Source organism: Mesocricetus auratus, unplaced genomic scaffold, assembly GCF_017639785.1.
Source record: "Mesocricetus auratus isolate SY011 unplaced genomic scaffold, BCM_Maur_2.0 Super-Scaffold_100007, whole genome shotgun sequence".
Lineage (NCBI taxonomy): Eukaryota > Metazoa > Chordata > Mammalia > Rodentia > Cricetidae > Mesocricetus > Mesocricetus auratus.
Window position 1 is genome coordinate 34,409,360 of NW_024429191.1, and position 286,655 is coordinate 34,696,014.

At 47.3% G+C, this 286,655-nt stretch overlaps 5 protein-coding genes, 2 long non-coding RNA genes and 1 pseudogene across 13 annotated transcripts; 5 read left to right on the plus strand and 3 right to left on the minus strand.

Moving 5' to 3' along the window:
• Positions 1-18,541: 18,541 nt before the first annotated feature.
• On the plus strand, positions 18,542-29,298 carry Gm2a (GM2 ganglioside activator). The gene is made up of 4 exons (XM_005067753.4): positions 18,542-18,753; positions 24,642-24,803; positions 27,398-27,580; positions 27,880-29,298. Exons 1-4 carry the CDS (start codon positions 18,673-18,675, stop codon positions 28,033-28,035), a joined length of 582 nt encoding a protein of 193 aa, XP_005067810.1. The 5' UTR covers positions 18,542-18,672; the 3' UTR covers positions 28,036-29,298.
• Positions 29,299-37,330: 8,032 nt separating this feature from the next.
• On the plus strand, positions 37,331-40,368 carry LOC121141336. The gene is made up of 2 exons (XR_005878219.1): positions 37,331-37,381; positions 39,991-40,368. It is a non-coding gene; the product is annotated as an uncharacterized LOC121141336 (long non-coding RNA).
• On the minus strand, positions 38,619-64,686 carry LOC101839802 (proton-coupled amino acid transporter 3). 2 transcript variants are annotated; one of them, XM_040748674.1, is made up of 10 exons: positions 64,131-64,686; positions 61,060-61,150; positions 58,710-58,798; positions 54,828-54,923; positions 48,480-48,564; positions 46,586-46,804; positions 44,747-44,845; positions 44,072-44,238; positions 39,989-40,158; positions 38,619-38,981 (listed from the first exon to the last, which is right to left on the minus strand). In XM_040748674.1, exons 1-10 carry the CDS (start codon positions 64,304-64,306, stop codon positions 38,713-38,715), a joined length of 1,461 nt encoding a protein of 486 aa, XP_040604608.1. In that variant the 5' UTR covers positions 64,307-64,686; the 3' UTR covers positions 38,619-38,712. The 2 variants fall into 2 exon arrangements, with proteins under 2 accessions (XP_040604608.1, XP_040604609.1); XM_040748675.1 differs by lacking the exons at positions 58,710-58,798; positions 61,060-61,150 and having other exon boundaries at positions 38,620-38,981.
• A 4,528-nt stretch (positions 64,687-69,214) lies between these two features.
• Slc36a2 (solute carrier family 36 member 2) lies at positions 69,215-97,642 on the minus strand. The gene is made up of 10 exons (XM_005067751.4): positions 97,374-97,642; positions 94,128-94,218; positions 93,297-93,385; positions 91,210-91,305; positions 85,595-85,679; positions 81,370-81,588; positions 78,972-79,070; positions 74,837-75,003; positions 73,256-73,425; positions 69,215-70,207 (listed from the first exon to the last, which is right to left on the minus strand). The coding sequence occupies exons 1-10, from the start codon at positions 97,529-97,531 to the stop codon at positions 69,936-69,938; spliced, it is 1,446 nt and encodes a 481-aa protein (XP_005067808.1). The 5' UTR covers positions 97,532-97,642; the 3' UTR covers positions 69,215-69,935.
• A 12,587-nt stretch (positions 97,643-110,229) lies between these two features.
• Positions 110,230-152,226, plus strand: Slc36a1 (solute carrier family 36 member 1). Of its 3 annotated transcripts, none has more exons than XM_040748676.1 (11): positions 110,233-110,342; positions 128,238-128,382; positions 134,096-134,186; positions 134,671-134,759; positions 135,568-135,663; positions 137,212-137,296; positions 138,600-138,818; positions 140,596-140,694; positions 141,591-141,757; positions 143,776-143,945; positions 148,509-152,226. In XM_040748676.1, the coding sequence occupies exons 2-11, from the start codon at positions 128,243-128,245 to the stop codon at positions 148,778-148,780; spliced, it is 1,428 nt and encodes a 475-aa protein (XP_040604610.1). In that variant the 5' UTR covers positions 110,233-110,342; positions 128,238-128,242; the 3' UTR covers positions 148,781-152,226. The 3 variants fall into 3 exon arrangements, with proteins under 3 accessions (XP_040604612.1, XP_040604610.1, XP_005067807.2); XM_005067750.4 differs by lacking the exon at positions 110,233-110,342 and adding an exon at positions 117,518-117,655; XM_040748678.1 differs by lacking the exon at positions 140,596-140,694 and having other exon boundaries at positions 110,230-110,342.
• Positions 113,310-114,795, plus strand: LOC121141337 (annotated as a pseudogene).
• Positions 152,227-162,991: 10,765 nt separating the features above from the next.
• Positions 162,992-242,867, minus strand: Fat2 (FAT atypical cadherin 2). 4 transcript variants are annotated; one of them, XM_040748680.1, is made up of 26 exons: positions 242,653-242,867; positions 222,349-222,484; positions 221,510-221,714; positions 215,909-219,179; positions 211,133-211,447; positions 207,126-207,184; positions 206,012-206,323; positions 202,511-202,721; positions 200,128-200,267; positions 198,364-198,645; positions 196,702-196,912; positions 190,455-194,513; positions 188,232-188,428; positions 185,495-185,648; positions 182,588-182,821; positions 179,861-180,244; positions 179,064-179,278; positions 178,065-178,202; positions 177,459-177,602; positions 176,402-176,599; positions 173,564-174,374; positions 170,436-170,584; positions 169,118-169,559; positions 168,726-168,879; positions 165,773-166,230; positions 162,992-164,899 (listed from the first exon to the last, which is right to left on the minus strand). In XM_040748680.1, the coding sequence occupies exons 4-26, from the start codon at positions 219,165-219,167 to the stop codon at positions 164,367-164,369; spliced, it is 13,059 nt and encodes a 4,352-aa protein (XP_040604614.1). In that variant the 5' UTR covers positions 219,168-219,179; positions 221,510-221,714; positions 222,349-222,484; positions 242,653-242,867; the 3' UTR covers positions 162,992-164,366. The 4 variants fall into 4 exon arrangements, with proteins under 4 accessions (XP_040604614.1, XP_040604613.1, XP_040604615.1 ...); XM_040748679.1 differs by having other exon boundaries at positions 221,359-221,714; XM_040748681.1 differs by lacking the exon at positions 222,349-222,484 and having other exon boundaries at positions 221,359-221,714.
• On the plus strand, positions 174,788-183,938 carry LOC110340469. The gene is made up of 4 exons (XR_002382289.2): positions 174,788-174,900; positions 178,675-178,788; positions 182,259-182,427; positions 183,839-183,938. It is a non-coding gene; the product is annotated as an uncharacterized LOC110340469 (long non-coding RNA).
• Positions 242,868-286,655: the final 43,788 nt, after the last annotated feature.

Consider the following 286,655-nt stretch of genomic DNA (forward strand, 5'->3'; position numbering starts at 1 on the left):
GTAGCTCAGTGGGTAGAGGGCCAGCATGGCATGTCTGGGGGCCTGGGTTCGATCCTAACCTGTGCCTAATGTGAGGTGCAGGAAGCACACATGGTTGTCACCCTCAGCCACCCCAGAGGTAGAAGCTGGGGCAAAAGAGAGCTGTCCCAGAGCACCCCAACCCCAGTGGACTACATTAGATCATATCTTTTTGTTTGTTTGTGTTTTTTGAGACAGGGTTTCTCTGTGGCTTTGGAGCCTGTCCTGGAACTAGCTCTTATAGACCAGGCTGGTCTCGAACTCACAGAGATCCACCTGCCTCTGCCTCCTGAGTGCTGGGATTAAAGAGGTGCACCACCATCGCCCAGCCTCATTAGATGATGTCTTAAAATAACAGAAGAAAAAGTTAGATCCCATGTTGGAAGACAAGAGAAAAGCATAGTCTGAGGCTGTAGCTCCGGGAGCAGAGTGTTCCATTGCCATGCATGAAGCCCTGGGTTCAGTTCCTAGCACAGCATAAACGGGGCATTGACATGTTTGTGTTTTTTGTTTAAAAAGAAAACAAAACAGAAAAGCATAACAAATTTATTTAATCAAAGTCTCACATGAGTCCAGAACCTTCAGACTGAAACCCCAAAGTCTCCTCAGGTGTCCTGTGATTCCAGTTACTCCAGAGGGTGAAGCAGGAAAGCAGGAAGGCCCACCAGGGCTACAGAGTGAGGTCAAGGCCAGCCCGGACAACATACCGAGATCAGACTAGGTGCTCAGTCAGAATCTCCTTCTTCCTCTCAGAAGCAGTGACTCCTCTCACAGCCCTAGCAAGGAAAAAGCTGGAAATCCCCTTTTCCTGTCTGTCTCCCTTGCTTTGGCTGAAGTACAGCTCTATCATTGTCCTTCATCTCACCTCAAGGTCACCTTGGATTCCTGGATGAGGGCAATTATCAATGACAGCAGATTGTACCCTGAAGCAGAAGTGATCAGCTTGTAAGAGTCGGACTGAGCCTTCTGGATGACTATTATTATTGTTGTTAGTGTGTTTTTGTTTTTGTCTTTTGAGACAGGCTTTCCTTGCATAGCCATGGCTGTCCTGGAACTTGCTGTAGACCAAATTGGCCTTGACCTCACAGAGATCCTCCTGCCTCTGTCTCTCAAGTGCTGGGATTAAAGGTGAGCGCCACCGCTTCTTGGCACAAGGATGAGTTTTGAACCACCTTGAAGAATCAGAGCTGAGACACTGACAACACCTTGGCCAGGGTGCGGCCCACTGCAGCTCTCCATCTCCTTACACTGAAGCTCATTTAAGTAACCCCCAAATGGTCTTGGACCACTGGACGCCTCTATCTTTTCCTCTTTTTAGTGTGACCACACTGCATAAATCTATTTTTCACTGTTACTCTTAACAGGTAAGGCAGGTGGCAGAGCTTAGGGAGTTGGGGCTGCTAAAGTTGGGTTTTTGCCCTAAAAACACCAGCTACAAGACCCTGTCTCAGGGATGGAGTGGCAGCTCAGTGACTGGGAGCACTTGCTGTTCTTCTAGGGGATCAGAGTTCAGTTCTCAGCACCCACATTGTGAGGCTCCAGTTCTAGGGGCATCTGCCTACAGGTGTCGCTCCTCCCCATGCATAAATTAAATGTCTTAAAACCAAAACCCTGTCTTAACCCAAAAATCCTAGAAAAGGGTCAAGCGTGGCTTGTAGCTCAGTGGAGGAGTGCTTGTCTAGCATGTGAGGCCTGTGTTCAGTCTCTGCTACCAAAACCCCTCGTCCTCTATAAAAAGGTCCACGGACAACTGCCTGTCCCTTCCTTTGACCGGGGTTAAAGAACAGAGAGCCGTGTAGCCAGATAGAGTTGTGATTGGACAAAGATGGAGCCGTCTAACTGGAATGTCAGCAGGAAGTTACAGCGCACTCAAAACCCGCTCAAGCTAAGAATCTCACAAACTGCTTGATTGTCTTGTTATGCTTAATACTTTTCTGTTTCCCCACCCCAACTGAGGGAACCCCAAATGCTCCCCAACAGCTGACCATCACCCAAGTCTCGGGAAAGGGCACATGCTTGGGAAATATCCCCAGGTCCCACTAGGACCTCTGTAACCAAATCCTCCTACAACCCAAAACTAACATGGGCTCTATGTAGCTGGTACCCAACAATATCAAGCTGTATCTAACATTGAGGCCCCCTAAAAAGTTTTATGATTAAAACTGTGCCCTAGAGAAAAGGGAGGAATGAAAGACCCCGAATTTATAGAAATAAAATATAAGCTTAAACAGGGAGGGCACCCCACTAGAGAACTTGGGAAGTGAACAAAGGACCCCATCCCAGGAACTGGCCAAACCACAGAATGGAATGTATGTTTTAGCAACCTTAATTGCAGAAGGGCTGTAAACACACAAAAGGCCAATTCCGGGCTGCTGACCACCTGTGAAGAACTGACCAGGGTGTCAGAGATGGGCAAACAAGATTTGTGGGAACCACCATTTACTTAGGGAGGGATGATTAACTCATACCAAGGTTTGAGGAATTTACAACGTGTAGGTCAGGAAGACATCTACTTCCCCTGGTCAGTAGTCACTTACTCCCCCCCCACCCCCGCCCCGTCACAAGATAGGGACCCCTCCCAAAGGCTTGTGGTTTTTGTCTTTAAAAGCTGATTGTAACTGAACCTCGGGGCCAATCGGTCTAAAAGGTGACCGAGAGGCCCATCTGCAGATGCCTAATTAAAGCCTCTTGGGTGTTGCATCAATTGGAGCGTGGACTCTTGATTCTTGGGGTGACGAATCCAGCTTGGGGACCCCTCCTCTATTTGGGGTACTCCAACAAAGATAACCAAAAAATGTTTAGATGTCGGAGTGTGGTGACTCATAGTCTATAATCCAGTGTTTGGGAGGTTGAGACAGGAGGATTGCTTCCTGTTGTAGGTCAGTTTGGGCTATAGACTGAGTTCTAGGCTAGCTTGAACTATACAGTGGGAACATACTTTAATGGTGGTGGCACACACCTTTAATCCCAGCACTCAGAAGGCAGAGAACTCTGTGAGTTCAAGGCCAGCTTGGTCTACATGGTGAGTTCCAGGACAGCCAAAGCTATATGGAGAGACCCTGTCTCAAAAATACAAAAACTAAAATAAAACAAAACAAAAGAGTCAGGGATGGGGGGGTGGCAAAATGATTCAGAGTTAGAAGTGCTTGCTTCCAATCTCACAACGTGGGTTTGCTTCCCAAGACTCACCCAGCGGAGAGAACTAACTCTTCCAAGTTGTTTGCAGACTTCCACATGTGTACTGTGTACACAAGAGTCCTGACCCCCTGGCAATAAATAAAAGAGAGGCAGGAAAATGAAACATCCTTTGGATTTTCATAGTTGTAAGAAGATAAGTGTAATCAACACTATTAAAAAAGAAAGTAAAATCAGCCAGGCGGTGGTGGCACACGCCTTTAATCACAGTACTCGGGAGGCAGAAGCAGGAGGATCTCTGTGAGTTCGAGACTAGCCTGGTCTACAGAGCAAGTTCCAGGACAGGCTCCAAAACAATACATAGAAACCCTGTCTCAAAAAAACAAAAACAAAAAAAGAAAAAAGAAAAAAGAAAGTAAGATCCTAAAACAACAACAAAACAAAACATGGGCTAGGCAGTGGTGGTGCATACCTCAGGAGGCAGAGGCAGGAGGATCTCTGTGAGTTCAAGGCCAGTTTGGTCTACAGAGAAAGTTCTAGGACAGCCAGGGCTACACAGAGAAACCTTGCCTTGAAAAACCAAAACAACAACAAACAAACAAAAACATGGGGCAGGAGACACGGCTCAATGGTTAAAGGTACTGGCTGCTTTTGCAGAGGACCTGGGTTTGGTTTCCAGCACCCATATGATGGCTCATAGTCATCTGTACCTCCAGTTTCAAGGGATCCAGTATGCTCTTCTTAAGAGGTACCTTGTGCACACTAGACACATAGGCAAACACTCATATACGTAAAACAATAAAGAAAAAGGCAGCAGTAACATTTTATTTCTCTGATTTTGCTAAAGTCAGAGACCCCACACCATAGACAGAACAATAGTAACTTGGAGAAGACCCATTGTCTAAGGCCTGGAACTCACTATATGGCCCAGGATGGCTTCCCATTCCTGGCAATCTGCCTAAGCGTCTATCTAGAGTGCTAGGATTATAAAAGTACACCAACACATGGCTTAGAGATAAGAGCTGTTACCTAATCTTAAAAGATTAAGTAAAAATGTTGACAGAGGTAGGTAGATCTTTGTGAGTTCAAGGCCATTCTGGTCTATGTAGCAAATTCAAGACCAGATAGAGTTACATAGTGAGATCCTGTTACAGAAAACCAGAAAACAAGACCAAAACAAAAAACCCAAAATGAAGTAAATTTTTGGGAAAATGGAGGCAGAAGGTTCAAGAGTGCTGGGGTTATTATAGGCATACTATTTAATACCACTGTTGGAAAATAAGACTACTACCATGTCGCACCTGCTGTGCAGCCTGCATCCGAGAATGTAGCGAGGTGGTCTGGATAGATGACACAGAGTCCGGTCAGTTGCTTTAAGAAAACTTTATGCTACCCCAGTCAGCTTAGGAGGAGACCCTAAGTCAGCTTAGGAGAACTCCCAAGAAAAACGCTTCCTTTTTAAAGACTTCTGCCATCCATCTACATACAATTCTCCAACAACTCTCCCAGACTTCTCACCCTCCTGGCTGGTGGTTTAATCTCCTGCCCCAGAATCAGGGAGAAACAGCAGGGGGGACAGGAAGAAGCATCTAGCCATAGGGGGTGTCAAAGTCATGGTGTTTCAGTGAGGGAGCCCTTATCTGAGCCCTATCAAGAGCTTTATAGCACTGAATTGTTTTCAGTAAACATTATCTCACAGCTGCCTGCTCCCAGGCCGAAGGGGAAGTGGGTTTCTGCTCAAGGTCTGGTGCCCCCACACTACCACAGTTTAAAGCTAAAATTGAAGCAAACTTTAATTAATTGAAGCTTTAATTGAAGCTGCTCAGGTGGATGGACTCTGGCCAGGTCCATACCCAGGGTCCCGGGAAATGACCCCAACCCAATTTTTGCAAGGGCTTAAGAAGGAAAACCCATATTTCTCTGCATTTCCCATCAGGTCCAATCATTCCAAGCCTCTATCCCATCTCTCCTGCCATCATGGTTCTGGTTTTGCTTTCCAGTCACTGTGTCTGTGAGGTTCTAGAATATCCTTCAAGGCCATTCATGGGGAAGGTAACAGTTACACAAATCTGAAGAATTGTGTTTGCTCACCTGGAAACCTTCTAAGATAGCTGTGAGAAGCAACCTTCCAACTTCCCAAGGCCACAGACTTCTTAGATCTTGGAGGGTGTTCAGCTGAGAGTATGGAGGGTTAGGAGTCAGGAGAAAATGGGTGATGTCCTGGGATGTAGGGACTTGGCAACTGTTGTGGGATATTGGTTTAAACTGTGTAATGATGTGCCACTGTTTTTCCTTGCCTGACTAAGGCACCTGCTTGTTTTAATGAAGCGCTGAATGGTCAATAGCTAGGCAGGAGCGAATAGGGGAAACTCTGGGAAGAAGAGAAGTGATACACCAGGGAGATACAGAGGGAGTCAGACATACAGAATGAAGGAGAGGTAAAAAGCCACATGGCAGAACATAGATTAACAGAAACAGGTCAATTGAAGGTATAGTGGGACAAGCTGAGCTAAGGGAAGGAAAGCTTTCATATTTAATATTAAGTCTCTGTGTCATTATTGGGGAGCTAGTGATCCAAAGAAAGTCCTTCTACAGGCAACTGTATGGCTGAATGAATGATACCCAAAGGGAGTCTGCCTATTTTGTGTGATGCTCCAACATGCTCAGAGTTGGCACTGCAGTCCTACCTATCCAGCAAAGGTAAGGCTACATGGGTAACCCCAACAAGTAGTGGAATCAGCCACAGCAGAAATGACCTATCCTTTCACTATGCTATATAGCATTGGGCAAGGAGTCTTTCCCCTGTGATTCCATGCTTGCTTTTGTGTGTGATGAAGGAGAGTTTATTATGAGAGGACCGTCAGGTAAAGTGTGCAGCCTAGCTAATAATGATGAATCAATGTTATGTTCTTAATTATATAAAGTATATTGCAGTATGAACAAGAGGGAAACTGCAAGATTTCAGGTCTATTTTTTGTAGCTTTAAAAAACAAATTCAAAATTAATTCCAAAATAAAACTTACTTATATTATTATTTGTTTTTTTTTTGAAATGGGGTTTTTCCATGTAGCCTTTGCTGTCTTGGAACTTGCTCTGTAGACCAGGCTGGCTTCAAATTCCCACAGATCTACCTGCCTGCCTCTGCCTCCTGAGTGCTGGGATTAAAGGTGTGCACCACCACTGCCTGGTTGCTTTTTGTTTTTCAAGACAGGGTTTCTCTTTGTAGTCCTGGTTGTCCTGGAACACTCTGTGTAGACCAGGATAGCCTTGAACTCACAGAGATTCACTTGTTTCTCCCTCCTGAGTGCTGGGATTAAGGGAGTGCACCACCACCACCACCACCACCACCAGCAGCACCACCACCAGCAGCAGCAGGCTGACTTGCTCTATTTTTAATGAGCTCATGGTACTCTGCACACACTTTAATTCTATAGAACAGTTGATCCTAAGGATAAGAAGCTGCTGGAATTTTCTAGGGTAATTAGAAAAGGTGCCAATACATGGTTTTCACCCCAGGGTATAGTTTGGGCAAAGGAATTGTCTGGGGTTCCCCAGGTGATGGTAGAATATAACCCAAAGAGAGTATTGCAGTGTCAGGGAAGGCTCTAGTGTGTCTGAATCAAAGCCATGTCCCAAGGCACAGGCGCCTCCCACCATGGGATGCTGTTCTCGAGGCTCCTTCCTTACTCTGTCTGGCTTGCCCAACCAGTCCCAACCCTGTCCCCAGGAGCACTGTCAGGCCTTCAGTCACTCTCAGGGTTCAGGCTAGCCTTTGAAATGAAGAGGAACTTACTCTCCTATCTGCTTTGTGGTGGTCCCCAGGTGTGGCTGAGCTTTGAGACCAGAACTTTGGGCCCTGCTGCTGAGTGACCCTGGGCAAGCCTATCCTGTTTTAGGGCCTCTGTTTCTTTTTCCTCAGATATTCCACTGAAATATATCCTAGTAGTCACTCCCCCACCCCCACACACCCAGAACCCAGGGCCTGCTCATGCCATGCAAGCCCTCTACCATGAGACACACTCCAACGCCCTTCTAGTGGTATAAACACACACATACACAGGTGTTCACACACAAATGAATGAGTGGATAAATGTAACAGAACTCTGGAAACAAGATTGAAAGATCCCGAATTTATAGAAATAAAATATAAGCTTAAACAGGGAGGGCACCCCACTAGAGAACTTGGGAAGTGAACAAAGGACCCCATCCCAGGAACTGGCCAAACCACAGAATGGAATGTATGTTTTAGCAACCTTAATTGCAGAAGGGCTGTAAACCCACAAAAGGCCAATTCCGGGCTGCTGACCACCTGTGAAGAACTGACCAGGGTGTCAGAGATGGGCAAACAAGATTTATGGGAACCACCATTTACTTAGGGAGAGATGATTAACTCATACCAAGGTTTGAGGAATTTACAACGTGTAGGTCAGGAAGACATCTACTTCCCCTGGTCAGTAGTCACGTAACCCCCCCCCCCCGCCCCGTCACAAGATAGGGACCCCTCCCAAAGTCTTTTGGTTTTTGTCTTTAAAAGCTGATTGTAACTGAACCTCGGGGCCAATCGGTCTAAAAGGTGACCGAGAGGCCCATCTGCAGATGCCTAATTAAAGCCTCTTGCGTGTTGCATCAATTGGCGCGTGGACTCTTGATTCTTGGGGTGATGAATCCAGCTTGGGGACCGCTCCTCAATTTGTGGTGCCTCAACATTGGAGGTCCCACCGAGATTGTGTCCCCCAGACTCAACTCCACTGCCAATTGGAGGTAAGACTGAGCTCAAAATTTATGTTCTGTGTGTTCTCTCCTGTCTGAGTCTATTCTGGTGCAGGACCTGTATTTGTGCTCTGGGGGGCCTGTATTACCCGGGTTTCGTTTTTGCACCCCAGAGACCTGTATTGTGCCCTGGACGGAGGTGCCAGGGACCTGTATTTGAGCCTCCGACGAAAGTCGTGAGGACCTGAAATGCCTGCAGGACCTGTATTTCGTGCCCACACCGGAACCTCCTTTATAGCCTCGGCCTGTCTGTCGTCTTTCGTACTGTTTGTCTTTATCTGTACCCATGGGACAATCTCTAACAACCCCCTTAAGTTTGAATTTAGATCATTGGCCAGATGTCCTGGACTGGGCCCACGATGAAGCGATGGAGGTCCGAAAGAAGAGATAGCGAACTTTCTGTTCTTCAGAATGGCCCACCTTTAACGTGGGCTGGCCTAGGGATGGTACCTTTAATATCATCATTATTTTGCAGGTTAAAGCTCGGGTTGTTCAATCCAAACCTCAAGGCCGTCCTGACCAGGTCCCTTACATCATCACCTGGGAAAGTGAGCTGCAACCCATTCCCCTCTACCAGGCTGCAGCCACAGAAAGATCGAACAGCAGGAGGGAGCCGATAAGCCTGGGACCTCCCAGGCTTTCCCACTCAGCTCAATGGGGGGGAGGGAACTACCAATACTGGCCCTTCTCCTCTGCTGATCTCTGCAACTGGAAAACTCATAATCCTTCTTTCTCACAAGACCCCCAGGCCCTAACAGGTCTCATCGAGTCCATCCTCATGGGATGATTGCCAGCAGCTACTACAAACTCTCCTCACAACAGAGGAGAGGTAGAGAGACCTCCTGGAAGCTAGAAAGAACGTCCTGGGTCCGGATGGGAGACCTACCCAGCTTCCCAATGAGATAGAGGCTCACTTTCCCTTAACCCGCCCGGATTGGGACTTCAACACACCACACGGTAGGGAGCATCACCGTCTCTATTGCCAGACTCTGTTGGCGGGTCTCAAAGGGGCAGGGAGATGCCCCACAAATTTGGCCAAGGTATGTGCAGTAACTCAAGGTAAGGAAGAAACCCCCGCCGGGTTTCTAGAGCGCCTCATGGAGGCTTATAGAATGTATACTCCTTTTGACCCCCAGGCCCAGGAGAGGGAAGCTGACTTAATCATGTCATTCATCGGACAGTCAGCACCTGATATATGCACTAAGTTACAATGCCTTGAGGGGCTGCAGGACTATACCTGCAGGACTTAGTAAAGGAGGCTGAAAAGATTCTTTTTTTTTTTTTTTTTTTTTTTTGGTTTTTCGAGACAGGGTTTCTCTGTGGCTTTTGGAGGCTGTCCTGGAACTCGCTCGGTAGACCAGGCTGGTCTCGAACTCACAGAGATCCGCCTGCCTCTGCCTCCCGAGTGCTGGGATTAAAGGCGTGCGCCACCAACGCCCGGCGGCTGAAAAGATTCTTAACAAAAGGGAGACGCAGGAAAAGAAGGAGGAGAGGCTATGTAAGTTGCAGAAGGAGACAGAGAGGACAAGAGAGATAGAAAGCGCAATCAGAAATTAACAAAAATTTTGGCCACCGTAGTGCAGGAGTCTAAAAATAGGCCTAGACAGGGGAGAGACCTGGGAGACAAAGCAAGACGAAGCTAATGCAGTCGGGTACCCTTAAACCCTGTCATAGTGCATGGAACACTCCCCTCCTCCCTGTGAAGAAGCCAGACACGGGGGACTAGAGGCCAGTGCAGGACCTCCGGGAAGTGAATTGGAGGACAGAGGACATTCATCCAACAGTACCCAACCTGCCTCCAAGCCACGTCTGGTATATGGTACTCAACCTTAAAGATGCATTCTTTTGCCTCAGACTGAGCCCTCAGAGTCAGCCCATATTTGCCTTTGAATGAAAAGATCCCGGGACTGGGTTCTCTGGCCAGCTGACATGGATGCAACTCCCTCAAGGGTTCAAGAACTCACCAACCCTCTTCGATGAAGCCCTGCACCAAGATTTGGCAGACTTCCGAGTCCACAACCCCAGTATAATTTTACTCCAATATGTAGATGATCTCCTTCTGGCTGCAGAATCAGAACATGACTGCTTCCAAGGTACCGGGGCATTATTACAAATGTTGGGGGAATTGGGGTATCGGGCATCAGCAAAAAAGGCTCAGCTCTGTAAGAAGCAAGTCACCTACATAGGGTATCGGCTTCAGGACAGTCAGCGCTGGCTGACGGAGGGACGAAAACAGGCTGTAGCCCTGATTCCCCCACCCAAAAATTCCAGGGAGGTGCATGAGTTTCTGGGTAGTGTGGGGTTCTGCTGCCTCTGGATTCCTGGCTTTGCAGAATTAGCAGCCCCACTCTACCCTTTGACTAAAGTTATGGCCCCTTTGTATGGAAAAAGGAGCACAAGGAGGCCTTTGACAATATCAAAGGGCCTTGCTGTCTGCACCTGCCCTGAGTCTCCCCGAGATAAACAAGCCCTTCATCCTCTACGTGGATGAAAGGGCAGGACTGGCAAAAGGAGTCCTAACCCAGCAGCTTGGGCCATGAAAGAGACTGGTAGCATACTTCTCAAAGAAACTGGACAATGTAGCGTCAGGATTGCCCCCATGCCTCCGAATGGTGGCTGTAGTGGCTGTCCTCGCCAAAGATGCAGACAAATTGACTTTGGGTCAGCCACTCACAGTGGTGGTCCCCCATGCAATAGAAGCTGTGGCCCGACAGCCGCCTGGTAGATGACTTTCAAATGCACAAATGACCCATTATCAGGCACTGCTCCTCAACCCCGACAAGTTGCGGTTCGGGGCAGCCACATTCCTAAATCCAGCTTGGGGACCCCTCCTCAATTCGAGGGACCCCAACATCCAAAGAAGTCCTACTCCAGTTACATCGATGGACCCACCTCGGACATAAGAAACTCAAAGAATAGAGGAACAACCTCAACAGCCTCTTTCAACAAATCAACAGTTCCTGCTGTGCTCCCTGCGCCTAAGTAAACACAGGGCGGGCGGCTCAAGCTGCCTGAGGAGATTAGAGTCAGAGGGGAGCCACCCGGAACCAACTGGGAAGTCAACTTCACTGAAATCAAATCTGGAAGCCTCGGAAACAGGTACCTTGTGGTTTTCATAGACACTTTTTCAGGATGGACTGAGGCATTTCCCACCAAGCGTGAGGCTGCATGAGTGGTGGTCAAGAAAATCCTTAAAGAGATCTTCCTATGGTTCGGGCTACCCAAGGTAATGGGGTCTGGTCACAGACCTGCATTTGTCTCTCAGATGAGTCAAAATGTTTTTTTTTTTTGGTGGCCAAAACATTGGAAATTGATTGGAAACCACAGTGTGCATACAGACCGCAAAGTTCAGGACAGGTAGAGAGGGTAAATAGGAAAATTAAAGGGACCTTAACCAAATTGACCATAGAGGCTGGCACTAGAGACTCTGTACGACTCCTACCCATGGCACCGTTCCAGTTCAGAACACCCCTTCAGTGCATGGGCTAACTCCATTTGAGATCCTATTTGGAGGGCCCCCGCCTATCCTGAGTACACTTCTCATAGACCCTAATCATCCCATTGACCCCCCCATCCCTCCAGGCCCAGTTACATGCCCTTCAACTCGTTCAGAATCAGATCTGGAAACCACTGGCTGCAGTATACCAGGCTGGAAATCCCACAGTGCCCCACCCGTTCCAGATCCGGGACTCCATGTATGTCTGACACCACCAAGCTAAGACTCTTGAACCCCGCTGGAAAGGCCCTTACACCGTGGTCCTGATGACCCCCACGGCTCTCAACGTTGATGGGATTGCAGCATGGATCCATGCCTCTCACGCCAAGAAGGCTGTGGCCAGCGGAGGTTCAGCAGAGGACAGGTCGACGAAATGGAAGTTACAGCGCACTCAAAACCCGCTCAAGATAAGACTCTCAGAAACTGCTTGATTGTCTTGTTATGCTTAATACTTTTCTGTTTCCCCACCCCAACTGAGGGAACCCCACATGCTCCCCAACAGCTGACCATCACCCAAGTCTCGGGAAAGGGCACATGCTTGGGAAATATCCCCAGGTCCCACTAGGACCTCTGTAACCAAATCCTCCTACAACCCAAAACAAACATGGGCTCTATGTAGCTGGTACCCAACAATATCAAGCTGTATCTAACATTGAGGCCCCCTAAAAGATTTATGATTAAAACTATGCCCTAGAGAAAAGGGAGGAATGAAAGACCCCGAATTTATAGAAATAAAATATAAGCTTAAACAGGGAGGGCACCCCACTAGAGAACTTGGGAAATGAACAAAGGACCCCATCCCAGGAACTGGCCAAACCATAGAATGCAATGTATGTTTTAGCAACCTTAATTGCAGAAGGGCTGTAAACCCACAAAAGGCCAATTCCGGGCTGCTGACCACCTGTGAAGAACTGACCAGGGTGTCAGAGATGGGCAAACAAGATTTGTGGGAACCACCATTTACTTAGGGAGAGATGATTAACTCATACCAAGGTTTGAGGAATTTACAACGTGTAGGTCAGGAAGATATCTACTTCCCCTGGTCAGTAGTCACTTTCTACCCCCTCCCCTTCCCCCCCTGCCCCATCACAAGATAGGGACCCCTCCCAAAGGCTTGTGGTTTTTGTCTTTAACTGAACCTCGGGGCCAATCGGTCTAAAAGGTGACCGAGAGGCCCATCTGCAGATGCCTAATTAAAGCCTCTTGCGTGTTGCATCAATTGGCATGTGGACTCTTGATTCTTGGGGTGAAGAATCCAGCTTGGGGACCCCTCCTCAATTTGGGGTACCCCAACAAAGATAACCAAAAAATGTTTAGATGACAGAGTGTGGTGACTCATGGTCTATAATCCAGTGTTTGGGATGTTGAGACAGGAGGATTGCTTCCTGTTGTAGGTCAGTTTGGGCTATAGACTGAGTTCTAGGCTAGCTTGAACTATATAGTGGGAACATACTTTAATGGTGGTGGCACACACCTTTAATCCCAGCACTCAGAAGATAGAGAACACTGTGAGTTCAAGGCCAGCTTGGTCTACATGGTGAGTTCCAGGACAGCCAAAGCTATATGGTGAGATCCTGTCTCAAAAATACAAAAACTAAAATAAAACAAAACAAAAGAGTCAGGGGTGGGGGGGGTGGCAAAATGATTCAGAGTTAGAAGTGCTTGCTTCCAATCTCACAACGTGGGTTTGCTTCCCAAGACTCACCCAGCGGAGAGAACTAACTCTTCCAAGTTGTTTGCAGACTTCCACATGTGTACTGTGTACGCAAGAGTCCTGACCCCTGGCAATAAATAAAAGAGAGGCAGGAAAATGAAACATCCTTTGGATTTTCATAGTTGTAAGAAGATAAGTGTAATCAACACTATTAAAAAAGAAAGTAAAATCAGCCAGGCGGTGGTGGCACACGCCTTTAATCCCAGTACTCGGGAGGCAGAAGCAGGAGGATCTCTGTGAGTTCGAGACTAGCCTGGTCTACAGAGCAAGTTCCAGGACAGGCTCCAAAACAATACATAGAAACCCTGTCTCAAAAAAAAAAAAACAAAAAAAGGAAAAAAAAAAAAAAAGAAAGTAAGATCCTAAAACAACAACAAAACAAAACATGGGCTAGGCAGTGGTGGTGCATGCCTCAGGAGGCAGAGGCAGGAGGATCTCTGTGAGTTCAAGGCCAGTTTGGTCTACAGAGAAAGTTCTAGGACAGCCAGGGCTACACAGAGAAACCTTGTCTTGAAAAACCAAAACAACAACAAACAAACAAAAACATGGGGCAGGAGACACGGCTCAATGGTTAAAGGTACTGGCTGCTTTTGCAGAGGACCTGGGTTTGGTTTCCAGCACCCATATGATGGCTCATAGTCATCTGTACCTCCAGTTTCAAGGGATCCAGTATGCTCTTCTTAAGAGGTACCTTGTGCACACTAGACACATAGGCAAACACTCATATACGTAAAACAATAAAGAAAAAGGCAGCAGTAACATTTTATTTCTCTGATTTTGCTAAAGTCAGAGACCCCACACCATAGACAGAACAATAGTAACTTGGAGAAGACCCATTGTCTAAGGCCTGGAACTCACTATATGGCCCAGGATGGCTTCCCATTCCTGGCAATCTGCCTAAGCGTCTATCTAGAGTGCTAGGATTATAAAAGTACACCAACACATGGCTTAGAGATAAGAGCTGTTACCTAATCTTAAAAGATTAAGTAAAAATGTTGACAGAGGTAGGTAGATCTTTGTGAGTTCAAGGCCATTCTGGTCTATGTAGCAAATTCAAGACCAGATAGAGTTACATAGTGAGATCCTGTTACAGAAAACCAGAAAACAAGACCAAAACAAAAAACCCAAAATGAAGTAAATTTTTGGGAAAATGGAGGCAGAAGGTTCAAGAGTGCTGGGGTTATTATAGGCATACTATTTAATACCACTGTTGGAAAATAAGACTACTACCATGTCGCACCTGCTGTGCAGCCTGCATCCGAGAATGTAGCGAGGTGGTCTGGATAGATGACACAGAGTCCGGTCAGTTGCTTTAAGAAAACTTTATGCTACCCCAGTCAGCTTAGGAGGAGACCCTAAGTCAGCTTAGGAGAACTCCCAAGAAAAACGCTTCCCTTTTTAAAGACTTCTGCCATCCATCTACATACAATTCTCCAACAACTCTCCCAGACTTCTCACCCTCCTGGCTGGTGGTTTAATCTCCTGCCCCAGAATCAGGGAGAAACAGCAGGGGGGACAGGAAGAAGCATCTAGCCATAGGGGGTGTCAAAGTCATGGTGTTTCAGTGAGGGAGCCCTTATCTGAGCCCTATCAAGAGCTTTATAGCACTGAATTGTTTTCAGTAAACATTATCTCACAGCTGCCTGCTCCCAGGCCGAAGGGGAAGTGGGTTTCTGCTCAAGGTCTGGTGCCCCCACACTACCACAGTTTAAAGCTAAAATTGAAGCAAACTTTAATTAATTGAAGCTTTAATTGAAGCTGCTCAGGTGGATGGACTCTGGCCAGGTCCATACCCAGGGTCCCGGGAAATGACCCCAACCCAATTTTTGCAAGGGCTTAAGAAGGAAAACCCATATTTCTCTGCATTTCCCATCAGGTCCAATCATTCCAAGCCTCTATCCCATCTCTCCTGCCATCATGGTTCTGGTTTTGCTTTCCAGTCACTGTGTCTGTGAGGTTCTAGAATATCCTTCAAGGCCATTCATGGGGAAGGTAACAGTTACACAAATCTGAAGAATTGTGTTTGCTCACCTGGAAACCTTCTAAGATAGCTGTGAGAAGCAACCTTCCAACTTCCCAAGGCCACAGACTTCTTAGATCTTGGAGGGTGTTCAGCTGAGAGTATGGAGGGTTAGGAGTCAGGAGAAAATGGGTGATGTCCTGGGATGTAGGGACTTGGCAACTGTTGTGGGATATTGGTTTAAACTGTGTAATGATGTGCCACTGTTTTTCCTTGCCTGACTAAGGCACCTGCTTGTTTTAATGAAGCGCTGAATGGTCAATAGCTAGGCAGGAGCGAATAGGGGAAACTCTGGGAAGAAGAGAAGTGATACACCAGGGAGATACAGAGGGAGTCAGACATACAGAATGAAGGAGAGGTAAAAAGCCACATGGCAGAACATAGATTAACAGAAACAGGTTAATTGAAGGTATAGTGGGACAAGCTGAGCTAAGGGAAGGAAAGCTTTCATATTTAATAATAAGTCTCTGTGTCATTATTGGGGAGCTAGTGATCCAAAGAAAGTCCTTCTACAGGCAACTGTATGGCTGAATGAATGATACCCAAAGGGAGTCTGCCTATTTTGTGTGATGCTCCAACATGCTCAGAGTTGGCACTGCAGTCCTACCTATCCAGCAAAGGTAAGGCTACATGGGTAACCCCAACAAGTAGTGGAATCAGCCACAGCAGAAATGACCTATCCTTTCACTATGCTATATAGCATTGGGCAAGGAGTCTTTCCCCTGTGATTCCATGCTTGCTTTTGTGTGTGATGAAGGAGAGTTTATTATGAGAGGACCGTCAGGTAAAGTGTGCAGCCTAGCTAATAATGATGAATCAATGTTATGTTCTTAATGATATAAAGTATATTGCAGTATGAACAAGAGGGAAACTGCAAGATTTCAGATCTGTTTTTTGCAGCTTTAAAAAACAAATTCAAAATTAATTCCAAAATAAAACTTACTTATATTATTATTTGTTTTTTTTTTGAAATGGGGTTTTTCCATGTAGCCTTTGCTGTCTTGGAACTTGCTCTGTAGACCAGGCTGGCTTCAAATTCCCAGAGATCTGCCTGCCTGCCTCTGCCTCCTGAGTGCCAGGATTAAAGGTGTGCACCACCACTGCCCATAAACAACAAAAAAATTATTGTTTCAGGCCAGTGAGAATGGCTTATTGGGTTAAGGTGTTTGCTGCCAAGTTTGCCAATCTGAATTTGATATCCTGGATCCACAGGGCAGAAGGAAAGAACCAACTCCCACAGAGATTGTCCTCTGACCCCATACAAACACACAAAATAAAGAAGACAAAAATGTAACTTAAAAGACACTTTAAAGGTTTACAGCTTTGTCAGGCACTGGCTATTCATTAGGAACTAAAAGTTATAGTCCCACTTCTTACAGTAATTTGAAGGAATATTTCTGAGGCAAGATACAGTGAGAAACAAGACCCTCTCTCTGTAATAACAAATTTGAGAGATTGTGAAAATGAAGCAGTTTTATAAACCATTCTTCAGAAAGGCACATAGAGACAAAGCAAAAATGGCTGGGGTGCTGAATGAAAGACAGGGAAATTCCTTCCCTCTTTTCCATAAAGATCTACTTGCTTCTGTCTGTTTAGTGCTGGAATTAAAGGCGTGTACCATGATGCCCGGCAGGGCATCCTGCTCCTTTTTCTAATGGTGGCTTTAGAGGACTGCCTATAGCTTTCCAAGGCTCAGTTTTCAGACAACGGGTGATAGCCAACGAATAAGGGGAGAGAGGTGCCTCAACCTCCTGATTATCTGTGACTCTGAGAAATTATAAGGGTACCTCAGACTAAAGACAAACCACACTGATTTACTTCTTAAAGAAGAAAGATAGAGAACATGGGGGAGGTAAGAAGGAAAAAGGAGCCCCTTCACCTGGAATCTGGTTAGAGCAGAAAAGCAAGAATCCCAGCACAATCAATCAGCTATAGCTTAAGGCGCCACCCCCCATTCCTAGTTGTAACTCTACAATCAATCTTAACTAGAAATTCCATTTACCAAAAAGCACATGCACTCCACTCCCTGTGCAAGTTCAGTGTTTTCTGGTTTTAGCTGACCAGCTTGGAACCCTGCCCAAGACAACTCTGGAGCCAACCTGTAACCTTAGTTATCAAATAAAGAAACAGGGATGGGGTCCCCGGAAACGCTTGGAGAAATGGAATTCCAAAAGGCTTCCAAAATCTTGTAGATAGTCAGAATGAGGACTCTTGGAGTCTTTGAGAAGACCACTATCAACTTTCCAGTGTGTCTTAACTTTGTTCTGGGTGAAAAGTTTCTATACCTGATAAGCCTTTCCGCTGATGCAGCAATCCAAATCAGACCAAATCAAGCCAAATTAGAGAATGCCCACGTTTAACGGATACAATGCTCTTGGATGACCTTCCAGCCCCCCAGAGGCCGGAAAACCTCGTCTGTTTTGGGGGGGCGGTTTAAATACCCTTTGGGAGTGGCCTTGAGCATCGCAGGGGGAGAGATCATCATTTGGCAGGCTTTCTGAGATGCAGCAGGGTTGGGAGAGAGATGGGGAGGGGACTTGGGTGGAACTTCCACCATAACACTGGACACCCTTTTTGTCTTATAAGCCTCAGACTTAAACTTTTATTCAAATATTTTTAATAAAACCACCAACTAGTCTTCACCATAAGGCTAGTCCTGAAATTATTTTCAGTGACGAAGTCCATGGGGTTTGGCCCTAGTGGAGGGAGGCCTCGAATGCCTCGCTCGGGCTGCTGCAGTGGCAGACTGTGCTATCTCTGCCCTCCCAACGCTGAGATTTCTGGCATTTTGTTTGTGCTTTGGAAAGTAAACCTTGCTGTTTTAGCAAAAGACTGCGGATCGCGGTAAGTGCCACCGCCGCCCCCTAGCCTCAGCCGCAGGTGCTTCCTCCAGACTAATGAAGCTAATTTTCAGACTAGCCGATGTCGTTAAAAGTCAGATGCCTGGAGTCACGGGAACACGGGAGCGGGAAACTGAAAAGGACTTTTGCATTTCTGCAGATAAGGACCTGGGATGGGGAAGAAATCCAAACCCCGAGGTTCCGGACGATAGCCTTCCGGAGCACTTCGCCCCGCCCCAGCAAGCACTGTCCCTCTCTCTCTCTCTACGCCCGGAGCTCTGCCCAGCCCCACCCGCGAGTTGAAAACTTCGGCATTCAGCCCCTTCCTCGCGCTCCTCCCTGCCCCTCCTTCCCCTAGCCACACCCCCATGTAGTCCCGCCCCTCGCTCTCGGCCCTTTCCCGCCCTCTTATCCTCGCCCCTTCCCTCAGCTCCGCCCTCAATCGGCCCCGCCTCTCGTAGAGCCTGTTTCGTCTTCGGGCTCTGCCCCTGCAGTAGGCCGTTGAGGGTGGGGTTGAAGCGGGCGGTACTGGGGGCGTGGCCAGAGAAGTCCCCACTGTGGCGTGCAATCTGGGCAGCGCAGGGCGGAGCGTTGAGTGCGGGCCAGACTTTGCATAGGGACTTGCAGCCTTTAAAGGCACCTGTGAGCTGCAGTGCCTAGGATCGCGAGGACCGTCGCAATGTATCGTGTATCGCTGCTGCTCGTGCTGGGCTTGTTGCTCTTGGGCCCCTCTGCTCCTGCGCGCCTCGGCAGGAAGCGCGTAAGTGCCCCTGATCCTGGAGTCGAGGTCCTGAAACAGATCCTCAGCCCGCGGATGCTGGGTCCCGATTATCCTGGAGGGACTCGTCTCTGATTTCCTTCTTTACCATTCTTTCTGGGTGCAAAGCAGCGAAGCGACCGCACTGGCCTCAGGCCCAGGTTCTCAGCCCGTGATTCGCTGCATTACCCACTATTTTCTTTCCCTGTTTTCTGCTTGTCTCTGAGGTCTTCCTGCGGGTGGGACGATTGAATCAGGCCCGGAGGTCCACACTTGGCCACCAAGAGACTGAGGGCCAGCCATGTGATCCCGCTGCTCCTGGTTGTAAGCCAGGAACCATAAAGGGGAAAGGGATGAGGCTGTGAAAGTGGAGGTGGTGTGTGTGTGTGTGTGGGGGTGACTTCTGATTTCTCTTCTGTTGTCTCTTGTGGATAACCTGAGCCTCGGTCTGCTATCTGTAAAATGGGTGTGATGTCAACACAGAGTAAGAACTTTCATGAAGGAGATGTTTGCAGAATGCCCAAAGAATAGTACGGTAGAGGCCAGTATGGCTTGTCCTTGTTTTGTCTGGAGGCAGGAAGTCTGTTACATGTAGGAGGAAGGACCTTTTGACTTTGTTTGCCCAGAGGCTAGGCAGCTTGTCTCTTGGTGTCCCGGACAGCTGGCCTTGTGAAGTGAAGCCCAGTTAAGAGACTGTAGGTCTGAGGATATCCCTCATTCTCCCGTGTGCTTTGCCTGTGGGTGACGTTAAAGGTCAGGGGTTGAGATAGGCGATTTGGAGAGACTCAGACACCTTAGGCACCAACCTCCTGTGCATTAGGGACTTACTCAAGGTCTGTCAGTGTCACTTTTGAGCCTTCCCTTTTGTCGCCTATATCGACTCTGTAGGCTTGTGTGCTCAGAACCTGACTACTCTGCAGACATAGGCTGGAGGAGGCCGTGGAGTGACCAGTGAGCGAGCCTCCGGAGCCCTGGCTTCCTCTTGTATGGTTGACTGGTCTTGTGATCCTGGGCTGTGGTGATTCTCAGATAATAGTAGAATAGCTGCCTCTGTGCTGGGCAGATAGTAGGCAATTACTGGACTCTTTGTTGTATACTGCGTATCATTTATTATATACCTACTGTGTGCTATGGATTGAATTTTGTATTTTTCCTCATTAAAAAACAATTTGGGGGGGCAGGCTCTTTGTAGCTCCAGCTAGCCTAAACCTCTGTAGCCAAGGATGACCTTGAACTCCTAATCCTCCTGCTTCTATCTCCCAATTGCTGGGATTACAGGGAACTTTTCTAATTTTGGAATAATTTATTAGTATAGCCTTTATTTATTTATTTATTTATTTATTTATTTTGGTTTTTCGAGACAGGGTTTCTCTGTGGCTTTGGAGGCTGTCCTGGAACTCGCTTGGTAGTTCAGGCTGGTCTCGAACTCACAGAGATCCACCTGCCTCTGCCTCCCGAGTGCTGGGATTAAAGGAGCCTTTTTTTTTTAGATGGGTATTTCTTTTTTTTTTTAAGATTTATTTATTATGTATACAGTGCTCTGCCCTCTGCCTACATGTATGCTTGCACACCAGAAGAGGGCACCACATCTCATTACAGATGGTCGTGAGTCACCATGTGGTTGCTGGGAATTGAACTCAGGACCTTTGGAAGAGTAGCCAGTGCTCTTAACCTCTGAGCCATCTCTCCAGCTCCCTAGTATAGCCTTTTTTGTATTTACCTTATTGCCCTTGTTAGATCCCCACGCTTGTTAAAACCATGAAACCAGTGTGGGTCCGTCACTGTGAACCAAACTAGGCTTTATTTTGGACTGGTCACTTTCCCATGAATGTCCTCTTTCTGTTCCAGCACCTGCTCTGGGATTCCATAATGTCATCCCTGTCACATCTTCCCACTCTTCTCAGGCCTGGGACAGAAAATTTAAATGAGCTTGGCTGCCTTTAGGAGCGGAGTCCTGTTGCTTTCTGTGTACAGACTTTTTACTCAGGCCATTGTCCTGGCAGAAGATATAGTCATGCCCTTTGGTAAATGAAGAAGTTGAACCTCCAGGGGTTAGTTAACATGCCCGAGGTGCCTACTAGTGATAGTGGTAGCATCGGGTATGTGAGTTTAACCTATACCTGCAGCTGTCCCTATGTTCTGCCTACTCAGCCACATCTTTTCGTTGTCACATTCCAGCTTGTTCTTCCTGTGTCTTGGTCTAGGCTGGGGATGGCATCTGGTAGGTAGGCATTGTCCCCCCCCCCCCCAAAACAGAGTTTCTCTGTGTTGTTTTGAAGGCTGTCCTGGAACTCGCTCTGTAGACCAGGCTGGTCTGGAACTCACAGAGATCTACCTGCCTCTGCCTCCCGAATGCTGGGATTAAAGGCATGCGCCACCAACGCCCAGCTGGTAGGTAGGCACTGTTGATCTCTGTCCTCCCTTTTCCTATGAGCTTGAATTCAGGTGCTGCAACACAGCTGCAGCTGCCCAGACCCTGCCAGTGGACAAAGACCTTGTGAGAAGTCCCCTAGGGCTGGGTGCAGAGGTGTTCAGGAGAGGGTGGAGGATTCTTTTTTTCTTCTTTTTTTTTATTTTTTATTTTTCTGGAGACAGGGTTTCTCTGTAGTTTTGGAGGCTGTCCTGGAACTTGCAATGTAGACCAGGCTGGCCTCGAACTCACAGAGATCCACCTGCCCCTGCCTCCTGAGTGCTGGGATTAAAGGCATGTTCCACTACCGCCAGGGATGGTGGAGGATTCTAAAAGGACACTCTAGAAACTTCCCTAAGCCCAAAGTCAATCCTCAGTGTGGATCAGGCTGCTGATTTGGGGAAAGCAGCCTCTCACTATATTTCAGCTCAGGCTACTACTCAGCCATTCTTTCACTTATGGCCGGCCTTTCCCCAGTCCCCAGTCCATTATTCAAGCACAGCACTTTCTTCTGAAGGTGTTTGATTGCACTGCGGTCAGTTTGTTCTTTTGAATGTGACCTATGAGGGCCTATGGTAAATGAGCCTGCTCACCCCTCCAGTGTCAGCAAGTTCCTTCATTCAACATGACTAGTCTGTTGGTCCTTCTGCAGTGCCTGAACCAGCTGAGTTTCTACCCCAGGACCTTTGCTTGTGCTCTGTGTCAACGACTGACTTCTCATCCTGAAAGAATGTCTTAAATGTCACCTCTCCAGGTTACCTTCTGGCACTTGGATTACAGTGGTTGATCCTTCCTTCCTTCCTTCCTTCCTTCCTTCCTTCCTTCCTTCCTTCCTTCCTTCCTTCCATCCTTCTTTTTTTTCTACCCTCTAGTACTTGGACTTGAACCTGGGGCTTCAGGCATGCTAGGCAAGCTGTCTACCACGGAGTTACACTGCCAGCCTGGGTAATACCTATTTACGTTAGACTATAAGCCCCATAAGGCTGGGCAGCACTGACTGCTTCCTATTGTTTACATAGTCCCAGGCCTGAAATAGTTGCTCCACGAATACTTGTGGAATGAAGTTTGAGTAAAATATCTGCTGGTACCTACCCTGGCCCTGCCTTTCTTAGTCACAGTGTGGCCTTTCATTCCAGGGATCAGAAGCTCACAGGGATCTCATGGAGTTGGTGGCAGGAAACAGGCCAGGGAGGCACATGGCTGTCACTTAGTGAGCCAGCTCACACTTGGTGCCTGACACCGTGTCATGAGTTCTTATATATGTGTTCTCACCTTTCCAACAGCCTTGAGAGGAAGCTACTAAGTGTCTCCACTTAAAAGGTGTGGAAATCAGGACTCCAAGGCAGTACATGTGATTTTAAACCAGGTCTGTTTGACTGGAGCCTAGTTTTTCTGACTGGCACTCCAAGGCCATACCTGTCTCTGCTCCCTGTAATGTTTTTCTTTTCTTTCTTTCTTTTTTTTTTTTTTTTTGGTTTTTCGAGACAGGGTTTCTCTGTATTGTTTTGGAGGCTCCCCGGGAACTCACTCTGTAGACCAGGCTGGCCTGGAACTCACAGAGATCTGCTTGCCCCTGCCTCCCGAGTGCTGGAGGCGTGCGCCACCAACAAACGCCTGGCTTCCCTGTAATGTTTTTCTTTTTTCTTTTCCTCTATTTTTTAAGATGGGGTTTCATCCCAGGTTGGGTGTGAACTCACCGAGGATGACTTTGAACTTGAGCTTCTAGTGTCCATCTCACAAGTGCTGGGATTGTGCACCGTGCCTGGTTTCATATTGCTTTTTGTTCTGTTTTAAGGACAGTGTCTCACTATGTAGCCCAAACTGGCTTCAAATTTGAAATCCCAAGTGCTGTGGTTACTAGTGTATGTCATCTGCCTGGTTCCTTTAGTGTTGTAGTAGATTGTGTGGGACTGACCCTGTGTCCCTTTTACATCAGACAGAAGAGGCCTTAGTCTCATCTCTTGGAACCCAGATCAAAACTTTTGACCCAAGATAATGCCAAGCCTCATGTCATAGGGTCACACAGCTTCTTGTGTCTTAATTCCAAAATCAGGCAGAGAGAAGCTGTGGCCTAACGTGAATCAGGTGTTCCTGGTCCAGATAGCTATGGGTGTGTTAGGATGGAGGCCAGGCCGGGGTGCAGGACTGGTAGGTTTTCAAAGACCAGGTGTGGATAATGGTAATGCTGAGAGTTCTTGTACATGGATGGCCTTTGAGGTGTGTGAGCATATATAGGAGGGAGATAGGGAGAGCGAAGGAGGGTGGAAGGGAGGTGTAGACTGAATTCCAGATCCTGAGGTCCTGGGGTGAGGATGGTCACATGAGTTGGACCTAGGGCACATGGAGGAAGATTAGGGAAGGGCTTCTGCAGAGGAGTGGTGGGTGACTCAGGTTGGGGATATGGTGTGGTTCAGGATATGGGAGTAAGAATATGCTTGTAAGATGAGAAAGTCATTTCCTGGGATTGCTCATCATTGAGGGACCCCTGTAGATCTCGTCCTGTGGGTCCTGTTCCCTGAAGGGTGAGGCTTGGGTAACTGTTGTTCCCTCTGTCCTGTGTTAATGTCTTCCCTGTTGTTGCTGTCCTTGGATTGGACATGGGGTGGGTCATGACCAGGCTCAATACAAGGGTGACTCTTCCAGGAGCTTGTCCTGTGGCAACCTAAAGCAGGCTGGAGAGAAATGGGTGGCAGGAGGGTGGGAAATTAGAAGTGGGATCCCCAAAGCTAGGTGGGGTTAATTCCATTTGTTAAAGGAATATTTAATTTATTCATGGACAACTTGTATACACCGTATTTAGATCATCTCCGGTACAATCCCCCACCTTCTCTTTTAATCACCCAGCACATCTGCCTACCATCCTCACCTCCTCTTCCTGTTAATAACCCACTAAATCCAATCAGTGCTGCCCATTTGTGCACAGTTTAGGGCGTGGCATATCGATGAGTAGCCCCCCCATAATGAATTCCCCTCTCTCAGCTGCCAATGTTTCCTTATACCAGGGGTGAGTTCCCCACTCCCTTCCCTCCCTCCCTCCCTCGCCCCCTCCCTCCCTCCGTCCTTCCCTTCAATCCTTCCTCCCTTCCATTTTTCCCATCTTTGCTTGTAGCCTAGGCTGATCTAGAGTGACCACAAACGTTCCATCGTCTTGCCTCAACCTGAGTGTTTACTCTACCGTCTTGCACCACCATACCAAGCTAAGTCTCCCTTCCCTGCCCGAGACAAGGTCTTACGTAGTCAGATCGGCCTAAGTTGAAGATGATCTTGAATTCCCAATGTTCCTGCATCCATCTCCCACGCACTGCCTGTGTCACCACACTGGACCTTACTCTCACACATGGGGAGACTGTCTTTGGAGTCCTGCCCGAAGAATGGATCAGACAAAGTAACTGTAAGCATGGGGCCCCGAGGGGCACATGCAGGTCTCCACCTGAACATTTCTTTTTGTCAACTTCCCCCTTTGCTGTGTGGTTGTCCCTAGCCTTCCCGGTTCAGCAGCTTCTCCTGGGATAACTGTGATGAAGGAAAGGACCCTGCCGTGATCAAAAGCCTGACGCTCCAACCTGACCCCATTGTCATTCCTGGAGATGTGATTGTCAGTGTTGAGGGCACGACCAGCGTCCCCCTCGCTTCTCCTCTGAAGGTGAGCCCGGGGTGAGGGGGAAGAGGCACAGGGAGTGGGCAGTCCGCAGGCGCTGCAGGAGTGCATGCTCATGGGTTGTGAAGGGTTTCAGATTTCACAGACTTACCCAGGTTCACAGTCTCAGGGAATGGAAGGGAAACCCAGGCAGGTGATCTCTGTGAGGCCAGTCTAGTGTACAAAATTCCAGGTTGGCCAAAGCCACATGAAAAGAGAAAACCAGCCTTTAATCCCAGCATTAATCTCTGAGTTCAAGTCCAGCCTGGCTACAGAGTAAGTTCCAGGATAGGTTCCCAAAGCTACACAGAAAAACCCTGTCTCCAAAAACAAAACAAAAAGAGCGAGAGAAAGAGAGAAAACCTGTCTCAAAACAAAACCCCCCCAAAAAAAAAAACCTAAAGATCACCTCCCCACCAAAAAGAAAAAGAAAAAGGTGGGGGAAGAAAAAGAAAATGTAGGTGATTGCAAAAGGAAGAAAGTAAACAAATCACATGGGAACTTCATAGCCAAATGATGATTGCTAGGTCCTTTATCCATACTGTATATTTATTTTTAATGGATATATATATATATATATGAAAACAAGCAGTGCTGTGTGAGTGTGTGTGTGTGTGTGTGTGTGTGTGTGTGTGTGTGTGTGTGTGTGTGTGTATTGGTTTCCAGGAAGGGGTGCATGTAGCCTTTGCTGATCTTGAACTTGCTGTGTTGCTGTGAGCTCCTGGCCCTCCTGCCTCCTGCTTGGGGTGCTTAGGTCACAGCTGTTCTATTATATTCAGTTTATTGCCAGTTCTGGAGATGGACCCCAGGACCTCTCGAGAATGTTAGGTGAGCACTCGGCCAAAGCCGTACCCCCAGCCTTGTTTCTGTTCTTTTGAGCCAGGGTCTTAGGTAGCTCAGAACTTAATTGAGGATGGCCTTGAACTCCCTATCCTTCTGCCATCACCTCCTGAGGACTGGCATTACACCATGCCTAGCTTCTTATAGATGTCATCTTGTAGTCTAACCCCCCAATGGCCAGTGATTTTTGGCGTTATGGTTCCTGTCAGAACAGCACACAGCAAGTTTCAGACCAGCTTGGGTCACAAAATCCTGACTGAAAGACATCAAAATCCAAACAAACAACACAAAAGTGAAACCCCCAAATAAAATGTGGCTGAGACTGTAGGTTGCTTGCATAGAGCTGAAAGGGATCTGAAAATCCGTGGCTTCCCGGGTTGGGGAGATGGCTTAGCTTATATCATGCTTCCTGTGCAAGCATTAGCACTTGTATTCAATCCCCAGAACCCATGTAAAAAGCTAGGCACGACACAGTGTGCACTTATAACCCTAGACCTGAGGAAGTAGAGATGAGGGGATTCCTGGCAAACCAGCCTGGGTGAATCAGTGACTTAAAAAACAAAGTGGATGGTGCCTGAGGACACACACACACACACACACACACACACACACACACACACACACACACACACACACACACACACACACACACACACGGTGTCACATCCACAGGAATTGTGGAGTGCCAACTTCCTGCTGTCCACTCTGCACCTTCCATTTGCTGGCTTTGGTAGAATACAGATGTGTCTCTGAGAGACAACTGGTGTTCATGACAACCGATATAATTAATCTTCTCCATATACCACGTGCAACTGGGCTGTTTTGGGAGTCCTGGCTGCTTCTCCTCAGTCATGTAGGCAGTCACTAGAACAGGAGTGGGATCAGGGTAGCTTGGCAGTGGGAAGAGCATTCTAGATTTCTCATCCAGGTGAGTCTGGGGAGGTCAGCTCCTGTAGCCAACTGCAATAAGGCTCATAGACCAATCTCAAAGTACCCTCTCCACACATTTCCATTGGTTTGTTTGTTTGAGACAGGGGCTATTATGTAGACAAGGCTGGCCTTGAGGCAGTTCCCCTGCCTTTTCTTCCAAGGTACCGTGATTTAGATGTGCACTGCTGGTCCTAGCTACATTTCCATTTATAGCCCTGCCATTTGTGGGACAACAGAGAAACTGTGAGTGAGCCAGGAACAGCCAACATAGATAAAGATCCTATAGCTAAGACTGGACCTGGAAGGCAGGGCACCCAGGACATATGCCACAGTCAGCCGGCTAGTGGATAGTGACAACTGGAAGATGATTTGTGGGACATTCATATTTGATGATCAGGAAAGATGAATACTGAGAACACTCCCTGCCCCCAGCCAAACCTTCTACCACTCATGGTAGCTTGGAGGAAGAGACAGGGGAACTGCAAGTTCAAAGCCATCCTGGTATAGACCCTGCCTCAAATAAACCAATGGAAATGTCGGGGCGTTGGTGTCGCATGCCTTTAATCCCAGCACTAGGGAGGCAGAGGCAGGCAGATCTCTCCGAGTTTGAGGCCAGCCTGGTCTACAGAGCTAGTCCCGGGACAGGTTCCAAAGCAATACAGAGAAACCCTGTCTCAAAAAACCAAACCAACCAACCAATCAAAAAACCAGTAGAAATGCATTGGTCTATGAGCCTTATGCAGCTGGTTACGAGATGAAACTTCAAGAGGCAGGAGCTGAAACATGTGCCCTGGAGCTCACACTGTCACCTTGGTTAAATCCTGTGACAGGTGGAGCTCACCGTGGAGAAGGAGGTGGCTGGCTTGTGGGTCAAGATCCCTTGTATAGAACAGCTAGGCAGCTGTACCTATGAGGACTTCTGTCAACTGTTGGACCTATACATCCCCCCTGGAGAGCCCTGCCCGGAGCCCCTGCACAGCTATGGGCTGCCCTGCCACTGTCCCTTCAAGGAAGTAAGTACTTGGGGTGTCAAGGCACTAATACCACTCCTGTGGTAGAGTGGTCTTCCCATTCTGCATATTGTTTCTATGGGTATATGAGAACTGTTATGTTGGAGGCCAGGGGCCTTGATTTATCCCATCTGTGGAATGGGACAACTGTTGGATGTGACCACTGGTGTCCTTTATACTTACGCAGCCTGGAAAAGGGCTATGGCAACACTCCTGGCTCTTAGCAGAATGGGAAGAGAGGGGGCAGATCACAGCTGTAGGCAGTAGGCCACCCTGACTTGGGCTCGCTTCTCCCCCCTCAGGGCACCTACTCACTGCCCACGAGCAACTTCACAGTGCCTGACTTGGAGCTGCCGAGCTGGCTGAGCACCGGCAACTACCGTATCCAGGGTGTCCTGAGCAGCCAGGGGACACGCCTGGGCTGCATCAAGATCGCCGTCTCTCTCAAGGGCATATAACCTGCAGCAGCTACCACGGAATGAAGGGGCACCAGGAAGGCGTGTCTCTTCTGTGTTCCAGGACCCAGACATGCCTCCCTCTAGCACCATTCTCCTTCAATTCTGCCCTCTCTGCAAATCACTGTACCTGAGGGAGGATGGACCAGGCGGGCCCTGACATTTGGGCTTTGAGCTGTGCTCTTCCCCACCCCTACGACTCCCTAAGAGTTTCTTTCCTGTCCCAAACAGTTAAGGAATGGCAACCAACGTGTTTGGGGAATCTTTAGTTCAAACTGACCTAACCTTGGCCTCCTGAAGTTATCCCCACCCCAACTTAAAACTAGAATAACAGCATTAACCTTTCTCATTCCACCCTAAGCCTCTCCTGCAAAGAGGCCTAGGTAATCTATCTTAGTCTGCCCACCGCCATTAATTTACCTGACTAATTGCGTTCTCTTCTCAGCTTGCCTAGCCAACACAGGGACTGATGGATCCAGGAGGGGCAGGGTGGTGTGTGGCAGAGACCCCATGGGACTTATGATGGGCACACGCCATTAAGCTCTGTAAAAGCCCAGGTGCCTGCAGGGCCAAGCAGAGGACCTAGGGAGCCAAGGCAAGGCTTTCACTTTTCCTTTTTTGGCATGCCACACATACAAGGAATAGATGTCATTCCTTATACTAGACAAGAATTAAAACCCCAAACCCAATAGCACATGTGCGCCGGTGCCAGATGGCCAGGGTCTGGAATGGCATCTAGTCCTGGGGAGGTACAGCCTAATGTGACCAGTAAGTGCCATGTAATGTTGCCAGATATTCACAATATTTTTCTCCCTTAGGCCCCAAACCCAGACTTTTATATGAAATCTTAGAATTTTTAACTGCTGGTAACAATTAAAACAAAAACTGTACAGGCCAAAGGGGCCACATGGACTTGTCTGGGGGCTATCTGGCTCACAGGTGGCCATTTCTCAGTCTCAAGTTATCTGGCATCATCTCTTCCCTTTTCAGGGCCAAGTCCATGGGGCCTGACCACAAAGAGGGCTCAGCCTGCATTACAGCAGGTCTGGGTGTCCTGAGAGCTGAGCACTGTGCCAGCCTCAGAGTACATCGCCATCAGGTTACAGGGGTGCACACTGGAGTGGGTCCCCCAGAAGCCACCATGTGGAACAGGGATCCCATGAAGAAAGTGGATCCCACATCAGGCTGCACCATAACTTCCCGAGCCTCCGACAGCCCAAGTTCTGGACTGGAAGCCTAGGCAGGCAATAAACCTTTTTAACTTGCTGAGTGCCCTCCTTTTCTTGGTTGCCCGCTTCACTGAGCATGACTGGGTGTTTTGGAAGTTTGTTTGTGGTGGGCTGTTGCCGTGGGAAGACTTGGTGGGTGGTGCAGGGGAGTCCAGGCAGCACCAAACGTGGGTGCTCCTGTTTATCTCAGCAGCAGCTGGGGTTCTGCTCTGCTCTGATGTCACATTCCTCAGCCTAGAGGTTCCTCTCTTCTTTGTTCTGCATTTGTTTCTCTCTCTCTCTCTCTCTCTCTCTCTCTCTCTCTCTCTCTCTCTCTCTCTCTCTCTCTCTCTCTCGTGTAGATCATAGTGCTTTCTACTTTTTTTCTACTTTTTGTCTGAGACAGGGTCTGTAGAGAGAAGCCTTTTCGCCAGCCTGGTTCCAGAGCTGCATCAGTCCCAAATGAACACACAGGAGGCTATATTATGAAGCTGTTGGCTGTTTGCTTGTTTCTTACTGGCTAGCTCTGACTTAAGTATTTACCCCATAGTTGTTAATCTAAGTATTTCTCTTACCAGAGAGGTTTCCGGGCTTCTTATCCCTATGGTGGCTACATCTTGACTCCCTGTGTTTCTCCTACCCAGAGTCCTCCTCATCCCTAGTCCCACCTATCTTGCTTCCCTATTGGCCAACAGTGCTTTATTGACATATACACAGGACTTCCTCCATTAAGGGCCTCATTAACCTGGAACTTGCTATGCGAGCTAGGCTATGTAGCTAGTGAGTGGTAGGGTATCTGTCTACTTGCCTCCACCTCACATCTCACCATCACTGGAATGACTGGAATGGCAAATTGTTCCACAATGCCCAGTGTTACATGGCTCTGGGAATTTGAACTCAGGTCCTCACACTTGTAAATACTTGACTGACTGAGCCCCTCCCAGGGTCTCACTCTATTCTAGAGTGGCCTCAAATTCCTTATGTTCCAGACTCCTGTGTTCCTAAACTACACTGTGTCTATGCCTTCAGGATAACAGGCCTATACAACCATGTCTAGCTCTCTTTTGATTTCTTGTTTGCATTCTGCTTTTGTTCTTTGGTTTTGCTAGGTGGTGTATACTAACCTAGAACTCAGTCTTCCTGTTCGCTGGGGTTATACGCTTATGCCACCAAGTCTGCACCCAAGTTCAGAACAGACCTTTCCTAGCTCAGGAATTTTGTTTTTTGAGGCAAGGTTTCTCTGTAGCTTTGGAGGCTGTCCTGGAGCTTTCTCTGTAGACCAGTCTGACCTCAAACTCACAAAGATCCGCCTGCCTCTGCTTTCCGAGTATTGGGATTAAAGGCGTGTGCCACAACCTCCCGGCACAGGAAATCTTTTATGTATGTCATACTTATTAAAATGTCCCTTGATGTTTCTTGAGGGATGGAGGTAAGTTTTAAGGGTGACATCAGATCATGGGACAAAGGGTGTGTTTTGGGGCTTAGAAAGAAGGAAATGAGGTCTTGGGGAGCAGGCACTTGAAGAGAATATTGACACACCGGCCTGTTCTTTCTCTGTGTGCTTCCTGCCCACATGAGGTGAGCATGCCTGCATGAATTCCACCATGACACCCTGCTTCCCAGCCCTGTATATATCATTCCCTCATGGTACCCCATTCCCCAACCCTGCATACATCATCCTGTTATACTATGCTTTGTCATACATTCTTGTTGCTTCTTACTCTTTGTTCTTTGAGGGGTCCATTACCCAGCTCCCAAATAAATCACACAGGCTGATGCCGGGTATTGGTGGTGCACGCCTTTAGTCCCAGCATTCGGGAGACAGAGGCAGACAGATCTCTGTGAGTTCGAGGCCAACTTGTTCTACAGAGAGAGTTCCTGGACAGCCTCCAGAACAATACAGAGAAACCCTGTCTTGAAAAGCCAAAAGAAAAAAAAAAAAAAAAAGAATCCCAAGTGGATGCTAAGTCTGGCATCAAACAGCACAGGGAGCAAGTATCTAAATGCTCTAAAAGTCTGTCTGGCAGGGTGTGATGGCTCACACCAGCCCTTAGAGGATTATAATTCAAGGCTAGCCTGGGCTATAGTTGAGACCCTGTGTCAAAAACAAGACAAAATTCTATAAAATGAACAATTACCGAAGGACATGTGTCATTTCTGAGACTCTCTTTAGGAGTATAGAGTCATTTCAATATAGCCATCAGAAAGCCTGGAACAGCTCTGCAAGGTTGTCACGGCCAGGAACAATATGGGAAGATCTAAAACAGTCACATATGGGGAAAGATAAAGTATAAAAACATGCTGTGAGATTTCCGTGTGGATGCTGGATCAGAATAACATTTCAGCCATGTTAGTGACACGGTTCTGGCTGTGGTCGTATGGGCGGTTAGCATTAATGACAGGTCGGGGGAGCGCTATACAAACTATTCTGTCTTGCTTTAGAAGTTTTTCAAAATAAAAGGTTGTGAGACTGTTTTTGTGGAGGTTTCTATTCATTTCTTTTACATGTATTTATTGGGTATGTGCAGGGAGAGTGAGTATTCAGGCATTTGTGCCATGGTTCACATAAGGAGATCACAGGATAACTTGGGAGTCAGTCTTTCCTACTGTGGATTAAACTGATGTTAAAGTGTGGGTAGCTAAGTACCTTTACCTGTTGAGCCATCCTAGTTTAAAAATTGTTTTTAATTAGCACACACTTCCATTTCATTGTTGCGTTTTCAAACAAAATTTATTGATTCTCCTCCCTCCTCCCCGTGCCCTCTCCCGTGGACCCTTCCCCTTCTAGTAAGTGCCTTTCTGTGTTTACATTACACGGGGTGTTTTAGTACCTTCCCCCATATCCTCCCCTCCCCCACAACACTGATTTCTGTGTCTCACGGTCCCCTTTCTGGTTTCATTATCTGTACCCACACGATGCACACAGATCCTTCTAAAGAGGAAGAAGACCGACCCACAGATCTGAGCCTGCTCTTATGTCGCTTCACCCTGGGAAGGAGACGACACAGATGAGTTGCAACATACAGGCTCTGGGGAAGGCAGCAGCTCTGTCACAAGATCTGAGGATGAGAAGTGGTTGAGTCGTGGAGAGAAAGGGAAAAAGGCCCAAATGGAATAAAATAGGTGGAGGGGGAGCATGGTGCTTGGGGGGAGGGGGAGCATGGTGCTTGGGGGATGGAACAAGCTGTCATGGTTGCAAGGAGAAGCCACTCTTGGTGTCAGAAGAGGCTGGGAAGATGGGAGAGGCTGTTAGTTCCCAAGACCAATATTCAATTTCTAGAGGAATCACCAGTCAGTTACTTCCAAATGGAGTGCCATTCATGCCACAGAGAGGTTTACCTGGGATTGGGTACCAGCTTATGAGGCTTTTGTAGGTTTGAGTCAGGCACACCCTGGAAATAACCAACAATAAATATTGCCATTCTAAGAGAGTTACCAGCTGACTTTACTCATCCACACAGCTAATAAACCCACTGTTGCCTTTGTGCTATGTGTGTTCACTGGGTAGCTAATTTGTTTTCATTTTTGAGATTATGTCTTACTGTGTAGCCCAGACTGGACTCCAATTCATGATCCTGCTGCCTCAGCCTCCTGAGTGCTGAGATTACAGCCATGTGCCACCATGCTTTAGCCTGGTGGCTAATCTTTAAAGTCTTTTTCTTCTTTGTGTATGTATGATGTGTGTGCGATGGTGTATGTGTGGAGGTCAGGGGGCAACCTCAGGTGTTCCATGTCCTTTTGCCTTCCACCTTGAGACAGGGTTTCTGTTTTTCAGCTCTGCATGTGCCAGGCTCCCTGCCTTTGGGCTTCCGGGGATCTCCTGTTTCTGCCTCCCATCTGTCCGCAGGAGAACTGGAATTGCAGACTCATGCAACCACAGACTTATGCAACCACCATGTTGCTTTATGCAGTACTGGGGATTCAAACTGGGGTTGTCAGGCTTGTGATTTATCCACAGAAACTTCTCAGCCTTGCTAAATATTAAAAAAGAAATAAAAACATTAGTGTGTTTGCACATGTGTGCATGTGACACGAATGGGCACGTGAGTGCCTGTGCCATCTTGCTTGTGTGAAGATCAGAAGACAGCTTCTAGAAATTGGCTCTCTCCTACCATGTGAGCACAGGAGACTGACTTTTTGTTTGGCTTTGGTTTTCAAGACAGGGTTTCTCTGTTGCTATGGAGCCTGTCCTGGAACTCTCTCTGTAGACCAGGCTGGCCTTAAACTCACAGAGATCTGCCTGCCTCTGCGTCCCAAGTGCTGGGATTAAAGGCGTGCACCACCAACGCCGGGCTAGGAGATTGATCTTGAATTGTCAGGTTTTGCAGAAGCTCCCTCACACCTAGAACTTTAAAACATTTTAATTTTAAGACAGACTCTTGCTACATTACCTAAGCTGGCTTTGAACTCAAATTGTAGTGTGCACTTACACACCCTGGCTGGTCTGGGAGTTCTCTTTGTAGATCCATCAGGCTGTTCATGGAATGACAAATATCCTTCTGCCTCTGCCTTCCTAATGCTGGGATTAGAGGACTGCATCACCACTGCCAGGCTCCATTGTAAATTTTTTAACCTTAGTTTCCCGAGTAGCTGGGACTTTGGGCACAACACCGGGCCCAGCTTGGAAGACTGTATATGTAAAATATTTCAAACAGAGAGCTGGGTGTGTGGTTCACACTTGAACTGCCACTATTGGTGCGTTAGTTTTTCTTCTCCTAGCTTTGAACAAATACCTGGCGAAATCAACTCAAGGGAAAACGGTTTATTCTGACTCAGTTCAGAGGAATGGAGTCCCTCACAGCCAGGCAGGCATGGTGGCAGGGGTGGCTAGGTCCATAATGTTGGCATTCCAAAAATGGTAACACATTTTATTAGTTTGCATTTCCTGTATAAAGTGTTGGCTTAATAATAACAACCTGTCATTCAAGATCTCATGCACTGGCGGTATTCACTGTTACCTGCCCCTGCCTTTTCCTGTGTTCCCCTTCTCCCAAAAGCCCCTTCCACTTTTCATGGTGTATGTGTACATGTGTATAAAATCTAGATTCCATGTATAAGAGAAACCCTTTGACATCTGTCCTTCTAGCCCTGGCTCCTTTTGCTCAGCAGGCTGCTCTCCAGTCCCAGCCACTGTCTGTCCACCAGTTCCTGCTGTTCCTCAAAGATCATCCTCACATGGACAACTTCCCCAGCCTCCCACTCACAGGCTCACATCATTCAGCCATTTCAACCACCTTGGGTGACCTTGATGAAGATCCAGATCCAGCCAGATGGGACATCATTCCTCTCTGTGACTCAAACACATTTGCCCAGTAGAAAAATGCAACAGGGATTATTTTTTGAAAGCTTAGGGATGGTGCCCCCACCCCCATCTGTATCCCAATATCAAGTCCTAGCTTTTCCTAGAGATGCTATTTATCAAAGGCTGCTTGCACGCAGAAGCAGAGGCCTGGATGCTGATGTATTTCCAGGGTGCATAGCATTCACTCATCCTCCCAAGGATAGGGGGACATGGGACTGGTCCAATCTCACCTGCAGTTATTTTGTCATTCCAGATAACCTTGGGCTTAACTCATAATAATAACAGAGCCATACTCACAGTGAAATCCCACAGCATTCAAACATTTAGGAGCAAGAAGAGGTGGCATCCTGATTCCTGGAAGTCTCCTCCACTTGACATGCTCTGAGGACAGAATGTGTGCTATGTCCTCTCCTAGCCCAGTGCTGGTAAAGCCCCTAGCTCCTGGGGATGAGGTGTTTTAGACTGGGGGTGACACTTCTTTCCTCTTAAATTGTCTCCATTTATTTATTCATCCATTCATGCATTCTTTTTGAGATAGTGTCTCACTCTGTAGTTCTGGCTCTCCTAGAACTCACATAGACCAAGATGGTCTTGAACTCACAGAGATCCACCTGCCTCTGCCCCCTAAATGCTGGGATTAAAGGCATGTGCCACTAGGCCCAGCTTGCTGTTGTTGTTATTATTATTTTATTTGAGACTCTCACTTAGCCCAGGCTGGCCTGAAACTATGTAGCCAAGGTTGACCTTGAACTCCTGATCCTCCTACCTCTTCTTTTAGAGCAGGTACCACAACACTTGGTATTGTTTGTATTTTAAATTTATTTTATTTTACAAAGTCTCACTACATAGCTCAGACTGGCCTTGAAATCAAAATCCTTCTGTCTCGGCTGCTTGAGTGCTACAGTTACAGGTAGGTACTACCATGCTTACATTTCCCCATTCTTGAATTACGGAATAGCATTCTTGCCTGCGATTGTTAATTGTGGAAAGTACTGAGTAAAGAAAGAGCCTATAGAACAACTAGCATGCCCTTTACTGCTCTACTTTAGGTAATGTTTCTGAATCTCAGGTTCATGCGCTAGTACAGTAAAGCAAATAATTATTGACATATAGGTTCTCCCTCTCCCTACCTCCAGCCTGCCCCAGTAGGAAGTTTGAGATACAGTCTCAGATAACCCAGCTGGGTCGCAACTCACTAGGTAGTCAGTGATAGCCTTGAACTTTTTTTTTTTTTTTTTTTTTGGTTTTACAAGACAGGGTTTCTCTGTATTGTTTTGGAGGCTATCGGTCCAGCCCAGCCTCGAACTCACAGAGATCCGCCTGCCTCTGCCTCCCCAGTGCTGGGATTAAAGGCGTGCACCACCAACGCCCGGCTAAGACAACTCTTAGAAAAGAAGACATTTAATTTGGGACTTGCTTATAGTTTTAGAGGCGTAGACCATTATCAATCATCACAGCAGGGAGTGTGGTGACAAGTAGGCAGACATGGTGCTGGAGAAATGGCCGGGAGCACTACATCCTGATCCACAGGCAGTAGACAGACAGAGATGACTTGGTCTGCTATGGGCTTTTGAAACATCAAGGCCCACTTCCAGTGACAACCTCCTCTTACAAAGCCATACCTTCTCCAACAAGGACCCATCTCCTAATCCGTCTAATCCTTCTCAGACAGTTCCACTCCCTAGTGATCAAACACTCAAATTTATGAACCTCCAGAGGCCATTCTCATTTAAACTGCTACACAGCTCATGACCATACAGTGATTTTTCAGTGTGTAAACAAAAGTAAAAAAAATCACAAGCCTCTCACTTTAAATCTAGTCAGGAGTGATTGTGGTTGGTAAGGAGGCATGTCACAAGCAGAGACAGGCCAGATCATAGGTCTCTTGCAACAGACACTTAGCTAGGTTAGGAATGCAAGGGGGAAAGCTCTAGAAAGAACTTCAAAGAAACACCATAAGCCTGGGCAGTGGCGCCATTAGTACAGTGTTTGCCTAGTATGCACAAGACCCTGGGCGCCAGTACCAGTGCTCGGCTGTGTCCACAAAGGAGCTGGCTCTGCAGTGTTAATTTCCCATGATGCTTTTATCCAGCTGTGACTCACATCATTCTGTTAGTTTGCTTTTTGCCCTACTGGGGGTTTAACCTCAGGTCTTCTACGTACCAGGCAAGAGCTTTGCCCCTGAACCATGCCCCAGGGTTTCACTTTTTATTTTGGAAACAGGACCTCCCTAAATTGTTGAACCCCCTCCAAACCCAGACTTTGAACTTGTTATTCTCTTGCCTCTGCCTCTGTGTGACTGTCACCTGTTTTTTGTTTGTTTGCTTTTAGACAGCTTATGATAAGTCACAGTTACCCAGTAGTATGCTCTAAGCCAGGTGTCGTGATAGCTTTTCTGAATTCATTATTTGAATTACACAGGATGTGTTTCTCTAACTTTCTACTATTTTATATTAATCTTTTCAGACACAAAAGATGCTTGGGACAAATGCCCAGGAGTGCTACATGCGTCAAGACTTCCACATTACAAAATTGTCCTTGGACGAGAAACACAGTAGCATTGTGCTTGCAGGGAGCGCTGTCTTTTTAAAACCCTTCCCCCAGCTAAATGTTATTTTAAAAAGTAGGTCAATAATCCTCGCAGAGGATAAAAATCTCTTTCTCCACAGGAGGAGAGAGTTGGGAGGAAAGAGGGGCAGGCTGGCAGGGGGAGAGGAGGGGGGAAGGGAGATGAGGAGAGGGACTAGAGGACAGGGAAGGGAAGACAGGGAAGGGAAGGGAGGAGGGAGGAAAAGGAGGAAGGAGCAAACAGCACAGATGGAAAAGTGGCTCCTTTCAGGTAATAATGGGAGTGCTCCTTCTCTGAAGGATGGATATGTAATGAAAACTTCTAAAGAAGTGAGCTGTTATTTCTGCCTCTCCTCAGATCGCCGGGGTAATCAATCAATCAATCAATCAATTAATTTTTGTTTTTTTGAAGCAGGGTTTCTGTGTATATTTGGAGCCTGTCCTGGAACTCTCTCTGTAGACCAGGTTGGCCTTGAACTCACAGCCTACCTCTGCCTCCCATGTGCTGGGATTAAAGGCATAGGCCACCAACGCCTGGCCTGGGAAATTATTTTTTAAATGTTTGGGCGATAAATTTTGACTCAGTGGCTGGACATAGTTAAGGCTACTTTCTTCTTGAAACTCTTATCCAAATAGGAGATTCATATTCCCTCAGTGCACACTGTCTAAGCCTGATGCTTCAGAAATTTATATGCATTATATGATTTTCAGGGCATCGGGGACTGTGGGGTGTGCCAGCCATTTTCTTTTTATATATATGTGTGTGTGTGTGTGTGTGTGTGTGTGTGTGCACCCACAAAGCCAGAAGAGGGTGTCAGAATGCCTTAGAGCTAGAGTTACAGGCTTGTGAGCTGTCTGACATGGAGCCCTGAACTGAACTCAAGTTCTGTGCAAGATGACTGATGAGTCATCTCTGTATCTCCACCCGCTTTCTTTTTTGTTTCCCCCACGTTGATTGTGTGCATGTGGTACATGTACTTATCCCTGTGGGTGTGTGTATCTGTGTGTACATGTACTAGCATGTGAAGCTATACCGAAGCTGATATTAGGTATCTTCCCTTGATTGCCTTCTACCTCTATGCTTGAGATACATGTACTTATCCCTGTGGGTGTGTGTATCTGTGTGTACATGTACTAGCATGTGAAGCTATACCGAAGCTGATATTAGGTATCTTCCCTTGATTGCCTTCTACCTCTATGCTTGAGATACATGCTCTGTCAGTGAACCTGGGCTCTCTGATTTGTCTAGGCTGGTTGGCCAATGAGCTTCAGGCATCCATCTGTCTCTGTCTGCCTCCCCTTCTCTCTGCCACTGGGACTGCAGGCATGCACAGCCTTGCCTGACTTTTTGAGACTATTGGAATCAAAGATTTGACCTGATTTGGGTTTCAAGGTACAAAAGAACTGTCCAAGAAACTCAGAGCCAATAGCTGGGCACCTTTCAGGGATCAGTCCCAACCTGTGTCACCAGCACCCATGTTCCTCCTGGAAGATAAAGAAGCCACTAATTAACAGAGAGATGCTGGATTTTGATGAACGTATATAATGGGAATCCAACAGAGGATGGGAGGAAGGACGAACTATTCAAATAAAAATAGGCAATTATGTGTAGCCACTTGTAGAGTTAGCCATGGAAAAGCGGGCCTGCTGAGTCATCTCGTAGAGGGCTTGGTATGTCCCAAATACACACCCTAAGAGGCCCAGGATGCTGATTATGATGTCCTTGACAATGGTCACACAGCTTATATTCTCAGAGTAAAAAGTGGCAATCTCCAGCAGGGGTGGGATGATGAGGGCCAGGGCGCTGCTGCTCACAGAGCCCACCAGGGAGATGACCAGGTCTAGGCGAGGGATGAGAACAGCTGAGAAACCTGCAGAGAGAGAGAGAATGTAGATTCACTGAGTGTGCCTCAAAGAGGGGAGTCTCCAACAAACATGACTTTGAAGTTTAAGGATTAGGTCAGGCACCGTGGCTCTGGACCCTGTAGGCCCTGCAACCCTTTTGTAAAATTACCATTTTTATAGAGAAAAAAAATGTGTGTGTGTGTGTGTGTGTGTGTGTGTGTGTGTGTGTGTATGAGTGTGGAGTTCAGAGGAGGGAATCACGTGTCCTACTCCATCATTAGCACTCTGTGCCTCATTCCCTTGAGATAGGGTCTCTCACTGAACCCTACACACACTAAGGGTCTCTTCTGCTCCTACTATAATCAAACACTAGAAGCTCAGTGCCCTTGCTTCTCTAGGTCAAACATCCCCAGTCCTTTTGCTCTTTCCTCCTGGGCACCTCTTCTGATCGTCTCTTCCTAGAATGTTCCAGAGAAAGGATTTCCCAGCCCTTCTTCCAATGTTTCCTAAGCAATGTTCACTATGAATGAAAGGGTGGGTGAATGAAAAGAGTTTCTTTACAATTGAATATGTAAATTTCTTTACAGCTAAGTAATTGATGACTCAGGGACTTGACCATACATAAAATGGAAGGGAGACAGGCCTGGCCGACCAAATCCCCCATTCTGTCATGGAGCTGTGTGACGTGGGGATGTGACTTGATTTCTCTGGGCCATGGCACCCTGAGTTGGTAGCAATGCTGGGTTGGTGTTTTAGACACATGAGGACAGCGACCAGCAGGTAGGCAAGTGGCTGTATAAGGAAGATCTTGCCTTTGCCTGTGAATCAGTCAGCACTCACTCCCTAGGCCTGGGGTGGCTTTCTTATGTGGGTTTTCTAAGCCTGTCTTCAGGTAGAAAGAGGGAGAAGCAAGGAGACAAACATCTGGTAGATCAGAGGCAAGTGGTGGCGCCAAGGCTGCTGGGTAGGCACTATACAGGGGTAGGACACATGTCACAGGCTTGAGTGAATAAGCATCATTTCCCCAACTCACAGGTCAGGCAGACCAAGGCTGTGCGGACGGTCATGTCTACAAACAGAGCCCAGTTCTCAGACACTCGTGAGACGACATAGGGAATGATGATCTCAGCTGGGACGTGGAACTGGAGGGCATAGGTGAAGAAGATACCAACGGAGTACATCACCTTGACTGACTGGTACAACCTGCAGACAGAACATTGAAAGGATGTGAGATGCCACCAGGCATCTGGGAAGGAGGCTCAGGACCCATTGGAAGCTTCGCAGGTCAAAAGTCAGTGACTCAGGTTAGACTGGCTCAGAGGGGACATGGAAGCATGCATTCCTGGAAGTTCTGAGGCTATAGGAACTTCCAGGTATTTCATTTAAGTATTGTAATAAAAATTATAAATGTCATATCTATGTGCAGTACGATTCACTGTGTAGCAGCCATACAGCCATGACCATTCTCCCTATCCTTGATTCTCCCTTGGAGTTTGCCATGACTCACACATGGAGGTCAAATGACAATTTTATTGAGCATTCTAACCTTCTACCATATTTGGAACAGTGTCTCTCCTGTTTGTTGCTGCATATGTCAGACCAGCTGCACCACATGGGTTCTCCAGTCTCTGCCTCTTATCTCGCTTAGGAACACTGGGAATACAGATATGCACCACTGTGCCCAGCTTTTATATGGGTTTGAGGGTTCTAAGTTGGGTGTATATTTTGGGTGGTAAACACTTTACCCACTGTCTTCCCAGCCCTGTGCCTGCAATCTTAAACAGAAAGTAGGGGAGCCACACATACACCTATAGGTGCATGGTGGCATGTCTCTATGAATTGTTGACCTTTGTTATTTCACCAAATATAAAGTTGGATGTAACCTGGGCGTTGGTGGCACACGTCTTTAATCCCAGCAGAGGCAGGCGGATCTCTGTGAGTTCGAGGCCAGCCTGGTCTACAGAGCGAGTTCCAGGACAGCCTCCAAAGCCACAGAGAAACCCTGTCTCGAAAAACCAAAAAAAAAAAAAAAAAAAAAAAAAAGCTGGATGTAGTGGCACATGTCTGTGATCCCAGCACTTGGGAGGCAGAGGCATGAGGATTGCCACAAGTTTGAGGGTAGCTTGGCATGCATAGTGAGTTCTACGTCAGCAAGGCCTATACAGTGAGATCCCATCTCAGAACAATAGATAAACAAAGCATTTCTTGTAAGTTGTTCCCTGTGAACACACGTCTGGCACTTCCATTTAACAGCACAGAGGTTTTTTTTCTAGTTTTTCAACTAGTTGACAGTTAATGAGAAACTTTTGCCAAGAAAAAAATCCAGCAAAGACTATCTCTATATATATCTGCATATCTCAGCACACATGATACACACCCACACATCCTATATCTGCTTATCAGCATACATAGCACACACCTCCGTATTCCTTATCTGCAAATCAACTCCAGAAGCAAAAATTATTTCTAAATTAATTTTTTTATCGACATTGGATATCACCCTGTGTCCCAAGTAGGTTTCCAGGTTGATATACAGCCAAGAATGACCTCGGACTTTGGATTCCATTTTTTTCTTTTCTTTTTTTTGTTTTTGTTTTTGTTTTTTGAGATAGAGTTTCTCTGTATTGTTTTGGAGGCTGTCCTGGAACTCTCTCTGTAGACCAGGCTGGCCTCAAACAGAGATCCACCTGCCTCTACCTCCAGAGTGCTGGGATTAAAGGCATGGCCATCAACGCCCAGCTGGGATTCCATTTCAAAAGTGTTGGGATTAGTGGCACGAGCCACCACTCCGGTTAATGCATTGCTGAGGAATGAACCCAAAACCTCGTGTATGCTGGGCAAGCACTCAACCTCTGATCTATGCAGCAGACCCCAGCTATGACTTAAAATTTGATGCCTATTGACATGCTGCCCTTTTGTCTTAGTCTATGGCATCTCTAAGTGTTAAAATAGTACTTCGATCATATCAGTCTCTGATATTGCAGTATGTGTGTGTTCCTGTGTGCACATGTACATGTGTGTGTAGGCATGTAGAGGTGTCGTTCTTCAGGAGCTGCCCCCTTGTTTTTGATGAGGGATCTCTCTGTGGGCCCTGGAACTCTCACTGATTTGGCTAGGCTAGCTGGCCAGAACATTCTAGGGTTCTGCTCGTCTACCTCTCCAGTGATAGTGCAAGTGTGTGTCTCCTAACCCAGATGTGTGTGTGTGTGTGTGTGTGTGTTTGAGGCAGGGCTTCTCTGTGTAGCCTTGGCTGTCTTGGAACTCGATGTGTAGACCAGGCTGGACTCAAACTCATAGAGATCTGTCTGCCTCTGCTTCCTAAGTGCTGGGATTAAAGGTGTGAGCCACCTCAGCCCAGCCCCAAACACAGATTTTTATTCAAGTACTAAAGGCCAGATTCAGGTTTCATGCTTCTGTGGCAAGCACTTAGCTGAGTTATAGCCCCAGTCCCAAAACTGTAATTTTTTTAAACTGGCATTTCTTTTGTATGTTTTGAGAACCTTTTGTATATAAAATTGTTATTTTATGTACTTATCACCCTCTTTTTTTTTCTAGAATTGTTAGTACTCTTATTGGGAAGGGTGTTTATTCAAGACTCCCCTCAAGAGTGAATTCCTCTCCCTCCACTCACCAGCTGGTTTATACCAGCATGTGTAAAAAGCCTGACTAGAACTCACTGCCCATGTATTTACCTGCCACCCTCAGAATAAAAAGGCTGTGCCCAGGCTAGCTAGAGGAAGCGTAATCAGCCAAGAATAAGACCCACATATTAAGATAATATCTCACTTACATAAAATAAGGCACAATTTCAAAGCATCCACACTCATGATCTCATCTGGTCATTAGGAGGGTGGGGCTGGTAACATTTTCCTTATTTTACTGCTCTGGCTTTGGGAATGTGAATGTCACCATTGCCCCTCCTACCTGAAAGCCCAAGGCTGTAAGGACCTATAACAGTGGTTACCAGTTGATAGATAGTTCACAGAGCTTGCTGCATTTCTAACATTTTCTATATACTAAAGCAATTGCTGCCTGCAGACACTGCCAGGGAGTGCAAAAGAGGACTGTCCATCAAAGGTTTCTAGGCCCTTCTCTGCCAGTGGAGGGCAGTCTGACAGGAAGGCTATCTCTTCTAGCTTAAGGTAGTTCAAGCTGCTGCACCAGCTGCTTGGGAAGAGCTTATGTCGTTCAGTGGCTCTCTGTCATGACAACCAGCAACACCCTGGGGTGTGACTGATCCATTAGACTGAGAGCCTGGGCCACCCCATGATGGGTTGGTGTGAACAAAGAGTTAAGCACTTGGGTGACAGTCACAGTGATGGTTCATGACTGAAGCATCATGAAGCTGTCCTGACTGACATGAAGAGGCACGTGTGCAAGCCTTCCTGTGCAGAAGGGTGGGAGGCTCGCCCACGGCCATGGAGGAACCAGAATTCAGATCCTATTAGTTAGCTTCAGGACATGTACTTAGTCACTAGGAACCTAACACCTCCTCTAAAAATCCCACCCACAGATGTTTCCTGGATGGATGGATGAAAGAATGAATGATTGAGGGTAAGGACTCCAGGCTGAGTTCTAGCTTGGGGATACTCAAGAGCCTAAGTAGCAGTCCATCTGTGGTACATGCCTAAACTTTGTAATTTGGTTTTATCCAGGTAATGGTAGTACATGCTGGCCTGTAATCCCAGCACTTGGGGAGCAGAGACCCTTTCTCAAAATTAAAATTATTATCCAACCTAGGGCCTCAGACAATCTGCACAAATGCTCTACCAACAGCTCCACATCGCTCATCTTAGGGCCTTTGCATTTTAGGGTCAAACTTGGAATTCAAGTCTCGACTCCCACCAGACAGTGTTAGCTGGGAAGGTCTCTGAGAGCCTCTAATGTTGGTATCTCGCCTGCTCTGTGGAGTCCTCGATGATAATGCTTAAGGCTGTTGTGAAAAACTGAGGAGGAACACAGTGCCTGGTTATCAAACTCACCCATTAGCATAATTAACACGAATGTCAACAGTTCACAACAACTCATTTCTTCTGCTAAAGGTAACCGTTCACGTCTGTCTCCAAGGCTCACCTCCCATGCCTCCCTGTCCCATGTGAGGCAGGCAGGTTCCTACCAGCAATTGGGCAAGTTGAGGGTGATGCTGGGCTGAGTGTCTGAGCCAAACTTCATGTAGCCCAGAGTCCCTAGGCTGACGTAGAGGAAGATGACAAAGGACATCCCCAGATACAGCACTGCGGGAAATTGCTGTGGACTCTTCATCTGGCTTTTGAGAGGAAGAACCTGGAAGCAGACGGTTTGGGAAAGACAAGGTTGAAAGGAGTGGCCGTGGCGTGGGTGTAAGTGTTCTCCTGGTGGATTGAGTCAGCAGGGACCCCTCCACAAGGCCACACCCCTCCAGACAGTCACACTGGCCATATTGCTGTATCACTACAAATGACCACACCCCTCCACATCACCACCTCAGCTTTATGGCCACACCCCTCCACATGGTCACACCTTCTCCAGATGCTCACTCCCCCTTCATCTTGTCTCAGGCTTGCTATTGCCCCAACACTCTGCTCAGTCTGGGCTGCTTAGTAAATTTCCATCTTTGTCTTTGTCTTGGGAACTTGAGGTGTGGTCTGGGTTGGGAGGTGCCCTCATCAGTGCAAACTTTCCTGTCATGGGGGGGGAGGACAGGGGATGGGGGACGGGGGGACGACGACTCATGCTTTGCTACCCTCAACACTGCTAGGGTGACATGGGGACTCACAGCTGGCCACCCCGTGGGGCACCTCTTCTTTCTTACCATCCCCACACCTTCAAAGGTGAAGATGGCCGTGCCGAAGAACAGCAAGAAAGTCTTCCAGCTTGCAACCAGCGGCAGGTTGCTGTGACGTGGGGTCTCCTGAAAGACAGGCAGAGTGTTGGCGTTGCCGTGGGGAGCTCATCTAGGGTCATGTCTGATAACAGTGTAAAGGGCACTATTACTTAATGTCTTAACTTTAAGAAAGCGTTCTAATTAATTAGCTAATTTATTTTGAGACCGAGTCTCCTGCAATCCAGGCTGTCCTTGAACTCTACATGCCCCTGAGAATGATTATGAGTTCCTGGCCCTCCTGTCTCTGCCTCCGTCTCCAGTGCTGGGGTAAGAGGTGTGCACTACCAGGTACCGCTTTATGCAGCGTTGCAGATGGAACCCAGGTCCTCCTGCATGTCTGTAAGTCTAGCCCTCAGGAGTGGAGACAGGAGAACCAGAAGCTCAAGGTCATCCTAGCTACAAAGCCAAACTGGACTACATAAGACCCTAGTTGTTTCTTTAAATATTTCCAGATTTGTGGTTATTTGTTATAGCAGCAACAGGATACTAACACAATCCCAAAGACTTTCATGATCAAAGGCATGAAGCAACGATGGTGGACTGTTAGCACCAATGATGGGAGATAAAGCAGCTGGCTCAATCAGAAAGATCTGCCCACCTGCTGCTCCTGCTCCCTAGTGTCTTTTTCTGGAAACTGGGATAAAGACCGCATTTTGCAGTTGTTTTATTTCAAAGGTTGGTGAAGTTGTGTAAAGTGTTTGGTACCAAATAGATCAAATTCCTTCACTATGTATCATCTATCTGTCTATCTTTAAAATGTCTCTAATAGGTTTATATTGCTGGGGGGAGGGGGCATGTGTGCAACAGTGTGAATGTGGAAGTAAGAGAATAACTTGTGGGAGTCAGTCCCCTCCTTCCACTATGTGGGTTCTGCAGATGGAACTCGGGTCCTCAGGCTTGGAGGCAAGCATCTGAGCCATCTAGTGAGCCCTATTTCCTGTCCACTGACCAGTGCTATATTTCCTATGTGTGGTTTGTGTGTGTGTGTGTGTGTGTGCGCGCACTTGTGTGCTCACCAGTGGTGTATATGTATTTGTGTGCATGTGCCATGCCATTGCACGTGGAGGCCAAAGGTTTTCTGTTGTTTTCTTCTATTGCTTTTTAAGAGTCTCTCATTGAACTTAGAGTTTGTCATCTTCGCTACACTGTCTGGCCAGTGAATCCCCACCTGCCTTCACTCTCTCAGTTCTGGGTTACATGTGTGCCCCACCATGCTAGGTTGTCATGTGGATATGGGGCATGGGAACTCAGGTCCTCAAGCTAGGGCAGCAAGAACTTCATCCACTGAGCCCTCTTCTAACTTCCACAGTGATATTTCTTGTTATTTCATTGAAATGATGGAGAGTGTGGCATCCTTATCTCTTGTTACCGATCCCCAAATCCTCGTCTTCTCAAACAACACCTGATCACAGAAGGCATTCAGCAACTAAACTACCTAGTGATTCAATTTTTGGATATGACCACTATGCTGGAGATGAAGGGTGTTGATGGTAATGATGCCTAACTTTTTTTTTTTTTTTTTGCTTTTTCAAGACAAGGTTTCTCTGTATAACAGCTTTGGCTATCCTAGAACTCACTCTGTAGACCAGGCTGATCTCAAACTCACGGGACGATGCCTAACTTTTACAGCTTGTGGGACAGAAGTATTTCTAGAAGTCATCTAGGCTCAGGGAAGGGGACCAACCACTTTCCCACCGCGCCTGTAACCCTGCCATGCCTCGAAAGCCTTGGACCCTGACCCCCTTCTGTGGGCCTTCAGAGACAGACCTGGATGAGATACTCGAAGATCAGAGCCAGGCTGTACAGAGTGGTGATGGTGGCCAAGGTGGAGAAGATGGACAACACCTGTGGGTTCTGGACGAGCACCAGCAGGATGAGGAAGGGTAGGATGGTGAGCATATAGAATCGAGCATCCAGGACGGGTGTCATCACCAGGCTCTTCCTGGACTGGCAGACATTGGAGGTGAAGTGAGCTTCTTCCACAATCTGCCAAAGGGGCACAGTGAAAGGCAGGGCATCCATCATCGTCACTAGGAACCATTTCAGTTAGAATTTCAGCTGACCCACTGATGACTTACTGTCCCAGCAGATAAAGTATTATTCATGACTTGTGTGAAATTTCAATACACAACCCAGATGCCTTCAAAAACAGTTTTTTAGGGTCTAGAGAGGTTGCTTAGTGGTTGAGAACACTGGTTGCTAGTACCCACATGGTGGTTCACAGTTCCAGGAAAGCCAACACCTTCTGAATTCCATGGGCATGTAGTGCACATACATACATGCAGGCAAAACTTAAAAACACATAGAAATAAAAATAAATAAACATTTTTATTATTCCCTAAAACATTTTTAGATTTCTTTAATTTTATTGTATCAGTGTTTTGCTTGCGTATTTATGTAAGTGGGTTATGTACATCCCTGGTGTTGAAAGAGGTCAAAAGAGGGAGTCAGGTTTCCCGGAACCAGAGTTACAGACAGCTGTGAGTCACCATGTGGTGCTGGGAATTGAACCTGGGTCTGGGTCCTCTGAAAAAGCAACAAATACCACCTCTACAGCTCTATAGGTGAGTGTCTTCTGGGAGCTTGTGCAGTTATGCATGCGTGTTCCTGGGAAGCAGGGCTTCAGAGGACAAACTCAGTATTGTTCCTCGGGTTTGTCCACCTGTTTGTTTTTTTGACACAAGGTCTCTCATTAGTCTAGCACTGGGCATGTTAGGCTAGGCTTGCCATCCAGTGAGCAGCAGGTGCCAACATGTCTCTGTCTCCTCAGCACTGGAATAATAGCTGCAAGCCACCAAGCCCTGCTTTTTAATATGAAGGTTGTGGGTACCATTTCCAAGGACCCACATGGTACCCACCACCTTGTGCTTGCAAAGCAAGTCATTTACTGACCGAGCTATGCTCTCACCCGCCCCCCAACCCCTTTTGTGATAGGGTCTCATGGATCCGATGCTGGTCTTAGACTTGAACTTTTGATCGTTCTGCTTCTATCTTCCAACTGGTGGCATTACAGATGTGAGCCTCTGCGTCTGGTTTTTGGTTTCCTGGGTTTGTATTTGTCAATCCTAGCCACCTTAACTGTAGTGTGTGTGATTCTGACAACCGGAAACCCTGGGCATCATAAAACCCAAAGACCCAACGGTGTTTTTTGTCTGATTGACAATCTCTTATTCCCAGGAAGTGGTGATTTTTGTTTCCCCTCACATGACTAAGAAAAGGTTTCGGTTACATAAGCACATCCTCTTTTAGACCTAGTGGTCGAAGCTGGGCAGGGCTGGGAACCAAGCAGTCGTTTCTCTACCGGGCCCTCTGTCTCACAGCTCACTGTTCTTCCTGGATGGCTGGGTGTGCTCCTCCATCCCACAAAGACTCAGAAGAATGCTCTCGCTGACTTTGTCTCATGTTAGGAACGTGAGGAGGGCAAGGTGACAGCTTTTTAGACATCTTGGATGTGACAATCTGAGATACTAAGGTAGATGTCATCTATGCTTTCCAGACTGAGGATGTGGGGCTTTGGCTTTGCTCTGGTCCCAATTGTGGTCTAATGTGGGGCAGACAGGCTCAAATGCTACAGTCTCAACTGACAGCCCCAGCATTGGGAGGTCCGCTCTCCTCGCTCTCCCCGCTCTCCTCCCACTCTGCCCAGAAGAGCCCCCGTTACCTGCTGTAAATTGTCTGCCATAAACATGAAATACACACTGCAGAAGCCCAGCTGTGTGATGATCAGGAGGAAGCTCACAATGTACCTGGGATGGAAAAGGACAACGAGGGAAGAAGTTATTGTTCAGAATGCGTTTCTTTTTCAAAACAATTATTCCTCATCATTGGATTTTGAGAAGTTCCGGCCCCTCAGAAAAAGCTGAGAGTATGGTAGGATTAACACCCATAAACTCTGGCTTGAGGTTTCGTTTTGTTTTTTGAGATAGGGTTCAGGCTGGCCTCTCATGAGCCAGGTAGCTAAGTGTGACCTCCTGATTTTCTAGCTTCTACTTCAAGAGCGCTGACATCACCACAACCACCAACATCCACACACTCTAATAAGTGTATGAGTAGTTACTTTGGCCCTGATTTTCATTCTGGGTATATACATATTAAATACACACGCTTGCACACAAGCAAATGCGCATGCATGCACGCGCACGCGAGCGCGCGCGCACACACACACACACACACACCAACTTTTAGAATCATTTCAATGATAGTTTCAGAAGTCATGAAACGTCTACCTGGAATACCTCAGGCAGATTTCTCTTAATCCTCGACAGACAGAAATCAACTTTAACATCAAATGACCTCACAAATACTTTTTTCTTTGGGGAGGGGCATGTTCTCATGTAGCCAAGGCTTTACACTCCCTGTGTAGCTCTAGCTGCCTCTGATTCTCTTGTCTCTACCTCCCAAGTGCTGGAATTGCAGGTGTGCCACTATACCTGGCTTAACTTTTATTTTTTGTTAAAAAGTTTCCAAGGCTGTGTGTTGTATTTAGTTGTACCTTTTAGTTTTTTCCCCCCACATGGAATAGTTTGCTTGCATGTGCACCTGCTTGTTTGTTTTGTTTTTCAAGATAGGATTTCTCTGCATAGTCATGGGTGTCCTGGAACTCGATTTGTGACCAGTCTGGCCTCGAACTCACAGGGATCCACCTGCCTCTGCCTCCCAACTGCTGGGATTAAAGGTGTGCGCCATCAATGCCTGGCTTATTGCAACTCTTAAATTTGAAAAACAATTATCATGTTCTTCCTGCTCTGTGGGTTTTGTTCATTGTTTGTTTGGTTGTTTCTTGTTTTTTTGGTACTGGGGGCTGAACTCGGGCCTTCCTGCATGCTAGGCAGGTGCTCTACCCTGCAGCTACACCCCAGTCCTGCCTTGCAACTTTTTTCTCTTTGGCGGTAGCTGGAGTTGACAGACCGACTGTCCAGTTGGCATATCCTACTTTCTGGGTCCTGCTGACTCTCTTGTGCATTGTTTATCTTGGCCTCCCATCCTTGGGGGTTTCTCGTGAGCTGATCTCAGGTCAGGAGGTTTAATTCAATGAGGTTTCTTCACTGATTTTTTTTTTCTGGCAAGATAATTTCAGATTGGATCTTTATATATTCTATTCTATCACAAAACACCCGTGACATGGGCCAGTGTGAGCTTAGCTGGGCACCTTGGGACCCTGGGCAGGTTTTGTCACCATTGCTTGGTGCCACCCTCCCTTATAAAGTCCCCTCTGACTGTCCATCTAAGGACTGAGCATCCGTCAATGACTGCTACCTATGTGGGGCAGGCAGTTCTTACTCAAGCCACCGAGTTCTTCTTAGTGCACTGAAAATCAAGAACTGCTGGTTGAAATGAGACTTCCCTCCAAGTGTTTCCAACTTCTCAGTTACTGATCTCCAAAGAGACGGGACAAGGGACTCCTGGTGGGTGGAGAGCAGAGATCTGGAATCTTTGCTCTGATACTGAATTCCCATGTGCTTCTCAGCAGCTTGCTTTTCTTCTCTGAGCTGTGTAATTTTCCATCTCAACGGGCATGGGTACAGTGAACTCCAGGGGCTGTTTCTGCCCTACATAACTACTTGAGATGTCATCAGACATGGATCCTGATCTCATCTGGCTAATAACTAGAACCATTCCTGATTGGGAGATCAGTGCCAGGCTGAGGAGCCTGAGGTAGGTGGTGCGGAAGGGGCTGTGGCTGCCTCAGTGTTGACTCACTGCCTGGAGAAGGATTGTCAGGGAAGGTCTCATGGAGGGGTCTTGGAGTGTCTGTTCCTCCACTCTTAGGGCCTTTTGTACCTTTGAGGCGCTATTTTATTGTGAGAGCCTTGGTCACTCTATTTTCCTAGGGCAATGAAATCTCACACTGGGTCCTGATTGTGTATGTATGTGGTAATGAGGATCTAGCAGCTGTGCTGCTATGCCTAGCTCTCTTTCATTTGTTTGTTTGTTTGTTTATTGAGACAGGGTTTCTCTGTGTGGCCCTGGCTGTCCTGGAACTCACAGAGACTCATCTGCCTCTGCCTCCTGAGTGCTGGAATCAAAGGTGTGCTCTCACTGCCCAGGATGCCTAACTCTTAAAATTCTGGCGCAAGGGTCCTCCTACATCACTATGTCTTGATTCAGACAGGCTTTAAGCTCTGGGTATCTCTGACAGCCTTCAGGGAAGGTGGCTGTCCTAGCTTCCTCCGTTATTGTGGTAAAACACTCTGACCAAAACAACATAGGAGAGGGCTTATTCCATCTTATACCCCAGCACACATCCTTCACTGAGCGAAGTCAGGATCCCACGATGTAAGACCCTGAAGCAGAACTCATGGAAGAAAATTCTTACTGGCTTTCTCAGGAGTTCATGTTTAACTAGCTTTCTTTCTTTTTCTGTTCTTTCTTCTTTTTCTTTCTTTCTTTCTCTTTTTTTTGAGACAGGATTTTTCTGGGTAGCTTTGGAGTCAGTTCTGGAACTCACTCAGTAGACCCGGCTAGTCTCAAACTCACAGAGATCTGCCTGCCTCTGCCTCCTGGGTACTAGGATTAAAGGCGTGGGCCACCAGTGCCCAGCCTTTAACTAGCTTTCTTATATAGACCCAGAGAGTGGTGCAGTGGGCTGGGCCCTCCTACACCAATTAACAGTCAAGACAATCACCCATAAGTCAATCTGATCAGGGCAATTTCTCAACTTCTGCTTCCCTCTCAGATGACTCTATGCTGTGTCAAGTTAATAATTAAAGCTAACCAGAACAGTGGCATGACAGGTCTGTGCTACCAGGACTGGCTCACCATTAACTTCTTAGCAAACATGGTGTAACAGAGTAAAGGTTTCTCCATCTTGTCTCAGCTGAAGCCATCTTTGGTTTCCACCCCCCTGCCCTGAAACGTCTCATGGGAACACACCCAACCCTGTTCTAGAAACTCGATTGAAAAGCCCCAGATAACTGCAGGTTCTTGGCTTTTGTTAAACTGCTTGCTTGCTTACCCCTGCAACTGCCAATCGGGATGTAGTTTTGCTCTGCTCTTTGTCTTTAAAAAACTCCCTGTAATATATATCTGGGGCTGCTCTGTGAGAAGTGTTTCTCTCCAGGCAGTCACAGGCCAGCTTAACACAGACTCTCAATTTGAACTTTGGTTGTGCCGAGTGGTTTATGGGTCCTTTACCCCATGACAAAGGGAACAAGCTAAATGTCCACCCCCAGGGGAGTGATCAACTTAAACAGGGTAAACATCTGCACCAGAGAGCTCTGTGAGTCTTCAAATGGTGAAATATGTTTGTATTGTCCCAAGATGAGAAAAAGGGCGATGTGGAAGCCATGCTGTCGCCCTTGGGAACCCCGCGTAGGTGTAGGTGCATATGGAATCCTTAGACGGCGGGGCCCTTTGAGAATCCCATCTATCTGGGAAGGGCCTGTGGATGCAATACTGCACACTCCTGCACTATCATAGGGGGCTTGTGTTTCAGGGTTTTCCAACTTTTGCTGTGCTTAATACTATGGTAACTCTTAGTTTTGCCTTGTTAGTTGATGCCTGAATTTACTGGGAACAAAGGCCTTTACAGAAAAGCCAAATTTCTCTGATCTGTTACAGAAACAAGTTTCTCCAGTCATCCCTGGCTACCTTTGCTGTCATCCTGAATAAGTAGGAGGAACTCACTAACGTTAATGGTTATTGCTTATTCAATACCAAAAGGAGATAAATATATTCCGGAGAACTTAAGAACCAAGAAAAGATGACATTAAGAACCTTATAGGAGCACAGAAGAAAAAAGAGGACAGAAAGGTCAGACATATCTCTGGCACCAGGACATGAACACTCAGATACTTTCCAATATCAAAGTATCAATAAAGGAATCTAAAACTCCCAAGTCCTCTTAAAGAAGTATATTTAGAAATTGTGAGGAAGAATACAGAAACTTAGTCTCAATAGTTAAAGAGTTAGTTAGGTATTAATCATTACCTTGAGAACTTATAAAAAATAAGATTATAACTGTAATCCTTATAATAATAATGGTGACATACAGATTACTCAGAAACTGGTATACACCTGAAAATGATACTCTAGGTATCACAATGTATTCAGTTGACCTCATATTGTCAAGAATTAATGACAGAGCTCAAATCTCTTACTTTGTAACTGCATGTTTGCTGCTGACTGGTGCACAGTATGAATAAGAGGTACCTAGCTAGATATAAGCATTTGGCTTGCTGTATAACGATATGGGGTAAAGGTCATTGATGTCAAGGGAGTGGGAAAGAAGAAGAGAAACTAAAATGTTAATGATTCTTGGGAAATGACTAAAGAAAAGTGATTTGAAACTGCCCATGCTTGAATGCATTAGAACTTGTATAGTAAAGGCCTAAGCTAGTGGGGGCCATCGGTTTCAAAGACAACCAGTGTTCAGACTCCTCATTTTTTTGCCGACTTCACACATCCTTTCTGTAGTACAAGAACCCCGGTGGAGCTGGACTCTAGCAGAGGGAGATTGTCTGTGATAATTGATTTCTGCTGTTAAAGTGACAGGATGCAGAATCACAAGGGAAACAGATCTTTGGGCATGTCTGTGAGAGACATTCTAGAATAAGTTGAGTGGCTGGGCTTAGTGGTGCATGTCTTTAATCCCAGCACTCAGGAGGCAGAGGCAGGTGGATCGCTATGAATTCAAGGCTGGCCTGGTCTACATAGTGAGTTCCAGGACAGCCAGGGCTATGAAAAGAGACCCCAAAAAGAATAGGTTAACGGAGGTGGGCAGACCCACAGTGAATGTGGACAGCACCATTCTATGTGCTGGGACCCAGACTGAATGAAAAGGAGGCCGAGAGTTGAACGCCAGAATATCACTCTCTGCTTCCTGACTGTGGACACAATGTGACCAGCTGCTTCCTGTCCCAGCTGCCATGCCTTCCCTGACACTACAGATAGACCCCTCTAGGACTGTGAGCTGAAATGAACCCTCCCTTCCTCAAGTTGTTTTCCTTGGATACCCTGTTGGAGCAACAGGACAAGTAACTGTCAGACAAAAAAAAAAAATCTAATTTCAGGCTAGTTGTGGAGTTACATGGCCAGCACTTGGGAAGAGGGAGTAGGGTCAGGATCAGGTCCTCTTGAGGCTACAAACATATTTGAGGTCAGTAGGAAACCCTGCCTTAAAAACCAAAAACCAAACAAACAAACAAACAAAAAAGATGTATGTGAGTGGGAAAGGGTATGCGTTGATTGTTTTCTTTTTCTTTTTTCTTTTTTAAGAAAGGAAGACAAGAACTCATATGCCAGGGTAACCTTGAACTAGCTAAGAAGCCAAGGAGGACTTTGAACTTCCCATATACCACAGCAAGCTACTTTGGAGGCTGTCCTGGAACTAGCTCTTGTAGACCAGGCTGGTCCTGAACTCACAGAGATCCGCCTGCCTCTGCCTCCCAAGTGCTGGGATTTTTTTTTTTTTTTGGTTTTTCGAGACAGGGTTTCTCTGTGGCTTTGGAGGCTGTCCTGGAACTCGCTTGGTAGTCCAGGCTGGTCTCGAACTCACAGAGATCCGCCTGCCTCTGCCGCCTGAGTGCTGGGATTAAAGGCGTGCGCCACCAACGCCCGGCCGCAAGTGCTCGGATTAAAGACGTGTGTCACCACCGCATGGCTCCACTCACATGCATCTTGATATATGCAGGAAAAGAAAGCCTTGGAAGGGCTATTTATGAACCAGGGTGAAGAAGGAGATGAGGCTGGGGCCACAGGGACATCCTCTATCTTGCTTGATAGTTTCCAGAAAGAGCATATCTGCTTAAAAACTTGTGCAAGCAGGGGCTGGAGAGAGGGCTCAGTAAGAGCATATGTTCTTGCAGAGAACCCAGGTTCAGTTCCCAGCACCCACATCAGGCAGCTTATAACCACCCACAACTCTAGCTCCAGGGAATCTGACTCTCATTTCTAGCCTCTTTGGGAACTTGCACTCATAAAATTAAAAAATAAAAACATATGAGAGCAGACATAAAGGCAGGGCAGGTGGGGACATGGTTTCGTCATTGTGAATGTTTATGACCAGTACCTGCCCCACGCTGAGTGTGTCCTCAACCAAGGATTTGGGCATGTTTCCAGGCTGTACATTGTGGTCTCTTCATAGTTCACAAAACTCCTCTGCAGTCTAGGGTGAAAGGACAAATGATGAACAAGTTAAAACACTTTTGCTAAAGGTTTAGCATGAGCCTAACCTGGGGACTTGTGTATTTGTGTGATAGTGTGGAGTGTTCTGTGAATTTTCTAACAATAGTACCATTAGTGCAACTTTCAGAGGTTATTAGCTTATAGAGTTTTTATGCATTTACACATTTTTTTCTTACGTTTTGAGATAAGGTCTCATGTAGCCTAGGGTGGATGTGCACATCTGGGGAGGACTTTGGACTCTTGATTCTTCTTCCCTACCTCCCTGCAGACATGCACTTGGTGGCATGCTTTAAACTCTATAGTTAGGTAGATTTCCTTGGTTTTGTCTTTTGGATTAAGCAGTATCTGTTCATTCGTTTAAATAAGCAGAGCAGAAGAAGAAAAGGTGGAGTGGTTGTGGTCAGTCAATGGTTGTTTTGGTTTAGGATGTAAACTGTACACTGAGATTTGGGAGCCTCTGGGAAGATGATCTCTTTCTTTTCTAAGGAGGAATGGGTGGTTCAGCAGCAGGACCCTTCTGGTCCTGGGTGGGAACAGAGCAGAGCAGCTGGTGCTGGCCCAATGCCACATGCATAGTGCTAACTACAGGGCTGGGGACAGAGGGGTTCAGGATTTTTATGGAGTCTTCTAAACCAGCATCCCACCTGGACTTGGTGTAAGCCTGTCATCTCAGGGCTATGATCTCAGGAGATCCAGAGATCAAGTTCACTCTGGACTACATAAAGAGTTAAAGACAGTCTGGGAAATAACCTGAACAAAGATGGCAGAAGGCCAGAGTTAGGTAAAAGACCACTGTCCTAAAATGTTTACATCAGAGAAAAAGAAAAGACACCATCTGCCAAAGGGCAGAGTCAGACTGATGCAACTGTTGGCAGGTTGGTGCCTGCAGAGGGGGTGAAGGCGTGGAGGTCTTGGGAAGGGGGGACATTCAGAGATTCACTAATGGTTAAGAATGGGTTTAATAACAAAAAGAAAGGAGAAGAGAAGGAAGGAAATGAAAGAAGGAAAAGAAAAAAGAAAAGCAAAAGTGTAGTACAGGGTGGAAGGATGGGGAAGGCAGTGGATCCGGAAGCAACTGGGGGAGGGGTGAATGTGATCAAATTACTTTGTATGAAATTTCAAAGGACTAACTGAGAAAAAAGAATGAAGCTATACAGGTCTTCAAAGACCAGCCCTGCCATTTCCCAATTGTGTGACCTAGGGCAAGGTGTTTAAGCCTAAATGTATTCACCTGTAAAATGGGAATAAAAACAGTCTCCATCCCAGAGGGTTCCTGGAAGGAGAACAGAAATCTTGCAAAGCCCTTGGCTCAACAGAATTGCATCATTTACATCACTGCTGAATGAGCAAAAAATCGGATGCATGGGCATACTTTATGAGCTGAAAGGGCTCTCTGGGTTGAGTGTGGCCAGCACACACTCCAGGTGCATCCACTGTTTGGGTTCTGTTTATTTGGCTTTATGATGAGTTTTGGAGACTAAACTTGCATGCTAGGTCTGTATAAGGCCTTTCCTCACTTCCAAGGAAATGCTGAATGCAGCAGGAGGAGCTGGGTGCTTAGGAGTTCAGTATTCTGTATTTTTATTTTTTTTCTTTTCAGAGAAAGAAACCAGCCAGGCAGTGGTGGCATACACCATTAAACGCAGTACTTGGGAGGCAGAGGCAGGTGGATCTCTGTGAGTTCGAGACCAGTCTGGTCTACAAAGCAAGTTCCAGGACAGGCTCCAAAGCCACAAAGAGAACCCTGTCTTGGAAAAAAAAAGAAAAAGAAAAGAAAGAAACAACTGAGCCATCTCTCCAGCTCTCAGTAGTTTTTATATTGGGATTTCATATGTATAAACCCGTGTCTATGTGTGAGTGTGTACACGTGAGTTCAGGTACCAATGGAGGAGGCCAGAAGGGGGCATTGGATCCCCTGAAGCTGGAGTTACAGGCAATTGTGAGCCACATAGTGTGAGTGCTGGAACTAAACTTGGGTCCTCTGGAAGATCAGCAGACTCTCCCATCTGCTGAGCCATAGCTTCAGTACCCCAGATGTGCATTTATGACTGAAGACACTGAAAATCACTCACATCATTGCTAACTGTGTCTTTCACTTTTGTTAACATGTCTTGGAAGGGTTTTCCTGGAACAAGTGGCCCTGGCAATGTACCTGTATTGGGGTAGGGAGATGAAACAGAAAGAAAGATGGGACTGTAGCTCATTTGATAGAGTGCTTGCCTGGTATATATGAGGTCCTGGGTTCTATTCCCAGCACTGCATTAATGGGACTGGACTCACAAGACTTTCTTACTAGAAGGGGTGGAGGCCAGGGGATCAGCAATTCTCACACATCTTCAGGTACACAGTGACTTGAAGGCAAGCCTGGGCTCTGAAGAGACAGCTTAGTGGTTAGGAGCACTTACTGCTTTTAGAGTTCCTAGCACCCACATGGTGGCCCGCAACTATCTGTAACTCCAGTTTCAGGGAATCTGATGTTTTCTTCTGGTCCTAGGGGCCTCCTGCACACACATGGTACATGTAAACTCATGAAGGTGCACACATACATACAGATAAAATAAAATTTCAAATTCCCCCAAACAAACCAGGAGGCTGTCTGAGGGTCCTGTACATACCCAGTGGTTCACAGGGCACTTTTGCACATTTTGTAACTTTTGGTGCCTCCAGCTGAGGCTCAGAGGGGGGTGGGAGCCAGAGTGGCTTTAACTCACTAGCTGCAGAGTTGAGTCCACACCAAGACACCTTATTAGCTTCTTTCTAAGGGGTTGGGGGATGGAGCCCAGGGGCTCACACATGTTAGGAAGCCTCTGTCACAGATCTACTGGCCTGGCCTTATTCTGCTATAACCAAGAACCCAACACAAAAGCAGGGAGGGAGGCAGGGATTATTTTGTTTCACTGTTTGAGGGGACACAGTCCTGTAGCAGGCTTTCTTGGACTACCAGCCCCCAAATCATAACATGATGACTTGTTTGTTATTGATTATGAATGCCCAGCCTTAGCTTAGGCTTGTTTCTAACTAGCTTTTTTTTCTTAGATTAACCCATTCCTATGTGCTGTCCTGAGGCTCATTTGTCTCATTTATGTACTGCCTATCCTGCTTTCTTGCTTCCTTCATGTCTGGCTGGCCCCCACCCCCCTGCCCACTACTGGCTGGCTACCAGCCAACTTGCCCCCAGGTAGCTGGCTGGCTCCCCTTTTCTCTCTGCCTATCAGCCCTGCCTATCCCTCTTCTGCCTAGCTATTGGCCATCAGCTTTTTGTTACACCAATCAGGTGCTAGGCAGGTAAGGTAAAACAGCAACACATCTTTACATAGTTAAACACATGCAGCATCAACAAAAGCAGCATGTCTTTGTGGTGATATCTTGCTTGTACAAATAAAGCTTGTTGGAAGATCAGAGGATGGAACTTGCCACTAGCTAACCATAGAGGTCTGGAGGTCTATACAGGCAGACAGGAAGTAAGATGGCTGGGTAGAGACAGGATATAAACAGGAAGAAACAGGAACTTGGTTTCTTTTCCTCTGGGAAGCTAATGAAGTAAAGATGGCTTGCTCCTTCTTCTCTCTGATCTCTCAACATTTTCCTCTATATCTGACTCTGGACTTTTATTATTTAGACCAAATACATCTTTACATAGTTAAACAACCATTCTATTCCATAACACTCTTCTGCAATCCCTTTACCATCTCTGGAGGATCCAGAGCAGCAGAAGTGGTAGCCGGGAGAAGTGGCCCTGGAATGGAGCCCAGGGGGTGACTCTAACCTCTGAGTGAGGTGGCTGGCACAGTTGAGCAGGATATTCATACAGTGCACTGTGAGGACCCCGATGGCCAAGAGGCTGACAGGCCCCACCTAGAGGGACAGGACAGGGAGACAGTGAGATGAAATCTGACTACATCCACAGCCTACTCCTGGTGTAGTCTGGACACTAGGGCTCTTCACAGAATGAAATTCTCTAGTTGGGCTGTTGATCAGTGTTGGGGGCTTGTCTAGCATGTGTGACACCATGAATTCTGTCCTAGCACTGCCCCAAAGCAGACAGAAAACTTGCTACATAACAGAAGCACATGCCAATAATGTTGGCACTTAGTTTGAGGCAGGAGGATCATGGTGAATTTGAGGCCAGTTTGAACTATGTAGTAAGACCCCATAACCAACCAACCAACCAACCAAAACAAACAAACAAACAAACAAACAAACAACCAAAACAAACAAACAACCAGCCAGCCAGCCAGCTAACCAACCAACCAACCAGCTAACTAATCAACTAATTGGAAGTTGTCCATGGTGAGCATCTAGCTCAATGTCCTCAGGCTGTGTTCAAACATCCTTCTTAGTGTCACTGCTGAGGGGCTGCCCCACACTGGCTTCTTCCAGGGACAAAGATCCCACCATCTCACACAGCTCAGGCCTTTCTCATCGGCCTCCAAGTGTACTCCTCTAGTCCTCATGCCAAACTAAAATCCGTTACACAGCTTAGCCCCAGCTCTTCTAAGATCCTCAAAGACCAAGGTTCTTTTTTTGTGATGCAGTGCCCTTCTCTCAGGATAGTTAACCAGAAGGCACCAGAGACACTGTGGCAGGTGAGTCTGTTGTGAAGAGTCACCTTGTGCAATGTGGGATGCGGGGGCTGCACCCCTGGGCAGGGACCTTCCCTCTGAGATGTGACAATTGAAACTGTCCCTGGACATTGCAGACTATTGGGGGAGAGAGTGGAGCTGGTGCAGAACACTGTCCCCAGAGGATCGCTCCAGCAAGTCTGCTTGTCAGACTCCATTTAAGAAGCAAGGCTGATTGTGAATCCCAGTCTTCTGGATGTGACCAAAGGGCACAATGTGAGACCTTATAGATATGTCCTGGGTGACATCAAAGAAACAAAGGAGGGGTCAAGGGTGTTGTTAGACCCCACTAGGAGGCAGCCCCCACATGGCAGAACCTCTCCTCTTGTTTGCAATCTTTAACCCTGGGGTCAGGCACAGTCCTAGAATGACCTGTAAGCATTTCTCAGTGGATCACCATCAGAAGGGCATGGAGGATGCTGACAACTCTCAGAGGCAAAGAGGGCAACCTAAAGAGGTAACAGAGCATCATGGAGCATGCTGGCAAAGTCGGCTGAGATCACACAGGTGTAACACTCTTCTGCAGACATCTATCTAAAACCTCGAGGGTGACCAAGGAGAGGCTCTTCCCTCTGGCTGGGACTATTAGTCATCAGCAATCAGGCGGAGGAAGCAAGGGGCCACTTCTCAGGCTTGGAAAAGACAAGCAGACTAAAGAGAAATAGCACCAACCTGTCCTCATGGACACCACTGGGGCTTTCTGTGGCAGGTCTCCAGAGCGGGACTGTGGGGAGGAAGGGGGTCACGTGGTTCTTTCTCAAAGATTCAGAGCAAATATGCCAGACTTTGGCAAGCTCCCTAAGGACTCCAAGGGAGGTGCATGTAAGGTGCAGCTTTCATGTGTGTAGGACACAGTATGGTTTTGAAAGGAGGCATAAGCCAGGACATAGTGTCAGCTGGGGATCAATAGAGACATCTTTACTCCCAAGCCTATCCCCTATCTCATACACCATCAGATGGCTTTTGATCCTTATTTTTATTTCTCAGTGCTTAGGACTGAACCCAGGCTTTCATGCCACCAGTCTTGAAACTAAGCTACATCCTCAACCCTTGTGGGGTTTTTTGTTTTGTTTTCTTTTTGAGATAGTCTTGCTATGTAGCTCGGGCTGTCTTGGAACTCACTCCGTAGTCTAGAGAGCTTCTTGCCACAGTCTTCCAGTGCCACTTGGCACTTCATCATATGGTATGAAACAGGGGTCACACACATACACGTCTCCAGAGACGAGGGGAGTGCGGTGTAAAGGGAAGGTGAGTGACATGAGGGACTGGAGAGAAGGGTGGTGGGTGGGGATTCTGCATGTGATCTGGGCTTCGAGTAATGGCTGCCCTTTCCAGGAGTGCTCAGCACATTTCCAGGTTGGTTCCAGGGAACTGGTGGGCACAGATGCTATTGCAGAGCCCAGTTCCCCAGAGTCACCCAGCACACAGGTCTAAAGAGCCCCCTCCCACCACTAATTTGGATGAGTCTAGTTTCTAGCCCACGGTGCCTCTTACCAACAATCCAGCATTTTTCACAGCCAGGGGAAGCCCTAGGAAACCCGTGCCAATGTTGCTTTTCAACAGGTGGATAAAGATTTGCATAAACCTGTGGTGGGGAAAGTGAGAGAAGAGGATGTTGTGTGGAGGGATGGGGGAGGCAAGGACAGGAGAAAGGAGGGAGGGGAGGAAGAGGAAGAGGAGAGGGACTGGAAAAGGAGGGCAAGGCAGGGCTGGCTCCCAGCGCACCCCTCCCCCACAGCATTTCTCTCTCTCTCTCTCTCTCTCTCTCTCTCTCTCTCTCTCTCTCTCTCTCTCTCTCTCTCTCTCTCTCTCTCCCTGTGTGTGTGTGTGTGTGTGTGTGTGTGTGTGTGTGTGTTGGGAGAGGACAGAACCAGGCATGTGGACTCTAGTGTGACTCTCGGTCCCAGGGTACTGTCCTGGAACATGTGATTCAGGACTATGCCAGTTCAGGAGGCTCAACCAACAGGAAACTCCGGAGGTAAAGCAAATAGAAATTGCCATCATTTGGGAGACTCATTGGGGTTTATTCTTCCAAATAATAATTGTTGAGACCTACTACACTTCTAACATTCAGAAAGACAGTTAAGATATTAGTAGCCACTGTTCCAATCCATAGAATACTTGTTGGCAGATCTTTTTAATTTTAATTTAAAAATTTAAAGACTTTTGTCTTTTGAGACAGAGTCTTGTGTAACCCAGGATGTTCTCAAATTTGCTATGTAGCCCAGGGTGACATTAAACTCCTGATCTTCCTACGTCTACCTCTGAAAGCTGGGATACCACCATGTCTGCTTACAAGGTCGGTAACTTACTAAAGAAGGCTTAATAATTGTGTAGAATATATGAAGTATTTACTGATCTTATTCAACCCTTCATCCATCAACTCAGCCAATAGTCATTCAATAATACAGATCTCTACAAATGGATACATACTACAGACTCATGCTATGCACTGAGTGGCTAAAATGCAAAGCTAAATAGCCATTGCTACTGTGCACAGTACTGAGCACTGAGTACTGTGTGCTCAGGAAGTGCTGGGTATGAGGGTTCCAAGTGCTCTTCACACCTGTGCTGGCAGCCGCTAGCCAGACTGGGAAGAGTGGATGTGACAGGACCATGAGAATAGTGTTAAGAGTTCCCACTGGACCTTCTTGGAGGAGCAAGCAGGGCCTGGATTAAACTGGAGGTGGCACCCCTCCAAACTGGAATAACAGGGTTCCTGGAGGAGGCCAAAGGAGGCACAAGTCACACAGTAAATCCAACTGATGGAGTGTTTTAATGACTCAGGGTGAAGGCCGCAGGAAGGCTCAAATCTGCTTTTGATCTTTCTGAGAGACATGTTCATTCACCTACATCTTTCCTAGCATTTCAGTTCACTCAGAAGCACCCTGGATACTAGTCTTTTCTACACAGTTATTTCTCTCTTTTAAAAAATATTTTATTTATTATGTATACTGTTTTCTGCCTGCATGACAGAAGAAGGCATCAGATCTCATTATAGATGGCTGTGAGCCACCATGTGGTTACTGGGAATTGAACTCAGGGCCTCTGGAAGAGCAGCTAATGCTCTTAACCTCTGAGCCTTCTCTCCAGTCCCTATACAGTTATTTCTTATCAACTACAATTATTGGAAGCCTCCTCCCATTTACACTTTTCCCTTTTGTCAGTTCTTTAGGAGTAAGTTGTCCTATAGATTCTCCTCCCTTCACCTCTCCTTTCTGTGTTATCACAGCGCTGGCCTCACTTGTACCTGACCCTCTGGGAAAGATAAAGCATTATGGGAGAGCATTGCCTTGGGTCACAGGGCCTTGGACAGCACACATAGACTGGGGCTATGCCAAGACATTTATAAAAGTAAGCTTTGTTACAGTAAAGGAAATGCTCATGACCTACCAATGAGAAATAAACACATATTAGGTGGCTGTTCCCATTTACTTCTAAGTGTGCAGAATTTTTACCCAAGGACCTGTAGCACTTGCAGTGTCCTGGATGAATTCCCTTGTGAATGATGGGTACTCCATGTGTCTGAAGAGTCCCTCCATATTTATATAGACGTGTGAAAGAAGCTAGATAGTAACACTATCATAATAGAATCAGAAGTTTTAAAAAAATCACATCAAAGAACCTTGTGAATAAAATCTGTTCTCTTAGCCAGGTGGTGGTGGCACATACCTTTAATCCCAGCACTCAGGAGGCAGAGGCAGGTGGATCTCTGTGAGTTGAGACCAACTTGGTCTACAAAGCTACACAGAGAAGCTCTGTATTGAAAAACAAAAAACAAAAACAAAACAAAAAAAAAACTGTTCTCCTGCCTCTGTCTCCCAGCCTCCTACATCTCTTCCTCAGATATCATGGTTGCTACCTGGTGTGCTGGTGTGTGTGTGTGTGTGTGTGTGCGCGCGCGCACACGCATGCGTATGCATGTGTGAGTGCTTTTCACTTTTCTTCCTCCATTTTTCTGTTTCCCCTCACCCCATCTCTGGAACCCATGTCCTTATGCCTGGTGGGTAAGGGCTGTAGCCCTGAGCTGTATATATCCAGCTTGTCTATGTATTTTCAAAGATATGTCAAATAAGTAGTTGTAAGTTTTACGTAAATGGCATTTTAGGGTTGGATATAAAATATCACCATTGCTTGTCAGGGTTGAGGCATTCCAGTAATCCCAGCACTCAGGAGGCTGAAGCAGGGAGAATTGCAAATTTGAGGTGAGTCTGGGTTACAGAGTGAAGCTCTGTCTAGAGAAAATCTTCTGTGTATCTGAACATGGGGTAACCGGGTGATCCTTTGTTTACAGGAAGGTGCATGTCTTTGGGGGAGATAGATTACCATAGACCAGGCAGAGAGGAACACCCTCCTGGTGTCATGGATGTGCTCAGGCTGTGGACAGCTCTGCTGTCTGGGTTCTTTGCAAGAATGGGGAAATGTGCTATTCCCAGACAACCCCCAGAGTTTCAGGCAACACTCTCAGGCTCTGGAACTTTGCTGTGTTACCAGGGAACACCAGGGGGGCCATTGGAGCTGAGGTCCGGCTGTACTTGCCCTGGAAGGGTGATGGGACCACTCACAGTAGTGCATCGACTTCCCCTTGAGGGTCCTTCTGTGGGGAGACATTGCTGCTGCTGCTGCTGCTGCTGCTGCTGCTGCTGCTGCTGCTGCTACTGCTGCTTTTTGAGGGGGCCTTAGACACACCGAAGAGATTTCGCTCACAGTTGCCATCTTTTCTAAGCAGTGACTTTACCATCGTGAGCAGGTAGCAAAGGTACAGCACCCAGCTACGGCAGGCTGGAACGAGCCCTCAAAGGGCTTTGACCAGGAGAAGCCATACAGCAGGTCTTAGAGGCTGGCTCCTGATGCCTGGCTGTGCCTGGCCCCGGGTGAAGCCCAGAGTGTGGGAGTCAGAGGAGAGTATCTGGAGAAGCTGGGGTTGAGGTTGCCTCTCCAGACTCTTGAGGCACCTAGGACAGTGTCATAGATTCCTTCAGGACTGCCTCGACACCTCTCAGGACTCACACAGACTTTCAGCCTGTCTCCCAGCTCAGCCCTTGATGCTGTGGTCCACGGAGAACACTGACTGGGAGGGGAAGGGATCATTAGACTGAAGTTCTGGTGCCTCACTGTGGGCCCAGACTCAGAGTTTGTTGCCTCTGGCAAGGACCAAGCCACAGCTACCTCACAATGGAGGCTGTCCAGGCAATAAGCTACTACCCAGGATGCAAAGTGCCACCTGCCCTAGCCTCTCCAGCTGGAGGTAAACAATGGCTTGTGCCAACTCAAATGCCAGCTCTTCAGATCCTCTGCACAGGAGGATGGTGTGGACCACCACCTAATTAGGAAGGGGGTAAATGTATACTTTTAAAAAGCCATGTGTGGGCAGGAGAGAGGGCTCAGTTGGTAAGGCATTTGCCATGCAAACATGAGGATATGAGTTCAAGCCCCAGAACCCATGTGAAAAAAGCCAGGTGTGGTGGTGCACACTTGTAATCCTAGTGCTAGGGAGGTGGGGACCAAAGGACTACTTGGAGAGCTCCAGGCCAGTGAGACACACACACACACACACACACACACACACACACACACACACACACAGAGAGAGAGAGAGAGAGAGAGAGAGAGAGAGAGAGAGAGAGAGAGAGAGAGAGAGAGAGAGAGAGAAATAGTCACACACAAGATTGGCTAGGGCATGGTAGCACATCTTTAATCCCAACTCTCAGTAGACAGAGATGACGGGTGGATCTATGTGAGTTTGGGATCAGCTTACTCTACATAGTGAGGACCAGGCCAACCATGGTCACATGATGAGATCCTGTCTCAACAAGCAAGCAAACACCCACAATCCCCACCACGATGGACTGAAAGCCCTCTGGAACCACAATAGCCACTCTACTGTAAACCTCTGTCAGTTATTTGTGATCTCAACAATGAAAAGGTAACCAATGAAATCACCTGCCCAGGGCACAGTGAGCAGTGATTTAAAGCAAGATGAGCAAGATGGTAAGGAAACAGAGTGAATTCTGAACAGTTTTTTTTCTTTTTGTAAAAAGACTCACTTATTTACTTGGGGACATGCCACGGTGTGTTTGAGGTCAGAGAACACCTTGTGGAGTCAGTTTTCTTCTTTCTGCATGAGGGTCTGGCAGCTCAAGCTCAGGTTAGGAGGCTTGGCAGCGAGTTCCTGGACCGGCTGGGCCACCTCCCATCCCCTCTGGATACTATGTTATTGTTGTTGTTATTGTTACATTTTGAGATAGGGTCTCTTTAGTAGCCCTGCCTGGCCTGGAACTTTTCTTTTCTTTTTTTTTAAACCAGTTTGGTCTCGAACTCACAGAAATTCACCTGCACCTGCTTCCCTAGAACAGGTGTGTGCCACCACATCTGGCTGGTGAGTACTGTTTTAATGTGGAATCCCAGAGGACCTGCTGATGAACTCTCTCTGAGGCACAAAAGAAAGGGAGCAGTCAAGGATCACCCCGACACTTGGGGGCTGAGGAAGGGGAATAATGGGCAGGGCAGCAGCATGGTCTTGAAGCTGCCTTCCTGGAGCTGGTGCACTGGGATCTAATCGTGTGTCTCTGGGGGTGGTCTGGATGCTTTGCTTACAATGGCACCACTGACACATACTTCGCCCTTGAGCTCTACCCTGGGTATGACAACCTTGAGGAGCCACTTGTTCCCCTGCAACCTTTAATCCTGCCACAAAAGCCATTGTGAGCCCCTTGTACTCCTCAGTGGCAATGGAACTCTCTTTCTGTCTCTCTCTCTGCCCTCCCCCCCACCTCTAGCTGAGGAGCTACTGGCACTTGATGGCTTCTAAGGGAGGAAGAGCCAGTTTTAAGGCCATGGCCTTAATAGGATGAATCTGCTCCAGCCGACGGTCACACAGCCATGAGTGTATGGGTGTCACAAATTGGACTCAGTGAGTAATTAAAAAGAAGAAGAAGAAGAAGCAATGTTGGGAGGAAGTGGAGATAGTGGGAAAGACTGGGGGGGGTGCTGTACAGTTTTATGTCAACTTGACACAGGCTAAAATCATCAGAGAGGAGGGAACCTCAGTTAAGAAAATGTCTCCATGAAGATCGGGTTGTAGGCAAGCCTATGGGGCGTTTACTTAATTGGTGATTGATGAGGGAGAACCCAACCCAATGTGATAAGGTCATCCCTGGGCTGGCGGTCCTAGGTAGTGTAAGAAAGCAGGCTGAACAAGCCACGGAGAGCAAGTCAATAAGCAACACTCCTCCATGGCGTCTGCATCAGCTCCTGCCTCCAGGTTCCTGCCATGTTTGAGTTCCTGTTTCCTACAATGATTGATTATGATGTGGAAATGTAAGCCAAATAAACCCTTTCCTCCCCAGCTTGCTTTTTTGGTCATGGTGTTCCTTTGCAGCAATAGAAACCGAAACTAAGTCATGGCAGAAGCGGAGAATATGATCAAAATACATTGTATGCATGTGTGAAATTCCCAGAGAATTAATACAAATATTATGTTGAAAAAAAAAAAAAGAATAGTCTGGCAGGGTCACATGGTAGCTCTGCTGCTTCCACTTTGAGGAACTAAAACACGCCCATTTCCACAGTGGCTGCACCAGTTGACAGTCCCGCCTGTGGTGGATATGGCTGCCTCTCTCTTGTGGGTCTGTGTTAAGGTGTCTGCACTTGAACAGGGTGTAGGAGGACACAATAAACACTCAACTAAGAGGGCGGGGTCACAGGTCCCAAGTGATTTGCTAAGGTCACAGGAAAGAAAACTCAGATGAGGAAGAAGTCGGTAGAAATCACACCCTAGAGTCAACAGTCTCCTCAGAGTGCCTGAGTGCTGGCACTGGTCCCCCAGTCACCAACACCATGTGGCAATATTGCTTTTGGAAAAGAGTATGGTTATAGTATGTGTATGAGGAAACATACATGTGACAAGTGTCACCATGTGGGCCAAAAGCACACGGTTCATTGGGCCTTCATGGGGTTGTGCAGTTTCCTGGGCTCTTTTTAGGATGAGTGGGCAGTGCATGAGGGGAGGTGGCGGGCAGAGGCAACCTGATCTCTGTGAGTCTGAGGCCAGCCTGGTCTACACAGGAAGATCCAGGCTAGTCAGTGCTGTAGAGCAAGACCCTGACTCCAAATTTGGTGGTGGTGGAGGGAGTAAAAATACTTGCCACCAAGCCTGAGGACCTGAGTTTGATCCCTAGGACTCACATGGAGAGAGGAGAAAACAGATTCTTTAAAGTTGTCCTATAAGTCACACACACACACACACACACACACACACACACACACACACACACACACACACCACATATGCATGCACAGGCATACACAAAGAGATGCAAACAATGTAATTCTCTAGAAATATTTTTTCTACTTTCTCTTTGACTTTCCACTTTTTGTACAAAGACTTTTAGGCCTGGCAGAGCAGCAGGGAACTGATGCTAACTGCCTGGGTTACACACCCTCTTCTCACTATGTTGGTCTTCAGCAAACTAATATTTCTGAGCAGGTTTCCTCATCTGAAAGTGGGCGTGTGTGTGTGTGTGTATCTGTGTGTGTGTGTGTGTGTGTGTGTGTGTGTGTGTGTATCTCAGGAACTGTCCTCACTGCTGTTAGGACCTCCTGACAGAAGCAGTTCAAGGAAGGAAGGGGTTATTTTGACTCCCATCACGGTGGGGACAGCATGGTGGCAGGAACACGAGACCTCTGATCACATGGTGTCTGTAGTGAGGAAGCAGAGAGAGGGGAGAGCCCACACTTAGCTTCTTTCCTCCTTTTTATTCACCTCACGACCCCGTCCACGGCATGGTGCTGCCATCTCCAAGATGGCTGTGTGCTTCAACCCTCTCTGGAAGCACACCTCTCCTGTGGGTGTGTCTTCAGGGTGATTACACACTATTCATAGTTTTCTGTACTCCCTGATTCAACAGCGAGCCCCAAAAGTTAAAGAAATGGCAGCTGAGTTGGGTGTGGTGGCAGATATTTGTAATCTGAGGAGAGGGAAGCAGGAAGATCAGACTTTTTTTTTTTTTTTTTGGTTTTTTGAGACAGGGTTTCTCTGTGGCTTTGGAGGCTGTCCTGGAACTCGCTTGGTAGTCCAGGCTGGTCTCGAACTCACAGAGATCCTCCTGCCTCTGCCTCCCGAGTGCTGGGATTAAAGGCGTGCGCCACCAACGCCCGGCCTAAGCATAGCCTTGGCTATATAGCAAGGGAATCCTGCCTCAGAGGAGGAAGAGGAAGAGGAGGAGGAGGAGGGATGATTCTTTAGTGGAGATGGGAGAAATAAACAGACAATACTAGCAACTTGAAAACAGCTGTCACTCAGCTATGCTCACCAGTAGCTGAGATGATGTGGATAATTGCTAATGAGCCCTAGCTGGCTCTGTCCCTTACATCAGTGTTTCTTACTTTATGCACTCCAAGATTTGGTTATGGCCAGTTAGGTCTCAACAATAAGACTGGGTGCTGGAGAGGTAGCTCAACCATCAATAGTGCTTGCTGCGGACCTGAGTTCATTCACAACCACCTGTAACTCCAGACTCAGGAGATCCGAGAGTCTCCTGTGGCCTTTGAGGACATGTATGCATGCATGTGCCTGAGTGTACACACACACACACACACACACACACACACACACACACACACACACCTTTAAAAAAAAAGTCAGTTCCACGGGGCAGAAAGAGATGGCAGCCTCAGGGTAGAAGCCGTCATCAAATCTCCATTTATATCACATTTACATTTACTGTTGGCCAAAGCAAGTTACAAGGTCAAGACTCAAAGGGTAACATGTAGACTCCTCCATTTGGTAGCTGGAGCTGCACCATCACATTGCCACAGGGTATTTATAACACTTTTACCCAGACTATCATGTAAGAACTGGGTATTATGTCTGGTGTCCAGTAGGTAATCGAGGATGTTCATTGCAAGAATTCAGAAATAGCCTCCTCCAGTGATGTCTGTGTCTGCTGCCTCCTGCCCTTGGCTCATTGGCTTGGCCCTGCTTTTTTCTTATTCACTGATGGATTTCTGAGTTGGGCAAAAACTTTAGGGACTTAGAAAGTTCACGCCCTTATCTGTAACACTGATGGTGACTCTTTACCTGAGCATTGTGACTCACCTAGGTCCCCTTGTCTTGCACCCACAGGAAAAGGATGTGATCTGTTTACCAAAGAATGAGCAGGCAGAACACCTTCTGCCAAAAACTGGCCCTTGCCGCCCCCTAGTGGCTGCTTTTTGTATAGCTCCACTCAAAGTACGAAATGACCAAAAAATGAGGGTGGGATCTAAAGCTCCCCACTGTGTGGAAAACTAGAGAATGACCAACGTCTTGCACCAGAGAAAAGGTGAAGTGAAACTATGTAAGTCACCGTGAGTGAGGGGAAGCTCTGTCACTGAATAAACATGGTGGAGTTGGACAAGGGGAGAGAGTTCCCAGACTCAATCAGCTCATCCAAGGCCTGGTAGGTCCCCACCACGAAGCCCACGAAGCCCAAGATGCTGATGAAGGCATCCTTGGTGATGGTCAGGGGGCTCAAGCCCTCCGAGTAGTAGGTGGTCACCTCCAGCAGGGGCGGGATGATGAGGGCCAGAGCGCTGCTGCTCACAGAGCCCACCAGGGAGAGGACCAGGTCCAGGCGCGGGATGAGGATGGCCAGCATGCCTATGGGAGAGGAAGGGGGACAGACGGAGAGACCCATCTTTAAAGCCATTGACTTTAAAGGTTGTTATTGAAGTCACCTTTGAAAGAAAGGAAACCTCCTCCAGACATTCAGTTTTACAATGAAAGCTGAGGGCTGCGGTTGTTGCTCAGTTGGTAGGATGCCTGCCTAACATGCAGGTTCTGTCCCTAGTTGGCATGCCTACAACCCCAGCATTTTGGAGGTAAAGCTGGAGGATCAGGAGCTTGAGGTTTTCTTTGGCTACATAGTTTGGTTTGAGGCCAACCTGTGCTGTATGAGGCTGTATAAAAAGGGAGGAAAAAATAAGTAAAGAAAAAAAAAAAAACAAGAGGCAAGATGTGCTGCATGCGTTTGGTTCCCAGAACTTTGAGGCAGCAGGCAAATCTGAGTTTCAGGTCAGCCTGGTCTACATAGTAAGTTCTAGGCTAGCCAGGGATGCATCCTGAGACCCCCATAAAAACAAAACAAAGCCAAACCAAATGAAAACAACCACACCACCAACAAAACAGCATCAAACAAATGGGAGATGGCTCAGTGGGTATAGGAACTTACTGCTAAGTCTGGTGATCTGATTTTGATCCCCATGGTAAAAATTGTCCTCTGACTTATACACATGTGTCAACATGTATATGTAAACAATAAGCAAACACACAAACAAATGTAAAAAAATTAAAAACTGGGGAAAAGAGGGGAGCTGCCAGTGCACCTGTTCTCATCTCAGGGGTGACACGCTAACAGTTGAGGCAACTCACTCCTGTTGTCCGTATGTAGTGTGACAGGGGAAGTCAAGGCAGAGGTTCCTGCATCTCCTGTCCCTGCTGAAGGCATTCCAGGTTTAATTAGAATCTGATCTCCCTGATGGATAATTCCCATAGAAAATGACCCAACTCTATTCTAGGAACCAGAGCTCAAGATGCCCCAGCTAACTTGGCTTAGCTTCAGTTAAACTATCTGCTCGTGTTAATCCCTCCTACTTCAGCTCTAGAGCAAGACACCTGTAAAAGCATCTTGCTCTAAAAATTTGGGGCTACACTTGGGTTCCCAAATACCTGAGTATAGTCTCTGCCAGTTGGAATAAAGACTTTAAGTTGGCTACAAACTGAGTGGTCATCTCCAGTGGGGTCCACATAACACTATGTGTTCACATTGCTGGGTTGTTGGGGGGATTTTCTCTACCCACTTTGGCTCAGTGTTTGGGGTTTTGAAAATGGAGAGAGATTATTGAGAGAAAAGACAATGTTCTTTTGCGAGCTACATCCAGGAGAGTCCAAGTGGTGATGGCTCTGTAAAACCCGATAATGAAGGAAGCAGGCCTGACTCATAAACATGGAATCCTAGCAGTACCCACCATCCCCCAATACCAAAGGAATTGGATGTCAGATCAGGTTCAGATGGTTCCTCAATTCCAATTTGACAATGGCTAGCCTCCTGCTGGGCCGGCCTTGCAGACAGGTGTGTGTGTGTGTGTGTGTGTGTGTGTGTGTGTGTGTGTGTTTCCAGAACACCCTAGTTAGTCAGCAAAATGTCAATAGCTTCAAATGATCTTCTGTTATTACTCTTTCATGTATGTGTGCTCTGATTTCTCTCCCCATCAAGTGATTTTTTTGCGCACTTTTTTTTTATCCTTTGACAATTTCCTGTGGGTATATACTCTATGCTGATCATTCTCACCCCCATTACCCTCTCTCGTCTCCTCCCAGTTGTTCCAGACCCCTTTTTCTCAACAAGCTCCCCAGCCTTTCATGTATGGGTTTGTCTTAAACGTTGGCTTAAATTTACCCGAAGTCCTGAGGGACCAACTGCACCCATTGCCCAAGCATTCTCCCTGGCTCCCTACCTTCAGTGCCAGCCTTGGAGGTGAAAGGTGCTGGCTCTGGGCTGTGATGACCTGGGTTTCAGCCCTGCTTGTTTTTCTTCATTGACATTAGTTTTTCAAACTTAACTACATTTATTTATTGAGTGTATGTATGTGCAGTGTGTGTCTCAGCATGTGTTCGAGTCTGAGGGCAGCTTTTAGGAGCTGATGTCCTCCATCTGTCGTGTGGGTTCTGGAGACTGAACTCTGGTCATCAGGCTTGGCAGCAGGTGTCTTTCCAACTGAGCCATCTCACTGCTATTAACTATTGAGAAAGTATCCCATGTAACCCAGGCTGGCTTCAAACTTGCTAGGTAGCCAAGGGTGACCTTGAACTTCTGATCCTCCTGATCCCACCTCCAGAGTGCTGGGATCACAGGCATATACCAACACATCCCGTTTATGAGGTGCTGGAGAATGAACGTAGGCCAGGCAAATACTCTCCAGACTGAGCCATGTCCCCAGCTCTCAGCACTCACCGGCCAGTTTTCGGACAGTGTTCTACTTCATGAACATTCTCTTGGGAACTGAATTAAATGCTATGAAATACAGCCTAGGGAGAGTTTACCACAGTGCCTTGCACACTCTCTGTTTCATGGTTACTATTTAATACACTGATATCAATGAATCTGTCCTTCGACTGGGCATCAGCACACCTGTCCAATTAGGGAACATTAGAAGTGGTTTAGAGGGAGGTTGGGGAGACGGCTGTTAGTCAAGTGTCTACCCTGCAGACACAAGGACCTGAAGTGATCTCTAGAACACATGTCAAAAAGAACCAGGCATGGTGGGGTACACATGTAACCCCAGCACTGGGGAGGCATAGACAAGCTGATCTCTGGAGCTTGCTGGAAGGTAGCCTAGCCTAACTGGGGAGTTCCAGACAAAAATCCTGAAAATGTCACCTAAGCTGTCCTCTGCCTCTACACGGATGCACACATTATGAATGAACACACACACACACACACCACACACACTTGCACACATGGGCACACACATGTGTGTACACACAAGTGCACATGCACACATGAGCACACACACATGCACATGCACACATGAGCACACATACATGCACATGCACACATGGGCACACACATGTGCACACACACATACACACACACACACACATCTCAGGAAATGGTCAGGAGGCTCCCCGAGTCTCTGTTCTACTCACATGTGAGACAGACCATGGCGAGACGGATGGACAGGTCCACGGGCAGTGCCCAGCGCTTTGACACCTGGGAGACAGCGAGGGGGATGATGATTTCGGCAGGGACATAGAACTGCAGGGCGTAGGTGCACAGGATGCCGACAACATACAGGAGCTTGACTGACTGGTACAGCCTGCAAGACACACAGCCATGTTCCCCTTGGCCTGATACTCCCACACTGTGCCTCCTGTGGACAGCAGCCTCTGACTTTGGGACAGTCCCTTGGGTCTGTGTTTCCTTCTCTGAAGATGAAGGCGTGGGGCCTTTTCTGAGTACAGAGAGTGGAGAGAACAGAGAAGCATCGAGGAGCTGAAGGCAGCAGTGGGAAGGGTGGTGCAGACGAGAGACAAACGACCCTGAGTATGTGCACACATAGTGAGTGCTTTCGCAGACCACTCTGTGAAGTGTGGGTCAGGTCAGGCCTAATGCTAAACACTTCTCCCAGGAAGACTCAACAGGAAAGTAGCCAGGGACCCAAAGCCTGGGTCTAAAGTCTTTTGTGACTAGAGTCTACAGGAATTGTCCTCGCTCCCTCAAGTACTCAGTGTATCAGGGGTTGTCAATGAGAGCTCTGCTTCATTTGGAGAACTGCCAAGTCCTTAATAATTGTGAGGGAAAGACATTATCTGTGGGCTTGTGTGGAGTGTGTGCATGTGTATGTGTGTGTGTCTGTCTCTCTCTCTCTCTCTCTCTCTCTCTGTGTGTGTGTGTCTGTCTGTCTGTCTCTCTCTCTCTCTCTCTCTGTGTCTGTCTCTCTCTGTGTGTCTGTCTCTCTCTCTCTGTGTCTGTCTGTCTGTCTGTCTGTCTGCCTGTCTCTCTCTCTCTCTCTCTCTCTCTCTCTCTCTCTCTCTCTCTCTCTCTCTCTCTCTCTCTCTCTCTCTGTGTGTGCCACACACACAGAGAGGCCATGCAGATGTCAGATGTCTTCCTCTGCTACTTCTCACTTTACTTTTTGAGACAAGGTCTCTCACTGAACCCGGAGCTCACCAATTCAGCCCAACTGACTGGGCAGTGAACCTTGGGGCTCCTCCTGGCTCTACCTTCCCAGTGCTGGGATTACAGGCACATGCCACATGCCTGGCTTTTTTAGGGTGCTCTTGCTTGCGTGTCGAATTCTCTTAGCTGCCGAACCTTCTCCACAGCACTGTTTCGAGTTTTCAACACTAGCTCCCCTGACTTGGCGTGGAGGGGGCGTGGCAGCAGAGACTTAGTCGTGCGCCTGGGGAGGGGAACCAGAAGGTTCCAACTCACAGAGAAAGCCTTTTGTTCTCCTCCAGCATCCCCGCCCCGCCCGAGGCAAGGACTCTCACTTTACTTCTCCTTTCCTCTCAGTTGTGCCCCTTTCACAGTAAGATGCCAAGACCTGATTTGACCTGGAGGCAGCTGCCAACACATCTCCATAGCCCAGGGTTCCAATGGTGGCTCTACCTCTCCCAGTGACAGTGTCTCTAGACCCGGGTCCCCCTGCTCTGACAGGGAGAAGAAGAGATCTGCACACTTCTACACATCTCTGAATTCCTCCCACCCACGAGCCGTGAAGGTACCAGCAGTTGGGTAGGTTAAGAGTGATGCTGGCTTTGATGTCATCTCCAAACCGCAGGTAGCCTAAGGCCCCGATGGCAATGTACAGGGTGGTGATGATGGACATCCCCAGAGACAGGATGGTTGGGAAGCGGCGGGCATCCTTCATCTTGTTTTCCAGAGGCAGGACCTGCAGGGACACCACATTGTAAAGAGAAGGAGGAGGGTAACAGCAGCAACAGTATCAACCAGGAGCACAAAGAAGAGAAAGCCTTGCTGCCTCTGGCACATCCCCAAATGAATCAAAAGAAGGGACTTGAAAAGATGCTTGTGTGATCTTGCTCATGTCAAGATTATTTAAGACTGAAAGGCGGGAGGCGGACAAACATCCATCGTTAGAAAATGAGCACACAAAAATGTGGTACATCCGTGCAGTGGAATATTATACAGCCTCTAAAAAGAAGGAAATTCTGGGGCTCAGCTGTTAAGAGTACTACTGGCTGCTCTTGTAGCAGACCCAGATTTAGTTCCCAGGACCTAGATCTGGAAGCTCACAACCATCTGTAACTCCAGATCCATGTGATCTGACACCCTCTTCCAGACCCTTTAGGTACTAGACACACATGTAGTGTACATACATACATGCAGGCAAAACACTTATACACATAGAATGAAAATAAATCTGTTTTAAAATGAAGGAAATTCTGACAGCCATTGCAGTGCCTGTGGAGTCCAGAAGAGGGCGATGGCTCTCCTGCAGCTGGAGTTACAAGCTGATGTGGGTGCTGGGACCCGAATCTTGGTTCTCCTCAAGAGCAGTCAGTGCTCTTAACTGCAGGGCCATCTTTGCCCTTCTGATTTATGACAATAGCTATTTGGACAGGGGTGAGGAGATACCTCACTGTGATACACCCAACAGCTAATGAGAAGGTGCTTATTTTCATATCTTTGTTGGTCATTCGTAGTTCTTCTCGAGGAAGTCCCCACTTAGATCATTCACTCATTTTGCAGTGGTTACTTTGGTGTTGCTTGTTGGGCTTCTTATACATTGTGGTGTCAGCCCTCATCCTGGGTGTCAGCCCTCTACCGGGTGAGCACATACCTCCTATTTTGAAAGCTGTCTCTCCTCCGTTCTTTCCTTTGCTATGCAGACACTCTTTAGTTAGCCCCAGCCCCGTTTGTCAGTTTACTTTTGTTCTCTGTGCCTTTGGAACCCTATCCAGAAAAATCATCCCCTGGACCCACCACTGTGTCTGACCATCCCACACACATTCTCTTCTAGAAGTTTGAGTCTTGAGTCTTCCCTTAATGTCTTTGATTCATTTTGAGTTATTGGGTTTTTTCTTAAGATTTTAAAAATTACATTTATTTATTTATTTATTTCATGTGTGTGCAGAGATCAGAGGAAAGTATGGTAGGAGTTGGTTTTCTCCTCCCACCATGTAGGTCCCAGGGATTGAACTCAGGTCCTCAGGCTCGGAAACAAGCACTTTTATCCACTGAGTCATCTTGCTGGGCCTTGGGTTGGTTTTTGTGTAAGGCAAAAGTTTCCAATTTTTGCGTGGGGATAAATGTTATAATGTTGAGGTTCACGTTAATTTTCTTCCTATCTCTATAAGTTTAAATTCAAGGGAGATCCCAATTCATGAATGATTCAGTGGTTGAGGATGGAAACCACCTCATGGGACACCTTTTCTTTTTAGCAGGGGGATGTGAAAAGGAACCCTTGTAGGACAGAGAGTATGACAGGAACCCTGATTTCCTGTTTCTCCGTTTCTGCTAGGCCATGTGGCCAAAGACAAGTCCCAGGCACAGAATCACATTCTGGTGTACCAGTGACACAGAGATTACACAGACATTTGAAGCAGCTGAGAGCAACTAGGAGTGAGTCTGGGGATTTCAGGAGTGAGGGGCATTAAAGATCAACTTCACAATGCACAGTGACCTGTGTAAAACCAGGATGTAGCGCCCTTGGGCAAAAACCAAGAATTCCAAGATAGCGTGGGCAGAGCATGGAGTTGTGATACTTTTGAAGACTGGCCCTGTGAGGTGGCACGCCTGCCAAGCTGGGCCTGGGGAGAATATTTCCTCTCTTTCTGTGTGTGTGTGTGTGTGTGTGTGTGTGTGTGTGTGTGTGCACGTGTCTGTCTGTCTGTCTCTCTATCTTTCTCTCTCTGTTTAAGACATTGACAAACACACAGAAGAAACACGGGAAGTACGTGAAAGCATAGGGAGTCAAAAGCCAGGCTTTCTGGTCACAGGATCATTAAAAGGAGTTTGGCTAGGAGCTGGCAAACTCTGATAAAGAAGTACTTATGAAAGATTTGTACAGGTTGGGCACACACCTGGCTTGGGAGTCAGTCAGAGAGCCATATCAAGACCCTGTCTCAAAAAACAAAGCAAGATTTGAATACATCACAAAGGAGACACACAAACACTAACTACACAGCGGAAAGGAGGGTCAGCAAGAGGGCTCAGCGGGGAAAGCACTTACAGGGAAAGCCTGATGACCTGAGTTCGATTCCCCCAGTCCACAAAAAGCTGGATGTAATGGCCACATCTCTAATCCTGGCACTCCTAAGGGGAGGTCAGAGGCAGAGACAGGAGACTTGGCAGAAAGCTCACAGGCCAGCTAGCCTGGGGGCCCGATAGCAGCTGAAGCAGTAAGAGAGACACCTCAAAAGGTGCAGGGGAGAACTGACTCCACACGCACAGCTCACTCACTCACGTGCTACTCAAAACAAACAGTTAAAGATGTATAAAGAGTGCAAATGATACTCGTAACCAGTTGTCATTAGTACAATGCAAATTAAGCAGCAATCAAATACCACTACACACTGCAGAATGCTTGAAATAAAAATATGCTGGGACTGGGGGCACAGCTCAGTGGTGGAGCTCTGGTTAGCATGCTTGAGGTCCTGGGTTCAATTCCCAGCGCACTCCCACATGCACTCCGGACCTGCAGTCCAGACAAGCACCAGTCCCAGTGTGGAAGGGCTGCAGTGCTCACGTGTTACGGACGAAGTGAAAAGTGTCAGTCAGGGCTGGGGTGGAACTCACTGGTAGAACCACTTGCCTAACCAGCAATAACAAACATCTGGCCAAAATTACTCTTCTAAACGTCTATAAGTAGGCGATCCAGAAGCCTCTTCCTAGAGAAGAAAAAGTTAAATCTATGTAAGACCCATACGCAAGTTCTCAGAGTGAACATTAGGAGCATTGCTCACAGATGTTACAGACTAGAGACAGCTCAGACTCCTCAGTGGGTAAGCTGAAGAGAGGTAGAACCGACCACTCAGTGGCTGTTCTGAGTTATGAGCACCGAGGGAGGGTTACAGGCGTCAGCAGAGATTAGAATGACCAAAAGAGGCTGAGAAGATGCTCATATCGACGTTGTTATGCAGCCTTGTCCTTAAATAGAGAGGAAAGGAATTTTTTTTTTTGGTGAGACAGGGTCTCATGTAGCCCCTTGAATAAGCTGTGGTGCTGAGGCTGACTTTGAACTCCTGATCCTCCTACTTCCCTCTCCTGAGGGCAGGGTTTACAGTTCATGTGGTGCTGAGGATGGAACTTGGGGCTTTGTATACTCGAGGGGAGCTCTTCACTGGCTAAGCTACATCCCTAGTCCATAATCGATTGAAAACACACACACTTCTTTTTCAGTTTAAAACACTTATGTTTGTTGGGAGGGTATTCAGACAGGGTTCTCTGTGTAGCCCTGGCTGTCCTGGAACTTGATCTGTTGATCAGGCTGACTTTGAACTCAGAGACCCACTTGCCTCTGCCTCCCAAATGCTGGGATTAAAGGCGTGTGTCTGGTTAAAACACCTATATCTTTTATGAAGTCTTTTCATTTAAATTATGTACAATCACCAGTCTTAATTTAAAAAAGACTAGGAAACGCTTAGCTTATTGCTGGGAAGATAACATTGAAAAGACACTGACAAAAATAATTCCTGGATTGCTTCTCTGCCATAACCTACTTTTCGTCTGCTGGTGACAACTGATCTAAATGAGACTAGAGGTTGCTTTATCCCATGTGTAATTTTCACAGGCCTAACCCAATGACCAAAAACACACACAAAGCCAGAACTCAGAGCTCCTTCCCAGAAACGGGTTCACAGGTCCAGGGAAAGGCCACCTTCATTACAAGCTTACCACGCCGATGCTTTCAAATGAAAAAATGGCTGTTCCAAAGAAGAGAGGGTAGGTCTTCCAGCTTGCTACCAGTGGCAACTGGCTAGGGTCTGGAATTCCCTACAGGAGAGAGAAATATGAGATTGTCACTCCATGGGCTCCTCTAAGCAAAAAGGACTCTGAGAGGAGAGCTGGATTTGAGAACACTGAATGCCAAAAATTTCGGCAAGCCTTTAGAATGAGGTACAAATTATAAATATTGACTTTAGTATTGCACAGTACCAAAGAGCCAGAAGGTAGGAACATGCAGGTATTGTCAAAGCATAGAAGATCATGAAGGGAGCAGGTTTATCAGAAGTCTCTAAAAGTATATTACATGCATCACAGATTAGCAGCACCCAATGGCACCCAAGAACATCTATGAGTGTGAGAGATTATTGCAATGCAGTTATAGACTATTCTAGGGAGCCCAACACAGTAGGTTGAATGTGAAAGTCTGCTCTTCTCTTTCTGAGCTGAAGATTAAAGGGAGAGAACAGAAGTGGAGTAAATGCTCTACTCGCCCGTGGCCCAGAATGTTAAAAGAAACACAAGATAGATTTTATAATTGAAGATTCCTGGAAGAGCCCCAACATAAATCAGAAGTAGCATATGTATGTACAGATGTGAAGGCATATGTGTGGGTGCATGCGGAGGCCAGAGGTCAATGTCAGGTCAGTGTCAATGTCAGGTGTCTTTATGGTCCCTCTTCACTTTAATTTTTGAGTCAGGGTCTCTCATTAAACTTGGAGCCCATCAATTTGACTAGACTGCCTGGTCAGCCAGCCTCAGAGATCTTCCTGTTTCTGCTTTGCTTACCCCAACTCCCCCACTCCAGTGCTGGAATTACAAGCCTGTACCACAGCACCCTGGCTCTTACACAGGTTCTGGGGATTTAAACTTAGGTCCTCATATGCTTGCAGCACACAGTTTACTAATGGAGCTGTCTCCCCAACCCTGCAAACGTAGCTTTTTAAAAAGCTGGATTTGGTGGATGACACCAGAAGAAACCATCCTGAGTGAGGTAACCTAGTTACAAAAAGACAAACATGGTATGTACTCCCTCATATATGGATTTTAGACATGGAGCAGGGGAGTGCCAGCCTACAATCCCATTGACAGAGAGCCTGGGAAACAGGAAGAACCCTAAGAGAGATATGCATGGCAACCCAGAGAAGGGGAATGGGACAGGATATCCTGAGCAGATTGTGAGCATGGAGGGAGGGGAGAGGGAGCTGGGAAAAGAGAAGGGGAGAAGAGGAGGGGAGAGGAGGACATGAGGGAGCAGGAAGGTTGAAGAACAGAGGAGAATAGGATGAGAGATACCATAACAGAGGGAGTCATTATAGGTTTGAGGAGAGATCTGGCACTAGTGAGATTTCCAGAAATCTACAAGGATGACACCAACTGGCAAACTAAGCAATAGTGGAGAGGCTACCTTAAAAGACTTTCCCCAATAATGAGGTTGAGGACTACCTTATATGCCATCCTAGAGCCTTCATCTAGTGGCTGATGGAAGCAGAAGCAGACACCCACAGCTAAACAGTGAACTGAACTCCTGGAACCCAGTTGCAGAGAGGGAGGAGTGATGAGCATAATCACTCCTTTTCTCCCCTTCTTTTTACAGCTCCCTCTCCCCTCTCTCCATGCTCACAATCTGCTCAGGATATCCTGTCCCATTCCCCTTCCCCATTCCCCATGCATATCTTTCTTAGGGTCCTTCCTGTTTCCTAGACCAGGCTGGTGAAACCCACAGAAACAGCTGATCTGAACAAGGGGGAGATCATGGGCCCTAGACTGATGGTGAGGCCAGCATGGGACTTATCCAGACCCCTAAATTTGGGTGTCAGTGAGGAAGCCTTGACAATCTATGGGGCCTTGGGTAGTAGATCAGTATTTATCCCTGGCATACAAATGGGCTTTGGGAGCCCATTCCACATGGAGGGATGCTCTCTCATCCTGGACACATGATGGAGGGCCTAGGCCCTGCCTGGGATGAAATGATAGACTCTGGAGATCCCCTATGGAGGGCCTCACCCTCCCTGGGGAGCAAAGTGGGGATTGAGTTGGAGGTTGGGGGGGGGAGGGGAAGAGGGGAGAGAGAGGGAGCTGGGGTTGACATGTGAAACAAGCTTGTTTCTAATTTAAATAAAAAATTAAAAGAAGCTAGATTTGGTATTAAAAACAGTCATTTGGAGACACAGAAGGAATAAGACAGCTAAAAATACAAGACAGTACAAAGGGGGAAAGCTATAACAAGATGGGTCCTAGGCTGAAGGGTGAGGAACATACCATACCCACCTTAGGACTTGGGGCCTGATGCCTCATATGGGTACAAGGGCCCTGTCTCCCAGGGAGTCAGTGGACGCTGTGCACCAACCTGGATGATGTACTGGGCAATGATGATTAGGCTGACCAGCATGCTGATGTTGGCCAACAGGGAGAAGATGGTAAGGACACGGAGGTTCCGAATAAAGACCAGAAGCCCCAGAACGGGCAGGAAGGTGAGCATGTAGAGTCGTGAGTCCATGGTGGGCATCAGAGCTACAGTCTCATTGTTGCAGCAGCTGAAGGTTGTGCCATTAACAGCTTCTACTACCTGAGGAAGAAATGAGAAAGCAAGAGGAGGAAAAATCTGGTCACGATGTGGACTCAGCGCTTTCCCCAGAAGCAGGCTCTCTTATGAAGAGCTGATCTGAAGCAAGTACAGGACACTGACAACTACTTTTTGGTTTTAATCTTTCTAAGGCATTTACAGCTTTTTATATGTTTGTGTGTGCATGTGTGCTGGGCATTGTGCACACATGGAAGTCAGAGGACAACTTACAAAAGTCAGTTCTCTCCTTCCACTATAGGGGACCCAGGGCTCGAACCTAGATCATCAAGCTTGGCAGTAAATGCAGTCTCTCCAGCCCATGAAATGTCTTATTCTAAATACTTTCAACAGACTACCTTAAAGGAGGCTACCAAGACAGCAAATTTCATGACAGATAACTACATTTATAGTGGGGTCTGGTCCCTTGGCTTCCTGGCATCCATTCTCCTGGTATTGCTTATTCATACTGAATTCAGTCTTGGGAAAACTGAAGATTACAGAGCTGGAAGGCTGACCTGTGTGTCAGAAATACAGATGGAAATCTCAAGCTAGGTGACACAAATACCAACTAAAAAAGGTGAGAGTGAACACAGACAGTGAGATCCCAAGGGATGACTCACTCATTCTGGTATCTGCAGTACCCCCCCCCACCACATACACGCACGCATGCGCGCGCGAGCACGCACACACACACACACACACACACACACACACGCACACACACACGCTCTGGCTTCTGGTCTTTTCTGGGACTCACGTCTAGCTTTCTCTTCCATTTTGTAAGTCAGCTTAGATCCTTCCAGTACACTCATTTTCTGTCTAAAAATTTCCCAGAGTCTCTTTCTTTCACTCATAGCCCCTAATGCCCTTCAGTTATTGCTCTATAACTGGCCTAGAGAGTTACCCTCTCTCTCTGTCTTTAGATTTGTTTTATTATTTTGTGTGTATGACTGTTTTGCCTACATGTACGTTTGTGTACCATGTGCATGTCTGGTGTCCTCTGAGATCAGAAGAAGGAGTCAGATCACTGGGACTGTAGTTAACAGACAGTTGTGAGCTGTCATGTGGGTGGTGGGAATAGAACCCAGGTCCTCTGCAGGAGCAACAAGTACTCTTAAGCACTGAGCCACCTGTCAAGCCCAGTTGTTCTTTCTTGTCTAGCATTTTGAATGTCAGGGGCCTCCTTTTTTCCTTTTGCATGGATTGCTTACAGAAGAACACACCATCCTTGAATCCTACTTAGTGAAATCTATTAACACCCTCAAACATGTTGCAAACAAGACTCCAACACTGGTTAGTTTTAATTACCAACTTGCTATAATCTGGAATTACCTGGGAAGAGTCTCAGTGAAGATTTGTCTAGATCAGGTTGGCCAGTGTCTGTGGGGGAATTATCTTGATTGTTAACTGATGTGGGAAGACCCAGCCTACTGTGGGCAGTACCATTCCTTAGAATCGGGCCCTAGACCGTAATCATGGAGAAAGTGAGCTAAGTATTAAGCATGTAGCATTCATTTCTCTCTGCTCTTAACTGTGGATGTGATGGGACTAACTGCTTTGGGTTCCTGCTCCCCTGATTGATGGATTGTAACCTGGAGTTGTGAGCTAAAATACACTAAGTCTCCCTTAAGTTTCCTTTTGTTGAGGTATTTTATCACAACAACAAAAATGGGATTAACACAATCTCCCCCACACACAGTATACATGCCCCTTCCCTATAAGGTTAAGGTGGATAAATGGTTTACCCTAAGTTTAAAATCAGCATAATTCCAATATAAACAGTACCATTGTTTAAACAACAGGATTCACAGCAGAACAGTTACAATCTAGAATCATGAAAGGAGAAGTGTAAAGCTGTTGCTGACATCGGTTCTCATGGAGAAGCATGGAGTCATCTCCAATATATTCATCCACGCATTTTCCATGCAATGTAACAAGTTACATGATGAAGATTGATTTTATATTGTAAGATGGCAATTACTGTATCCATTCTTACTTTGAAACCTTATTTTAACTTAAGCATACACAGTGGATATATAAATATGAGTCATTATGTCTTGAATTTTTCTCTACTTCTTTCATGTGTGTTGCAGGGATGGGACCCTGGGGCTCAGGCATGCGGGGCAAGCACAGTGCCACTGAGTCTCTTGGCTTTTTTTTTTCTTTTTGAGGCAAGATCTCACATAGCCCAGGTTGGCTTCAAACTTACTATGCGGCTGAGGATGACCTTGAACTTCTGATCCTCCTGCCTCCTCCTTCCCAGTTTGTGAGGTGCTGGAGATTGAACCCCGAGATTTGGGAATGTTATGCCATCAGTCTACCAACTGAGCTAAATCCCAGCTCCCTGACCTTTGTCTTTTAGTTAGTTTGTTTGTTTAATGATTCTTCCCTACAGTAGGAAACATCCCCAGACGATTAATGTGGGAGTTTGAATGTAACTGACTACCACAAGCTCATAGAGTGTGGCACTATTAAGAGGTGTGGCCTTATTGAAGTAGGTGTGGCCTTGTTGGAGGAAATGTGTCACGGTAGGGATGGGCTTTGAGGTTTCCTATGCCAAGCTAGGTCTAGTTCAGTTCACTTCTTGTTGCCTGTGGATCAAGATGTAGGACTCTCAGCTGCTGCTGCAGCATCATGCCTGCCTGCATGCCTCCATGTGCTGCTATGATGATAATGGACCAAACCTCTGAACTGTAACCACCCTTAAATGTTTTTCTTTCTAATTGTTGCTGTGGTCATGGTGTCTCCTCACAGCAATAGAAACCCTGACTGAGACAATTAGCCAGGCACTCACAGACCTCCATAAAAGATCTCTGTGAAGTGGCCAGGACTCTTCCTCAATGCAACCACCACTGTCTTCTATGACCAGTAGAATTGCTTCTCTTGGGTGGGTCCCATGTATTCCCACCTGGAAGTTTTTTTCATGGTTTATGTCCCTAGCTTGACTACTACCACTCTGCAAGCTGCCCAAGCATGCCCAGCTCACATATGGGTGCTGGAGGCAGCCTTCTCTGATGCCAGAGGCTACACAATGATGTTTCTTGACCACAGTGTGCATTCCCACCACCTGAGATGTCACATGGAAGTTTGCCCACTGTGTTTTAGAACCACCCACTTAGCTTGCAACCCCCTCAAGACAGTGCTTGCCTTGATAGGCAGCTGATAAAAATGCAGACCGTGAGCAACAGACACATAAATAAAGGTTTGCAGATAGCAGCTTGCTTTTTGAAGAGCCTCTATATAGTGAGTTTGAGGCTAGTTTGGTCTACATGAGATCCTGCCTCAAACAATAAAATAAAGATAATACAAACAAAAAATATCTTTGGTTTGGGGATATGGCTTAGCTAGTAGAGTGCTGGGCATGCATGAAGTTCTGGATTTGATTTCAAGGGTTGCATAAACCATGCATGCCGGCACACACCTAAAATCCCAACACTTAGTGAGTAGGGGCAGGGGATCAGGAATTCAAGGTCACCTTCGGCTATATAATAAGTGTGAGGCCAGCCTGGGCTACATGAGACCCTATCTCAAAACAAAATAACAACAACAACAAAAACAAAGTAGAATAAAAGAAACAGTGGAAATATCCAGCAACAGCACATAAATCATGTTATGACCATTCTTAGTGATGAAGTGCTTCAAACTACTTAAAATGTAAGAACCTGGCAAAGTGTGAATCAGTTATGATAGTCAGCTTTCCATTGATATATTAAAACATCTGAGATAATTAACTTCTAAAGAGAAAAAGTGTGGGCTCCTAAGATGGCCTGAACATGTACACACACACACACACACACACACACACACACACACACACACACAGGGTAATGACTTAGAAATCTATAGATATATGCAGGGTGAGAGAGGCCAAGTTACACGATAGCATGGCTTTCCTTTCCCATGCTGTGTTAACGAGTGTTTGAGGACTCAGGTGCAGTGATGCCGTAGGGAAATAACCGGTAGAGAATCTTCCTTCTGTGTCCTCCCCTTCCTACCTTGTCTAACGTACCTGTTTTAAATTGTCTGCCAGAAACACAATGTACACACAGCAGAAGCCCAGCTGTGTGACAATGAGGAAGAAACTCACGATGTACCTGGAGGGAGGAGGAGGAGAGATGCTTGTTATAAAAGAAATTGACATTTCTGTTCTATTTCTTGCCATTGTGCCCTCTGTCCCCAAGACCTGGTGGCCCTGTACCAACACCCTCCATCTTTCGGCCACTATCAAGAAGGCAGGGGGAGGGAGGTAACAAGGGCTGTTTGTAAACAACAGTTGAACACTCACAGCAGGGTAAGCGGTCAAGTTCCCAGGGATGGGACTCTGGGTTGCACCTGCCTCCATGGCATTCTTTATCCCTCCTCTCGCTGTGACTGACGGCAAACACACAGCTGCCCAGAACACATAAAACATTTTTTCCTAACACGTGCCAGACACTTCATTGGATATTGAAGACACATAAGTAACACAGGGCCTCTTGCTCTGGGAGTTTATACTAGAATGGTTTGTAAGATGGGTAGAAATTAGCATTACATGGGCTGAAGGAATGATGCAATTTCTTGCTTGCTCACAAGCGTTAGGACCTGTATTCAGATCCCTAAGTCCCCACGTAAAAAGCTAGGCGTGGTGGTGCACACCTGTAATCCCAGCTCTGGGAAGATGAAGACAGAAGTATCCTTGGAGTGTGCTGGCTTGCCAGTGTGGCCAAATCAGTGAGTTCTAGGTTCAGTGAGATACATATATATGCATAAAGTGAATGAAAAAGACACCATGTGTATATAAATATTCATGAACATTCACACCACAGAACAGCACACATATGAACATGCACTCACACATATGTATACAAAGAAATTAGCATTATACCATGGCTCTAGAGGCCATGGTGAAAAGAGACGTAGTGTTATAATGAAACCCATTATTTTGTATAAATATGCACTTGAAAATATCCACATCAAAGTTTGTCTGGTGAGAAAAGTCTTAATAAATGTGTAAATCCCAATAATTTATCCCCAATCTGTCTTCATTCCCTTTAATCCTAAAGGGGAGAGAACAAGGGAGGGAGGGAGAGAGAGAGAGAGAGAGACAGAGACAGAGACAGAGACACAGAAAGAGACACAGAGAGAGAGACAGAGAGAGACACAGAGAGACACAGAGAGAGAGGCAGAGACAGAGACAGAGAGAGAGACAGAGACAGAGAGAGACACACACAAAGAGACAGAGAGAGACAGAGACAGAGAGAGACAGAGAGAGACAGAGACAGAGACACACACACACAGAGGCAGAGACAGAGACACACACACACACACACACAGAGAGAGACAGAGACAGAGAATATTAATGAATTGTGGAGATGGAAAGAAAGAAGCATTCTTAGACTACCATTGACTGGAGAGACAGTTCAGTAGTTAGTGCAGTCCCGATCCCCAGAATCCACATAGATGCCAGGTGTGCATGTTGCTCTTCCAGCCTTGGAAAATGGAGATGGATCTCCATAGCAAGACGGCTAATGAAATTAGCCATGTCAGCAAGCTCTGGATTTGATTGAGAGGCCCGGCCTCAACGAGTGCAAGAGTGATGGATGATGATTCTGACATCAACCTCAGGCCTCCACATTCACGAGCGTACATGTGCCCTGCGTGTACTCCTACACATGCAAACGTCCTCACATCACACATACAAGTGAAAATGGGAAAAATAATACACAAGAAAAGGCACCTTTGGAAGGGGAGAAGAAGAGAAAGGAAGAGAGGGAGGAATAAAGAAGAGAAGGAGGGAGGAAGAGACAATAAAAAATAGGAGGAGGAGGTGGAGAAAGAGGAACGAGGAAGCGTTTGTGCGAGGGAACAGGTAGGCTTCACTGCCTTCCAAGAGCAGTGTTCACTGTGGGAGCAAGACCTAGCTAGAGGGGGTGTGACAGCAGATTCCCTCCATGAAGAGGGAGAGTGCAGTTGCATGAAACTGTGGCCACTAGGACAGGGGGATGAAAGTGTGTTCAAAGTTTGGGGACGCTGACCATGGACCAGCCGGTAGGGGATAGATATCTTACATGATGTACCTGGTTTTGACTTGGACCGCTCAGGAGGAAGGATGGGCCTAGGAGAAGGGGACAGGACACACTCATTTGGTATCTGAAGCTGAACACTGTGTCTTAGCAGCTGGGATGCTGAGTTGTGCCAATGGACAAAGCCTCAAGGAGGTAGATCAAGGTTGAAAAGCAGAGTCTGAAAAGGAAAGGGTAGAGGTCCCAACTGTCAGATCCAAAGGAAACGAATTCCCCAAACTCCAAAAGGCAGTCCATATGTCCAGAAACATGCTTAGTGTGCTGGACTATAGATTTTCTGGGGGTTAGATAAAAGCCAGCCTTCCTCAGGAACTGATGAAACCGGCTTCCATTTGCCAAAAGGAGTCATTTCCCTTACCTCTGGCAGAAGGGACATAAGGCTCTCTATTGACCTATACCTGTGGTTGCTTATCAAAGTGCAGGCCGGCCTTCAGGCTCCCTCAGTATCACAAGGGCCCGTTACACATTTCAAAGTCCATGCTGGTATCCTAGCCCTTCTTGCTCCTCTTCTACCCCAAACTTCCCCACCCCCAGCTACTCATCCTTTTTATAACCCCTATCCCCACTCTTCTCTGTTCTGGCCATTCTTACTATGCTTTCGCTATTCTCTATCCTCTGCTCTTCAGGCCTCTCTCACAGATAGTCCCAGCCACGCCAAGTCTGCTGGCCATGTCAGTCTACTTTCTCTCTCTACTCTGGGCTCTTCCGGATGTCTCAGGCTGTTCTTGCTCTTATACAAACCTTCCTCCTAACCATACCGTGGAGCAGTGATGTCGGCAGTTTCTTTACCACACCCCTCTCAATACACCTGGTGCTGAAACCCTCCCCAACACCAACCCTTCAGAACAACCCTGTCTATCTCTGTTTGATAGACAGAGACCTACAGTGTAGTACACATAGAGAATGGGGAAGGAAACTGGGAGAAAGGCCAACAGAGCCAAGAGAAGGAGAAGAAATGGCTGCCCCTCTAGCTGCTGAGATGTCCCTAGGGTAGGGAAGGCTCAACAGAAAGGTCTTTTAGGACCATAGCGAAAGAAATCTCAGTGTAAATAGAAAGGGTAGAGACAAGAAAGAGTGAATTCCAGGAAGTAATTAGAGTTCTCGTTCTCTCTCTCTCTCTCTCTCTCTCTCTCTCTCTCTCTCTCTCTCTCTCTCTCTCTCTCTCTCTCTCTCTCTCCTCTCTCTCTGTTTCTCTCTCTCTCTCTCTTTCTCTCTCTGTTTCTCTCTCTGTCTCTCTCTCCCTCACCCTCCCCTTTTATGGTCTGTGTGTGTATGTATGTTCACTGTGTGCATGTTTGTGTATGCATGTTTAGTGTGTTGTGCATGCATGTTCACTGTGTGTACACTGTGAGTGAATATGCATGTTTACCTGTGTGTAGGCATGTTCAATGTGTGTGACTATATGCTTGTTTACTGTCTGTGACTATATGCATGTTTACTGTGTGTGACTATATGCATGTTCAATGTGTGTGACTATATGCATGTTTACTGTGTGTGACTATATGCATGTTTACTGTGTGTGACTATATGCATGTTTACTGTGTGTGACTATATGCGTGTTCAATGTGTGTGACTATATGCATGTTTACTGTGTGTGACTATATGCATGTTTCTGTGTGTGACTATATGCATGTTTACTGTGTGTGACTATATGCATGTTTACCTGTGTGTAGGCATGTTTACTGTGTGTGACTATATGCATGCTCATGGTGTTTGTGTACACTGTGTGCATGTGCATATGTGTGTGTAGAGGCCAGAGGTTTATGCCAAGTGTCCTCCCCCACCCCTCTCCACTTTATATTATTGAGGGAAGGTTTGTTGTTGAATCCAGAGCCCAGTAATTCTGCTAATCTGGTTATGCCAGCTCCCCCCCCCCCAGTGATCCTGTCTTGGACTCCCAAGTGCTATTCCAGGTGGGCCGCCTCCCTGACTTTAATATGGGTCGGAGGGATCTGAACTCTGACCTTCATGCTCGTGTGGCAAGCGCTGTATCCACTGGGTCATCTCCCCAGCCTGTGGCCCAGTCTTTTAAGAAGCCAGGCAGTGAAGCCCTAAGCAATGGCACACATCCTGTTCAAAGTTTGGATGCAATGTCAAAAGTACCACCTGACCCACTGAAGCTGCACTGGCTGGTTTTGTGTGTGGACTTGACACAAGCCAGAGTCACCAAAGGAAGGAGCCTCAGTTGAGGGAATGCCTCAGTGAGATCCAGCTGTAAGGCATTTTCTCATTTAGTGATCATTGAGGGAGGGCCCAGCCCATGGTGGGTGGTGCCATCCCTGGGCAGGTGGTCCTGGGTTCTATAAGAAGGTGGGCTGAGCAGACCAGGGGAAGTAAGCCAATAAGCAGCTCCCCTCCATGGCCTCTTCATCAGCTCTGGCCTCTGGGATCCTGCCCTGTCCTGCAATGATGAACTGCAATGCTGAAGTGTAAACTGAATAACCCTTTCCTCCCCAAAGTCTGCCCTTTGCTGCCTTATAGTCTCACAGAAGCTAGACGAACCTTTCAAGAATGAACACATGCTTTAAAATTAAAATCTCTCTTGCTTTCTGCTGGCAAGATGGCTCAGTGGTTAAGAGCATATACTGCATTTGCAGAAGACCAGAGTTTGGTTCCCAAGCCCTACATCACAGCCAGATATAACTTTAGCTCCAGGGGATTTGATGTTTCCAGCCTTTGGGGGCACTTGTACTCATATGCACACCCCATATAGTTAAAAGTAATACAAATAAATACTCTTTGAAAAGAAAATAACAAGCTATTAGGGAGGGTCTGAAATACACACTATAGGCCAGTGAGATGGCTCAGTAAATAATGATGCTCACTGCCAAACCAATGACCCGAGTTCAACCCCTGAGACTCACATGAGAGGAGGAGAGGACCAACTCCCATGGATTGTCCTTTGACCTCTGCATGAATCCCTCCCCCAAACAAATAACTACATATGAAACAACTAAAACTAAAATAGACAATATGACTGGGCACCTTCCTCAGTCTCCCCACCCTGACTCTGCCTTCTTGCCACCTGGTCTTTCTGTAGCATGAACCTGTCACATCTCCATGCGGCTTGCACCCCAGCTTTGCCCCTTCCGGAAAGGTCCTTTAGACCCTGCCTTCTCCCCACTAAGTAACTTTTCATCCTTCAAGGCTGCTTTCTGTAGAGTCCATCCCAGCTGTCCCAGGGAAGCCACCCTGGCCCTGACACACCCCCCTTCCCTTGGCCCCCATAACCCTTGACCCATTTGGTAGTAGCCAGAACCTCTTTCATGTGTATCCCATGGGTGTTGCATAATCAAGCTCTAGGCTGTCTGTCCTTCCCAATGAACCATGGGTAATGCCAGAGCAGTCTCCTTCCCTGTGCTGTTGGCAGGGAAAACTGTGGTTTCCTAAAAATGTACAGTAAATGAACACCTATCATGAGAGCTATAGAACTGGCTAGGTGATGTTGGCAGTGACCTTCCTCCCTGTGGAGAGTCTGACCTCGGAGCCACCTTGTCAGGAAAGAAGTATTGCTTTCTCCTTCATATCCTATCCTAGTGTAAACAAAGAGAGAACGAGGTACCTCCCCCAGTGGGCGTGGTTCCGCAGCCAGACATTGGGACTGGCTTCCAGTCCGTGCATCACTGTGTCCCCATAGTCCATGAAGGGCTTGTTGAGTCTGTAGGACAAAGCACATATGGCATTGTAAGAGACAGATTAACCTAAGATTATGATTTTTTTTTTTTTTTTTGGTTTTTCGAGACAGGGTTTTGGAGGCTATTGGTCCAGCCCGGCCTCGAACTCACAGAGATCTGCCTGCCTCTGCCTCCCAAGTGTTGGGATTAAAGGCGTGAGCCACCACAGCCCGGCAAGATTATGATTTTAAAGAGATGAGAGGCTAAACTGGGGAGATGCCGGGTAAACATGAGGACCTGAGTTCAAATCCCAGAACCCACCTAAAAGCAGGTTCAGTAGCACAGGTCCGTAATTCCTGCAGAATGAAAGGTAGAAACAGGAGAGTCCTTGAATCCCTGCCACTGTGTTGGCTGTGTGGCCTGGTATATGCAGCAGTGAATAAGAGACCTTTTTCCAAACAAGACGTAAGGCCAGGACTGACAGCTGAGACTGTCCTCTGACCTCCACAGTGTGCTATGTCACATGTGTACATGCATGCACACATGCGTACGCTCCTTGCAATGCTCTGCACTGATCCAGAGATCGATCTAACTGGAACGATGAGGGAAGGAAGAAAGGAAAAGGACAGACCGACGTACAGAAAAGCTGGGATCCAGTGCGGCCATGCTCGCTCTGCTGTGAGGCACCAACCACAGCAGCCAGAACCCCAGTTCATTTATTGTATCCATCTGGCTGAGGAGCCAGGCTTAGTGTGCACAGCTGAACAAGGAGGCGGGTTTACATAATCTGGGTAGGAGGTCTCTGTCAGGGAGCAGCCACAGGCTGCTGTCAACCCTGAAGAGGAAGCTGTGGCTGCCAGTTGCTTCATATACTAGCAACAGTCACTCTAGGAGCAGAGGAGGGTTTTGCTATCTCTTTGAGCTTCACCTTGGGAAGGCTTTGGGGGCATTGGCTGTGATCACTGTCTGCCGGGAGCGATCATTAGTATATAGGACCTCTTGTAAATATTGCCAGTTGTGGAAGGTCTTAAATAAGGATAGCATAATAAAAGTCATCTTTATATTCATACTGTATTCTTTGAGACTAACACAGTTAAGTTTCTTTTTTTTTGTTTGTTTGTTTTTGTTTTTCGAGACAGGGTTTCTCTGTATTGTTTTGGAGGCTATACTGGAGCTCACTCTGTAGACCTGGCTGGCCTCGAACTCACAGAGACCCACCTGCCTCTGACTCCCGAATGCTGGGATTAAAGGCGTGTGCCACCAATGCCCGGCCACAGTTATGCTTCTATGTCTCTGTGTCTGCTTATCTTCCTGTACAGCATACTTTCAAGGCCTGCAGTCCAGGCTCTCCCACCCCTCTGCCACCTGACCTGCAGTCCAGACTCCCAGCCACACACTTGTGTCCTTGGAACATATCCTGCCAAGTCCAAGCTCCCTGCTTCAAAGTAATAGCCTCTCCCACCTAACCACCCCCCTGCTCTGCCAGGGCACATGTCAAAACTACATATCCACTCAGGGTTTTCTCCACTCCTTACACATCTACTCAGGGATTCCTCCATGCCCCACAACTCACAGGTTAAAAAAAAAGTCAAGGGACCCAGACCAAGACCACACAGATACAGCGTGCAAAGAACACGAAGTCCACACAGCAGGTTCCAATGGAGGCTATGATGTCTGGTTGTAATTCCATTGTGCTTTGTTCTCACCTGTAAGTTGAGGAGTTACCACACAGCATGAACAACAACACGTCTGGCAGGGGTATAGTGGTGCCTAGACCCATGGTTCTCACTGAACTGGGTTTAACTCTTAGAGGCAGGGACAGGCAAGGGTTGTCTACACTCACTATCCAGGTGGGCAGACCAGACAGGGCAGATTGAGGTCACCTAAGGAACCATGTGTCCAGACCTCTCCAGAGATCTCTCCATCCCTGAAGCTTTTTTTCTTGGCAATCATGGAGACTATGGAGAAGGAAACTCTTCTAATGTAAGAGGTTTGGGGGATGTTCCCGAGACCCCAGACATGGGACACTCCTCACCTGTGACAGAAGCGCTGGGCACACCTGACCAGGATGTGCATACAGTGGCAGGCAATGAGGCCCATCACCAGCAAACTGAGCGGGCCCATCTGCAGGCAGGTCAGACATGAACAGGTGGGAGAGAAGATAATTTAGTAGGGCAAATACTGCTAAGGGCTCAAGGACACCCCCTACACACACACACACACACATACACACACACACTTATTGGGGGTGGGGACTCCAGTATGCCACAGTACATGCATGGAGGTTAGGGCACAGAGGTCAGAGGAGGTCCTCTCTCTCTCATTCTCTCATGTGGGTTCCAGGGATCAAACTTGGGTCATTGGACTCGGCAGCCAGTGCCTTTATCTACTGAGCCATTTGCTATCTCTGAAAGAACTTTCTAGAAAACTGAGTTGAAAGCCATTTTGCTTGTCTTTCCGAAAGCAATCTCAAGTAATGTCCAAAAAGTACACATAGCAATCATGATGAAGTTTGTGATGGGAGTAGGGGAACTAAAGTCTTGACCACGTGTTCCTTTGGTGGCCTCTGAGGTGTCCTCGGGGACACCGAGGCTCTGTAAAGCCAGATTGGATAACCCGTCCAACTCCAACCCTTAACTTCTACGAAAGAGTAAGCTGAGGCCTGAGAGTGATCAACAGTGCTGACTGAACTCCTGGCGTCTGTAGCCAAGTCAGAACTCAGACTCAGGCTCGATAGTTGGATTCTAGGTCCATGTCAGTTACCTAACCCAGAGACACTGTCTGCTACAGGGTGTTTTAACCCATCACTGTCTCCTCCCCCATCCCACAACTCTTCATAATGGCCTCACTTTGCCATTCCTCTTACCAAGATGCCTGCGTTCTTCACAGCCAGGGGGAGTCCCAGGATCCCCGTGCCCATGTTGCCTTTGACCAGATGAACCAATGTCTGGAACCCACTGCAGGAGAAGAAGGAGGGCTGAGGACATGGGATGGGAGAGAATCTAGCAGCCATTCCCTCATCGCATGTCAATACTTCAGTTAAACCGGGCAGGTAAGTTCACAGCCACCTTGATGCTCCTGTATCATTGCCTGGCACATGTGGGTCTCCTGGAGGTGACCACCCAACCCAAGTTGTCCAGAACTGTTCCATGCGAAGTCTATGCCACGAAGCATGGCTATATGAGTCACTGTACTAAATAGTATGTATATCATTTGTCTTCTTGGCAAGATAATAGGGTAGGCACTGTTGTGAGTTTTAATTTGCAGATGGGAAATGGAGGCATAAAAGTACCTAAATGATTTGACCATGGATACACTGGGAGCCAGGGCTGGAAGCCAATCTGTTTCACAGCTCTGTTTTTCTGCTTCTGCTGAATTCTAGGAGGCAGATCCAGGACAAGGGCAGAAAGGGAAAGCCCTGAGTCATCACGGAGGAAACTGAGGCTCAGAGACTAACCTGACTTCCTGAGTTGTGGCAGAGTCAGGATTGCACCCCAAGACTAGGGGGAGAGGCAGACAGGACAAAAGTACCTATGATTTCTTAGTCATAGGTCAAGTGACCTGGGTCATCTGGGGATTGTTCTCCAGAGAGGTTTTCTTTTCTTCTTAGCCCAGGACATTTGTCTGGAGAATGGCATGGACCTCTAACCCAATAAAACCCAAACTAAAGCAAAGGACTTGCACTCTTTCTGTTATTGCTTACTTATGGTATTTGGGGTCACTCCCAGGGCCTTGTGCATGCTGGGCAAAGGCTCTACTACTGAATAATGCCTTCAGTACCTACACACTCATGATTTTTTCTTTCTTTTCTTCCCTTCCTTCCTCTCTCTTTCTCCTTCTCCATCTCTCTTCCTCCTCTCTTTCTCTCTTTTTTTTGAGACAGGGTCTTATGTAGCACAGGCTGGCCTCAAACTCACTATGTAGCCGAGGGTGACCTTGAACTTCTGATTGTCCCACTCCACATCTCCAGTGCTGGGACTACAGGTGTGTGCCACCATGCCCACTTCATGCAGTACTGGGGATGAAACCCAGGGCCTTGTGCCCTCTCCACAGGAACTCTACCAACTGAGTTGTGCCCACAGCCTCAATTTACTATTTAAGAGAGATGTGCAGTTGATCCAGAGGACAATGTCATTAAGAGAGAAAAATTCCAAGTTGGGAATTTCTCTCCCAGTGAATTTCAAGCCCATCTTTATTTCAGATGTCTCTGTATCCTGACCTTGTGAAACAGGGCCCTAAGTTTCTATCTAACCCTTTAGAAGTCTTAAAAATTCCCCAAAAACCCTTGCAGCCCGCAGATCATCTTAAATCAGTGACAGGAGCCTGGAAGGAGCCTGGATTCTGGAATCAGACAAACCAGGATTACAACCCAAGGCTGCTACTTACCCAGCTCTGTCATTTTATGGGGGCACATGTCTGGCTCTGGAGAGCCTCTGCAAATGTGAAGAAAAATGCTATTTTGAAAGAGTTCACCCAACTCCCAGTCTCTGCCTTAACCCACAAGCCCTCTAGCATCAGATTGGTAGGAGTTAAAGAACAATCGGAGGAGAAAGGGGGTGGAGAGCCCAGCATGCCTTTGCCTTTCCCTGTGGGTGTCAACATTGCTGACAGAGATCTAAACCCCCGGCCCCCAGTGATGGGCCTGTTTTGCAACCGGGAAGGGGTCAATGGGTCACTTAGGAAATTTCTAACTAAAGGACTGGAAATCAGAATTTAGCTCGCAGCCATTCAGCCAGTTTGCAGTGTGCTAAGTCACACAAAATTTTGACTCAGGAGCTAAGAGGCTTGGGTTTCATTTTTGACTCCTTTGGTGACCTGGGACCACCATCACAGATATTTTAAAGCAGCTTAGAACACACAAGTACTATGCTTGGGGACTTCCAGCTCACATGGAAGGTGTGGTCATCCTGGGAGGAGCAAGCCATCATTTCTAGACTCTCACTTTCTCCAGCTGGTAAGTGGGAACTGAACCCAAGAGGCCAGACTCCATCAGCTGCATGCTACTCAGTCTATATGACTTATCTCCAAGGCCCGCTAGGTCCTCTCTAGCCGAAATTGCCCCCTCAACCACCCTGGACACAGGACAAGAGTCACTTGGTTCTCTCAAAGTTGAGAAATACCCCTGTTCTCCTGTAGGTGACTCAGGGGTCTCCACAGCTCACTCTAGTAATCTCTAGCACTTAGAAGGCCTAGGACCAGTTCCAGGGACAAAGGAGCCATGTCACACGGCTGGCAGTGTCTTGTGAAGAGAGACTGAGTCCATTCCTTCAGCACCCTCTCCCTCTCTGCCACACATTCTTCTCCTCCATATTCACTTGCAGTACACACACACACACACACACACACACACACACACACACTCACACTCCTTTTAATGTGCTGGGTCATACCTGCTCCTCCCTGCTTTACATATGAGGAAAGTCGATTCGGAGGAGAGAAGGGCAGGATTCCACCTGAATCCAGTCCTTCTGGTCCTCTGTTAAGTGCCATATAACCCTGATGTTGTCCCACTTTCTTCTTAAAGTGTGAGCCTGAGCTAGCTGGATGGCTGTATTGGTGAAGTTAAATGAGGGAGAGCATGCTGGAGCCCTGCAGCTTGTCATGTTCTGAAAAACTTTGTGAATGCTCCCTTCTCCAGAACCCATCTTCCAGGAAATGGAAGAAACTAGAATCTTCTGCAGACTGTTCTTTGAGTAACACCACTGCAACCTTAGTGGCAGCAGGGGCCAGGCTTGCTACAGGGAGAGGCTTATTTGTTGGTTCCTGAGGCCATTGTGGTCTGATCCCGACTTCCTTCCAAGTTCTGTCTCCCTTCCTAGACACCAAAAGCCCCAACTGACTTTATCAGACAGCACTATATTCTAGCCTCTTCTCTGCCTGTAAACCTTAGCATGTGGCTTAAAGCTGTTGGGCCTCAGTTTCCCTCTCAGGGCTTTTCAGATTCTAAACCTGGCCTCAGCTTTGCTATTTGACACAGCCTGTGGCTGCCACTTTTTCCTCTTTAGCATTCCTGGCAGCACAGTGGGTTGAGGGTCAGACACACCCACCTGGAGGTCCAGGCTGGGAGCTGATGGAAGCAGGCATGGGGTGGCAGGGAGCTGCATACACTCACGTTATGCCCTTGGTCTTCTTCGATGACTCTGAAGAGTTCTCATTCGCGACACTGGGATCCTGGCTCTGCATCTTCTTGGTACTCTCAGGAGATGACACAAGGTCCAGCTTGACAGTGGCGGCTACCTGGGGACTCCCAGCACTCTTGGTCACAGACATGATGGCTTCAGAAAGGGCAAGCTCAGCGTAGGGACGGGCAATTGGGGAGGTGTGGGTGCATGTGCAAGTTGGGCTCAGTAGATCTGGCCCCAGAGCTTGCTCTGGCTGGGCTGGAATGAGACCACGCCCATCTGCATATGCGCCCCGCCTCCTCTTGCCTGAAGAAACCCAGGGGAGGAGAAGAGAAAGGAGGGATTTGGGGAGGAAGCTGTATTGGTATTGCCCAATCTCAGGGAAGGCGACAAGAACTGAATTGTTTCTTTTGAGGCAGGGTCTCATGTAGCCCAGAGCCTCCAACTCACTAGGTAGCCAAGGATCACCTTGAACTTTGGATCTTTTTGTTTCTACCCCCTGAGTGCTGGGATTACAGACTCGGGCACCACCATCCCTGTTTTTACAGTGCTGGGCCCAGAACCCGGGGCTTCGTGCATGCTAAGCGAGCAGTCCACATCTGAGTCACACCTCTAGCCCAGCCTGATGATTTTAATGACTGGGGCTGAACTACTTATTACACACTCTCCGAGGGGTGCCCATTTCTGCCTCTGAGAAAACCTTGTCCCATCTTAGAGCAGGCTTCCCGGGGCCCACCAGCCTGCTGTTTGCACTAGGAAGACGGGAGGGGTAGCCGGCATCTCACCTAGAGCAGTGGTTCTCAACCTTCCCAACGCTGAGACCCTTAATACAGTTCCTCATGTAGCAATTTTACCACTGCCATGAATTGTAATGTAAATATCTGATATGTAACCCCAGTGGAGTTGCGACTCACAGGGTGAGAATCACTGAAGAGGCTTCTTTGCTTCCTGGAAGGAAGAGTTTCCTTGGACACAAGAAGAGGCAATTCTGCATGTTTCCCAGGAGCATTTTCCTGGGCAGGTCTCTGCTCAGGGATGGGGTGTGATTTGCTTAGGGTTACGTGTGGTTTTCCGATTAGAGCTTTGGGACTGAGGAAGGGCTAAGGAGCTTGTGGGGATTCGTTCTCTGTCATTATCCTGCTCAGTGCAGATGGACCAGCCAAACTTTCCTCCTTCTACAAATGCTAGCATTTTTCTCCAGCCTGACCCGTTTCCCTACCATCGTCTCATCATTAGAAAACAGCACTGACTGAGGCCTTACCGTGTACCAACAGTGTAACCTAACACACTCGCTGGTGACAGGGACACTGGAGACAGATTCTGAAGGGCCTGTCCCTTACCAGGGCTCTTTCTGGGGTCCCACGTGGATCCTGAATTTGTGATGTGTCTGCATGTCATATGTATGCATGTATGGTGTGAACCTGTGGATGTAAGAGGTGGATTTGAGGTTTTCCTTGATCATTCTCTACTTTTTCCTTTGAGACACTATGGAGGAGCCCTGACTGTCCTAGAACTATGTAGACCAGGCTGGTCTTGAGCTGGGATTAAAGACATGAGCCACTATACCTGCTTTCACCTTATGTTATTTTGAGGCCAGGTCTCTCAGTGACCCTAGAGCTCCACAAATCTGGCTGGCCAGTGAACTCCAGAATCCCACATGTCTCTGCTTCCCCTACCCCCAGCAGTGGGGTTACAACTACATGCAGTCACATGTAGCTGTGCCTGACTCTTCTATGGATCACACTCAAGACTTCATCATGTTTGTACAGCAAGCACTTTACTGACTGAGCCTTCTTCCAAGCTCCTGGTTTTGTTTTGTTTTGTTTATTTTTTTCCTCCTTTCCTAAGGAGTTTCACCCTGGACTGGGAGATCTCATCAGCAAAGGTGCCTACTGTCAAGCCTGATAACCAGAGTTTGATTCCTGGGGCCCACTTGGTGGAAAGAGAAAACTGACTCCTGTAAGTTGTCCTCGGCTCCACATGCCCCATCCCAGCAACAAATAGATTAAACAAATGTAATTTTAAAAACTACAAAGAGGAGGCTCACTCAACCCCTTAGTGCTCCTTCCTCCACCCGGTATGTGCCAGGCTCCACAGAGCCTGGGGGGTCATTGTTGCTTTGTTTTTTGGAAATTGAGGCTTTAAAAGACAAGAGACAGTTGGAGAGAGGTCACATCCCTTGGCAGAGTCCCTGCTGCACCCCAGCCAGGTCCTCACATATCTGCTGCCTGTAGCTTTGATCACCACGCAGACCCTTGTTGAATGCTGGCCCTACCCTTCATGTTCTTTCCCTGAGTCAACTGTGGCCCTGGCTGTGGTTTGCAAAATGTCCTTTCTTCCTTTGTCTGGCACCATCACACCATGCTATTCCTGGTCTGTGGAATGGCAGGCTGTATTCTGGGGACTGCAATTGAAATTCCACAGTTTGATTCTAATTTTAGATTTCATCTTGCTGATAGAGTTCGGCTCCCTCCAGGCAATGAGGTCTGTAAATTCAGAGTGTCAGGGGCTTGGGGTGAAATTGGTTTTGCTTTCCTCTCCAGACTGATTAAGAATCTGGGTTAATCTTCAGACCTTTTGGATAGGGGTGACTGGAATACTTGTGTTTGACTCAGGGCCTTCATGGACATCACAGCCTAAGGAAACCTTGTTGGGTGGGGTGAAGGTGTATACTCCTAACTTGCAACACCACTGGTCAGACAAGAGGGTGAGGACTCCAATATAAGTCACAGGGAGCCAGCCATTTGCAGAGCTGAATTTCAACGTGGTGCCACCACAAAGCCATTGGGACCCTCTCTTCTAAAGGCCTGAGAAGCAGAGGGACGTGGGTAGAGTTTTCTGTAAAGCTGACCAATGGGTCTAGCTCCTCATGGTGGGACCTGTGCACCCTGTGGGAGGCCAGCGTACCAAGCTGAGAGCTATGTAGAGGGTGGGAGAAGTGAATACAACTTAGTTACACTCTAAAAAGGTGTGTGTGTGTGTGTGTGTGTGTGTGTGTGTGTGTGTGTGTGTAGGAGTGTGCCATGGCTTAAGTGTGGAGGTCAGAGGACAACTTTCAGGATCTGGTTCTCTCTTTCCACATGCGGGTTCTGGACTACCACTCTTGTCTTCTAGCTTGGTGACAGGTGCCTTTACCCTCTGAAGTATCTTGCGGATCCCAAGTGTGACTTAAATGATGATATGATGATAATATATTTTTTGTGACACTGTAGAGTTGAGTGGTGTGGGGGGCTTTCATTCTTGTTTGGCAGTTTGAGGCATAGGGCCTTAGGGTGTATCAAATAGTCTAGGGAGATATTAAGGAAGGCAGACATGGAGGCTTGAAGGGGTTGAGGATATGGACTGTGTGTGTGTCTCCTAAATTCACTGGACTGTTTTGAACCTGGCCTCAGAGTTGCATTGCTCATGTGGGCAACAGTCATCTCTCTTCCTTTTAACTAACGTAACTGTACATCTTCATGGGCACAGTGTGGTGGTCTGGGATATGTTTAGACTATATTGAGCAACTCAGGACACTTAGATTGCTCATCATTTCAAACATCAATTATTTCTTTGTGACAAGACATTAGAAGTATTCTCTGGCCTGGTGTGATGAAACACTAATCCCAGCACTTGGGAGTACAGAGGCAGGTGGTCTCTGAGCTGGAGGCCAGCTTGCTCTATAGAGGGAGTCCCAGGATAGCTAGGGTTACTTAATGAGACCCTGTCAAACTTTTTTTAAAGCATCCTCTTGTAACTATTTTATATGATACAAGATGGCTGACCATAAATAGCCTTTTGTAATAGAGTCAGAAGTATATTCCTCTGCAGTTACATTGTTACCTATTGTATTCCTCTGCAGTTACATTGTTACCTTTTGTAGTCCTCTGTCAATTCTATTGTCAACTGCTGTATTCTCCTGCAGTTACCTGTTACCTGCTGTATTCCTCTGCTGTTACATTGTTAACTGTTAACCAATATCTCTCCCTTTCCCAGCCTCCCTACCCTTCCTGGCCTCCAATGACCTCTCCTCTGCTCTCTAGTTTAGGATCTCAGGAGTATTTATCTTTCTGTGTCTTATTTGTTTTACTTAACATTAAGATCTCTATGTTGCCACAAACGATGCAATTTCATTCCTTCTAATGGCTGAATGGTATTCCACCATGTCTGTGGCCATCTAATATGTATGTATGTATGTATGTATGTATGTATATATGTATATCTGTCCGTTCATTCTTCTGTCACCTTCCACGATTCCCTACCTTGCCTGCTGTGAACAGTGCTACAGTAAGTAGCTTCTTAGTGGATTAGGAAACGGAGATGAGGAACTGGGATGGATGCATATGGCAGAAGCACAGACACATACACAGACATATAAATAAAAAACAAGCCCAGCATGTTGGTACAAGCCTGTAATCTTTTGGGAGTTGGAGGTGATAGGGGTAGCTCACCTGAGATCGTATAATCTGGTCCAAACATTAGTACTGCTTTGGTTTAGAAGTTGGTGACTTCTACCTAAAAGGGAATTCATCACCCCATTCATATTCCAGTAGGAACTTCCTCCAGCCTGTGAGTGAGTGTAGCTGCCCACCCCCACCAGAATAACAATAATAGTCTTGTATATTGACTTCATCTCATACCCCAAGCTCCAGACCAAGGGTGTAACTTGAGGTAGGTGGCATCATCATCTCCCATTTGACAGATGAGAAAACTGAGTCTCAGAGGAGTTATTTTATGGTTAAAGGGACCAAGTTGGGACTCCAGGTGGTGCTTTGGTGTGATATTCTAGAGATGTATCTCTGAAGCAGCTGTTTTTCTCTATGTCTACCTGAAACTTTGTAGAGACTCTGCAATAGCTAAAACCCCTCCTGCAAGCACAGCCTATGTGGTCCAAAGCTTGGGAGTTTTGGGTATCACTCAATTCTCCAAATAAAATTTCAGGGCAGCAGAGATGGCCAAGTTTTCATTTCTTTCTCTAAGGACCTTTGCATTGTTTCTTTTGTTCTTCTTTCTTCTTTCCCCTTCTCCTTTTCTTCTTCATCCTTTTCTCCTTCACAGAGTTCTGTGTAGCCCAGGCTGGCCTCTACCCTGCTATGTAGCCAATCACCCCCAACTCCCAAGAAAGTATAATAGGCTTGCACCACCATGCTGGGCTTATTTTTTGTTTATATGTCTGTGTACACAATATGTGTGTCTGCCATGTGCATGCAGGAGCCCATGAAGGCCACAAGAGTGTATTGGATCCCTTTGAGCTGGAGTTATAGGTTGTTGGGTTGTTGGTAGCTGCCTTTGGTGTTGGGAACGGAACCCTGGAAGAACAGCCAGAGCTCTCAACTGCTGGTTTTTTGAGACAGGGTTTCTCTGTGTAGCTTTGGAGCCTATCCTGGCACTCATTCTGTAGATCAGGCTGGCCTCGAATTCTCAGAGATCCACCTGCCTCTGCCTCCCAAGTGTTGGGATTAAAGGTATGTGCCACCAATGCCCAGCAAGGCATCTCTCTTTTTAAAAATAATTTATTTTTATTTTATGCACATTGGTGTTTTACCTGCATGTATGTATGTGTGAAGGTATTGTACCCCTGGAACTGGAGTAACAGACAGTGGTGAGCTGAACTGCCATGTGGGTTCTGGGAATTGAACCCAGGTCCTCTGGAAGAGTATCCAGTGCTCTCAACCACTGATCCACCTCTCTAGCCCCATGAAGTATCTTTATAATGGGATTTTGGTATCTCTCACATTTCCATAGGTGGCTAAGTGTCCCCTCTACCCCTCTCTCTTAATTGAAAATAGTCGGGAGCAGTGGTGGAGTACGCCTTTAATCCCAGCACTGGGGTGGCAGAGGCAGGCGGATCTCTGGGAGTTCAAGGCCAGTCTGGTCTACAAAGTTACAAAGAGAAACTTTGTCTTGAAAAACCAAAACCATAACAAACAAAAAAAAAAAGAAAGAAAGAAAAAAGAAAAGATTCTTCTCTCACACAATATATCCAGATCATAGTTTCCCCTCTTCCCAGCTGTCCCCACCATCCCCCCTCCCCTGTGCCCCTCCCCTTTTGTTTCCCTTCAGAAAAGAGCACACCTCCAAGAGAAAATAACCAAATCTGACAAAACAAGATACAATAAAGCAAGGCAAAAGCTCTTATATCAAGGCAGGTCGAGGCAACCCAATAGGGGGAAAAGAGTCCCAAAAGTGGGTAAAAGAGTCGGAGACACACTGGTTCCCATAAAAGGAGTTAGGAGTGAGGAGTCCCACAAAACACCAAGCTAACAGTCATCACAACTACACAGAGGACCTGTGCAGACCTTTGCAGGCCCTGTGCTTGCTGCTTCAGTCTCAGTGAGACCATGTGAGCCATGCATAGCTGATTCAGTGGCCATGTTCTCCTGGTGTCCCCATCCCCTCTGGCTCCTACAGTCTTCCCTCCCCCTCTTCTGTGGGGTTTTCCTGAGCTCTGAAGGGAGGGACCTGATGGAGACCTCCAATTTAGACTCTACATAATGTCTGGCTGTGGCTCTCTGCACCTGCTTCCATCTGAAAGCACTTTCTTTTGTAGACAATGTCTTAAGATGAATTTACTGGGGGACATTGTTTAGGTTTAGGGAAGGGCTAGAAACTCAGGGTTCTACATCATTTGGATACCATGTGAGTTCATTTTATTTATTGCCTTAGACAAGATGTCTTCTGGGAAACATAAACTATTTCCTTGGGTAGTTAGGGCGTTATCAATAACATCCAAAGTCTCCTGCCTTTCTCAGCAGAAAATTCCCACTGTGATGAAAGGCTCTTCTCTTTCCCATGCTTTCCTTCTTATGTCCATAGGGTTTCCCTGTCTTTCTACCCAGGGAATTGTTACCCAGCCCTGGCCCCATTACTACTACCCAAGCAAACGAGGATGCATGGCTGCCTTGTTACTGCCTTGTTACTCGAATGGATGGGAGGATATACTCATCCATTCAACTAGCACTGACCGAGTCTCCTGCAGTTTCGGGTGGGGGAAAGGAGTTGTGTGGACTTTACTTCTTGCTTTCTTTGATTTAGCTTTCCATATTACTTATGTTGGAAACTAGGTCACTGACATTACCTGGTTTCCTCAGGTCTGGCGGGGTTGGTTTGGGGGCAGAGAGAGGGTTCTGTGGGGAAAGATTGCTGGAGGAGGGGCTTGTGCTGTGCCCATCTTGCTCTGCTTCTCCTCCCTGGATGCTCTGGCCTGATGTACGTTGTCTGCTCTCATGGGTAGACGCTGATGGTGCTGTGCTGTTAGGTCAGGGTCCCAGAACAACCACTCCCGAGGGAGTGTCTGTGTGCTCAAAACCAGGTCCAGGCTCATCCCAAAGAAAAGCCAGCGCCCAATGTCCAAGGGACAAGTGCTGGGATCAAACATCCCTTTATTCGGTAGCCAAAGAAAGGAGAAGCAGGAGGCTTGCTCGGGAGTTAACCTCTGAGCCAGCAGGTGGAGGAGTTACAGACAGGGAAGAAGAGGACCGGGCTAGTAAAGGCAGAGGACATGTATGCTCCTTCTGGGAAGAGGTGGAGACCTTCCAGGAAGCGGACACTACCTCTCCTTGCTTCTCTCCTGCTGTTTACAGTCATGGTGGCCCATAAGTGGTTTGAGCCTTGGAGGGAAGGAGGGAAGACGTTAGACAAGTCTAGGTGGAGTTAACCCTACATTACACTTAGGGACAAAATATTTCTCAAGTGTCTACAGTCAGGGCTGAATAGGTTCTGATATGAAGTATAAGATCAATGAGACAGATACAATATGATATATATGGGGTTTTTTATTGTTTCCTCACTGGGCTTTTGCAGACCTGATGGGGAAGCCCTGTGTATATCCCAATAAAGCACTGTTGGCCAATAGGGAAGCAAGATAGGTGGGACTAGGAGTTGAGGAGGAGTCTGGGAAAGAGACACAGGCAGGCATCATGTAGCCGCCATAGAGGTAAGAGGTCCAGACCCTTTCTCCGGTAAGAGAAATACTTAGATTAACAATTATGGGTTAAATACTTAAGTCAGAGATAGCCAGTAAGAAACAAGCAAACAGCCAACAGCTTCATAATTAATATACCATCCTGTGTGTTATTTGGGGACTGTGGCAGGGCCTAGGCGGCTGGCAAGGAAGGCTACACTCTACACAGACCAAAATGTAAAGTTGCTATTTAAGCAAAAATGGCCTTTGAGACTCCAAAGAGCAAGCTAGAGGTTGTTATTGCCATATGCTACATGGCAGGGTGAGTGAGATGGCTCATTGGATAAAGGTGCTTGTGGTCAAGCCCAAAGACCTCTCCATGCCAGCCTGACAACCTGAGTTTGATCTCCAGAGCCCAAATGAAGGTGGAAAGAAGAGAATCAATTCTGTAAAGCTGTCCTCTGACCTACACACACACACACACACACACACACACACACACACACACACACGGAAAAAAATCATACACATGAACAATCACCAGCTCAATACAAATGCGCCCCACTGGTGTATCAATTACACACATATACGTACCAATGTATCAATTGTGCACATGTACACACTAGTTTATCAATTATGTACATATACACTCCAGTGTGTCATTTATGTACATATGCACACCAGTGTATCAATTACACACATATACACACGAGTGTATTAATTATGTACATATACACACCAGTGTATCAATTATATACATACACACCCTGATCTATCAATTACACACATACACCTTGGAGAAGCAAGAGAATCAGTGGAGAGCTAGGCTGAAATTTCACACTAACTTTTGAAGCCACAGAGTTTTTTGTTACACAACTAAAAGCTTTAAAGGGCAGATTAAGGATACAGGAAGACCCAACAAAAGACTGTTAGAAAAAGAGAGGGGCTAGAATGGTCCCTGCTCAATGTTTGCAGGAGGTGAGATACGTTTCCATCACCTCTGCTTGCTTCTTCTGCCACCTCTCCCTCCTCTCCAGGCCCCTCTTATTTCCCACCCTTTTCCTTTTGAGACCGGGTCTCATGTAGCCCAGGCTACGTTGAACTTCCCTGCAGTGGAGGATGACTTAAGTTTCTGGTCCTCCTGCCTCAGCCTTCCTCGTGGAAGGCTTTTTAGGGAGCTGGGGGTGTAACCCAAGGGTTCATGTGTGCTAGGCAGACACTACCCACTGGGCTCCATCCCTGCCCTCTTTTTCCCTCCCAGTGCTATGTCTGGCGCACACTGGGTGCCTTTAATGCACTGTATTATTCTCCTGAATTGACTCTTTCAAGAACTGGTTGTCTTCTGAAATTTGCAAATGAAATGTCAAGCACTGAAGTCCAGATTTGAGCCCCACCCTCCCACCCACTCACAGCGACAAAGATGGAAGCAGTTCAGAAAATCCTCCCACGTCTAAGTTCAAGGCTGAGAAGCATGTTCTTAGCCACAGAGCTCCATGGAGTTAAGTAAGGAATAGGCATTTGGAGGCTTTCCCCCTCAACTTTAAGCATAGACTCAAAGGTGCAGACCAATATGGGTGGGGGACAGGCAGGAAGAGGAGATGTTTGGGATCTAAGGAAAACGGCAGACAGGGTATGCGTATGGATGCACAGCTACTTTGGTCTCCAGTGTTTCCAGGTGTGCAACTCACCCAGAATCCCATGGACATCCACCCTAGCAGGAAGACAGGTAGGGAGTGTAGTGCTCCTGATACAGATGAGGTCTATGAAGTCAGAGAGGTGTGACACCATGCCCAAGAGAAGTGGGGGAATATCTGGGAAATGGGTGCTCAATGCTGGTCCCTCTGACTCAGGATGCTGTCCAGGGGAGAGATGCTGTGGCATTGCACTTATGACATCTTCAGCCAACATTCCCCTTAAGAAGCTAGCTCATGGGACTGAAGGCAGGAAGGAAGCTAGCATTGGTCCAACAAACCAGGGCCACACGGGCCTCCTGCTAAGAAGTCTTAGACACTAGAAGAGCAGAGGTAGTGGGGCACACACACACACACACACACACACACACACTCACACGCACGCACACGTGCACACACATGCGCATGTATATACACACAAATAAATAAATGTAAAAAAATAAAAAGGAAAAACAACTGCAATTGTGCAAACCTCCTTGCAGGGGTTGCACTTTGTGCTCAGCCCAGCAGGGGGAGCACCATCAGGGTGGAGAGGAGACTATCTTGCCCCCCAGAGTATATAACATCTCCCTATCAAAAGCATGGAAAAACAATAGAGACTGCACTGGCCCCAAGACTGAAGAAAATGCTACAGTCCTTATTTATGGTGCTGGATGTTTAGAAAACTCACCAAGTACTGGCACTCTGTTGCCAACGGGGGACCAAAAGGAAGCTGTTGAAAAAGAACATGGGGGGCTGACACAGCTGAGCACTTGCCACACGTGCACGAGGCCCTAGGTTCAGTCCCCAGCTTGGCTTTAGAAGGAGCGAGCGGAGAATGTGGGAGGACCGGCCAGGGCAGCCAGACAGTGGGACTGTAAGCCCTGGTGTTTGAACTGAACAGCTTTGTTGTCTTAGACCGTGCATTGCTTGACATTATTTATTCATGGATGGGGTGGCCTCCTGGGGACACAGTTATGACACAGTGCTGCATCGCACATCCCCTATATGAGTACTCAAAAGTTTCTATATGTATTCATTTTAATCCATCGAGTCCAATTAGAGCTCCTGCTGGAATGCTGACTGAGCTCACACAGGTAACCAGAGACACAATGCTGCCCTGGATGCAATGGCCTGCCATGTCCAGCAGTCAGGGTTTCATAGCACTCTTCCCCACCCTCTGGCTCTTACATACTTTCCATTGTACATTCATTCAAAAGATTCAGGAGATGAGAAAGACTTGGAGATGTTTTGAACTGCTTTCCAATGATGAATTTTTAAAAATCTTTTTTCAAAGATTTATTTATTTATTATGTCTACAGTGTCCTGCCTGCATGTATCCCTGCAGGCCAGAAGAGGGCACCAGATATCATTACGGATGGTTGTGAGCCACCATGTGGTTTCTGGGAATTGAACTCAGGACCTCTGGAAGAGCAGCCACTGCTCTTAACCTCTGAGCCACCTCTCCAGCCCTGACGAATTCTAAATTAACATTCTTGTGCCAATGTCCACATATGCCAGTTGGAGATGCTCCAAAGTCTATAGAAACTTAATTTGAATACCACGGTACTAGAATTATCACACAGGGCCTTTTCATTTTTCTGACTCACAGATGGACAAAATGAGGACCACTAAGAAAAGATTTTCCCAGCATCCCACAGCTTTCTCTTACTTTATTATCAGTGTTTCACTAATCATACAAGTTATCGGGGTTCACTGTCTTCACACACACACACACACACACACACACGGATGTGTGGATCTTGACATCTGTTCTTCCATCCTCAACCCCTCTTTCCTTCCCCTCCCTGCCACTGCCAGCATCCTTCCTAGTCTCTAGAAGTCTGTGCTAGTTACTTTTTGCTGTTGTGATAAAATGCCATGACACATACAAACACAAGTGGCAGAGGGAAAGATAAGACCCACATGACAGATGATGTGGGATGCCCTTCTGTAGGCTATGAATATGTTTATTAACATTGGTTAATAAAGAAGCTGATTTGACCAATAGCCAGGCAGAATAGAGCCAGGTGGAAAATCCAAGCAAAGATAAGGAAAAAAGAAGGCGGAGTCTGGATGACATGAGCAGTCACTGGGAAGCAAGATGTGAGGTAACAAGCCATAAGCCTCGTGGTAAAATATAGGTTAATAGAAATGGGTTAATTTAAGTTGTAAGAGATAGTTAATAATAAGCCTGAACTAATAGGCCAAACAGTTTGTAATTAACAGTAAGCCTCAGAGTGGTTATTCGGGAACTGGTAGGCAACAGAGACACTTCCAGCTATAGACATGTAAGATCGTATCTTCCTGATTACTCAGCCAATGAGGAAATGGAGGAAGGGGCTTATATTAGGGCTATAGAAACAGCTCTCTGTGCTAAATCAACGCCTGTCATCCTGACCCGACATCTGACCTTGCAAAGATGTAAAATAAACATCCCCAGTATGGTAAAACAAGCATCGCCAGTGTCACTTCTCTGAGTCTCCCGTGCTCTTATTATGAAGTTGATGTCTTTGTTTCTCATCATCATCACCCCCGGAAACATAGGCTCAGTGCCACAACTTACATTCTTGCCACCTTAGGCTGCCCCCATCCCAAGAACTTTATCTTCTCGAGATAGTTTCTAGTGCTTTTTTAAAATTATTTCTGGCCTCTGTCGTACTGGAAGGGTTATGGAAGGCAGCTAGAACTGGTGTTAAGGGATAGCCCTCCACATCTCCCATTCTGGCCCTTCTTATGGCAGATTGTGAGCAAGGACACCTCCAGTCTGAGTGAGGAGATATGTGTTCTCACCTGAGCACATGATAGATTGTGATCAGGGAACTCTTGAGGTTGAAGTGTGGGGTCACAGTAGGACCCCAGGTTTTGACGCGTCGGGAAGCATGACTGTGTACAAAGGTCTGGCTTCCCATGGGTGAAGAGAGCATGCTGCAGCAGGCTGTGTGAAAGCAACTCGGAAATGTGATAGTGGTTCTGAGGCTGACCGTGGGTTCACCCCATCACCTCCAGAGAGAGAGAGTTCTGGAAGCAGGGGAGAGAAAGACCCAGAGGGCAAGAAGCCTGAGAGAGATGGCTTCTTTCTACTCAATTCACGAGGGAGGAGTTGGAGTCCAGAGGAAAGGGTACTGCTCCCAAGCGGTGGAGTTACGCTCTGCCTTTCCCTGTGGCTCCCACATCAGTGCTTGGGTGCGACACAGAAAGTATTGCCCTCATCTAAGTGACCAGGGCCCTTTGTTACCATTGTGAGGTAATGCCAGGTCTGCCAAACCCACAGCTGGGGATTTAGGGCTTGCTCTACATTTCATAATCTGCCTGGACCCGACCCTTGGAACAGTCTTCTTCATCAGTGTCTTTTTCTGCTAGTTGGCCGGAAGACTAAAGTCAGGAAGCTGTGGGCTAACTAAGAGGTGAGGGAAGGGGAGGAACAAAGGGAGGGACAAAGACTGTAAACATTTTCAGCTGAGGTGTGGCTGGAGCAGTGGAGATACTGAGACATACAATGTGTTCCTGGAGATTCCTCCAGCACAGCCCGACTTTAAAGATGTATTTTATTATTCGTGTGTGTGTGTGTGTGTGTGTGTGCGTGCGTGCGCGTGTGTGTGCACGCGCATATGACATACATGTGTGTATGTGTGCGTGCAGGTGAAGCACAAGTGTGTATGTGCACATGACGTACATGTGTGTATGTCTGTGTGTGCACATGAAGCACATGTATGTGCGCATGACATACATTTGTGTGTGTGTGTGTGTGCACATGAAGCATAGATGCTCTTGGACACAGAGGAGTAAGTTGGATCCCCTGGAGCTGAGTATAGATGATTGTGAGCCACCTTACATGGGATCTGATCTTGGGCTCTCTGCAAGGAAAGTACACACCTAAAGTCTGAGCCATCTCCCCAGCACCCAAATTTGTTTTAAATTATAAGTAGCACTTGTTTGAGTTTCCTATTCCTTCTATGATAACTCTACACAGATTTTTAAGACATAAGTTTATTCACTCATAGCACTGTAGGTTGGGAGTCCCAAAGTCATGTTGTCCTCAGGGCTCAGTCGTTCTGAGGCTTTAAGGAAGATGTCGCTTCTTTGCTCTTCAGCTTTTAGAGGATCCTGTAGACTTTAGCCTCTTGGCTCTTCCTTCTATGCTCCCAATTGGTAGGAGACCATCTTCCTACCCCACACTCTTCCCTCCCTCCTATATACCCCGATCATCCTGGTTAACCTCACTTCAAGTTCTTTAGTTGAGTCACAACCACAAGGCCCCTCTGTTGTCTAAGGGAGCCTTCTCACAGGTTCTGGGATTAAGAGCCATCTCTGGAGGCCATCATCATCTTGACTACATTAGAGTTTCCTAAGCTTCTTCCCAACTCTGACCTCTTTCTGCCTGAGAAAGTTGTTTTGTTTGTTTGTTTGTTTTCTTTGTGAACGTGGGTGTACAGGTATATACAATAGATATAAGCATCAGATGTTTACTAGTAACAAATCATAATTATATTTACTTTAAAACTGTTCTGTCTCTGGGCACGTGGTGCACACCTCTAGTCCCAACACCCAGGAGGCAGGGACAGGCAGATCTCTGTGAGTTCGAGACCTGTATGGTCTACAGAGCGAGTTCCAAGACAGCCAGGACTACACAGAGCAGTGTTTCTCATCCTGTGGGTCGCAAATCCCTTTAGGGACCAAACAACCCTTTCACAGGGTTGCATTTCAGATATCCTGCATATCAGATTTTACCTTACAATTCATAACAGTAGAAAATTACAGCTATGAAACAGCAACAAAATTAGTTATGGTTGAGAGTCACTACAACATGAGGAATCGTATTAAAGCACTGAAGCATTAGGAAGGCTGAGAACTGACACAGAGAGACTCTGTCTCAAAAAACAAAACAAAAAATGTTCTTTCAATCATAAATTCTGAGAATGTTGCTTTGGATAAACACATAGTATGGCACGGAAGAAGTATGTGTAGGGTCCTTTCAGAAATTGTTGGGAAATTTGTCTTATCTCAAGTCAAGACAGTGGTTTTTAAAAACAACACACAAGTCAGCAACTAAATTACAATTTGAAAAGTTAAAAAATTGTATGTATGTATGTATGTATGTATGTATGTATGTACGTACGTATATGTGTGTGCCTGCTTCCTATATATGCACCACAGGTGCCATGGAGTGGAGCAGGCTTTCTTGGACTACCATCCCCCACATCATGATATGGAGACTTATTATTATGAATGCTTGGTCTTAGCTTTGGCTTGCTTTTAGCTATCTCTTTTAAAAAACTTTAATTAACCATTTCTATTAACCTATGTGCTGCCCTGAGACTTCTTTACCTCATCTAAGCACTGTCCATCCTTCTTTCCTGATTCCTCCATGTCTGTCTGTCCCTGGCTGGATGGTCCTTGTCTATCTGTCTGGCTCCCCTTTTCTCTCTGACTGCCAACCCTGCCTATGCCTCCTCTGCCTAGCTATTGGCCATCAGCTTTTTATTAGACCAACCAGGTGCCTTAGGCAGGCAAGGTAAAACAGCAACACATCTTTTTTGGTGAGTTATTCATTTATTAAACAATGCTGCTGCTAAAGTGGTAGCTCGTAGGATTAACCCCTTAATTCATCATCAATTACTTACCCTTCCTTCCTCTTTATCACCTACTGGAATTATATATCAACAAGGTAATGAATGGTATTATAGAAATGTATACATGTCACAATTCTCTGCAATGATCTGTAACTCCTTATTTACAAAAAATTATAGACTTGATAAGGATGGGAAAACACTTTTTAAAAACAACTTACTGATAAAGAGCCCACAGAAATCATTGTGCTACTAAATAAAACGTAGATTATTCCATACCGATAATAATTGGCTGGTAACATTAACGTGTTACTTAGGATATATAGATAACAATATCCTGAAGATTCCCTTCAAGATTTTTTTAAGCCACCCCATAGGTATTACCTAAAATTACATCTAAAAATCCTGTAGAGGTTGCTTTTTTCTATTTTATTCATTTTTTATTTAAGTTAGAAACAAGCTTGTTTCACATGTCAATCCCAGATCCCTCTCCCTCCCCTCCTTTCCTGCCCTCCCCCCCAGGCACCCCAGTCTCTGCAATACATCTTTACATAGTTAAACAGTTATTCTGCAACACAAACAAATGCAACACATCTTTACATAGTTAAACAAATATTCTACTACACAACAATGGGGGACAGAAAACAGCATAGGATACCCTGGAACTGAAATGACTGGTGGTTGTGAGCTGCTGTATAGGTGCTGGGAACAGAGTCTGGGTTCCCTTCAAGTCCTGAAAACCCAATTTTAAAAATTAAACCTTTTGCTTTCTTTTTCACAATGGGTTTGCCGTCAGAACGCAGGTTTTGTGAAAACCACCACTAATTCAAATCCAACATGGGGAAGGAAAAGACTCACATCAACATCATTGTCATTGGACACGTAGATTCAGGCAAGTCCACCACCACCATCCACCTGATCTACAAATGCGGTGGAATCGACAAACGAACCATTGAAAAGTTTGAAAAGGAGGCTGCCGAGATGGGAAAAGGCTCCTTCAAGTATGCCTGGGTCTTGGACAAACTGAAAGGTGAGCATGGTATTACTATTGACATCTCCCTGTGGAAATTTGAGACCAGCAAATACTATGTGACCATCATTGATGCCCCAGGACACAGAGACTTTATCAAAAACATGATTACTGGCACATCTCAGGCTGACTGTGCTGTCCTGATTGTTGTTGCTGGTATTGGTGAATTTGAGACTGGTATCTCCAAGAACGGGCAGACCTGTGGGCATGCCCTTCTGGCTTACACCCTGGGTGTGAAACAGCTAATTGTTGGTGTCAACAAAATGGATTCCACCTACCCACTCTACATCCAGAAGAGATTTGAGGAAATTGTGAAGGAAGTAACATGCTGGAGCTTAGTTCTAATATGCCTTGGTTCAAGGGATGGAAAGTCACCCGTAAAGATGGCAGTGCCAGTGGTACCACACTGCTGGAAGCTTTGGATTGTATCCTACCACCAACTCGTCCCACCGACAAGCAGCTGTGACTGCCTCTCCGGATGTCTATACAATTGGTGGTATTGGGACTGTTCCTGTGGGCCGAGTGGAGACTGGTGTTTTAAAACCTGGAATGGTGGTCACCTTTGATCCAGTCAATGTAACAACAGAAGTAAAGTCTGTTGAAATGCACCATGAAGCTTTGAGTGAAGCTCTTCCTGGAGACAATGTAAAGAACATGTCTGTCAAAGATGTCAGATGTGGCAACGTTGCTTGTGACAGCAAAAATGACCCACCAATGGAAGCTGCTGGCTTCACTGCTCAGGTGATTATCCTGAACCATCCAGGCCAAATTACTGCTGGCTATGCTCCTGTACTGGATTGTCACACAGCTCACATAGCATGCAAGTTTGCCGAGCTTAAAGAAAAGATGATCAACATTCTGGTAAGAAGCTGGAGGATGGCCCTAAATTCTTGAAATCTGGTGATGCAGCCATCGTGATGTGGTTCCTGGCAAGCCCATGTGTGTTGAGAGCTTCTCTGACTGTCTTCCACTGGGTCATTTTGCTGTTCCTGACATGAGGCAGACAGTTGCTGTGGGTGTCATCAAAGCTGTGGACAAGAAGGCAGCTGGAGCTGGCAAGGTCACCAAGTCTGCCCAGAAAGCTCAGAAGGCTAAATGAATATTATCCCTAACACCTGCCATCCCAGTCTTAATCAGTGGTGGAAGAACGGACTCAGAACTGTTTGTCTCAATTGGCCATTTAAGTTTAATAGTGAAAGACTGGTTAATGATAACAATGCATCGGAAAACCTTCAGGAGGAAAGGAGAATGTTTTGTGGACCATTTTTTTGTGTGTGTGGCAGTTTTAAGTTATTAGTTTACAAAATCGGTACTTTTTAATGAAAATAACTTGACCAAAAATCTGTCACAGAATTTTGAGACCCATTAAAACACAAGTTTAATGAGAAAAAATTAAACCTTTTAATCCAATCCAAGGATGGACTGATTTGGCACTTACATGCTGAGGAATGATCCTAGGGAAGTGCTAAAAGCCTTTGTTTTTCATAACTCTGCTTTGTGTTTCTGTAAGAGTAGGAACTGATATATAGTAAAAGTTTTCAGTTTATAACATATAATGCAAAAATCTGAAATATAACCGAGGTTTTTCAGGCTACGTTTGGTGGTGGTGTGTGCTATGACCATGTACATAGTATGTGTGTTATGTGCTCAGAGCCAATCCATTTTGATGCAACCATGGTGAGCACTCACAGAAATGCCCCAGATTCTGCACACATTTGATTTTGAAGTAATTTTTTTTGTTGCTGCACATTTAGAAACCTTTGACCAGTACTGCATTTTCACAACCTCCACAGTTAGTTACATGATGCCATATGGGGCCACGATCCACAGATTAGGTAGTCAAGTTTTACCCCACATAACCCTGATTACCTATAATAATTCCATTATAATCCTGATGGTCACACAGTCTCTTTGATTCTCCCGTCTCCAACTGAACATAACGCTAGGATGTTCCTCTTGCTCAGTGCGTTCAGAAAGGGATAACATTTTGAAAGCTCTTGATATAAAAGAACAAGGCTGATGTTGGCTAGCCGTAATTGTCTCAGGAGCTCCAGGTACCTTAAGACCTGACCAGTTGTGCTAATCTTGGTTTGGTAGCAAGGACAGGGTTGTGCCTCCCCTGGGTCCATGTGTTCTGACACTCCTGTCATTTGATCTTGCCTGCAGGTCAGTGCATGCTGTAAACTGGTGCACCCCTTCTTAGGGAACATTTTGGCATCATGCTCCCTATCCTCAAGCCTCTGTTCCTACAGGGCTCCCACTTCTCCTTCACACAAAGTGTGCGAGTGTTGGGGCTGCTGGAAGGGCAGTCCAATTTAACTCCAGAATGAATGGAATCTTGAATGGTTTGCACTTTCCTGGCACTTCAATTGCCATGTCTGTAATTTTAATAGCTTTTTTTCAACTGGGAACGGAACTGAGGTGCTTCTGGTGGCACTCACCTGTGCTGCATCACATGACACGATCACACACACACACACACACACACACACACACACACACACACACACACACACCAGGCAGGTTCTCTGTCCCTGAGCTGGAGGCCCAGCTTTGGCTGTATCTTTACTATTTTGCCATAATGTATCTTAAAATACTTTGTTGCTAAATTATTTCCACAGTATTTTTTTAAAGTGCATTGTCTCCTTTCATGTTCTCAAAAACCATAAGAGTCAAAACAGGTTAGGGAGATAGCTCAGTTGAGAAGTACTTATTGTGCAAGCACAAAGACTCAAGTTTGATCCCTGGCACCTATATAAAAAAGCTGGACGTGGCGGCACTGGCCACCTTCCCCAGTGCTGGGAAGGTGAAGATGGGCAGATCTCTGGGTCTCATGGGACACCCAGGCTAGTTTATTTGATGAGTTCCAGGGTCCAGAGAGAGACACTCCCCCTCTCTCCCTCCCTTCCTCCCTCCCCCCTCTCTCAAAACAAAATGGTGAGGGCTAGCAGAAGGGCTGAGCTGGTACGTTGGGGCAGAGACTGCAGGAAGTGCTAGCCTAACAGCTCATCAAGTCAGTCTGCTAATGTGGGGCTCTCAGCAGGAGGAGAATCCAAATCTTCCCACATCTTTCCTGATACCACTCCTAGGTGGGGATCTTGGACCAGCAAGTGTGGACAGGGGCTCTGGAAGTTGTATTGCTTTTTCTTTTCCTTTCTTAAAAATGGCCTTTCACATTTGTTTATTAATTACTGAGTGTGTGTGTGTGTGTGTGTGTGTATGTGTACAGAGTATATATGTGTGTCTCTGTGTGTCGTGTATGGAGTATATGTGTGTGTGTGTGGTATATGGAGTGTATGTATGCATGTGTATGTGTGTGTGTTGGGGGCAGGGCAGGGCAGAGGGAAGTCAGATGGAGACATTTTCTCCTGGAGTTGCTGTCTCCATCTTAATTTTTTTAAGACAGGGTCTCTCAGTCTCTCACTGAACCTGAGGGTCACTGTTTTGGCTAGATCAGTTAGTTGCTGAAGAGATCCCATAATCTTTCTGTCTCTGGACCCAAGCCCTGGTGTTATGGCACACATTGCCATGCCTGGCTTTCTTATGTGGGTGCTGGGAATCTAACTCAGGTCCTCACTATACCCAGTGAACAATTTCTCCAACACACATCCCTTTAAAAAACTTAAATTGAAGCAAGGTGTCTTTAAGTCACCCAAGCTGACCTTGAACTCACTCTGTAACCAAATAGGCCATGAACTTTGATTCTTCCTGGCTCTGGGATTGCAATCTTGTACCACCAGGCCTGGCTGCATGATTTCCCCCATCCCCCAAAAGATGCGTATCATTGATATACCTTATAAAAATGGGGACAGTCGGTGTCGTGCTCCCTCCTTTCCCCCTCTCCTCCTCCTACCCAGTCGCCTTAGCTGTCATGGACCCAGAAGCGCATCCCTTCCTGCAGCGGCGGCTGGTGGCCACCAGGTGGCGCTGCAGATCAAGGGTCTGGGAGGAGGAGCGTGGAGCGCGGCAGCACATGACTTGGGCTGGGGAGCCGGCGTCACGTGACGGGGCCCGGAAGCGGCTGTCCAGGCGACTAAAATACGATGGCTAGGGGTCGGTGCTGAGACTGTGCGGGGTGGGTTGAGCTGTAACTGGAGCCCAGGCCGGACAGGGCCGAGCGGTGAGTAGTGCGTGCTCTGCGCTGCGGTATCGAGTCACCTCTTGCTGTAGAGCCCGGCGCCGCGTCCTCCCACTAAGGTGCTGCTCAGGGACAGGTCACCCGTGGGGTGGGGTCTCCCGAGTCCCTTTGGCAGGTGTGCAGTTCCGGTTCCTAGATGGAGAAGGTCTCACTGATGCCCAGCTCCGGTCAAACCCACGTTTCCCAATGCGGCTGGACGAGCCATGCCCTTGCCTTCGGTCACAGGGTACCAGACTGCAACTCTCCTGCTCCGATGGGAGGGGAAACTGAGACCCAGGGTTGTGTGGTGCTTTCGAAATATCCCTGCGGCAGGGTGTCAGCTTCAGCAGCTGTTTGCCTTCTGCCACGTCGCCTTCTGCGGGAAAACTCGCCCTGCGAAGAGCCACTTGTCCCTTCCTCCGTGGGTCGTGTCATTGTTTAGCTCTGCTCTGCCTGGGTTCTCTGCACCAGGCTTGGGCTCTGGGTGTGGTTCTGTTTACTGATTTTTTTTTTTTTTGCACACTCGTCACTCTGTAGGCTTCGTTTCTAACCATCCTGCAGTTTTGTGTAAGTCACACGGAAATATGAAGTAGGAGCTGGAATAGGCTAGAGGAGCCAGGGCGTGGAGAAGCCCTGATGTGAACTTGAAGACCGTTTGTTTGCTTTGGTTTTTTTTTTTTCCCCGTAATTTGGCAGATTTTGGTAGCGACTGCCTATGTGGATGCATTTGAGGGGAGGGGACGGGGAGCTTGTTGAAACAGGTTAGCAACATAGTGTCCTGGAAGGAACTGACACTGGGGAATCTCACAGTATGTTTTAGCTTTTGCCTCTTGCTTGACGCCTAGGGTGACTCGGAATCCTCAGCTGGTTTACATTTTTCAGTATATGGTAATAGGGCTGATTGAATCTCCTGGTGTCCTTTTGTTCCGACATTCTCATCATTGAGGTCTGTTTGTTTGCTTTCATTCGGACAGATTTCACACTCCTTGTACACAAGGACTAGATCTCCTTCTGGAAGGAATTTTACCTGTACTCATTCCTGATTGTCTTGAATGAACTCCCCCTCCCCATTATGGCTAAACTAGACACTGGCAACTTATCTTTCTCACAACCAAGACCTTTTTGGGCTCTTGTTTGCATTCTAATTTACAGTAACCAACAGGTATATTTAGCATATAGGGTTTTGTTTTGTTTTTTGTTTTGGTTTGGATGGAACCCAGGGCCTTGGACACACTAAGCAAGCACTCTTCCCTTAGATTACATCCCGGCCTTTAATTTTCATCTATGGACCATATTTCTTTAAAGATGTTCTTGAGGTTGAAAGTAAGAGGTGTGGTTCTCAGCACTTAGCTTCAACTTGAGGCTGTGTCTGCCCTGGAGGCATATGTGCTTGCTGAAACCTCTTTGGTTTTATGTCTCTATTTTCTCTTTAAGCACTGTGGCTGTTTGCTTGGCCTCATCCATAGCTGTCTTAGTCTATCCCTGAGTCTAGGATAGAAGGGTTTGTTTATTCTGTTATTCTGGAGACTACAGTTGAGATCAGTGTAGTAAGGGAAGTGGTTTTGAGCATGAAACTTCCAAGGAATCAGTTCTGTTTTGTGTTGGATGCAGTGTGGAGTTCCCCGTCACCACATGGAATTGTCATTGGGCGTTTAGTTGATTACCTTGGGGGATGTTGCAGGTGAAAAGGCTGTGTTAGATAGAGAGCTGACCTCAATACTGTTCTGTTTTCCTTCTCTCTTTCCCCCTCTCCTTTTCCCTCTTTCCAAATGTCTTTCCTCCTAACTCCTCTCCCCCCTTTCCCTGTCTCCTATCTCCCTCCCTTTTCCTTTCTCTGTGTATGTGTGCATGAGTGTGTGTGAGTGTGTGTGTGTGTGTGTGTAAGTCAGAGCACAACCTTAGGTGATGTTCCCCAGGCACTATCTACCTTTGCTGAGACAGTCTCTTTCTCCTTGCTGATTGATTAGGTTGGGCTGGCCATGAGCCCCATGGCTTCTCCTGGCTCCACCTCTCCAACACCAGGATTATGAAGGCATCATTGTGCTGGCATTTTCACTTGGATTTGGGAATTGAGCTCAGATCTTTGTGTTTGCAAGATTTTCCTGACAGCTAGCTTGCCCACACCCCGTTTTCTTCCTTTTTGCCCCAGCTCCCCACTTCATGAGAGTCTCAGCTCTCAAGCTTCCTGGTTTCTTGTTGCTTCTTCCCATCTTGAAGCCAGACCTTGTGTTGGGCGGGTGAATGGCTTTGTTTCTGCTTTCACTGGCCATGAAGCTGCTGCTGATCTTTTCTAGACCCATGCTCCACCTCACAGGTTGGCACATAAGGTACATAGTGTGGAAACCGTGGGATGCTGAGTCTGAGGCTCAATGCATTGCTCTTGGAAACTTGGACACCCAAGCCAGGACTCACTGACAGGCTCGTGTGTGTGTGTGTGTGTGTGTGTGTGTGTGTGTGTGTGTGTGTGTTTGTGGGGACTCCTCTGTGCTGCTTTTCTCCATGAATTCAGCAGTCTGTCTGTGGGGGGCATTTCAGGACTTTGTTGCTTAGCTTAACATATCCAAGTTAGGGACCCGTATCAGTCCTTGTGCTAGTTTGATTTCTGTTGCTGTGACAAACACCGTGGCCAAAAGCAACTTGGGGAGGACAGGCTTTATTACATCTTATAATGAACGGCTTGAGGGCAGGAACTCGGCAAGGCAGAACTGAAGCGGAGGCCAGGAGGAACACTGCTCCCTGGCTTGCTCCCCATGGTTGCTCAGCCTGCTTTCTTACACCATCCAGGACCACTTGCTCATGGGTGGTACCACCTACAGTGAACTGGTCCCTCCCACATCAATCATTAATCAAGGAGATGCTTCACAGACTCAGCTCCATGGCAATCTGATGGAGGCATTTTCTAAATCGAGATTCCCTTTTCCTGGGTGACTGTGATGGCCATTCTTTCTTGTTAACTTGACTACAACTGGAATTAACCAAAACCCCAGCAGCTGGGTATACCTGTGAGGAGTTTTTTTTTTCTTAATTAAATCACTTGGAACGGGAAGGCCACTTTTAATCCAGATCTTTTGAGGTGGGAAGATCCACCTTTAGTCTGGACCACACCTTCTGCTGGCAGCCTGTGTAAAGGACACGGAAGAAGGAAGAGATCTCTGCCTGCTTGCTTTTGCTAGTGAGTTCGTTCCTCCACTGTAATTAGAGCCTACTTCTTCAGGGGCCCAGCGCACAATGAAGAAAGGCCAGCTAAGACATCCAGCCTGTAGACTAAATAGTTACCGGGTTCTTGTCAGTCCTGTTCCTCTAGAGAATCCCGTCTAATACAGTGATGCTGGCTTGAGGTGCCAAGTTGACAAAAATCGGGACAGTCCGGTAGTGTTTTAACTGGGAAAAGCACTGCAAATTTTGTGTAAAGGATCTTTCTCTGGTCCAGAGTATCTCTATGGTAACAATCACTACCATCACTGAAGGTCCACTGTGTGCCAGGCAACACGCCTGACTTTTATCTTCCTAACATTATTACAGCTTGGTGTGCTGGGGACATCTCTTCAGGTGAAGGAGTCCAGACAAAAGTAGAGAGAGTGACTTAGCTGAAGTTGCCCTCCAGATGCTAGCCTGTATATATCATGCAGAATACCCTCTGCCTACCTAGCTCTGGGACCAGTTTGGGGCTTAGGCATTTTAGAGCTTGTGCCATCTGGTGGTAGAGGGGTATTGGTCTGGAACTGTGGTTTGCTGGCTTGGAATCTCAGGTGACCTTTCTGCATCTGGTGGCTGGTTGGGGCCATCTCTGCATATCCTTTGGTTTGCCTCTGGATGAGGAGCTGGAGTAGGCTCCTCTGAAATCACGCCTGGCCCTGGCACTTGATGTGTGTGTGTGTAAAACTGAGCATGTTTGCCTGTCCCTTAGCTACCATGCACTGCTGATGACAGCAGCTGTCCTGTGGCTGCCCCAGCATGGGACGCCTTTGGGCACGAGACTGGATTGCAGAATACACCCTGGTGGCTTTGGTGGAGTGCCTCCTGATTCTGTTTCTAACTGTTCTTGTAGATGTAAGAAGTTTTCACTTCCCTCCGGCTAGACCACATTGGGCAACCCAGTCTGTGTCCTTTGGAATTCTAGTACCAGAGAAAAGAATTCGCTGCTTGCTCTGGGTTCCAGAGTCCAACTCATGGCCTTAAAATAACAGACTGTACTTTTAGTTTCCAAGTAACCTCCATGATGGGCTGGAGAGACGGCTCAGAGGTTAAGCTTTTCAACCCAGAGAGCCAAGCTTGGTTTCCAGCACCCACATGGGAGGGACGCAGCTGCATGTAACTCCAGCTCCAGGGGCTCCGTTGCCCTTTTCTGACATATAATCATACAAAATGCACATAGATATACATCAATAAAATAAATTGTAAAAACTATTTTTAAAAGTTACCACCAGCTCCTGACTGTGGTGGGAGGAGAGGCCTGAAGTATAGGCATCATAATAAGATTATATATTTTGAAGCATTTTATGTAAACTTCTGTCATCAGGGTCACTTAGGAAGCACAGTAGGACCGAAACTGCTGAGTGTTGGGGTGCACACTTGTAACTCAACACTTGAGTGACAGACTTAGGACAGTGGAATTTGAGATCAGTCTGGGTTACAGAGAGAGGAGAACTTGAGTCCAAAAGAAAGAAAAAAAATAAAATAAGGATTCCTTGCCTTGGCTGACTAGAGCCAACAGATAAAATGCACATTCTGTCTGATTTCTAAATTTAATGTAATAGCATTAAAATCTAGCAAAAAGAATCCATTTTCTTTGCAATTTCTCCATCTGATCTTAGAAGTCCAAGAAGTAAATTTTTTTGCATTTTAATATTTAACTGTATATATTCCAAAGTAATATTACTGTAACACATAGACAACAGAAAATTACAAATTCATGAGGCGTTGTGTCATTTGTATTCTAGTGTGCACAGGGTTTGGTTTTGATTACTGAGTTTGTTTCGTCTCACTTTGTAGCCTGTCCTGACAATCCTGCCTCAGCCTCCCCATGGATAGTGTTGGGTGGAGATTTTGCTTTGTATTAAAGAACCACACATAATCTATAAACTGTTGCTATACTCAAGAACCTGAAAGACAGGCCTGCTTCATCTTTCTCGTATTACACAACCCTCATTTCACGTTAACAGGCCCCATTAAATCTCCCGAGGGGGCAGGGGTTGGCAGTTACTGTAGTTGGTGCTCTTGGCAGGCTTCCTCAAGGGAACCTAGGGGTGGGTGGCACAGCAGGGGGCAGGAAGAGGAAGGGGAGGCCTTGTGTAGCATGGGGTGGCTGTGCCCACCCTCCCCAGTGTTCCAGCTGAGAATGGGCTGCTCCCTAGCCTTGCCAGAGATGGAGTCTCTTTGTCCTCCTCCCCTTCCCTCCTTTCCTGTCTGAAACAGGGTCTCTTGTAGCCCAGGCCATGGCCTTGAACGTGTGATCTTTCTTGTCTGTATTTCCTGAGTGCAGGATTGCACACCTGCACTCCCACACTAATGGAACCAAGGCCTCGCACATGCTAGGAAAGCATCTACCAGCTGGGCCCCATCCATAGCCCTGGGAAACAGGCCTTCTCCCCGTCTGGTCTTGCCCGTTTGGACAACTGTGCAAATATAATAGAAGGTTCTTCCCAAACAAGCAAGCACCTACCTCCTCCTTCCCACCTGTCAGTCTCAGGGCCGACAGATCTTTAAAGCCCCAAAGAAGTCTTAACAAATGTGGCAGCCCTTAAAGACTGTTTCTGTCTCCTGGCCTGGGGGTGTAGACCTGTAATTCCAGCTACTTGGGAGGCCTAGGCCAGAAGATCTCAAGAGTTCAAGGGCAAAGCTGTCTCAACAAGAACATGGGGGTAAGAGGGAGCTGGTGACACAGCTCGGTGGTAGAGCACTTCCTAGGCTGTGTGATTCTGTGGATTTGATCCCCATCACAAAAAGAAAAACAACGATCAAGCCCAAACAAAACAAATGTAGCTCTTATGGCTGGATGCTCTTGGCCAGATGGTGGTGGCACACACCTTTAATCCCAGCACACGGGAGGCAGAGGCAGGCGGATCTCTGTGAGTTCCAGGACAGCCTGGTCTACAGAGCAAGTTCCAGGACAGCCTCCAAAGGAATGCAGAGAAACCCTGTCTTGAAAAAACCAAAACCAAAACCAAAACCAAAACAAACAAACAAAAAATAGGCTGGATGCTCTCATTGCCTTCTTATTGATCAAGTTTCTACCTCTCATGGTCCTGGCCCTGAGCCCTGGAGTACAGTGTGTTATAACTTCATGATTCTTTCAGTGTGTTGCCTGGAACAAAATGCAATGCATGTTCAAGTCACATGCTACTGTCTGCCTGCTTCTCCCCCTTGCTGGTGCAACCTGGAATCACCTGCTTATTTAGCGTATGTTATTGATTTTTTTAAGTTTATCATTAACCAGTGCCTATAAATGGCATCTCCCCAGTTATCAATATGCATACAGTTGCTAAGCCACAGGTCCCATATCAGTAGTCACCCATTAGACCTTAGATGTAGAGATTTCAGTTTGTTTTTGAGCAGTTAGCTTTATTATCCTGTGGGGAAATTAATTTTTTTACATATAGCCGAGAGACCTCTTACAGTGTCAGGGATAAATTGAGAATCTGTGCCACAGCAGTTTCTTTAAATTTTCTGTATTTTATTACTAAATTTAATTTAATTTTTTTTAGACAAGGTCTCATTATGTAGCACTGCCTAGCTGGGACTTGCTGAGCTCCACCTACCTTTGTCTCCCAAGTGCTGGGATTAAAGGCATGAGCTACCACATCTGACTTAACTGGGTTTCTGAGACGGGGTCTTACTGTATAGTCCAGGCTGGCCTTGAATTTATAATTTGTCCCCGACTGCTGGAGTTTTAGGGTGAGCCACCACACCCTGGCCACAGTGGTTTTATGGTGGGTTGGGACTGGGGTGTTTATCATGTCGTTGTCGTCCTGTTTTGTCTCTGCCTTTAGTAACATTCCCAGTTCACACACAAGGTTCTGTTTAGACGTGTTGGGTGTGTTGGAAGAGACTAGAAATAGTTGATGTTCACATAACTAATTATATCCTTTGATTGGATCATCAGAGCTACACTGGAGCCCCAGTCTGCACTTCCCACTCTGCATTTTGCATTTGCAAACTAAGATCAGAGGAAAGGAAATTGTACAGTTTCCAAGCAGATGGTGACAGAGGCCCAGGCTTCCTGGCATGCACATCAACTTATTATTAGCTTTTGCTGTGTGACAATGAGGTTTTCGTCTTTCTACATCAATGCAGGTTTTCTTTCCTAGTCCACTGTGAGTTTACCGCCCCCAGATGTGCTTGAATTTCTACATCACATGAGTAAGTGGAATCCTTAGACTCTCAGGGGAGCCTGTGGAAGTGGAGCAGGGAGGCTCCTCCCTGGGGTTGCAGGCACTGCTTGGATCGGATGTGCTTTATCTACACCAAAAGTCATATTGAGGCTCCATCCCCAAGATGATGGTGTTGAGAAATGTTGGGGTCTTTAAGAGACCCACGGGACTCTACTCTCAAGGGGGGGATCGATGTAATTGCCCAGCAAGTAGGTTAGTAGCTGTGGGAACAGACAGTTAGGAAGTGAGCATGGCTCCTCCCCTTGGTCTCTTCTCACCTTGTGATCTCCCCACTCTTGTGACCGCTCTTCCTCACTTGCCCTTGGGTTTATGGTTTTCTGCCATTCCTAAAGCAGTGTGAGACCCTTGAGGGAAGCCAGTAGATACTTGAACGCTCAGAACTGTGAGCTCATTTATCTTTACCTCCCCCCTCCCTCCCTCCTTCCCCCCTTCTAAAAAAGATTATTTATATTATGCTTGAGTGCTCTATCTGCATGTACATCTCTATGCCAGAAGAGGACATCAGATCCCACTAGAGATGGTTGTGAGACACAATGTGGTTGCTGGGAATTGAACTTGGGACCTCTGGAAGATCAGCCTGTACTCTCAACCACTGAACCATCTCTCCAGTCCCCACTTACTTCTTAATAACGTACCTAGCCTCAGATAGTTTGTTATGGTGACAGAAAGTGGACTGAGTCAGGCCCTTTACTGACTTTCTACTATGCAGCTCCCTTGTGAGGATGCACACAGATCCTTTCCTGACTTGCAGTTGGTAGAAGATGTGTCCCTGGATCGCTCTTGTGTTGCAGGCAGGGCTGCTTTTCAGGCATCCCCAGAGGGAGCCCTGAGCAGAGACACATCCTCTGGGCAGCTGGTGTTGGGGTGGCAGTTGGAGAGCCAGCTTCTCACCCTGAGGTAGTGTCTCAGAGCCAGGCTGGTGTCTGCATGCTGGGGGAGAGCCTGATGGAGAAGGGATGGATTCTCTTCATCATTTTCATTGCTAATGTACTTCCGCATCCTCATTTGACTGCAGATTCTTGAAGGATAGGGAGTTGACTCTTTTCCCTTTAGTTCCCACAGCACCTGGCACTGTCATCAGCAGACATTTCCACACCAATGGACAGTCAGGAGGGAGATGTGCTTCCGGCCTTGCTACTGCTTAGCAGGAGCTGAACAAGTTCCTCTATCTTTGGGGGAGAGTCTTCATCTATGCAATGAGAGACTTGAGGTGACCTGTGAGGGCTCCTTAGCACTGGGCTAGGATTTGGGGGCTTCCACAACTTTCACCTGGCTGAGAGAAGTCCTCTCCTCCTCTCTTCCCCAGAGCCACGTGGAGAGGACACATCCTCACCATCCCTCATCAGTACAGAACAGGGAGGGTTACTTCTTTCACCATCTTTTAAACGTGAACAAATCCATAAAAAATTTAAGAGAAGGCATAGGGCAGGAAAGGTGTGACACTGTCCTCTCCATCATGAAAGTCATAGCCAACACTCCTATAACAAGACAGGTTAATAAAGGTGCAAGTGTTTATTTAGTCAACATTTTGTGTGACCGGGAGTCTTCAGAGAAGAATATGGAAGGACTGGGGAACAGTCCACCTTGAGCTCACATTCCCATTTATCTTCTCTGATTTGCTGAAGTATGGGCAGCTGTGTGGAAAGGCTGGTCACAGAGTGTGTGGTAGTAGAAGCCAACTGAGCTACAGCCCACCAGTCTGGCCACTCAAATCCTTTCTGCCTCTACGTGCAATTTTTCCTCCTTCCAGGACAGGACTAAGAAGGCAGAAGGGACAGAATGGCCATTTTAGTTTTCACAGCTCTTTGCAGAATGGGGAAGAATTCTGGTTTTTGAGATTCACTTCAGGGACAAAGGTTGGCAAGGAGACACAGGACAGGCGAAGGTCGACAGACTTTGCTGTTGAGGCAGTTTCTGTGGCCTTCAGGTCCCCTTTAGTCCAAAGTGCTTGGCATGCCAAAGCTGCACCTTTTGTACAGTACTTTGGGATATCATTTTATGAGCCCCAACACAGCATTGTGGAGAGGAGCTACTGAGACAAAGATGGGGTGTCTCATGGTCTCTCCTGCTCCTATTCCTGTTCCTCTGAGCTGTGGTCAGTCAACATATTCCAGCACTCAGGTTGGTGGCAAGAAAAGAGCCCAGGGTGAGGAAATGAGCCTTCCTGATCACTCTGTCCTAGCCCCATCCCCGTGGCTGTGATGAAAGGCCCTGATGCAAACAAACAGAGGGCAGAAAGGGTTTGTTTTCAGCTTATAATTTTAGGTTATAGTTCATTTATTTCAGGGATGCCAAGGTGGTGGAAACTTGAAATAGTTGATTGCATCCACAGTCAAGGGTAAAATGAAATGAATGCAGACAGGATCACTTGCTTGTTTGTGCTCAGCTAGATTTTTCTAGGGGATGGTGTTGCCCATAGTGGGCAGTGTCTTCCCACATCAGCTACTTAATTAAGACAGTTCCTTGACAGACATCATCAGAGGCCAACCTGATCTAGTCAGACCTTCATTGAGATCCTCTTTGTAGGTGATTGTAGGTTGTGTCAAGGTGACAATTAAAATTAATCATCACAGCTTCCAAAAAGTAGGAGATGGGATGAGCTCATGGTAGGAAGGAGGGGGTTGTTTGTGGTCTGGGACCCTGTGGAGCTGGAGCAGAATTTGGTGATCCAGAGGGGATTTTATGACTACAATCATGCTCTCTGCTGAAGGCAGAGGATAAAAAGGACACCCAAAGAAATATCCAGGCTTATGTCACCTGAGAGCTCGCTCTTGGGAAAGGTGTGTGATTTAACTACTGTCTGAGGTCCAAGAGATAAGGTCAGAGGAGGGGGGTGAACCCAACCAGAAGACCAGGGAAGGCTTCCTGGAAGTGCACACTTGCATTACCCTGCCTGGCATTGCCTTACCTATTCGTTGCCCAGGTGCCCTAAGATGAATTTAGACATTTATGAGTGTGACACCATGTGGGAAGGTGGGGAGGCAGAGGCCAAGCAGGTCCAGTCTGCCCTGTGGACTTCGTGCCTCTTGCATTCTCCTGGGTTGATACTGGGCACTCCAGACTCACTCCGTATACAGTGCATCTGTCGCTGAGAGCAGCTGTGACAATGGCTACCTCTGTGTTCGAGCCCACCCCACACCTGGAGATGAAAGCCCCAGTTCCTGGAGGTCTTAGCACTGCCTCTGTCCCCCCAGCTACCATGTCTACCCAGAGACTTCGGAATGAAGACTATCATGACTACAGTTCCACTGACGTGAGCCCTGAAGAAAGCCCATCTGAAGGCCTTGGTAACTTCTCTCCCGGCTCCTACCAACGCTTAGGGGAGAGCGGTAACATGACGTGAGTACTTATGACCTCCTGCCATGGAGTGGACTTTCCTGTCCCCAAGTCTCCCTTGGAGCAGTTTGTGCCTCCATCTTCCCATTTTACATACCCTGCTTGACAGATGAAAGCAGGCTATCTACCAGCAGGACCAGCAAGGGGCTCTGCCCCTGTCTAGTCATTTCCTATTCCAAAAGGCTGGTGGCCAGGAAGAGCTTTGACTTAAAAGCCTCTAGAGGGATAATCTCTTGGGCTAGAACCAAGTGTGAGATACCTCCTGGTCCCATTAGTGCCTCCTTGGCAGAGCCTCCTGGGACTCCTGTCCCATCACCAGGCTGAAGAAGTAGAGCGAGGGAGTGGCAGCTGCATTTAAGAAGCCTCCAGAGTTGGTAGGGAAGAGAATCCACTCTGTTCCTTAAGGAGGCTGCTGTCTTGAGCCCGAAAGCTGCAACTCTCTCATCTTTGGCCCTCTTTGGTTCTCAATTTCTCCAGATATAAGGACCGGTTGAGAAAACTGAGCTGGCTGTGGGACATTTACTCCTTGAACTGCAAACTTCAGGGGGGTCCCTGACCCTTTTCAAGGTCCCAGGACCCTGTCCTTGGTAGCCCTGTCATTTATCCCTAGTCTCAGCTGTCACCCTTCCTGTGTTCCCTAGTGGGTTGGATGTGACTTACTGAAGGCTGCATTGCGCCTTAGTGTATTGCTACAGGCCTCCACTCTCCATGACTACCAAGGGGACTATGGAAGTTGTGGGGACATGCCCTCTGCTTGCACTCTTTCCGAAGGGACATTTCCCCCAGTGAACTGAGGTGGGCATGGAAAGAGGTCTTCACATGACTGGCTTCTTGCCACTCCTAACACAAAGATTCTGGCTTTTAGCTTATCTCCCACACAACATACTGTTATAGATTCCTGCTTTATTTGCAGATTTAGCTGGTGGAAAAGATTGCTTAAGGTGCTGCTGGTGGCAGCCAGGACCTCCTTCCTTTCTTCCCTTTGGCCTCATCTGCCTCACTGATGTCTCCCAGGGAGAAGTAAATCCCTTCAGGGTTGTGAAATACTTCTTCCAACCATCAGCTTGTTTGCACTTTCAGTGCACACTCTAAATTTTCACTTTTACAGAGACCTTTTCTGAAACGCAAGACCAGCTGGCTGGTTTTTCCAGGTCAGCCATTCAAGGATGCATGCCTGGACTGTCCTCAGGGTTGTTTTTATCACTTTCTCTGGCTTCTTGGAGATCAAGCCAAGCAGATAATTCCCCGCTGCAGCTTGTGCTTGGACATTTTCTAAGGTACAGGGGCAAGTATTCATTTGGGTCTTAGAGTATTGGTCACTCCAACCTGGGGCCAGAATCCACCCAGGCATTTATTCAGGAAACGTGCCAGGTGGGTCAAGGCTGATTGGGGGAACCATTGTTTATCCCTCCTAGGTGGTGTAAGGGACCTAATTTGAAGCCTTTACACTTCCTTGTTTTCTACTTTATTAAGGAGCAAAGTACCCTGGAAGAGCTGCTTAACCACACCCGACTCTTCTAGAAGTTAAAAGACCAGTTAAAAGCCCAAAATAATGAGTGCAATAAAATAGAGACCTTAGGCATTTCTGTGACAGAGTGTGCGGGATTTCCCCTGGTGCCATAGAGTTATTGACAGCACTGACGCCAGCCTCTGTTAATGCTGTAGGGATTACACACAGTAGGACAGTTTACACACAGTAGGGCACATTTTCCTTTTGTTGCCCTGTTGAGTACTTAGTAACAGCTCCCTATCCCACCTCAGTGGTGCTTCCCTGGGCCAGTAGGTTGAGACACCAGCTAGCTTCCTCTTGGTCTTTGTTGACTTGGAACAACCATTTGCCAGACATGGTCTGCAGAGCTTTTGGGCTCCCAAGGCTGTCTCTCTTCCTAAAAGTGCTAAGCTGTCATTTTCCTTTCATTGTGTTCACATGTGCGCGAGGACGCAGGAATAGTGTGTGTCTGCAGCTTCCTCCCCCTCCACACCCACATACCTACATTATCCCAGCCACATGTGAGCAGAAGGAAAAGGCCAGCTTCTCGTCAGATTGTCCTTGACAAGGGCTGGGGCTGTAGCTTTCCTAGCATGTGCTGTGCCTGGGTCTCATTCCCAGCAACACATAAGCTCAGTGTGGTGGCACTTGGGAGTTGGAGGCCAGAGGATCAGAAGTTCAAGGTCATCCTGGACTACATAGAGAGTTCAAGGCCAGCTTGGGATGCATGAGACCCTGTCTCCAGTAACCAAAAATGTCCTTGATGAGATAGTGAAATTATTAATTCTTATTAAATTGCAACCCTTAGCATGGGTCTCTTAGTAGTCGCTATAAAAAGTACCAGACAACAGAGTGTGAGTATTGGCAGTTGCCAACTAGTTAAACTAACTGGAGGTTTTGTTCATTTTTTTAAATAGAAAAGGTTTATTTTACTAGAAAGAACAACCAGCTAACTAGGTTTTTCAGACCCTAATATTTAGCATCTCCTTTGAAAATGAAAGAAACAAACCCATTAACTCAAGAAAACCCATCAACAATGCTTTTGTGGCTCACATGCAATTTGAGCTTTCAAGCAAAATTAGAAAAAACAAACAAACAAGCAGAACATCCAAGCCTTGTATCCAGCACTGTGCTCTTACAAATGCTTTCCCTGGGGCACTGACAAATGCTTTCCTGTGAGGTCAAAGCATGGCTTTGAGCTGATATAGTGAAAGAGGTTAGAATTTGGAAGCTCCACATATGTTAGGGAATTGTTAGTGAGGGTCCCTGTAGACAGCTACAAGGAATCATGGGAGAGTCAGAGTCCACATTGCAGCTAACTGATAAAGAACCTGTGCATTTCATTTTGGAGTACTGTCACAGAAGAATAGCCATAGATGAAGAGGCAGATAAAATGTTCTTTCCAGCTATGTGTCTAGGGAGCACATTTTTTCATAGACTTTCACCCAGCTGTCTTCTGTTAGATGAGACATTTAGGAGCTATTTTAAACAGTGATGGGGGAAATGGTGCTGGAGCTGAAGCTCACTAGTTAAGAGTGTTTGTTGCCCTTGCAGAGGACCTGGAGTTCTGGTCCCAGCACCCACGTTGGGCAGCTCACAACTTCCTCTAACTCCAGCTTTAGGGGACCTCATACCCTCTTTTGGCCTTTGAGGATACTCTCACGTGTGTGTGTGTGTGTGTGTGTGTGTGTGTGTGTGTGTGAGAGTATGCATGTTTGCTCTTACACATACACATAAATAAGTTTTAAAATGGAGATCTAGATGGTTGCTGCTCCTCCAGGGAACCCAAGTTTGATGCTCAGCACCCACATGGTGGCTCCGCTGTCCATAACTCCAGTCCCAGGAGGTCTGATGTTCCCTATGTTACCTTCTGGCTTGTGAGGGCACTACACTTATGTGGTTCACAGACATGCATGCAGACAAAACACCCATACACATAAACTAAAAAATTAATTCCCATATTTAGCTTTAATCATTAAACTATTAGTATCTATTAGACTTACTATTATCTTAAATTATAAATTTAAAAATTTGAGCTTTAGTAATATATATAATGTATCTGCAGATAGAACCTACATAAACAAAGATATCAGGGGTCCTCAATTCATCAGAGAATAAAAGAGGACCTGAGGGGAAGAAACACCTAAAAGCTACTGACAGCACAAAGGAAAACCAGAGGGGCCTGGCAGGTTTCTCCCTTCTGTCTTCAGAAGCTAACTCACCCTATGGCTAGAATGTCACAGCCTTGGAGGTGATGCCCACCTGGTGTTGAGGGGACATCATCCTGGGCAATTTTGACCCTTGACCTAGAATCCTGATGTTTCTGAACTGAGGGGACTTCAGAGTCACCTGCCCTGGCCCCACTCCTTCACTGTTCAGGTGAGGTAAGAGTTCCCAGAGTGGAAGGCAATGACCACACAAAGTGACAGACTGCTAAGTCAGGGCCAGGAGGCCCAGCGCAGAGGCATTTTGGGAAGGCGTCATGGTGGAGGGAGGGTGTGGTACAGACTTACCTTTGCACTTAAATGGGTTAAACATTTGTTTGCCAAGATAGAGATTTAACAGGATTGATATCTCCTGGCTACTGGCGGCTGATAATATGGCTGGACACTTGCAGGACTCTGGGCCGTGGCCCCAGAGCACAGGGGCACATCTCTCCTGGGAGTCAAGGGCCATTTCTTGATGTTCCATCCTGTAGATGCCAGAACGGCAGGTAGATCAGATGACCTTTCCGGTAGAGATGAGGGAATGGCCTTTGTGGGCAACAAGTGCTGTTGGCTTCTGACTTCTGCCAAACACAGGTTTGTGTGCAAGTGCCAGTTTTGAGGGAGCTTGAGGGCCGTTTACGCGAAAGCGATTTTTATGTCCAGGGCCAAGTCTTGAGTGATTGAAGGCACCTCACTTGAGCTGTTCCCTACTCTGTTGTGGGGAATAAAGGCAAAGAAAGGTCATGACCGGCACACTCCTGTGTAGCCTGGGGTGAATCTGTCTTCCCTACAGAAGGGGGACTCCTGACTCACCTCGTGTAATCCTCGTTTCTCAGCAGGGTCTGCATCTTCCCCTCGCCTGTGGCAGTGACCCCGCCCAGTCACACTCACACTCCACCTTGTGGCCTCAGGTCTCTGCCCTCCACTCACCTGCCTCAATTCTCCTGGGCTGTGTCCCCTCAGCCCTCCATCTCTTGTTTCCCTTGAGATATTGATTACATGTCTCCAGAGGCTGGCTTTCACATCTGACTCATCCACATCCACAGAAGTGTTTGTTGACTGAAAAAAAGTGAATGAGAGCACATGAGGGGCTTTATTTATATAAGGCATAAGACAATGGGGCAGTCTGCACAAATCTAGAGGGACCCCTGGGGCAAACCAGGGACCCACTGAAGAGGGCTCCTCTAGTCCTGGGCCCACAGTAGCAGCTGGCTTCTATTTCTTCAGATACAAAGTCCAATAGGAACTTTTTGTTGTTGTTTTGAGACAAGGTCTCTCTGTTTAGTCCTCACTGTCCTGGGACTTATGTAGACCAGGGCTGGCCTTGAACTCACAGAGATTCTCCTGCCTCTGCCTCTGCGTCCCAAGTGCTAGGATTAAAGGCATGTGCCACCATGCCTGGCCTAGTAGGAATGTTGAGTCCCTCATGGTATTGTAGAGGGATTGGACTTTATTTTATTTAGTTAGTTTTTGTTTGTTTTTTGTTTTTAAGACAGAGATTCACTATATAGGCCTGGCTGGCCTGGAGCTGGCTGTGCGGATCAAGCTAACTTTGAACTCTTGAAGACCCACCAGACTCTGCCTCCTAAATGCTGGGATTAAATACTGTCACCATCACACCCAGCTTGGACTTTACTTTTTGATTACCCCTGTTTTTCCCACACTGAGGTCTACCCTTCATAGTTACATATTGTCATCCTCTGTGGCATTTTGGGATTTGTCAGGGAGGGTGGTTCACTCAGTGGTCAAATCCAGTCCTGAATATAGCCAGAAAAGATGGAATGCCTAGAGAGAGCCTCCATTATCCCTCTGGACCAGCTTCTAAGAGAAGAGGGCTCAGGGAGTGCTTTCCTGGGAGGCCTGCTCCTTGGAGAAGTTGGTCCCTCATCTATGAAATAAAACATCCCAAGACTGGGAGATCAGATAAGATAATGTGCATAGGCTCTTTGTGCTGAGGCCATGCGGATAAACATTGACCTGCATTGTAACTAATGCTTCCCAATTGGCCTTCCTACCACAGATGGTTCCAGACCTTGATCCACCTGCTAAAAGGCAACATTGGCACCGGACTCCTGGGGCTGCCACTGGCAGTGAAAAATGCAGGCCTCTTGGTAAGGGTTTTAGACATCCGTGCATCAAAAGCTGTGCATTAGGGCTCTCTGGGTGCCAGGCCCTTCCTAGGCTCTGAGCCTGGGGAATGACTTTAGCTAACAGCCCTGCCCTCCCTTTGACTCACCACACACAGTCTGCTTGCCCATCACCGTGGTTTCAGAGATGCTGGCATCCAAGTGCTGATCTTACTGATGGCCCTCAGGATAACCTTCCCTCCTGCATCCCAGAGCCCACCAGGAACTTCTGCCCTGTGGATCCTCTGACCACAAGATTAAGATTAACTGTCTCCAGGACTGAGGACACACACAGATCCAGTCTCCTGGATCATATCTCTCTCTCCTGCCAGCCAGAGCTCTGTCCCCAGAAGTGCCTTGATAGCATTTTATCATCTGCACATGTGGTCTCTTTTGGGCTTTCTCCTAATTCTGTCTGCTTCTCTCTCTCTTTTTTTTTTTTTTTTTTGTCTGCAACCTCGGTCCCTAGATGGGTTCTCTCAGCCTGCTGGTGATTGGCATCGTGGCCGTGCACTGCATGGGTATCCTGGTGAAGTGTGCTCGTCACTTGTGCCGCAGGTGAGAGCCCTGGGCCACTTCCTGAGGGGTAGAGATTGCCAGCATGGTCCTTTGTTAGCCTGAAAGTGGGTTAGACAGCTCATCTGCGTTCGTCACCTAGCTGGGGGTGGTTGCTGTGGCTGTGATGCGCCTTCCCCTGCTTATTACTGTTTGTTTTTTAAAACCTTTTTTTTTCGGTTCATCTGTTAATTTACAAATGTCCAACGGGCAGGGACCACATTCTAATTTTTGTGCTTGTTAGTTTATACCACTCCCAGATGCTTTGTGGATTGTGATGAGGATCCCATGCCATTTACTTAATACCTGTGACCCAGGGATTGGAAGAGGGCTCATTTGGTAAAATGCTTAAGGTGTAGGCATGGGCATCTGAGTTCAGAAACCCAGTAACCATGTTACAAAAACACAAAGAAGCTGGATGCAGAAGTGAGCTCCTGTGGTCGCTGTACTAGAGAGGCAGGGACAGGAAGTTCCTGAGGCTTCCTGGACAGCCATTCTGATAGTGGGCAAGCTCTGGGTTAAGGAAGACACCCTGTCTCAAAAAGTAAAATGGTAGAGAGTGACTGGGAAAGAGACACCCAGCATCCACATCTGGCCTCCATGTATGTGTGCACCTGTACACACGTGAACATGTATGCCCATGCATACACATACGTACAGGCCCACCACACGTGGTCCTTGAAAGGCTCAAAGGTGCCCTAGGGTGACAGGTGGAGAACTGGCCCCTGACTCAGTGTCTCCATTTGTTCTTTTACTGTCATTGTCTAACCCATACATTCTGCTTTTCCTATATCTCACCCCCACGCCCCAGAATGAACAAGCCCTTTTTGGACTATGGGGACACAGTGATGTACGGACTAGAATCCAGCCCCAGCGCCTGGATCCGGAGCCACTCCCACTGGGGAAGGTAACCGACTTCCCTGTTCCTCTTGGCCACAGCTCTCAACATTGGGACCAGAGACAAAAGGGTGATGTGGGGATAGTGTCCGGAATGGAGGGTGGTTTTGGGGTTAGCTTGACAAATGGTAGGCCGTGAGCCCAGCCTTCTTTGGGCCTCAGTTTCCTCATATTTAATACATGGTGCCTGACCTGAAGGGCCTCCGAAGTCTGTGAGTACTCTGAATTGTTCAACAGATGTATTTATGCTGTCTTTCATAAGTGACACAAAAATGGTTCTCGCTTAGGGAAGGGGCTTTCCTGATATAAATTACATTGTCCCCACCCTGCATGGGCTTATGACCTTTGTAGGGTGACAGATGCTTGGGAAGGGAAGAGAAGTCTAGAACAAGACAAGAGGTCAGCAACAGAGCATGGATAACAGGCCCCAGGATGGAGTCTGGCTGTGTGGGATGAAGGGTGTGGGTGGTGAGGGCAATGTGCAGAGCAGGTAGGGAGCTTTGGGGAATTTCTCCTGACTTCAGGAGCCTGGAGGGAAACAACCCACTTTTTGTTCCTGTCTAGATGTAGAGAATTCACATTGTCAAGAGCCTGAATACTACTTTGGATTTAGTGAAGAGGGCGCTTGCTGTCAGTATAGCTCACCCTTTCTTCTCCTCCCCTCTTTCCTTCCTTCCTTTCCTCTCTCTCTTTCTTTGGCAAAATCATCTGTTGAGGAGCAGCCAGGTTTCTGAGTGTCCACCATTGTTTGTCTGTCTGTCCCTTCCTCCCTTTTCTCTATTCTCCCTCACACCCTCCCTTTTCTCATAGGAAGAACATTGTTTGCACTGGGCAAGAGGACACAGTTTGAAAAATAGAATTAAATACTGGCCTTATTCCAGTAGCATGGGTACCCTTCTGGTTCTTCTGGAACTTTCTGTATACATATAGACATGCACATGCATTTACCTTTTGGGGGGGGTGGGCTCTTCCTGTGTGTGCTGTCTGAAAACTTGCTTTTTCTCCTTTGATGCCTTGGGTAGTTTCCTCCAGAAATGGTTCCAGATCTGACCCATTCTTTCTAATTGCTCTGTTATGCTCCATTAAGAACGGTCTGCAGCCCTGTTCATCTCGCTGGGTTTTCAGATCGTCACCAGCTGTGGCCGCGATACTTCAGCCCAAGGACTGCTCTGGCCCAGCCTGCGCAGTTACCTGCAACTGGATCAGTTCTTGGGTCCTGGTTGTAGGAGGAGGCTGAGAAGAGCCTGATTCCTGCTCTTTCCTGCCAAGGGCTCTTTGTAGCTTTAGGAGAGAAGATAAGTTCAGAGGGTGGGCAGAAGAGGGTCAGGGGCCGGGCTGTGCTCTGGTGATGGCGGAGCTCATGCTTAAGACGAGGGAGGGAAAGAATTTGCAGAGTATAGAAAGCCTGGCACACACCCTCCCCCAAACTCTGTGCTGGTGACACTGGCATACTGTGTCCTCTTACCACAGCGTGTCCCTACCACCTGCTGCTCAGACGGTCATCTCCCGGGAAACCTTCGGATCTGATGGTCTTTGTACTCCTCTGTTCCCTCTGCAGGCACATCGTGGGCTTCTTCCTCGTTGTCACTCAGCTGGGATTCTGCTGTGTCTACTTTGTGTTTCTGGCTGAAAATTTTAAACAGGTAGAGTTCTTCTGAAAAACAGGGGAGGGTGAGAATCAAGTGGAGATTTTGTTTAAGGCTCCTCCCAAGCCAAAATGTGTGGGTTTAAACCTTGGGTGTTGGATTCTCCTCTGAAAGCCTGTGGTGTAAAGAGACTTTGATTTGCCTTGTCTGTGTTGCCATCAGCTGGCTCAAGGTCTCCACTTGACTCTACTTGGCTGACATCATCCCTACACAAGGAGGAGATGCTCATCAAGGGGTGGTCTTGGGTAGCTTTTGTAATCCTTGGCAGCAGGCTGGAGGAAGCCGTGGTAGGTGGCGCCGTCTAGTGTTATCCTGTGGAAGCCTTTAGTAATGGACCTTTATTTGTAGAGTGCACAGCTCTGTTGAGGCTGCTCGGCAGGCTTAGGTGTCAGGATCCCTCAGCCCTTGACAGAAGCTAGGGTTGTATCTCTCAGACATGGGGTGTCTGAAATCCTTCACCCTAAAGGCTGTGTTATTGGAGTTAGGGTCAGAGCCTGTCCCCTAGCTCTCTAATAAGTCAGGTGAAGCCACCTGTGCTGAAAATAAGTTAATTAAAAGAGTGGAATTGAAGATGAAGAGCAGACAGATTCTTACTCAGTATGGCCTCACTGGGAGGAAGGAGGATCCATGGATCCCCACTAAGTGCATCTTCATGGTCCTGGCAGGAGATTAAATAGAGGGAAAGAGATAAGTATAAATAAGGAGCCTTGGCCAAAGTGTGGTCCTGTTGTCACTGGCCCATCATTGTCCATGCTCCAGTCTCTCCTGCAAGGTTGTTTGATAGGTCGTCTTGTTGGCACTGTGTGGAGTCCCTTCCCTTTTCCAGCAGGCTAGTTCCCGGCCTGGCTGGCACCAGGGCCCCTCCTGTTCTCAGCATAACATTCCTGGGGGGAATCCCAGTTGCCTAGGGTTCCAGAGTCCAGATAGCCAGAATGAGGGACACAATTGTTTCTTTAGAGTGTCCCTCTTCATTTCAAAGGCATGCCAGTTACAATTGGATCAGGGCCTGCCGGCTTTCCTCTCTGCTTCCTGAACACCAGCAGGAATGCTTAGGATCAGAATGGGAAGAATTGACCATGAAATTTACCTCATCTGTCTCCCACACCCTTCTGTCTCTTGTGAAACATGAACAAACCCAATGCAGATTATTTGTAGCAAGGAAGACTCAGGAAGGTTCCTCAGCCATAGGTACCTAGATAAGATGCCGAGTTCACACACCTGATCCTCTGTCAGGTCCCCTTACAGCTGGATACCCATGGGCTCTGTCACCGAAGGCTTTCCTCCTTTCTTGTCCTCCCAGGTGATAGAGGCGGCCAACGGGACCACCACCAACTGCCAAAACAATGAGACTGTGGTCCTGATGCCCACCATGGACTCTCGACTCTACATGCTCTCCTTCCTGCCCTTCCTGGTGCTGCTGACTTTCATCAGGAGCCTGCGCATACTGTCCATCTTCTCCCTGCTGGCCAACGTCAGCATGCTGGTCAGCCTGATCACAATCTACCAGTTCATCGTCCAGGTACAGGCCAGGCCCTTCCCCATCCCGAGGAATATGAGAAATCAAATGGAGTGGTCACTACTTACACTCAGCATATTTAGATTAGATGTTGCACAGTTTCCTGAGGAGATGGGAACAAATGTTTTCTCCAGATAGGCCTCCAGTGACAGACCAAAGAAATTATCTCACCTAGGTCTTTCAAGCTATATATTTTGTGACATTTTTCTTGAGCTTTTATGTTATCGGTATTGTTGTAGAGTTGAACTTGTGTTTATAGTTTGCAAGCGTCTTTGTCTAGGGAATGTAGATCAGCATCGTTAGCACCAGTCTCTCGGTTGATGGAATGGTGGCTTGTCCTATCCACCCGTCTCAGTCACACCGCACCCACAGCTGTGGACTGTGACACTCCCTACTCACAGCTCCACCGACTGATAGGTAAACCTGGTAGCTGTCAGTCACTAACCCATGGGTAGCACTTGTTTCCAGTGTCTTTTCATCTGTGACTCAGGAGTAATTACTGGGCGATCTTGTGCTCGGGTCTCATTTTAGAGCAGAGATACCTATTTGTCTATACCCTGCATATTAAAATGCTTATTTTTTTCAGAGCCAAATTTTAAAAATTAAAATTATACATATATGTGTACATGAGTACAGGTGCTATAGAGGTCACAAGAGGGTGTCAGATCCTCTTGGAGTCACATAGTAGTAGTAAGGCACTCAGTATAGATGCTGGGAATTGAACCTGGGTCTTCTGAAAGAGCAGTATGTGCTCTTAACAGCTGAGCCACCCTCACCCCCAGCTTTGACTTCTGTGTTTAGAAAAAATCATTTTGCTATCTTTCATCAGCATTCCTCAACATTCTTGTGCTGCTTGATAGTTTTAAAGTGCTCGGTCTAATTGACGGGGGGAAAAAAATAAGGTGGGGGAGGAAGAGACTAGTCTAGAAATCACGTCTTCCATCTTTATCTCTGTGGATGTTTGCATAGTTGTATCACGATTATTATATAACTTTGGGGTTACAGTTGGATTTTTGTTTGTTTGTTTTAGACCAGGTAGCCCAGACTGGCCTCAAGCTCACTATATATTGTAGGTTGACCTTGAACTCCTGATCTTCCTGCCTCAGCCTCCTGGACCTAATGCAATAATATTTCCTCAATATTATTTCATAGTCAGTTTTCCATGTTCTTTACTATCTCACATACAGAGTCCAAACTGACTTCAAATCCCTGCCTCAGCCTCCTACTAAAGTGCTGGCTTTACAGGCATGCACTCCCATGGCTGCCTTTAGCTTTTACTTTTTATATAGTGTGCAATATTCTGTGATATGTTTGGCATATGGTTAATTGGTCTCTTGGAGTATTTAAGATGATTTTCCATTTCTTTGCTAAGTAGCTTTGCTCAGTTCTTCTGTCTCTTGAGTTTCTTCTTTTATATAAAATGTGTGGGGATGATATCACCTAGGGAAAGAGTGGGGCTTATGCAGGCAGCAGCATGTGAGCAGTTATGGTATACTGGGCAGATCTTTATCCATCAGCATGTGAGCAGTTATGGTATACTGGGCAGATCTTTATCCATCAGCATGTGAGCAGTTATGGTATACTGGGCAGATCTTTATCCAAAGCATGGAAGGGCTTCCCAGCCTGAAGGCAGAGAAAGCTTGACTGTTCCAGCTTGATTGTGAGTTAGTGTCTTCCTTTTTTTTTTTTTTTTTTAATCTTGGATTTAGGAGGAGGGCCTCAATTTGTGATTCAAATCCCGAATCTCTGAGTAGTCCTTGGCTTTGTTCGTCTTTTCCAGAGGATCCCGGACCCCCACAGCCTCCCCTTGGTGGCTCCATGGAAGACCTACCCTCTGTTCTTTGGCACTGCAGTTTTTGCTTTTGAAGGCATCGGCGTGGTAAGAGGGGCACTGTGGATTGGGCCTTAGTGCTCTCTGGCACCGCAGTGTCCCCACTGAAGTTATCTCTTGAGCTGGATATGGTGGCATGTGCCCATTATCACAGCACTTGGGAGATGGGGACAGGGAGGATCAGGAGTTTAGGGCATCACTGTCTACATAGCTAGCTGGAGGCTAGCCTACGTTCAGGAGATCCTTCTCCTCCCCCAACAAAAAAGTTAAAGAAGGGAAGCTAATGCTTAGAAAAACAGGCTGGAGACTGCAGTCTCAAGACAAGTGTCAGAGTCATGCTGGGGGCCACACTGCTGTGAGATAAAGGGCCTCTGACTTCTCACTCCCCTCACTCCTGGTTAGACAGTGGTTCTGAAGCCCTTTGTGTGCCTGAGAGCATTGCTGCAGATAGAGTAATGATTTTATTGTGCACTGAAGGAGAATATACTTGGGGGTCTGGCAAGAAAGATTCTGTTTTTTTTTTTTAAAGATGCTCTGTGTGTGTGTTCATGTGCATGTGCTCACATGTGTATGCGTGCGCACGCATGGGTGTGCACTTTTGTGTTTGGAGGCCAGAAGTCAACATCAGATGTCTCTCTCTGGCACTGTTTGTTTTTGGACACGATGTCTCCCACTGAATCTAGAATTTTCTGCCTCAGCTAGACTGTTGTATGGTCAGTGAGGTCCGTTGATCAGCCTGTGCTCCCACCCTACCTCACCTCTGCCAGGTACTGGGGTTACAGATTCATGTCACCATACCTAACTTTTTTGTGAGTTCTGGGCATCTGAACTCAGGTTTTCATTTGTACACAGCAAGTCCCCCCGGGTCACTGATGGCACTACTTTTGTGGTATGCCCACTTTTCTTTCTCATGTGCTTTTTTTCCACTTCATCCATTTTTGTAGGTTCTACCCCTTGAGAACAAAATGAAGAACTCAAAGAAGTTTCCACTTATCCTGTATTTGGGGATGACCATTGTCACTGTACTCTATATCAGCCTGGGAAGCCTGGGGTACCTGCAATTTGGAGCTACTATTAAGGGCAGCATTACACTCAACCTGCCTAACTGCTGGTATGTGTGGGGAGGGGCAGGAGGAGATTGTAAACTTCCAGAAGGTGATAGGTCAGAATGTTGCTTTTCCTTGTCACTTGGCTACCCTGAGCTTGTGTTTCCTACAGCAGTTTTTACTGAATTCATGTGTGAATCATCTATTTGTTAAGGTGTTTCTCCTGGGAAATACTGAGCCCAGGAGGCCTGAGTATCCGCTCTGTACCTAAAGTCATTTGGCACCTGTGGAGGAGAGCAGGCCTGGCTGGGCAGTCACAGACGTGCACTGCAGACATCTCACTGTGGACTGCTGGCTCTTGGGAGTCCTTCCTCAAGTGTCTCCCAGGTGGACATGCTATAGGGAATGCTGAGACCTGCAGAAGTGCCAGGATGTCCCAGAGCATGCGCTAAGCCATCCCTGCTTGGAGGTTGAAAACTTCGTTGTAGAGAGCACCTGTTTTACTTACAGTGCGAGACAGCCAGGGTCCGAGAGCAGTCTTTCCATCCAGCCTGTTTCATGGCACTCTGAGTGGTGAGACTTTGGGTGGGGACAAATAGAGAAAATGCTGGCTCAGTGGGTCAGTGTATAGCACAGGATCCCTAGCCAGCAGGCATCTGAGGACTAAGGTCACTGCACTTCCAACCAAGTGGGCTGCTCTTCAGAGTGATTTTAGTCCTTCCCTCTGGACTGTTATGAATGTGCCTTCAAATGCTGGCTGGAGCTGTGTCCCTGTCCCCAAGGACTGACTAGCTCAGGAACACCTAACACAGCCAGTCTATACCATCTGACCCCAGTGAGATGCTGTCTTCCCCGCAGATGTCCGACTCATCTGCACTCAGCTCACCCCCATGCTTCTGTACAGGTGCATTTATGTGGATGTCTCTCCAGGGGATGCTCCTAACTCCAGATTCAGCAGCTCCCTGGCAGGCTCAGGGTCTTAACTCAGAGCACCACCAGATATCTGAGTTGTTTCCCGTCCCCCAAAGAGTTTTCTTGTCTATACTTAGCAAATGAGACTTTTTACCCACACCGGTCTTTTCTAGAATGTTCTTACAGCTTAAGAACCTCATGTAGGTGTTTAGTTCAACTACAGCGATGTGTGTTCTCATTACACACATATGCAATTTAAGTCAATCCCAAGAGTGGCCAGTGGCTCTCGCTGCCATGTGCACAGGTCTTGATGAAAGTGGAGCTCTGCGAAGACAGAGTGGCCCTTCCTGTGTGTGCTGAGTCAGGTTAGAAAGCACTGTGCTCCGGGGTGGCAACTTGAGTACCCCATGGCATGTCAGTGGCATGTCAGGGAGTTTCAGAGATCACGGTAAAAGGCATCCTGTTGGGATAGGGAGGGGCCTGTGTTCCTTTCCAGTGCCCCCACAACCTGATTCTAAGATGCCCTGAATTGCATGGGGGGAGGAGAATAGGCTTGTTGGAGTCTAATAGTTAATTTTGAAAGGTGTTTGCTCCTGTGCATAGGGCAAAGATTCTAGATTTGCAGGAATACAGAGAACATTTTACTGCACCATGGGGACACAGTCATTCTGTGTCAGTCTGAGGTGTGTGTGTGTGGGGGGGCTTCTTTCTTTTTTCTTTTGCTTTGTTTTATTTGATTTTTATTTCTTCTTCCTCTTCTTCTTCCTCCTCTTCTTCCTCCTCTTCCCTCCTCCTCCTGCCCAGTCTGAAACTCATTATGTAGCAGAGGATGGCCTTGAATTCTTGATCCTCCTGCTTTGTTCTCCAGAGCGCTAGGGTTGTGATGTACCTGGCTTGCCTCCTCATTTTGAAGAGCTATGTGGGGTCACTGTGACTTGTTTAGCCAGTTATCTGTGAATTAACATTTTATTTTTGTAGTCTTTGCTTACACAAAAGCTACGGAGGACTGTTTTTTAAAATTTATTTGCATTTAGTGTGTATGTGAGGGGGTGAGGACAGGAGCGGAGAGAGAAAGCAGGCCTAACACTTTAGAGGCTGGGGGCCATGTGGGTTGTCTCCAGGGTGCAGTGTGGCTCTGTCCAGGGTTCCTGAAAGCACCCACTCTCTGCAGGTTGTACCAGTCTGTGAAGCTGCTGTACTCCATAGGCATCTTTTTCACGTACCCTCTCCAGTTCTACGTTGCAGCTGAGATCATCATTCCAATCATTGTGTCCCGTGTGCCTGAGCATTATATGCTAATGGTGGACCTTTGTGTGCGCACTGCTATGGCCTGCATAACATGTGAGTAGAAGAGATTATTTCTGCTTTTATTTAGAGCAGTGTTTCTCAACCTGTGGGTCATGACCCGCACAGGGGTCACATATTGGATACCCTAAATATCAGATGTTTACATTATGATTCATAGCAATAGCAACATTACAGCTAGGAAGTAGCAACAAAATAATTTTATGGTTGGGGTCGCCACAACATGAAGAACTGTATTAAAGGGTCACAACATTAGGAAGGTTGAGAACCACTGGCTTAAAGCCTAGAGGATATCTGAATTGTTTCCATTGAGAGCCTGGCACACAGCCATACTGCTGGAGTTGAAGGCCTGAAGAATTGGTTCTCAGTGACCCCAAGAACTCAGAAGTGAGGACAGTAGTTTATAGATGAGGTCTAAAGTACAACAGAGAACTAAGACACGCTGTTATTGTCCCAATCTAAATGGAAGCAATCTAAAAGCCACTTCAGAGGGCTGGGGATGTAGCTTAGTGTGCAGTGTGCTTATAGAGCATACATGAAGTCCTGGGGTTCCATCCTCACTCAGCACCGCATCAGCTGGGTGGGGTGCATATACCTGCAAGCCCAGCACTGGGGAAATAGAGGTAGGAGGATCAGGGGTTGGAGGTCAGCCTGGGATGTATGAGACCCTGTTTCAATAGATGATAGATAGACAGACAGACAGACAGCTAGGTAGATAGATGACAGATAAATGGATAGACAGCTGGCTGGCTGATCAGATGAATGGATAGATGGATAATTAGATAAAAAGGTGGATGGAGGATTGATGGGTGGATGAATTGGTGGTTGGATAGATGGATAGCCACTTCAATCACATCCATAGTGATAACTGGAAAATTTAATAGAAGGCACTGTTACTATTCTATCTAAAATAGGTAAATATCTAAAAGGCGTTGCAGAGGTCTGGGTCATAGGTCATTTGGTGGAGTGTTTGCCTAGCGCACATGAAGCCCTGGGTTCATCCCCAGAACCACATACACTGGGTATGGTGGTACACACCAAAATTTCTGCACAAGGATGTTAAGGCAGGAGGGTTAAGAGTTCAAAGCTACCCTGGGATACACAAGCCCTTGTCTCTTTCAGTTGACCAATAGCTAGCCACTTTACCTTGTCTGTAATGGGGACTCATTAGTTTGATAGAAGGTATGTGTTTGTTGTTTTAAGAAGCTGTCCATCTTGAGCTGGGGAGATAATCCTAAGTATTTTTGGTCTGTTCATCTTTAAACATCATCGATTAACCTGGCTGTTTACTTCTGGTTTTTTGTTTTGTTTTTGTTTTTTTAAATTCCCCTTTCCTCTATCCTAAGCCAAGGGGTATGAGTTAAACATTAAAATCAGAAGATCGCCTTATGTTCTGTTTGTTGAAAGAGAGATCAATTTTTAAAAATTAACTTTTCCTCGTTGCCTCTGTGAGTTAAACCAGGGAATCCCTAACCAACTGGTCCCTAATTTCTGATTTGGGTTTCCAGGAGATTAGCAGTTTTCCAAATTAGGCTTTTGTGTTAGTTTTGTTGTTTTGGGGTAAGCACTTCATTGCTTATTATATTAAGACTTCCCTGAAATATCCTTAACTTATTTAATCCTAGCCTGCACTTTTGGAATTAAGATGGGTTTATATGATTTTTCTCCCCCCTCTGAAGCATCCATATGTATATACTATATATATATATATATATATATATATTTGTAAATTGAACTGGAGTAGAATGTTTTCTTGTTTTACTTACTATTATATGCATGCATGATGGCAGGATCCATGTAGAGGTCAGAGGACAACTTACAGTGTTAAATGACCTAGAATCTCTGATCTTACTGCCTCAACCTCCCAGGTGCTGGGTTTACAGGAGGGACCCACCACACTTGGCTCATCATTGTTTCCCTGGGAGAACAGTGGGTAGAAGGTCAACCTTCTTGACATCTATGTAGAAAGAACTCTCTAGAACTAAGGAGGTGACCTTGATCCTCTCACTTAACCTTGAGCAACTCTCCTAAGGATTTCTTATAACCCGAGTCTGGTCATCATGGATCCCCCAGCCCCTTGGAGAGCTCATAGCACTGAAAAGTCTGGCTTTTCCTTCTGCTCTCTGGCAGACTCCGGCCCCTCTCCTGGTGAGACAGATAAGCTAAGGAGGTTCTGGAGCAGCCACACAGGCTGAATTTTGATCTCACCCTCTGCAGTACCTCCTGATGTCCTCCAAGGATGGATTAGCTTACGTGTTGAGGAGACTGCTTCTGTGTGCATAGTCGTTTGTCTCATCAGCTCTGAGGGCCTGCTTCTTGAACCTAAAGGGTTTTGCAAGACAGGATTTGAAGCATTCAAATAACTTGCCTTCCCAATATGGACCCTACAGAAAAAGTAGGTCTGACTCTGCAGAATGTCCCAAAGCATAGGACCTGCTTCCCAACAGGCTTGTTCCTACCCCATCCTGCAGGAAATGGCAATCCCTGGCTCCAGATCTTAGTCTTAGATTCTCTCTGTTTTTCTGCTTTGCTTTTCCTGGCTCACTCTGGGCTTCACTCTCCTTTGTTCTGAAGGACACTCACAGGGCTGGGCTGTGTTTGATCTCTGAGAGCATATTCTGCCCTCCCATCTCCTGTGATCTGTTCTGGCTCATTGTCCTATGAAAGAGGCAGCCCCTTCATCTCTGCCAGTTCCATAGCTTTTCCTGGCTTCTCTGGAGACTTTGAAGTAATTGTGGGAGGCAGAGGAGGCCTCTTGGTAGCACCAACTCAAATGTACTTGTGTGGGTTCATTTTGTTCATCTCGGTTTATCCAATTCTTGAGGCAAAGTTGATTGGTGTGTCACTTTCCATTTTATGTGACTGTTTTCAATTATGCCTGCACACTTTATTGGTATCCTGTTTGTTTGTTTGTTTGTTTTTTGCTGTCTCTAATGTTTTATTTATATTTTCTCCCTTTCCTCAACTTACATCAAGAAAAATAGGGAGATTTCATCCCAACCTCTTACTTTATCTTAATTGTATGTGCATGGATGTTTTACCACTTATGTGCCTGGTGCCTGGAACTGGAGTTATGAACACCATGGAAATCAAACCCAGGTCCTCTGGAATAGTGGCCAGTGCTCTTAACCACTGAGTCCTCTCTTCAGTGTCCAGTCTTCTTCTTTTGAAGGATTTTATTTTTAAGGTGCAGTGCCCACAAGAGTCAGAAGGGAACATTGGGCTTCCTAGATCTGGATCTGGAGTTATAGGCAGTTGTGAGCTGCCTGATGTGGGGGGTGGGAGTTGAACTTGGGTCCCCTGCAAGAGCAGTAAGTACTCTTAACTGCTGAACTACCTTTCCAGCCTCTCTAGCATCATATGTTTTGTTTTTTGAGACAGGGTTTCTCTGTGTAGTCCTAGCTGTCCTGGAACTCACTCTGTAGACCAGGCTGGCCTCAAACTCAGAGATTCACCTGACTCTGCCTCCTGAGCACTGGGATTAAAGGTGTGTGACACAACTGCTGGTTACTTTGATTTTTTTTTAAGTTTCATTTCACTGTAGAGATCTCTCTCTCTTGGCTCTCACTTAGTTAGGTTATTCCAAGGTTATTTATTTATTTATTTGGCGCTTAAGCACTCCCAAGTTCTTGATGTCAGTGACCCCCTTTGGTCACTGTTTGGTAGTTGAGGAGCATAAGAAGTAACCATATGGTGCTGGGGCTGAGATGAGACTGGGCACTCCACGAGCCTATACCCCTAGCCACCCTCCTGCCACCCTCCCCGGGTTCAACCCCAACTGCTGCCTTGCTTATGTTTCCACCCTGGGCCGACACAGGCAGAGAGAGACTCAGACCCCGGGGCCCCGAGAGGGCAAGCAGTTCAGTCCAGGGTTCGGTGCAGCGGCTCCTGCGGTGCCCCGTGCTGGGAGCAGTCTCCTGTGCACCCCTCCCGCTCTCATCCACTGCCAGGCTCACGGGATGTCACCAACCGTCTCTGAAGCCCAGTTTTTGCTTGCAGGACCAGTTCAAAATCTACACTGTGCACTGTCTAAAGACTGACATGACTGGTTGATGTGGTGGGCAATTTTCAGGCAGAACCACTCCCTCATCCCTGGCATCAAAGTACTACATGAAATTATCATGGGTCTTATCATGGTGTCTTCTGGAAGAGGAAGTATTGGGAATGTATATTCCTTTCTCTTTGGCACTTGAAGACTGATATATTTGTGACTCCATAGGTGTAAGGAAGTGAGTGGTTCCTCAGGAAGGCCCACCCACTGTTCTCCACCCCCACCGTCCCCTTTGGGAGAGACTCAATAGAAGACCAGCTGGGAGAGCAGTACACAACTATAATCCCAGTGTTGGGGGGCTGAGGCAGGAAGATCTCCAGTTCAGTGGCAGCCTAGCATACATACTAAGGCAATTATGACAGTGCTGTTACAAGCCAGGAGCCCATAGTAATTCTCCATCTCTGATCACATATTTCCCAGAGATTGGACTAAATAGTATCTTGATTTCCTTCATTGTATGTATTCCAAATATGGTTTCAGGCTGAATTTTCTGGACAGTGAGCATAGTCTTAGGCATTCTTGACCAAAGATGTCTCCTCTCTCTACAGGTGTCCTGGCCGTCCTCATCCCACGCCTGGACCTGGTCCTCTCCCTGGTGGGCTCTGTGAGCAGCAGCGCCCTGGCCCTCATCATCCCGCCCCTGCTGGAGGTGGCCACCTTCTATGGGGAGGGCTTGAGCCCTCTGGCCATCATCAAGGATGCCCTCATCAGCATCATAGGCTTCCTGGGCTTCGTGGTGGGGACCTACGAGTCTCTGTGTGAGCTGATCCAGCCAAAGCATGTAGACACCTCTACCAATTCCACCAGTGCCTTCATATAAGGATCTGGGTGTGTTCCCTGCACCTGCCCAGCCCTACCCTTGTGTGTCTCCCCGTAGTGTCCCCACAGCCTCAGGTATGGCTCAGCCTCTGGGGAAAGGCTGGGTTGCTGCCTGGATACTCCTCCACCTAGCATTGAGCTCTTGGGTACCCTGGGCTAGGTGAGACTGAGTCAGGGGGCAGAGTAGGGAGCAGACACTCCACTTGTGATGGTGCAGTCACTGCTTTCCTTCATCATGCCCCACCCCCATCCTCGGCACTGGCCTCCCTCACCTGACCTGCCACACCTAAGCTATTCCCATCACACAGCTCACTTTATTTACAAGGGAGCATCCTGCTCCAGGCCTTTCCCCCTTTCCAGGGCCAGGGCTAGATTAAATAAGTAGGGACTCTGACGTTTTACAAAACCAGGCCTCTTACTCATCGGACTCCCAAATGCCGTACCTCACTCTCCCAGCCAGCTGAGTCCTGAGAGGCTTCTGGACCTCCCAACCCACAGGCCACACCACCTCTTCTCTCATTTCCTCTGGCAGGCCATGATGCTGCCCTCCTAATTCCTTTAGCTCTTAAAGATAATGAGATGCTGCCCAGATTGGAGGTATTTATAATTTATTTAAGCTGAGGTTTTGGAATCTGACTTCAGACATGGCACCATGGTGGATTACTTCTCCTTCAGCAGCTTGTACATGGCTTCTCCTGCCACACAGAAACCTGCTCCAGGGGACCATGGTATATGTCCTCCACCCTCTTGGCCAGGTGGCCTAGAGGCCATTCTTTTTGTTTCTGTTTTTTTTTTTTTTGAGACAGGGTCTCATGTCACCAAAGTTGGCTTTGAACTTGCTATGTCAAAGGTGACCTCCTGCCTCTGCCTCAGGTATTGAGATTACTAGCATGAGCTGCCACACACAGATGGCTCAGAGACCTTAAGCAGATCATGTGAGCATGCGCCCCCTCTAGGAGATCCATGCATGTGTGGACTTACATTTATGAGACTGCATCCATATGGGCATTCGGAAGTACTTGTGGTGTGCTGGCTGAGGACAGGGGCGTGGGTTCTGACATAGACACTACGCACAAGGGTCATTGTTTACAGTTCCTGGGGAGAGAGCAGAAGCCCTGCCTTGCCCCAGGCTGCCTCTGTATCCTGGGCTTCCAAGGAACCACTAAACACTAACTGTGACCTATATGCATCCTGCATAATGCCTCCCGTAGAGTCACATGGCTTCTAGATCAGTCACCTCAGGGTGGGCCTTTGAGGCAGCTAAGAAAGTCTGTGGCTTGCCACTAATCTCCTGTTGGTGCAAGAAGGATTTTCAAAGGGCAGTCATTAGCTCCCCATCCCTGAGTTGTGTGTGTGACTGCACACATATGTGTGCATACACATGTACATACATGACAGAGTGGTTCATGTGTAGCTCTTACCTAGAGATAGGATTTGCCTTGAACCTTGGTTTAGAGAAAGGAGCAAGAATTTAACAGGGTCTTGCTTTTGTGTTTGACAGAAGCTAGAAGGGCTGCGGCCCAACCTTGCAGCCAAGCCCTTTCCTGCTGCTCTGTCCAGAGTCTGCTGAATGACCTCCAGGTCACAGGATCGGAAGGGTGGCCTCTTGTTCAAGCAGTGATGCTTGGAGGAGGCACTGCTGTCTTTCAGCTCCTTAGCCCCTAGGAGAGCAGTGCTTTTTACCCTTTCTGCTCATTCGTGTGTCCATGGGTGCTCATGTGGTCAGGTGCCAGCCACTGGACTTCACAGATGTTGCTTTTTGAAGTCTCCAGCTGGAAAATGCCCAGAGTAGGTTCAGACGCTGACCTGCTATTTCTGGGCTTGGGTTCCAGCATCCCAGGTGTGGGCCAGGCTCTCTCCTAGAGGCCACCTGAGCATGGCTTCAGGACACTGTATTCAGAACCGTTAGAGGCACCCCTATCCAGGTGACTTTGGAAGTCAAGACCCAACGCACAAGGCCAGCAGTCATTTCAGGGCCCCTGGCCTGAGATCGTGTGAAGTGCCTTGTTTAGCGTCAGGCTAGTGGCAGCTTCCTTGGTGTGACCTCTTGCTGTTCTCCCAAGGCACTGGCAGTTTGGTGGCTTGACTCTTTCAGGAAGATCAGGGCCTTTCTGGATGGACTTCGGGTAGCTGCTAAGCCAGTAGTTCCAGGTGGGAGAGGAGGCAGGTCCTCTGCTGCACACAGCCCAGGGCTCACAGGAGCCTTCAGTCAGGGTCCTCATGCCTTCTCCTGCTGTCAGTTGGGAGCCAGCTGGTGAGAAAACACTCAGAACAACAGGAAGGCTTTGTGAAGAAGAAGCCTGCATCCAGATGCCCCAAGGGCAGACAGGCTGCCTGGTCCTTGCCAGCCTGGTGCTTGCCTGTACCGGCAGTTCAGAGACCCGTTATCCCAGACTGGAATGTGAGTACTTGCTGGGAAGATGTATGTGATCCAGCCTGTGCAGCTCACCCTGCCCTCGCTAGTGGCATCATTTGTAATGTGCTGCTGTCTGGGTCAGGAGAGGGATGGATTAGTTTAGCCCCACCCACCTCACCTCCTTAGCCACCCCAACAGGAAGGTGCTCACCTTTGGAAGTCATGGGTTAAGTGTTATCAGTGGTCTCAAGGCAGATCCCAGAGCTTGTCCTTAGTCTCTTTCATCCTCAGATGTGTCATGTCTTTGGACACTACTGTTTCACCTGATCCTCCCAGGAGGTATGGAGCTTTGATCATGTTTACAGCATTCTCTGTCCTCTGTGTACATCGAGGGCGCTGGATATGCTTTCTCTGCTGACCAGCCCCAGCCACCACTCCCATTGGGACACTGAGACTTGCTTGAGACCTGATACGGGAACCAGACAGAGTGGAGGGACTTGGCAGTCAGGATGGTGGCGCCAAGTCAACTTTAGAATTTCATTTTCTAAAGTACATTACAAATCAGAGGCCATTAGGGGAAAGCAAGCCGTCTGGCTCGCCTTTGAAACTGTGGTCAATACTTGAAGGCACTTTAGTCCTGCTGGTCACGACATCTTCCACCCGATGGGTTTCTTCCTTTTCTGTGTATCCTGAGTCATTCCTAGTCAAGGACATTAAACTGTGCTCATAGGCGGTTATCAGAAGAAAGAAGAGGACAATGAGGTTGAAAGGGGCAGGGTGTTTGCCCTGTTCTTTGATTTAAATCAAGGTGATGTTGAAGAAACTGCTTTCTTTCTCTTTTTTTTAATGGAAAATAGAATTCCATGTCTGTGTTGTAAACTGTCAGTGGATGTGCGAATCAAGGAATGAGAGAGCTGCCGTGCAGAGTCTGGAGAGCCAGACCGTACTGTCACGTGCCTCCTCCGATGTGATTTCAGTAGGGTGAGCGTACACATGTGGGCCATGTCAGAACGTCTAGGTCTCAGTTGGGTTGAACACATGGCTCTTGTGTTAAATTTCCACTTCAATAAATGAATTTTATTTTTTATTTGAGAGCTTGTAATCTGTGTCTTTGTTTTCACACTTCAAAAAAAGAAAAGCACTCAGGATAAGACAGTCTACTGAAGGGAGAGGGGGTCTGAGATTGTTCTGTTAAACAATCCTGCTTCCCTAAAGCACCTCAGCATTCCCCTGAAATCCTGGGTAGACATTTCCAGTGCCTTCTGCATGTACCCGTGGGTAGTTTCAGGTGTCAGCTTGTTTTTGAGTCAAATAATGAGAGCCTAGGTGTTTTCAAATGTAAACATCTGTAGCAGTTGACTAAGTACAGATTACCCTAGCTGGTGTGGGCAGCCTTGTCTCTTCTGAAAGCTCTTGAACTGTGACTTTCCTGAGAAGCAATTCTGTCTCCACCACGGTGCCAGCTTCTGACTTCCACGCTTGACTGAGGCCAGCCTGCCCTGGAAATTTAATTCCTGTCAGAGGCGCAGCCAGGCCAGCTCTCTGAAATCTGTTTTTATCTATACACATGAAGAGTTTGCTTACGCTAACTGAGGTGGCTACTGTTGTTCTTTTGTTTTAAGATTACCGCGGCGAGATGGAACACGAGATGCGAGAGATACATTAACCACAGAGTTTATTACAGGGCGGGAGGGGGAGAGGGGGAGAGAGACGAAGAGAGTAAGAGAAGAGAGAGGAGAAGAGAGAGAGTGGGGGGTAAGAGCAGAGCAAGAGAAGAGAGCAAAGAGCAAGAAGGCGTAAGTGGGTAGGGGTCTGTCTTTTAAAGGGGTCCTTCGCACCTGCGTGCAGACTTGCTCTCACGGAACCCTGGGCCGACCAGAGTGCTGCCTGAATTCATTCTGCCAGGCATCAGGTCCAAGCCTGGTAATGCCTGAGTCTTTCAGCTACTAATTCACCATTGCATCTGTGCCCACATATACTGAGCCAACCCAAAGGCCCGGAGACAGTCTTTACAGGCCTCCAGCTGGCACAGGGAACTGCAACACATTGGTTTTGGTGCCAGAATTCAAGCATTTCTCAAGGTACTGTCTCTTTTCTTTGCTTACAGCCTAAGGTGAGGTGGGGTGAGGGGTAGGAGTGTTGTTAGGGATTGTTGTGAGGGTAATGGGAATATAAAAACGTGAAAGGTTTAGAAAATATTTCTGAAAATATTAATTTACGTGTCCACATCATGGTGTCACTCATGCCTAACGGTTGTAATCGCACTCCCAGATCTCCAAGTCCCTCAAGGTAAGCCCGTTGCTCTGATAGAGACATATATCTGGGTGACAGTGGACTGACCCTGGTTTTCTAGGTAGGCAGCTTTGTAGATGTGCTTGGAGACCGGGAACCTTGGATGGTGTATTTTCCTACACTATGACTATTATTAGTCTCCCTTACCTTTCTGAAAAAAAAAAAGTGGATTCTAATCTACATTTAGAAAAATTTGCCTGTTTTTCAGTGTACAACTTGATGAGTCTCAATAAAAATGTAGAACATTGCCTTGGTCTTAAGTGTTTATTTGTTTGTTGTGTGTATGGTGTGTGTGTGTGTGTGTGTGTGTGTGTGTGTGTGTGTGTGTGTGTGTGTGTGCACACCTAGGTGTTGGGCATCCTGTTTACTCCCTGGAGACAGGATTTCTCACTGAACCTGGAGCCAGACCCAGGGTTCCTCATGTCTCTTGCCCCTATGATGCTGGGGTTAAAAGCTTGTACATGGCTACTTCTGGTTTTTATGTGGGTTCTGGGGATCTGAACTCAGGTCCTCATGCTTGTGCAGCAGGCATTCTTGCCCCCTGAGCCCTTCCCCCAGGTCCAGCATCTTGTAATGCCCCCTCCCCATAACAGTCTGCCCTTGACCTTGGAACAAAAGTGTGTGGCTGTGGGAACTACACAGAGACTGCCTTTTCAATGGTAAAGGTAGAATGATGTGCTGTGACTTTTCTTTTTTATGTAAACCGACACTCAACAGTTTTCTATATAGCATCTTATTTAATACTAAGAACCAGTGAAAGAAACTTCTGGCAATATGCCCATTGCAAACAGAACCATTAAGAGATTTAAAAAACCCAAGATCCACATTTTCTAAGTAGCCAGATCTCTCACCCCACCCCGTCTCCTGCTTCTATCCGTTCTCATCCGCTCTCCTTCAGTGTGCATAGAGAAGCCCCCACCCCCCAGATCTTCTGGGTACCTAGGCCACCCACACCGTGCTCTGATCCTGGTCTTATCTGTTCACTCACCATTGACATCTATGAGATCACCCCTGCTGTCTGCATTCTTAGTCCCTAGGCTCCATATTGCTTGCTCCTGACCTAACTGGCTGCCCTTGTCTGTGTTCAATCTGGGCTTCAACTTTTAGCGCCTAGACCAGATGGCTGCTTGTCTCTGTAATTTTCCCTGGCTAGTTTGGTGGGAACTTGTGGCCCCTTCTTCAGCTATGTGCTGCTATCTGGTTAGTCTTATACTTACCTGTGCTAGGGAGACGTGGCTTCGTCAACCCCTTCACAGTCTGTTGGTACCTTGGCTGCAGATTCAAGCAACTCAACATAGGAAAGACTAGGAAAAATTACACTTTAATTTTGAGCATGTACAGATTTTGTGCTTCCCTCTAGTTTCACCTGCATGAGCTTAGATATGAGAAACAATCTGGAGAGGACTACAGTATGTAGGAAGTCCTGCGTAGGTGCAGACAGACAGCGCACTGTTTTATACAGGGGACTGAAGCTTCCAGAGTTTGGTATCCTTGACAGGCCCTAGAACCAATGCCCTGTGAATAACGAGGGTACCTTGCCCCTTGCTTAGCTCCTAAGATGCTGAGAGCATTGGCTAAGTGAGACTGCCTCCCCTTCTCATTGCACACCCTAGGGGCAAGCATGTTCCTGAATTGGTAGGGGACTCGGTGTAACCTATAGTGAGTGCCGTCATGGACAGGTAAATTGCCTTTGTTATGCTTTTAGTTTCACATTAATCTCACCAAGCATTTTCTCCTTGGCTGGACCTTGGAGGCTTATTGGAGAATTTGAGAAAATATTAGACTTGTCTTTGCTGAGCTGGGTCCCAGAGGACGCTCCTGCATCTCAGGAGGCAGCCTAGGCTGTCAATCAGCAGCACCAAGTCAGCGCCCCAATAAGGTGGCGCCTTGCTAACTCTCCATGTCCGCAGTGACAAAGACTTTTGCACTGAAGCCGCTGTGGGGCCAAGTAGCTTAATGGGAGGATTGGTTCTTAAAGTCAGAGAGCCCCCTGGTGGCCAATCAGGGAAGGTGCCCAAAGGAAGGGAGGAGTTTGGGTCTTTGGGTTGGGAGTGCTTCTCTGCAGACCTTGGAGTAAAGTCCATGGTTTCAGGGTTTCCAAAACACAGTTCTTTTTTATTTGAATAGGAATTTTGCTTGTGTTAGAAGAAAGTAACTGGTGGATGGGATGTAACCCACCTGACTGACAGATGACCTAACACTCTGTCCCCAGTACTGCATAAACGGGGTGTGGTGGTAAAAGTAGGATGACCAGAAGTTCAAGGTCATCTTCAGCTACATAGTAAGTTCAAGGCCAGCCTAAGCTGCATAAGGCCTTGTCTTAAAAAAATTAAAGAAAAATTAAACAACAACTCTTTTTTTTACGTTTAGTTTCTTAAGAATTTCATCATGAGGCGATATTAGATTTTATTAAAGGTATTTTTTTTAAACTGATACTGGTATATCTTTATTTTTTTATTTTCCAGTTTAAATTTAGATAAGAAACGAGGTTGCTTCACAAGTCAGTTCCAGGTCCCTCTCCCATTCCCTCCCCTCCTCCCGTGCCCTCCCCCAACCCCCCCCCGTTATCCCCTCATTCCCCCAGGGAGGGTGAGGCCCTCCATGGGGGGTGTCCATAGTCTGTCATTTCATATAGGGCAGGGCCTAGACCCTTCCCCAAGAGTTCAGGGTGAGAGTGCACCTCACATTGTTCTATGGGAGTCCAAAGTCCATGTGTATACTTGGGATGGGTACTGATCTGCTGCCCAAGGCTCAATAGATTCCCTAGGCCTCTTCACTGACACCCAGATTCAGGGGGACTTGATCAGTCCCATGCTGGATTCCCAGGCTGATGCCTGGGTTTCAAGAGTTAACCTTTGTCTAGTCAGCTGTTTCTGGGGGTTAAACCAGCCCAGTCTTAATCCCTTTGATCACCAGTCCTCCCTCTCTGTTAATGGCTTTTTTTGAGTTCAGCTCAGTACTTAACCAAGGGAGTCTGCCTCTTCTTCGATCAGCCACTAAATGAAGTTTCTGTTTCCCAAACTCTCTGGCCATAGGATTATAGGCTGGCACTCCCCAGATCTATGTCTAAAATCCATATATGAGAGAGTACATGCCATGTTTCTCTTTTTGTGACTGGGTTACCTCACTCAGGATGGTTTCTTCTAGTGTCATCCATTTGCCTGCGAATCTCATGATTCCATTATTTTTTTCTGCTGAATAGTACTCCATTGTGTAGATGTACCACATTTTCTCTATCCACTCTTCGGGTGAGGGACATCTAGGTTGCTTCCAAGTTCTGGCTATTACAAATAAGGCTACTATGAACATAGTGGAGCAGACATCTTTGTTGTATGAATGGGCATCTTTTGGATATATGCCTAAGAGTGGAGTTGCTGGGTCTTGTGGTAGGTTTATTCCCATTTTTCTCAGGAATCTCCATACTGATTTCCAAAGTGACTGAACCAGTTGACACTCCCACCAGCAATGGAGGAGTGTTCCCCTTTCACCACATCCTCTCCAGCATAAATTGTCATTGGTGTTTTTGATTTTAGCCATTCTGACAGGAGTGAGATGGTATCTCAGAGTTGTTTTGATTTGCATTTCCCGGATGGCTAAGGATGTTGAGCACTTTCTCAAGTGCCTCTCAGCCATTTTAGACTCCTCTATTGAAAACTCTCTATTTAATTCTGCAGCCCACTTTTTAATTGGGTCCTTTGCTGTTTTGGAGACTTGCTTCTTGAGTTCTTTGTAAATTTTGGAGATCAACCCTCTGTCAGATGTGGGATTAGTGAATATTTTTTCCCATTCTGTGGGCTGCCTTTTTGTCTTGCTGACTGTGTCCTTTGCCTTACAGAAGCTTCTCAGTTTCAGTAGGTCCCATTTATTAATTGTTGATCTCACTGTCTGTGCTACTGATGTTATGTTCAGGAAGCTGTCTCCTGTACCAATTCGTTCAAGGGTACCACCCACTTTCTCTTCTAAGAGGTTCAGTGTGGCTGGATTTATGTTGAGGTCTTTGATCCATTTGGACTTAAGTTTTGTGCATGGCGATAAACATGGTTCGATCTGCATTCTTCTACATGCCAGTCTCCAGTTATGCCAGCACCATTTGTTGAAGATGCTTTCTTTATTCCATTGTATATTTTTAGCTTCTTTGTCAAAGATCAGATGTTCGTACGTGTGTGGGTTAATACCCGGATTTTCAATTCGATTCCATTGGTCTACCTGTCTATTTTTGTGCCAATACCAAGCTGTTTTCAGGACTATAGCTCTATAATAGAGCTTGAGGTCAGGGATGGTGATGCCTCCGGACGTTGCCTTGTTGAACAGGGTTGTTTTGGCTATCCTGGGTCTTTTGTTTTTCCATACAAAATTGATTATTGTTCTTTCAAGGTCTGTGAAGAATTGTGCTGGAATTTTAATGGGGATTGCATTGAATCTGTAGATTGCTTTTGGCAGGATTGCCATTTTTACTACATTGATCCTACCTATCCAAGAGCATGGGAGATCTTTCCATTTTCTGAGGGCTTCTTTAATTTCTTTCTTTAAAGATTCAAAGTTCTTACGATACAGGTCTTACACTTGTTTGGTTAGCGTTACCCCAAGGTATTTTATGTTGTTTGTGGCAATTGTAAAGGGTGATGCTTCTCTGATTTCTCTTTCAGCCCTTTTATCATCTGTATATAGTAGGGCTACTGATTTTCTTGAGTTGATCTTGTAGCCTGCCACTTTGCTGAAGGTGTTAATCAGCTGTAGGAGTTCCCTGGTAGAGTTCTTTGGGTCATTGATGTAAACTATCATATCATCTGCAAACAGTGAAAGTTTGACCTCTTCCTTCCCAATTTGTATCCCCTTGATCCCCCTTTGTTGTCGTATGGCAATAGCTAGAACTTCAAGTACCATGTTGAAAAGGTATGGAGAGAGTGGACAGCCTTGTTTTGTTCCTGATTTTAGAGGAATTGCATTGAGTTTCTGTCCATTTAGTTTGATGTTGGCTGTTGGTTTACTGTATATAGCTTTTATTATGTTTAAGTATGTCCCTGTTATCCCAGATCTCTCCAAGACCTTTATCATGAAGGGGTGTTAGATTTTGTCAAAGGCTTTTTCAGCATCCAGTGAGATGATCATGTGATTTTTGTTTTTCAGCTTGTTTATATGGTGAATTACGTTGATGGATTTTCGTATGTTGAACCATCCCTGCATCCCTGGGATGAAACCTACTTGATCGTGGTGAATGATTGTTTTGATGTGTTCTTGGATCCGATTTGCCAGTATTTTATTGAGTATTTTTGCATCAATGTTCATGAGGGATATTGGTCTGAAGTTCTCTTTCTTAGTTGTATCTTTGTGTGGCTTGGGGATCAAGGTTATTGAAGCCTCATAGAAAGAGTTTGGCAAAGACCCTTCTGCTTCTATTGTGTGGAACACTTTGAGAAGAATTGGTATAAGCTGTTCTTTGAATTTCTGGTAGAATTCTGCACTGAGGCCATCTGGACCTGGGCTTTTTTTGGTCGGGAGACTTTTGATGACAGCTTCTATTTCCATAGGGGTTATAGGTCTATTTAAATTGCTTATCTGTTCTTGATTTAGTTTTGGCAAATGATAGCTGTCCAGGAAGTCATCCATTTCCTTTAAATTTTTGAATTTTGTGGAGTACAGGTTTTCAAAGTATGACCTAATGATTCTCTGGATTTCCTCAGGGTCTGTTGTTATATCCCCCTTTTCATTTCTGATTTTGTTAATTTGTGTGTTCACTCTCCGCTGTTTGGTAAGTTTGGACAAAGGTTTGTCTATCTTGTTGATTTTCTCAAAGAACCAACTCTTCGTTGCATTGATTCTTTGTATTGTTTTCCTGGTTTCTACTTTATTGATTTCAGCCCTCAATTTGATTATTTCCTGGCATCTACTCCTCCTGGGGGAGTTTGCTTCTTTGTGTTCTAGAGCTTTTAGCTGTGATGTTAATTCTCTGGTATAACTGTTCTCCTGTTTCTTCATGTGAGCACTTAGTGCTATGAACTTCCCTCGTAGCACTGCTTTCAAAGTGTCCCATAGGTTTGGGTATGTTGTGTCTTCATTCTCATTGAATTCGAGGAAGTCTTTAATTTCTTTTTTATTTCCTCTTTGACCCAGGGATGGTGCAGTTGAGCATTATTCAATTTCCATGAGTTTGTAGGTTTTCTGCAATTTGTGTTGTTGTTGAATTCTAATTTTAAGGCATGGTGGTCTGATAAGATGCATGGAGTTATTCTGATTTTTTTGTAGCTGCTGAGGTTTGATATGTTGCCAAGTATGTGGTCAATTTTTGAGAAGGTTCCATGTGGTGGTGAGAAGAAGGTATAATCTTTTTTATGTGGATGAAATGTTCTATAGATATCTGTTAATCCCAGTTGGGTCATTACATCTATTAGACCCTTTGCTTCTTTGTTGAGTTTCTGTCTGGTATTCCTGTCTAGTGGTGAGAGTGGGGTGTTGAAATCTCCCACTATAACTGTGTGGGGCTTTAGATGAGATTTAAGTTCTAATAATGTTTCTTTAACGAATGTGGGTGCCTTTGTATTGGGGGCATAGATGTTCAGGATAGACACTTCATCTTGGTGGGTTTCACCTGTGATGAGTATGTAATGACCTCCTTCATCTCTTTTGATTGATTTTATTTTAAAGTCTAGTTTGTTAGATATTAGGATTGCTACCCCTGCTAAAACAACAACTCTTGATGTCCTTATGTGACAGTCGTTATGAACTAGCTACCATTGTTATTTACAATGGTTAACCTTCATTGTCAACCTGGCTAGATTTAGAATTATACAAGAAATAGACCTCCAGGCATGTCTTGGGAATTTCCAAAGAGGTTTAACCGAGGAGGGGAAAACTCACCTTGAAGGTATCCTTAATTCCAGATCCCATTGAGTTGACAACATTAGCTATCACGGGAACCAAATCTGATACTACTGACTGTCTTTGTTTACTGAAAAAATAAGCACAGTAGGACTTTGGTAAAGAAGCAAGGGAGTCATTGGTGCAAAGATGGTCTTGTCAACAAGTGGTACTGAAGATTGGCTATCCACATCTAGAGAGCTGAGCGAGACTCAGATCCAAAATAAGTAAGACATAAAACTATAAAGATATCATAAAACCATAGAAGATATACAAAAATACAGACCATCTTTGGTATGACAGTGACTTTTTTAAAGAATCACCCAGGATTCTTTAAGACACACTGGGCATGTCTTTGAGGGGCTTTCCAGGGAAGTTTAACTGAGCAGGAAGACCCGCCCTGACTGTGAATGGCACCATCTTCTGGGATGGAGTCTCAGATCGAATAGAGTGGAGAAAGTAGAAAACCTGCAGGGCAGCAGCTTCCTACTTTCTCTGCCCTCTGACACACCCAGATGTGTGCATCTGGGTGCTTAGGTAGAACACCAAATGTACCACACATGAAGGAAAGAATTGCTAAGTTAGACTGCCTTAAAATTACAACCTGCCAACTTTTGTAATGTGTGCTGTAATCCTGGTATTTGAGAGACTGAGGCAGGAGCAAAGTTTGAGCCCAATCTGTGATGCATAGGTAAATTCAGGACCAGAGAGACAGAGATAGACAGAGAGACAGAGAAAGGGAGACATCTGGGAACTACACTGTCAAGCTGTCAGGAGAATGTTCATGGGGGAAAGGCCCAGGCTTGGAGGAAATTTCTACAAAAAACCTTAACTAAAATAGGTAATGAACTCTTACAATTCAACAATAAGAAAATATACAACCTGACTTTTAAAACTGGGCCAATGATCTGAACAGCCATCTCACTGAAGGAGATTTGAAGATGGTAAAAAAATAAACTCAATGACTCTTTACATCATGTGTCATCGAGGAAATACATATTTGGAACAGCATGGAGGGAGGCATTGCAGGCTGAGGAGAGTGATCCAAACTGAGGGTAGGACAGCCATGCCGTGCACGCTGGTAAGGATGTGAGGGCGGGAACACTCATTCGTGACTAGTGGAAATAACACAAAATGGTGCAGACACTTTGGTAGCTTCTTATAAAGCTAAACCTACTCTTATTATCTCACCATGCAAACCAATAACTACACTCTGAAATTTACCCAAAGGAACTGGAAACCTGATTACAGAAACACCTGCTCATGAGATTTTTAGGGGCTAAAACATGGGCGCAACTGAAATGTTTTTCAGCTGGCAAGCAGATGAACAAACTGCCATATCCAAATCATGGCGCACATGTTAAAAGGAAATACGCTGTCCAGTCACATAGAGAAGTGGTAGAGACATAAATGCATGCTACAGGGTAAAATGGCATGGCCATCTAAGGTGTGGTTCTGATTCTGTGGCTTTCTGTACAGGGCGGAACTGTGAAGACAGGTCACTGGCTGCCAGGGACGAGGAGAGGGGGTGACTGGCAGGGCACACGCAACTCTAAGAGCAGCTAAGTTTCTCCATATGATAACAACAGCAGGAATGAGCCCTACTGTGTGCTGTGGACTTTGGTTAGCTGTGGGCCTATGTTGTCACCGATATAAGAAATGTGTCACTCTGGCGAGGGATGCCCATGCATGTATAAGGGGCTTGGACAATAGCTCTGTCTCTCCCACTCTGCTGCGCTGTGGAAGACCTACTGAGATCCTCTCTGACAAGAACCAGGGGTGTGGCTCAGTTGGTAGAGTACTTGCCTAACATGCATGAAGCCCTGGGTTCTATTTCCAGCACTGCATAAACCAGGCACTTAAGAAATGGAGGCAGGGGAATGGAAAACTTGAGGCCGTTCTAGGTTGTATACTGAGTCAGGCTGCTTTATAGCCTGGGTAATCTGGGGTCCAAAGAGAAGCTCTCGGAGCAAGCTTTTAAAACTAGAGCCAGGTGAAAGCTGTTCAAGGCTATTTATTAGTGGCAATGGAGCTGGGCAAGAAGCCTACCTGCCTGACTCCAGAGCCCCAGTCCCCCTGGGGCCTCACATCAGCCGTCTCTGACTGACTGCACTTTCCAGCCTCAGTCACAACAGCTCCCAGGAGAAGTGCCATCCAGCAGTGAGATAACAGTTGCTGGCTCCCCAAGATTTTGATAGTGAGGCCCCTGCTGTGGCCATCTCATGTGGTGTCAGGAACAGAAGTCTTGAGTCTTGGGCTTTTGATATGCCTACTGCTTTTAGCCTGTGCCCCAGAACCTTCATTTCCTCATCTTTAAATTGAGGAGCTTGGGGCTGATGAGATGGCTCAGCGGGTAGGGGCACATGCCACCAAGCCTGAGTTCAATCCCTGGGGACTGTGTGATGGAAGGAGAGAATTAACTCCCATAAGCTGTCCTCTGACGTTCAAACACCCAAACAAATAGATTATAAATAATAATAATACTCAGATTCTTCTTTTAATTGAAGAACTTGAGAAGGGGTATTGAAATCAGAGGCATTTCTCCAAAATAGTGTCCTGGGCCCCACTCAGACCTCTGACTTCATATCTGGTTAAGTTCAAGAGTCTAGCTTAGCAGGTGATGAATCCTTTGAGCTCCTAAATTCTTTATGAACCTGTACTTGGACACTCTATTGACCTGACCCTGAAGCAGTCTAAGTGACACAGAGAATAACAGTAAAAAAGATATTTATTGTTAAAAAAAATCAAATGGCTAAGAAAGCCGCTCGTGCAACCACTCACCCCTGCAGTCACACATGGCACACTAATGCACCCTCCCCACACAGCTGTCTTAGTGAGCAGCTCTGTGGGTGACAGTCTCGGTGGCTCCTCCTTTTGATTTCTGACTCCAGAACCACACACGTGAAAAGTCAGTGGACCAGAGGGGCGCTGGCAGAGGACGGAGCACTCAGGCCACGAGAGGCCTCCCTGGCTTCCAGTCTCTGCTACTCCGAGCTACATAACTTTCTACACATGTGCACATACACACTGTCCATGGGTACGCACACACTTGTGTAGACATGTGCCCACACTGACCCTCCATGCATAGGGCTGAGTCGGTGTGGGTAACACTTGATTGGCAGGCATCTGCAATGAAGGAAAGGAAAGGGCGGGGTGTCTGGGCTGGGTCTGCTGGCTGGCTCTCCACCTCCACCTGGCCCTGAATGAAAGTTGAGTTCCTTGTGTCTAGACAAGAAGAAACCCTTTGGGAAAACACATCCAGACAGCAAGGTTGAAAAGTGCCTAAGAATTTTTCAAATGAACTACTTCCTTCTTGCTTTTGGCCAAAAGTGCCTAGGAAACTTGGGACAATTAACTCAGCATTACACAAGGTGTAAATTCTTCAGTGGAGAAGGTTCTGGGCAAGATCCCACTGGCGGAGGTGAAACAAGTTCTTCTGAAGCTTCAGCAACAAGACTTCTGGGAGATGGAGGGACAAGTGACTCATCTCCCAAGAATGATATTGCTCCCAGTGCCCAGAATGGTGCTGACATGAGACACTTGGTGTAGATATCCCAAATGCGTGTACAAAGCCGATACTCAGGTGACTGGAGTATCTGCTGGAAGGCTGCTCATCCTTCAGCCGCTTCGGAAGTCACTTTAAGGATCTCAGAAGACCCTGGGTCTTCCCTGCACAGCAGATGCATGTATGGTTGCCTGTTGGGCACAAACCTGCCTACTGCACAATGGGCCTGTGAGCAGCTCCAAGAATGTGGCTCAAATATGCTGAGTCAGTGGTTGGAGCTCTTTCTTGATGGATCTGGGAGACCATCAATATGAGGGATTGCCCTCTGAGGTCTCATCCCAGCATGCACCAGTCTGGGCATCCCCTCTTTCCTGCGGCCCTACTTCTGTGTTAACAGCTCTCCCTCAGCTTCTCCTTCACACTTAAGGACAAGCTGGGGACCCGAAGAGCACATTTGAAGAGATGGCCATCTGGACTGGGGATGTGGTGGCTTACTTCTTTCTCCCAGCCACACCCAACTTACTCCTAGAAGACAGTGCAATGCCGGGGACTCCCCATGCCTTCCTCTGAGAGCCGGAAGCTAGAACATGACTTCCTCACAACTCCCATAGTCACTCTCTACCATGTCTGAACCCTCATAATTGGGGGGTGCTCGAGGTTGGCTCCGGCTTGTGGCAGGCCCACCGTTTACCTCACAGTCAGCATAAGAGGGCCCGGCTCTGCTGAGACGCATGCTCACCCCCTTGTAGCCCCCCTCTGCCAGGCAGGGTCCACCCCCTCCCTGGCGGAACTGTGAGTGGTAGTAGCTGATGGCTGTGTACTCGTTGAGACAGGGGGCGAGCAGATGTTCCTGGGGGCTGGGGGGACGTGGAGGCATCAGGTCCTCCAGGTTCTGGTTGCTATAACGGGGTGGGAGAGGTGCCCGCTTGTTTTCCAGCTCCAGAGGGAAAGGGAAGCCCCCGTAGAGGCCCGTGGGATCTGGCATTACGGCAGGGCTGACATGTCGGTGAGGAGAGGGTGGTAGAGGACCCTGTATTGCTTCAGGGTGTGGGTATTCCCAATGCTCCTTCCTGGAATAAGTTGGGGGCCAGACCGCAGCTCTGCCTGGATATACTGAAAGAAAACAGGAAAACCTTGGTGAGTCTGTGTTTCCATGGTGGTCATTCCAGAAAGCTGTACAGGGGCTATCAATGACTTGACATTTGGTAGGGATGACCCAAGGAGCTGGGGGGGGGGTAGGCTTGTGACTGATCTGTGCATCTCGTCTCTGGAAGCTTGGATGGATCTGCAATGCAGTGAGGGCAAGTTGAAGCCCTGAGGTTAAACTCAAAGCCAGCCCTTCTTGCAAATCTCTGCTGCCAACCTGTGCCAGTGGGAATGGACTAGAGAGAACCAGGCATAGTTCTATGCCATCCACACTGCTCTTGGACAGCTGCAGCTCCGCCCAGGACCCCCTGGAGAGTTTAATTTCTGAACTGAAGGAAACAGGTGTACAGTGTGGACTTGGCAATGGCATCATGTCTGTCACGGGGGAGGGAGTGGTGGAATGAGAGGAGGCTCAGAAGGAGTCCCCCCCCATCTCTGCCACTGAGAGCAACTTATTTCATCATTATGCCCTCAGTGCCACAACAGGACCACACCTGCTGTAACTACTGGGCAGCATGCCAGACACACAGAAAGTGCTCCACAAATCCACCTCCTTCTGAGCCAAAGACAAGAGGGGCTTTGGTTCCTTACTCTCGGCCACCCAAGTCTCACTTCCAGATTGGATGGCTAGAACCTTTCCATGTCCAGAACAGCACAAAGGTGCAGACCTCCCCTCTTCATCCCCAGGTCTACCCAAGATCCTTCAAGTCTATGTTTCATGACATGAACATCAGTTTGACCAGTGGCTGTTCCATTGTGTAGCAATGTGTATACAGAATATTTTGGGTTCCCACCCCGTTCCATCCATCCCTGAGCCACAGGACTTCTGGTTATACTGACCCAGCTCCTCGCCTGACCAGGTTCTCTTGATGATGGGCTCGTGGCTAGGCTGTGAGGAGACAGTGGCTGGTGGGAGCCTGGGAGGCACACTGCACACCATTGGCCGCTGTTTAGAGCTAGGTCCAAAGGTGACAAGTTCATTCGGAACTGAGGTCTTGCTGGGCTCTTCTTGGTTCAAGTTGTTGCAGGAGCTGGTGCTCAGGGGGTCGAGCTCAATGGCAGGCGGAACTTGGGTGTCGACACCAATGCTCCTGGCTAGGAGGTCTGGGTCCTCCATGGCCACTGGCTTGTGAGACTTGCAGCGGCGACAGTAGAGGAGGAGCCCCACAGTGGCAATGATGATGAGAGGCAAGGCTGCTATGATTATCAGGAACTCCTGTTGTCCCCAGTCTCCTCTCGTAATCTCAGGGGTGATGAGGCAGTGTCCTCCAGAGCAGCCCCTTGCTTCCATCTCACACCTACAGAGATTGAGAAGTGCTTAGCAGACCTTTGAAAGTCCCTCTTTAAAAAAATTACTCATTGAATGTATGAATATCTTGTCTGCATGTATGTCTATGCACCATGTGTGCCTGATGTCCTCTGAGGGAATAAGGTCCTACTGTTTGTGAGCCACCACGTGGGTGCTGGGACTCAAACCCACGTCCTCTGGAAGAACAATAAGTACTCCTAGCCACTGAGCTGTTTTTCCAGCCCCCTAAAGGTCCCTCTTCCAAAGTCCTATGGGATAGGACCCTCACCCCCCAACCATGGGCCTTCCTACCAAAAGTCAAAGGGAATGATGAAACACACCAACACCTCAATATCAGAACCACCCCCACTAGAGTGTCTGTCTGTGCTTGTGCGTGCGTGTGTACATGCACACACATTTGCATATGCGCAGTCTGGGGATGGGTGGGTACATAGCTCAGTGTGTAAGGGCGTTTATTGGTCAAGCATGAGGAACTGAGTTTGAATTACCAGCATCCACATAAAAAGCTGTCTGTGTTGGTCCCAAACTGTGGGAGGCAGAAACAGGCAGATCACTGAGGCTTGTTGCCCCATCCCTCCAGCCCAGCGAGACCATCTCTTGAGAATAAGGCAGAGTAGAGTGATAGAGTAGAACACTAGGCATCCTCCTCTGGACCCCTCTGTGTTGTTGGGTGCATGTTCCCCTACATACACAAACATGTGTGAGAGTATATATGTGGCAGGGGTACTTGTGCCAGCATGGTCCTGCACTGCTTAGCTGCTTTACATGCTACATCTGCTTGGAGAAAAGTATTAATTGTCAGCTTAGCAGAATCTTGAATAGCTCAGGAGATGGGTGACTGTGTGGACATGCCTATGTGGGATTTTTATGATTGCATTAACTGGGGTGGGAAGACGTGCCCACTGTGGGTGGCACCATTCTTTGGCTAGGATGCTGGGCTGTACCAGTGGATAAAGGGGACTGAGCAGCAGCATTCATCTCTCTGCTTCCTGACTGTGGAATTGATGTGACCAGCTGCTTCAAGCTCCTGCCCCTTTGGCTTCCTCACCATGGTAGACTGTACCTTGAACTGGGAGCCAGAATAAACCCTTTCTCCCTTAAGTTGCTTTAGACACAGTGTTTTATCACAGCAACAGAAAAAGAAACTAAGTCACTATATGGTCATGGAGGATGTCCTTCTGTATATGTTTTTCTTTTTGGTTGATGAATAAAACACTCTTTGGTCAATAGCCAATACAGGCAGGAAGATAGGCGGGACTAGGAGACAAGGAGAATTTGGGGAAGGTAGGCAGAGAGAAACTGGAAGAAGACACCGTGGAGGGACTGGGGGGGGATAGGACGTACCAGGCATTCTCCAGTAGGATAAGGCCATGTAGAAATACATAGATTAGTAGTTATGGGTTAATAATTAAGACAGAGCTAGCCAATAAGAAGCCCTAGTCATCGGCCAACAATTTAATAATTAATATAGCATCTCTGTGTATTTATTTGGGGCTGAAGAGGTGGGACAGAAACTGTTCACCGACAATATGGCCTCCCAGGTCATCTTCAATTTGGTATTACTTGGTGTAAGGTCCTTAGAGAACTACCTTTCCATTTTGGAGGGATTTGGGGGAAAAGTTCCCCCCATCCTAACTGTTTCAAATATATCTCAGTGCTAAGAATTTCACCTCAAGCAACTTGTTCTGCTATGTGAAATGCTTCCTTCCTCCAAGTTCCTCTTTTAAAACATAAACGCCGCTTTCCTGGCTTGCTCCCACACACCCTCCAATGACCCTGATGAATAACATTGTTACATCAAAGCAGGCAGGGAGCAAGGCAAGAATGATGGCTGCTGAGAAGGACTTGAGTCATTGACATGTTGGGTGATCTTGGACAAGCTCCTTCCCTCTCTGGGTCTCAGTTTCCCCATCTATACAATGGTGGTAGGGCTATGTCACTGACTTTTTTTTTAAGACAGAGTATGTTGTATCCCAGGTTCCCAAGCTTGGGTGTTCCAGCACTAGATATCTGTTCAAATGCTTTGTTTCTAGGTTTCTAGAACGTGTCTCCTTCCCAAGAAACCCTCATGGCCTAGCCTAGTCAGGGGCAGGGTACAGAGTTTTGCAGGCAGGTCTGAGACATAGCTGTTCCTGGGCCCAGGCTAATCAGTTTCCTCAAATGTGTCTGGGACACACAGTACAAATCAAATGCAGTCATTTCTCTGTAGACATCAGCCAAGGTTGACATACTCTAAAAAGCTGGTGAGATGTGTGGCTTCCTGTCCCTCATTTGTGGGTCTGGTTCATAAGGTTGGGGATTGAGCTTGGGAAATGATCTTCTTCACAAGCATTCCTTCCCACGGTGTCCTGATGCAGGGAAGTCATGGGAGGAAATGGCCCAGAGGCCTGGTTTCTGGACTCCCACTCCAGAGGACAGAAAGCAAAGATCACTCTCTAATGTTCTGGGATAAGAAGCCAGAGTATGTGGCCTCTCTGGGCTTACCTGTCACCTGTGTAAGGGTGAGGACAGTTACAGGAAGTGCCCTCAGGGGAGGAGACACATGTGTCCCCTTCCTGGCAGGGTGCAGAAGTGCAATTCTCCCTTCCAAGTTCGCAGTTCCTGCCAGAGAATGGAGGGGGGCATCTGCACAGGTAGCCTGGGAGAAAGAGGAAGAGGAGTGAGCAGCCAGTTAGTGAGTGGGGCCCCAGGAAAACCTGCGTCTTTGTGCTGTAGTTCAAGAATCATTCGTCTACTGGATACTAGTGGCTTGCCCAAGATCACCCTGGGCTGTAGTGAGGGACCCTACCCTATCAACTCTACAGTGAGACACAAGGGCTACACCACAACCAGGGGTCTTTGGGATAAACCTTGGGGATCACCATCTCAGTCTTTACCTGATCCAAGGGCAGGTGAGCAGCTCCCACCATTGAGGCATGGGTTCTGGCTGCAGGCGGTGCTGGGCCAGCAGCACTGGGTGAGGGCCTGTCTCTCCAGCCAGCCCACCATCTTCTTTCCATGGCCATGCGGCTCTAACTTCTCACCATTGACCACAACGGCATCCAGGCAGCCTTCAAAGCCCAAGGAAACATTTGAGGAAAGATTCGAGGGGACAAGGCCACCCAGAAGTAGGTGTCTCCCAGTCCTCAGACCCTGACATTCCTCTGAGATGACAAGGGAGGTGTTGTCTGTTGTGTCAACCAACAGATGAACAGAAGTGTCACTCTCCTCAAACATTATGGCGTGCCATTGTCCATCATTCACAGGATGCTGGGCAGAAAGATTTCCATAGAAACCACCTGGGCAGATGTATTCCAGCTGGAGAAAGCCATTGGCCAGCTGCAAAGAGAGCACAGTCATCAGCAAAACAAAGATTTCTGTAATTCTGCTGACAGGTTTCCAGTTGCAAGAATGCTGTTGGTGTTTTCTTCCCTCCCCCACCTCCTTTTGCTATGTAGCCAAGGATGACCTTGAGCTCCTGATCCTTGTGCCTCTACATCCCAATTAGCTAGCATTACAGTTCTCCACCATATCTCATTTACATGGTGCTGGGGATTGAATCTGAGTCTTTGTGCATGCCAGACAAGTGCTCTACCTATTGAGAGCCACATCCCCATTTTCAAGCATTTTCAAATGCTTCTGACGTTGCCTCTGAAGAATTCAAATACCCTCAGAATCCCATCCAGTCCTCATCACATTCCATGGGATGATCAAGATCCCATTTGACAGATGAGGAACCTGAGGCCCAAAGAAACCTTACTGATGGGACCCTGTGGGTTTTGATCATTCAAGTGTTTGTGCATGGATCAGCTAGCCTAGCCTAGGTGTTGAGCTCCAGACTTGCAAGAAACAAAGACAACCAAGGTGAATGGTACCTGAGGAGCAACAGCCAAGGTAGCCTTGTGGCCTCTGCACATGTGCATGCACACACATAAATCCCCGAGGTTACAATGATGGAGAACCTCTGGCTTAGAACATTCTAGTTAGCTTTATTCTTAACAGGTAGGCATGCTTATAGCGCACTGGGCCAGCCAGAATGACTGCAGGACAGACAGTCCTGTGTCCATGTGTTCTGATTGATAGTCACACCCAGCATCCTTGAAAGCCATGAGGGGATTCTTTGCCAGGAATTGGCTCAGTAGACATCCTCATAGCACCCCACATCTTCCCAGAATGGGGTCCCCATGGCAGCCACTCGTGTGGGAGTCATCTTACCTTCAGAGAAATAGAGACTGTTGTTGCATTGGTGAACATCAGAACAGCCTGTGGCTGGAGGGTTTTCAGGTAGAAGTGGACCTGCCAGTTCCGAGCCTCTTGGGGCCTGTAGCGCACATAGCTCTGACCACTGAACCTCAAGGTGGTGCCTGCAAATGAACCCGAGGTGTCACCATCCTTGAAGTGTCACAGACCCCTTAGACTGACTTTGTCTCATTCAACCCTTGGGTGGCAAATGGGCCACTTCTCACATCTGATACACGAAGAGGCCAGACTGGGTGGGGTAGATTACTTTTCCAGAGTCACACAGGGAGCTGAGCTGTCACCCTGCATACCTCCCTCTGGGTACAGGTTCTGCAGGATCACTCCCAGGCTGAGGGTCAGGAGCAGTGAGCTTTAGCTATGAAGAAAGCAAAACTCGGCGGGGACAGGGAGGAGACACAGGGCTAACCAGACGTGTGAAGTCAAGCTTTTAAATCCTGCACCACCCACATTTTTGTCTATCCCTGGAAGAGGGGAGGTAGAATTGAAGACAATTCTGCAGCTGTGTGGGATTCAGTCTGGACCACAGGGGTCTGTGTTTTCCTTGGGTAAGCAGGGAACTACCCAAGCAAGTTGCTCTTGAAGGGTCAAAAGCCACTCTGATTAAAGAAAGGGGGCTAGTGATGGAGGCAGGGGTCCAGACCTCTGTCAAGTGCAGCCTCCCCCAGCCCCATTAGTGATTTCTAATGCAGAGGTGCGTAGGCAAGTCTGAGGTTTCACATGGGCAAGGGAGCAGAGTGGGGGTCTCCAGCTTGTCTTGTTTGACCACCATGCACTCTTAGGTGACAGTCTTTGGAAGCAGTGTGCTTTGGGAAATGTGACGTCAGAGTAAGCCCCTAGTCACCCAGTGTGAAGAAGCTGCCTGTTCATCCTCAGGACAAAGAATGAATGGCATAGGCTCCTGATACCCAGGAAGGAGGGACTACAGGAGAGAGGAAATAAAGGAAGGGGCTGCATCTTAAAGTACAAGGAACCCCAAGACAGAAAGGTTCTACCACATGAAGTCTAAGACTCCTCAACCATTGCAGTGGATGTTAACAGATGAGAGACAGAAATTGATTCAGATCAAGAATTCCCAAATGTGACCGCCTATCAGGATTGGCTGGGGACTCACTAAAAACAGCATCCTAGAGTCCCCTATTGCACAGTCTGACTCAAATGCTCTAGGTGGGGCTGGGGATGTGGCTCAGTTGGTAGAGTGCCTGCAGAGTTCCATCCCTGGCACACAAAACTGGACATGGGGGCACATGTCAGTAGTCCCAGCACTTAGGAGGTGGGGGCAGGAGGATCAGGAGTCCAGGGTTATGCTTGACTACTCAGCCAGCTGAAGGCCAGCCTGAATTTAAAAAATCTTCCCATGGTAGGTGTTGAGGAAGGGAGCCCAAGGAGGCTTTAAGACACTGGTCACATTCTAAGCCTGACTGAGATTCAGGCTACACTGACATACTGGGTCTTGTAAAACACATTGAGGTGCTTGCACGCAACACATAAGCCAATTTTCTGGATGTCCTATTTTTCTAACTTGTTAACAAAACACCCCACTCCCAGTGATTTTGGCAGTGAGCAAGCTCAGCTAGAGTTCCTCAAAGCGCAGCCCCGGGGCCACGTGCTTCCAGTTGAAAGCCAAAGGAAGGGCTCACCCAAGGCTTTGCAATGAAAACTTCTAGCAGTACACCCAGAGCAGTCTCTTTGGGCACACCCTCCCTGGTGCTGTGCACAGTAGGACTGGCTGTTAGAGAACCTCTGCTGTCTGCTGCCCAATGGTCCAGAGAGAGCCTTCAGCTATTCCAGCTTTCCCTTGGGGCGAAATGCAGAGAAGGGGCAGCTCCCTTACCCCCTAGCCTAGGCCCACTCTTCCCTGTCAACCTCCAAATCTGAGCCACAGTCTCCCTAATGCAAGCTGGGTGGGTACCTCAAAGGTAGGCCAGGCCATGTCACTTCATGAGTGTGTGTGTGTGCACATGTGTGTGTGTGTGTGTGTGTGTTGGTACCTGAGCATGTGAGGGCCAGAGGTCAACATTAGCTCTCTTCCTTAAGTGAGCCCCAGAGATCCTCCTGTCTCCACCTCCACAGCTCTGGGATTACAGGTACATGCTTCTGTACTTGAAGCTAGACATCTAGACTCGGGGCCCCATACTTGAATATGAGCAATTTACCAACTGAACCATTTTCACAGTTTGTGTCAGTTTCCATTTGACAAAGGTGAGCTGGCTCAGGGTGTGGGTCTTCCTGCCTGGGATATTAGATTGCGAAGTATGGAGCTTAGGCTCTGAATAGGACATACTGGTGCTTGAATAGCCTGACCTCCATTGGAGGCTGGATAGTTTCAGGCAAAACAGCACCCATCTTTAACACGGAAGGGTCCGATGACCCACATGGAGCCTGGCACACAGCAGGCTCTCTATACTACCGTCTGCTCTCATGTGAGTGAGTGCCAGCACCAACCTGGGCTCACTGTGGTCAGCCATGGGCTATGTGCTATTACATCTATATGAAATTTATTCTCCAAACCTGCTTAAGGTGAGGGGTGCCCTTTATAAATTGGCAACAGGAGTCTGGTGGACTTTACAGAACCCAACCAAGGACACACCACTAGTAAGTGACAGGATGTGAACCTATGTTGGGTTTACTTCCTGAGCTGATACCAGCAGGCTGTGGGGCCGAGAGCAGTGGCATCAGTAACTGACATGTCTGGAGTATCTCCTCTGTCAGGCTTCTTCTCCAAGAGTACCCGATTTGTTAAACTCAATCTTTATAACAGCAAAGTCCACCGAGGTAGACAGATCAAAGAATCCCCCTAGTCATCTGGCTGGAAAGTGGCAGGGTAAAGATGGGAATGAACTCTGGCAGCCTGACACCCCAGTCCATGCTTTTAGCTAGTATGTCTTTTGTAATTGACTGTTACTTTCAGAATCCCAGGAAGTGGAACGAACTTGGTTAGTGTCCCTTGACTAAACTGTGACATCACTCCCAGTGTTCCGCTGGTCTGTGGCATTTAGTTGGATTATAGCCATACTCATGAACCTCTGTGGGAGTTCACGTGGATTCAGGAAGCTAAGGCCCAGCAATACATCCCCAAGACTTACCATTGCAGGAGCAGTTCCTCCCCAGGTGGTGTCGTGGTGTCAGGATGCTAAGTCTGGCTGTGCTGTAAGTGGGCCCAACCCTGGGCTCCAGGGACACTGTCTCTTGGCAGCTATGAGCCTGACAGCTTGGCCCTTGGCATGGCACCACAGGCAGGGCTGACCTCATGTGAATTCCCACTGAGTGTTCCATCTCTTTGGCTGAATGAACTATGGCAGATGCCAGCTCCTGGAGGTCATGGGAGGTTCCGGAATGTCTCTCAAAGACCAGAAGCACATCCACCCCAGCTGTGACCTCTGCAGGCTGCAGGCTGACCAGGTGGATGTTGGCTCGCTTGATGTCCAAGGTATTGCTCAGGAATCTCTGCAGGTTGCGCCAATGGTCACTCACCAGCTCCTCAGGGGTGAGCTGGTGAAAGCCCAGCCACATAACTTGTTGAGGGGCCTCCTGCCCCATGTGCCACACGTGGACATGGACCCCAGTGGTGGTGGTGAAGGTCCCATCACTGACTGTGACATTAAGCGAGTATCGGCCACGAGGCAGTCCTTGGGAGGCAATAATCTTGCCATCGGATGCGCCCACCGAGAAGTACCTGCCCAGGGTTTCCTCTCGCTCCAGGCTGTAGGTGAGCGTGTCCTGCGGGTCTCGGTCTGTGGCATGGATTTTACCTACCATGCCTCCCTGGAATTCCTCCTCCCCCACTGTGATGAAGATCTCTAGTGGAAGTGTGGAAGGTGGGTAGCGGCTCTGCTCTGTCACGTGTACTCGGACCATCGTGGAAGATGACAAGGGCGGGAGGCCACTGTCTGACACCTGTGGGTAAGACAAACAGTCCTGGCACCCAACAGACTGCAGAGCCTCTATGCCCAGCTGAGGTTCTTCCCCCTACCAGCCTTGTTTCCCTTCCCCACACCCAGGGGGACAGGTGCTGCATGCTGTCCTGCATGGAAAATGATCAACTCCGAAGCCCAAGGCTGTGCTGCGGAGTTTCTTAAGGCTTTTTATAGAAAACAGGGAAACAGGAAAATAACTCGATTCCTCCGCCCCCAAGCCTCATGGGCCCTGAGTCTCCTAAATCCCTCCAAGCAAGCCTCCACGTGTAAGCACGCACATGTGTGTCCATACATATGCTGATTGAGCCAGCTCTCCAGCACAGACCAATCTTTTTATGCCTCTTCCCTTCTGAGCCCCTCTCCACTCTCCTACCTAGACTCTGGTTAGTCAGGAGACACCCCTGACCATTCTTCACATCCCTCCAAGGTTGCTACCCACTGAAGGAGAGCCCCTCGGGGACTCCCTTTCCTACAGGATCAGAATGGGAACTTATTCTCTGGGCCAGGTGAGAGCTTCCTGTGGCGGGCCCCCTGCTGTAGTCAGGGGACAGGCAGGGTGAGTGACCAAGCCTGCTAGAGGCTATCGGCTTGGACAAAGTGAAGAAAATAACAGACATGGGGAGAAGAAGTCAAATGAGGGGGCTGACTTGGGTCGGGTGAGAGTGAAGGCATCTCTACAGGGTAGGGGCATGGCAGGGCTCCTGGGTGGAGAAGTGGCATGCCCAACTAGACAGGAAGGCACTGGAGCAAGCGGAGGGAATGTTGGCATGGGCTTCACTATGGGCTGAGGAGCATGAGGCTGGATCTCATGCCATGGTTGTGAAAAGCTCACGAAGGCTTTAAACAAGGGTGGCATGAGCTCCTTAAATGAGAAAATCGGGGCTGGATAGACGACTCAGGGCTTAAGAGTGATTGCTGCTCTTGTAGAGAACCCAAACTTTGTTCTCAGCACCCACAATGGGAGGCTCATAACCAGTTCCACGGGGGCTAAACAAATATATAAATACATGTCTCTAAAAATTAAGGTAACTGTTTGACCTGGCTTGCCAAGGTTGGCTTAGAGTGTTCTTGGCTATGGATCAATTGTCACCAATGCTTAGTGTTTCTGTCCATTCAAAATTCAAATATTAAAGTCCCCATGTCTGTAAGGGGAGCCTTTGGGAGATAAGAGCATAGCTGTGGGGCCTTTGTGAAGTTGATTAGTCCCTTAAAAAAAAGCTTTTTAAAATTTTACTAGACAATGTCTGGCTACATAGCTCAGGTTGGCCTCAGGACTCAATAACCCTCTCCTGCCTCAGCCTTCCAAGTCTTGGAATTGCAGGTGTATACAACTCTTTGTTTTGGTTTAAAACATGGTCTAGACATGTAGCTCAGACTGCCCTGGAACTCCATTTGTAGCCCAGATTGTCCTCACATTTATAATTCTCCCACCTCAGCACCCCTAGTACTAGTATTACAGTATATAACATACTGCGGCTGAAGGGACATCGGTGCCCTCAGAAGCAGTTGGCACCTGCTTCCTGTCTCCCTGCCATGTAAGGAAGAAGTCCCTCATCAGGATCTGCCCACAGCTTCATTCTGGTCTCAGCCTTCAGCTCCCAGCAGTGTCACAGGTCTAATCGCCCCCTGTCCAGTCTTCAGAATTCTGCTATAGTAGCCAGTTGAACTAGATAGCACTTCTGTCACTCCATATACCACAGTTTAGACCTCAGCTAGCAGTCACTCATAAAAATGAACCCTCCTTCAGCCCTGCCATGGTTGACCAGCCTTATCTATGCTTCAATTTCCTTCCTGACGTCACTTCCTGTTTTTTGATCACAGGTCACTTCAAACTCTTACCCAACTCCGGTCCTTATTCATCTTACTCTTCCTGCCTGGAACGATCTCCTGCTCACTGTCCTTCAAGCCCCCTCAGGTCTCCACCCAGTCATCACTGTGTCTACCAGCAGTCATCTTGTTCCCAAAGCTATCAGCATACACTCTAGCTCGGATTCACACAGCACTCACCTCAATGTGAAGCTGATACCACTCCTGGGCCCTCCTGTTCAGGGTCGTGGCTGTTACCAGCCATCCATCTGGAGTCACCCGGAACACAGACCCAGTGTTCCCCCCAGTGATCCGGAAGGAGTAGGGGGGTCCGTTCTGTGGGGAGTCAGGATCATCCAGGATCAGCTGCAGGACTTTGTTGCCAATGGGAGAGTTCTCCTGTGACCGAGAATGACAGGAAGCCAGAGAGCAGTGTAAGCCACAGCCCCTCAGTTTCCTCCTTTGTCGTCTCATTTTTCCAGGGAACCAGACTTGGCACAGGCTGAAAGCTAGCCTGGTAGTCTTCCCTCCACGTCCCTGAGTACAGCACCAGGTCTTACATACTGAAGGTCAAACCCATATCCTATAGTGGAGGCCATTGCCTGACCCTACAGCTCACAGACTGCAAGTTCTTAGCATCGGTGGGTGCATGGTAGCACTTCCATTTTAAATCATTATTTTTTTTAGTTAGATAACAAAATCATGGGCTTCACTATGACATTTCATGTATGTGCATATATATGCATGTGTGTGTGCGCACACACGCATATAATTTTACCTTATTTTTACACACTTCCTCACTACCCTTCTAGTCCTTCCTTCTCCGTCTCATAGGTCTTCCTCCTCCACAAACAGTCTCCTTCCTGTTTTCATTATATGTGTGTGAATATATATGTATATATGCACAAATCTACATATTTGTATATATTTAAAGCTAGATTCACATGTGAGAGTTAACATGCAGTATGTCTTCTTTCTTCCCCCATGTACCCTCATGTCTGAAATTTCTGAGTTGGATACCTCCCACTTCAGTGGCCATGGTGAACCCCAAATAGGACAGGATAGTGGTCATATAAAACCCTAACAAGGGACCTGTTTCTTTTCTGTCCCATAACCCACAGCCCCCTTTGGTTCTCCGTGTTGCCTTTAGGGACAGCAGAGGAAAAACAATCACGGCTGGTTGGGTGGGCTGATACCTCTGGGGAGCCCCTCCCATTGAGAGGGACACAAGAGGAGGGTGGGCTCAGGACGCCCTTACCTGGACAGCAGTGCTGTAGTTGAGCTGGAAGAACCTGGGTGGGTTGTCATTGACATCAACCACCTCAACAGCCACTTCTGTGTCTTTGTGCAATGGGGGCTGCCCACTGTCTGTGGCTCGGAGCCTCAGGGAGTAGCTGGGTGTCTGTGACAAGATGCACAGCGGGGAATTAGAGATAAAGCCTAGTGTCTGCCCCTTGAAGTGTTGCCTACTCCCATGGCCCACCTATAGCACTGGCTCTCAAGTGTCAGAATCAGACAGAAAGCAAGTGATTTGCAATCTGGTAGCTCCTCACTATGAGGCCTTGGGAAGGGGACTGAGCTGTGGGAGAGGGTAAAGTCAGGTCATACTTTCTGGGATGACTATGGGCATCAAATGGTGAGATTCACCTAAGCTTAGCATCCAGCAAAGTGCCTGATGTCAGTAATTGATCTCAGTTCATCGTAGCTGTCACTGGATTGATCCCTTGTCAACCTGCCTCTTGCCTCAGAGTTCACAGAGGAATCATCCTGGCAACTGTCTGGAAATCAGGATTAGGTGTGTTTGCCCTTTACCCTCTGGACTTGCCATAGAGCCATGCTTCTCCTCAGCCTGGACATGGCTCACCTGTTCCCAGTCAAGTGCCTTGGCCACCTGAAGCTTCCCCTTCTTAGGGTTGATGGTGAAGTGTCCAAGCTGGTTCCCTCCTACCAGGCTATAGGTAATGGCACTATTTACAGGTCCATCATCATCAGATGCTGATACCTGTAGCAGAGGGGAGATTGTGAATGTAGGCACAAGAGTGACCAGAAAGGAATCTTAGCCCTGAGAGTGATGATTATGTTCATATCCCAATGGCTACCACTGAGTCAGTAGTCCCTACCCCAAGAGCATCTCTCGTGATCTCAATATGCCATGGATCACTCATTTACCCATTGTCTCACAGTGACAGGGTATATCAGGGTTGGTTCCAGGAGACCAGGCTATGAGGAACATGTACAATGATCCACCCTTTTTAGGTGTTGTGTCTGATGTGTATGATTCTAATCACGGTGGTTTTCATGGGAGGACAGAGTGGGGTGACATCCAGAGAGGTTATAAGGGGATTCAGGGAGCTTTGATGGATACGGGAGGGTCTGGTCATAGAAAGAACCCTCCAGGCAGAGGAAATGGTTTGTGCAAGGAAGTGTGAAGGTGTGCTCAGGAAGGCAACTCTTGGTTTGCATTTGGGGCACAGGAATCATAGGGGAGGCAGCAGACATCAGAAGGGAGATGGAGAGGAGTCCCGAAGAACTACATATGAGCATGCTTCATGGAAGGAGGGAGTAACTGTGTATTTAAATGCAAAGAGGTATGATGTGGTAAGCCCTCTGTCCTCTCTCCCACCCACTGGCACTCCATGTCACTGTCATAGGAATCGGGCAGACCCCTGGAATCAACCCCTTTTTTTTTGTTGTTCTCCTATTGAATATTGCCAATGTGGCACAGTTTTGCTGAGAAGTTACAAGTTATGTGCTATAGAACACTGACTTGATAAGCCAATCTATGCTTATGGTGACTAGGGACCCATAGAGGAGTGAAGCAAGAGCCACCCAGAGCCCACAGAGTGAAGCTGGGGTTTCTTACAGTCAAGATGGTGTCACCCACAATGGCGTTCTCCAAGACCCTCACAGTGTACAGGTCATGGGTGAATCTGGGGTGGTGTTCATTAACATCAGTGACATTAACCACTATGGTGGTCACGTCGCTGAGGGAGGAAGAGCTCTTCCGGCTGCATTCAATGGACAGGAAGTACTTGGGAGTCGTCTCAAAGTCCAGGCTCCCGTTGACATATAGGGTTCCTGAGGAGAGAAGAAGTGATGGAGGTGAGGTGGAGTTTTGAGGGGCTAGGGCTAGCTCCAGTGCACCGGGGTGCTTGGGAGGACTCTGCATGAGATGCAGTGAGATCCTTCCATGAGTCCCTGTGGGTTTGACTCAGGCTCCATAGCTAGGAGGAGAAAAGGGAGATGGTTTCCTTATTCTGTCTTTCCTCATTTAATCATAACGGAAAATTCAGGGGTGTCAGGAGCTTGACTGCTGCAAGTACCACACTACTTGAACACTGGATTTCAGCAAGTGTTTGGTTCAGGGAAGGAGTAAGGCATGCCAAGCCCCTTGGGCTGTGTTGAGACCAGGAAGCCACCAGCTGGGTTGAATGGATTACAGAAGATCCTGGACAGGGTTCTAGGTGAAGATGTGGGGAAATAATGACCCTCTCAGGTAAGCTAGGCCCACATAGAGAAAGAAGAAATGTGGACAATGTATCTATAATTAAAGGATGCCAGCTGCAGGGGTTGGGGAGCTATGTGGACAGATGTTCCCTGTAAATGAAAAACTATTATACCCTACAAATGAAGGGCTGAACTGGCTCCTGCCCATCTTACCTGTGTGAGCATCCAGTCGGAACTTCCCCTGCTCATTCCCACTTGTGATGTGGTAACCAGTCTTCTCTGAGCCCGGGCGTGTGAGGGTAGCCAGCTGTAGTACCTCTGTGCCTATCAGAGCATCCTCGGGCACCTGTGTGCTATGCTCTGCGTTCAGGAAGATGGGAAGGTAGTCCTCCAGGCCCACTACGGAGACTGTGACAGTGCCCAAGGCAGACAGTGGTATTGGGATGCCTAGGTCTGAGGCCTGGACCGTAAGCTCCACAGCAGAGCGTGATCTGACCTGCAGAGGCTTCTCCAGGTGAATCACCCCTGAGGTGGCATCAATGGAGAACTGGCCATCAGCAGAGTCTGTCAGTGAGTACACTACCTGGGCATTGGCACCTGTAGAGACCAGGAATGAGAGTCACACTTGAGGACACCCAACAACAGGGCTTGGGAGAGGCTCATAAAAGCTAACGTTCCCAAGGCATGCAAAGAATCTCAGTCAGCCACTCCAAGCCATCACAAAAAAATTCTTGGGAGGATGATGGGCTTATTCACAAACTAGTTAGCAACTTCTTGTGAGCCTGTAATTAATAATAAGTTAAGAAAATAGGACTGGATGGGCAGCTTGTTTGACAATGTGCTTTCACCCTAGAATGAAGACGTGAATTTGATCCCCAGAATGCAAAAATAAAGGCATGGTAGTAGATGCTCTTAATCCTAGCACCAGGGAGGAAGAAACTGACAGATCTACAGGGCTAGCTGGAGAGCCACCCTGGTCTAAATGACTCTATGCCAATGAAGGGACCCTGTCTCAGAAAGCAAAGTGGATGGCATCCAAGGAATGATGCCTGACATTGACTTTTGATGTGCAGCCACATCATGAACATGTGCAAATGTTTCCCAGCTCCAGTTTGTCTATCTTTGGACTGATAGTTTACCCTCCCTAGAATACTATATTTCTTAAAAATCTTGCCTCCTGCAATGCCAAGCCAAAATCTAGATGTTCAATTTACATTGCTGGTGGAATACGATTCTGCTTTTATCCTCACCATCATCATCATCATCTGGCTACTTTGACTCTCATGACATGTTTTAGCCTACCCAGATGATTAATCATAAAACTTGACTTAGGAAAATGAACCAATTTAAGATGTTTCAGGATGTCAAATGCTATAATTTGTCCGATATGGGACATACACACTATGATGGGTCTAATTCACTGTGGACTTTGGTTTGAATATGACCTTCACAGTTCATGCACTGATAGTTCAGCCCTTAATTCATGTGCATGATGTCAGGAGGTTACTGAGACTAGATAAGGTCATGAAGGTGGGGCTACCAGAATGGCATTAGTGGCTTCATACGAAGCAGAAGACAGAGCCAAGATACCATCCTTGTCCCTGGTCTCCCTGCAATGGTTTCTGTTGTATTGTTATACAACTGGAAGCCCTCCCCAGATGCTTGCACATTCTTGGACTTCTCAACCCCTGTAACTGTAAGCCAGATAAACATTCTCTTTTGGTGTGTGCATATTTCTGTGTGTACAGGTGTGCATGCATGTATATGTATTTGGAGGCTAGAAGTAAATATAATGTGCAATTTCTCAGGAACCACCCATATTGTTTCTCTGAGACAGGGTGTCCCACTGATCTGGGACTCACTGATTCAGCTAGGTCAGCTGCCCAGCAAGCCCCAAAGATCCTCCTGTCTCCCCTGCCCAGCACTGGGATTACAAGCACCTCTCCAGCCCTGAACCTTACCAATTCCCTACCAGTCACCTTAACCATGGTATTCAATAACATCAACAGAAACCAGACTAAAGGACTGTGCAAATATTCAGGGCAAAGAAACAATGAAAACAATGTCACTGAAATAAAAATGTAGCTTCTTAGGGCTGAGGATATAGCTCGGTGGTTGTGGTTTGAATGTGGTTTGAACTGTGCTCCCATAGGTTCACGTGTCTGAACACTTGGTACCCTGCGTGTGGAGTTGTTTTGAAAGGTTGCAGAACCTTTAAGAGATAGAGTTCACTAGAGGAAATAGGTCACTGGAGGCCTTATAGCCTGACCCTTCTTTCTGTCTGCTCACTTCCTGAATGTGGATACAGTGTGACAAGTCACTTCATGTCCTACTGCCAAGGTGGACATATCCCTTCTCAAACCATCAGAATGAACTCTTGCTTCCTTAAGATGTTTGTGTGAGGCACTTTTGTCACAGCAGCAGAAAAGGAACGGATACAGTGGTAGATAGCTTGCTTAGCATGCCAGGTTCAAACCCCACTACCCAAGATAAAGGAAAATAGTGTAACTGGTTCAACTGTACTGTCTAAAATTTGATGAAAGGATTTTAATAAACATCATGGACTCAGGGCCAAAAGTTTCTTTCTTATATAGACTAATGAACTGAGTAGTTGACTTGTAGATTTCCGATTAACCATATTCAAGATGACCTTGAGAAAAGTACTTTTGGACGTCGGTGGCAACATGAAAGTTCTGGGAGTCCAAATGGCAGAGGGGAAACTGTCTGCAATCCTTTGTACCTGTCTCAGATGCCACTAAAGTCACTTGTCACAGATTCAGGTGTGTAGCTGTCTATAGATCTTTTCCACTCTCAGTAACCACAGACTCATCAAGGAGTCTTAGTCAATGCCCATTCCAGAAGACACAGAGACAATGGGTCACCCCAGATGGACCTGATGACTTGATAGTGCAGGTGGCCACCAGTCCTTCACATACTCACCCTGGTCAGGGTCCCGGGCAAAGACCACAGCCACGGGGGTCTTAACTGTGGTGTTGTCAAAGACAGCCACAGTGCAGTGGCTGGGGAAGAACCTTGGGGCATTGTCATTCACATCCTCAATGTGGAGAGTCACGTCTGCCTGGCATGATTGGCCCCCTCCATCTGTTGCCTTAGCAACCAGGTTGTATATATCCTTCCTTTCCCGGTCCAGGGCTTTGAGTGTGGTCAGCTCCCCTGCCAGGAGAAATGACACAGGTTGAGCTTTCTCTAGAGGACACACGTGCTCTCTGGAGAGCTATAACAATAGTGTTAGTCACAGGTTGTATAAGAGCAGAGAGAGGTTGCTCTGTATACACGCTGTCAGGGAAAACGCCCTGGCACCCACCCACATTTCTAATTCTCCCACAGCATTCCACAACCATCACCACCAATCTAAAGGCCACCATCAATAAGATACAAATAGATAGATTTTTGGAGGTCATTTAGGCAACTTATACCATAAAAAATGTTCTAAAAAATTTGGCTCAAAATTTCATTTGTGCTGCGTGTGATGGTGCACACCTTTAGTTCCAGCACTTCAGAGGCAGAACAACAGGGCTACACAGAGAAACCCTGTCTTGAGAAACAAAAACAAAATTTCACTTGTAGGAATGAATATATATATATATGTCTCCATTCAATTATATATACATATCTATTACACAGAATAGTTAACCCAGTGATAAAAATATATATATATGATGTATATGTGGGTGTTGTGGCCCATGCCTTTAATCCCAGAGACAGGCAGATCTCTGTGAGTTAGAGGCCAGCTTGGTCTACATAGTGAGTTCCAGGACAGTCATGATTTTTTGTCTCAAGAAAAATGTATAAAGACATTCTCTGAGGTATTGTTTATAATAATGGCATATTTAAATCACCCTGTATGCCTTTCAAATAGAAATTGACTAATATGTTATGGTTCAGTCACATAGTAAAGTAATATCAGGTGGTTAGTTTTAATTGTCAGTTTGACACAACCTGGAGTCACGTGAGAGTCTCAGTGAGGGGCTGTCCACACAGAGTTTAACTATGGGCATGTCTTGGGAGATTGTCTTAACTGATGTGGGAAGACACAGCCTACTGTGGGAGGCACCATTCCTAGGTGGGGGTGGGAGGTGGGGGGGTCCTGAGCTGTGCAAGAGAGTAAGGAAAGCCAGTTGAGCACAAATAAGTGTGCATGCGCCCATTTCTCTTTGCTCTTGACTGTAGATGTGCTGTGACCAGCTATTCCAAGTGCCTGCCTTGACGTCCCACAAAGATGGACTGTGATATGGAATTGAGCTGAAATAATAAACCTTTCCTCCCCTGAGTTTCTTTGTGTTGGGGTATTTTATCACAGCAACAGGAATGAAACAAAGATGTATTATATAATCAGTAATGACTGAAGACAACTTTACATTCTTCCTTGCAAACACCTGCAAGCTATCGCTAAGGGGAGAACAGCAAATGATACATCAGAGGAACTGTTGCAGAGAGGTTTGGTAGGTGTATGGGAAGGTAGGCTGGTTGCATGCACACCGAGTGGGCTTTGGTGAGGGCTTATTGTGTAGCTTTTCTGGCTCCTGCAGGATACCTGCCATGTTTTTCAATTTGGAAATGAGCATGCCTCATTTTCATATTCTGAAAAAAAACGCCCAGTTGGTTTTTCTTTGAAGTCCTCATGGGCAGTCCCACAGCTGAGCAAACAGCAGCAGAAGACAAGCTTCCCAAATCACTTAACCTGCTGGACTGGGGTCAGGAAGGACAATGTGGTCACTGATCCACCCAGATGGCTTCCTGGGATACGGCCCTCTCCGCCACCACCCACCCACCTACCCCTCCCTGCTCAGGAATCTCTGAGTCACCTTTGGAGCTATGGATTCAAGCCAAAGATTGGCAGCTGGCCCCTGTACCTGGCTGCCACCGGCCACCTGTTTCCCACAGCAGCAGGATAGGGTCTTACCTGCGGGTGTTGCTCTTCCCTACCCATCTCTCCAACAGTCCTCACAGTTCAGCCTTGGCCTGGCTGTTCATGGACTCACCCTGCAACGCCTCCACTTTCTACCTCTGCTTTGTCCCTAGCTGATCAAATGACAATGTGTCCCCATTCACCGAGTTCTGCCTTAGCCCAGGCCAGGCTTTCAGGAGCTCTGTTGCTAGTGGTGTTTGCTGAAGTCCTGGGAGCCTGTATCCCGGTTTGCAATGTGTGTATCTTGAGATTGCACCCTCAGCTTGGCACTCATGTCTAAATCCTCCATTGACTCCAGAAGGAATCGGCCCATTTGTCTTCAGGGAAGCATCCTCTGTCTCTCCATTCTCTGTGCACATTCACACATTTGTCCTCGTCCCCAAATAAGACCCTGAGCACATCCTCCATCTCTGCCTTCCATATATGCCCAGCTAACTCCTGTGCATGTTCAAATTCACATAAAATGGCATTTCCCCAAAGAGGTTTTCTTTAACCTTCCTCCTAAGGCTAAATCAACTCTCGTCAACATCATTGTCCCCCTCCAATAGCATCCTCCTTTTCCTATGTTTGTCTGAGGATGGGTCTCATACTATAGCCAAGGCTGGTCTGGAACTCACTATGTAGCCCAGACTGGCCTTAAACCCTCATGACTCCTCACTGAGGTAACAGGTGTGAATCACCATACCCGACTTGCATCGCTCCTAACTCAGCACACTGCAAGCCACGGACTCAGCAATCAGTTTTCCCTCTGGATTATAAAGAGCTGTGTCTGAACTCACTCATCCTTTTCATATGTCCCCAGATGCTGGTGTCTGCTGGTGGGTGGACAGGTGGGTGAGTGACTTCCTGCTTCGGGGAAGAGCCCACCATGGCAGGGACACAGGGCCTTGGCCCCATTCCACACCTCAGACACTTACCTGTGTGAGGGTCCAGTCTGAATTCCTGGGCCCCAGGCCCATGCAGAGAGTATGTGATCTGAGCATTGGTATCCATGTCTGCGTCTACGGCAGACACTTTCAGGATGAAGTGTCCAGGGGTGACATCCTCACGGACCCTGCCGGTGTAGAGAAGCTGAAGACAGAAAGGTAAGCATGAGGAGTCTGAGGCAGTGACGTGGGGAGTGAGCGGAGGCGGGCAGAGAGGTGACTCAAGTGAATACAGACAGGGGAAGTAGAGGCAGAAGGAGGAGTTCAAGTTCATGTTTGAGTTCATTGGGGATTTAAGGCCAGCCCAGACTACGTGAATCCCTGGTTGGTTGCTTGTTTGTTTTAAAGAGACATATAAGGAAAATGGAGATTAAAAGCCAGAGGCTTGACAGATGACTCAGTGGGTAAATAGGCTTCCTAAACAATCCTAAGACCTGAGTTTTGTCCCTGGGTCACATATGAAGGTGAAAGGAGAAAATGGCTCCCCAAAGTTGTCTTCTTCCCAACTCCCACCACATCATCCACACAAACACAGTAACAGTGGGTAAGGCAGTCTTTTTTAAAGCTGGAAGAGGGAGCTGAGGTGGTGGCTCAATGGGTAAAGCACCCGTCACAAAAGCCTGAGGGTCTGAGTTGGATCCCGAGAAACCACATAAAAAATGGGAAGGGGGGACCCCTGCAACCTTAGCACTGGACGGGGGTGGGGAGTATTGGAGGTAAGTGGATCCCTGAGGGTCATTGATCATCCAGCTTGGCTGAATCAATGAACCTCAGGTTCATTGAGAGACCCTGTCTCCAAAATAAAGGTGGAAATGATTGAGGAAAGACACCCAGCATTGTTGCTCTCTGGCCCTTACACACACACACACACACACACACACACACACACACACACACACACACCAAACAACAATAACAGGTCAGGAAAGGAATGGCAGAGAATAAGTCAGAATATGGCCTACAAGTGGCCACCATTGGGAAGTCAATGCCCAGGGCTGGAAGGACCCACCTCAGCCCACTTGGAGAGGTCATAGGTCATTGGAGAGAAGTGATGGCTGAGGCAGGTCTGGCAACAGATGATGCAGAGTCTCAAGTCAAGCCCTGCCAACCTCTGTCCTTGTCTCTGTCATGATACCAGGCTGCTAAGCTTGCCTCCCTGCTCATATTCCCAGGACAGACCTCTGGTCTTTAAGGTAGACCTTAGTGGCCATACCACTGCCTCATCCTTCCTTCCCTCCCCTGCAGTGCAAAAATGGTTGGGTACTGGAAAATATCTGGAGCCCAAGAACTTGGTGCCCCTTTGACATCCTAGTTTGTACCACATGGGGTACAGGCAAGCAGGGCCCTGGGCATTCTCCGGGTGGACCACATCATGCCCAACTGGACTGTGTGGGACCCGTTTTCAGTTCTTTCTTCCCTGACTTTGATGATGTTATGGACCACCTGGGGAAGGCTAGGCTGAGCCTGATCCTAGCCTCTTCTTTTTTTGTTTTTTTGTTTTTGTTTGTTTGTTTTTCCAGACAGGGTTTCTCCGTATTGTCGTGGAGACTGTCCTGGAACTCACTCTGTAGATCAGACTGGCCTTGAACTCACAGAGATCCACCTGCCCCTGCTTCCCGAGTGCTGGGATTAAAGACATGTGCCACCAATGCCTGGCATCATAGCCTCTTCTAACAGAGGAGAAGAGGGAGGTCCTATGATCAATGGGAAAGAGGACAAAAATGGCCACCTTTCTCCTCAAGAAAGGAGCTGTCTTTTTGAGACATGTGCTTATCTGGGATCCCTGGTTACAAATGCCCCAGGTTCTCTTCTGCTATATTTTGTGTGACAGAAGAGAGGGCAGAAGGAAAAGTGACGGGGCATATGTGGTCATGTCTGCTGCATGGGTGTATATTTGCATTGTGCATGTAAGTAAGTTGAACTGTGCATACATGGGTACACTTGCATAAAATACATATGTGCACATTGACAGATATGGTGAGCAAATGTGGCAGCTATGTAGGTATGTGTACATGAGTACATTTGTGCAGGTATTTGTCTGTGTGTGGAAGGGTTGTAGCTAACCCACTGTGCAGATGTGTATCTGTATGTATAAGTATGCATTCATATGTGTACCATGACTGGCTAGATTTTCAGTAGACATGAATCATTCTAAGTTGAGATGTTATTAAAATGTTTAGAGTTTTAGAAATTCCCTTGAAAGTTAAAAATTGGTTGTTTTAAAAATAGATTTAACGGGAAAACTCTCTGCTTATTTTATTGCATTTATTTGTATGTTGGTTTTCTCCTTGTACCACGTGGGTCCTGGGGATCAAACTTAGGTTGTCAAGCTTGGCAGCAGGAATATGCATTGTCACTCTACCTCTAGGATCAAGGAGTTGCCCAGAATGGTTTCTGCCCATGAACACTAGCCTAAGGTCTGCTCAGAAGATGCTGAGCCAGGCATGGACAGAGATGGCCAGCGAGGGCTTGTCCCCGTGTGTGTGCGCGCGCGCGTGCGTGCCTGGTTTTTCAGGACACGACTTCACTGTGTAGCCCTGGCTGTCCTGGAACTCACTCTGTAAAACAGGCTGGTCTTGAACTCACAGAGATCACCTGCCTCTGCCTCCCAAATGTTGGGATTAAAGGCATACACTGCACCACCAGCAAGGCTTTGTCTTTATTTTCCTGTCTTCTCCCAACCTTCCTTGCCCCCACCTCCACGCCAACACTCCCAAGGAGGGCTCACCTGTGAGCATTGTGGGCTGTTATCATTGATGTCCAGGACGAAGACCTCCACAGGGACTGAAGTCTGGAACTTGCCATCTGATGCTGTTACACTGAGTAGGTATTTGGCTATGTGCTCTCGGTCCAGAGTCTTCTTTGAGGAGATCCTCCATTCATCCCCAACTTGACTGATGCCAAACTGACCCAGGGGGTCTCCCTCTAAAAAAGAGGGGTGCAGCTATTAGGAACCAAGAACAGGAATGAACTGGGCTCTGTGTCCTAGATGGCTGTACCCCTGACTCTTCTTTCAGGATTGCTAGGGAAGACAGAACTTTCACCCCTGAACTAGGGACCCACAATTCTACACTGAGTCTGTTTTGCAAAGTTAAGAATCCTCTCCTGACTTTAAAGGTCTCCTGTGAAGTGAGATTATTTCTACAAGAAGCACAAGGACAAGCGTGACTGGCAGGGGGAAGGAGGCTCCTATTTCTTGCGATTGGGAAAGCATTGAGGGAAGTCAGAGGGAGGCAAATTTCAGATCTGTACAAGCAATGTCTAGGCTCTGCTGAGATGCTACAGTCAATTAGGGGAAGAGTTCAATGAATCTAACTTGAGTATTTGATACACAGCTGAAGACACACACTAAATGGAGGGTGTATCATCATCTTTCAACAAGGGTGTGGAAAGATGGGGTCTCCAGATTCTAAGATTTACCCATGATTCTGCTCTTATAAGACCTGACTGTCTGCTGAATGGTGGTGGCACACGCCTTTAATCCTAGCACTTGGGAGGCAGAAGTAGGCAAATCTCTGTGAGTTCAAGGCCAGCCAGAGAAACCCTGTCTTGAAAAACAAACAAACAAACAAACAAGCTGACTGTCACCCTCCATTATTCTCTTACTCTGGAGTTTTAAGACTTTGGTGTTGTCAAGTGTTTGATGTCACAAGATCATAATGGTCTTTTTTCCCCCTGTTTCAAGTGGTTCTGACCCTGTGTGTCTCGGGAAGTCTGGGGTTCTTGGTTAGAGCTTCAAACTCACCAATGCTCCCCTGAACAGCTGCATTAACAGAATGAACCCTGTTTATAGAACAGGGCGATATGGTGCTAGTAATGAGAAGAAAGGGACATTCTGTGTGAAGGTTCATCTCCATTTTCATGTTGGCTGGATTTAGAGTCACCCAGGGAATGGCCTTCTGTGAGTATCTGTGAGAGCATTTCCAGAGAGGTTTCACTGGAGAGGGAAAACCCACCCTGAATGTGAGCAACACCAGCCCATGGACTGTGGGCCCGGATTGAGTAATAAAGAATGCAGGCGGAGCACCGACATCGTCTCTCCAGATACAGTGTGACCAGCTGCCTCACATTCCCGCTGTCACATCTTCCTGCCACCGTGGGTTATGTCCCCCTTTCAGCCATGAGCCAAGTAAGCCTTTCCTTACTTCCGTTGCTTTGATCACGTATTTTTGTCAAAGCAATGAGGGATGTGGCTGATACACTTTTGGTGAAGAACCCTCTCTCAAACTTGTCCTTGGCATGACTCAATTCGACAAAGACAGGAAGTTGTCAGAATTTTGATGACTCACAACTGCTGAGGACCTTGGCACCCTCAGAAGACACCTAACAGTAATGTGGTTTGAATGAGATTGGTCCATATACTTGGATGCTTAGTCAGGTAGTAGAAAAGTTTGAGGAGGATTAGGAAGTACGGCTCCACTGGAAGCCATGTGTCACTGATGGTGGCCTTTGAGGTTTCAATAGCCCACACCAGGCCTAGTCTCCCTCTTCCTGATACCTGCAGAACAGGATGCAAAACCCTCAGTTACTGCTTCAGCACCATGCCTGTCTGCTTCCCTCCAAAATGATCATGGACTAACCCTCTTAATTGCAAGCCAGGCCCCGATTACATGTGTTCTTTTATATGAGTTGCTTGGTCATGGTGTCTCTTCATAGGAAAAAAGTAGTGACTAAGACAAGTAGGTATAGTATGATCCTTTGATCCCATCTCCTCACCTAAAGGAATAAGGATCACCTCTTTGCAAAGTACATTCTAATTTATAGGTGACTTTAAGAGTTTCCCACAGCTGGGTTTTCCCAGTATCCCTGCAAGGTGAGTGAGAACAGACAAGCGAAGTTTCTGAATGGGACCACTGAGATCCTAGGAGAACAAGAGACTAAAAGTGTCACCTTCATCTCAGAGTGCCTTCAATGCATACCAATGCCTCAAATCCATGATAGGCATCCTTACCTGTGATGTAACAGGTGACCTGCCTGTTCTGCTCAGAGATGTCAGCGTCCAACGTCTTCAGAGTGGCCACAAGTTCACCAGGCTCACTGTTCTCCACCACAGAGCCTCTATAGTCTTCAGAAGCAAACCGAGGTGGGTTGTCATTCTCATCTGTGATGGATACCTCAACCAGGGCCTGAGAAGACAGCTGGATTGTCTGTCCATGATCAAAGGCCACCACATAGAAATGATAAGTCTGTTGAGTTTCACAGTCAAGTTCTTGGAGTGTGGTGATCCAGCCACTCTCACTGTCAACAGCAAACAATTTGTGGATGTTGCTACCAGGCTCCACTGATAATCTGTAGCTCACCTGTCCATCACTCCCAGTGTCCTGGTCATTGGCAGTGACCTGAATGACTGTGGTCCCTCCTGGCATATTCTCAGTGAGGAAAGCCTTATATGGATCAGCCTCAAATACAGGCCTATTGTCATTGACATCTTCCACTTGAATATTGACAGAGACCAATGATACCAAGTCAGTATCCTCATGAGGGCAATGTGCCATCAGGTCAATCTGGTACCATTTAGTGGACTCATGGTCCATGGCCTTCCTCACCTTCAAGACTCCTGTGTCTTGGTCCAAGGAGAACACACCATCCCTGTTGCTCTCTGGAGTGGTACCCTGAACCAGACTGTAGATGACTGGATCTTGAGCAGCTACTGCCTTCACAAACCCAATTTCAGAACCTTCTGGAAGGTCTTCAGATGCAGAGAAAGTATACAGAGGTTCAGAAAACTTGGGTAAAGGTACTTCATTAGGAACTACTTGCAGTCGTACTGGTACCAGAGAGTCCCAGTGAGGTGGACCACCATCCTGGGCTTTGATGTTGAAGTCAACAGCCTTATTTTCCAGACCCACCAGGCTTTCCTTCACCTTGACCACACCGGTGGTTGGGTTGACTTCAATGATCTCTTCGGCAAAGTCCTCTGTCAAGTCTACTGAATAGGTGACATCTGCATTCCGACCTTCATCTGCATCATAAGCCAGTACCTGGATGACGGGGGAGTCTCTGCTGACATTGGATGGGATGGACACGGTGTACCCAGATGCCTTGAATTGTGGGGCATTGTCGTTTTCATCAGTGAGGATGATTTTCACTGTGCAGAAGGCCACTTTCCCCCCTCCATCCCTTGCCATAACCTTAATAGCAATCACCCTTTCAGTTGAATTTTCTCGGTCCAGTTTCTGCAGAGTGGTGATCTGACCACTGGGATTTATGAAGAACCTTTCTCCTGCTAGCTTATTGATGATGGTGTAATCCACCATGCCATAGGGACCACTGTCTTTGTCTATGGCTAGCAACTCAATCACCTTTGTCCCCACTCGTGCATTCTCAGCTAATTCGGCTTCATAGACATGCTGCTGGAACTCAGGGCTATACTTGTTGGCATTTGTGGTGTTAATATATACTGGCACAGTTGCTCGGAAGACCCCATCAGAAGCACCTACCCTCAAGTTGTAAGATGAGTCCAGTTGCTTTTTGCAAAGGTTGAACATAGAAATGATTCCTGATGAGCTATTGATGGAGAAATGTCGGTCCTGGTTGCCAGAAAGAATCAGGTACTCCAGGTGGGAGGTATCCCCGATGTCAGGGTCAAGGGCTTGAACTTTTAGAACCAGATGGCCACAGGTTGCTAGCTCACTAACGTTGGCTTCATACTGAGGTTCTCTGAACTCTGGGGGATTGTCATTGATGTCAGATACATTGATGACTACAAGAGTTTCGCCAGTGAGTGGGGGATCGCCTCTATCCATGGCCCTGACTTTCACATGAAAGTGTTGTTGTGCTTCATAGTCTAGCTCTTGGGTGGTGAACATCTCCCCCGTGCTCCCATTGATCCGGAAGAACTTAGAAACATCTGAGCCATCTTCTACAATCTGATAGGAGACATCTTGGTTCTTTCCTGAGTCTTGGTCAGAAGCCAACAGCTGGATCACTGGAGTCTGAGCGGGCAAGCCCTCAGAAACCGAAGTGGTATATACCAACTGGGAAAAGGTAGGAGGGTTGTCATTGATGTCCTCAACTAAGACTTCTACTGTGGCTTCAGAAAAGGACCCCAGAGCCGTGTCTGTAGCTCTTACTGTGAACACATGCTTATTCTTAGATTCATAGTCCAGAGGTCCTGTCACCATAAGGACCCCGGTTTTAAAGTCTGTGGTAAACAGCATCAAAGGCTCTTCTTCGACAATGTTATAAATGAGCCTCAGTCCCTCCGGACTCCGGGCCTGTGTGTGGAGAATTGGAGTATAGAGTGTGATATTTTCAGGGACTTTGACTTTGTAGTAAGGACTCTGGAACAATGGGTTGGATTTATTTCTGACAGTGACATGTACCTCTACCTCAGTTTGGAGAGGCGGGGTACCTGCATCCCGAGCAATGACTTTGAGGTGATACTTATTCAAAGCTTGATAATCAAAGGGCTTCTTAAGTGATATGTCCCCAACATAGGGGTCAATCCGGAAATAGGCATAATCTTCTGCAAACCCATATGTGACTGTCCCATTGGCTCCCAAATCCTTATCAGTGGCAGATACCTGAAAGAGGACATCCCCTGGTTCAGTGCCATCTTGGATGACTGTATAATAGGGCAGATGCTGAAACTCAGGGATGTTGTCATTGACATCTTCAATAGAAACTCTGACCAGAGCCTGAGCCACCCGCTGAGGGACCCGGTTGTCCCTTACTTCCACTACCACTTCATGAGTGTCCTGCTGCTCCCGATCAAATGCCACTCCTCTGTTTTGCAACACACCTGCTGATTTGACCATATGAAATAAGTCTGTGCCATTCAAGAGGAAGTAGGAAAGAGTGTCATTCAAATGGTTTCCATGGACACCAAGAATCACCAGTGCCTTTCTGTGTGGTATATTCTCCTTCACTCTTGCCCTGTAGATATCCTGATCAAACTGTAAACTTTTGTCAAGGACTTGAGTCAAAGATATTTTTACCAATGCAGTATCTTGATACAGACCATCAGAAGCCTTAATGGTGAGCTTCCGAGAAAACCCCAGAACAGCAGGATTAACCACAGATATCTGGCCTGTGATGGGATGAATGGCAACGGCTTCATCAGTGTTGCCAGTTTTAATGCTATAGGTGACTTCTGAGTCATCATCTTTGGCCTGCACTGTGAGAAGCTTCATACCAGGGTGGATGGGTTCCATAACTGCCACTTCATATATCTGCTCTGAGAACCTGGGAGGAGAGTCATTCACATCTTGGACATGGATGATGACCTTGGCAGGTCTGGGTGCAAATAGGAGGGGTGTTCCTTGATCGTGAACATAGATGTTGAATTGGAACAAGGGTGTGTTCTCATAATCCAGCTCTGATGTGATAGTTAGGGTTCCCATGCTGGGGTCAATTTTGAAAAACTTCAAGGCCTCTGGTTCCAAGATTTTATAGACCAACAAGGAATTAGCTTCCTGGTCACTGTCAGAGGCGCGGATCACTAAGGGGCTGTTGTCTTCATCCAGGATCATGCTGTGAAGAGGAGCTGCCTCACTGATGTGCCCCACGAAAGTTGACTTTAGGAATGCAGGAGCGTTGTCATTCTCATCAATGATGTAGATAAAAGCCACCACATCCGAGAACACACCAGCTGTGTTGCTGCCTCGGATTTTCAGTTGGTATGATGAGATTTTCTCATGGTCTAAGCGCTTCCGGGTGGAGATGAGGCCGGAATAGGAGTTCATGGAGAACACACCACCCTTGTTCCCCTCTCTTAACTCATAGGTGACCTCAGAGGAGCTTGTAGCAGAGATGAGGAGGATCGGAGAGCCAACAGGGACTGACTCTGGGATCTCTATAAAATACTCATCTTTTGAAAAGATGGGAGCACTGCTGTCGGAAGGGCGAACATGAATATCCACCATAGCCAGGTCATGCCTCTGTGGTGAGCCTTGGTCTTCTGCCTTCACAGTTAACATATGCCTAGTGTGATGGACATGATCTAGTCTCTGGGCTACTGTGATGGTGCCTAGGAGGGCATCAATATTGAAGAAACCTTCACTGTTGCCTGAAACAGAGAACAGGACAAACTGACGTTTACCACATTCTCAAGAGACACCAGTCAGGCTTCTTAGTTCAGTCAAGAGGTCATGGCAGCAAACAGGGACAGGATAAAATCTGCATCTCAGTCACCCTGGATTTAGTATATCATATATGGGCTGAGGATTCTCAAACCTGAGACTTGTAGCAGAATTTGACCAGGAAGTCTGAGTGGGAACCAGAAATATGTGCTTCCTCCCTGCAAGAGTACCTGAGTGACGGGAGGTTTGGTTTGGTTACCACCAGAAGCACAGGTCCCATGTGGAGACAGGGAGGTTGTCCCCTTTCTTTTTATCATACACGCTTTATATGGTCAAATAGATGAGCTTTGTCATAAAGCATTTCAGATGACTCTTCCACTCTTCAGATCCTTCCAACAGATGATAGGTAGCTATGGGGTGCATGAGTCAATAGCAGGCTATTGTAGCTAGGTTAGCCAGGCTTGGTGGTGCATTCCTGTAATCCCAGCACTTCAGAGATGAAGGCAGGAGGATGAGGAATTCAAGATCATCCTTAGCTACACAGTGAGTTTAAGAGCAGCCAGGGCTACATGAGACCCTGTCTCAAAAATAAACAAAATAAAAAGTACTCAGCTATCTAAATATAAATCTAGCTATTTCTCATATTATACTGTCGAGATACAAAAGTCAAAGCACAAAATTATAGACCCATTATAATCTCAGCACTACCAAAGATGCTGGGAAAAGATGGACAGGAAGTGCACTGACAGTTATCTCTGGTATTGGCATCCAGCGCTGCACCTTATATTCTTCATACATTCCTGTATTTCCTGTGCTTTCAAAAATGAACATGAGTGGTTTCTATAATCCAAAGAATATTTAAAGCTAATATTTTAACATCTTATTACATTTATTCATTTTGCATATGCATGACACTTGAAGGTCATCACATGCGGTGAAGGTCAGAAGATGACTTGTGGCAATCAGTTCTGTCCTTCCACCCTGTGGGTCCCAGGGAGTAAACTCAGGTCATCTGGTTTAAAGACAGGTATCCTTATCCACTGAGCCATCTCACCAGCCCCTTAAAACTAATCTTTATCTGCAGAGTAAATCTCCATCATGAGAGATGCCAATGAGATGAACTGAGATAAACTGTGTGATTACATTTCATAAATAGTTTATTTCAGAAAATAAACAATGAATGTGTCATAATTCATATTCTTCTTTATAATGGTCTTCTGATATGTGGGTAATTATTTCTCCCAAAAAGGGAGTGTAAAAATCTCTGACTTTTAAAGATCCACTGAGCCAGCATTATGCTCTGAGAGGGGAATAAGTCTTGATCATCTTACTCTTTCCATAGTGTTTACTTCTATGAAATATCATCATGAAAAATAATGATTGAAGTGTCATTAATTATGCATTTTATCTTATAAATGACCACTAACAATTTATAGTATACTGGATATTATTACTTTGTCACATCACATGGATTATTTTAAAGACTTTTTTTACTTTGTGTGTGTGTGTGTGTGAGTGTGAGTGCAGTGCCTACTGTGGCCAGAAGAGGTTGTCAGATCTCCTCTCTCTCCAGCTGGAATTATAGGTGAGAAGTCCAATGTGGGTAGAACCAAACTTGGATCCTCTACAAGAACAGTATACCTCACATTAACAAATGATTGATACTTCTCAATGACAGTGAAACCCCTGGCATTTGCACATTGTGTAATTTATGACACACATACATTTTTCTTTGGATTCTTAGGTTTTCAATATAACAAAGGTGATATTCCCAGATTTTAGAGGAAGAAAATCACACAACAGATGCCAAGTCAATATGTGGCCCGAGCAGAAAATAAAAGTTACTCCTAAAATGATGCTATGAACCTAATGAAGCACTTTCATATCCCTTCTCACATACTTACATTCTAACACATTTACAGACTCTATAAACACATTCTGTATGGCCACTGGTGGCTTGTATCATATTATTCACAAATTTCACCATAACTTGAAAGCACCTTTGCTATTTGTACTACCATTTTTGGAAGAACATTGACACATGGAATGTTCTAGAATGGTCATCTGTAACTACTTAGAGAACTAGTACTTGAGTAATCTGTAGAGTTGTGCCTCTACTGCTGACCCTTATCCCAGACCCTTGCCCATCCCTTAGGCTCAGAGCCAGGCCCTCACCTTTTAGGAAGGAATAATGGACTTCAGCATTGGCTCCCCGGTCAGCATCCACAGCTCGGACCTGCAGCAGCTCTGTGCCAGGGGTGGTGGTGTCAGGAACATTTGCCTCATAATGGATCTGAGTGAAGTGAGGCGTGTGGAGATTTCCATCCTCCACATGAATGGTCACCCACACAAAGTTCCTCTTGATGGGCATCTCTTGGTCTCTGACCTAACACAGCATTTGGCCAAATGAGCAGCAAACAGAATCGAAGGAGGTAGGATCAGAATCAGGTCAAAGAGACAGAATGAACAGGCTACCTAATTTCTGTGGAGTCCCTTAAATCTTTCTCCAGTCCATGCTTTTATAGATGCCTCAGTTACTTCTTGTTTGATTTAGCTGTTTCTATAGATATTTCCACATTAGTAGAAAGATATAATAGGTAGAAACACAGCAGGTCTCAGACTATGAGCTCTTTTTTGTTGTTTTTCAAGACATGGTTTCTCTGTGTAACAGCCCTGGCTGTCCTGGAACTCACTTTGTAGACCAGGCTGGCCTTGAACTCATGGATATCTGCCTGCCTCTCCCTCCTGAATGTTGAGATTAGAGGCATACACCACCACTACCCAGCTTATGAGTTCTTTAAGACGCTAACACATTAACATGTTCTGTGGTCATGTAGATTTGGGAGGCACTGAACTAAGTGAAGTCACAGGACTTTCTTGGTGGTAGGAATTCTCAGATCCTTCAATGTACATTAATATCCCCAGAGGATGATAAATTAGCATGTAAGAATCCTGACCCTGAGACGGAAGGGGAAATCCGTACTCCAGCTTCCTCAAAAATAACTGTGTGGTAGTTAGCAAATGCTTCATCCCCTGTGGGCCTCAGGTGTAGGTAAGAGGAATGGGCAGGGTCAGAGCTGGGGTAAGTGGGAAATGTAGGGTGCAGAATTCAAGGAGACCCTCACTCTCAGAGTCACAGAAAGCTAGGTGTCTGACCTAGACAGGGAGTTTCCTTAAATGTTATCTACACGTTTGCTTGCTTGATTCTTGTCTTTGCCTTGGGCTACAGCGTCCCTGGGTTCCTCCCAGGTCTGACAATACATGAATCTACAGGGCAGTTATAACATCACAGAATGGGCAAAGATCCATTGTAGTTATTTGGGGTGAGTCCTGGCCAGCCAACCTCTCTACCTATATCTTCACTCCAGGCATCCCTCAGAGAGAGTGTCTCTGGCCAGCTGTGAAATATTTCCCCTCTGTCCCAGGGGTTATGTTATGAATGTCTACATCATCAGGGACCAGCATGTCACCACTCTGCTTACATGCAAGTTCGTTGCGGTTTGAATGTGAAATGACCCCACAGGCTCAAATATTTGAATACTAGACTGGGAAGGTGAAGTGGTGGAGAACGTGGGTTGTTGAGGGTGGGTCTTGAAACTTTACAGCCTGGCCTCACTTCCTGTTCACCCTCTGCTTCCTGAGTGCAGATGCAAAGTGACTAGCCAGCCTCCTGCTTCTGTTTGCCTGTCTTTCCTGCCAGCTGTCGTGTCTTCTTTGCCATGACAGACTGAACCTTCTGGAACTTTCTCTCTTAGGTTGCTTTTGTTAAGGTAGCTCATTACAGCAAGGAGAAAGCCACTAAGATCCCAGTCCTCATATGCTCCTGTGTTTACTCACCATAACCATCAGAATGTGCTGAGAAGTCTGGGAGTTAAGGTCCAGTCTCCCCACTGTCACCAACACCCCACTGCTCGGATCCACCTGGAAGAGGCTGGCACTTCCAGGGTCCTGGCTGCTGTGGATGGTATAGATGAGACCTTTGCCATTGTCTTGATCTGTGGCCTGGACTCTGAGGAGTTCAACCCCAGGCTGTGTGTCCTGGGGGACCCTGACTTCATAGTGATCCTGCAGGAACTGAGGCCGGTGGTAGTTGATGTTGGCAATCATAAAAATGTGGACCTGAACAGGGGCACAGGAGACAAAGAAGCCGATTGTGAGCTGCATGGACACAGGGATTGTGCCTGCTGGGACTTCACTGGCCCATCCATGTGGGCAGTGTCTGGCAAGCAGCTGCCATTCTATTCAGTAAATAGCTATTGAAGGTATGATGGGATTTCAAAATAACAAGACGTCAGATACCAAATTGCCTAGTAGATTTTGTTTGTTTGATTGGTTGGTTGGTTGGTTGGTTGGTTTATTAAGACAGGGTTTCTCTGTGTAACAGTCCTAGCAGTCCTGGAACTTGCTTTGGCCTCAAACTCACAGAGATCCACCTGCCTCTGCCTCCCAAGTACTGGAATTAAAGGTGTGTGCCACTATACCTGGTACCTAGTAGATTTTTTTTGAGACAGAGTTTCTCTGTGTAGCCCTGGCTGTCCTGGAACTGTCTCTGTATATCAGGCTGGCCTCAGACTCAGAAATCTTCCTGCCTCTGCCTCTGCCTCTTGAATGTTGGAATTAAAGGTGTGCACCACCATGTCCAGCTTGCCACTAATTAAAAAAATACCTATATTTAAACTGGACATGGTGGTGCTCACATGTAAATCTAGTAGATGGGAATCTGAAACAGAATTACCATGAGCTTGAGGCCATCTTGTGCTACTTGGTGAATTTCAGATCAACCTGGGCTTCAGAGAAAGTCCCTGTGACGGTTAGTGTTAACTGTCAACTTGACTCAAACTAGAATGGCACGGGAAGGGAGTCTCAAGGAAGTGCTGACCAGACTAAGTAAGTTGTCTTGTAGACATGTCTGTGAGGGATTATCTTGATTATATCATTTGAGGTAGGAAGACCAACCCAATATAGCACCATGCCCTAGGCAAGGGATCCTGGACTATATAATAGTAGAGAAAGCAAGTAAACACGGGCATTCATGTGTTAATTCATTGCTTCCTACTCTTGACTTGGATAGAATGTGACTAGCTGCTTCAAAGTTCCTGCACTGAAGAGCTATAACCTGGACCTGGGAGCCAACTCAACCCCATCTTTCTTAAGTTGCTTTTGTCAGGGTATCTTATCACAGCCACAGGAAGTGACCCTGCTTCAAAAAACAAAACCAAACAGAACAATTCATTTTTTTCATTTCTTCACAATGTGTAAAATCTCAGCATACAAAATGACTTTATTCTACGATGGTCAGAGTGGAAGCTGAAAGCCCTATGACCTGTCATTCCTCATACCCACTGTAGCCCTTTATGGCAGACAGTCTTTAATTAAATCTGTTTATTTGCATAAATGCTCTGAATATATGGAGATGTAGAATGGGGAGAAATTCTCCCACAACTACAGAAGTGGAATGTGTATCAAGTAAGACTGGTACCCAGAAACCAGATTCAAACTTTTTTGAGGAATCACACATCAAACAAGAGCCTTCAATAGCCATATTCCAAGTTCACTTCTCATTTCCCCCCAAACCAGGAGTTCTTGACTAAGGCCTCTCACCTGGGTGGCAATGGTGTGGAACCCATCCGTTACCTCCACAGTCAAGTTATAGCTTGACTTTCTCCTTGTATCAAGAGGCCTGGCTATGACAATGCTGCCTGTGGTCTTCTCAATGTCAAAGTCCATGTCTTTATCCCCATCTGGAGGAGGGAAGGAGCAGATATGACATCAGCGACTTAGGCAGCTGTAGCCTAATCTAAATTTGGCCATAGATCTAGAGTACCCTTAGCTGACTTTGGCTGGCAAGACTGTGGGTATCCAAGGAAGAGGCTGAACCACAGAGTCTAACACTATTTGGGAATAGTAGCTATCTGGAAAGACTAAAGCTATTTCCTTAGGTCACCAAAAAGATGTTACATTATCTGTCCAATTATCAAATGATCTAGAGAAAAGCAGGTCTGTGGGGGTTGAAGAGTCCTGTAGGAAAAACAAAAGCGGCTATAGAATTTATTCTTTTTATGGGATCATTATGGCTTGAACATATAGTGTGCCCCATGGCTCATGGCTTGAATGCCTGGTCCTCAGATGGTGCCACTCTTTTGGGAGGGTGTGGAAGCTCAGGAGATTGGTCCTTGAGGGAACCCCTGAGTACTTATTGTCTCACCCTCTGCTTCCTGGTGAACCATAAAGTGAACAGTAGTCCTGCACCACACATTCCTGCTGCCATGACAGTCTGCCTGAGCACACAGGTCCAAGCCACCCTGAGCTAAAATAACCTCTTGATATTTTATCACAACAGGAAAGTCACTAACACGGGGATTAAGACACAGAGACAATGAAGTCAGACTTCATAGCTTCATATTAGACTGTGCAAACTGCCTGTGACAGACACAAAGACAAGTAAAAACAAGTCTGACCAACAGGAAGAAATTGATTTTTAAAAAAATCCAGATGGAAAGGTTTAAGGGGTGGAACAGAAAGATAGGGTACAAATGAGGTCAGGGTTAGATAACAACTAAACATGAAGGAAATGCCAGGAAGGCTGGAGAGATGGCTCAGCACTTAAATGGTCTTGCTGCTCTTCCAGAGGGCCCAAGTTCACGTCCCAGCACTCATGTTGAATGCCTTACAACTGTCCATAACTTCATCCCACAGTTCAGAGGTCAAATGACTTCTCCAAGCACCCACACTCACCTGGCACATCTACAAATATGTGCACACACATCCACATCATTATCAGTTAGAAGCCTTTTTTAAAAGGTCAAGAAAATGCCAAAAATAAACAAAATATTTTTAAAAGGATGTGAAGTTTCAATGAATAAATTTTAAAATACTAAAGATAAGATGAATAAACTATAGAACAGCATGAAACTCCTTAAATGTCTTCTAAACAGAATTCTGTTTAGTTGTATAAAACTATGTTCACAATGTATTACAGCTAAAATATAAAGTAATATTGTAATATAGCCCTATGTGTGTCCATAAAGAAACACATCAAAATGATAACAGTAGATTATATTTAGATTTAGAACTTTCAGCGGTATTTGTTTTCTTTGCACACAATTGTTTCCTAAACGTTATTTTGATTCATACATTAATTACATATTGAAGGGTAAAAACCCAAACAATTGAAAGAGCTGAGAATAAGAAGCAAGACAAAGAAGATGTCAAAGATCTTGGGCCAAGTGAGTGTCCTACTCTGCCTCTGACTGAAGCTGGACCCCACTGCACCAGGACTCATAGTCCATGAAAGTGCTGAAACAGTGATCTTAAAATTTAAGTCTCTGGACAGATGTCAGAGAGTCTAAAACACCTCTACATTTATATGCAGATTGACGGCTGTGAGTGTGCCCATGTATATGCAAGTTCATAGAAAGAAAACCTAAACATTCCTCAATTTTCCAAAGGGTTCCACATTTGCAGGTGTTATTTTTCCTTAAACACACAGACACACACCCCTAAAACCTTGACAGAAAGGAATGCTGGAGCAGAGCCACTCATCAGAGCCTGGACCTAGGAGCCAGTTAGAATGACAATGAGAGTAGACACAGTCAGGCTGTGGATCACTGACAGAGAATAAGGTCTTGGGTTCAAGCTCATGCAGACACACAAATGAGACAAGCAGAGGGAGAATGACCCCATGTTAACCTTGGGTTCTGACAACACAGTCAGCTCTGCACTGACTTGGTGCTTTCTCCTGGGCATTTGGAATAACTAGGGTCACCCACAGGATCACAGATGGTCCACCTAAGGTCTTGGCTAGAATGGAAGAGACTTAGCAGATGTGTTGTTCTCTCTACACAATGTCCCAGAGAACCAGAGAAGAGGTGATCACCACTCAGAACAAAAGGCGGAGCTGTCAGGGAGCATGACCTTGAGAGGGAGAGAATATTACACCAGGGGGAATATAAAAATAGAGAGATTTGTTCTCCTCAGTCCTCACCTGAGATGTGGAACCAGAAGAGGCCAGGCCGCCCCTCTACACTGATGACTCCCACCATGTGGTTCACAGGGTCCGTCTCCATGACGGTAAAGCTGTAGTGGAGCTCATCAAATGACAGTGGGATGGAGGAAGGCCGAGGCTGGGGAATCCATTCAATGTGTAGCCGGACACTGGCAGAGAGGGCTGGCTGTCCACTGTCTGTTGCCTTGATCTAAGAAGACACCAAAAGCCAAGTTGAGTCACCATGGAAGTGCCCTTCCACTTGCTCACTCATCCATTGGGCACACACTTGAATGGCAATGATAGAAAGGAACTCTGTTAGTTACTAGGCAAAAACATCTAGCTTATGTTCTAGAAGCTCTTGGTTAATGGAAAAACAAAAACAAAACAAACACTGGAATGGTTAATACTGGTTGTCACCTTGATTGGTGTGACAGTTTGAATGAGAAATATCTGCCTTTGGCTCGGATATTTGAACATTTGATCCCCAGTAGACAGCACTGTTTGAGGAGGTTGTGGGACCATTGCCTCACTTATTGTTCTCTCTCTCTCTCTCTCTCTCTCTCTCTCTCTCTCTCTCTCTCTCTCTCTCTCTCTCTCTCTCTCTCTCTCTGTCTCTCTCCTGTGTGTGGATGACATATGACTTTTTTTTTCTTCCTGCTCCTGCTGCCATGCCTTCCCAGACATTAGGAACTTTATCCCTCTGGAATCATAAGGTAAAATAAACCCCTTTTTCCTAAAGTTGCCTTTGGTCATGGTATTTTCTCACAGCAATAGGAGTAACTAATACAATTGATCAGTGCATAGAAGGGTAGTAAGGCATGCGCTTGGGCATGTCTGTGACAGCATTTCCAGAAAATATTAGATTGTAAGAGAGCTGGCCTAATCAATGGGTCAGTCACTTGCTGGGTTCTTGGTATAAAGCTTGGAATGACGGGAGCTGTGAGAGGTGGGGTGGATTGAGCTGGAGATCACGAGGGGCACATCTCTGGGGACTATATCTTTCCTTGGCCCCCACCTGAATCTCCTTTTCTCAGCTCCTTGGGGGACCTACAGACAACAATTATCTCCCTTTGTAAGCAACTAGGACTCCGTGAATTCAAACCCTGAGTCATGTGGCCCACCAGCAACAAGGTTGGGCTCAGTTTAGTGGTGTGGTGTGAGAACTCATGACCTGCCTTTTGACACACAGCATCTTAGCCTCAATTTCTCTCTAGACTGAAATGACTTGTCTGAAGAAGGGAAAGGAGTCCAGGTCAGCGTCTCCAGACAGAAGCTGCTGCCCTTCTCCCAGCCGCAATTCTCAGAGACAATTCCTTTGCTTTTGCTCACGATTCTCAGAAGCTTTTGCCTCGGCTCTCCTCTAGCTTCTCAAGGTTAGAGCGTGCTTATGCAGGAACGACTGGAACTTACTGGGTTAGATGTGAATAAAATCCAGGGTGAGGGAAACGTACAGCCACAGGTTCAGAATGAGGACTTACTCCGTGGAGGGGCCAACTGGTCCTCCAATCTGCGGCCCCAAGGGTGTGGTATCAGACAGGTTGTTTTCAGCTTAAATGGTTCAGGATTTTAAAATGATTTGGGGGGTCTGGGGATGTGGCGGCTCAGTGGTAGAGAGCTTGTGTAACAGATGCCACATGGCTGTAGTTGGGTGAAAACCAAGGCACTGGGGGATAGGGACATGGGTCAGCAGTGAAGAGCACCTGATGTTCTTGCAGAGGGCCCGAGTTCAGTTCTCAGCACCTAGGTCAGGTGGTTCCCAGTAACCTGTAATGCCAGCTCTAGAGACATCAGCTGCCTCTAGCCTCCACAGGGACCTGCATTCAGGTGCACACAACCCCACACATGTTCACATACTTAGGAAAAAGAATAATAAATTTAGACCTGAGAAGATGGATCCTGCCTTTAATTCCAGCACTTAGGAGGAAGAGGCATGTGGATCTCTGTGAGTTCCAGGCCAGCCTAGTCTACTTAGTGAGCTCCAGGTTAGCCAAGGCTACATAGTAAGACCTTGTCTAAAAATAATTTTTATAATTAAAAACAAAATAAATATTAAAAAACAACTAACAGATGTATCTTGATCCTGAGACAACAATTAATTTTGCTAACTTGTAACCTATAATAACAGAGGATGTCAAGGGACTTTATTGCCCTCAAAGAGAAAAACGCACAGTATGCAATTCTGTCCCTAGGATGACAGTGGGAACTCCCTGGTTCCCTAAGGAAAGGAAAGGAAGGGGACACTCCCCTCATGTTACTAGTGGTCTCCCTCCTCTGCACCTCACAAAAATTCTCCAGCTACCCTCCATGTTCTTCCTCTCCCGTTTCAGCCTGCTAGGGACTAGAGATGGATGACTTACATGTATCCCTCAAAGCTTCGTGTACTGCAAGTTCTGTCCCTAATGAAGTGGTGCTGAGGTGTAGGGGTCTTTCTCAAGAGGTAGAGTCTAAGGGTAGGGGAAGATGGGTCAGAAGTTAAAGCACTGACTGCTCTTCCAGAGGACCAGGTTTCAATTCCCAGCACCACATGGAGGCTCACAACCAGCTGTAACTCCAGGTCCAGGGGATCCAGTGTCCTCTATGGCCTCTGTGGATACCAGGCATGAAAGTGGTACACACACACACACACACACACACACACACACACACACACGTAGGCAAAACACCCATAGACATAATAAATTAATAATTACACTTTTACTAAGAGGTAGAGTCTAGGAGCAGGGGAGACCACTCAGTCAGTAAAGTGCCTGCCTTGCAAGTATGTGAATCCAGTTTAAAAATAAATAATCTGGGTATGGTGGTGACTGTTTGAAACCCCAGTGCTGTGTTACAGCCTCAGTGACCAGCCACACTAGCCTACTTAATGGGTTCTGGGTCAGTGAGAGACCCTGTCTCGATAAACAAACAAACAAACAAATAAATAAATAAGAAAAAAGACAAGATGGTAGCTGAAGAGTGATAATTCGAGGCAGGTGGATCTCTGTGAGTTCGAGACTAGCCTGGTCTACAAAACTACACAGAGAAACCCTGTCTAGAAAACCCCCCAAAACAAACAAACAAATAAATGAGTAGTGATAATGCATGCGCATACACACAAAAATGAGTACTAACTCCACAAGAGCATGTGTGTGTGTGTTTCTCGTGCATGCACACACACACACACACACACACACACACACAAGTGGAGTTTAGTGACAGCCTTTAGGGGCACAGCTCTCAGGACTGTATTAATGCTGGTCCAGCAGATCAGGCTGTGAGTGTCTCTCAGGAGTGAGACTGACCCATCCTCACCTCCTTAGCTAAAGCAGGCAAAAAAGAAAAAAAAAAGGAAGACAGAAGGAAGGAAGGAAGGAATGAGGGTGGGAGGGAGGGCGGGGGGGAGGGAAGGAAGAAAAGAAAGAAAGGAAGGAAGGAAGGAAGGAAGGAAGGAAGAGAGAAAGAAAGAAAGAAGAAAAATCACTAGCCGCTTCTCCATTCTGCAAACCCTCGGCCACTCACCGTTAGGATATTGTACTCTCCTGCTGCAAAAGTGCTGCTGGAAGACACAACCCCTGTGACGGGGTCAATTCTGAAGCCCTCCTCGTCACTCTCCTCAATGCTGTAGGTGATACTGCCATTGAGACCTTCATCTGGGTCTGAAGCCACCAGCCTGTACACAGGCCCTGAGGGCAAGGGGTTCAATCTCTCAGGAAGGCGGACATTGAAGAGCTTGTGGGAGAAAATGGGTGGGTTGTCGTTGACATCCAAGATGCGTACCACCACTCTTGAGGTGGACTTTAGTGGGGGCTCCCCGTTATCCAGCACAGTCACCTGTAGACAGAACGGTGCGTGAGCTCCTGTGATGCCACTGGAGGCAGTGCCTAGAGCTACCACGCTGCTAAAGCTGATTGCTGTTACTGCAGTAATCTGCCTTTGGAACAGCAAGAACAGAAAGGAACCGGAGAGAACCAGAAGAAATCATTGATAGAATCTATTGTGAAAGCCAAGCCTTCACAAAGAACAATCACTGCTACTACGTCAACAGGAAGCTGAGCTGAAGGAATTTTGAGATGTTGTCATAGACATTTTGTCCCCACATAGCTGTTTTAACAATGCTGGTAAAGCTGTCATCTGTGAGAACAATGTCAGATGCTCCTTTTGCTACACCAGTTCCAGCAATGCCCAAGGCAAATCCAACACAGATCCAGGAGACAAAAACACTTATCCTGGCCCCACGTGGATCGTAGTAAAGGACCATTAAGTGGTTTGCTCTCCCCAAGCCAGGAGGGATGGGCTAGAAACAAGCTCGCACTCCCACTCCCCACACTTCCTTCAGGCATTACTGGTTAACCGAGACTTCCTGCCCTGCCTGGATGTGGTTTCGGATCCCTTCCCTCCTCGGCACAGAAGAGCTAGTGAAGACCTAAGCCACAGAGAGACTCAACTGAAATAGGTCATCCTGTCCCACCTCAGCCTTACACCCCAGCCCCAGCCAGCACACTGGAACCATGAAGCGGGCTGTCTACATGAAGCGGGCTGCCTACATGAAGCTGGCTGTCTACATGAAGCTGGCTGCCTACAGCTCAGTCTTCTGGTGTTCCCAAAGGCAGTGCCTCGCCTCCCCGCCACTTACCTCCAGGACATGCTCATCTTTGTTCTCTCGGTCCAGCTGTCTGGCAGTGGACAGGACACCTGGGAAGGGATGGATGGAGAGAGATATGAACAAGGGGCTCCTAGGGCCTTGTTACTAGGTTAGGCTCAATATCACACACAACTCTCAGGTAGAAGTCCTGGTGCTTTTGGGAAATTTTAGAGCTCTGGAGAAATAGAAGGGATGGTGATGAGATGGCAGACATGAACAGAGAATTTGCTAACTGAAGTTCCCACCTAAGTCCACTTTCACCATGAGGCAGGAACGATGGGTCCTGCCTCAGCCTCCTGAATGCTGGGATTAAGGGCATGTGACACCACACCCAGTCCCTATCCATAGCTGAATGGGATTTGTATATGGACTTTCAGGAGGTAACTAGGGTTAGGTGAAGTCATGAGAGTGGGGTCCCTATAGGGTCTTAGTGGCTTTTTAGAAAGAGGAGAGACTTGACCTAACACACTCTGTTTTGCTAGATGATGCCCTCCACTAGGATGTCACGCAGCAAGATGCCCCCACAAGATGGCAGCACCATGCTCCTGAATTTCTCAGCTGCCAGAACCACAGGCTAAATGAACCTGTGTTCTTTATCAGTTATCCAGCCTGTGGTACTCAGTTATAGCAACGTGCAATGGTCTAAGACAGCAGCCCAGAAACTTCCCAAGACCTCACCAGTATCACATGGTGGAAATGGGCTATCTGCAGACCATGGCCTCTATCCTCATCTTCCTCCCACCTGGAGGTTCTCGGGTCACCCTCCCCAGTCCTCTGAGACTGCTGCTTATCTCTACTCCCTTCTACAGTTTGGCTACACCCAGCAGCCTTTTCCCTCCCCTGAGCGCCCACAGCACCTGTCTAACTGCATACACTTTACTCTTTTGTGCTGCTCCTACAGTATTTATCCCTAAATGTTTATGGTCCCAATGGACTGACTTCCCCAAGTTATAGAACAAAATCACATTTCTCTTTACATCTCTTTACAGCTTTAAGGCTTCACAGGGTAACCTCTTTTAAGCATTTGCTGGGTAAGTGTATGGACCACAAACAAGAACTCATTCATCCACTTAACAATTACTAATTGAGCTTCTACTGTACTCTACTGTCAGGTACTAAAAACACTAAGGCAGGCAAAAGCAGCCAGCTTTCCTTTTCAGGGATCTGTGGAAGTCCAGTGGGCATGGAGAATTAGTGGAACAAATCACTTGAATGAATACAGTGGGCCATGTGGTACATTAGCAACGCTAGTGGTTATGTTACACTATTAGGAAATATAGCTGGTTGGGCTCTGTGGGAGACTAGAGGCCACACACAGACAAAAAGAGAGGGGGAAGCCTGACATGTCGCCAAGCTTTTAACCCCGGAACAGGCAGATCTCTGTGAGTTCAAGGCCAGCTTGGTCTATTTAGCAAGTTCCAGACCAACAAGAGCTATACAGTGAGAAAGGGGGTAGTGACTCCTGATTGGGACAGCAGCCTGTTCCAAACCCCATGTTAAGAGCCTCTACGGTCTAAAGCAGCTATGAGCGAGAATTCCCAAAGAAGCTATGTTTGGGTGTGAATAACAACAAAAATCTCCTGGAAAGAGTCTGTCTGCAGAGACCGATGGACAATTGGAATTTCAGTCCTGTGGGGAGACTGGAATTTGGTAGGTTCACAGGTGAATTACTTTATCTGGGGCAGGTTTTAGCTTCTGGAACAGCCATTTCTTGCCTCACTATGTAGCTGAACTATAACACCTTGTGATAATAAATAAAAACCTCTTAGAAGCTATTAACTTAGCAAAACACTAGCTTCCGCCAATCCAAGAGCTAAGAATGTCGTCAGACAGCATCTTGGGTCTATAAAAGTTCCCCCATCTCGATGTATCTGCCTCTCTGGTGTGCCCACAATATAGTTTATAGTTGCCTAGATTTATGGCTCTCTTTGTTCTGTAAAACTATAAAAAGCCCTGTGAAACTGCATCCGCATTGGAATGTGGAGTTTGACTGGGGTGACCTAAATCTGTGCTCCCAGGCCATGGCCACTCAGAATGGCTCCAGAATAAACTATCAATTATTTCCTTTAAGATGAGAGTTGTGGTCTTCATGTTGATAGCCATGTGACTAGAGCCAAAAGGGGTGCCGTGAGAGGGGTAAGGTGAAACCAGAGAGGTCAGGCGGGCCAGTTTAGGCGCCAGTTTGTGGGGCACAGGGAACCCTGACTTCATCTCATGGACACAGAGAAGACTTCCAGGCTTCTGTGGTGGAGATGTGGATGATATGATGGCTTCCGTGAAGAAGGTGGCCTAGGGACTGATGGCGGGTACAGTTATCGTGTTAAAAGGGAGACTTCACAATAGCCACGATTTCTTCTGCCTGGCTGCGGGAAAGCCTGGAGCGCTCCTGCCTGCAAGGGCATCTTGCCAGGCCTGCTGCCAGAGGACTGTTGACAGTAAATAGAAGAAGGATTGGGAGAAGCTGAGGAGTTAATGCCTCAGGTGAGGGATCCCCTCCCTCTTCTGAAAAGAGGAGTGTGGGGTAGAGAGGTGGGGGCAGGACATTGGGGACATGGGGTGAGCCTGAGGGGTGAACTTGCTTAGACTTATTTTCTAAAAGAAAATCTCCCTCAGCTCAAAGAGAGAGAATGTAGCTACAGCCTGAGGTCAAAGGTTAACCCAAAAGGCTCTCACTAGTCTTCAGTGTCAAAGACTCTTGGCATTCCCTACCTACTGTTATAGGAAAGCCTATAAGCAACCCTCCTTTCCCCTCTACAGTCTGTTATTCTGGGGCAAGAGAACATTTTGCGTAGGAAAGATAGGGTCACATGGAAATGTCAGCTTTCCCTACAGTAGGCCCTTAGCATGTCTCACACTCTGTAGAACAAGAGTGGCAGGTGACATAACTAGAGGAAATAGACTGGAACTAAGACAACAGAGGTGGGGGAAGGGTCTGTGGGGGCCAAAGAATGTGCATACGATCTGCTGTCAGCCTCTGGTATACGGCCCTCTGGGAATGTGGGGAGATTTTGTCAGAGCATGCTGTTTTTGAAGAACATCCAGAGATCTGGAATGTTCTGTGGAATTTGCCAATATGGACTACAACTTGGCAAATGTGTGCCCAAAGTTTGTATGAGTCAAACCAAATATCTTCGGAGGGCTCTCCCTGGCCCATTCCTGCAACAGGGAGACCCTGGATTCCTCTGAACCATCTTCCTTGACCTGTGAGAAGGCTGTGGGGTCTAGGTGGGAACACAATTGTTACTGTTTCATGGGCAGATCTTAGACTTGTCTGCAATAAGAGCTGTCATAGTTAGCTTTAGTTGTTGACTTGGCACAGCTTAGAGTCATTTGGGAAAAAAAGCTTCAACTGAAGAATTGCCTAAATCAAATTGGCTATGTGCATGTCTGGGGAAGGCTGGCTTGATGGTTAATTGATGCACGAAATCCAGCCCACTGCAGGTGGCACCATTCCCTAGGCAGACAGTCCTGGTCTGCATAAGAAAGTAGCTAAGCATGAGTCTGTGAGTCAGCCAGCCAGTCAGCCAGTAGGCAGCATTCCTCCATGGCTTCTGCCTTGGGTCCCTACCTGACTTCCCTCAGTGATAGACTGTACCTGGAAGTATAAGCCAATAATATCTATTTATTGAATAAGCCCTTTTCTCCCCTAAGTTACTTCTGATTAGAATGTTTTTACCACAGCAACACAAAGAAAATAGAACAAAAGCTAATAGTAGCTCTGGCCATGGCTATGACTTGGGGGAAGAGTCAGTTTGAGAGCATTTGAAGGACTGAACTAATCTCAGCTTGACTTCTGGGTCACCTGCTGGATCCCAGGGAAGAAAGATTTCAACGAATTCTCATTTTCTTGTGGAGATAGGCATTGTTGAAAAATATATCAACTTTGGCACTTAGGAGAATGCTATGCTTGTGTTAAAGTATGCTTTTCTGAGTCTGCCCTCCAAAGAACCACTTTGTAGATTTATATATCCCTGTCCTTCCAGCTTTCTGGGCCTCACCTGTGAGTGGATGAATGGCGAAGTACCCCATGTGGTTCCCACTGGTGAGGTTGAAGGTCAGCTTCCCTTGAGAGCTGGAGTCTGGGTCCCAGGCCTCCAGTTGAAGCACAGAGGTACCCAAAGGAGCATCTTCCTGGACAGAGGGGTAGAACACCGGTCGAGACATGCAGGGTATGTTGTCATTGATGTCTGTAACCTCAATGTAGACTTCAGTGACAGCAGAGAGGGGAACAGAGCCCCTGTCCACAGCCAGTACTGTCAACCAGTAGTAGGGTGTGAATTCTCGGTCCAGAGGTACCAGAGTCTCGAGCATTCCTGGGGATAGCAAGTGACAAAATCCAATATACTCAGATCTCAGAGAGGTTTGTAACCACCCTACCTGGGCTGGGGAGATGGCTCTGTGAAATCCCTGCATTACAAGTATGAGAACCTGAGTTCAGATCTCCAATACCCACAAAAGAATCACGTATGGTGTAGTGTGCCCAAAACCCCAGCACTTGGTAGAGGCAGAGGAGTCTGGGGCTTGTTTTCTGCCAAACTAGCTGAATCAGTGATCCTTCTGTTTCCTTAACAGACTGTCTCAAACAGTTAAGTGGAGATCAACAGAGGATGAACATTAGCATCAACCTCTGGCCTCTATGTGCCTGCCCACATGTCCATGGGCGCATTTATACATGTATATACAACGCACACACACATGAACCTGTATACACACACACACACACACACACATACACACACACACACACACACGCGCGCGTGCGCGCGCATGTGAACCTGTATTCTCTCTCTCTCTCTCTCTCTCTCTCTCTCTGAATAAACATCACCCTACCCATCCTCTGATGGGTGCTATGGAAAGGCTGTTGACAGACAACCCAGGTGAAAGAGGATAGGGTTGTCAGTATGAGGTGGGAGATGCTGAGTTGGACACCAGGGTGTGGGGGGATAGAGGCAGGAAGTGATGTAGAACTTCTCAACTTTACTAAAACAACCTCTTATTTCTGGCATGCAGCCATATACAATGCTTCCAAAGACAGTGGAAATTTATCAGCTTCTCCCAATTCCTTCAACCTGAGTTCCAACTAGTCACCTCACAGTCTGTAAGTGGGATATCCTACAGTTGGCCTTAACCTGATCCCGACAGTCCTGCAATCCTGTCCTGCAATCTTCACATTAAAGGTTAGAGGTTTGAGGGATACACTTCTGCTCTCTACTTCCTCATGGTTTTAGGGGCTTAGCTCCATTCTCTAGTTCATTCACTCTGCAAACTGCCTATGAGGGCCAGCCCTGTTCTAGAACAGGAGGCTCTAACAGTGGGCACCCTCAGCTGACAGGTCTGCATGACGGGGCAGGGTTTAGACTCACAATCACAGCAAAGCAGGCCAGAGGTGACAAACGGGGAAACTGAGGCCCAGATAGGGAGTAAAAATTTGGTCAAGATTATATATCAAGGAAGAAGAAGAGCTGGGACTGAACATGGTGCACATCATTAATATCTCAGCAGTGGAGAAACAGAGGCAGGCAAATCTTTGTGAGATTAGGGCCAGCCCAGTCTACATAGAGAGTTCCAGATCAGCCAGGGATATGCAGAAAAATCCCTGGAGAAAGAAGAAGAAGAAGAAGAAGGGTGAGGGGAGGAGAAGGAAGAGAAGGAGGAGAAGGAAAGAAAGATTGAGAGATCTGGGTTTAAAGTCTACTAAATGGAATACTCTTCCCACACACTACCTTGTCTTTCACCCTGGAAACAAACTATTATTTCAGACTGTAAGATATATTACAGAACCATAGTAGTAAAGCAATACAATATTGGCACAAAAACAGACATGTAAGCCAAAGAAACAACATCAAAGACACAACCATGAATACATGTAACTTCAGATATTTAGTATTTGACAAAAATGCCAAAAGCCATATGCTAGAGAAAATAAATCGCCTTTAACAAATGGTACTGGGAAAACTGGGGGGGTGGGGGTCCAGTTGCAAAAGAATGAAATTACACCTGTATTACCTTGCACAAAAACTAACTCCAAAGACCTAACTTTGAACCTGAAACTCTGAAACCATCAGAAGAAAGCATAGGCAGTGCCTACAGAGTACAGGTGTAGGACAGGACTTGCCGAATTAAGACCAACAAGTGACTTCATAAATCTACAAAGATTTGCACAACTAAAGAAACAATCAACCGGGAAAAGAGGAAGCCGACAGAATGGGAGAGAATCTTTGCCAGCTATACATCTGACAGAGGATTAATATCCAGAATATATAAACAACTCAAAAACAGAAAAAAAAAACAAAGAGAAGATGAACAAGAAGAAGACTAAGAAATATCTAAAAAAATATTCATCATCCCTAGCAATTAGGGAGATGCAAATCAAAGCAACTTTGAGTTTTCATCTTACCCCATCCAAATGGCAAAGATCAACGGAACAACTGACAACAAGTGTTGGAGGTGATGTGGGGAAAAGGGAACCCTCATTCACTGTTGGTGGGATTGCAACCTGGTGCAGTCACTATGGAAATCAGTATGACAAATTCTCAAAAAGCTAAAGTAAATTTACCCTATGACTCAGGTATATGACTCTTGGCATCGGCCATATTCTATTCCACAGATACTTGCTCAGCTATGTTTCCTGCTGCTCTATTCACAATAGCTAGGAAATGTCCTTCAGCTGATGAATGGATAATGAAAATGTGATACATGTACATTACAGAAAACTATTCAGCTTTAAAGAAAAATTAAATCATGAACTTTTCGTGTAAATGGATGGAACTAAAAGAGATCATATTGAGTGGTGTAACGCAGACCCAGAAAGACAAATGTTGCGGTTCTTTCTTATTGTAGGCTCTTAGATCCAAATCTTTATATGTGAGTACATAGCCCATAGTAACCACAGAAACCATGAAAGTGAAACAAGATCATCGCCAGGATGTGTGACTTGGGGAGCAATAGAGTGGGGGAATTGCAGTGTACACATAATCTGATCCAGGAAATGGAAAGGGGAGGCTTATTGAGATGAGGGCAGGGCATAAATACCAAAGAAGGCTGGAGGACGGCAAAGGGGAATAGCGGGGTACAAGTGATCTGGGGGAGTGCAAAGTGGGGACTTTTGGGGAAGGGGAGGAGGATTAATCCAGAAGAAAGAGGGAAGTGGGTGAAATAACAAATAATGACTTCTGAAAAGTCACTATTTACCAAAAAAAAATACCCAAACACCTATAATAGACGTAATTCCATATGTAAATATTCTTGTAGGGTTTTAATAAGTATTGTCATCTAGACTGATGGTGCTATCTCTAAGAGCCAAAGACCATCTAAACAAAAACCCCAACACCAGACATGAGAAACCCTGTTTTAAGTTGTTGGCCAGGGCTGTCCAAGAGATTCTCAAAGCACACACTCTATTGCTGTTGCCATTGGTTTCTTCCCAGAGGTGATATGTGAGTCCCTATTACTGAAGACACCATGCACTTCCAAAACAGGGCCAGAGATCCCTGAGCTGGAACTGGCCTGAAGACTCCCTCCCCCCTAGGACTAGCTTTCATAGTACCAGAAGGCACCATGTAAGCTTCCAAAGGAGGGAGGCAAGCAACAGTCCTAACCAGCTATGATGCCTATGAACCACATCAGTAAACATTATAGCACAAAAACCCTAGTAGTGGCAAGAATACCTTGGTGGTGACCAACAGTACTCTAATTGGGCTTAAGACCTGCTCAACAAGAAGGAGACCATGCTTAGTACTGGAAACCTAGCTGACTATTCATTGCTAGTGAAGTCATGGATACTGGAGGAGAATCTACAACTACTAATTTACTAATCCAATATAATCCCTAACAATAATCTATGCATTTGTCCTTTTATCCACAGATATGTATAGTCTTCTTCTCTCATCAAGGAAGCTTCTCTTTTCAACAGATGGAGACCATTACAGAAAACCACAACCAATCAAAATGCAGAGTTGTGGAGCCCAGTCCCACTGGATACATCTACAGAAATTCCTAAGGCTCGGGGAACGTTGTCGGAGATTGGGTGGGAAGACTATAAGAGCCAGACAGCCATGGAGTTTGCTGGACATTACATTTCTTAGTAATAACGGAAGCCACCCCCAGGGTCTCAGCAATGTGACTGCCCAAATGTGATCTGAACAGGGATACCAATGAACATGCAAACTAGGTGGAGAGAAGGCCAAGAGGACTCTACACACAAAACTATAGGCAACTAAGGGAGGGTGGGAATGGGAGAGGGGGCCTCCTTCCTCAAGGAAGAGAAGACCAGCTGGTTGTCCAGTGACAAATGGTCAGTCTTGAAAACATACACACAACATTATAGGTAGCATTATATAGACAGGATGAATAGGCTATATTTAGGAATATGCATGTATGTACACATACATATATGCATGCAATAATAATTAGTTTTTTAAAAAGAGTCCATGAATTTGAAGGAAAGCAAGGAAGGGTACATGGGAGAGTTTAAAGGGAGGAAACAGAAGGAGGAAATGTTATTAAATTATAGTTTCAAAAATGAAAAAAGATATAATACCATCATCTATCACTTTCATAAATTGAGTATGATGTTTATTATGCATATAACATATATTTTACACAAATATGTGTATATATGTGTGAACCTAGATAAAAAACTGCAGTAAAAATCCTCATAAAGACAAATTTAAAATGCAAGGATCAAGAGGGTGAATCCCCACTTGTTGCCCCTGTGTCCCCCTTCAGCCCACTATTCTCCAGGTCCTAGCACCCCATGTACCTCACTCCAGTACCTGTGTCTTGGTTGATGCTGAAGGCTTCCAGGCCAGTGCCAGCCCGTAGGAAGTACTGGAGCTCTCCATCCAAGCCACCATCTTCATCCTGGGCTGTGACTACCATCACCTGGGTCCCTGCAGGGCTGTTCTCCTGCACCTGGCCCTGGTACACGAAGGATGAAAAGTGGGGAGAGTGGAGATTCTCATTTACATCCAGGACTAACACTTCTACATGGCAGAGGGTCCTGCGGGCTAGAGGTCTCCCACTGTCACTGGCCCAAAGGCTCAGATTGTAACCAGCCCGCCTCTCAAAGTCCAACTCTCTTTCCAGACTCAGAGCTCCAGTCATTGGTTCCACCCGGAACGTTCCATGGACATCATCAACCAAGATATATTTCACTTCACCTGCAGGGCCAAGGTCAGGGTCAGAGGCATCTAGAAATGTCAAGACTGTCCCAAGGGGCAGGTCCTCTGGCACCTTTAGCCTATTGTGCTCTGTGATGCATTGGGGAGCGTTGTCATTGGTATCCTCTAATGTGACTATCAAGTCTGTGACAGAGAAGAGCTGGTGGCCCTTCATGGGCTGGTCCCTGGCCTCTACCTTGAGTATGTACTGAGGCTCTGATTCCCGGTCAAGGTGTCCTGTGACAACCAGCTCCCCAGTGAGTGGGTGGAGAGAGAATTTCTCTGTGGGGGTTAGCAGGGAGTAGCGAACCCTCCTGTTATCTTCTGAGTCAGCGTCTTTTGTCTTCAGTTCTGCAATTGTGGTTCCAACTTCTGTGTCCTCAGAAATGGTGAGCTGGTACCCACCTGGAGGAAATCTGGGTGGGTTATCATTCCAGTCTTTCACAGTCACTGTCAACAGCTTCCAGGAGGACTTCTGGGGAATTCCCAGGTCGTACACAGTTACATTGAGGACATAGAAGCTGGTGGTCTCATAGTCTAAGGCTGCTGCCACTGTGAGCAACCCCGTCTTCAGCTCAATGTCAAAACAACCTTCCTCATTGCCATCTGCAATCACATAGACCAGGCTGCCATGAAAGCCAGCATCTGGGTCAGTTGCCGCCAGGCGGGCCAAAGGGGTGTTGATGGGAACCTGTTCCAGAATGTCAATGGTCTGGGGGAAGTGGTCCTCAAACTGGGGAGCATGATGGTTGATCTGATAGTTGCTGAGGGAGGTGAATTCCTCTTCACCCAACTCTTGGCCCTGAAGCCCAGCGGACTGGAGGATGGTCTTTGTGATATAAGTCAGCACTCCTGTTTTATCACACTGTACAGGAACCTCAGAGTGAGGGTCCTTCACCACAGTGACTTTCAGAGTTGTGGGGGAGGCATAATTGTTGCCATCAGAGGCTGTAATCTTCAGAGAATAGATGGTAGGTCGAACAGCAGTGACATCCATGAAAGAGCGTTTGAGAGTTATCACCCCCGAGAAATGGTTGAGATGGAAATAGTCTTGTTCGTTGCCAGACACAATTTCATATCTTAGGTTCTGAAGTTCATCCATGTCTATGGCGGACACAGCCATTATCGATTTCCCAACTGGCGCATCTTGACGAAGGGACACGGTACAGTTGACTTCCTCAAACATAGGCTGGTTGTCATTCAAATTCTTGAGCCTCAGAGAAACAGACACCTCCTTCTCCTGTCGAAAAGGAGACCCCCAGTCTGATGCCCGGACCCGGAAGGTATATATTCTTTTCATGAGTTCATAGTCCATAGGTTTAGTGGTGGAGATGACCCCCAAATAAGGGTCAATAGAGAATGGGACTACTTTGGAGCCAACAATAGAATAGGTGACACATCCATTGTCCCCATGGTCCTGGTCTGTGGCTGTCACAGTCAAAACACTGGTACCAGGAGGGATGTTCTCATCCAAGGTACCTTCATAGGAAGACCTGTTGAAGACTGGGGCATGGTTGTTACAGTCCACAATGTCAACGATCACAGTGGTGGTGGCCAGGCCCAGGGAGGTTTTCACGTGGAGCTGATACTGGCTTCCGTCATGGAAGTCCACAAGCTTCATGGTGGTGATCAGGCCTGTGCGAGCATTGAGCTTGAATACTGTGTTCCCAGAGGATGGCTTTAGAGCATATCGCAAAGTGGGGAGGGCAGTCGTGACCTTTACCAAAGCCACACGACTTCCAGGTGGAGAGAATTCACTGAGCTTTACTCTGTAAACAGCTTTCTCAAATCTGAGGTTGGTCAGCCTGGAGGGTGGGAAATGGAAGGCCCTGATGGGGGAGTGGGCAGGAGGTCTGCTTCTACTGTGGGCCTGGAAGCTGAGGTTGAAGCCATGAAGGTGTTCTGCCCAGTTAATGTCCCTAACTGCTACCAAGTTGAACTCATTGTCTTGGGCATAGGACTTGAATGCTTTAAAGTACTTTCCAGGATCACCACCGACCACCTCCAGGGAATCTACCTCATCTCCGGAGCCATTTGTATCCACCTTGACAGTGGCATAGATGGCACCTTCATCACCATCTGGTGGAGTCATGACCACGGAGGTGATAGCTGGGGGCTTCCTGTGCACAGGCTCCACATAAATTATCAATGTAGCCAAGTTGCCAAACCCATTGCCCTCTGAGATTTTCCTCATGCGGTCCACAGCCAGCACCTGGAGCTCATACTTCCCTCTCCATGTGACATTCAGCTTCCCAGCCACGGTGACCACCCCACTAGTGGGATGGATGGCAAACGCCTCTGACCTGGCATTAAAAGCATAATAGAACTCAGCGTTCTGGCCCAGATCAGCATCCGTGGCAGTCACTTTGCAGATGGGGCTCTTGAGGGGCATGTCCTCAGAGATGGTGACTCTGTAGGAAGGTGGGGAGAAGAGGGGCTTCAGGTCATTCTGGTCCAGGATGTGGACCACGACTTGGGTTAGCGCTTCAAACTCCAGGCTCTTATCTGAGGCTTGCACTACGAGCATGTAGCTGTCTCGAACCTCCCTGTTGAGAAGCGCTGTGTTGCTGCTCTTGGTCCTTATTCTAAGAAAGCAGAAGTTGCCCACCACATACTCCTCAGTCTTGAACACTCCAGCTGCGTCTCCAGAGATGATCCGGTACTTCACCACCCACTGGGGATCCGCCAGGTACATGCCCATCTTCACTGGACTCTCCACATAGGTCTTGGGAGCAGAGTTTTCATAGATGGTGGCATTGTACAGGGAATGTGTGAAGCGCCAAGCCAAGGGAGGAATGGTTTCTTCTAGGGGCTTTTCACAGGCCGCACGGTGGAGCAACAGAATGACTAGACCCAGCAGGACAATAGTCATGGTGAAAAGCTCCTAAATAAGAAGAGGGAAAGGGTTCAAGTTGGGGAGGAAACAGCTCCTATCATCGTGGTTCTTTCTTTTTTAAAAGCATATATTAATTGTACTTAATAACTGGTTTGATTATGACATTTTAATACATAAATATAATGTGTGTGATCATGTTTACCATCTTTATTCCTCCTCTCATTCCCCCAAGTCTTCTCCCTCAATAATGCAAGGGAGGGTGCAGAATAAAAAGTTCCCCACCCATTGCTGTGGACAGAGCCTCTACATGACTTATCCTGTGTCAGAACACAGACAGCTGGAGATAGCCTCTCAGGGGCCTCCTGTGGATATATCCTAGTTCTGATCACTCATTGGTCTCCCCCCTCCGAAACCTCTGTGAATACCTTGTGAAGGTAAAATTGTTCCAACTCTTAGACAAGGATCTAAGACTTAGCTATTTCTCTTGGTAAGACCCCTTCACTGGTGCTGAGCCAGAGCCAAACTGTACTGCACCTGTGCACACAAGGACTACAGGAAAGTGCCACCACCAAGATCCCAGACCTGGCACCAGGCTACCTAGATCTCAACCCCAGCTCTCCATTTGCTGAATGGGTAGCCCTCCAGAAAGTCTCTGCCCTCTATGAACCTTGATTCTCTATTCCATGACATAGGCATAAAAACAGTATCTAGATGGGGCTAGAGAAGATGGGTCAGTGGCTAAGAGTTCATACTACTCTTGCAGAGGACCAGAGTTCGGCTCCCAGAACCCACATTAGGCGATTCACAATTCCATCTGTCTCCAGCTCCAGGGAATCTGACATCTTCTTCTGTCCTCTGCAAGTACCCATACTCACTTGCACAAACATACACATACATATGCATGTTGTTAGAAACAACACGTTTAATATATATGTTAGTGTATTATTTAGGGTTGAAGATATGGCTAAGTCAAGTAGAGTGCTTGTCTAACATGCATGAGACTCTGGAATTTTCACTAACACTCAGGTTGGGGTGGTGCATGCCTGTAATCCCAGCACTGAGGAGATACAAGAAGGAGGAATTCAAGGTCATCCTTCTTTACATGGCAAGTTTGAGGCCAGGCTGGGGAACATGAAACCCTATCTTTAAAAACAGTGTTTGGGTGGTTCTATCTCATAGCAATGTTGTGTAAATTAAAGGGGAGAATGAAGGTGAGTGATCTCTTGGGGAGCCAGTATGCAGTAAGCTTTAACAAGGTCAGCCATTATTAATGGGAAAGGTGAGTCCAAGGACGTTCATGGGTCAGGAAACAAAGTGGGAGCTAAAATAGAGCTTCTGTAGTCACAGGTTGGGCTGCTTCCCCTGTCCCCAGGCCTAGGGACATCTAGCCCACCCTTACTCACTATGGACAGAGCTTTACTGGAGATAGGCAACTAATTTCTAGACTCTGGAAATGTCATAGCACAAACGGACCTCAGAAGGGTTCTGTCTTAATGCCCAAATGGGCAAAGAGTTCCATTCTGGGGATGGGGCTTGCCCCAGCACACATGGTAAAAAAAATTCTATTCTGGGGGTGCGGCTTGCCCCAGCTCACATGGTGGGTGGCCAGGTCTGAACTAGTCCAAGAAACTGGTTCTCCTTGAACTAACCTCCTGGATCCTCTGTCCTCTCCACTGGCTTGCCGTGTCCCATAGACCTGAGCCTGCGCCAAAGAACGAGGGGTAGAAGCCGATTTGGGAGCCCAGTGAGAGGGCTGAAGTAGGGTCTGCCCCTGGGAACCCCATTCCCAGGAACACCCTGGCTGTGGGCCATGTGTGAAGCATTCCTGGGTAAGACGGGACAGACTCGTTTTTCTGGTTATCTCGCTCTTCAAAGGCACCGAATAGTTAAACTTCCAGGGCAAGGGGGAAAGGAGGAGGGCGCCAAGTCATCTCCGAGTCCCCAGTGAACAGGGCACAGGGTTCCCTGACAGCCTGCAGGAAATGTTTTGAGATGGGAGGAGGGATCGGAAAAGCCCACCTGACCCGGGTTCTGGAAGCCAGGGGCAGAAGAGGGACAGAATCTAGCCCCCCCCCTTCGAGCTTCACCACCTCAGTCTGTCACTTAAGACCTTGTTAGAGTGCCTAGAGCCCAAGCACCTCAGCAAAAGGATACAGGACAGAGGCAGACACCCACACTTGGGGGTCCCCAAACCAGTGTTCCTCACCCTCCTGGCCCCCATTCTTACCTTATCCTGTCCTGCAGCCTCAGGCAGAAGCCATACAGGACTACCGCCTCCAGCCCCGCAAGCAGAAGGAGAGCCCAAATCACTCAGGTCCCTGCTCTCACAGGATGGCGTGGTCTCCGAAGTTGAAATGCCAGAAGGAAGGAGCCCTTACCCCAGTATCGGATCCTCAGCTCAGACAGCCAGGTGCTTGCAGCCTGCCCTGGCTGCTCTTCTTGCCCCGCTGTGCAGGGCTCTTCCTGTTCCCCTGGGTCAGCACCAGCAATGGGCAGGTCCCAACAAGAGCAGGCTCAGCCGGCATAGGCGCCAAGCCGACCCGTTAAGATGCACTGTAGGGATGAGGTGGCCACGGGGTCTCCCTGGGGGATGACAGGCAGAGAGATGCACCTTGGGGTAGTAGCTTGATGCATGTGCCCACATGTAAAGTATAGGACCCACAGAGAGCCACGGCGGGCAGGCAGCCTGTGAAGGAAGGGCACTGTGCCTACAGGGCTGTTTCCTGGGACCTGATTCCAACAGATGAGCATGCTCGCAGGGTGTAGAGGCACCTAGGCTTCTCTGTCTCATCCTCTAAGCCTTCCATGCCCAGGAGCAATACATGAGACTTCTTGTTTAAAAAAAACACACCAATTCATATCTTTATATCATTTACCAGTTAAATTTTTTCTAAATTTCCCATAAGTTTTAGATTATGATCTAATCACCTTAGGATGGTGTATAATGTCTTGGAACCACCTGACAATGCTGTCACACCATTCCTGAGCAACTGCTGTCCTGGAACTGCCTTTTCCCTCTGCAAACACATTAAGTGGGGAGCTGCCCCAAGGCTTTTGACTTGGTGGCTTCTTAAGCCTCTTGCAAAGTCTATTCCTTCTTGACATCTGCTTTTCATCTCATGTTGCCTCCTAACCTCCGTTTGAAACAGCCACCCCAAACCACTGTGTCACTTCAGGATTTATATCTCCACCCTGTTTATCCAGTGACTGTGCTCACCCACTGGACAGTGGACTCCACAAAGGCCAGGGTTTTGTGCTCCTTGTTCGCGGTGGGATCCCCAGTGTGTGCAGAGATCAGTTCTGGGTGCACACCCAGTTCAATTGCTATCCGCTGAAAATGGAAGTTTCTGGACCTAAGAAAAGTCATGAGAGAAGAAAATGGAGATGGTCCCCTCCTTTCAGAAGCGGTAAAATATGGGGGCTTGCAAGATAGCCTGGAAGTTAAATGCACTTGCCAAAATTCCAGGAGTCCAGGATTTGGTTCCTAGCTCTCATAGCTGGTGGCTCACAAGCACTTGTAAGTCTGGCTATAGGTGACCCAGCACCCTTTTCTGGCCTCCATTGTCACCTGAACTCATGAGCACAGACACACAGACTTGCATACAGGCACACATGTATACACATAATGAAAAATAAGCTGTCAGTTTTTTTAAGGAGAGGGAGGAAAATAAAGTCCCAAAGGAAAAAAGGGATTTGCCCAAAGTCACAGAGTGAGGATGACAGCCAGGGACTTTCCTCCACCTGGGCCACCAGAAAGTGATGCTGTGTCTTCCGAGGGTCCCAGTCCCAGCACCAACTCTTGGCCAAAGGTATTGCTTTGAGTCTTCTACATGACCTCTGGGAAACTTGTTCTCCCTGTCTGGAAGATGGGTGCTAAGAGCTTCTTACCCACTGGGTTTTATGAAAAGGAAGGAAAAGTATGAACATGAACGCACTGACCACAGTGCCTGGTGCCTGCGTACAACATGGTGGGTGCCTCGTTCAGCCTGTGCCCCATTGGAACAAGGAGCAGGTCTACACTCGGCTCTCAGCTTGCTGGCCCCACTCCATGCTGTTCTGGAAGGCTGCTAGCAGGTACTTGTTTGGGGTGGGGCCTGACGCTCCCTAGCTGCCCAAGCCCAGACAGACAGGAAGGGAACACAGGCTGAGGGGCTCCCTTTGGACTATCACGTGGAGAAGTCAAGTCATACACATCTGTTCATGAATAAAACCCTGTGAGGATCTGTGTACGAATCTCAGCCCCACTTTGCAAAAGAGGGCCAGCTGTGTGGCCTCAGGTGACAGCTGTGTGGCCTCAGGTGATAGCTTGCCTTCCCTGATCCTCAGTTTCCCCAGTTTATGAGAATGAAGTCAGGGAGAACACAGCTGTGAGACCTGGTTTTCTGTGCCGGCATGTCTCAGTGACGGGCTCATCCTATTAACAGTGGGTCTGGGGATAAGGAAGACTTTCAGGTACTGTCCTGCCCTACCTGATTCGAATCTGCTCACCTGCAACATAATGCCACTGGGTTGCTGGTTTGCTTGCTGGGAAGGGATGGGAATAGAAGAGTCTGGCTATAGCACATATGCGGAGATTAGAAGCCAACTTTCAGGAGTGGGTTCTTTCCAGTCACGTGGGTTCTGGGGAACAAACTCAGGCTATCAGGCTTAGCAGCAAGTGTCTTTGCGTGCTGAGCCATCTCACCTTTCCTGGCTTGTTTTTATGAGGAAGGAGAATCTTCTGATGGTAGATTAGAAGACTACCCCCCTTCCCAGCTGCCTTCAAATTTACTCTGTAGCCAAGGGTGGCTTTGAACTTTCTATCCTCTTGCTTCTAGCTCCCAAATTCTGGCATCCTGGGAGTGCTCCATCACACCTGGTTTATGCAGTGTTGGGACTGGAACCAAGGGCTTTGTGCATGCTAGGCCAATACTTTTCCAACTAAGCCACATTCTCAGTCCTGCTGGTATAGAATTTTAAGAAGCCATGACTCTGGTCATCCTATGACTCAGCTCCCAGGTCTTCAGAACACTGCTTCTTGTGTTCAAGACCTTAGTGGCACTAAACTGGTCACCGCTGATCCAGAGTGTCCCAGAAAATGGAGTGATCCCTGTCCCTGGGGAAAGCAAGCAGTCTGAGCTGCACTTGTGGAGAGCTGCAAAATTGTAAAGTCCCTCTGGTTCATTCAGGCATGGCTCTTTGAACTATGCACACAGGGTGAGCTCCCCCTGAAGCTAAATGAGCCTCCCACAGTCTTGAGAGATGTGCCCAGCCATGGACCCATCTGTACACCCACCAATACTGCAAAATACTTAGGTCAGATCCCAGAGAAGGTCCCCAGAAGCCTGGAATCTGTCACCCAATCACTGTGTGGCCTCAGCCACACCCATCAGCACCATCCCACAGACCTTTATGTAAGTGGTGTGTATATTAGGGCAGTGGGTAGGTATGGCTCTATGGTTTCAGAGCTGTCACTTACTTTGAAGGCAGAACTTTCTTTTCCTAATAGAAAAGGGCTAGACACATGAATATAAACAGACTGAAGATGACGGCATTGTTAGAAACAAGGCTGGTGCCTGTGGCCTGCCTTCATCCTTGCCCCTCATCTGATAGGAGACCCGGTTTGAGCAACATTCTGGAGGATGCCTAAGAGTCCTTTCCACTCCAGCACACTGGCTCTGCTTGCCCAGCATCCTGGGTCCTGTCAAAAGAGGTCTGGGAGCATCTGGTCAGGTGTGCTGTGATCTTCACGCCTGTCGTGGCGTACACAGCGGTCCATGTGTGATGTGTCACTTTAAACTCCAGGAGTCTGTGGCTCTAACTAATGTCTTTTCTATGAAGCGATTGATGGATGAATCAAAGCCAGAGTGAGTCTCAACTGAAGGAGTGCCAGGAAATGGTCCTGTCATTCCGGAAACTCCCAGAATGGAGCAGAGGGACGTCTGCCCCGACCAACATCTCCATTTTACAAACCTTAATCTTTAAGTTTTCATACATTGCATGCATTCTATGTGGAGAATGTGGTCACCACCTCCTCACCTCCTAGCTCCCTTTCACCCCTCTCATTTGTCCCCTTTGAACTCTAGACAATTTCATTCCTACTTTTATGTTATATGAACATACATGGTTTTATGACTACATTAAAATCTAAGAACCACAAACGAGAGAAAAACCTAATTTTTAATATGATTATCTCCAGTTTCACCTATTTTCCTACAAATGCCTTTGTCCTTGTTTATGGCTGAAAAATCATCCCCTTGTGTGGACACATTTTCCTTGTCCATTCTCTGTTGATGGGCGCCTGGGTTGGCTCTCCATCTTAGCAATTGTGAATATTGCTGCAGTGAACGTAGAGTATTAGCGAGGGTCTGTGACATGCTGACTCAGTCCTCTGGGTAAATCCCATGAGTGGTAAAGAGCTGGGTCACGTGGAAAAGAAAACTGGACGTCCACGTGCAGAAGGATGACATCACATTCCCCACCGTCTCTCTGAGTGAAAATTGTTTCCAAATGGGTCTAAGACCTTAGCCTACGAACCAAAACTCTGAAACCATTAAGGGAGAGGAAGGAAGAAAAATGTGTTGTGATGTAGGCAACAGTAGAGAAGGAGAAAACTAACTCCCATAAGTTAGCCTCTGACTTCCACACGCCTCCTGTGGTATGCAGGTACGCACACACAAGCAAACACAAATATGAATAAATGCTATGATCTGAAGGAGCAAACTCAGTGTTGTCAGCATTCTCTTTTGCTCTGGGCATTCGGTGCTAGGGATGGTTCTAGTGACAATTCAAGAGGAAATCCTAAATGTATTGTTTGCTATAGTGGAGGCGGGGCTGATGAGCTGGGACTGTGCCTTCAAAACAAGCTGGAAACTCTAAGTTCTGCATAATTGTTATCCAGGAAGGCTAATTTTTTCATCCTTCCTTCCTTTCTGTTTTTCCTTGGTAGTAGAGGTCATTGAAGGTGTTTGGGAAGAAGCAGGACTACATTTTGGGAAAACTAATCTACCATCAGAAGACTCTCCTTCCTCCACATGCCGGGCAGGAGCTCCTGCTTTGTCACCTAAGCCAAAGGGAACTCTCATCCACAAAGCTCAGAGGATCACTGGATCCACCTGTCAGTTTGCAGGCAACCACTACTGAGTGTTCTTGTAAAACCCTTGCTGCCACTGTGTAGAAGACAGCCAGTGATTGGAAGCACACAGACAGGTCACATGACCTTGAGAAAGCCACCAGACCTGTGGTGGGCTTTAGTTTACGTGTAAGCTGGTGATGATAAGAGCTGTTCTGACCCACTTCCCAGGGCTTCAGGAGGACAGATGGAATGACAAGAGATACACAGATGGAAGGGGCAGGTGACACCCCTTAGGACCAGCAATGTATGGAGATTGCGGCATGCCCAGAGGCTGTCTCAGGATAAGACTCATAAGCATCGGGTCCACCCACCCCTGAGAATGGAAGAAAGAGCAAGCACCCAAAAGGAAGCTGGCAGAGTAGGCAGAGTGCTTGCCTAGCTTGTATGAAGCCCTAGCTTCCATCCCCAGAACCACAAATGAGCATCTTTATCATTTGAAGAAAAAAAATCAAGTTTTAGGTTGAAGACAACAGGGTTTTCTTTTGTTTGGGGGGGCTCTCTTTTATTTATTTATTTATTTATTTACTTACTTACTTATTTAATAAATTTATTTATTTATTTGTGAGACAGGGTCTCATGTGTTCCAGGCTGGTTTTAAATTTACTATATAGCTGAGCATAACCATCAACTTCTGATCCTCCTGCCTCCATCTCTTGAGTTTTGAGAGTATAGACACACACCCCCTAGTTATATGATGATAGGGATTGAATCCAGGGCTTCATAAATCCTAAGCAAGTACTCTGCTGTCTGAGCCACGTTTCCCAGCCTCGAAGATTGTGTATGTGTTCATAGACAATAAAATGCCCATTCTCGTACCAATGTCATGCTAAAGTATAACAGTTTTTTAAAATGTTTTTCATAGAAAAGGCCCCCAAAGGACTTATACCTAGGATCCCCAAGAGTTGGAATGCAATGGAAGGGCATATAAAGGCTGCTAAGTGCTCTCAGGCATGATAATTTGGGAGAAGAAAAAAAGATAAATGGGAGATGGCATGATTGTGGGTGTTTGTATGGGGGTTTCTGTTGCCAGATTCACTGACTGGTTCATTCAGTGCTCATGAAGTAGAACCTTCTACCTGGAGTTCTAGAACAAAGGATGAGAGGAGCTGAACGTCTGCCACGGGGGACTACACTCTTGTGGGGACAAATGCCTTCTTGTGGAAACAGGGTATAGGGAAATGATATTCATGTGTCATTCTGTGCAAGCGAGGTATAGAGAACCCATGCTGGGTGGGAGGAGAAGATTTATCTTGGTAAGGGAATTTGGAGGGACAAGTGACCTGGGTGCAGGATGCTGTCAGAGTGGGGAAGATAGCCATGCGGCTATCTTAAGGAAGAGTTCCTGGACAAAGACACAAGCTCTGAGGCATGCGGGCCACTGGAAGGAGCAAGGAATGAGGATATCTATGCAAGCAGAGAGGTGGCCGGAAGTCTTTGAATCCAAAGAGACTTTCAGAGAGGAGGATGCCACTGCGGGATCTGAGTGGCAGTTACACAGAGAAGAGAAAGCAGGGACAGGTGGTGGGCCAGTGCCTTGACACTGTGTGGGGACTGGGGAGATGGTTCAGACAGTACGGTGTTTGCTATACAACCACGAGGACTTGAGTTTAATCTTGAGAGCCTACATTTAAAAAGCTGGGCATGGTGGAGCACACCTGGAATTCAGCTCTGGGAGGCAGAGGCAGGGGGATGAAGCTCTGAGACTCAATGGCCAGCCGTGTCTAATCAGTGAGCTCCAGGTCAATGAGAAACCGTGCTCTGATGATGTAGATGGTGTCCTGAGGAATGACACCTGAATCAGCCTCTGGCTTCCATATGAACACGTGTGCAAACATACAGCATACACACACACACACACACCACACACACACACACACAGAGAGAGAGAGAGAGAGAGAGAGAGAGAGAGAGGGAGAGAGTAAAATAAACAACCTTCAAAGCTATCCCATGAAGCCAATTAGTCCCATTTTTGGCCTGTGATAGATCATCCTGTTTTTTGTGGTTTTTATAATCCAGCATTTTGTTGTTTTATGGTGAATTATTCACATAACAACTCTAGGAAACTTTCCCCCAAACCTGGACCCCAGCTGCTCTTTCCAAAACTGGAAGGCAGGCCTTGGGGTTTTGGGCGGCGCCAGTTGGCCGAAACTAAGTGGTGAAAGCTTCTGGTGGCATTTACAGTTGCCCCTCTTTAAAGCCAGTCTGCATGTGGAAGAGAAACGAATTTTGTTTCCATGTCTCTCTCCAACCTAAGAAGAGGGAAGAGCCCAGCTGCAGCCACACCACCTGAATATGCCCAGTCTCATCTAATAACGGAAGTTAAGCAGGGCCAGACCTGGTTGGACTTGAGTGGGAGAAAGCCAAGCCCAGAGGAGCCACCTGTTTTCCCTGCAGCAGCTAGACACCTTCTGGTCCAGAAGCCCAACTGAGATTATTGCCTCTTGGGGAAGAGCATCTGTGTGTGAGCTAAATCTCTGTGAGTTAGGGAGAAGCCTGGGCTAGCTGGTCTACAGAGAGGAGGAAGGACCCTGGAGAGCCACCCCTCCCACTAACTGGCCACCAACCGCCTTGCCCTTCCAGGTTCCTCTGGCCTTCCCTGTCCCTTCGGGTCTCTGTGGAACTCCACTGACAGTAATTTTTGAGGTCACACCTTTCAGAGCCCTGCCTGTGATATGCAAACCAAGGCTCTACAGACAAAGCCCCTCCCCATGAGGTCTGAGTTTGAACTCAAAGACATATCTACAACTTCAACTGTGCAGCATCTACAGAGCCCTGGATACCCCAAGGTCTGTCTTATAATTCCCCTGAAATTATGAGATATACCAGCTCTGTAGATTTTTTCAGGGGTGGGGCGTCTCATTATGGAACACAAACAACTGGCCTGGAACTTACTACAGAGACCAGGCTGGCCTTGAACTCCCAGAGATCTGCTTGCCTCTACCTCCCAGTGCTGGGATTAACAGCATTCACTGAGCACTTTGTTAGAAAGAGCACAGGGAGCAGGGGTGGTGGCGCACACCTTTAATTCAAGCACCCAGGAGGCAGTGGCAGGTGGATCTCTGTGAGTTTGAGACCAGACTGATCTACAGAGTGAATTCCAGGACAGCCTCTAAAGCCACAGAGAAACCCTGTCTTGAAAAACAAAAACAGAAAAAGAGCACGATGACCAGGTTTGATGACACACACAAAACATTCAGCTAGGAGGACTAAGTTCAGGGGATCCATTGCACAGCACAGTGACACCCCAGCACTTGGGAGGTAAAGGCAGGAGTATCAGGAATTTAAGGTCATCCTCAGCTACATGGTAGTAAACTCAAAGAAAACCTGACCTACATTAGACCCTGTCTCAAAACAAAAAAGAGAGAGGAGAGGAAGAAAAGAAGGAAGGAAAAAGGGGAGGAAGCAGAAAAGGAAGGGAGAAAGAAAAGGAGAGAGGGAGGGGAAATGGAGGAAAGGAGAGAGGGAAGAAGGGAGAGAAGGCAAAGGGAGGGGGAGGGAGGGAGGGAGGGAGAGAGGGAGGGAGGGAGACAGGAAAAAAGTGAGAGAACAGAATAAAGCACAGAGACCAGCCAGTCCTGCTGAGCAGGCCACCATGCATCCTCTGCTTCTCGCCTTTGATTCAGCAAAACCCTTGGCAAAAGTGTTGAGTCTCAGACACATAGACCTCAGCTTCCGACCTGGGTGGCCTTGTAGGCCTGTCTGTCTTCATCTCTTAGGATGGCTGTCATCAAAAAGACCAAAGACAACACGTGCTGGTGAGGGTGTGGAGGAAGAGAAGCCCGGTGCGCATTGCTGGTGATGTAAGCAGCAGTGATGGAAAACAGCAAGGAGGTTCCTCAAAACACTGCAAATAGAACCACCATATGGCCCAGCAATCCCACCCCTGGGCGAGTATCCAAGGAAAACGAAATCAGTCCGCCCACCCACGTTCACTGCAGCACGTTAGCGCTGCCCAATGGAAACAACGCACACGCCCATCATCTGATGAGTGGATAAAGACAAGGTAGTCTGTATACATGGTGGAATGCTACTCAGACTTGAAAAAAATAAAAGGATGGTGGGCGGGCAAGCTGGTTCACCAGGTAAAGGTGTTTGCCACCAAGCCTGAAGATTTGTGCCCACGAGATGGAAGGAGAGAACCAACCCTACGAAATTGTCATCTGACTGCCACGTACTTCCTGTGACATGCATGATGCACAAAAATAAATAAATAAAAATGCAATTAACATTAAAAATAAATAGATAAGATAAAACAAAATTTTATGCAGCTTTATTGTTGAGATTTCATGGGCGCAGCCTCCCTGTAATATATAAAAAACTCTGTCTCACAGCAAGTGTGACCTATATAATGACAACATGATATACCAACATGGATACAGGAGATTTCACAAGGCCCTAACCCCTATATGAGGAGTTACAGGCAACCAATGGCTGATGAAAGGAAGAATTTAGTTTTCTCCAGGTTAACTTTTCTGACAGGCTATCCAATCCCAGTGGACAGCCTTACATGTGTGTACATACAGGCAACACTAGATGGACTCAGTAGGGTGTGTGTGTATGAGTGTGTGTGCATGGTGTGTGTGTGTGTGTGTGTGTGTAATTAAAGAAGAGGTCATGAATCTGAGAGGTAGTGGGGGACACAGAAGCAGTCAGAGAAGGAGGATGGAAATGATGTAAAGTACTCATATGGAATTCTCAAAAACAATCAAATTTTAAAAATAAGATTTTTGCCTGGTGGTGGTGCATGTCTTTAATCCCAGCACTAGGGAGGCAGAGGCAAGCAGATCTCTGTGAGTTCGAAGCCAGCCTATTCTACAGAATGAGTTCCAGGACAGCCAAGGGAATACAGAGAAATGCTGTCTTGAAAAAACAAACAAACATTTTTAAAAAAGGAAGGCCCATCATTTCTAACGAGACAGGAGAAGCTGAAAGGCATCATGCTAGGTGAAACAAAGCAGACATGGAAGGCCAGTGTTGCATGTCTCACTCACAGGGAAGCTCTGAAAAGGTTGAACTAACAAACTCCCAGAGTGGAATGGCTGTTACTGGAAGCTCTCTGAGCGTGGGAGGCAAGAAATGTTGGTCAAAAGACACCAGTTAGGAGTGAAACAGGAGACCCATTGTACATTCGTAATGAACTATAGCCGGTCCCGGCAATGCACACCTACAGTCCCAGTTTTTAAGGAGATTGAGGCAGGAGGATCACAAGTTCCAGGCCTGCCTGGAGTAAGTAGTTCAAGGCCAGATGGGGAACTTAGTGAGACTGTCTCAAAATAAAAGTAAAAAGTGACCTGAAGTGTAGCTCAATGGAGAGTGCCTACACACACACACACACACACACACTATCCTTGAAAATTATTAGTAAAAGATTTTACATGTTCTCACTACAAAAACATGTCATGTGTTAAATAGCTTCATTTAGTTTTATTGATTTTTTAAAAATAGGACTAAGAAGTTTTTTGGTGCCAGATGCATGCACAAAGCCACAGAATTATTTCTTAAAGTAGAAAACAGTGTGTGTGTGTGTGTGTGTGAGTGTGTGTGTGAGTGTGTGTGTGTGAGTGTGTGTGTGTGTGAGTGTGTGTGTGTGTGAGTGTGTGTGTGTGTGTGTGTGTGTTAGAAAAAAGATACAAGCTGTCTCTAGATGGTTCCGCAGGTAAAATGCTTGCCTTGCAAATGTGAGGACCTGAGTTTAGATCCCCAACACCCACCTAAATGTCAGGCGGATGTGGCAGCCCTCCTGTAATCCAGTGCTTGGACGGTTGATAAGGGATCCTTGGAGCAAGGTGGCTAGTTAACCTCCCTGGATTAGCAAACTCAAGGTTCAATGGCTACTTCTGGCCTCCATGTGCACACGCACACACACAGATGTGCATGTGTATTCACACGCATGTGAGCACTCAGTACACACTCACAAAGATGCCAGCTGACCTTTCCTCGGGTGACTGTTCTGCAGCTTGGGGTCAATGGCTCACATTGAACATGGGGCAGATGAGTGACACTTAAATCGCTGTCTGAATGCTATCTTTTGCTGTTATAAACTGCTGGGAAGACTATGCTAAAGAGTGTGGCCCTCTTTGACTTCTTCAGCGTCTCTGATTCCCAGGCTCTGCTACCCCAAGCCTCAGTTTTCTTACTTACTTCCTTGGGGTTTGGGAACCTGAGGGATTTAACGTGAAAAGCATTTGGCAAGATGCCAGGCTGCTGAAGTAGCTGACAGGTTGAAGTCAGTACCATCACAGTACAAGTTCAAAAATGTGTGGAATTCAGAATTCTCTGCACATCACTGGCCATCAATGTGCCCAGGAGCCCTTTGTGGGAGCAGTCCCAGACGCATGCACGCACACACATGCAAGCGTGCACACATGCACATGCACACACACCTGCAGGCCTGTGACACTCCCCTTTTTGCAGTGATTTGTTTCAAAGGTGAAGAAGCAGCCTGAGAGATAGGAACTCTTCCAGGGTCTCAGAGGGGACAGAAAATAAAAGGCATGAAAAGAGGAGGTGCCAGACATGGACTGGGGTCTCATCTCCTTGCCAAGCCTGTGCACAGTGCTGAATTCCACCCTCAGCATGAAAAAATGAAAGAGAGGGAGGGAAGAAGACAGGAAAGGGAAGGGGAGAGAGGGAGGGAGAGAGGGAGAGGAGGGGAGAGGAAGGAGAAGAGAAGGGAAGGGAAGGAGGAGGGAGGGGAAGAAGATGGGAAGAGCGATGAGAGGAGGATGGAGCAAGGGAGGGAAGGAGTGGCGAGATACTATTCTGGTGCTGGCCCTCCTGACCCTGCGTGTTCTCTGTGGATGTGCAGAGTGCCCTCTCTGAGCTATTTCCATCATCTATAAATGATCTAAGACAGTGCAATCCCCCTCTGCATCCAGAACTGGATAGGTTTCCTGCTGCTCTGGGGCCACCTACTCCCCCACCCCCACCTAGTTACAGGGAGTGGATGCTGTGCCTTGTCCTTGCTCCTTGCCACAAGCCCCTTGGTGATGTGGCCACTCCTTGCCAGGTTCTACTTCCAATTCTGGCACAGGAAGATGCTCCAGGTAGGACCAGGGAGGTATGCTGTGGTGGCCACATACAGACTTGAGTCCTGCCTCGGCCCACAGATGGTTGGTGACTTTCAGCCAATGAGGGGGACCTGACTGAGCCTCAGTCTTTTTATACATCAATCAGGAAGTAGGCATCAGGCTGTCAGGAGAGCAAAGCAGGATGGAATGTGGACATCACAATGCCATGCCCGGGACATTCATGAGGTCATTGTGACCCCAATGATATGATTGTCATCAGAGGGACTGAGTAATCCTTAGCAGAGCCCCCCAATCTGTATAACCTGACATCTGCAGATGAGTCCCTATTCTCCTACCTCTCTGAGCCAACTGTCCCCTGAGCCACTGTTAGGGATGCACTGGGACCAGTGAGGGGTGGAGATATGCAGTTCTCAGAGGAAGATGGCACTGACTGAACATTTACTGTGGTGAGCAAGTGACACACCTCATCTCCAGCAACCCTGAGCTTGGCTTTGTTTTGGAACAGACATTGATGAGGGCCAGAAAGATGACCCAGCAGGCAAAGGTGCTTGCTGCCAAGCCTGACAACCTGAGTTTGATCTCAAGAATCCACACACTGGAAGGAGAGAACCTACTTCTGCAAGTTGTCCTCTGACACCCACATCCACTCAGTGGGACACGTGCACAGACACAGACATACAAAAGACACTAATGGGACTCACACAGGTGACCCACCCTTCCAATCCCACAGCCAAGCTACGAGTAAAACTCATCACCTATGTGTCTAACAGTTGCCCGACCTGTCTGTTCATGCCCATGGGTTGGAAAGAGCCACCAGGAAGGGAGAGGCTCTGTGGTCCCTCCCCCACACTAGGGATCCTAAAACCATGGGACTGCTCATACCAGCAGATTCTCAGCCAAGCCTCTATGTCCAATCCTCCCTTGAGCTGCTTTCTCTCCAGCTTGGCCCTACCCAGCCTTCGGTCCATCTGTCCTGTCCCTCCCCTGAGCAGGGCAGCTTAGGACAGAGCCAGGCAGGCAGGCAGGTCACAGCAGGTAAAGAGCGGTCTTTTAGCAAAGAGGAAAGACTGCAGGGCCAGAGGCTCCGGTGAGTGAGGAGTGACTTCAGAGCATCTTCCGCTGACCCAAAGGTGCTGGACCCCTGATGACACCCCTTCACTCCAAGACTCTGTACACCCCAATTTCCCTTCTGCACCCTAAGTGTGTGTTCTTCCTGACCATCTACAGACACAAGACTCAACAGATCTGCTGGGCAAGCCTGTGTTTTGTGAAGCAGGCTGCTGTACTAACCAGGGGTTAAAACATAAATATTCCAGCCGCACCCCAGATCTATTGACTCAAGATCCTTAGGGGTGGGGCCCAGGAATAGCAGTCTAACAAGTTTCCTGGATGATTTTGGTGGGACTGGTGTTGAGGATCCACTGAACAAGACACATGGCTCTTTCTTTAGGGTCTTCTATTGTGCCATGCCTCATTTGAGAGTCCAGATCCCCCTTGGTGAACTGGGGCTATGTGAGGAGGGGAAAGACATTGATCTTCAAGGTTAAACAAGAGATTTGAGTATTGTTGTATTGGATACCTTTGGTCTTGGATTTGAGAAGCATGATTGACTAGGGGCGTGGGCTAGGGTTTCTCAAGTGGGGGTCACATCTTCCCCATGGTGATCTTCTGGATGCTCTTGGTGGATATAGGACCTTGGTGGAGTAGACACGGTGAATCACTCAGAAGAGTGGCCAAGTGAGGGAAAGTAGCTCCCCTCATGCGCTGAAGTTCACCTGTGTTCTAAGCCTGTACCTGTTGCATCTGTGTTCAGGCCCCAGGGGCAGTTGTTTACCTTCCTGAGGCATAGCCTATCCACCTTCAGACAGTCCCAGTCCATGAGCCATGCATGCTCTGCTTGCAATAAATAGAACTGGACCTGAAACAGAAGCCCTCTAAGAATGACTGAACAGCTCATAGACCACCTGGGATTCCTCACAGGACCAGCACAACTCATCATCATTACCTCCATCCAACAGCCCAAAGAGCCAGAACCAGATGCTTAAGTCAATTGGGGTGTGGTTGTTTAATGGAGTACTATGCAGCCAAGAAGGGGAACTGCTGTTGTTCTAGGCAACAGTACAGTGGACCTTGTTCATGATGAGGCTCTGTGTGTGTGTGTGTGTGTGTGTGTGTGTGTGTGTGTGTGTGTGTGTGTGCCCTGTGCTACAACTAGTATAGAAAGTTCAAAACAGGCAAGTTGAAGGTGTGCGTTAGATTAGGATAAAGTTACCCTCAGAAGTGTGGGGGCAGTTGGTGATTGAAAGGTGCACGAAGGGGGGTTTCTGGATGGAAGTTATGCTCTGTTTATCTTGGAGTTGGTTAGTTTTCACTGAACTGGATGCTTGTGATGTATGCTCTTTTCTGTGTGAGTATCGTATTTCATTAGAAAGGTTTTTAAAGCCTAGTAAGGACTTTAGAAGTGACTTTGATAGGGAAGAAGCCATGTAAACGATGACAACAGTCTAACTGGCTGTGGATCAAGTGGGCTTTTCTAACTTGGGGATCTTGGGCTCTTCCTACCCCCAGGAACCAGGAAGGAGGTAGTTCTCAAAGTCAAGCTATATGGGAACAGTACCAGGTAAGGCAGGGCTGTGGAAACCAACACTCCACCATGCCATGCCCAGAGCCTTGCAGCTCACAAAAACCCACTTCCTTAACCCCAGCCACATTTTACTCCTATACCCTTAGAACTGACAGCCTTTCTAAATATCTGGAGAGCTTAACTCTAACCTAGGGAGCCACAGAACAGGTGGTCACAGCAAAGCAAAATCCCCAAGATCAAGTTAGTTCAGCAACTTCCAATAAACTCACTGGGCCTCTGCCATCATCAGCACTGTGACAGAGTGAATACCCTGAAAGGGGATAGGGGATGGCAGGGTGTTGTCATCCTGAGGTGGTGACCTGGATATGGGTCATGCGATACAAAGAGGTGACTAGCATGGCAAGAAACCTCAGGAGGGCTCCTGGGGGCTGTGACATCTGCTTTTGGCTCTGGTTGGCCTTCTGATTGCTTTCATTTTATGAAAACTTAGCAGCTACAGCATGGGCTTTGTGTGCCCCTTTTTGAAAATTTACACAGAGAACTTACAAAGTTATAATAGACACTGGCTAGGCCCTGTGCCAGGACTCCATACAGGGTCCAGTGGGGCTGGGCTACTGGTCTGAATCCAAGAATTTAAGATGCTGGGAGTTGACTCAATTCCCAAGACTTTGGGATCTCCTTCTGGCCTATAGCTGCTGACATGTGGTGTTCAATTAGCATGAGCTGGTGACTCTGTTACCTGCAACATGTGAGTGTAATGGCAGTGTGTGCCCCACCATCAGGGTGTCCTGGACTACAGGTGGACAGTGATGATCAGGCCAGGAGTAGCTGCAGAGCTCACACACATGAAGACAGTTCCTATACCACTCTGCTTCCCCAGCCGACCTTCCAGGGTTCCAGAGCAACACTGTTTAGGACCCTTGGGTCCCAGATGTGTTGAGAGAACCCAGGGCAGGGGACAAACAGCAGCTCTTATTCCAGGCACGTGAATACACGCAAGCCAGCACACTCTCGCAGGCTGACGTTATCCTACACTGGCGTGTACCATCCTGCTCAGCCTGGCCTTGGGCACAGGAGCCTGGGGAGTTGGTGGAGCCGCTACTGCAGCAGCTCCTGCGCAGCCTGCCTGGGAAGAGCACTACTGTGCTCTGGCCACACTGGTGGCCTTGCTTTGGTCACTGTGGTCTCAGCAGGAAGAAAATTGGGAGTTGGGAAGGAAGAAGCTGCTATCTCCTGGAAGGTCAAAGCTACTAAATGCTCAGACTGAATTTTTCTGGACTGTGGAAGGAAGTGGATTTAGAGACAAGTTTTGAGTTAATCCATGAGTAACAACGGCATGTCAGGCCCTGGACTAGCCAAAGGGGAGACAAGACACCTTACCCTTTGAATCTGATCACTGCCTTGAGCAAATTTTCCATTCTTAGAGAGGTGGGCCTAGCAAGACACCAAAACCTGAGCTCCTTCAGTGTCTCTCAGTGCTTATAGAGGGCAAGTCCTGTGCTATAACATCCTTCTGTGTTTAGACCGTGGGGGTGGGACCCAGAGAAATGACTCAGTGGGTAAAGGCTCTTACCATCAAGCCTGATAACCCAAGGTCAATCTTTAGAGCTCATAACTAACCCCCGAAAGTTGATAACCCAAGGTCAATCTTTAGAGCTCATAACTAACCCCCAAAAGTTGCCCTTTTAACTACCATGTGTGCCATGGCACTCCCTTGACCACACACACAATAAATAAATACATAAACAAATATGTAATGCAAGGATCTTTTGGGAGATCCAGATGGGCTCTGCCAAATGGATATGCTTCAAAATAACCTGGGCCAGAAGCTTGGCAAAGCATGGAGGAGGCATGTTAAAGGCTGAGGATGAGGGGCCTTAACACTGCTTACCTTTGTATATATGAACAATTTCTCACTATCTAAATTTAAAATGGCCATGCTCCAGGCGTGGCGGCCCATACCTGTCATGCCAGCACTTAAGAGGCTGAAGCAGTAGGATCAGGAGTTCAAAGCCTGCCTGGGTTACATAGTGAGACTCTGTCTCAAAAACAATAATGATGGCACATGCTTATAATCTCAGCACTTGGAAGACTGAGGGGAATTGCTGCAAGTTTGAGGCCAGTCTGGGCTACATAGTGAGTTCCAGGGCAGCCTGAGCTATAAAGTGAGAGTTGCTGTCTGAACATATAATAGCAAGCAAGCAAAACAAGCTGCACTCTGTCTGTGGTCCAGCCCACTCTACTTCCCAAGACAGCTGCTCAGTGCTCCCCACTACCATGAAGGGTCTTGCACTTGAAACCTTCCTGCTGTGTCTCTGCATATGCTGCTGCTTTCTCTCCATGAGATGTGTTCTCCTCTGCCTTTCCTTGTCAACTGTGAAGCCGCCATCAAATCTGTAGCTAAATTAGACAGTGAAGATACAATGGTCCCTCTGGTCTCCATGCCAGTCTGAGTCTGCCTGTGTTTTACAGCCTACCTTGAGATGGTAAGCCATCTGTGAGTGGCCTGTCTCCACCAGCTGTTGTTATTTTGGCTTTTTTGAGACAAGGTCTCCTGTGGCCTAGGCCGGCCTCCTTGGCCTATGAAATGATACTTAGACAACAGAAATTGTGTGGTGTGCAGGAAGGAGTTGACCTTTCTGAGTCTGTCCCCATAGTGAAAAAGAAGGTGACAGAAAGAGGCAGGAGAAGATGATAGTGACTGTTCTGAGGACTGGGTATGATGGTCTAACCTGAAGACATGCACCAAGGGTTTAGTGAGCCAGCATCCTCTCCTCATTCACACCCCATGCTGCAATTGGCTTGCTGTTGGGTGAAAACTGACAGAGGACTTCACTCCAAACTGGCTATGTGAGTTTAGATAAATGCTGAAATTCTATGGTGTTATGTATAAAGCAGAACCAGTAATTCTTCAACAGGTAATTCTCAGAACCCTTGAGGGCCCTTCCAATTGGACAGTTACAGATAATCTGCTGGTTGAGTAGCAAGAACTGTGGAAAAGGAGAGGAATGTGTGTGTGTGTGTGGTTTTCTCTGTCTATGTTGTGGTTTTGTTTTTCTGTGCGTGTATGTGTGTGTGTGTGAGAGAGAGAGAGAATGTGTACGCGTGTTTGTGTGTGTGTGTGTGTGTGTGTGAGAGAGAGAGAGAGAAAGAGAATGTGTCCGTGTGTGTATATGTGTGTGTGTGTGTGTGTGTTAGTGATGTGGGAAAGGGTCCAATTTATGAGTTAGTATCCCCTGGAAAGCAGCTTATAATCTGGTGATCGACATCATTGCCCATCTAGCACTCCTTAGGGGACTTGGGCCCAATCCACCATTCTCTAAGAATAGCCTGACTGGGAATACCCCCAGACTGACTGAGACAGAGCAAGAGAGGATAAAGCAAAGATGTGGGTCCATCTTAGGCCTTCCCCCCTTTGCTGGGTGACCCTGGTGTAGCCATCAGCCTCCCATGTTCTGTGTGTCTCCCTCGTGGTCTCTGAGAATCCTTAAGCTGTCTGTGACGGTGTTAGCTCACAGCCCCTCTCATCTGCAAGCAGCATGGAGGCCACAGTCTCTGCTCTCCTGAGATAATTGTTCACATATCACACACAATGCCTCATGAAACACAACCCCATTACTCTCATTCTAGCAAGAGAGATAACCTCCAACAATGCAACCCTAACTGTAATTAGTTGTAGGATGGATTCGAGGTGCCCTGAGAAGACATGACCCAGGTGGAGGAGAGGAGAGCCATCAGAGAGCACCATGCTGTGATGACTTCATTGAATCCTCACACCACTTCTCTGAGGAAAAAAAATATATATATTGGACTAGATGGATGGCTCAGCCAGTGAAATGCTTGTCTTGCAAATATGAGGACCTGAGTTCGATCCTCAGAACCCATATTAAAAAAAACTGGGCTTGGCGCATGCTTGTAATCCCAGCAGTGAGTGGGTGGAGAGCAGCAGATCACTAGGGCTCACCCGCCAGGCAGCCTAGCTTAATTGAAAAGTGTCATATTAGTGGGAGACCCTGACTCGGAAAACAAGATGGACAACATCCAAGGATGCTCTTCGGCCTGCTCATACATGTGCACCCCTGTGTGTACACACTCCATAAACATAAGGTGCAGGCAGAAAAGAACAATGACTGTCCCTACGTTTCAAATAAAGACACTGAGGTTTTTAGAGAAGTTGGAGCTCAATCACATAACTAATAACACTCAGGATTTAGATGCGCACCTTTTTCTCTGAAGCTACCTGTGACCTGCCACTGTAAATGGAATTATTAGACTACAAATAATTCTGTGGTCTGCCCTAGCTTGGTTGGCATTGGTAATCCAAGAACCATGAAACTTGCAGAGGGTATGTCCACCCAAGGGGTTCCAGAAGGTCCTCATAACCCACACCCTGAATACACAATGATTTTTCTCTGAGCCTAGGCACCTGCTGCTGGACTTTTCCATGGAGCCCTGCCTGGCCAGTGGTAGCTGCTATGTCTCAGTCTACCATGAAAGCCCTCTCTCCCCCACCAGGCTGAGAGGAGTTAAATTACCAGGGCAGAAGATGCTGGGAATGGAACACAGCAGCCCCACTCCTAAGGACAGGTGTGGAGGAGCCAGGAGGTCCAGTCCACAGACATCAGGCATGACTGCTGGGTAATGGCTGGAGACTACAGGTGTCTTACATATGGCTCCCCAGGTCCCTAAGGACTAGATGCTGAGAAGCACGGAATCACAGGGATCCTAGACAACAAACCAGATTTATTCTGGTTCTTCATTCTTCCTCATATCACAGCTGAGAAACTGAGGCACAGGGAGAGGAGGCTCATTGCTTTATTCCACCTATTAGACTAGCCAGCACTGGGACTGTATCTTCCCTTGAGAACTCTGGCAGGGGCTCCAAGTAGAGCCTTCTGGGAAGCCTCACACGTGCCTCTTACAGGAACATGGGACACTTAGCCAGCAGGCTCCACTTCCTGTTCAGTCTGTCCAATGGGGTCTTGGAGCTAATTTGATCCCCTCAAAAATCTTTATTTTTATAAAAGATCTCAGGTAGCTCAATCTGACCTTGAGCCCACTGTGTCACCATAGATGACCTTGAACTTCTGATCTTCCTGTCTCTACCTCCCTAGTGCTGGGGTGACAAGCCTGTGCAGCCATGGCCAGTTTACACAGTGCTATGGATAGGACCTAAGAACTTGTTCATGCTGGGTAAACACCCTATCCACTGACCTACATTTCTAGCACCAATAGAGAATGAAATCAACAGGATGGGCAAGATCGATTAGTAGATAAAGTTGCCTGCTGCTAAGCCTGATGACCTGAGTTCTATCCCTGGGATCCACATGGTTGAAAGAGAGAATCAGCTCCTGAATGCTGCTGTCCTCTGGCCTCCACAGGCATGCTGTGATATGCAAATCCCACATATTTCACACACACACACACACACACACACACACACACACACACACACACACCACCTAATGTAAAACAATTTTTAAGTAAATGAATGAATCTTAACTGCCCTTCAATACCTTGACAGCAGTTGTGGAGATACAGGCCCAGAGAGGCACAAGCCTGTCCCAGGCCACACAGTATGAGAATCACAGGAGCATGACAAACGAATTCTCTTTTCACACCACCACACTGTCTGCTAGGAAAACTAAGAAGACCACGCAAACCAAACATGCTCAGCACAGACTCCAGCACACAGGACCAGCTGGATGTGATGACCACTCTTGTTATCACAGGCAGAGGGCAAGTAAATCAGCTCTACTTCAACTCCCCTGCCCTCCCCCACCCCACTCCACCCCTGACTAATGAGGCTGAAGGCTAGAACACTAGTGGCCCTGAGTCTCTCTCTCTACCTTCTTTCTCCCTGAGCCCAGACATGGGCTCTGGATCCCAACTGGGGCAGAGGTGGCCTTGGGAGCTCCTGGCAAGCCTCAGCACAGCCTTGCTGCTCCCTACGCCAGGGTGAACACACCACCTTTCCCCCACGGAAGGCTGAAATGAGACCCCATGACTTTTTCAGCATTTCATTTAGCCTCTCTGGCCTCAGGTCCTGCTCCCCCAAGCCATGAGAGCAGAGTTGATGTCTGCAGTCTTCTGAGTCTGTTCTACCTTCAGAGCCTCTCAGACCACTACCTTCCCCAGTGTTTAGTCACAACATGTGCCCCTATGACGACGCAGCCAGCAAAGCCAAGATCTGGGAAGGCACCCCTAAAGGACTACAGAGTGAGACATGGGTGGCCCTGTTGCCTGACCCCTTCCCAAGCCTCCCTTCCACCTTACCAGGTAGCTTTATCTGCCATGGAATCTCTGAACCCCTCAGACACATAAGAAGCTAGTTCTGGGCTGGAGGGATAACAGTCGTTAAGGGCTAGGCTCACAACCAAAAACTTAAGAAGCTAGCTCCTTGCAGCTGTTCACTTTCCAAAACTATGTGGAAAATGTCCATATACCGTAAAGCCTCTTCCTTAAAGCCCAGGCCAGGGACAGGAGTCCATCCATCCCCACATGCAAACAGGACCCTCCTCTTCTTCCTCAAGTTCAGAGTCTTTTGAGGATCCTGTTGAGGGTCCTGTTGACCAATGCTGGGCACAAGCCTGCCAAATCACTGTCACCAGTATACCCAGGGAGACAGAGACTGGGGTGCCTGTCCATCCCTCTATGTATGCCTGTCTTGTCAGCTCCTGGTTCCTTCACCACCTCCAAGGAGCTTGCGCCAGCCTGCTCTGAGACCAGACATAAAAACAAACTCACTTTATAATCCCAGCCCCGACCACCCAGTCCCTTCCTAGTTCTTACCTGTGCCCCTCAGGTAGAGAGAGTGCCTGAAAGGAAGGGCTGCTGGGCTGGGGTCCCTGGAGCTGAAGGCTCCAGAGGGAGGTACAGAGGAGCCGAGCAGGAAGGCTCTCGGCACAGCCCCAGCCTTAAGGCTGCAGAGAGAAAGTTGGAGTAGGTGTGTCCAGGCCCAGGGAGGAGGAGAGAGAGGAGGTGGGAGAAGTGAGGCGGATCATCCCCCTCCTGCCAGCTCTGGCTCACTGCAGGGAGAGCAAGCTGGGAAGCCAACTGGTTTGCTGCCCAGAACTCACAATGGGGTGGGGATGGAGTCAGGGAAAATGACAGCCCCTTGCCACCTCTTTTCTAGGTTTCACAGCTCAAGACACGGAGTCCCTCCCTGGGCAGGTAGTGTTACCACAAATCACTAGGGTGGGAAAGGTAGTTTGAATGCAGGTCAGTATTCTGTCTATCCCTTCCCCCCAAATTCAGAACACACACACACACACACACACACACACACACACGCACGCACGCACGCACGCACGCCAACTGCTATGTGGCCTTGGACAGTTATATAGAACTGGAGCCTCAGTTTCCTCTTTTTTTTCTCCAAAGTGCCTATCTTTCTGGGTAGGTTTTGAGGACTAAATAAGACAAAAACTTGTAATTTGACACTGTGATTCATGCTTGAAATCTCTTGTTAAGCTGACACAGGAGGACTTCTGTGAGTTCCAGTCCAGCCTAAACTACAGAAGGAAAGCTTGCCTCAACCCCTCCTAAAACAAACAAAAAAGAGGTTAAGGAAAAGGAGGCAGATGCAGGTGGATCTCAGTGAGTTTGAGGTCAGCCTAGTCTACAAAGTGAATTTCCAGGACAGCCAGGACTGTCTCACAGAAAAACCCTGTCTCCAAAAAAAAAAAAAAAAGAAAGAAAGAAAGAAAGAAAGAGAAGAGAAAAGGTATTTCTTATTGTTACCAGGCTACATGACCTAGTCCCTCCAAACCCAGGCTCCCCATCTGTAAATTGGGGATCAATGGGAATCCTGGCTGTTGCAGCTGTCTGTTTCCTGACCTAGTTGCCTGATAACCTGCCCAGGCACAAGACAGTTTGTCTGTGGTGCATCTTTGCAATGTGATTCTCTGCCCCGGATACTAGGATGATTCCAGCATACAGCCTACGTGGGGTACCCTTATTTAAGGGAAAACAAAGAAACCCCAGAAGTTAGCATTTTCCCCATCCCAGTCCCGGCCACTGCCTCCCTTCATTGGAGAAGTCTCGTGCTTCTGACTTTTCAGATGTGCCACTGGGCCTTCAAAACTAAGGGGTCGAGGTCAGGAGAGAGTCCCTCCTCACACTACTGGAAACATCTGTACAATCATCCTATTCACATTTGGCACCCCCAACCTTCCCCTACACACTGAGTCTTGAAGCCCCTTCTCCAGCATCCCTGGAAAGTACCTCAAGTCACAGAGAATTACCTCCCCAGCAACCTGCTCAGATGCAGCAGTCTTAACTGATGTTCAGCTGAACCAGGTGGTCTTGAATTTGGCTGATAAGGAGCTCTTCAATCCCTAGTTGTTCCCACATCAGTTAGCTCATGTGACCCTGAGCAAATGGCTTAAGTCTGCTAGAGTCTATGTTATTTTCCCTCCTTCCTTCCTTCCTTCCTTCCTTCCTTCCTTCCTTCTGTGTGTGTGTGTGTGTGAGAGAGAGAGAGAGAGAGAGAGAGAGAGAGAGAGAGAGAGAGAGAGAGAGAGAGAGACTGTCTCCTGTAGCCCAGGCTGGTCTTGAACTCTTATTGCTCTTGTCTCAGTCTCTGAGTCAACATATACAGTGTTGTCTCTCTCCCTCTCCTCTCTCTCTCTCTCTCTCTCTCTCTCTCTCTCTCTCTCTCTCTCTCTCTCTGTCTCTCTGTTTTTTAAATATTTCATATTTATCAATTTACCATGTCTGTGTGTGTTCCTGTACCATGGTGCAAGGTTGGAGGTCAAAATAATGTATGAGAGTCTGTTCTCTCCTTCTGCTATGTGAGACCTGGGATCAAACTCACATGATCAGGCTGGAAGGCAGGCATCTTTACTCACTGCCATCTTGCTGGCCACTTGTTTGCTTGGTTTTCGGAATATTGAGATTGAACCTAAGGCCTGGCTTATGCTAAGCAAGTGCTGTGCCACTGATCTACATGCCAGCCACTTTGTCTTGATTGTCATATAGGGCTCCACCTGTGAAGAGGTCACTCAGACTAGATCTGTTTTCCATGCAGAATGACAAGAGTTGAGGCCTGATCCATGGCTAGGACTTGGCTGGCTAGAATTCTGGGCTTGGACATTACAATCCACCAGTCAGCTATGAAGCATTAATTAATGTCATTGTCAGAAAAGTGATGGAGACCACCACTGTCCATATCTGCTTTCTGTTGCTGTGATAAAACACCCTGACCAAACAGCGTGGAAGAGGAAAGGGTATCATTTCAGCTTACACTTCCAGTTCATCACTGAGAAAAGTCCAGGAAGGAACTGAAGCAGAAACTACAGAGGAATGCTGCCTTTTGCCTTATTCATAGATCCATGCTGTTAGCTTTATTTCATAGCCCAGGTCAACCAGCCTAGAGTTGGTGCCGCCCACAGTGGACTGGGCCCTATTACATCAGTCCATAATCAGGATAATGTCCCACAGACATGCCAACAGGACGATCTGATCGAGGTAATTCTTCATTTGATATTTCCTCTTCCCAGGTGACTCTAGGCTGCATCAAGTTGTCCAAAAAAACTAATCAAGTCAACTACATTAAGCAAAGAAAAGCAGATCCAGAAAGCATCACACACTTTCAAGTGCAGAATGGAGAGAAAAGGGGAAAGGAAGGGGACCAATGGAAGAGGCAATGAGAGAGTAATGGGGCAGCAACAAATACTGCATTTTTCTCTTCTATGTGGAATGTAAATATGTGTGTCTGATACGGAAGCATCAGAGAACTGTTTGTGCAGACAGGGGAGAAGCAAAGGCTGTGGGGTGCATATAAGCAGAGTACAGAGATTTACCTCTGGGAAATGTCATAATACAACTCATTGTCTGGGGGCTGGGCAGAGGGCTCAATGATCAAAACGCTTGCTGTGCAAATATGAGGACCATAGTTCAGATTCCCAGGTGGGTATAGTGGCCCACCAGTAATTCCAGCCCCCAACAGTGAAGACAGGATCCCCAGAGCAAGCCAGTTCTCTAAACTAGCCATGTTAGCGGACTTTGGGTTTGATTGAGAGACCTGACTTAATAAATTAAGATGAAAGAGTAATGAAGGATGGTTCCCAACATCAACTCCAGCCTACATGTGCATGCACACATGTACATGCAAAACATGCACACATACATGCTCTTTTCTGGGCTCTAGGTCAGAATTCATCCAATTGTCAGCTGCAACTATGGTGGGTCATGTCTTCGGGGACAGATCGCTAGTACAGAGTGCCACAAGAGAGTCTCTGAAGTCTCCTTCCCTGGGAGATCTATGTCTGATAAGCAGAGGGGGTAGGGGGCTTCCAATGTGAAGCCCCTATAGTCTGCTTGGCAGGAGGCCACACTGGACAGTAATCCACTTGGATGTCTGTCATCCAGCCTCCAAATCTGATATGATTATGCATTAACCAGAGGGGCATGACAGGGTACCCCCACAAGCCCTTTGGCCAGTCATGTGCAAAATGGCAGTCAGCTGTCTTCCTTGGGGCCCCCTCTGGCTCAGGCAGGGCTCTGGTCTGAGTAACACAGGGAAAATGTGAGGGTAGGAGGGGACTGCAGAGCTCTCTGCTGCCATGGACATCAGGCATACATCTGTTGCCTTGCATAGTCTGGCCTGGTACATCTCCTTGCTGCCCCCTGACCTTTCTGGTGGATCTCTGGCTTCAGTTCCTATGCACTGAAGAAATGGGGCTCTGCATGCCCCAGAGTGCACTGAACCTTTTTGTCCCGAAGCAGCTAACCGTAGCAGCTCTCTTTTTCCAAAGACGATCTTGTGTCTCTGGTCACAGTTCCAATAGCTTAGCTGAACCTCAGAAAAGCTTTGCCTAAGGTCAGTGATCTAGATGAAGAATGTGCAAACCCTGGTGGGTCTTGTCCCTGTCCTCCTAACCTCTTGCTAGGCTGCACTGCAAGTGTCTTTCTCTGCCCCGTGATCCTCTGCTGACCCTTCTGTGTGGTTCTTTGTGTTGCGGAGCCTCTCTTGATTTTGACTCTTGATTGGTTTATCGTGAGCCCTTGGAGATGGATGGGTATCTGATAAGGCTATTTAATGCAGGCTACACAATGGTACTACACAGGGAACTCTTATCTAGAACCCCTTATTCCAGCATAGCCACAGTCCTGGGGATGGGGTGCAGGTGCCTGTGCTTCCCTGGAAAGGGCCTGCCTCTAGGGAAAGGGCCTGCCTCTGCATGTCCTTCCTGGAACTCTCTGTCTCCAAGCCACTGAGGCCAAGGTTAAACTAAGATCTTTGACATCTGGTCCACATGGGTGTCCAACCCTCCACATGCAGCCCATGATAGTTGTGAATATGGCCCAACACAAAATCAAACACTTATTTATAATATTATGAGGTAATTTTCGCAACTTTTCTAGGTAACTTGATTCTGCAGCTCTTGAGTGTGAACTCTGTAGATGACACCACTGTGACGTGAAATTAAAAGAAGAATGGCCCTGGCGGGGACCTCAAGACAGACCTAGGGAGGAGTCACTGTGTGTCCCCACTTCCTTGAGAAAGCAGTCCTGTCTCCCATGGACCAGCTCTCCCTCCCCCTTCCCCTCCCTCCCTCCCTCCCCCTCCCCTCCCTCCCCCTCCCCCTCCCTCCCCCTCCCCCTCCCTCCCCCTCCCTCCCCCTCCCCCTCCCTCCCTCTCTCCCTCCCTCCCTCCCCCCTCCCTCCCTCTCTCCCTCCCTCCCTCCCCCCTCCCTCCCAGGCTGTTCCTTTTACAGGACATGGCCACATTCCCCATGTGAGCAATGATGGAAATTTCAGGGTACTGATGAAGTCTGGAAGTATAGATAGAAAGTATTATTTTAACTTTAATTCACTGCAACCCTTGGATTCCTTCTGGGGCAAGCTAACAGCTAGCTCAAGCTCATTCAGGGCAAATGAGGCACAAGCCAGAAGCAGTGTGACTTAGATCAGTGGTTCTCAGCCTTCCCAATGCTGTGACCTTTTAATACAGTTCCTCATGCTGTGGTGACCCCCACCCATAAAATGATTTCATTGCTACGTCATAACTGTAACTTTGTTACTGTTATTAATTGTGATGTAAATATCTGATATGTGACCCTGCAAATGGATTGTGAGCCACTGGTTAAGAACTACTGATTTAGATGTACTTGCTAGGTGGTTGTCTAAAATCCTGGCTGCCTCCAGACTAAGGGGTTTCTCCAAATGTGAGACCTTCAGTAAAGGAGACAGCTGAGGAAATCTGGGCTCTTGGGTCACCCCATATGAGACAATGGCTGCCTCTGAAGACTGCTTTATACGGACAGCTGTCTGACAATGTGTTCAATGGACATGAAATTCAGGTTGTCCCTTCTAGGGCTTGGTATAACAAGAAGAAAGTGGAGCTGGGAGACAGGTGCAATGCTAAGACCCAATGAGCCTATGACCCCAAGGACAGGACAGGGCCCAGGGTCTGACCATTAAAGGGACCTGATGCCTTTAAGGAGGATGAAGTCATAGGGGATGAGGCCACTTGGCCATAGGAGGGCTGTAGGCAAGAGGGAGAAGCAGAAGGTGGAAGGCAGGTGGGCCACGGGGGCCGGGCCTAGGAGTTCAGCTTTCCCTCAGACAGACGGGCCCCAGCAGGAGTGGGAATAGCCAGCCTTGGCATTGCGTGGGGTGCCCGGGAATGTAATCAAACACTCAGCAGACCCGCTGGCCATGGGCATCTGGGCACCAGCTCATCCTCACTCCCAGCCAACAAGGCTGACAGGCTCCTGCTGTGAGAAGTGGCCAGCCTGGTAGGCCAGGCCTGTGGGCATGAGCTCATCTTCCACCAATCCCATCCTTGGTCCTCCTGCCCCAGGCTGGTGGAGTGGGTGGGGCTGCCACTGCTGAGAGCTGCTGGAGCCGGGCTGTCGGGCTGTTGGCCCTAGCCTTGCTTGGGTCACCCTTCTAGAAGCCTGGGAGTTAGCAAACTGCTCTGAGGACCTGAAACAGGACCTATGATCTGCTCCCTACCCCCAGCTTCCCTTCTTCTTAGGATGCTGAGGTGATCCTGACATAACACACCACAGATATTGGCAAATACTGGTACTATGAACAATATCCCTAACATCATCTCCTGCTTCTCTCCATCTCATGGTATCAACAGCATTGGTAACTTCAGTACTAACTAGTTCTTGTTACTGTTCATTAAGAACTAAGCATCAGGCTGTTAGGAGTGGCTTGGTGGGTGAAGGGCTTGCCACATAAGCTTGGGAACCTGAGTTCAGATCTCCAGAATCCACGTACAAGCACATGTGGTAGCCCTTGATTGTTGAACTAACAGCCCTCCTCTGGTGATATGAAAGGTGGAGACAGGGGAATTCAGGGAAGATCATGGGTCACCTATCCTAGTATGCTTAGCAGCAAGTAAGAGGCCCCGCCTCAAACAGGCAGAAGGTGAGGACAGACACTGAGGTTGTCCTCAGATCTACACACACACACACACACACACACACACACACACACACACACACACACGCTCGCACACTTGAAGATTTAAAACAGAAGAACTAAGCATCATTGTATGTGATCCTTAAGTTGGTCCTATGGCCCCAGTGAGGGGCTGTCACTGTCATTCTCATTTTGCAGGAGTTGAGATTCAGACTGCTGTAGGGTAGCTTGTCTAAGGGTCAGTGTAGCCTCTAACAGTGCAGTCAGAACTTAAATTTTATTCCACCAAATCACACACAGGACTCACCTGTGTACTAATAAATCAATTAATTAATTCACATATTGCAGTACTGGGATTGAACCCAGAGTCTTACAATTGCTAAATGCATCTGCTTACTGACCTGCATCCCTAGACCCTATCACCTATATTCAGTATGTCTGTCCGTGCATGTGTTCATGTGTATGAAGATGTGCATGCAGGTGAACATACATGTGTGTACACATGTTTATGACAACCTGGGGTCACTGTCAGGTGTCTTCACCGTCTCTCACTGAACCTAGGCCTTATTAATAAGGCTGCCTGGCTGGTTGTTGAGCTCTGGATCTATCTGTCTCTGCCTTCATAGCACTGGGATAACAGATGTACACCTGCCCTGCTTTGTATGTAATTGCTGGGGATCCGAACTCAAATCCTGATGTGTAGTCGGACTTTTTCATCTGGACCATTGGCTCCCCGGTAATGATGCGGAGACTTATTAATTAGGAAAGCTTGACTTTGGCTTATTCTTGTTTCTAACTAGCTCTTATAACTTAAATTAACCCATTTCTGTCAATCTGCATGCTGCCATGTGGCTTGTGGCTTTTACCTCTCCTCCTGCATGTCCTACTTTCTCTGCATCAGGCTGATGACTCTGCCTTCTTCCCGGAGTTCTCTCCCTGTCCTGAAGTCCCACCTACACCTCCTGCCTAGCTATTGGCCATTCAGCTTTTCATTAAACCAATCACAGCAATACATTTTCACACATTGTACAAATATCCCACAGCACTGATGCATGACATGCACTTTACTGACTGAGCCATATTTCCAGTCCTACACCTACAGTTTTAAGATGACCCTACCCTTGACTCTGTCCCACTGTTTCCAGGAAAACCCTATGCCTCTTGATGCACTACCCCACGCATTCTGTGATCATCATGGCCCACTGTTCCCAGACTCAGTATAGCATCCTTCATCGATCCATTGTCTGCACCAGGTGTCTACCTGAGCCAACATCTTCCAGCCTCAGCAGCTTCACCTCAAAGCCTCCTGCTCAGCACCATCTCTAATCTATAACACCCATCCCTAGGAGGAGCTAGGGGGTTTCTTACTAACCTGTAGCATAAACTGGTCCCAGAGAGAATTTGGTTGTGAAAGTCTCACCCTCTGATGCACTTGTCCAGAGAGTAGAACTGAGAGAAACTTGGACTTAACAAATTTTGATAGACCAGAGTCATACTTGGCTGTGTCATCTTGCCGATGTGTGGGACAAGGCTTCCTTTCTAGAAAGCAATTCCTTCTCCTGTCATATGCAGCTATAATTACAGTCCTTATCTTACAACAGTTGTCATGAAGATAAAGGAGGTGGAACTCTCAGCATCATGCCTGAGGAAAAACCAACAAGATGAAGCAGAAGGCCCTTTTCTGAAGCCTTCCGTCTGCGTCTGGTGTGCAATCCATCTATGGTTTCCACAGCTCTTTGAACAACATTAACAAACTGCAACATGTGAGGGTCTACAGGTCTGAGATGGCTCTGTGGGTTTCAAATCTTTACCTTGTAGGATGTGGCCCTACAGATTAGGAAACTGAGGCATGCAAAGATTCCCTGGCCTCAGAGTCCCATAGCCTTCTTTCTATTGCTTGGGTGCGTAGGTCCTGCTGGCTACACAAAGTTCAGCAGGGCAAAGTCCCTGAGGGTCAGAAGTCTGTCCTCTGTTCCCTGAGTCCTAGAAGCAATGCTGCCACCCTACTTGCCCTGTCTCCCCTGAGTCACATTCACATATTCTGGCTGTCTGGGAAGAGCCTTCCCTCAGGGACAGAAACTTCAGGGAGACAGGAGGCAAGCCTCCTGTATTCAGGCCAGCCTCCGGCATAGTGGGAGCAAATTCAGTAGCCCAGGGATTTCTGCCTTCACAGTTTGTTGGATTCAGTCACAGTGTGTGTATTTTGGGGGAGGGGTTATTAAAATACACATTCCCAGCCCCTATCCCCTCCAAGAAGGGGCCCACTTGTGTGTATGTATGAGTGTGCATATGAGTGTTCATGTGCATGCATGTGGAGACCAGAAGACAACCTCTACTCTCATTCCTCAGATTCTGCAAGGGTCTCTCACTGACACCTAGAACTTGCCAATTTGGCTAGGCTCACTGGTCAGTGACCCTCAGGGGTCTTCGTGTCTCTGCCTTCCCAGATGTGGCATTACAAGCACATACCATGATGCCCAGGCTTTTGTTGTTGTTGTTTATTTCTTTTATTTTTTAGATAATAATACAATTATACTATTTCCCCCTTCCATTTCCTCCCTCCAAACCCATCCATACTTGTATTGACTGGTTTTGTGTTAACGTGACATAAGATAGAGTCATTAGAGAGGAAGGAACCCCAGTTGAGAAAATGCTTCCATGAGATCCAGTTGTAAGGCATTTTCTCAATTAGTGATCAGTGGGTGAGGGCCCTGTCCATTGTGGGTGATGCCATCCCTGGGCTGGTGGTCCTGGGTTTTATAAGAAAGCAAGCCAGGGGAAGTAAGCTAGTAATCAGCACCCCTCCATGACTTCTATGTCAGCTCCTGTCTCCAGGATCCTGCCCTGTTGAGTTCCTATCCTGACTTCCTTCAATGATGGATAGCAATGTTGAAGTATAAGCCAATAAACCCTTTCCTCCACAACTTGCTTTATGGTCATGGTGTTTTGTCAAAGCAATAGAAACTCTGACTAAGACAATGCTTTTTAAATTAATTGTTGTTACACACATATTCACACACATATGTATGAATGTACATATTACTAAATATATAAATACAACCTGACCAGTCTGTATAATGTTATTTCTATGCATGTTTTCAGAGTTGACCATTTGGTAATGGATAACCAAATGGTATGTTCTTCCCTGAGGAAGATTTTTTCCTCCCAACCTTAGCATTCCTTAGTTGCCTGTAGTTCTCTGGGTAGGGCTGAATCCTCGTAGGCCCCATCCACTGGCATGTCTGTTGGTATCACCCTTGCTTCAGCTCATGTTTAGGCAGTCATGTTGGTGAGACTTAATGGGTGTAGCTTCTGACATTACTAGGAGACATAGTATTACAGCAAACTTCTTGATCCTCTAACTCTCACAACTCCCTCTTCCAAGATGATCCCTGAACCTTAGGTAGGGGAGTTGTACTATAGACGTGTCTGTTGGGACTCGATGCCCAGCTTTATAACGAAGGTTCTGAGGACTAAATTCAGGTCTTCATTATTATACAGCCCATAGATTCTGCATTGTATGTATTTATGTGTGGTGTGGTATGTAGTAGATACATGTGTGGGCCAGCATATGTAAATGTGCACACTAGAGCTTAATATCAGACGTTATCCTCTATTGCTGTCTACTGGTTTGTTTTGTTTTGTTTTGAGACAGAGTCTCTCCCTGGCTTTCTCATGGCTTTTGGGTTCTAACACCGATCCTCATGCTTGCACTGCAAGAACTGCACCCAGCCCTAGATTCTGCATTCTTAATGTAACTTCTGAAAGGGTTCAAAGCCAAGTCCAAAAGCTGCTGATTCCTCCCATAGTGCCAATGAGGATGCTCTGGTAAAGAGAGGGATGGGAACGGCCCAAGGTAACTAAGCCACAAGGATGCAGGATTAGCTCCCAGACGCTCCCTAGATGGAAAGCCAAGGGGGCCTCATGCGGCAAACCGCACAACCATGGGATATTCCAGAAAGGGAGGCCTGAGAACGGGACAGATCAAATGTAACTTCAGTCAGAGCCACCCCTCATACCTCTCTCCTTTCTCACTGCACTCCCTCTCCAGGACCTCCTGCTGGCTGACATCAGTGGTACCCTAGCCCCTCACACTCTGCCTCTGCCTAACCCAACTTCCATCTCTCTCCATTTTCCTAGTTAGTTTCCTTCTCTTTTCAGAAAAGGAGAAAGGACACCATCTTAGAATCAGAGACCTAAGATACAGGCTTGCCTCTCACACCATGCTGTGTGATCCTAGGCAATTTCTTACCCTCTCTGACCCTCAGGTTACTGTTTTTGTACAATGAGGGGTTGGGCTAGGGTAGCTTTCCTCAAAGTACATTTCATGAGTCATCTCCACAGATGGTGGTCATGACTTTATCCCAGTACTCAGGAGGCAGAATCAGCAGATCTCTGTGAGTTTGAGGCCAACCTGGTCTACACAGTGAGTTCTAGGATAGCTAGGACTACATAGCGAGACCTGTATCAGAAACAATCGGGGGAGTGCTTCACCGTATCCAGGCAGAGGCCTGTTGGCTCAATGTTTGGCACACCAGCACTGCTCAGTGTGTACCTGTTCACTCTGCAACAGTTGTCCCTCATACATGTTCAACTGATTGGTGCCTGGCAGGGTTGAAACGTGACTCAGCTCTCCCACTGCTTCTTTGGAGGCCCCTATCAATGCCTCCTGCCCAGGGGCAAAGGCATCGTCCAAATGACCCTTCCATGGCCCTACATCCTAAGCTTGCCAATTCCTCAGCAACTCCCAGATACAAGTCGCTCAAATTGCCTGAGGATTTTGAGCTAAGCCCTCGGCTTCCAACATGCTTCAGCAGGGATCCTTCTAGAACCGAGGTGAGATACATGATTCTTGCTGCTCCCCCTACCTGGTTGCTGTCCAGGTAGAGGCTGCCCTGTTGAACACACTGGTGCTCCCAGCCTGGGGCTGTGGGGTTGTGCAAACAGAACGGAGCTGTAACCCTGCGGTGCTCAGAGTAGCTGCTCTAAGCCCAGGCTGCAAACTTTAAGAAGGTTTGCTGTCTGGTCAGTCCCTGAGAGTCTGGATGAACAGCAACGCAGTGAAGGCCTGGGCAGCTGCAATTCAAAGCCTCCCTACGTGACATCAACATGGAGTGAGGTTGGAAGCTGATGCTTAGAGGCATCCACCCCTTACTCAGGGAGAGACAGGCTTAGAAGCCAAAAACATTCCAGCTAGGGAAATTGAGCCTTAGGTACTCTGAACAACATGTTCTCAAGTACATGTGGGGCTCAGGTCACAGACAGAGAGGTGCTAAGAATAAGCCCACGATCAGCTCAGCTAGACAGACCCCTGCCTCGCTCTGCTGCAGGAGACGTAGGCATGTTGATGGTGCTGTGATGGGCCTCTGATCTGCAACGTAACAGTGTCTTTCACCAAGTCCCAGCAGATCCTTGCCATTATCTTGGACTTCACAGCTTCCATCACTTTAAACCAAACAAACTCCTTTCCTTACAAACCCCTCCCCAGTCCTGGATATTTTGTTCTTTCAAAAACAAACAAAACAAAACTCCAGACTGTTACACGGAGGGCCTTTCCTAGCAGATGACCACAGGGGATAAGGAGACAGACAGACATATCAGAGAGAGATGCTCTAGTTGGAAGGATGCAGCCGGCACTCAGTTGTTCTCAAGCCCCTGCGCTTTATCCTTTGCTTGAAACAAAGAGAGTTGCAAAGTGGATTTTGCTTGTGATGTGTGTGCTGCAGTAGACGGTGTTCCTGGTGCAGTAGACAGAGGCCCAGTGTCCCTCCTGCACCAGACAGAGATTCTTTGCGACACTGTCCTCGGAGAGGAGACAGAGGCAGCTAAATCTTGCTCACATTTCAGCCTCAGCACCTGGCAGGGACTGCAGACTTGAACTGGAGAGGAGAGCGTAACAGGGATTATGTTTAAGTACACCACTGAACGTAAGTGAGATGCCAACTGGTTCCCCAAAAGCAATGCAGGCTCCCCAACCCTCATAATTGCTCCATTTAATTCATTATGGGATTATCTCTGAGACTAGGGGAGGAGGGAGGGAGCACCACCTGGGAGTCCTGGCAGCTGCACAATCCCCTGAGGCTGAAAGGACACCTTGGGACCCCAAACATGGCAGAAACAACCTGAGTCCCAGTCCTGTGCCTGCCTCTAAGTGACTATGACTCTGAGCAGCACCACATATCTCTCAGTGTGGTGGACCACAGAGAATGAGCTGAGGTGGTGGCGTGAGACTGTTGCACAGGGACCTAGAGTTCTCTTGTGGCAGCACTGGGGACAGAGCCACCAGAGGCAAACAGGACTCAGGCTCTATCTCTGGCTGGCTACAAGGCCCTTACTTACAGCTCACCATCTGGACCTCTGACAAGCAGGGAGGATGTGTGGTGTTAGTGACATTGCAGGGATCACAGGAGACAGCAAAGCACTCCACATCTTAGGGCGCTCTCCTTCCTGGACTCTCCACATCCCAAAGGGTACTTACAGAGCTTCCAAAGGGAGAGTGGAAGCGTAAGTGCTTGCCGCTGATTTCCAAACCATCCCTTTTAACCACTGTGAGTCAAAGGGACAGGTGTATGCTGGGGATGCAGCTCGGTGGGTAAAGTGCTTACCCAGCATGCAATGGGGCTCTCTAGCATCATGTAAACTGGGTGTGGTGGTATATATCTGCCATCCCAGCCCTGGGGAGGTAGAAGCAAGATGATCAGGAGTTCAAGGTCATCCTCAGCTACATAGAAGTTGGAGTCCAGGCTGGAATACATGAACTCTTTTTCCTGGGGGTGGGGTAGATGCTTGTATAAGCTCTGAACGGCTCCCCAACACTGGTGCTAAGTACCTTTGGTGTTTCCAATTATTCAAGGAGTATGCTCAGCAGGGATGATTCATTCATGCTAGATATCCTTACCATTATGGTGATTTTGTTGTTGTTGTTTGAGACATGATCTCATTCTGTAGACCAGGCTGGCCTCAGACTCACAAAGATCTGCCTGCCTCTGCCTCACGAGTGCTGGATCAAAAGTATGCACCACTGTCTCCAGCTCAAAATTTAAATTTATGAAGAATCTACTACTAAGAGGTTTGGTGACTGGACTGGTGGTCCACATGGCCTTGCAACCCTGCTAGTTCTCGTTCTCTCTCTCTCCCTCCCCCTCCTCTCTCTGTCTCTCTCTCTCTCCATCCTGACAGCTAAGAGAGCTGTTCCTAGGCTGCCACCCTGCCACCTGCTGCGGCCCAGGCATCTTACCTGTGTTTTCATTTCACTCTAACAACACCCTCCATAGGGGGACCCAATTGTTTAATTGAGAAAATTGCTGTCTGTCTAGGTCAGAGAGGGGGGGTGTCTTCATATGTGGCATGTGTGAGGCCAACCTTGAGTATCATTCCTCAAAATGCCAGTCCACTTTTTTTTTGAGATAGGGCCTCACTGATTGCAGGCTGGCCAATGAGTCTCAGGGGTCTATCTGCCTGTCTTTGCCTCTTCGGTGCTGGGATTTCTCATAACCATGCCTGGCAGTGTTTTGTTGTTTTGCTTTGTTTTAATTTATTGTGTAGTTCCAAGACAGCAGGGACTACAAGGAGAAACCCTGTCTTGAAAAACCAAAAAAATTAAAAATTAAAAAAATAAAAATGTTGGGCAAAGGTGGTTTATGCCTTTAATTCTAGCACTTGGGAATCACAGGCAAGCAGATCTCTGTGAGTTCGAGGGCACTCTGGTCTATAGATCAAGTTCCAGGACATCCAGGGCTACACAGAGAGACCCTGGGGACCCCTTGTCCTCCAGCACCAAAGTGGTAGTCAGAAAACAGCTTGCAGGCCTCAGTTCTCTCTTTCCACCAGATGGGTTCTGGGGAAACTCAGGTTATCAGGCTTGGCAGCACGCCTTACCTAAGGACCATCTCACCCGGAGTTTTTTATGTAGGTCCTGAACGTTAAACCTAGGTCTTCAAGATCTCAGAGCTAGTGCTGTACCATATGAGCTATCTCCCCAGTTTCAAGGTCAATGAATTTGTCCAAGGGACTTCAGCTAAAGTACTATAGAGTCAGAACTCACTGAAACCCTGGGACACCAGAGCCCAACTCTTCTATGTGATGCCCCTGGATGTTCAACAGCTGTGTTGGGGTATAATTTACATACTGTAAATCTGCTCATTAAAGTGAGTGACTCAGTGACTTCTCTGTTCCTCAGAGCCATGCAACCATTTAAAACAACTAATTTTAGAACATTCCCATCTCCTTGAGAGGAAACCTCACCTCCACTGGAAATCACTACACAACCTCTATCCTTCACCCCAGCCCTAGGTGTCCACTAATCCACTTCCTCTACTGGTTACATCCCATGGACTGTCTGCTATTCTTATGTCAGCGACCTCTGTGGTGAGCTTTGGAATCAGGAACAACATGTCCTCCACTTTGTTCTTCTTCCAGGATTACTTTAGAAAAGTTTAATATTGTGCCTCACACCTGTGACCCCAGAACTTGGGAGGTTGAGGCTGAAGGAACAGAAGTTCAAGGTCATCGATAGTTATATAACAAGTTGGAGGCTGATCTGGATTACAAGAAATTTTGTCTTATTCACACACACACACACACACACACACACACACACACACACACACAGAATAAGAGAGGCATGATGGCATATGCCTTAAAGCCCAGCACTTGGAAGGTGGAAATAGGTGGATTTCTATGAATTTGAGGCCAGTCTGGTTTACATAAAGAGTTCCAGTCCATCCAGGACTACACAGTGAAATCCTATCTTAAACAAACAAAAACAAAGGAAAAAATAGATTGCTTTAAATTTCTTGAGCCCTTTGCATTTCCATGTGAATTATAAAATTAGCTTACTAAATTCTGTCAAATTGGGCCCCCTCTCCAAGTGTTCTTATAAAGCGTTAGAAGGTGGTGATGACTTCCTCCCTCAGTCCCTCCATCCCTCCCTCCCTTCCCTCCCTCTCTGTTCTAGTTAACTTTCTGTTGATGCAATAAAACACTCTGACCAAAAGCAATTTAGGGGGGCAAAAGATGTATGGGCTGATATTCCCGGGTCACAGTCCATCACCGAGGGGAGTCAGGGCAGGAACTCAAGCAGGCAGGGGCAGAGGCAGGTCTGCTTGCTATGCCACACATGACCTCTGACCAGGAACTCCTCCATTACAGCCAATGGAATGTATCAGAAACCATGGAAGATGCTGCCTGCTGGCCCTCCTGTGTCCGCTAACAATCAAGATAATTCTCATAGGCTTGTCCACAGGCTCATCTGATCTAGACCGTTCCCCTACTGAGGCTCCCAGGTGACTTCTAAGTTGTAAAAAGGTGACAGTTAAAGCTGGCTAGGACACTCCTCTTCATTACTTTTCTCTTTTCCTCCTCCTCCCTGTGGCAACTGCACCATGAGCAAGTCTAATGTATCAGGTAAAAGCCTGGAGATTTAAATAAACCTGTTTTCAATTCACCCTCATAACCTCCGAGGGCAATCTCTCAGGGTCCTCTTTCTCTCCTGATCTTGGTGGATCAGGTGAAAGCCTGGAGATTTAAATGAAAGACAAGACATCCGGCTGTTTGTGCCAAGAGATGCGTGTGCGTGTGCATGTGCGTGTGTGTGCGTGTGTGTGTGTGTGTGTGTGTGTGTGTGTGTGTTCCAAGGAGAAGCAGCCTTATATACAGACTTACAGCACAGTGGAAAAACCCCAGGTGTAAGAGTTTGTGTTTTCCTCGTACTAGATGTTGATGTCAGTGGGGCAAGGCCAGAGCTGTAAGCCAGGACTAGAGAACAGGATGCACCTGTGGTTATCAGCTGACAAGCAATGCTCAGAGATCTGTGGGGGCTGGGGCCAACGCCTCCCCACTCCCTTCTCCTCTGACCTTAATGGTATGGGAGGAGGGGGTTACAGGTGTTCAATCTCTAAAATTACAGGAAATTTTCATCTATCTGTAAAATCTGAAAGTGTTTTAGAAGTCCCTGGAAAATAACTAGATTTCAGGATAAAGCAGTGTGCACTGCTTAGAATAGGGGGACCAGGGTGTGCCCTTGGGTCTAAGCTATAGTAGATACACCACAGAACATCTAAACAACTGGGTGGCAGAGGGTTAGTTGGGATTGCATAACCTGTTGGTTATACAAACAACTTGCTCTGTTTGGAGAAGTCACCCCCCCCCCCCCAGTGATGGCAGCCAGGCTCAGCCAGAGGCACACAGGAACCACTTGTCAAAGTCAGAAAACTGAGTGATACGGTGCACAGCCCCACATCTGGTGCATGGCTGAGACTAATATTAACTGAACGACGAAGCATTTGGCCTGTAGCATCTCACTTAACTAACACTCACCATGGTCTCTTGAGTATCATAACTGCCTGCTTAATTGTACAACACAACATTGTCTGAGAGCCATAAATGTGAATTTACACTGCCAGAAGCCACATGTAAAAGATAAAAAAGGTATCTGGGCATGGTAGTGCATGCTTGTAATCCCAACACTGGGGAGGGAGAAGAAGGGAGATAAGGAGTTCATGGTCAGCCTCAGCTACATAAGAGGTTTGAGGTCAGCTTGGGCTACATGAGACCTTGTTGTCATCATCATCATCATCATAATTTGGGGTTGGAAAGATGGCTCAGCAGTTAAGAGCATGTGCTGCTCTTCCAGTGGACTAAAGTTTAGTTCCTAGCACCCATGTCAGATGCCTCACAGCTACCTGCAGCCCAAGCTCAGCTCTTGGAGCTCCAACAGCTCTGACCTCTACAGGCCCCTGCACTCATATGCACATAAACACACACACACACACACACACACACATACACACATAAAAAAATAAATAAAACTTTAAAAAACAATTATAATTTTAACAAACTTTATTATAAAAATGTTGCAAATAAATAAAAACATCACATACCAAAAATAACCAGACTATAGCAGTCTACACAACTTGATGAACTTCTATACAGTTAGAGTATGCATTCAGCATGGAAGCTGTGGAACTTCACATTGAATTTCACACTTTCGGTGTTCAATGTTTTTTATGCACTTATCTACTACCAAAACATGACAGGATTAGAACCAGAAAAGCAGTCAGCAATTATTCCTTTTCCTAACTCATGCTCATTTCTTGCATTAAGTCTTTTCTCGTCTCCCTACATTTAACCTTTCTTGTTCCATTTTATTCATGTTATACTGCACCCACATTTGGTGGGTATGGTAGTTTGAATATAATAACCCCCATAATCTCATAGGGAGTAGCACTATTAGAAGGTGTGGCTTTGTTGGAGAAAGTGTTTCACTGTGGGGGTGTGATTTGAAGTTTCCTATACCCAAGACACCATCTGGTGTTTCAGTCAACTTCTTGTTGCCTGCAAGATAAAGGACTCTCAGCTACTGCTCCAGCACCGTGTCTGCTCCCTGCCATGATGATAATGGACTGAACCTCTGAATCTTAAGCAAGCCACTCCAGTTAAATGTTTTTCCTTTAGAAGAGTTGCTGTGGTCATGGTGTCTTCACAGCAATAGAAACTCTAACTTAGACAGTCGGGTTTACATTTGGTGGAGTTGTGTATTTGTTTACATATATACATATATTATTGGCTAGATTCCACAAATGAGAGAGAACATGCAGTTTATTTCTTTCTGAGATTGTGTGATCTTGCTTAATATTGTACATTCTAAGCCAAAATTTTAAAACCACTAATTAGTTAATTGTATGTTTACATATGTAATAATTCATTTACATATATGATTCATTAAAGAAAAAAATCAATAGAAAGAACCAAACCTTGTGGCACACTCCTGTAATCTCAACACTAAGGAGCCATAGACAGGAAGATCACCTAAAGTTCAAGACCAGCCTGAGCTTCATAATGTATTATTCTAGGCCAGCCAGGGTTACACAGTGAGAGTTGGTCTATAAATAAGTAAACAATAAAAAAGCAATGATGAAATTATTTTTGCTTAAGACACCCACTTTTATTATTTCAAAATATCATTGGTACTTAAGTATTTATTGGTGAAAGATTTTTCCACTTCTTTTCCTTACTATCCTTAAAATCCAGTGTGTCAATATCCTTCAAGTATATCTGACTTCTAATACTAAATTCCTGTCGGTCATACTTGATTTATATTTAGATTTCATAAAATTCATAGATGAGCAGCTATCTTCACCTCAGGTCATTTCAAGCAAACTTAAAAGCGAGCCAGTATCCATTTGAAATTTTAAAATTAAGGGCATGGTGGTGCATGCCTTTAACACCAGCACTCAGGAGGCAGAGGCAGACAGATCTCTGAGTATGAGGGCAGCCTGCTCCACAGAGCGAGTTCCAGGACAGCCAGGGCTACATAAAGAAACCTTGTCTAGAAAAACCAAAACGAAACAAAAACTTAAAATTAGAGCTGCTCAGTCAGTAGAGTGCTTGCTTAGTATGCAACCTCTGAGTTTGATCCCCAACAAGGAATAAACCAGGTAATTCCAGTACTAGGGAGGTGGAAACAAGAGGATCAGAAGTTCAAGGTCATCCTGAGCTCCATAGTAAGTTGAAGCCAGCCTGGGCTCCATGAGACCCTATCTTTAAAACAACAACAACAGGAACTGGAGAGATGGCTAAGTGATTAAGATCACTGGCTGCTCTTCCAGGGGACCCAGAATCAATTCCCAGCAACCACATGGCAGTACACAACTGTCTGTAACTCTGGTTCCAGGAATCTGACTTCCTCAGACAGACAGACATGCAGGCAAAACACCAATGCACATAAGATAAATATTAAAAACAACAATAATGTAAATAATAATATAAAACTTAAATCAGGTGAACTTTAATGCTTGACAGCTGTGAGTACAGAGTGGCCATGCCAACACTCTGTTACACGGTGTCATGAGGGAAGGGACTTGTTGGCTTGTTGACAGCTGAATCCTTGGTATGTGTGGTCATGGGGTAGTACTGAATGCTTGTTTCACAGCTAATAGTGGTGAATTGCTGAACAAATAAAACTAACAAATACGTGGGATGATAGCTATTATCACCCCAGTTTGGTGAATAGAGAAACTCAGGTTCAGGGAAATGTGATAAGTAGGCCAAATACCCACAGTGAAGCTGGGCAAGGATGGAATGCCAAGGCAGGTGTGACTCATTCCAAACTCTATTGGCTGTAATAAATGTGTGTGGATTTAGGAGAGGAAGGCTGAAGCCTGGGCTGCAGAGCCAGGCTCTCCAGGGTTCCTACAGTGATATGCCAAGACCCCTACCAGCTTCCCCCTGGCCCAACTCCAGGGAGTGCCAGAAGCCAGTGGACAGAAGGCTGGTGAGACAGGTGACTCCATGGACACAGTGACAGCCAGCCATGCTAAGCAAAGAACAAAGCCAGAAAACATGGAAATCAGGCTTGGGCCTCACAGACAGAGCCCTCATTCATCTTGAAATCTTCAAGGCTGACCTTGTATCTGGTCACAAGTTCCGGGTACAAGAAGCCAATGTGAAGCTTTATCTCCAGTCACAGAATGCCAGAGTTGGGGATTGTTGGAGGGGTGTGGCCTCATCCTCAACACTGGTCTTGTAGATTAGGAGGGTAAGTCTCAGCAAAGTCCAGGTCCTTGCAAGCTACCCAGGAGAGGCTATGTGTCAAGTTTTCCCTTGCTGGTGACATCGGGACTTCCTTTCTCTAAAATGGCACCAGGAGCCACCAAGTGGTTCAGTGGGTAAAGGTACATGTCACCAACCTGACAACTGATTTTGATTCCTGGGATCCTGACGGTGACGAGAAAGAACGAGCTCTCCCAAGTTGTCCTCTGAATGCCACTGTGTACTGTCGGTTGAGTACCCTCCTGTGAGTAAGTCAATAAATAAATGTAATATAAATTAAAAATAAGTCAAGTAAACAAATAAAATAGTTCCAGGTCAAAGTTTTTATACAACTTTTTGCAATCCTCTGTACCCCAACATTCCTAGACAACTTGACTACAGTGCCCCCCAGAGACATTCATTCACACATTCATTCACTCATTTGTTCATTGAAGGCATGATCTTAGTTTCCCAGAGCCTCAGCTCTAGTGGAGTTCCTCATTCACCAGTTCTTCCTGCCAACCATAGTCACAGACACCAAATGTGAAAGCAGGAGTGTATGTCTGTGTGTGTGAGAGAGAGACACACACACAGAGACAGAGACACAGAAGGAGATAGAGATTACAGAAGAGAATGGGGAGATAAACAAGCAGTTACTGTTTACCCCACAGTGCTCTACATGTTGGGGGTGCAGCTGTGGACCAGGTCAGCATGAACATGGTGGTAGCACACAGTAGGGGGACTCTTGTCTTGAGGAGGCAACAATCCATCTGTCCTGTCCCTGGACATTGAACTGCAGTTCACGGGATTTCTGATTGTGAGAAATGTATGCAGGGCTGTTATGGGAGAGTTCCAGAAGGTCGTGACAACAGAGCTGAGAGGATGAAGCTGCCTCCAGTTGTCAGCATAGCCGTGCGAGGTGCAGAGAACAAGCATGGAGCTTCCTGAGGAAGTGGCATCTGATTGGCTGTGTAGTAGGGGCTGTTGACGGTAGGTGCTGTAAAGGCTCTGGGTGCATATCATGTCTAAGGCTGGTGCTGGGTGGGTGTCGGGTGTACCTGCTCCCCTCTGCTATCAAGGACTCTAGATCTTGAGACCCTCTTCTCTCAGACTCACTGTGGTCTGAAGTTCACTGATGTGCACAGCCCTTTGTGGTTCCACAGGGGAGGTAGGGGTGGGAGATAGCTTCATGAGTCAGCTCAGGGAACTGAAGCTCATTGAGTGATCTTATCTAAGGTGACACAGCTAGAAAGTCCCTGAGTTTTGAAAACCAGGTGGCTGATCCCAGTGTTGGCATTCCTAACTGGGGTGGGCTTGGCCTGAACCGAGGCTCTCTGCTGCACAGTCCAGTCTCAAGCTTTAAATATTGTCATTACCTGGCCCAGTGCTGACCTTCTGAAGACTCCTACACTCTTGACCAAGGGCTGATGCTGGACAAGTCGCACCCAAATGCCACAGGGCACAAAGAGACAGTGCATTTGATGCCTATGGCTCTACCACCTGCCTCATCCTCCTCTCCTCTCCACCCCATCTCCTCTCTCTTCCCTGCTTCCCCTCCCCTCATCACCACCCCAACCCCAGAGCCCATCTTACTACTCCAACCTGCAATGCCTTTAGGCTTCCTTGACAAGTATAGCTTTGGCCCCTAAAGGCCACCCTCAGGTGAGTGTGCCAAGGTTGAGGAAAGACCCTGGGGAAGGGCCTAGGAAGCTGACAGTGGCAGGGGCATTAAAGTGGAAACTGAGATGTAGGAGGCTCAGCCTATGACCCAGAAATGAAGGTAAATTTGACTTGAATGCCAGAGACTCTCCACCCCCAGGGACGACATAATGGAGAAGTAGGACTCACTAGCTTCAGTGTCAAGAGGTCCTGGTTACAGACAGCCTGGGGTGGCTCCTGACCAGTACATGGTCCTGGCACTTCAGTCCAGACACACAGCCCACACATGAATTACTTCCTGATCCTTACCCGAGAGTGACCTCTCCCTTCCCACCACCAGTACCCCACATACCCACATCAAGCTGTGCCCCAACTTGTGCAAACCACAGTTCTGGACTGAGACAGGGTGAATGAGTCAGGGATGGTACTCAGGGCACTAGGCTTTGGGGAAACCAGGAAGAGGGAGCTGGGGGCACAGAGGGATGATTCAGGCAGAGTGGCTCAGGATACACACACACACACACGTGCATACACTTGCACACTTGTGTGCACACATGCACATACTTGCACACTCGTGTACACACACACAAAAGAAGGGGATGCCCTGAAATAAACAAATGCACTCCTCAAACACCTTGAGCTTCTGGAGCATTCTGTAAACTGGTCTTGGCAGTGGGGAGATGCTGACTGACAGGCTGGGCTTTCTCAAGCTCTGCCATGTGTCTCTACCTTCTCTGCTTTCTCTAACAAACACCCATTCATGCATGTGTTCGTCTCTTAATTCTCTCTCTGTCTCTGTCTCTCTGTCTCTGTCTCTCTCTCTCTGTGTCTCGCTTCCTATCTTTAATTTTTTTTGAGACAGAGGCTTATGTAACCCAGGTTGGCCTCGACCTCCTTTTGTAGCTGAGACTGAACTGATTGATTCTCCTGCCTCTGCTTCCTGAGGGCTGGGACTACAGATGTGTCACCACACCCTGTTTCTGTGAAGTTCAGGATGGAACCCAGGGCTTTCTACATGCTTGGTGGGTCTCCTTCCACTGAGTCACGTGCCCAGTCTATGAGTCCATCAGTAATGAACGTACTGGCCATGATAAAATGCCAGGACTGGGCTCAGCAGGACCACAGAGGCCTCAGTCCTGCTATGGTTTGAAGGGGTCGTCCTAGGTTCACGTACTAGAATGAAAAGAACAGACAGATACTCCCAGCTGCTCAAGTTCCAGGCTGGCCTGATGCTTTATGTCTTGTTATTCCACAGCAGACCCTCACCAGACACCAGTGACACACTCTCAGACTTCCTTAGTCTCTGGGACCTTCTGTTCTGTATATATTGCCCAGCCTTGGGTATTTTGCTATAGCAACAGAAGCTGGCCTGTGATGGGCTGTCCAAGATGTTGGGCCACTGAAAAACAATGTCTTTTCCTTGTGTGTGTTTTATCTTCCCTTGTTGATAGTGTTAGGTGTCTTAGTTTCAAGGGCCCTTCTGTCTCTCTTTTATGACAGTGACCATTGAATAACAGACTACATGATGCATGAAATGAACAGGTCACTTCCAGCAAGATGCCCTCCCATGAGTAAAATAAACAGTGGGACACATTGTGGCCACTCAGAAACAGTTGTGTCTGCAGCATTATCAGCTGTGTGGTCTTGACAAAAGGCCACCTGTGGCCCAGTTTTCTGGCCTCTGCTTCTCGCTGTTATTGTACTAAGCACACCCCTGGCAAGACATTATTTAGTGTCTTCTGTGCTATTTTTCCTACCTGATTCTTAGGTCAGTGACATCACTGCATTCCACATAAATGATATGAACTTCAAGAACAGTGTGCATTCAACCACTGAGATATCTCTCCAGCCCCCCTCTCCACCAGGAAGCTTTTAGGTTTATATATTTAAGTATTTGTTGGTTGGCTTTCTCTATGTCACCCTAGCTGTCTTAGAACTCACTCTGTAGGCCCAGGATACCCAGGAACTCAGTGATCTGCCTGCCTCTGCCTCCCTAGTACTGGAGCAAAAGGCATGGGCCACCACACCTGGCTAGTTTTTTTTGAACTGTAAGTAACAGCTCCATTGCCTCCAGTAGGAATTTACTTTTATCAAACTGTAAGAAGCACACAGGCAGACAGTTATAGGAATTTTGTCAACAGCTCCATAATGTCAGGACTAGGTCCCTGTAATTCCTTTGGCTTCTGCCTCATGGTCACAATATGGCTACTGCAGCTCCAGATGCTTCTACTAGCTTTCAAGGCAGGAAGCAGGAGGCAGGGTGATGCTGGTTGTGTGCATGTTCCCAGTTGATTCCCCATAGGTGTCTTGGTGTAGAACCAAGTCACATGGCCATCACAGAATGCAAGATGCCTAAAAAATATAAGGAATCAACAAAGATGTGTTGATTGTCTTGGCCCACTATCACAAGAGGCATGTGATAGTAGGCCCAATCTCCATCTTCAGTTCTGTTAGTTGGGCCAGGAGCTACCACTGATGATCTAGGATTGCTTTTGGGATCTGGAGGTCCCCCCAGAGGTCTGTGTACTAAAGGCTTGGTCACAAGTGGAACTAGGAGGGGGGCATGCTTTGGAGATGAGGCCTAATAGAAGGAGGTTAGGTCACTGGACATGAGTTCTTGAAGGGGATGTTGGGTCCCACCCCTTTCTCCATCTCTTCTCTATTCCCTGACCTGTTCCCACCATGCTGTCTATCACAGTCTCAGAGGCAGTGGGCTAACAAACCTGAAGCCTCTGAGACCACAAGCCAAAACAAACCTGAATTTCCTAAAAGTTGTTTATCTGAAGTCAGTTGTTTTTGTTTTGTTTTTTAAAACAGGGTCCTACCATGTAGCCCTGACTAGCTTGGAACTTTCTCTATAGACTAGGCTGGCCTTGAACTCACAGCAATTCACCTGCCTCTGTCTCATGAGTGCTGGGATTAAAGTTGTACACCATATCCCCTTTTCTGTCTCTCTTTTGCTCTAGTTAAATTTTGATTGTAAGTGACATAAACCCCAATCAGAGTGACTTATACATAAAATAAACAAACGGACTAAACAACGAGTAGAGGAAACAATGTGAGGTGGAGTCAGGTGGATCTCTGTGAATTTGGGGCCAGCCTGGTCTACAAAGTGAGTTCCAGGACAGCCAAGGCTATTACACAGAGGCGGGGAGCAAAGCAAGAAAGAAATGAATATTCCCTGAGAAGTCCAGAAACAGTTTGGCTTTGATCTTGGTATGGGACCAGAGAGTCAGACAGTGTTGGCAGGAGATTGCCCTCTACTCTTGACTTTTTGTGTATATCTGGGTTAGCTCTCCTGATGATCCCTGGCAGCTCTGTGTGTCCCTTCTCCCAAGCTTTTGTCTGTAAAAATGAGAGCATCTGGTTTCTCCCACTTTGGGAGACCTCCTGGGAACAAAAGTCTCAGGATAGACACTTGGGCTATGATTGGAGCCCAAGCCATTTCCAGTCAATCCCAGTGACTCCATGGAATCCAGTGCTCTGGTTGACTAACCCAGATCTCAAATACAACTCTGGGACAGCGATGGGGTCAACTACTCCCCAAGCCACTGATTTCCCTTAAAGGCTAATGTAGACAGCAGGGGGTGGAGGCAGAGTCATGTAAAAAGCTTTGAATCTTCGTGTGTGTGTGTGTGTGTGTGTTGTGTGTGTGTGTGTGTGTACACAACTGTGTGTACATGTAGAGGCTAAAGGACACTGCTTAGTGCCTTTCTCTATTTCTTTCCACCTTAGTTAGTTGAGACAAGGTCTCACACTGAACCTGAAGCTCACTGTTTCAGCTAAACGGACTGGTCAGTAAGCTCCAGGGACTCCCTATCTCTGTCTCCTCAGCACTGGGATTACAGATGCATGCTGCCACGCCTTCTTTTTAATGTGGGTTCTGAACTCAGGTCCTTCCACTTGTACAGCAAGCATTCTCCCAACACCAAGCTCTGCATTTCTGGGAACTTTATTGCATGCAGACACCTATGAGGTAGGGAATGCAGGGATTCTGGTCCTGCAGTGCAATGGATAACCTGTTACAGAGAGGTGAAGGGTGACCCCAGAGGTGTACTGCTCACAGGCACCTATAACTCTGGCATCTTGTTGTTTGTTTTCCCTAAACTACACCCAAGCCCACAGACAGCTGGTCTACCCAGAGATAGTCCAGGAACCACAAAATTATCTAGGTTGCAGGACTTCCAAAGAATCCTGGCTCCCTGTTGTGCTTTATGGAGGAAGCAGCTTTGCCTCTACTGTCTTTGAGAGCTCTGTATCCCACAATGAGGGAGCCCCAGAAACAGCTACTGCATTGAAAAGGAAGAGGAGGAAGCTTCAGAGTGACTGATGGATGGCAGCTGAGTGGTAGAACAGTAGTAACTGTGACTTCTCCCACACTTTCTCTGTGCTCTGCCCTCCCACTACACACCACGAGGGAAGGGCTAGTCATGCTCCCATGTTGCAGATTGTAGCTCAGCTCCAGAAAGTTTAAGGGACTTGTCCAGGGCCACACAGCTATGAAGGAGAAGAACTGGTCTTGAAGCCAAACCTGCTTCAAAAGTTGAGCCCGGAACTAAAGGGATCTCTATCAGACCTGGTCTCTCAGTGAGAATAGATCTGCAGGCTACTATCTGAGGCTCCAAGGAACCACTCACCTGGAGTGCCTGGGCTAATTAGACAGAGGTCAGGATGAGCACCAGGATGGCAGCACCACGGAGCCAGCCCCCTTTTCCTGCCTTGTTGGCTCCTGGCACCATGCCCCCTTGCTCAAATATTACTTGCTCGTGATAACTTCAGCTCAAGAACTATCCCCAAACCCTGCAGCTCATCCCAGGAGAAAAGAAAGAATCTGTGTTGGCATTGCGTACATTGCGTTTGAGTCTGTACCTAACTTGTTGGGAGAACCTGGAAAACGCTTCCATGGCTGAGCCTCAGTTTCCCCACCCTTCAGGTGAGTGTCTTGGACTCTGCTCTCCAAGGTCACCTCTAGCTCCAGCAAGCCTGTGGTCTCAGAGTCCAGGCCTTCTCCAATGCATTCGCTTCAGATTTCTGCCAGGGGCAGATCGAGGGCAAGTTACTACAGTACTGAGTCTCTGTGCCAGAGAGGCATGGCTCCAAGCCCAGCACCAGGCTTGCCTAACTCCAGTAAACCGAGCAGGTCCCTGAGAACAAAAGGAGGAAAGGACTCCAGAAGGAGGGGACTGGGTGACTAGTCCTTCCTCACTCAGTGACCTTAACCCATTCTACACTAGCCCTAAACAGCAGGGGACCCGACAGAGATGCCCCAGCTGCACCAGCCATCACGACCCTCCTGAACAGTCCTCACTCCACAGAGGCCTTCTCACATGGGAACTCCAGGGAGCAGCATCAGCTACAGACTCCATTTGTCTTTCACAGACCCAGACTCAAAGCGGCAGAAGCAGCAGGAGCCCCCACTGCAGCATTTGCTGGTTAGGAAACTGAGGCCAAGAGATGAGAGAGGTTGCATCTTTAGGTCTATTGAAGAAGCCTGGACTAATATGATGCCAGGCACACAATGGAACGGCTTTTTCGGATGGCAGGAGACAGGCCCCTTGCCTAGTGCTCCTTCCTCTATTTTATTGCCTCTGGGGGGAGTTGTAAACACCTTTCCATCCCCAAATTAGATGCAGGCTGTTGAGGCTTGCCCACAGATTCCTCACTTGAACCTGGAGTGATTCATTTTCTCAGAAGTATGGGATCAAACCCACCGTGGCTACTAAAACTTTACTACGAGGCCCCAGTGCCCTGGGGGCTGACTTTCTTAGTAACCCTGGCACTGGGAGCAACTTGTGTCTTGAGCCAGGCTGGGCCAAAGAGCGCGAGAGCGAGAATTAAGTCTCTTCCCTGAGAAGTTTCTGCTATGGCACTTCTCTTCTGGGGCGAGATGGGGGAACCCAGTGAAGCAGCAGGAATATCTCTTTCTTGAACCAATCTGAATCACAGAAAAGAAAAAAGAAAAAAAAGGAGGGGTCTCCAACCAAGGAGGGCCTGAATTATGGAATTAAGACTCCTCCCAGAAGTACCTCTGTACCTCTTCCCATGACATTTCCCAAAGCGTTTTGTGTGTGTGTGTGTGTGTGTGTGTGTGTGTGTGTGTGTGTGTGTGTGTGTGTGTGTGAGTTCAATACCATGTGTCTTTCTCTATTGCTTTGCATGTTATTTTTTGAGACAGGGTCTCCCACTCAATATAGTTTACCAATTTGGTTGGAATGGCTGGACAGCAACCCCAAGGAGCCTCCTGTCTCTACCTCCCCAGCTCTAGGATTACGGGTGTGTGCCACCATACCTAGCTTTCTGTGTAGGTGTTGGGGAATCTAAACTCAAATCCTCCTGTATTCATAGCATGCACTTTATCCAGCCCCTGCTTGACACTGTTATTGAATTTCAAACAACACAAGCAGCATGCACATCACTGACTTGGAAAAGCAGCTGCACAGCACTGTAGTTGGGCTCCTGCAGCTGGGAAGAGGTGTTGTCAGAGGCTGGTAACCTGAGGGCAGCAGTGGGTGAGGCAGGAAGGCTGTCTGCCTCCTGGGCTGCTTACCTGTAGAACTGGTAGTTCCCTATTGAGCACATGAACTTACAGATGCCTCTTGCCACAGCCCTGAGCCTGCCTGTGAGGTCCCTGAAGAGGACAGGAGCTCCAGGGGATGGGCTACTCTGTGTCAAACAGGGCCACTCTGTCTGACATTGTTCTTGGCCCAGGGAGTATAGAGAAGGAGAAAGTCACCTGTTTCCTTCCCTGAGAAATCAGTAGGCAGGAAACGGAGACAGTCCTGTTCTGTTTCAGGAGCTGCCTAGATTCCAGAGCTGAGCTCTGACAAATGAGCCCTTCCTCCTGCAGGGGTCAGGGGTTACACACGAAGCCTAGCCTGCTGTCCATCGGACATGTGCCATGGGCTTCCACACCCCATCTCCCCATGTGAGATCATGACTACGGTCCATCAGTCTGGATTCTCCGGACTTTTCCTCCAAACTGCACTTCCAGCCCTCTTCCTGCAAGCAGCTGCCTGACTGTCCTTGGATGATCATCCCTACTGTCTGCTCTCCTGGGACACTGCAGAAGGGCTTCAATAAGTCGAGGGCTCCCTAAAGCTCCCCCTTTATTCCTATGTTTCTGCATGAGAACTGCATACTTTCTACAGAGCTCTGCCTCCAACACTCCCATCATCTCTCCCTGCCTCCAGCAGCAGGCTCTCCACCAGCATCCCACCCCACTCCTGTCTCCCACCTCCGCAAGTATGCCTGGGCCCTCTGTCCAACCCTAGCCTTCTGTTCTCTCAGCCTCTGAGATGCAGCTCCCTGCTGAACAACTTGTTCTTAGCTTCCCTCACTCAAGTGCCAGCATTCATTTGACCTCCCCACCACAGCCCCCACGCTCCTCACAGTCCCTTCAGTGTAAGATGGGAATTTACACAGGGTGGGGGTCAGGAGTGGTGTTTGCTGTCAATCTCAGAGCCCTGGCTGACTTTGAACTCACTAAGGAGCAGGAGAAGACCTTGACTCTCTCATCCTCCTGCCTCTACCCCCTCAGCGCTGGCACTACAGGCATGAACCATCATGTCTGGTTTGTGTGGGTGCTGGGGAGTGAACCAAGAGCCTTGTGCACACTAGGCAAGCACACCCCCAAACCCCCTTTCTCACTCTCTGCATAGCACCTGGAACTCTGAACTCAGAGAAGTCTCCAGAAACCTCTGCAGCTTTGATACGTGACTGTCCACAATACTCATGTGATAGGTCATGTCCACTGGGAGAAGAGGATGGAGCTTGGGTTAATCTACTCATTTATTTATAACCAAATGGAGAACTAAGGAGGGATTAGAAACTTCTGGAAGTAATACAGTCTGTGCATGACAGAAGCAGACACATTGAGAGACTCAATGGAGGAGCCTGTGCCAAGGGTCTGAGGCAGCTTCTCCCCAGGAAGGCAGCAGGCAGGAAGCAAGAGCGACCAGACAGCAAATGGAAGCTGAGAGGGTATGAGGTGGGGTGACCAGGCATATGCATTAGATCTGATTGCCCTGAACCAGGACTGAGATTTATTCTTCCTGTTTGTGTGGGGTTCTCAGAGAGCAGGGATTTGGGGAGCCCCACTGGGCATGCATGCTCAGCCCAGGGGGAGGATCCTGAGGTTGAGCAAGTCCCACAGAACACACTGCTGGGACATCAAAGGTGCTTCAGTCTGCAGCCACAGCCTGCCTGAGCTCTACCATCCAGTAGGAACTGCACCCAGCGCACAGGAACAGCACGGTACAGCTGCCCCTGCTACCGGATGGGAGCCAAATTGCTGCACAGCTAGTTATCCATGCCACGGGCTTTGGACCAATTAAATGAGCAAAGAGGGTGGTTAACGAGGAGTAAACAATCCAAAGGCCTGTGGTAATTACTCTGAGGCTCTGTGCTAATACACCTAAGTTGGGAGGTTGGGGCAAGAACAAACGTAGGGTCTCCTGGCCTTTGCTCCAGTGGTTGGCCCTACTGGAATGCCATATGCCCAGCCCACCCTGTCTCATACTCTCTGCTGGGCTTCAAGCTTTCTCTACTCCCTCCTCTGCTCAGTCTCTTAAACTGTTTTTTTTGGGGGGGAGGGTAGCAGGGAGCATAGACAAGTATATGCTTGCGGGGTTCTAAGTCCCAGGATTGTAGCAGAAAATGTAAGTCTCAGCTCCTTCATGGCACTGACATTTTAAAGAGTCAACAGGTAGACCCATAACTCCTCAATGCACCAGCAGTCATGTAAGTGTTGATGACACTGACCAGGGTCAGGGGAGTAGAGAAGGCATTTCAGACAAGGGGCAAGTTGGCCAGTCAGTTGGTTGATCCATTGGTCCACACTCTGAAGGCTGCAGAACCAGATGAAATCCTGGGGATCGGCTTGCCAAACAAAGGGCATCGGTAGTAAATCCCTGAAGCAGGCTTGGGGGGGTGGGGTGGAGGTGGGAGTGAGGGGTGGAAGTGGGGGTGGGGAAAGGAGAATGGGGTAGGCCACTGTGGAGAGGAGAGCCGTCCATGCTTTAGGACTATTGGGGGCTACATGGCCACAGGAGAGAGCAGGGAGGAGAGGCCATCAGCGGCTTTGGGAGAGAGACAAGTGATCTCTGTTTTTTGATGTCATCTACCTTATTTGATCCCCCGAGCTGGTGCTGAAAGGGCAAGAGGTTAGATTTCTATTTCCACTTGTCACCTGAGGATCTAAAGTTCTAGAATGTCCCACAGCTCAGTCAGGATCGAGAAGGAATGTCCTGATTGGGGGCAGAAGTCCGTAGCCTGCAGTCTCCTTCCACGTCAGATGAGAGGCCTATTCCCTCTGACACTGCGCCTCTGCCAGCTTCCAGAACAAGATCCACTCTCAGGCAAGTCTCTGGATGGGTGACACAGTTCAAAGCCAAGCCAAGTGCAGTCAAGCTGCCAAGTGGGATCTGGAATGATCTTGGTGAGCCCTTAAATTAAATTAACACAGCCCCTGAGGGCTGTAGTCATTTAACTGACTCGGCAGGGAACATTTATCAGAACATTAAAAGGAGGCTGGCGCATGATAGACACCTGTAAAGCCAGCACTTGAGAGACTAAGTCAGGGGCTTGTGAGTTTCAGGTCAGCTTAGCTACATAGTGAGACCCTGTCTCAAAAGCAAACAGCTAGCTGAGTATGACAGTGCAAAGTCTTTAAACCCAGCAGAGGCAGGCATACCTACGTGAGTTCAAGGCCAGCCTGGCCTACATGGTAAGCTCTAGGCCAGCCAGGGCTACATCATGAGACCCTACCTCAAAATCAATCAAAGCAAAACAAACCATCCAGGCACAGTGTGGTACATCCCAGAGTTTCACAGAAGGAAGCAGGAGGATCAGATATTCATGATCATGCTGAACTACACAGTAAGTTTAAGGCCTGGATAACATAAGACACTGTCTCAGCCAAACAAGCAAGCAAGTCACGTTGTAACTTAATAGTTTAGGATAAAAGTCCTTCTAAAATATGTGTCTTTGGGATTCCTTTCCAAAGGGCTCCGAAACAAGGAGAACAATGGACAAGTTCATGTGAAAGATTAAATTGGGATTGCCATCAGAAGACCAGATCCCCCTATACTTCTAGAACATTCTGTAAAACATTCCATAGTTTCCTCCAGACCTGTCAAGGTGTGGCATGGACTCCATGTCACCCATGCTTACAGAATCCCTCCTGTCACAGTCACCTGTTGCCTTCACTCTTTAACTTCTAATAACCACCTCAGCAAATCAAAGTCACCAGATGGACTGTCACCAAGTTGGGAGGAATGTTCATGAACTTTCATTTTTTAGACTGCTCTTATGTAGGCCAGGCTGGTCCCTGTGTAGCTGAAGATAATCTTAAATTTCTCATTCTTCTACCTCCACCCTCAAAGAGTACGGGCAGGAAACACCATACTCCTTTTATACCAGTCCTGGAGCTGGTACCAGGGCCTTGAGCCTGCTGGGCAAGCACTCCAACCCTGAGCTTGTTCTGTAAAAGGAAATACTGAATGTCAAACTCTGGCCTCCATGTGCGCACACACACATACACACACACACAGGCACACACACATACACACACACACACACACACACAGGCACACACACAAAGGTTTTATAGGCAATAACTTATATCTAGGGCAGCCTTTCAGACTCTGAGGAAGATATTGTAGATTCTCTCAGAATCACAGATCAAAAGAGACACGCCTTCACTTTCAGGAAGACTTAGAAAGAACCTGGAGAAGGATTTAGGATTGAGTCCTATGTGTCAATCACAAGTGCAGATGCGCTGAGTCACAGGCCATGATGTATGTCAGAGCTTCTCCTGTGGACCCATCAGTAAAGCACAAGCCAGGCTCTGTGACTTAATGTTAAAGCCAGGGCCACGCCTCACACAGGTCTCTCTTGGTGCATAGCCAGTGTGGTATAAGACTAGAACCATTTTGGGCTTATGCAGCACTTCCCAAGCTTTCTTAGTTACAGAACCTGTTACAGCTTGGATCTTAAGTGTCTTCAAAAGTACTTGTTTTGCTGGGAAGTAGTAGTGCACGCCTTTAATTCCAGCACTTGGGAAGCAGAGGCAGGCAGATCTCTGTGAGTTCCAGACCAACTTGGTCTACAAGAGCTAGTTCCAGGACAGCCTCTAAGGCCACAGAGAAACCCTGCCTTGAGCCCCCCCCCCCAAAAAAAGTGCTTATGTTTTAAGGCTTGGTCCCAGTGCAACCGTGTTCAAAGGCAGGGGTCTTGGGAGGTGGGGTCTTGGGGTGGGTCCTTGGTGTTGCCTTTGGGGGGGTGGAACAGGGACTTGGGTGTGGCCTGGGACAGGACCTTGGGGCAGGGCCTTGGGAAGTGGGGCCTTGGGAGGCTGGAGTTAGTTGGATTACAAGGTCTCTGACCTTAAGAATTTACTAGGCCACCTACAGACTCATAGCTTAAAGGACTATTGGGTGATGGGGAAAACTTGAAGAGGTGGGGGTGGGGTGGTAGGGTAGAGGGGGTGGGGACCTACTTAAAGGAAGTAGGTCATTGGAGATATGGGCTTAAAGGGGATGTTTTGTTTTCTCTCTCCCCTCCCTTCCCCTCCCCTCCCCCTCCCCTCTCCTCACTTTCTGGTAGGAAAGAATTGAGCTTTCCTTCCACCATGAGGCTCTGTCTTACCACAGGTCACATGTAGCAGGGCCCAGGAATTTTGGACCATTTCCTCTGAAATTGAGTCAAAATAAACCTTTTCTCCTTTTTGCTTTTTATATTTGCAGGCAAAATACTCATACACACAAAACAAAATAAATCTTTTTTTTAATTAAGCTAATAGGAAGAAGAGGACAGGGCAGGAGTGTATCACCCCAGCACTTGGGAGTCTGAGAATGGGGACTTAGAGTGTAAGTAGGCCGGGCTACAGAGTGAGACCCTATCTCAAAATAAACAAACAAAACAAAACCAAAACAAGGGCTGGGACATAGCTCAGTTGCCCAGCATACACAAGGCCCTGGGTTTGATCTCCAGCACCACAAAAAGGCATGGTGGCACACACTTATAATCTCTGCATTGGGGATGTAGAGGCAGGAGAGTCAGGGTTCAGTGTCATCCTTAGCTACATGGCAAATTCAAAGCTAGCCTAAGATGCAGAAGACTTTGCCAAGACAGACAGACAGACAGTTGTCCTCTGACCTCCACATGCACCCCCCACACACATACACACACACATGCACAGTAAATAAATGTTAAAGAACAAATATAAAGGGAAGAAAAGGAAGAAGGATAGGAGGAGATGTGGACAGCGGGCAGTGGAGGACTGAAAAGAACATGGTAAAATCAGCACAGTCTGAAGAGTTAGGGGTGCTCGTCTGCCCAGAGCCCTGGTTCTGCTTAGCTTTTACAATGGTAACAATGAAGCTGAATGGCTGGGGGCTTAAGTCTGCAGGGTGACCTGATGAAATCCTGCAACAAACTGAGCCCACAGTGGCCTCTCATGGTCACCATAGTGTGTGTGTCTTCATCTCCAAAGGCCTGTGGAAAAAACTGCAAACGGGGGAAGGCAAATGGAAGCTGCAAGAAAACAGCATCAGGCTGAGCAGCAGATGGTTCAGGAGGTCTATGTGCAGAGACAGCTCAGGGGTGGAAATGGGGACACTGAGGGCATCTCCCTTCTGAGACCTGACACTACCTTGGTGAGGCAGCTGCCAACCTCACTGGACAAAGGGAGCCTGCTGGCTCAGGTATGCGAAGGCCTGGCCCAGAGTCACACAGCATTTAGGGTCTTCCCAACCCAAGCCAGCCACACAGAAGTGCCCTCTGGAACTAACAGACTCACCACTTCCACAGAGCAGACCCCAGAGTAGTATGGAAAGGCAGTCATTCTTCAGAGACTGCCCACACAGGGCTGGAAGAAGGGAGATGAGGCAACATGATCAGGCCTGCAGTCTCTGCCTGGGGGTTCCCAATGGCACCCCATCCCAGAACAAAGCAGGGTAAATGAGAGCAAATTACAAGGGCTCTGAGCATGGAAGGGCTCTTTGATGGCCGCAGGGTGAGGGCTGGATGGGACTTGGTATTGCCCTACTCTCTGTCCTCTTGTGCAACTCCCTTCATCAGGAACAAGCTGGCACAGGATGAAGCTGAGGGAAACATCCATCATTGTATGATCCCCAATGGGGCTCTAGCCCACCTCTTCTTGGCTTTCCCCAGCCGTTCCAAGACCTGGGACTTGAAGGATCTTTGGATCTCCGGCACACCCCTAACCTCCGTCCTCTCTGTCTAACACCTTTGCTTCATCCTCTCGGCAGAGAGTGATGGGCAGATAGAGCGGGAATCGCAGAGCTGAGTTAGTGCTGGTGTGAGGCCTAGTGCTGGTGTGAGGGAGGACAGCAGACCTCAGTCCTCACAACGTGTCCTGGGGCTAGGAATCATCAAGGTTCTTCTTTTAGTGGCTTAGAGCAGTATCTAAAATGCAAACGTGGAGCAGCACCTGGCTCCACTTGTGAGAAACACAAGTTCCCAGTCAAAGCCCGGTTGCTCTGGGACATATACAGTTGTGTTGACTGTCCCCAGGACCCTTCCATGTATGATTCAGCAAGTGACCACAGGCTATTGGAACAGAAAGGAATCCAGAAAGGTGGCACAGTCTCTACTGAACTGACTAGAGATGGTGTAAACAGCCTAACTGCACTGGTAAAGAGTTGGTTAACAGGGGAGCATAGCTCAGGACTTACAGAAGAAGTGGAGTCCAAGCAGGTGGGTCTCTGTGAATTCGAGGGCAGCCTGGTCTATAGAGTAAGTTCCAGGACAGCCAGGGCTACACAGAGAAACTCTGTATCAAAACAAAAGAGTGGGGTCTAAGACAGGGTGTGGTAGTGCACGCCTGCAATTCAGCACTCATGAGATGGAGGCAGGGGGATCAGTTTAAGGTCAGCCTCAGCTACATAATGTGTTTGGGGTTAGCCTGAGCTAAGTGAGTCCCTGTTTCAAAAAGAGAAGAAAAGAAAGGAGGGAAGAAAGAAAAAGGGAGGGACAGAAGGAGGGAGGGAAGAAGAGAGGGAGGAGGGGAGAAAAAGAAGAGGGGAGAGGAGAGAAAAAGGAGGGAAGAGAAAGAGGGGAGAGGAAGAAAGGGGGAAGGGGGCTCACTGGGTAAAGGCACTTGCTGTCAACTCTGACCTGAACTCTAACCCTAGCACCACGTGGTGGAAGGAGAGAACTGACTCCTGCAGGCTGTCTCCAGACTCCACATTTAAGCTGACACACATATGCCTCACCACAAATAAACAAACGAACCAACAGGGTTAGGGTTAGGGTTAGGGTTAGGGCTAGAAATGGAAAATGTGGTCCCTAGGGCTTCTTGTCTTTTTGTTTATCTGGTTTTTGTTTTACTTTGTTTGGTGGTGGGGATTATTCCTTTGTTTTACTTTTTTTCATCTTTTTTTGAGAGACAGGGGCTTACTTTGTAGCCCAGACAAACCTTGAACTTGTGGTAATCATCCCCTTGCTCAGCCTCCCAAATGCTAGGATTATGATGTGGTCCATTGTACCTGAGCTCTTTCCAGTTGGAGGCCACCTCACTTGCTGCTGGGCTTTCCTAATGGTGCTCAGGGACTGGTCAGATGGCAGAGACTGAGTTCACTGGCAGGGGAGTGGTGTGGAGAGACCAAATTGTACAGCACGGCCCAGACCTGCATCTCATCCAGCAACTCTTTTCTACAGGACTCCAAAGCGCACTGAGTAGCTCAGAGTTCAATTTCAGGCTCTTCCAGACACCATGAGGCTCAGGCTAGTCCCTGCCTTTCTCACAGACTTTACATCACATCCCTCCAGGAAGTCACTATCCTGAGGCATACCTGAAATGTTCAACCCTAGGCTATGTCCTCAAGTGCCTCAAAAGGAGACAAGGTTGGTGTGGTGTGTATCATCACTGAGGCCCATTCCAAGGCTCACCTAGCTATGGAGGAGGAAGGGGGCAGAAGTAGCGATCTGGAAATGTCTGAGACTGGAGGATGCCTGCATACACACCTCAAAGCCACGGGACTTTTTACTCTCAGAATCTCCAACCCACCACCACTGCCTTTCCCCACCATGCTCAACCTAATCTGTGCAGCAAGGTTTCCCACATGAACAAGGCAAAAAGAAAGATGTCTGAACCTTGCAGGCTTTTGTAAGAACTACATTTGTGTCTTTCTGGTTTTGGGTTACCTCACTCTGGATGTTTTTTTCTAGTTCTGTCCATTTGCCTGAGAATTTTAGGATGTCATTGTTTCTTACTGCTAAGTAAGTACTCCATTGTATAAATATACCACCCAGAGCTAATGAGAGATCACTGACTCATGTCTGACAAATGGGGAATCCGCACAAGATGGAAATAGACTCCCTTAATATAGGTGACAATGGTGTGATTGAGACAATATTTGAGGCCACTGGCAATGGGTCCAAGATCTAATGCACAAACTGACTTAGTGGAGCCCATTCTATATGGAGAGATACCTTGTTCAGCCTAGACACAGGGGTGTGGGGTGTGGAGAGGTGCAGACTTAGTAGACTTCCTAGGGGAGGCCTTACCCTCTCTGAGGATCAGATGGGAGGTGGGGGGGAGCGGGGGGAGCAGGAGGAGCAGGAGGAGAGAAGGTGGGGAGAACTGGAATTGGAATGTAAAAAATAAATTAATAAAAAATGTAAGATAAAAAATAAAAAATAAAACAGTATCTCATACCTAACCCAGTGCCTGCCCCACAATGGCCACTCTTGAAACTCAGCTCATCATTCTCTTCAGATCACTGAGTAAGACATCTTCAGTGACTACAAGCTCCCTCAAGATGGTAATAAGGGGCTTGGGTGTGGTTCAGTGGCAAAGCACTTGCCTAGCGTGTGAAAGACCCTGGATTTGATTCCCAGCTCTGGATGAAGGGCTGACTTCAGCTGTCTTCTTGACAAGTGAACGGAAAGTGGAGGTGTGAGGAGAGAAAGGAAAGAAGCATGCCCCTCGGCAGAGTGTTGCCAGTCTCCTGATGAACTAACTCACCTCTCTGAAGCCATGGGGCTGGACCAACACTTGGGTTAAAGGAACAAGCTGGGATCCTGGAATTTGAAATGGGACAATACACAGGTGGGTTGTTTTCCTGGCTGCACAAGTCAGGCCCTGTGGGTGGCACTTTGGCATCTGCTTCCTGAGCTAGCTCCAGCCCAATTTCCTACGGGAGGCTGAGGAGTCGGCAAGGTAGACTTCAAGACTGGATCGGTCTTGCGTTATTGATTGGCAGCCTAAAACCAAGCACACCTCCCTGAGGAACAGAGCTGAGTTCTGCCTCGTCCTGCCCTGCCCAGGGTGTAGGATGAAAGGTACTCAGAGGCAGTGCGGAATGCTCCCTCTGCTCTCATAGGGAAATATGAAAATTAGCAAGCAACACCACCAAACATGGCTTCCAGCGTGTCCATGTTTTCAAATCATGTCTTTTATGTCATTAGAAAACACCAGCATTCCATATTACAAACCAATATTGGTCTGAAACTCAAAATGCATAGTCTTTAAATCCAGCCCAGTGATACTGAGTAAGCCACTCTGTCTCCGTGGGTCTCAGGCTCCGCAGCTGTGTGGAAGGCAGGGCTTCCTTCCCATTCAGAAGTCCGCACCTGTCAAATGACGCCATGATTAGGGAGTTGGGTTGTAGGCACATTTGCTTTTTGTCTTTTCTCTACTTTCCATACTTCATGAAATTTTTCTAGAACTTTCTAAAATTTGGGTGCTATGATAGCTCATCTTGATTGCAAACTTTGCTGTATTAAGAACTGCCATGGAAACAATTTCCAGGCACATTGGAGAGGGTTTTCTAGAAAGATTTAACTGAGGAAGGTAGCTTTTGAATGTGAGCATCACCATCCCTTGGACTGGGTCCCGCACTGGATCAAAATAAAAAGGTAAGCTGAGGACCAGCATCCATCTCTGTCCCTCCTGGCTTCCTCACACTGCTACAGTGATGGCTTTTCCATCACGATGAATTATACTCAAGCTGTGAGCTAAAATAAGCCATTCCCTCCTTAAGTTGTTTCTTGTCAGGCATTTGGGGACAACAATAACAAAAGCAGCTAATGCAGCTACCACAGTGATTTGGCCACAAACTTTTTTTGTTTTTTCAAGACAGGGTTTTTCTGTGTAGCCATGGCTATCCTGGAACTCACTCTGTACACCAGGTTGGCCTCAAACTCATGGAGATCCACCTGCCTCTGTTTCCAAGTGCTAGAATTAAAGGTGTGTGCCACCACCATCCAGCAGCCACAATGTTTTTGGTTTTGGTTTTGGTTTTTCGAGACAGGGTCTGCCTGTAGCTTTGAAAGCTATCCTGAAATTTTCTCAGTATACCAGGCTGGTCTCGAACTCACAGAGATCTGCCTGCCTCTGCCTCCCAAGTGCTGGAATTAAAGGCATGTGCCACCACCACCCAGCTCGGCAGCCACAATCTTTTTTTTTTTATTTAAATTAGAAACAATCTTGCTTCACATGTCAATCCCAGCTCCCTCTCCCTCCCCTCCTCCCCCGTGCCCCCACCAGGCACCCCAGTCCTCTTCCCAAACCCCACTCCGTTCTCCAGGGAGGATGAGGCCCTCCATGGGGGATCTCCAGAGTCTGTCATTTCATCCATGGCAGGGCCTAGGTCCTCCTCCAAGATTCCAGGCTGAGATAGCATCCCTCATTGTGGGATGGGCACCCAAAGTCCATTCGTATGCCAGGGACAAATACTACCCAAGGCTCCATAGATTGCCTAGGCCCCCACATTCAGGGGGTCTGGATCAGTCCCATGCTGTCCTCCCAGCCATCAGACTGGGGTCCAAGAGCTCCCTCTTGTTCGGGTCAGCCGTTTCTGTGGGTTAAACCAGCCCAGTCTTGGCCCCTTTGCTCATCACTCCTCCCTTTCTGTCACTGGATTCCAGGGGTTCAGTTCAGTGTTTAGCTGTGGGTGTCCAGCAGCCACAATCTTACTAATAAGATTTTTCTCCTTGAGAGAAAAGCAGTCATTGGAGTGACCATCTTGGCTCCACTGCAGGAAGGAAACCTATTACTCGGGTAGTTCAAATGAGAAGGCAGGACAGAGGGACCCTACCAAAAGCTGTCACACTGGCTCCTGTGATTCCATGAGCTTTGGGAGTCTCAGAACAGTGCTGAGCGGGCCTCACAGAGACTCCCTTGTGTCTCATCACCTCCCTGCACAGTAGTCTCATGACCAAAGGGGTCTTAGTTTTCTTTGTATTGCTGTGATGAAACACCATGACCAGAGGCGACATGTGCTGGAAAGGGTTTGTTTGGCTTACAGATCCCAATCACAACCAATTGCTGGGTGAAACCAGGGCAGGAGCTCAAGCAGGGCAGGACCCTGGAGGCAGGAACTGAAACAGGGGCCATGGAGGGTGCTGCTTCCTGGCTTGCTCTCCATGGCATGCTCAGCCTGCTTTCTTTTTTTAATATTTATTTATTATGTATACAGTGTTCTATCTGCATACATGCTTGCAGGCCAGAAGAAGGCATCAGATGTCATTATAGATGGTTGTGAGCAGTCATGTGGTTGCTGGGAATTGAACTCAGGACCTCTGGAAGAACAAGCATTGCTATTAACCTCTGAGCCATCTCTCCAGCCCCTCAGCCTGCTTTCTTATACTACTCGGGACCACTTGCTCAGGAGTGGCACTACCCACAGTGAGCTGGGCTCTATTATTTATCAAGAAATGTCCCCCATAGACTTGCCTATAGACCAATCTACAGAAGCAATTTCGCAATTGAGGTGTCCTCTTTCTAAATGATTAAGACACTGTTGAATTGGCCCCACATTCACACTTGGATGTGTTCTATTCTCTAAGCATCTCTTTCTCTTAACCCTTGTTTAAACACTTATGTTTAGAAATCTGCATCAAAATATATTTAACCCCCTCCAGCCCTGCTCCACACTGTCGTGACCTGACATTCATTTCTGTGTTGCAAGCTAAGCATCTGGCTCTCTGAGTCAAGTTTCCTAAAAGATGAATTGCTGCAGATACCAGCACGGAGCTGTGTGTCCCCTTGCAGCAGCTGTGCATCGGATGCAGAGACTGTCAACTGCTGTTACTTGATGCTTTCTGGGATCTCAGGCCCAGAGAAGTCACTTCCAAGGGCTTCCCCCACAGAGCCATCCTGGGCCCAGACCCTTTCCTCTGCTCTCACAGCTCCAGCTAAGTGATTGACAGCCAGCTAGGCTCTGGGGCTGGAGGCTGAGTGTCTGGAAGAGATCCCAGGCTAGGCGTGTCAGAACTCAAATGCTTCAAGACTTGATGGCTCCCCGTGAGCTACTGGAACTGCAGCTGCTGAACCACCCCACCCCCAAGCTCCCGCCAGGAGTGAAACCCCAGGCTCACACAACCTCTCTCTGTTTTCAGATCTGCATCTGAAAACATAGTCTCTTCCATGACACCCCTCCATGTGACTCTCCAGTCTTCCCCTAAATGCCCCCAAAGCCCATTCCTCTTCTAAGGGCTCTAGAGGAGCTCTTTCTGGTGTCTAACTATGTCTTCTCTCCACAGATCCTAATCTGCCCTCTAGGGCCAACACAGAGAAAGTCACTCCTTGGACCAGGCATAGTGGTGCGAATGGCTATAATCCCAGCATTCTCAAGGTAGAAGCAGGAGGATTGGAAATCTGGCTACATAGCAGGTTTGAACCCAGTCTGGGCTACTTGAGACCCTGTCTCAAAAGCAACAACTCAAAACAAAGTAAAGGAAAGCCACCCCTGTTGTGGTTTAGAACCAAATCTCCCCACCTCCCAAAGACAATGTGCCAAGGACTGGATACCTGCTCTTGTGCCTTGGGGATGATGAGGGTTCTAAGCTCTGCAAGCCCTCATGATCCACCCATTTATATGCTACCTGATCACCTGATGGACTAAAGGAAAGTGCTGGAAACTTAGAAGAGGGGCCTGGTTGATACAGTGGGTTCCTGCTCTTGGGGGCTTGTCCTCACCGCCCCCTTCCTGGCTGTTTTCTTTCACCACATGATTCCACAGTGGCGTGCGATCTCACCCCTGGTTACAGATGCAATGGCCCCAAGTAACCTCGGGATGGAAACCTCAACCCAAATAAACTGCTCCCCTTCTGCTATGTCGGCAGTGGTGGAGAGAGAAACTGTTCCCCCTCTGCTATGTCGTCAGTGGTAGAAAGCTGATGGACACGCCCCCTGAAACCTCTCAAGAGCAGGTCTTCATCCTTCCACACAGCAGTCATAATAATGGCAACCACTGAAGTGGCTGTGACTAGATGGAGGCATTCTGCATACCTGATTTCATTTAATCCTCACAATTGTCCATGACCAGGGATTCCCAAAACCCACACAAATGCCGGGTGAGTATGATAGCCCATCTGTATTCTGAGTGTGCATGGGGTGGAGACAGGCCATCCAGAGCAAGCTGACTTGCTCAGCTAGCCAAATTGGCAAGCTACAGGCTCAAGTGAAAGACCCTGCTTCGGCATATATGGTGTCATCTTGTGTCCTAAACACACACATGCACTTTCACACACATGCATACAAACATGTATACCACACACATACAGCCAAAGACCTCCCCCCCCCAGCATAAACTTACTATTCTACATTTCCCAAGAAGATATCCCTTAGAGGCCTGTGTGCTTTGGCTCCCAGCCTGCAAGTCCTCTTGAGAGACCAGGAAACCAGTAAGAGGTGGGGCCTAATTGAAAGACTTCCAGGAACATGGGGGCTACACTCAAAGGAGATACTTGGGTCCTGGCCCCTCCTCTTCCTCTCTTTCCCTCCTAGACACTATGAGGTAAGCAACTTCCTCCACTTAAGGAAGGAAGCATATATTTGGCCCATGGTTTAAGGGGATGCCACCCATCATGGTGAAGAAGGTGTGGCAATGGCAGCTGCTTGCGGCTATGGTAGTGGACCCTCCCTCACTTTTCAGCAGATCAAGAAGTGGAAAATTGGCCAGCAGATTCACAAGGGCTTGGCATTGTTACAAAGGTGCTGGACAGCAGAACTCCCAACATCAGAGCCAATTCATCTCACAAGTCCCATGAATAATTCCTACAGACATCAGGTGAGCATGAAAGTGAAAGAAATGCATTGAGAATCAGAGAGGAAAATGGGGAGGGAGGGGGGAGGGAGACAGAGAGAGATCCTAAGATGGATGGGGAGAAAGGACATGGGGATGTCACCACTCCTCCAGGCTCAATTATCTTGTAGACAAGGAAGAACCCAGCAAGGCCCATGCAGAACTACCAGAAGAGAAGTAAAAACTGCACCTTGGACCAGTGAGATGTCTCGGTAGGTAAAGACACTTGCTGGCTAAGCCTGGAGACCTGAGTTTGATACCTGGGATCCACACAATGGTGGAAGGAGAGAGCCGACTCCACAGAACTGTCCTCTGTCCATATGCATGCCAAGGCACAGGTACACACACATACACATATGTACAGGTACACACACATACACATATGCACACATTAGCCAACACACACATACACATATGCACAGGTACACACACATACACATATGCACACATTAGCCAACACACACAAATAAATAAAATTTAAGGAAAAAAAACTATGGTTCTTAGACATGGTTGTAGCAGACTGTCTTTTTCTGGGGGACACCAGCCAGCTACTAAGTCATGACATGGAGACTTATTATTAGTTAGGCTAATTATTAGTTTCTAGCTAGCTCTTTTAACATAAATTAACCTGTTTCTCTTTATCTATGCTTTGTCTCGGGGCTTTTTACCCTTCTATCTATAAGTCTTACTTTCCTGCTTTCTCCATTGTATGGCTGGCAGGTAGTTGCCTGGCTTCTGGCCTGGGGTGTGTCAGTCTCGTTTCTTCTATTTATTCTCTTTGCCTGCCAGCCCTGCCTATCTCTCAGCTTTTATTAGGCCAATCAAGTGCCTTAGGCAGGCAAGGTGAAACAAATGTAACACATCTTTACATAATTAAACAAATGCAGCACAAACAAATGTAACACACCTTTACACAGTTAAAGTAATATTCTGCAGCATAAACAATGTAACACATCTTTACATCCCTAAAATAATATTCCACAACAACAGGTATTTGCACTTTGATCCTAATTTTAGTATTGGTTGATACAGTCATATCTGATGGAGCAAATTTTATTCAATGTGTTTTGGGACTTAAGTATCCACTAAATGCAAGGAGCCATGTGTGGGTGGTGCATGTCTGTAATCCCAGCACTTAGAAACTGAGGCATAGGAATGAATAGATAG

What these genes read in the sequence shown, in the direction of transcription:
- Fat2 (XM_005067749.4), bottom strand. Translation starts at nt 219,167, where the DNA reads ATGACTATTGTCCTGCTGGGTCTAGTCATTCTGTTGCTCCACCGTGCG. An exon ending in CAGCATCAACCAAGACACAG is followed by an intron (nt 211,448 to 215,908) that starts GTACTGGAGTGA and finishes TGCTATCCCCAG; the next exon opens with GAATGCTCGAGACTCTGGTA. An exon ending in GGTCACCTGTTACATCACAG is followed by an intron (nt 188,429 to 190,454) that starts GTAAGGATGCCT and finishes CCTCTTTTTTAG; the next exon opens with AGGGAGACCCCCTGGGTCAG.
- Slc36a2 (XM_005067751.4), bottom strand. Translation starts at nt 97,531, where the DNA reads ATGTCTGTGACCAAGAGTGCTGGGAGTCCCCAGGTAGCCGCCACTGTC. An exon ending in AAGAAGACCAAGGGCATAAC is followed by an intron (nt 94,219 to 97,373) that starts GTGAGTGTATGC and finishes CTTCTCCTGCAG; the next exon opens with TGGGTTCCAGACATTGGTTC. An exon ending in CTTAACCTACCCAACTGCTG is followed by an intron (nt 73,426 to 74,836) that starts GTACCTTCACGG and finishes TGTGTCTTGCAG; the next exon opens with GCTGTACCAGTCAGTCAAGC.
- Slc36a1 (XM_040748676.1), top strand. Translation starts at nt 128,243, where the DNA reads ATGTCTACCCAGAGACTTCGGAATGAAGACTATCATGACTACAGTTCC. An exon ending in TGGCTGAAAATTTTAAACAG is followed by an intron (nt 137,297 to 138,599) that starts GTAGAGTTCTTC and finishes TTGTCCTCCCAG; the next exon opens with GTGATAGAGGCGGCCAACGG. An exon ending in TGCTATGGCCTGCATAACAT is followed by an intron (nt 143,946 to 148,508) that starts GTGAGTAGAAGA and finishes CTCTCTCTACAG; the next exon opens with GTGTCCTGGCCGTCCTCATC.
- LOC101839802 (XM_040748674.1), bottom strand. Translation starts at nt 64,306, where the DNA reads ATGGTAAAGTCACTGCTTAGAAAAGATGGCAACTGTGAGCGAAATCTC. An exon ending in GCCAGCCACCTCACTCAGAG is followed by an intron (nt 54,924 to 58,709) that starts GTTAGAGTCACC and finishes CTTTCACCCTAG; the next exon opens with ACTGCAGAGGAGTTTTGTGA. An exon ending in TGGCAGACAATTTACAGCAG is followed by an intron (nt 46,805 to 48,479) that starts GTAACGGGGGCT and finishes CCCCTTTGGCAG; the next exon opens with ATTGTGGAAGAAGCTCACTT.
- Gm2a (XM_005067753.4), top strand. Translation starts at nt 18,673, where the DNA reads ATGTATCGTGTATCGCTGCTGCTCGTGCTGGGCTTGTTGCTCTTGGGC. An exon ending in CGCGCCTCGGCAGGAAGCGC is followed by an intron (nt 18,754 to 24,641) that starts GTAAGTGCCCCT and finishes GGTTGTCCCTAG; the next exon opens with CCTTCCCGGTTCAGCAGCTT. An exon ending in GCCACTGTCCCTTCAAGGAA is followed by an intron (nt 27,581 to 27,879) that starts GTAAGTACTTGG and finishes CTCCCCCCTCAG; the next exon opens with GGCACCTACTCACTGCCCAC.